The following is a 288,358-nucleotide window of genomic DNA, read 5'->3' as shown; positions in this document are numbered from 1 at the left end:
AAATCAGAGAGAAAATAAAAACAGATAATAGAAATAGATCCAGAGATGATTCAGGTATTAGAATTATCAGAGAGGGACTTTAAAACAACTATGGGCTGGGCATGGTGGCATACCCTGTAATCCCAGCATCTTGGGAGTGTGAGGCAGGGGATTGCAAGTTCCAGATCAACCTCAGAAACTTTGCAAGGCTCTGAACAACTTAGTGAGACTCAGTCTCAAAATAAAAAATAAAAAGGGCTGGGGATATAGCACAGTGGTAAAGCACTCTTGGGTTCAATCCCCAGTATAAAAACAAACAACAACAACCAACAAACCCCACACATATACACATGCACACAAATTATGGTTAATATATTCCAAGAGAGAAGGGAAAACATGGTCAAAATAGAATGCTGGGCAAAATAGAGAAAAAATTGGGACTATCACCTGAAATATAGGAACTATGAAAAAGAATCAAATGGACTATTTTATAATACAGTATTGAAATTAAGATCACCTAGGTGGGCTGAATAGCAAAATAGACCTGACCCAAAATAGGGATTGAAAGCTGAAAGGATGATCAATAATAATAATAATAATAATAATAATAATAATACCAAACTGAAGTACCATGGGAGAAAAATAGACAAACCAGAGAAAAATATAAGAAGTATAGTCAGATCTAATGTTCACATCATACAGAAGGAGAGTAGAGCAGAAAAGATATTTGAGAGACAATGGTCAAGAATTCTACAAATCTAAGGACAGACAACTTATATAAGAGACTCAGTGATTCTTCACAAAGATTAAATATAAGAAAATCATGTGTGTGGACATTATAGTCACACTCCTGAAAACCAAAGATGAAAAAAAAAATCTGAAAAGCAGCAAAAACAAAAAGGCACATTGCAACCAGTGGAATAAAAATCTGATGAGCAACAGTTCAACAAACTTTTTGGAACCCACAAGATGATAAAATGACAAGTTTAAAGAGTTAATGGGGCGGGGAAACCAAACCCAAAATGTTCCTTACCTACCTTGAATTTTATAACCAGCAAAAATATCCTTCAAAATTAAAAGTGGAATAAACGTGTTTGTCTCGATCTACACGACGCTACATTGCACTACAAGTAAAAGAAAGGAATTTCTCTGAGTGAAAGTAAAAATGATGGAAGCCTGGAATTGCTGACAGAAATAAAGAATCCTGAAAATATGTGGAAAACATAAATTAATATTGATTGTTTAAAATATTAATAATAATAATCCCATGTGGGGAATATAATATATTTAAAAGTAAAATACACTGAAGCAAGAGCCCAGAAGGTGAGAAGGTAAGTGAGGTCAAAAGGATAGGAGCGCTTGCACCAACCTCGATATGGGGAGGGAGGCATGGGAGGCAGGTGCAGGAGGAGGAGAGTGCATGTTGTGACACCTCAAAGAACAGATGTTGAAAGGCCAGCAAAGGAAAACACCCAATTTTAACAAAAAAATTCTATTAATCCCTTCCCCCACAAAATAAAAAACAGATGGACCAAGGAAAAAGAAAAAAAGTACATTAGTTGACTTAAACCCAGCAATATCAGAAAGTCATTAAATTTAAGGGTCTAAAAGTCCTAATTAAAGGTAAAGATTATCAAATTGGACTTTTTAAAAAATTATATTCTTTAAAACCTTTAAGAGTCTTATTAAGGAAGTAGGGGTCTAATCCGATATGATGAAGATTCGGGCCTACTTTTTCTTCTATTAGACAAAAGGTCTCTAGTCTAAGTCCTAGGTCCTTGATCCATTCTAAGTTGAGTTTTGTGCATGGTGAGAGATAGAGGTCTTAATTTCATTTTGCTACATACGGATTTCTAGTTTTCCCAGTACCATTTGTTGAAGAGGCTATCTTTTCTCCCAATGTATGTTTTTGGCACCTTTGTCTGGTATGAGATAACTGTATTTATGTATTTTTGTCTCTGGTCTTTTATTCTGTACCATTGGTCTACAAGTCTATTTTGGTGCCAATACCATGCGGTTTAAAAATCAATAAATGAGATGGATTCAAACTGAAAAGTTTCTTCTTAGCATAAGAAACAATCAGTAGGGTGAATAAAGAGACTACAGAACGGGAACAAATTTTTGCCACACACACATCAGATAGAGCACTAATCTCCGGGATTTATAAAGAACTCAACGCACTTAACACTAAAAAAACACAAAAAACCCAAACAATAAATGTGCTAAGGACTGAACAGACACTTCTCAGAAGAAGATATGCAATCAATCAATAAATATATGAAAAAATGTTCAACATCTCTAGCAATTAGAGAAAAGCAAATCAAAACTACTCTCTTAAGATTTCACCTTGGGGCTGGGATATAGCTCGTTTGGTAGAGTGCCTGCCTCTCATGCACAAGGCCCTGGTATCAATCCCCAGCACCACAAATAAATACATAAAGAGTTACACCTGCAACTTTAAAAAAAAAAAAGATTTCTTCTCACTCCAGTCAGAATGGCAGTTATTAAGAACAAAAGAAACAATAAATGGTGGTAACGATGCGGGGGGAAATTGGTGCAACCAACCTGGAAAGTAGTATGGATATTCCTTAGAAAACTTTGAATGGAACCACCATTTGACCCAGCTATCCCACTCTTCAGTGTATACCCAAAGGATTTCAAAACAGCCTACTACAGTGATGCAGCCATTTGAATGTGCTCCATTTGTGTACTATAAATTGAAATGCATTCTGCAGCAAAATTCACAACAGCTAAATTGTGGCAACCTAAATGCCCTTCAATATATGAATGAATAAAGAAACTGTGGTGTGTATATGTGTGTGTGTGTGTGTGTGTGTGTGTATATATATATATATGTATATAATGGAATATTACTCAGCATTAAAAGAGAATGAAATCATAGTATTTGCAGGTAAATTGATGGAATTGGAGAATATCATGCTAAGTGAATTAAGTCAATCCTAAAAAACCAAAGGTCAAATGTTTTCTCTGATAAGTGGATGCTGATACATAATGGGGATGGGGGTGGGGAGCATGGGAAGAATGGATAGGGCAAAAAGGAGAGAGGGAAAAGGAGGTGATAGGGGGTTATGAAAGGTGGTGGAATGAGCTGGACATCATTACCCTAGGTACAGGTATGAAGACACAAATGGTGTGACTCTACTTTGTGTACAACCAGAGAAATGAAAAATTGTGCTCCATTTGTGTACTATAAATTGAAATGCATTCTGCTCTCATATATAACAAACTAGAACAAATAAATTAATTAATTAGTTAAAAAAAAAAAACACCTTAATACCGGGGCTTGGGGATGTAGCTTTGTGTAGCTCAGTAGCAGAGCACACGCTTAGCATGTGTGAGGCCAGGTTCGGTCCCTAACATCAAAAAATCAAACAAATAAACAAACAAAAAAGAAAACTACAAACAAACAAATACTGAATATAGTCAGGTTTAAAATTAAAAGAGAAAATGCCATAAAAACAAATAAAATGAAAGCTGGCATAATTATATGAATATTGAACAAAATATACTTTAAGGCAAAAGTATTACTAGAAATGAAGTCAGAACATTTAATAATAATTAGGGTCATTTCAACAAGAGGAGTCAGCAATCCTAAATTTCTAAGAAATAAATCCATTAAAATATATTTTAAAAATTAACAAAACTGAAAGGATAGATAGACCTAGCCATAATCAGAACTACAGACTTTAAAAGAACAAACCAACAATAACAGCAGATCAGTAAGGACCACGATTGACCAACCTGATCAATCTGACGGATTTCTAAAGAATACTCCATCCAGGGACAGAAAAACATACATTTTTTTTTTTCCAAGTACATATGGGCATTTTCCAAAATAAGTCCTATGTTGAGAGAGAAAGCAAGTCCCAACAATATCAACTGTTGAAATCATACAGAATATGTTCTCTGATCACAGTAGAGCTAAAATGAAAGTCAGTGACAGAATGGTAGCTGGGAAATCCCCAAATGTTTGGCAATTAAGCATCAGATTTCTAAATAAACCATGGGTAAAAGAAGAAATCACAACAGAAACTTGAAAACATGTTTACCAAATAAATAATAATAAAAGAGTGACATCAGAAAAAGTACGAGACACTCTTAAGCAGTGTTTAGAGGAAGATGTAAAACTTTAAGAGCATCTCACAGGAGAGGCTGGAAAATCAGTGATTTAAGTGTCTAACCCAAAAGCTTGAGAAAGACAACAAATTAAACACAAAAGAAGCAGAAGGAGGGAAACAATAAACATAAGATAAGAAATAAATGGAATAGAAGAAAGATGTAAATTGAGAAAAACAAAGCCAAAGGTTGGATCTTTGAAGATTTATCAAATTGATAAACCCTGGCCAAACTAATTAAGAAAAATAGAGTATACATTACCCAATAAAAGGAGACTGTCTCTACATATGTTAAAAACATGGCAAACGTAAAAATAAAAGGAAAGTTTAAATATCATGTAAATAAATTAAAAATTTAGATGAAATGGATTCCTTAAAAAGACCAACTTAGCCCGGTGTGGTGGTGCATGCCGGCAATCTCAGCAGCTCAGGAGGCTGAGGTAGGAAATTCAAAGTTCAAGGTCAGTCTCAGCAATTTAGCAAGGCTCTAAGCAACTTAGCTATGTTGGGACCCTGTCTCAAAATAAAAAATTTAAAAAGAGCTGGGGATGTGGCTCAGTGGTTAAGTGCCCTGAGTTCAATCCCTGATTAAAAAGAAGGAAGGAAGGAAGGAAGGAAGAAAGGAAGGAAGAAAGGAGAGAGAGAGAGGAAAGAAAAGAAGAAATAGAAATATACGAATAATCCTATAGCTGTTTTAAAAATTAAATCCATCTTTTGGACTGGGGCTGTGGCTCAGAAGTAGAGCACTCGCCTAGCATGCGTGGGGCACTGGGGTTCAATCCACAGCACCACATAAAAATAAAATAAAGATATTGTGTCCACACAAAAAAATTAAATTCATCTTTAAACACTTTTTCTCAAAACAAACTAACAAAAAACCCTGATGACTTCAGTATTGAATTCTTCTAAATTTAACAAACCAATCTCATACTAACTCTTCAAGGCAACAAGAAATTCCCCATCTGCTATTTGAGGCCTGTATGATCTTGACACCAAAATCTGACAAGGACATTAAAAGGAACAAAAATCACAGGCCAATAAATCTCATGAACATAGATGCAAAAATCCTTAATAGAAAGTAGTCAGTCTAAACCAGAAAGATAGATAGACAGACAGAAAGAGAGATAAATAATACTTCAGACCAAGTGTGCTGTATTCCAGGAATGCAAGATTGGTTTAACATTCAAACTCTATCAATATGATTCATGACATTGAGAGATTCATGATTATTGTGATAGATGGAGAAAGAGGGTTTCAGAAAAATTCAACACCCATTCAAGAAAAATCTCTCAACAAACCAGGCACAGAAGGTAATTTTCTCAATTCAATAATAAGTATTTACAAAAATTCACAAAAACATCACACTGGTGAAACACTTTATCATTTTCTCCAAAGGCAGGGAACAAGGTAAAAAAAGTGCTCTCCTACTACATCACCTCCCAGTCAGCGCACTGAGGTAGAGGAAAGAAAATACCAAGATCATAAAGAAAAATATAAATCTGTTTTTCTTAGGTGACATGATTATATTCATAGAGTATTAAAAAATGTACACTCATAATAAATAAGTAAATTTAGCAAAATGGCTGGATGCAAAGTCATTACCTAAAAAATCAACTGCATGTTCCTGTATTAGCAATTAATAATTTAAAAACTTAAAACAACACTACTTACATTAGCACTGAAAAACATCAATTGCCGAGGAATAAATCTAAAGAAAGATGTGTAAAACCTCTACACTGAATATAAAACTTTCCTGGGAAAGATTAAAGATGATCTAAATACTTATAGTCTAATAACTGAACATATAAATTGGATATTTAACATTGTTAAGAGGTCAGTTTTTCCCCAATTTTTTAAATAGATTCAATGTAACCCCAGCATTAAATTTTATGAAAATTCACAGTCTAATTCTATAATTTATATAGAAATGTTAAGAATGTAGATTATCCACAACCCTAAAGAAGAAGAAAAGAACAGGAGGTCTTACACTACCATGTCTCCTAACCTATTATAAAGGTGCAGTAATAAAGACTGTGCTGTTAACACCAAAAATAGACAAATAAGGTCAATAGTTCAGAATAAATCTTGAGACACAGATCCAAATATGTATAACCTGCTAGTTTATCACAAAGGCAACTGTGGAATTCAGCAGGCAAAGGGTGACCTTCTCAACAAATAGTGCTCTATCAGTTGAAAATTAATAAGAAAAAAAAAAAGAATGTTGACATTGTCTTCACTCTATATACAAAAATTCCAGATGGACTGTGGATATAGCGTGAAAAGGTAAAAATACATAAAACTTCTAGATGACTCCTTTAAAAAAGAGTTTCACAACCGTGAGGCAGGAAAAATTTCTTAATAGCACACAAAAAGCACTAACTAAAGAAGAAAAACTTAGATAAATTGAATTTTATTAGAATTAAGAACTTCCATTCATTAAAAGTTACCATTGAGAGGATAAAAGGGCAAGCCACAAGCTAAGGAAAATACTTGAAATACTTTGACCTGAAAAATATCTCCTACTCAGGATATAAAAAAAATTCTCACAAATCATTAAAGAGAAAACAACACAATTAACAAGACACACACAGGCAAAAGACAAGGGCAGATAGTTTGCAAAAGACACCCAAATGGCCAGAAAGTATACAAGATTGTATTCCTTAGTTATTAAGGAAATGCAAATTAAGACCACAATGATGTGCACTATGTACTCATATGAATGGCTCATTTTGAAAGGAATGGCTATACCAAATGTTGGCAAGGAAGCGAGACAACCAAAAGTTTCAAATTGCTGCTAGGAGTCTAAATGTGTACAGCTACATTAAAAAACTGGCAGCATCTACTAAAGTTAAATATACATATAGCCTATGATCTAACAACTCTATTCCTGGGAAAATAGTAACAAAAATGAGTGCTCATGTCGACCAAAAGACATACGAGAATGATCAGAGCACCAATCCTTCTCAAACTCTTCCAAAAAATGGAAGAGGCAGGCACACTTCCAAACTCATTCTACAAAGCCAGCCTCACCATGATACCAAAGCCAGACAAAGACACTAAAAGAAAAGAAAATCACAGACCAGTATCTCTTGTGAATACTGATGCAAACATCTTAAGCAAAACACAGGCAAAACAGAATTCAACCACATATTAAAGGGATTATAGGCTGTGACCAAGGGGGATATGTTCCTTGAATGTAAGGAGGGTCCACAAAATAAAATCGATCTATGTATTACACCAAATGACAGAATGAAGGGGAAACGATCATACCAAGTGACACAGAGGAAAATTCTTGATGAAATTCAAAACCCTTTCAGGATAAACCCAGAAAGTTAGAAATAGAAGGAAACTACTTCAACATAATAAAGGACATATATGAAAAGTCCCCAGATAACTTCATACTCAGTGATGAAAGACTGAAGGCTTTTCACTCAAGATCAGGAGCAAGATAAGCTGTCTGATTTTACTGCTTTCAACATAGTACTAGCCAGAGAAATTAAGGAAGAAAAAGAAATAAAAGGATTCCAAATTGGTAGGAAAAAAAATACAATTATATTTGTTCATAGATGACATGCATTTTTCATGTAGAAAACTCCAAAGCTTCTTCACATTCTCTCTCACACAAGTGAGAACAAATAAATTCAGAAAGGGTGCAGATTACAAAAGCAACACATAAAAATCAGTTGCATTTCTACACACTACGAACACTCTAAAAAGGAAATTTAGAAAACAGTTTCATTGACGATTGCAAATAGAATAAAATGCTTAGGAATAAATTTAACCAAGGCTTGTACTCTGAAACTATAAAATGTTGATGAAATCAAAGACATTCTGTGTTCATGGGTTGGAAAACTTAATATTAAGATGTCAAGTCTACCCAAAGACATCCATAGATTCAATGAAAAAAGAGTCAATCAAAAAACCCAATAGCGTTTTTTTCCAGAAGTAGAAAAATCCATTTTAAAATTCATATGGAATCTTCAGGGACCTTGAATAGCTGAAATACTCTTGAAAAAGAACAACATTGGAAGCCTCACATTTCCTCACTTCAAAACATGCCGAAAAGCCACAGGGTAGTTCTGGCATAAAGACAGATACAATGACCAATGGAATAAAACAAAAGCCCAGAAATAAACCCTGAACATATATGGTCAAATGATTTTTGACAAGGGCGCCAAAACCACTAAGTAAAGAATAGTCTTTCAATAAATGGCACTGAGACACCTGGATACCCACATGCAGAAGACTAAACTCAGACCCTTACCTGACCTCACCAATACAACTCAACATGGGTCAAAGATGCAAGTGTGAGACCTTAAACTGCAAAACTTCTAGAAAAGAACCTAGGCAGGAGCTTTATGACATTGTTTTTTTGTTTTTGTGTTTTACCATACGAATTATTTTTATTTTTTTTAATCATACACGACAGCAGAATGTATTTTGACATATAATACATACATGGAATGTACATACATCAATCATATTGTCTATTCTATTCTGCTGCCCTTCCTATCCTCCCTACTCCTCCCCTCCTCTCCCATCCTTTCTCTCTATCCAATCTAATGTGACACACTTTTTTTTTTCTTTTTCTCTATGACATTATTTTTGACAGTGATTTCCTGAATATGACATCAAAAGTGCAGGTAACAAACCAACTAACCAAAAAAGTTTAGTGAATTTTTTTCTGAACATAAAGTACATAAATTGGATGTGAATAATTTGATGTGGTAGAACTACATCAAAAAAAAAAAAAGCTTCAGGCTAGAGTTGTAGCTCAGTGGTTGAGCACTTGTGTCACATGTGTGAGGCACCGATTGTCAGCACCACATTAAAAAATAAATAAATAAAGATATTGTCCATCTACAACTAAATATATATATTTAAAAAAATAAAAAGTTTCTATGCATTAAAGAATACAATCAACAAAGGGGAAAGGCCACCCTGGAATGAGAGAAAATGTTTATAAATCACATATCTGATAAGGAATTAACATCCAGAATATACAAAGAAATCCTACAACTCAACAACAACAATGACAAACCAGCCTGATAAAAATTGGGCAAAGGACATTTCTCTAAAGACGACTCATGGAAAGATACTCAATATACTAATCTTTAGAGAAATGTAAATCAAATCTGCAACAAAAAAACCACTTTGCACTCACTAGGACAGTTGTTAAAAACCACAAAGAAAAAAAAAAAAAAACTAAAACAAAATAACAAGTGCTGGCCTGAGACCAGGATTAGGAGAAATTGGAACTTCTGAGCACTGTTAGTGGGGATATAAAATGGTGTGGCCACTATGGAAAACAGATTGGCAGCTTCTCAAAAAATTCAACATAAAATTACCATATACTCTAATGATTCCAATTCTGGGTACATGCCAAAAAGAATTCAAAGTAGAGACTTGAACACTTATTTGTGCATCCATTTTCATATCATTATTCATAATGACCAAAAGGTAGAAAAACAAATGTCCACCAACAAATGAACAGGTAAAGAAATGAGGTATTATTCATGTGTTATAAATATTTCCAACCTTAAAAAGGAAAGACATCGTGACACATGCTACAACACAGATTAACCTTGAAGGCATAACTCTAAATAAAATAAGCCAGTCATAAAATGACAAATACTGTATGATTCCATTTATATGAGATACTTAGTCAAACTCACAGATGCAGAACATCGAATAGCAGTTGCCAGAGAGTGGAGGAAGGGAAGAATAGGGACTATTTAATCAGGATGGAGTTTTGAGAAGATGACAAATGTTCTGGAGATGGGTATGGCATTGATGGTTGTATAACCAGGTAATTTTTATGTGCATGCATCATACTGGGAACTGAACCCAGTGCTCCATGCACCCTAGGCAAGTGCTCTACCACTGAGCTTCCTCCCCAGCCCCAAGATGAATATACTCAATGTCACTGAGTGTACCCTTAAAAAGATTAAAATGCTAAATTTTGCTATACATCTTACCAAAATAAAATAAAAAAAATAAAAACAGAATGCCCAAAGATCTTTATTCTTAATAACCAAAACCTTGAGACAACTGAAGTTTCTGTTAACATTTAAATGCAAATGTAAATTGTGGCATAGTTATATGGTGGAATACTATGGGGCAATGGGAAGAACAATGGCAATGTATGGTCATATAGATGAATCTCACAGTGTGAAGTGAAAAGAGCCACACACAGAAGAACACAGAGTCCATGATTCCATGTATGTGAAGTTTCTGAAACAGGTAAAACCAGTGTCAAAAGTCAGCACATCAGTTACTGACAAGGAGGAGACATGGGAAGCCTCTTGGGGCTGGGAATATTATTGATTTTTCCCTGGATAGTGATTATATAGGTGGATATGCAAAAGAAAATTCATCAAGCCATTCACAAAAGATTCATGTTCAACTCATCTCCGTTTTATAAAAGAAAGCAAAATGGTGACGATGGAATGACAGGGCTGCAAGGAAGCTGTCAGGGAGCTGAGCTGACATCCCGGGGGATTGTGGGTGGGTGGTCCCAGCCTTGTGCACTGAGAAAAGTGGGGCCGAGACCAGGTGCTTCACCAACCAAGGCAGATAGACACTTCCCATCTTCTGGAAATGACATTTATAATAAGCTTCCACAACTTTTGTTTTTGGTGCAGAAGATGCAAATACAAATCCCAGCTGGTCTTCTGCTCTTAAATACAGGCCACCCAGAAGCCCCAGGCTGTCACAGCACAGGGAAAGGTGTAATGTGGGAATTTACATCTTGCACTTAACTCCAGGTCTCTAGTGCAGGTTCAGGAAAAAAAAGAATTTTTTTTTTTTTTTTTACTTTCCAATAGCAAGAACATTTGTGATTCTGTAACAACAAACCTACCACACAGCTACTTTAGACCCACATCAACGGTGGACAGAAGATAGCTTTTCCCATCTGAGGTCCACATTTGCCCAACAGGAGCATCACTCTAACAGGTCTTTGGGGACACAGGCCAGAAAATCCACTGCAGGAGATGAGTCTGTAAACACCAAGTTTTTGCTGTGGCCTTGATTTCCATGTCCACCTCACTGAATGCCACTCCCTTGTGTGGACTATCACAGGGAGGGCTGGGGTATTTCATAACCGTTGGAGAATTTCCTGTTGCAGGTGGCTCACCCCAGCCTAGCCACCTAGAGGCTCTGTCCTCCCGTCAGGACACTAGCCATGTCTGAGATTCATGGAGGAATGAGTTTCAAGCACTTACTTTCATCGTTAGAAACATTCCCCAGAGATGTGTGGCTGGAATAACGTTTGTTTTCACTTTCATTGAGACATCTTTCAATCCAGCTCTCTAAAAAAAAACAAACAAAAACAAAACAAAAAAAAAGAGAAATCACAGAATTGCTGTGTTTGGCAGAAGACAGGAACATCATAAATGCATTAGCTGTACACGATCATCAACCTTCACAGGCATCTGCCCAGACAGGAAGTCGACTTTGGTGCGGCCCCTGTGCACCACGGCTGAGATTGCGATGAGTAGTATGGAGACAATATGGCTGTTTGGAGCCCACTGGAGTATGTCTTGATCAAATTCTACTGATTCTGGAGTATGCATAGCCCAATATTACCAACTGAGGATCATCATTCTTGTAAAGATACATTCCTGAGAAGTAGTTTGTAAAACAAAATTTTGCCAACTGAATCATTGGTGGTGGTTTGCAAACTTGTATATTAGGAGAACTTTTTCTTCAAATGAAAATGAATGGAAAGCAAACAAAACCCTGGGGAATCTGGCTGAAGAGGAGGAGGGCAGGGAACCCAGCGGTGACCTTCTTTTGTCCAGTGACTCCAAAGGGGCTCTTCCAAGCACAAATTGGAGTCCATAATAGGAGGAAAAATCAAAAGCACTAGAGTGGCTATGCTGCACTTTTAAAACCCAAAGGACTATGGGTTTCTGTTCAATTTCAAAAGCTACTACGTATTTTTCATGTGAGGCTTGATGTTTATTCCATTTTCTAGACTGCCCACTATTCATTCATTCATTTGATCATTCATTCAACATCAGCTAAATATAGTCATTTGCTTGTTTTGAAAACACTGATGTGTTCTAATGAAATGATGTATTAGGGAACAATTTGAGCACAGCGCAAACTTTGTACTTCCTCAAGCTCAGTGTCTTCCATCAATAACATTAGGTAATGCAGAAAACTGCACCTAGCTGAACTGAGCCCCATGGGAATGTGCAAAACTCTCACATTGCAAACGTTTCCCGGCTACATCATTCACCACATGTTATAAGCCACACCTGTCTCCCTTCTACCACTTCACAGTGACTCACAAACTGCAACCCTCCAACATCTACTTCCAAAGGCAATCTTCAGGTCTTTTCCAAGGTGAAGTACCACAGTTACTGTACTGGTGAACTTCTTATTTAACATGTGCACAACTGTACTACAGTTTTTATTATACTTATCTTTTTAATGTGTCACTGACAAAGTTCTTGAGCATTGTACCCTTAAGTTTGTTTTTCTAGTAAAATGATTTTTATTGTGCAATTTTGCATACAGGTGGTTCTTAGGAATCCATATGTGGCATTATGGCAGGATTGAAGTATAGCTCTGACCATGTGCTTTTGGAAAGAGCAGTCTCCTATTCCTTTTTGGGAGCTAGCATTTATTGAACATCTATTTCATTTTTTTTAATTTCTAAATTTTATTTTATTTTTGGAACCAGGAATTAAACCCAAGGGTACTTAACCACTGAGCCATGCATGTCCCCATCCCTTTTTGTTTTTTATTTTAAGACAGAGTCTTGCTAAGTTGCTTAGGACCTCACTAAGATGCTGAAGCTGACCTTGAACTTGGGATCCTCTTGCCTCAGCCTCCCAAGCCACTGGGATTACAGGTATGCACCACCGCATCTGGATATCGAACACCCATTTTAACATGCCAGGTCCCTTCTACATGTTATTGCCTCACAACAATTTTGGAAGCAAAATCTCTATGTTTGCTAGAAAGCAACTGAGACCTAGAAGGACTAAGTAGTATGACTTTTCATAGTTCAAAGAACTATGGAAAAGACCCTTGGTTACTCAGGTTATAACCTGTGAAAAGAAACCAGGATGATGAGTTTGCTCTGTAGAGATGAAAGAGCAAATGCAAACAGCAGGGAGAAACGTTGGGTTTTTGTTGTTTTGTATTTCATGTTCCAACAAACTGTTCTTGTAAAAGTTCCTTCCAAAACCATAAATAAGTAGGGGGAAGATATCCAAGGGGAGGAAGAAGAGCCAGCTTGTTAAGAGGATATGGAAATCTGGTATTTCCAAGGAAATATTGAGGAGCAGGGAAGTTGAAAACATTAACACACTGCCCTTCCAGATGCCAAGTGAACAATGTAGAAACACGCAGCTTGTAATGTTTGCAAAGCTGGGATGTGCGAGGTGGGCGTTTGTCATCACATCGTATCCCAAAGCACTCTGATTACACATCTCCAGAATCCTTTCCAGGACTTTTCAGAACGTCTCCTCTCAGATCTTCTCACCCTTCCAGGCCTGGCCCATTTCCCTGGCAACAGCCATGGTGGATTTTGAATGGAAATTACTGAAGTTTGCAGCTCCTACCTCGGCTGAACCACCACTAAAGCAGTGTCTCTGGTTCTAGGTCAGTCTCTGGTCTTCCCAGAGAGGTGCACGTCCCCAGTTATTCTCAAGTGCACGTGGGCATACACACACTCTCACATAACACCCCCTGACCCCTTTATACAAGAAATAAAAATGAAGGGAAAGAAACACCCTCTCACCCACCTGCCTGTACCAGAATCAGGCCTATTTGCATCAGAGTACTTAGAAGGACCCGTCCTTGGGGTGAGAATCCCCAGTGATTGGTGGGACATGCCTGAAGAACTCATGGGAACATTCCGGAGGGGAGCTGGCTCTAAACACCAAATGGGCCAAGAGAGTGATCACTGACCCACAGGGGCTCAAATCAAGTAAACACTGCCCAGATGGATGAGCCTCTCCTGCCTCCTACCCAACCCCCCCAGCACTGGAGAGGAATAAGAGCAACCATACAAGGAGGGGCTGCAGGGCAAGTATCATGAGGAAAAGAGGGGACATCTCAACAAGCAACCCTTTTCACTACCCACTGCACCCGCCCAGGTCTCTCTGGCCCCTGGGCCTCTTTCTGCAGCTGTGCTGCCACCCACTCTGCTCTGAGGGCAACCGGAAATAAGTTTGGTCTCCCTGGCACACGGCAGACAGATGTGGAAAGACAACCCTCAGGCCTCCATTTTTCTGAGTGAAGTACCCACTTGTTTCAGCTCTTTCTTAAAAGAAACTACCCTCACTCCTTTGCCCTCTGATTCACTCTTTCTGGACCCTTTCTAGTTAGTCATGTCCATGTGAAAATACAGCCCAGGATAGGCTCTGGGGGTCCAGATGGTGTTGGAGCAATGCCGTGTAGTTCTGAGCCTGGTTCTCATGCTTTCAAGGGTTTTGCATTCCAGATTGTGCGGATGTGACCCTCTGATATATCCAAACAGGCCCCAGGCTTTGGATCCACAGGTATATTGACACTTATCTTCTTCCCTAGCGGGTCCTCAGCAGGGACCTCTGCAGCTCCTGTCCTGTAGTTAAGAAGCCCCCTGTGACTATAAGGCCTCTATTTAGATACACTGAAGTAAATTTTATGTGTTTTAAAACTGTATTTAACAATGGATTTAAATTACACAGAGGTCAAGAATTATTCAACCAGAATGACATATACATTGAATTTTTAATAAAGCCCTGTGTTCATCTACCTCATTTATTTGTAGATTATGTGATTTAATAATGATAAAGGCCACCATATGCTAACAGAGGCCCAGACAGTGTGCAAATACATCATACACACCATCAGATGGGTCCTCATTAGAACCCTATGAGGTCGGTGCTATTAATGGGCACCTTTTAGAAATTTAAAAACTTTAAGGCTCAGAGAGGTTATATTAGACTTGTCCAGACTTGTCCAGAATCACCAAGGTAGTAAGAGGCAGGACCAACACCCAATGCAGGTCCAAACCACAATGCTCACTCCAATGGGAAGTAAGCTCTCTTCTCCTCTGTGTCCCACATAGACCAGAACACAGTGGCCAGTGTCGCAGCCTACATCACAGTCTGCCCGTCTTAGCACTTCTGTTAAACTCTACTTCTGCATTAGACTTTGCGTTAACTGCGTTTACATACTTGCTGGTCAGTCTTTGTCAGAAATGGCAGGCTCTTCGGTTGAGAACTTAACCGTCTGAAGAATGGAGCCCATTTGATTCTGCTTTTGACTCTCCTTTAATACCTGATATAAAGGTTTCCTATAGCCTGGCCTCAATAAATGTCACATTAGTGATGCACACAATGTCTAAAAATGAAGATTATACCTTAAATTATACATAGCTGTATAATTTCCTATTTTTAACACATATGGTATGAAAAAATACAACACATCAAGATGTTTTAAAAAAGAAAAATTCAACAAACATTTATTTTGTGCCTTCTAGACAGGAGAAGATAAAACTTCTGTGGGCGATAAAAACTTAAACAAGACTGACTTCTACCCTCTCGTTACCAACTAGAGACCAAGGCAGATGCTACTGTGAGTTCATGGGGCAGGACCCCTTCATTTCTGTTCTCCATCTTGAAGCCAGCCTCTTGTCCTGTGCTTGGCCCCAAAGCCACTGCACAATAAATATGTATTGTTAAATATATTACTTTTTTCCAAAACCAGTATTAAGTTTCTATGGTTGTGCCAGGTGGTACATTTTCACATATGTGATCTGAGTTAAGACTCACAGAAGTATTATGTCTTAATATCTCTATTGATAGACAGGAAACTTCATCAAGAAGTGAAAGTTCTAAAGCAAGGTGGCCATGACCAAAGCTGTGGACTGACACTGTGTTCTGGGAACCACATGGGACAAAGAAGGAGCACTCAGTTCACACTCTGATCACTTCCGGTTCCAATTGCCTCAGTATAGAGACACAAAAACCATCTGACCTTTTAATAAGAACAAAGCTTGTTCTAAATACCCCAAAAGATTTACTGATGGCTGTGAGGTTGGGCTCCTGGGCTCCTCCTGACTCACCTGGCTCTTGAGAGGCAGAAGGATCCAGGTCATGCCTGTGATTTTCTCTTTACAAGCAGGTTACCCCACACTCCTTAGAACTTTACCTCTGCACTTTGGATCAAAGACTTGGAAACCCTAATTCGAAATGATTTTTGCTGTTTCGTAGAATGAGGTTGTGTGCAGCCATCTAGGCAATTGGATTTCTGGGACATTGTTCCCTCTGTAGCAGCAAAGAACAACTTGGAAGTGGTCACATCTAGGACCTGGCATGACCAACACAGCGCCAGGCTCAGCGGAGTTTCACCAACTAGCATTGATCTGGCAGGTGGAGCCCACTAAGATGAATATCAAAAGCCAGGTAATCCTTGAATCTTACAGAGCACATTCACAGGGGGTCTCTTATGTCATCTACCCATCTATTTGTTCATTTTGCAAATAATTAGCAACCGTGTTCCATGAAAGTTCTAACAGAAGAGATGGCTAAGTATTCAACAGGAAGCCAATATTTTACTGCAGTGGGCCAGGGTCTCAAGAACTAAAACTATCTTGTTTATTTGTTATCATTTACTTTCCCCACTGTAAAGAAGAAAAAGTTTATTTAGGAGCTCACGGTTTCAGAGGTCTCAGTCCACTTTGGCCAGCTCCACCATGGCGGAAGAGTATGGCACAGGAAGTGACTCATGTGGTGATCAGAAAGCAGAGAGAGACTCTGCTCGACGAATACAAGTATATACCCCATAGCTACGTACCCCAGTGAACCACTTCTTCCAGCCATACCCCACCTGCCCCCTCTAATCAGCACTCAGTTAATCACATCAGGAATCAATTCACTGATTATGTTAAGGCTGTAACCCTATCATTTCTCCTCCAAACCTTTTTGCATTGTCTCACACATGAGCTTTGGGGGACACCACGTCTAAATCATAATACCACCCTTAAAAAGCAAGTTCCAACAATGCAGTCTTGTTCAGTACCTTGTCCCCAAGAGTGTAGAAGTGTGTCAGGCACGTAGCTGGTATTGATGATTGTGATAAAGAAAATCAAAGTACGATAAAAGAACAAAGAATGACAGATAAAGGAACAGAGAATGAGACAGGGAGATCCCCCACCGGAAAGGTCTCTGAGAAGAAACAGGATTTGGGCAGAGACTGAGTCTGGTGAGGGAGTAAAGCCTTCAGTGATCCAAAGAGAGGGCTGCACGGGGGCCAAGGCCGGAGGCTGAATCCTGCCGGTCTGTGTGGATGGCCAGGTGAGTGACTAAGGGGATAAAGTCAGGACAAGATGAAGAGAAGACAGAGGCAGGCTTGGAAGTATGTGGAGGTTTGGATTCAGAACAACTGATTTGCAAACCCCAGCCTGCCACTTATTATTGTATAACACTGGGATGGTTCCTGACCCTACCAAATCTCTCCAGAGATGGACTGAAATAATACAGGTGAGACCTTAGAGGGTCTGGCTTTATGGGTCATAAAAAAATGAGGAAGGCGTGATCTCCATCTACCAGCAGTTTGCTGTTGGAGGGTGGGGACCGATGTGTGATGGTGATTTCTAGCATTCAGTGACGATGACATTGAGTGTCCCCCTTATGCTGTTGCTCAGGTCTACATGCCTCAGCTCTACTCCTCAGAGTGACTGAAAGGAGATTTTTTTTTTTTTTTTTTTAACTCTGAACTGCAGAGACTCAGAGAAGCTAGGTAGAGTCTCTCAGCTAGCTGGTGCCTGAGCCGGGTCAGCCTGGCATTCTCTCCCCAGGGCGCTCTGCCTCCGGAACCAGCCAGGAAGCGGGAGTGCCAGGTGTTATCTAAGGTGCCACAGGGCTCAGGGAGCTGAGCCTCCAGACCAGGCAGCATCTCAGCCGGTCCTTTAAGGATTCACCACCTGCCTGAACGAGGAGGGAAGCAGGGCATTTCGGGCAAGCCGGCTGTGTCACAGACAAAGGCTCAAAGCTGTGAAAGGCCTGGTGGGTTCTGGGAAAGGTGAAGAGTTCATCGACCCGTGACCCAAGGAGTGGTGGGAGACAGGTGGGGAAAGCCGTTGGGGGCAGCTTGCGGAGGCCTTGCCAGCAGGCCAGGGCCCCGAAGGCAGCTGGGAAGGCCAGGCTGCGAGCAGAGAGGGGGCGAACTCACTGAGCTTTGTTCCCGAGGAACTGCAGGAACAGGGAGGTCTTATGCAACACCTAAGGAAAACGCCACCTGACTTACAAAGTGTCACTGGGTTTTTAATAGAAGGTGTTATTCAGACTCCCTCTATCAACAGTCTTTCCGGGCACTGTGCTGGGGCCTATTTTAGGAAACTGCAGCTTTAGAAACGCTCCATGAGAGTTGACAGGCCACACTGGGAGCTACCAAGGAGGGCCTGGCCCCAGGTCCCTCCTGTCCCTGGCCATTACCAGTGGAACCACGCCTTCGTGGCCTGCTCCTGTCACCTCGAGCACCGGGGCGAGCTTTCCTCTTGATCATTCTCACCCAGCCTCTTTTCCTCTCTCTCCTGGGCCCCCGCTGGTGGCCACACACAGGAACCAGTGAAGAGTCTGGGCCCCAGGAGGCAGCAGCTGTGGCCTCTCCAGGGGGCCCCCTCTGGTGAGCAGGTTTCCATGGCAACGCCACCGGCCCTGCCCCAGGGGCCGCTGGGTTCCAGGAAGGGGGCCCTGCCCAGCCTCCAAAGGGGCAACCCCACCCTGCCCCTGCTTTCACTCCTTCCCTCGCTCACCTACTGTTAGCAAGCTCTCAGGATCCAGGGATGAACAAGGCCAATGAGGTCCCTGTTCGCAGGGAGCTTATGCTCTGTGGTGGAGACAAGCAAGCAAGCAAGATGGCTTCAGAAACCAGTAAGTGTTCTGAACAGAGTAAAGCTGTGCAGAGGGACAGAGAGAGGGGGGTGCTGTTTTAAGGAGTGGACACACGGAAGGCCTCTGTGGGGAGGTGATATTGGAGTTCAAAGGCCTGAGGCAGGAGTGGGCTTTGGAGGGTGTGAGGAGAAGCTGGGAGACCAGTGTGGCAGTGTGTGTGTGTGTGTGTGTGTGTGTGTGTGTGTATAAACAGGCCAGAATATCAGAAAGGGCCCAAAATGGGTAGGGCCTTGGCCATCATAAGAACTTCATATTTATTCCAAGTGTGTTAAGAAGCTATTGAAGGACTTTAAACAGGTGACCCAGATGGCACTGGCTCAGAAGGGGTAGCCTCCTAGGGGACTTACATTCACTGGACCCACTAACTACTCTTCAGCTACCTGTGGATATTTACAGAGTCCCACAGGCTGGACACTGCCGCACAGTCTGCCTGGCCAGACGCAACTCTGTCTTCATGAAGGGCTGGAGTTTAACACAGGACCCAACTACAAGCAATCACTCAAATAGAGACAGAATGACCCAGAGTGCCATGGGAGAGAGCAAAAGGAGGTCCGACCTAATCTGCGAGTCAGGAATCTTCTTGGAGGAAGTTCCATTAAATTGTCAGCTAATCTCCAGCAGTCATGAACCAGGTAAAAAGGGAGGAAGAGTGTTCCTGGCAGGAGGCACAGCATGTGCAAAGCTCCAAGGCAGGTGAAAGAAGGGTGCTTTCAAGAAACTGACAAGCAGCCGAAGGCAAGACCCACATTCATTCAGATTTCATTTTAAGACCTTTATGGAGACTGTCCTGTGGAGTGCTGAGATGCCAGGGGGCAGATGGACATACACGCCTGACCTCTGCACTCAGTGCTGGGTTGAGTCTGGACTTCCCTCACTAGTTGGTTGGGAACCTTTCATGTTTTTCAGTAGAGTATGGGAAAAGCAAAGCAACTCTGAGCAGCTCTATCTGGTGCTGCTAAATACAGACTTAGAGGAACCAGAGGCCATGGAGTCGGGGGGACCACGTTACTTATCCAAATCTGGACACTTTTGAACTTGAAAAGCAGCATTATTAATAATTTTACCAGGACCACATGTGTAAACCGGGGTTGTCCCAGGGACTGCAGGGTCTTCCTCTGTAGGCCACTACAATAGTCGAATTAAGTTTGAGAGGCCCCAGATTGGACAGATGCAATGAGAAACCAGGGAGGCCTGGATGAGGAGTAACGGCACCCTCGCCAGCCAATCCCTTGTCTCTTCCTCATCAGCTGGGGTCTCTAGCACAGCCTGCCACAGGTAAACCCAAAGTGACAGTAAGAATGTTCCCCTGGAAAGTGCCATCACCTTCACCAACACCAGCACCATAACCATGCCCTGCCTAAGATCACACAGCTGGTATGCTGCTGAGCCGGGACTTGGATCTGGCTGGAACCGAACCATTAACCTGTACCATCATGTCCACAGTCCTTCACAGCTCGGTGAATACCGAGCTGTGCCTAACGTTAAGACAGAACACACAGCGGGAGCTCAATAAGGAAAACTCAGTAAATAAAATTCTAAAGTGGGCCAAGAGACTAATTAAGGGGTCACTATTTGCGACGGACAAGGATTAAGAAGTAACTCTCTCCAAGGATGCACCAGTGACATTTCTTCACAGATCCTAAACTTACCAGAAATCTCTAGAGATGAAAGAAAAGTAAACCTAAGGTGTTCAGTGCCATCTCCTGTTGAAGAAAGATTCCATGTAAAAGCAGATGTCAGCTCTGAAAATGTGCCCGAGAACACCGGAGCTGGTGTACCTTCCTGCACATCCACATTCTACAAATTTTCATTTCCTCTGGACTTTGGGGGAGAGCAAAACTGCTACTATCTACATCAGCAAACATTTCTATTATTAAAATATTGTTAAAATGCATAAAAATCTGAATTATTGGGGCCAACCCTACTTGCACAGCACAACTCCTTCTTGACATCATGTCTTTTTCTAATTTCAGGGGAAATTTTTTGTTTTGTTCTGTTTTGAACTCTTCCAGGTTTCTTCTCACCTGCTCTGTTGGGGGAATGTGGATTCCCCCGAAACCACAGGAATCAGGCACTCCTGGCTTCAGGACCTGAACAGATTTCAACCTAGCCTGAACTTTTGAGATAAATCGCCACCATATCATTCTTTTAGGCAAAATGCTTTTTTCTCTCATGTGTTCATGTGTCACAGAAGTCACATTTTGAAATATTGAAAAGGCAAACGTATTTGTCCCACAGTGCCACCCCTCTAACCCAGAGAGGATTTCCCTTTATCTCTTGCCCCACAGTCTCACATGCACCCAGCCTCATATTCACCTTATGTGTCACTGTAACCCAGCAAACATGCCATTTCTCTTTCCTCTTGACATTCCACCGACTAGATCTCTCCAGCTAATACAGTCTTCATGTCCGTCACTGTGGGATAGCCGCCCAGTCTTCCACCAAGTTCATGTTCCTATTTTCAGTAAATGCTTTAATGAGCAACCCGGGCACAGTGTGTTTCTTTTTTCTTTTAAGTTCTTTCTCTTCTTTGAGTCATTTCCCAAGAATCAGCCAGGAGAAGGAAAGTAAGCAGGTGGGTCTAGTGAACAGACCCATGGTCTGAATTCTAGTCTAGTCACTTCCTAGTGGAATGACTTGAGGCAAAGGAACATCTCTAAACCTCAGCAGCCCTTAATGCATAGCAAGGATGTTGATAACCTCTCTATCTTGTCAACTGTGAGATTAAATGGAACAAATACAGAGCGAGCACTTTGCCTAGTTCCTCGAACAAAGCAAATTCTAGATACACGGAACCCTGTAATAATTCCCAGGTACACATTTATACCTGAGGAACGTATTTCTTCTTTCCTTCTAGTGGCAGCATAGTAGTTAAAAGCATGGACTGGGCAGCCAAACTTCTGGTTTCATGTCTGACTTCCTCCCTCTGTGACTTTGTGTAAACAACAGTTTCCTCACCTGTAAAATGCAGGTGGGATCAGCAACACCTCCTGGAGTTTGTGTGAGAAGGAAATGAACAGGGCATGTGAAGAACTTAGCTTCCTGATCTTTACCTCACAGCCACCCGAGGATCCCCCTTTAGTCCCTTCTTGTTATTTTTCCTGTTTGATTTTGGATCTCTCAGTGCAGTGAAAAGAACATGGCCTTGGAGGCCAGAAAAACACTAATTCTAATCTTCCCCTCCACCAGACTAAGTAAGCCCTGCCCCCCTAAGAAAATTACTTAACCTCACAGGCCCCAATTTCCTTCCTATTAAAAGCCATAATAACCCTGCCAGGTTATTATGAGGATTAGAAGGAATAATATAAGCTCCTTAAGAACAGATTGTACCTCACTCACCTGCTATTCCCCACACTTAGGACCGAGCTTGGCACAGAACAGCAGATCAATAAGGAGTGCAGGAAAGGACAGAACGGGAGGGAAAGAAATGAACTGATGGCATCGACCTCCTGCCAGGCACACAGTAGGAGCTCAAAAGAGGGCCAGTTCATCCATAGTTCGTTTTCCCAGTGCCTGTCCCCATGGGGCCTTGGGCCGGCCTTCCTAGAAGGCAGGCAAAGAGATGCAGCACTTTTGTGATATTAAAGATGGATTGACTTATAAGTTAAGAAAATATCCATCAGGCACCAATTACACGCCAGACACCCTCGCTGAGGCACTGGGCTCCGTACAGATGAGGAAGACCCGGAGAGAACTTGAAAAACAAGGGGAGAAGTTTCAAGTAAACACATCAAATGAGAAGGAGAGAATGCCTGCTTGGGTAAGTGGACGTGAGGCAAAAGTAGGACCGTTGAAACTCTGTTGAGGGGACACCACCAGTCCCTTCCTTACGACTGTGCGCTTTTAATTGATGTGCACGGCCAGATTTAAACAAGGCAGCATCAACTTTGGTGTTGTAACAAATCTCAGTTGGGAAACTCACTCATGGTGTGAACCAATACATGTGACCAAACTGCTCTGAGCCTCAGTTTCACCAGGTGTAAAGTGGGAATGAATGATTACGCCAAGTCACAGGTTTATGAGGTATCATCTTAAAGACATAACACAATTGAAGAATAAGTTAAATAAAATTTTGTTTTCTTCTGTGTGGTTCTCCTGTGTGTGTGGGTGGAGGGATCTTGGAAGCCACCAGGGGAGAAGCAAGTGGTACTGAAAGCACCTTCTATTTATTAAGCTTTTCAACATGCCAAGTCCTGTGCTGGTCCCTCTCAGGATCACTTCATTGAATCTTCACAATTCCCCATAAAGTGGGTGAATAGCCCCACTTAACTGAGAAGCAAACTGAGGCTCAGAGAGGTTATGTAATTTGCTGCACTTGAACATCCACTCCATGGCAAAGCCAATCTCACCAGGCGGCCAAATGACAGAGCTGGCACCATTAATGATTCTCTGTGATTTCACACTGTAACATGCTGTGCGAATGGAAGATGTTTTTATTTTAACAGCAACGTTTTGATGTGGAACCTATTCCAAGTGATATCTTGTCTAAATAAATAGGGATGAATCCCTAGATGACGTAAGATGTCAAATTTGCCAAGGCAGCTGGCAGGCAGGGAGACACCAGCCCAGCAGTGGTGCCGGTTTGAACTCGGAAGTTCTAAGAAAGATTTGAGATGAAAGGCACACATGGCACCAAGACGCGTCCCCAGGAAGTTGCACTGAGGTCCTTCAGTCAGTTCCCTGCTCCAAAGTGACATCGTAGTGCCTATGGCAGCCAGATGCCCACAGGCACCCATGATAGTATACTCCAAAGAACCTCAGCATGAGCTGAACACGGCGTCAGACACTCCCCTGAACACTGCGTACCAAGGACGTGAGTGAGAACGTACACACCTAAGGGCTTCCTTCTAGCTTCAGGTTTCAGGAGTGATGAGACACCTGGCTTTGGAATCACTGCAATCCCTGTTCAAATCCTGATTTGACACCAGGGGTTTGGACTGGACATGTTAGCTAGGCTCCCTGAATCTCAGTTTTCTCATCTGTAAAATGGGAATCCTAGTAGCATAGGTTCAACAGGACAATTAAATGAGTTTATGTGCATAAGTCTTGGTCAGTACAGTGCCTGGAGAAAAAAAAAAAAAAAGTTTTATTAACATGCTACCCAATTTCAAAAAGGGATTCACTAGGACAAAAGATAAACTAATAATTTTGAAAATAACTCAAGTCACTCTACCAAAACGACTATCAATTACCAAAATGACTTCAGTACAGTTTCCTTCTTGACTCTTATCCTCCCATTCCTCCTCTGTGCCTGCCTCCTCCCTCCCTCCTCCCTCCTTCCGTGCTTCCCTCCCTTGCCTCCTCCTCTCTTTCATTTCTTCTCCAAAAATATCTCTAACTCTAGATATTGATATTCAATTGTATAGCTTCAGTATTTTCTTTTCTTTTCTGGAAATCCCTCTCAAAAAAAAAAAAATATTGAACACAGGATCCATAGGGAATCCTCTTTTAGGTTCTTGGACCCCTGTGAAAGTTCCATGACGGCAGGCGCTGTGTGTGGTGCTCAGAGCTCAGGGCCCAGGCCATAGCCCTCCCTACCCCCTGCACCCTCTGGGCCAAAGCTGAGAATGCCCAGCAGCCTGGGCACCCAGAGGAACCCCCAACAAAGCAGAGAAATCACTCATTCTCCTAATCACATCAAAGTTTTCAAACTTTAAAACTGAGCCTTGATTACAAGAAAAACTTTTTTTTTTTTTTTCTAAAAAGCCTGGCAATTCTGAAAAGGTCTCCTCCCCAGACCACAGCGACCTCACAAGCTCTGCCCACCGAGCTGAAAGTAAAAAATAGCTCATGGAGAAGTCCCGCTCACAACAACTGCTCAATGCTTTAGAAATCCCTCTGATGCTTAAGACCTTTAATGTTATAACTGAAGGTTCCAAGCCCTCTGGAATCTTTCTTCCTTGTAAACTCTCAGCACTTTCTCAGTCAGACATCTTTATTTTCTATGTCATCAAAGACTCTTTACCAAGAAACTATTTTGTGTTTCAAAAGGGAGTCGTTTTATAAAAGAAATAAAACTCCTAAAAACAGAAAATTCGGCCCATCTAGCAGTCATATAAGGACAGCATGAATTCATTGATTTTCTTTTTGGTAGAGCAAAGAATTTTTTGCAGGCACCCTGACTCTTCCCTGACCCTAGATTGTCACCAACAGTGGAATCAAACACCACAAAGAAAACTTGGGGAAAAGGTTAAGTACTCCATCAGTCCTATCATAAATACGTTTGAGTTTACGCCATGGGCCCATTTCTGGAGCTTTATAAAATCCTAATAACTTCAATGGAAAGTTGGCTTACTTGTGAGCATTGAGATTCAGTACACAAAGAATAAATAAACTTGTATGAACATTCCACTTTTGGACAAATAAAAAAAAAGATAACGTAGAACTCAGAAGTCATTTGTGCTCATTTTAAAATCTGTGAATTCTATAACTGTAACATTGCAAGAAACATTTCCCTCTTTCAAAGTCTAAATATTATTTACAATGATTTTACAGAAGCTTTGAGATTCAAAACAAATGCACTAACATAGTGTTCTTCACAAAAATGCATTTGTGGTGGTATTATGAGCAGTCACTAATCACTCTTTAGATTATTCAAATGACCCTGTTCAATATCTAACTCAAGAGTAGGTCACTGGTGTCAACTGATCTCACATTTCTCCTACATGATGGATTCAGGGCATCAGTGTTTATGAAGTGGTAATTCTCCATTCCTATTAGATAAAAATTAGTTACATTCAGCAATCTCACTTAGGCTGCATCTACACAATGATGACCTTTAGCACAGCTTCAGGAAGCAGGCAGGATGTGAGCCGCTACTATCCTTCACTGGGTTGCAGCTTTTCCCAAAAAGCTTGTCCTTTAAGATTTAAACCAAACAACTACAACCACATAAACCCAACCTGTCCAGGTTCACAGAGGCAGATTATGCTTTTAGGCTTTCTTGAGGATTAACCAAACCCCAAAGTATAAACTATAGACATATTTTAAAATGTTCCTACTCTGAGGATCAGATTCCACACAACAGGAATCTCCTGGCACAGGTCAATCTGGCCCTAGTTGCCTAAATTTGGAGCAAGTTCAAATGGAAGCATAATGCCTGCATTTCATTATTCTTTCTCCTTTTCGTGATATCTCCCCGCCACACACACATTTTAAGAATTGAAAAACCAGAGAGTAGTAAAAATCAAATGAGAAGGACCGAAACAGAACAAATGGAGAGTTTGCCCTCACCTTAAAATACTGTATGTGTATACAAGAAGGGCAAAAGAACTAACTCTTTCTCTGCATCCTGATCCTGCTAAAATGAGTGTCAGATGACTCATTTGGAACTGAATTTGTCAGTTCCTGAAAACCAAGTTACAATGATTCAGTCTTTAAAACAGCAATGCCTGCAAGTGTGAGAGGGAGGAGGCAGGGAGGACGAGGGAGCGAGGAATGCTCTCCTGTCCCAGAACTGGGAGGGCATCAGGACCCTCAAGGGGCCCCCAGCTGGGATGTGCCACCAGTCTTCTCTGACACTCCACAGATCTCTCTCTGAGAATTCAAGCCAGCAGGTGCCGCCTCCACAATGACATGCCTTCCATTCCTTTCACAGACCAGAAAGCGCAAGGATGAAATCATAGCCAACAGGAACAGAGAAGATGCCTTCGTGGAAAAGGTAGAAAAATGAGGATGAAGTTAATCCTTTGGTCTAAACCCTTTCCAAAAGAATTTCTGTGGACATGAAAACAGAAGCTGGGGCTGAGGGGTATAGCTCAGTGGTAGAACTGGCAGTGTGTGAGGCCCTGGGCTCTGTCTTCAGCACTGCACACAACAAACAAAAGCAAAAATGGAGGCTATGCCTGCGCAGTACAGAAAATGTCTAGGTAGGCTGAAATGGTCTAACCTTTTTTGTTTTTTTTCTCCCAGGATTTTATCCTCTTTCCCTCTCTAGACACCTAAAATTGGGCAAAGAGAGCTTGGTGATTTTTTAATAATAATAATATTAAATAAGTGGGTACTACGTTAAACACTCAATATGCATAATCTTGTTGCATTTTCTGAACAACCCTGGGAGAGAGAGGGCATGTTCACCAAGAAGCAAACCGAAGCTTAGAGAAGTTGTGTAATTTGCTGTGGATCACCCAGCTAGAGCTGGGATTTTTTTTTAAATACCTTTATTCCATTCATTTATTTTTATGTGGTGCTAAGGATCGAACCCAGGGCCCTGTGCATGCTAGGCGAGCGCTCTACTGCTGCGCCACAATCCCAGCCCCTGAGCTGGGATTTAAACCCTGGTTTGTCTCACATCTGCAAAACTCATGTTCTCACAAAGTCACACTACATGCACCTGAAGTCATTTAACATGCATCTGTGAATCACTTTTAGGTGTAATTTGTTGTTAAATTACCTAAAGGCTACACATATTGTCTCATTACTTAATGGCTTCTGCTTTGTTGGATTATTCTTCCTGAGGTATGTGTCTGCATGCAAGTATCAGAGGAGCCTTGACATTCTCAGAGATGAAGCCAATCTCAACTTCACTAGAAATGAATCCCACAGAAGACAAAAGTACACTTCATATTTTTAGTAAAGATATGGAGGCTAGGAGCTGAGTTTGTGGCTCGGTGGAAGAGCGCTAGCCTAGCATGTGTGAGGCACTGGGTTTGATCCTCAGCCCCACATAAAATAAATAAATAAACAAAATAAAAGTATTGTGTCCTTCTACAACTTAAAAAGAAATTCTTAGGAAAAAAAGAAAGACATAGATGTTTGAGGGGAGGGAAGGGGCAGTACTGGAGATTGAAATGGAGCAAATTACGTCATATGCATCCACCAATATGTCAAAATGAGCCCATAATTATGTACATGTGAAATATTCTAATAAAAGCATAAATTTAAAACATTTTAAAAAGGGAAAAAATTATACACATGCTTTACTTATGTCCTTATTTTTGTCAACAATAATTTAAAAATTGGTCTCCATCCTTTCAAGGACTATCCTTTTGCTAAAATTATATACACTTAATTGTTCACACCTTCCACCAACACCCTCTCCCTCATAAAACAAAAAAAAGAAGAGCGAGGATAGCCTTGTGACAAAGAGAGAGGGTCTCAGAACCAGACAGGCTGGGCAGTGGTCATCTACTCAAATCCTGGTTCTGCTATTTCCCAGCCCCTCTCATCTGTCCTTTCCTCTTAAATAGAGCCTCATTGCATAAAATGGGTTGGATAATAAAGTACCATAACATACATCTAATAACATTAACTTTTGAAATGTAAGTGAAAAGTTAAAATTTCTTACTTGCATTCTGCCTCGGGAAAATTAGATACACAAAATAAAGTTGACCTCGTGTCCCATGTGATCAAGGAACCTAGTCCTCCTGCCCCTAATTCACTGGTAAATATACCAAAGTGCCCAGTGGATGCCTGAAATCACATGTAGTATACTATGTTTCTTCCTGTACCCATATACTTAATGAAAATGTTTGATTTACAAATTAGGCACAATAAGAAATTAATAGCAATGATTAATAATAAAACACAACAACCATAATATACTATGATAAAAGTTGTTTAAAAGTTATTAATTCGTCATTTCTGGAATTTTCCACTTACTATTTTCAGACCATGGTTGACCCCGGTGTGGGTAGCAAAACTGTGGATTAGAGGAAGCTACTGGGGGGGGGGGGGCTGGGGTTGTGACTCAAGTGGTAGAGCGCTTGCCTAGCACATATGAGGCACTGAGTTTGATCCTTACCACAACATAAAAATAAAGATATTGTGGCCACCTAAAACTAAAAAAAGTATTTAAAAAAAAAAAAAAAAAAGAGGAAGCTACTGTATGTCTTGTTAATCCAGCTTCTGGAGCTCAGAAACTCACCAGGCTTGCTAGCTTCTGGCTCTGACTCTGCTGGTTTTCCCGTTTAAACTGTGCATAACAACAGTTCCCTTTTACAGGGCTATTGTGAGCATTGCACTGGTGACATATTTAAATTAAATTGCTTAGCAAATTTAATATGGCAAATTTGGAATATATGTTCTCTGTTCCCATGTTCACATTCCATGCTGTCTACAGCTCTATCAGATGGTTATATCAGTTCCACAAGAAAATGTTAAGCTTCCAAACCAGAAGCTTCCTGTGGCAGCACTGCCCTGGGAAAGGTAGCAAACTTCCCATTGCCCTATTTTGTCTTCATTTCTCCAGGTAGGTTTATCCTTCTTGGTGATTATCACTGAAATGCTACATTTTTGTATTTGTTGATCTCACATTTATGCTCTAGAGGATCATAGATAGCATTTTGTTAAACCCAGTGTGGAGGCACATAGTTTTCTGGAAGCAAGCAAGCCAGTCAAGATTTTTCTATGTTCAAAGTCCATATTCAGCTGCTGTGATATACTGCATCTCCATCTGGTCACCTAAAAGGCTCTTCAGATGCAGAATCAGCATGTGACTCCTTCAGGAGTCCCAAGGAACTCACATGGAGCTCAAAGGAAATGCTCTGTGATTCTCCATTCCCATCCACACACTTCCCTCCTCACCAAGGGGGATTCAAATCCACCCAAGGTCAGAGTCCTAGCCAGAGTCCAGATGAAGAAGGCTGGGGGAGGCAAGAGGGCTTTCCCCAGTCTGGTCTCCTGTCTAGCTCTGCTATGTACAAATTGTGATCTCAGCCAAGTTCTAGCCCTCTTTTACCTTAAAAATGGATGACAGAGTTGTAGTTAAGCTTAAACGGCTCATGTGTGAACAAAGCCCAGTAAGGTACTTGCTAGGTACTCAGTGTAGAGAGAGCACTGCTAGGTATCCAATTTAGAGAGAGCACCCATGTCTGGACTCCAGGAGAAACTTATTTTTATGCCCCTGAGAGAGCTCATCACTTTCACCTTCTCTCATCAAATATATTCTGATGTCTTTGACAGCAGATACTGAGGCCTTGTTCATCCTCAGGGCCTGCCACTAAATAGGTACTTGTTGGCAGGATTGAATAAAATCCATGGGGTATTCTTTTTTCTTTTTTATATTTTCCTGATACCTCCAAATAATCTGTCTTTGAATTCATTCTCTCTTCCCCAAATCTTAATAAAATTGCAAGTATCTAAAATAGAGTGCAAGGGTGAAAACAACATTAGAGATTTCTCCCACCTTTCCCATCCAGCAGAGCGTGGGGACCCCTGTAAGGGCAACTGAAGAGTGTCTCAAGTGACCTGTAGAACATGTAGGGTGGGCTCTTCAGGGCCTGTGGGAGATGAGCTCTGACTGCCCCGCATTCCAGTTTGTGATGTCATCCTTTTATACCTTCTTAGCCTTTTTGGCAAAGATACCACGGCAAACACATACCAACCTGGATTAGAATCACAGTCTTCAGATTTTGGGGATGGAAGGAAAGAATCACTGTGCTCACAATAATGCCTCCCTTAAAGAGTGCTTGGGAGGACAAGGTCCATATTTCACACAGTATGTGCATCAGAAAACAGTATATGCAACAGGCACATCATTGAGCAGTATAATTTTAGATAGACCACAGTCATCTTTATGTTCAACTTTCTAATTCATAGGTCTTACCTATAGGGGAAAGGGTCCTTTGCCCAAAGTGTCACCAGAGAAGTGGCTAGGTGCAAGAAGGGATTCCCTTCTTTCTAAAAGCCTGAGTAACGAAGGGTAGAGAGTGGTTTTCTTTTGATGGAAGTATTTTGACACATTGGTCAGAGTGTATTTCTTTCTGACATACAAAGCCAGCCTGTGTCACGGGCTTCAACATCTAGAAGTATTTCAGTGTTTCCAAGATTGAAAATGAATACAGCCCCATAAAATCTAGTGTCCTTTTAGGATAAAGGAGGTTGGTCAGAGGGTTAAAGAATGTACCTCAGCTGGCATGGAGAAAGGAAATGAAGAACCTTTTTAAAACAGTAATTCGAGGTTCTTGACTCTTAAAAATCTCAAGCAGCTCCCCCAAATATTTTAGTAGATAATTAATTTGGGGAGAGAGTTCACTAACTGTGTAGCGGCTCCGCTCTTAGTTCAGACAGCCGCAACCAGCGCACAGTCTGCTTCCTGGATTCTAAGGTAAAGCTAAAACAAGAGAGGGATCTGTCGAGCTTGCTGGAGAATCCCAGCCTGTGAGCTGTCTAACCCTTCATTCCGCAGCGACATAACCTTGGAATGAATAGATTTATCCAAAGTGCATTGCAAGTGGCTGAGTCGCAATCATAACTTGTCACTCTTGTCCCTGTACAAAAGGGCCCTGTGTGGGGCTCGGGAGGGGGGTAATCAGACAGGATCTTCTCTCCACCGTCACCCCCACCCCTCCCCAGAATAGGTCTGGCCAAGCACTGTCTTCTCTTTCCTTCCTTAACCCAACTCATCATCCTTCAGGATCTGTGTGAGGAGGGGGATGAGAAAATTCCTGTAGGGCAACCCATGGGGTTGTGGGGAAGAAAAGCCAGAATCTTTCGGGTTGGCGAGCTGTGGCCCTTGGGGAGGCAGGCGTACTGCCCAGCTGGCGCCTAACCTCAAGTCAGGGAGGGAGGCTGGAAGAGAACCGAGAGAGGCGGGGTGGGAGCAAGGGTGCGCTAGCGGGCTGGGAAAAGGTGTAGCTGCTGCAGAGAAATGGAAGACCTCGGCGCCTCTGGGAAGCAGGACCGTCCAGCACTCACACAGCGCCAGAGAGGCCCCTTGCAAACTCTTCTCCCCTCCTCGCACTCGGTCCTTTGTTGTCGGCCTCTGCCTCTGGCTCCCGCTCATGCCCTCCGGCCCCCCGCCCCCCTGAAGTCACCCCAACTGCACTCATAATATTTTGCTTTGCGCCGGGTCTGTTTTCCACACCAACTTCCAGCAGTCTCCATGGCGACGCGCTGGGGAGGGGGGCGGGCGCGGCTATGGAAATCCCAGGCCGGAGCCGCCGAGCGGCCCCTGCTAACTTTTCCAGGTCTCTGGGTCCCGCAGGCAGAGTGGGAAAGCGCGCTGTCCCAGGCCGCCATGCAAAATCGCGTGCGGGGCTTTGGGGCTCGGCCGGCGTGTGGTGTCCGCGTCGATGGGGGCTGAAGTTGCAGGGTCCTGGGAGCCCCGGGACGACGCGACACTCACTTGACCCTGCTGTCAAACCCAGACGCCGGCGCTTAGCAGGTGGCAGAGGTGGGAGCACGCAGGCCCCCCTCGCCGGCCACACACACGCCCGCAGAGGGGGAGACAGCCTGGTCCAGACGTGGAAGCAAGGCATAAAGCTCTTTTCCCGAGTTCCCCGAACCAGCGGACGGGTTCCCTAGGCCCGAGAGGCTGCCACTTGTCCAGGGTTTCGCCTGCGGGGCATGGAGGAGGCCCGGCCCTGTTCCCCTGGGGCGCGCTCTGCCCCATGGGGACAGCGCCAAAACGACTAGACATCCCCACCTCGCGGCCCACGGAACCGCGCGAGGCCTTTTGCTGGCTGATCTCGGGGTCTGTAGAACAGCGTGCCCCCTCCCCCACCGATGGGACCCAGGATATTCAGAGCCGGCTTCAGGAGTATTTTGACTGCCCCAGCTCTGGGCTCTGGAGACGCGGGCGGAAAGTGAGTAGGAGCAGAAGATTCCAGTTCAAGCTCTGCAGTGCACCTCTCCAAGGCTGCATCCCGTTTAACAAGAAACACCTCGCGCAGGCGACTAACCCGGGCCTGGCCCACTTTGCACAAAGTTCTCTGTGGCCCAAAATTCTACCCACGTTCCCTCCTTCGTTCTCGAATTTCCCGGTAACTCGAGTAACTGAGCAACGCTCTCCTGGATAGGACAGCCGGGAACGGACTCGCACGCTCGCGTGGAGAGAGCAGGCTCCACCCGACTCAGCACCCATTTTTGCTCGGCGTGCGGCTGCAGCGCGGGATGCGCGAAGGTACCAACTGGAAACCGCGCACCGGACTGTGCGTTGTCCGCCGCTGCGCGCGCTTGCTGCCTTTGCAGCCGGCCGAGCTTCGCATTGCGGCCAGGGTAGTCTCCGAGAGGAGCTTTGCTTTGTCGGGCTGGGCAGCCAGCGAGCGGAGGGCCCAGGAGGCGCGCGCCGGCTCCCTGGCCTCCCCCGACGGGCCCATTGTCTTAGCTCCACACTTGTTGAGTATTTTGGAAAAACTCAAGGAATATATTACCAGCTCGGTGCGCGGAACAAAGGGGAGAGTTTTCGCAGGTCACACTGAAGTGGCCCCAAAGCAGGCCACTAGAGCCCCGGCCCCTGAAAAACTGTTCTCCCGGGCCCGAGGCACTTCGCGGGGATTTTCCTTTTTAAGAGTAAGGGACGGTGACTCCGCTCGCCGGCCTCTGATCCTGGACACTCGGACTGCGCTCCAGCACTTGCTTGTTCGATCCCTTTCGGAATGAAATAATAACTATTTTCGTGTTTCTGGTCGTGCGCGATCTTATATAAAAGAAGGAGAATCAAACTGCTACACGGAGCGCTGGTCTGTGCAAGCCAGTGAGAAAGGACCTTTACATAACAAGGGAAACCCAGAAGAAAAGCTAATTGGATTAAATTCTCTGGAAGGGAGGTGAGGGAAGGGTCCTGGACCGGACCACTCCAGCCGCACTGTGCTTATCCGTTTGCAGGGCCCAGTGAAATGTCACCTGGTGCGTCTTGAATAATTTCTCAACGTTGTCATTTCTCCAAACTTTTGATTTTGAGTTCAGAAGAGTGACCTAGGGATATTTCATATGTATGAAAAGCGGGTGGGTGGGAAAAGGATTTGGGTTTCAAAACCTTTTGGGGTGTTTGCAACTTAAGGTGGAGGGATCCATCCTCCCCACAACCACCAGATACACCTAGGACATAAAACAGAACATATCCACAGACACACAGCCATCAGCAGAAAGCACCAAGGTGTTCCAGTCCTGTAGAGAGATCAGATAAAAACCCCAGCTGGGACACAGTAGGTTTGGGGTGTGAGGATATCCCAAGACCTTGCATGGGCCCCCTGCAAATATTTAGCCACTGATTTGCAGAAATGGTTTTAATTTGGTCAAACATTTTCTTTTAATGTTGGGGTGCTCTGGAGGGGCAGTTTTCCAAGAACTTGAGATAAAAAATATGGAAGGGCTCTTTCCCTCTCTGGTGCCAGCTTGGCAGCCTGTGGCCCCAACTGCCAAGCCTTGGTGGCAGATGACGTCTTCTTGACTTCATTTGTCAGCACATTTAGGACAGAGGACATGGGGTCCCAGCCTTTCCCCCACTCCCTGGTGGCTCACACCCAGCCAGGGCAGAGTAATCAGGGAGGGACTTGGGATCAGAGATAGATAACTAGCCTGGAAACTAAAAGATGCTCTCCCACCATTAGTGGATTTGGTGTCCCAAGCAACAGGGCCACCAGGGCCTGCAGCAAAGGCCAGGAGAGACCTGAAATCTTCCTGCAGGGAATGGGGAAAGACCATCTGGAGCCATAACCAGATGACCCCAGCCCCACCACACATCCTTTTCCAACCCGCCTAGGGTATAGGCAGGCAAAGATTCCATTGGATTGTTGATTTGCTCAAGGAAGGGACCTGTGTGTTTGGGGACAGTTTAGGCCAGAGGGCACTTGTTGCTCATAGTTGCAATGCCCAGTAGTCGGTGTTCCCAGGCATCCTCCCAAGCTTCTAACCAAGTTGTTGCTTTCACTCAGGCTGCCCCTACTGCTCCAACTCCTTCACCCCAAGAAACCCCAAAGCTGCAGCCCAGCCAGCATAGGAGTGACCCGGTTGGAGACTGCCGGTGGGGAGGGGTGAACTTTAAGACACCTTCCACTTAGAAAGGAAGCAGGGAGAGTAAAACTCAGATCTAGAAGTTTGGCGGCTCCCCAAAGGTTCTAGGAGTCCAGGAATAGTCTGCTGGAGAAGGAACCGAGATGTTGGGCATTTTCGTTGGAGGAGATTCCTGGTCTTCCTTCCTCTGTTGTTAAGTGCACAGCGCCCCTAAAACGCGATGTCCACCAGCAGCAGCCCCCAAACTACAGAGCAATTTGCAGACCTCAACGCCAGGCCTCTCCTGTTGCTCTGCGCCCTGCTCTGCTTCCCGCGAGGTTACCCCTGGGAGAGGAGTGGGTCGGTGGGTGCCCCTTCCCTGGTGGAAGACTGCACAGCTCGCCTGGGACAGCTGGACTCCCATCTCCCAGTGCTTTGGTTTCCCCAGGACCACCGGGTTCGCAGCCGCCACTCCCTCCAGCTGCGCGTCTCCACCAGCCTCGGTCCCCACCTCCCAGGCACTGTGCGAGCCGTCACCCTCCCCCGCCTCTGGGGCGTTCCGCTCGGCTTCCCGGCCCTCGCCAAAGGAATCGGAGCGCTCCGCTATTCCGGGCCCCAAACCCTGGGGAGGAGCGGGGCCCAGGAGGAGACCATTGGCTCGCAAAGTTATAGCAAGTAGCATCTTGAGCTCCTAGCGAGTTAGCGCATCTTTACGTAACTTTGTGTCTGGGGCAAGCGAAAGCGCGCTCCTTTGAGCGCGCGCGCGCGCACACACACACACACACACACACACACACACACGTTATACACACACACACGCACACACACTTCCATATATCCACTTCCACATTTTTGCCAGATTCAAAAGTTCTGCACGCTCTCCGTATTTCCTGGGGTTCCACTGTCAAGATGACCCATCTGAACTTTTTGCAACTCTTTCTAAAGTTCCCCTTCTCCCTTCTCCTTCCCTCCCAATGTCTTCCCCCAACCCCCCACCAGAAGGACTAACCTGTGGAATCCATGTCGGGTTCCTCCAGTAACCCACAATGCATGCTCTTCCCATGGACAGCACAGGCGCCCCCCCAAAGTCCTGATGTTTGGGGATCCCCTGTGCTAGAGATGCCCAGGGAGTGAGGGAGGGGAGAAGAAGGAGGAGACAGACGCAAAGAGTGCGAGGGCAAAAGGATAAAGGAGGAAGGAAAGAGAAAGAAGAGGAAAGAAAAGCGAGAGAGGTGGAAAAAAAAAGAGAAAGAGGAGAGCTAGGAGAAGGGGGAGAGAGAGAAAGAGCGAGCAAGCGAAGGGACACTCAGTAATCCAGCCGGGCAAAGCCAAACCCGTCAAAATGTTTGCGGATGTTTCATGGGAAAAAGCATCATTTTATAGGAGCCCCGATGGGAGCAATGTCATTGATAGGCCAGCCGGCCTGATGAATGGCCGCTCGTCAGATGGGGCCGTGGCGAGGCGCACTGTGAAGCCCATTGTGGGCCTGTTTTGAATAAGAAAAGCCGCCTCCGAAAAGGGGGGCTCAGAGCGACGCAATCCCAGCCCTCCGACTTCCCCCTTCTATTATAGCATTAGCAACGTTTTTCTTATTTAAAGTTCCAGAGGCCTTCTCCAGCCTTCGCTAGGCACTCATTATAGGCGAAATCAAAATTGGCTTAGATGTGGCCCCCTCCCCCTTCCGACCCCTCCCCCGATCAGGCCCCCGCAAGGTGGGGCGGGGGACTCTAAGGAGCCTGGGGAGACTCCTGCGCGGCCACGAGTGGACCCCACTCCTTTCTCTGTCCTTTTGTGCCGCCTCCTCTTTTCTTCCTGGGTTGGATGGTGGGTGGGGGCCCTGTGGGTGCAGAGGGAACCTATTTTAACTCCTTTCCACGCAGTTCCGCGAACACGCGTGGAGGAGTAGAAGGCGCTGAGGGGAAAGGGTGGGTTGGGGGAGCAGTAGTAGCCTTAAGACCCTATCCCCAAACTGAGTGTGGAGAAGAACACTTGGCAGGGAGGGGTGAGGGGCTGGTTCTCCTCCAGAACTTTTTGTCTTTCTCTGGGTCTCCGTCCTTAACCCTCCTCCCTCCTTTTCTTGTCTCTCTCCCTCTCTCTGGGGTCTCCGGTCTCTCCTCCTCTGTCTCTGTCTCCCTCTTTTTCTCCTTCTTTGGCTGCTCCTCTCTCTGTCCAGCCCCTGCCCCCCACGTCTCTTTGTCTCTCCCTGGGACGCTGCCTCTGTCTCTATCCCCTTGGTCTCTCTGACTCCCACCCCACCCCCGCGCCTCTTCCCGTAACTCTGTCTGTCCGTCTGTCCGCATCTCGGCCCTTCCCTCCTCTGCTCTCATCCCCCACCCCCGTTCTTCCCCCTCGCTACCCCCCTCATCCCCACAGCCAACCTCGAAGTTTGTGAGAAGCCCGGCGTCCAAGTGGGGACGCGGTTTTCCCAGGGACCCCCTCCTTGGCGGAGTGTAAAGTGCAGAAGGAGGGGGGCAGAGGGCTGGGGGGCTGGAAGTGGAAGTGGGGGGGCAGACTGCATCTCCCGCGGGCCCCGATAAAGTGGCAGTTCGCGGGTCGGCCGCGCTGTGATTAGAATATGAATGGGGCTCGGCGGGCGGAAGAGAAAGGCGGATTACCCCGGGTGCTTTGACCATGGACAGAGGCAGCGCCGGCCAGGCCGCGGAGGGGGCGGGGCCGGTGGGCTGGGTCCCTACCGCTAGGCTGCGGCGGGAGTCTAACTCTGGACCCCAAACTGGGCACCGCTTCCCGCGATCCTAGGGAGAGTCCCCGGCACCCCCTCCCCCACGACACAAGCAGGCTAAGTGGAACAATGTGGGGAGGGGGGCGAGGGACCAGCACGTGCCGAGTTAAGGTCACGGTGCTGGAAGAAGGAGGCTGCACGAAATGCCGGCTGCGCAGAGTCGGGACTTGACTGCAGCGCGGGGTTCAAATCCCAGCTCTGTAAATTCCGTAATCTTCCGGGGCCTCAGCTTCCTCTTCTGTGGAATGGGGCAAAGATCCGCCCCCATCAAGGTCTGGACGCTGATTAAATGAGGTCATGGGTGTAAAAGGAGCTGAGCACTTGCTGTTCCCTCTTCTTGGAACTCTTTACTATCTACCCCTCCCAACCTCTCCGCGCGGCCCGCTTCTTCCCATCACCCTGATCTCAACTAAGTGTCGCCTTCTCGGAGAGGCTCTGCCTGGCCACTCTGTGTGAGGGCTCCTTCTTGCTCTGACGGCTGCCAAGTTCACTAGCCCGTTTGTTTCTGCAGGAACTTTGCTCACAATCTCATGCCCAGTGCCCAGAACAGACCCAGGCACATTCTTCCCGACTGCCACGGTGGGTGAAGAGAAAGGGTCAAGACTGAGGGTCATCGCATGCCCTTGAGGTGTGGCCAGGACTGCGGGATTTGAAAGTCAGAGACCTAAGAGGCTGGGGCCACCTCTGGCAGCCTCACCGTCTCTGTGGGTGAAGTGGCAGGGTGATTGGTAAAAGCCTCCTTTAGCAGGCGGGAGAGGAGCTTGGCCACGTGCGTGGCTGCAAGATGGAAAGCGGCCATCTCCCGGAGGCTTGGGTCCTCGGGATAGCCCTTGACAGATGCCATTGGGCAGTGGTGATCTCGCAGGGCGGAAAAGACTATTACTACAATATTGTTTTGTTATTTCAATTATTGAATGCAAAGTGGAGAGGGAGGGGTGGGAAGGACCCAGATTGCAGGGGAGAAGTGGGGGGAAAAGAAGTCTGAGGCCCAGAAGGTGCAGTTCCCGCTGCAGGGCAGGACCGAGTGCTAACCCTGCACTGCTCAGTCCCCCAGGTCCCGCTGGCCCTGCCCAGCGCTGCTCACCGGTATACTTAAGCTGGAAAGGCAAGAATTCTCCCACATGGCAGAGGGGCAGCACCTTGGGGGGGGGTGGTAAATAAATGAAAATGGGGGGCTGGGGATGTGGCTCAAGTGGTAGCGCGCTCGCCTGGCATGCGTGCGGCCCGGGTTCGATTCTCAGCACCATGTACAAACAAAGATGTTGTGTCCGCCGATAACTAAAAAAATAAATAAATATTAAAAATTTCTCTCTCTCTCTCTCTCCTCCTCCTCCTCCTCCTCTCTCACTCTCTAAAAAAAAAATAAAAAAAAATAAATGAAAATGGGAATACTTCATTCGATTTTTGAGCATACATTGGGGTGAGGGGAGGTAGACATTACATGTGATATGATTCGATCATATAGAAGGTCTTTGAAGTACTACAGTGATAGGGGCTGTGGGGAGGGCCTCTCTGAGGTGACAGTTTAAGATTAATGCTATCTAGGCACTGGTCGTAAGGGTGTGTTCCTTTATGAAGATGTGCTAAGCTGTGTTCTCTTATAGGTTTGTGTGTTTTTTTCTGAGTATACTTCATGCATCAATAAAATCTTTAATACTAATGGTATTATAATAATAGCTATTTACTATTTATGTATTGACCAAACTAGTATTCTCACTGGGATAGGCACATTTTCCATGTGTTATTTCATTTAATCCTCACCACACAACTAATAGCAAAATATTATTATTGTCATCCTCCTCACCTTCTGAGAGGGGGACAACTGGGTTCAGTGTGGCTCTTGTCTTGGACAGGCACTGTGGACACACTAGTGAACCACCCAGTTCTGGTCCTCTAGAAGCTTGCAATCTGAAGTGAATGTAGCACAGGGGGGACATTGGGAGAAGTGTGGGTACTGAGGGAACCACGGGAGGCATGTGACTGAACCTGGGAGGCTAGTATTCTCAGGCCTCCTTGGAGGAGCTGGATTAACCAGAAAGGGGGCTGAAGGGGTGGTACAAAAAAACAGAGGCAAGAGCAAACAGGAGAGCATTATAGTACATCTGGGGGCTGGAACCTGGCCTGGTTGCTCAGAGAAACTGAGGAAGGAGTGGCAGGTGATTCTATTCAGAGACACAACAGTCTCTGCTCAGAAATTTATCTCACCTGAGTTTTGAGCATACAAGACTAAATTTGCATTCAGGGGAGATCACTGTTGCCATATTGTGGTGGTAGGAGGTGGGTTGGCTGCTGGAAGGCGTAATCTTTGGAAGAGAGGAATCCTAATGGCTTGGAATAGGTATCCAGCTGTGAGAAAGGCTCAAGAGATACTAAGGAATTACTGAGATACTCAGTTCCCCAGCCTTGGTATTCACTGGCTGTGGCCAGTCAGTGGGCAGTGGGGGCAGGGATGTTTAGGTTTCTCACTTGGGCAGTGAGTAGCTACTGATATCATCATGAAGCCAGGCCAATGTGGAGTGGTAGGAGAAGGAAAGATATGAAAGCAAGGCAGAAGCGGCTCAATGTGGCCGTACAACTTCCCAGTAGTGATGACAGGCAGGCAGACCCACCACGGCAGGAAGTTGGCACAGCTTGTGGAGACCTGGGTGCCAGCTGTGGCCCCTGGAATGGATGGATGAGCAGCACAGAAGAGAAGGTGCAGGATGAATCCCTTTAGATCATCAGGAGTGGTCTGCCTCCACTGCATTAATCTCCGGGGTCTCTGTACTTCCCAATCCTAACTCGTGGTTGCAATTATTTACTGGTATGAGCAATGGATTGTGTTAGTCAGCTTTTCTTTGCTGTAACCAAAATCCCTGACAAGAACAACTGGAGGAGGAAAAGTTTATGTTGGGCTCACAGTTTTAAAGGTTCAGTCCATGGTCGGCCAACTCCATAGCTCTGGGCCTGAGGTGAGGCAGAACATCATGGCAGAAGGTGTGGTGAAAGAAATCTGCTCAGCTCATGACAGAAGGGAAAGAGAGAGAGAGAGAGAGAGAGAGAGAGAGAGAGAGAGAGAGAGAGAGAGAGATGGAGGAGGCCTCAGGGACAAAACATAAACCCCCAAGACACACCCAGTGACCTACTCCCTCCAGCTGCACCTCACCTGCCTACAGTTACCGCCTAGTTAGTCCACTCAAATTATTAATCCATTGGGTGGGTTAATCTACTGATTAGGTTACAGTTCTCATAATCTAATATTTTCACTTCTAAACATTCCTTCATTAATAGGAATTTTTGGGGGACACTTTGTATCCAAAATACAACATGAATGGCTCTGCTTATTCAGAATGCTCCCTTCCTCTTCCACACTGCTCTGCCTTCCCTTCCCACTGATTTGGGGTTTGGCCATTGGACTGTCTTGGCTGATGGAACGTGAATGGATGACATATGCCACATACTCCCAGAATCCTTCATTGTGCTCAGGTGGCTTGGCCCGACTGTACTCTAGGACTCCTGACTTACCTAGAACAAGCCCCAAATAGTCACTTGTCCCAGAATGATGCCTACTGGAGCCTCTTGGGTGGCCTGAGGAGCTCTCTACTTCCCCCAGAGAATTTGCAAGTCTGTGAGCAAGATATGAATGTTTGTTGCTATAAACTACTGAAAGTTATTAATGATAGTCTTAGCATCCTACAGGGGAAGAGAGGTGTATCAGTTGTGTTTTGATATGTTAATACTGTCTCCTCCTTTAAAGTAAGAATATTACTGATGTTTACTGAGCATTTACTATGAACCAGACACATTTCTAAGTGCTTAGGTGTATTATCACTTAGCCATCACAATAATTTTATGAGACAGATACGATTATTATCCCCACTTTATACATAAGAAACAGAGAAGTGAAGTAACTTCTGGCTTATAGCATATAGTTGGGGGATGGCATCTCCACCTCCACATGTCACATTCACATTCCAGACAGGAAAGAGGAGGAGATAGGAAGGGGTGGCCCTGATCAGCAGTCTCGGCTTATCATTCCAGAACTCTGTATTTCTTGGGAATCCTTATCTGTAAGATCATGTGAAGGAGGGGTGTTTTAGCTGGTCACATGGCCACTTCCAACAAAACTAGTGCAACATGAGGTATGAGAGGGGAAAGGCTGTGCTCTTAAGGGGGCTTTGGAAGGGGTGACATCCTCAGGAAACTGAGGTTTCAGTTGAGGAAGCTTCTCCTGCCCCATGGAAACTTCCCATGGAGATTATAACATTCCTAATTTTAAAAATATTGTGCATGCTTTCATTACACTCTCTAGTTACAGCCCTGGTTTTCCATCAAAGAGACACTTCTGAAAAGAGTTGGTTATAGTCACAAAACCTACCAGCTCACACCCACTCTTTCTCCCACCACTTCCCTCAGCCTTCCATCTCCACTATCTCCAATGGTCAGGATCCCCAGTCCATGTTGCCAAACCAAATCATCATTTTTCTCTCTCTATTGTATTCAAGATCTTACCCAACCCAGTTTTCCATTCGCTCCTTCTCTTGGCTTCTGGGACACTACCCTTTTCCAGTTTTCCTCCTTCATTACTAGTTTCTCAGTCTCCTTCCTGACTTCTGCTTTTCTGTCTGTTCTCAAGGCCTTTGGTGTCCTGGGTCATGGCCCTGGTCCTTCTTCTCCTCCTAGACTTCCTTCCTCTCAGAAATCTCATTGTGTCTCAATAGTCAGTGTTCCTGGCCCCTGTGGCGTATTTTCCAGGGAACATCTACTGTTGATTCTCTTCTGACTGGAGCAGAGTACATCTCCTTGTTCACTGACTTGGGTCTGGCTGTGTGAGTTGCTCTGACCTTTCGAGAGGCTGTGATGTAGGATGTGTGTGTGCAGCGTGTCTCACTTGGACTCCTTCCATCACCATGGGAACAATGTATCTGGTTGGAGATCGAAGAGATCTTTAAGGCAGAACTGAAAGTAGTGTAAATGAGCTGCAGCTGCCTCAGTCACCACACACCTGTGACCCAGGAAAAGAAATGCTTCTTATCCTCAGCCACTGTGTCTGGGGTGGTTTGTTAGGCCAATCATTGCAGCAGTGATAGGATTTGTGTTAGGGTTAGGGGTGTGGGTGGGCGCACAATGTTAGGATCTGGGAAAGCTGTAAAATGGTGGTGGCTTGGGGATGGAGAGGAAGGAAAAGAGTCAAGATGTGTGTTGAAAGGAAAGCAAACCGGACTTGCAGATGGATTGGAAGTAGGGAATGGAAATCAGAAAAGAATGAAGAACCCCTTGGGTTCTTAGCTTCAACAAAGGGCTAAGTCATGGTCCTATTTAATAAGATGGGGAAGTCTAGGAGTGAACAGATTTTGAGCTAAGCAGTACCTCTTCTTGGCCATGTGCAATTTGAGATGCCTATGGGCGTCTGTGCAGATGTCAAATGGGCATTTTGAAAAACAGGTTTGGATGTAGAGGAAAGGCTGGAAGTACAGTTGTAAATGGGAGGGGCTGATGGGCAGAGACCACTCTTTCTTAGATGTGTGCTGTGGAATCCGCTGGGGAACTTGTTGGCAAAACACATAAATGAGTCCTGAGCTCAGAGATTCTAATTCAGAAGGTCTGCAGCAGGTCCAGAAATATGTTCTTTAGAAAGCTTTATTATAAAATTATTTCAAGTAAATATAAAATAAAAGGGAATAGTGTATCAATCCCTAGCAGAACCACAGGTAGTTATAACTTATATGTAGTCAATATTATTTCATCTATAAATCCATCCTTTTACCCTCCTCTCCCTCCTACTCCCAAACAGTTCATTTCAAAACAAATTCCAGACATCACATACTTTTATCCATAAATACTCTAAGTATGCATCTCAAAATAAAAGGATTTTTAGAAAACACAACCATGATTTCATTATCATACTTAAAATACTGACAATAATTCCATAACCATCAAACATTGACTACCAAATTTGCCTAATTTTCTAATATTTTTAAGTCTCTTTGTTTGAATTAAGATCCGAATAGGATGCACACAAACCATTTGGTTGCTCTATGTCTTAAGTCTCTTTAAATCTGCAATATGTCAGCCGCTGTATCATCTAACATTCTTCTCTGTCCCTGCACTTTCTGTGAATTGGTAATTGGGTCTAGAGGCTTGGTCAGATTTAGGTTCAAGTTTTTGGAAAGAGTAGCACACAGGTGATGGTATGTACTTTCTAGAATATTGGGTTGGGAGTCCCATGTCTCTGTGTGTTGTCAAGAGGATGAGTGGGTTCAAGTTCACCAACCTGATCCACCCTTATAAAGTTCCCTGTCTGCTGTTCACCCAGTGGTTTTAGCCATCGTGATCATGGCTTATACTCATTGTCTTTTCTTATGTGTTGCAAAAAAAATGGTAACATTTAATTCCATCATTCCTTCTGCGTGTGTTAGCTGGAATTCTCCATTTAAAAAAAGATTTTTCCATCAACTATTTTGTAACTTTGAGATAGAATTCATTTGGAAAAGGAAGGATAAGTGTCTAACTTTCTTTCCCTCTTACCACTTTCCAAAACAATAATTTTTTCCCTAGATTCTCTCATTGAGTAGTTTATCGATTGTGGTATTATGACTTCATAGAATTTAATCAATCTGATGTACTTCAATCCACCAATTTAGTGGCTTTTGGCAAGACCCTCCTGGGTTTTGATGGCTTACCTGCTCTCTGCCATGACAAGACTATCCAAGTTCATCTTTTTCACTTCTTGCCTTACATATGGCTATTTCTATAAGGAGCTTGATTCCTTTTGGTGGGAAATAGTATATAGAGCAGTTGGTAAGCTTTTTTCTTTCTTTCTTTCTTTTTTGGGTGGCAGGAGTTGAACCCAGGGGCCCTCAACCACTGAACCACATCCCTAGCTATATTTTGTATTTGATTTAGAACAGGGCCTCATTGAATTGCTTAGTGCCTCGCTTTTGCTGAGGCTGGCTTTGAATTCATGATCCTCTTGTATCAGCCTCCCCAGGTGCTGGGATTACAGGCATGCACCATGTGTCTAGCTAGTTGTTAAGCTTTTTAATAGTGGCCTCCCTCTCTTTAGAATCCTCCTCCATCCTCCACACCACTGTAGCACTCATGATCTTGGAAATTCTGATCATGTCCTGTATTTGATGTAAAGCATCCATAGTGTATCATCATCCACAGGTTCAAGTCTAAGCTCCTTAGGTTTCACTTTTTACAGGAAATTCATATAAAGGTCAGTTGTTACTTCTTCTGGGAAACTCTCCCTCACCTTATCATGAAAAGTTAAAGATGTACTCCTTGTTCTTACTCCAGCATCTTGTTCATATCCCTATTATCTTACTTATGCTGCCATAATTATCACCGTTCATGCCTGTCTCTTGAGCTTAGCTGTGAGTACCTGATGGTAGGACATTGTTCTTTATAGTTGTGTATATGTGTGTAATAGCCTTAGAACGATACCAATGTTATTACTAACAGTATGATTATTACAAAGAGTTTACAGGTTTTTATTTTCTTGTTCCTTTTGTCAGTAGGGTTTATTTTGCTCAAATTGTATCATACAGTAATTATTTTAAAATCCCTTGGGGGAAAAACTGTGTAGACAAATGGTAAACTTTAGTTATTGATCATGTCTTTCTGGAGGCTTGATCCTTTCCTTATTACAAGGTGCCTTGTGTTATTCTTGATCATTTCCTTCATTCTGAAGTCTGCTTTGTCTGAAGTCCATAGTTATTTCAACTCCTTTTGATGAGCGTTGCACACCATCTCTCCCTCTCCTTTAGCCTATTAGAGCCTTCACATTTAAGGTAGATTTCTGGAGACAACATATATCAAGTTTAATTTTTAAAATATACTTGGACAACCTCAGACTTTTTAATTGGTATCTTTAGACATTCATATAGTGATTATTGATCAATCTGTATAAATGTCAGTTGTGTTTGTAATTGTTTCCTGTCTGTTGCCAGAGCCCTCTTTTTCTGCCTTGTTTTGTTTCTGCAGTACTGGGGATTGAACCCAGCGCCTTGCACATGATAGGCGAGCACTCAGCCACTGAGCTATATCTCCAGTCCTACCTCATTATTATTTTTTTCTGGTGCTAGGGATCAAACCCAGGCCCCTGAGCATGTAAGGCAAGCACCCTACTGCTGAGCCACATCCCCTACTCCTCTATCTTATGTGGTATTAATTATGCATTTTATCTCCTCTTTTAGTGCATTATACTATTTTTAATGCTAGCGGTTGCTATAGAGTTTTCAACACATATTTCTAGCTAACCTAAATCCACCTTCAGTCAACACTATTCTACTTCCCCTGCAGTGCAGGCTGAGTAGTCCTGATTCCTCTATCTGTCCCTTGTGACATTGCTGTCATTCTTTCATTTAACATTATGTTGTTACTATTATTTCTTTAAATAATAATAACCTTTCAGATTAATGAAGAATGAGAGAAATATGTTTTTATTTTCCTTTACTTATTCCTTCTTCAATGCCCCTATTTTATTATAGAGACTTGAGTTTCTGATACCAATTTCCTTCTCTTTGAAGAACTTCTTGAACATTTATTGCAGGGAAAGTCTGATGACAATGGATTCCCTCAGATTTCATTTGTTAAAAATCATCTACATTTCTACTTCACCTTTGAGAGACAATAGTGCTGGATCGAGAGTTCTAGGTTGCTGCGGTTTTTTTCTTCCTAATAACACCCTAAATATATCATTCCCTCTCTTTTATTTGCCTGCTTTATGATAAGTCCATTGTAATTTTTATCCTTGTTCCTCTCTAAGTAAGGTGTTTTCTTTCCCTTTGTTTTTTTTATGATTTTCTCTTTTGTCTTCAATTTCTGCATTTTTTAAATACTTGTTTTTAGTTGTAGATGGACACAATATCTTTATTTTTATTTGTTTATTTTATGTGGTACTGGGGACCAAATCCAGGGCCTCATGCATGCAAGGCAAGCGCTCTACTGCTGAACTACAACCCTAGCCCCAATTTCTACATTTTTAATAAAACAAGACTAAGTGGGGATTTTATTTCATTTTGTTTCTGTATTTATTCTATTTCGTATTCTCTGAGCTTTCTAAATCTGTGGTTTGGTATCTATCATTAATTTTGGAAAGTCTTGGACATTATCACTGCAAATATTTCTTTTTCTTCTCTTTCCAATTATATGTTACATATTTTGAAACTGTCCTATAGTTCTTAAATATATGTGTGTGTGTGTGTGTGTGTATATATATATATATATATATATATATATATATATATACACATATACACACATGTATTAAAAAAAATACATATATATATATATATATATATATATATATATATATATATATATATATATATATATTTGTCTTTGTGTTTCTGAGATGTTTATGTTGGTTTGTCTTCCAGTTCAATGATTCTTTCCTCAGCTGTGTTAAGTCCATTAATGAGCTCATCAAAAATTTCTATTACAGTGTTTGTTATTTGTAGTATTTCCTTTTAAAGAAAATTTTAGTTGTAGATGAACACAATACCTTTATTTTATTTATTTATGGGGTGCTGAGGATCGAACCCAGTGCCCCATGCACATGAGGCAAGCGCTCTACCACTGAGCCACAACCCCCAGCCCTTTTGATATTTCCTTAGAACTTACATCTCTCTGCTTAATTAACCATTTGTTCTTGGATGCCATTTACTTTTTCCACTACAGCCCTTAACACATTAATCATAATGATTTTAAATTCCCAGTCTGATCAACATCTGGGTCATACCTGAGTTCATCTAGTTCTGATACTTGCCTTTTCTCCTCAGACTGTTTTCTTCTTGCCTTTTGGCAAGTCTTGGAATTTTTTGTCAACAGATGTGTGCTGCACTGGATAAATAGGAACTAAGCCTTTATTGTGTGGATCTATGTTAATTGAGATAGGAGTTAGACTTTGATTGATGTTTTCTGTAACTGTAGGTCCCAGAGGCTTCAAATTCGTTTAGAGTCCTCATTTTTATCTTCCATCTTGAATTCAGGCTTTCCTAAAGTATCTCCCCTCTCATATAGTTTGTGCCTTATAGCTATTCCATTGTAATCCATTATTATTGTACTGGAACACTGTTGGTGTAGCGGGAAGGTGTTGGGGAAGGAGCCTTCTATAAGATTACAATTAAGTCTTTTAGTGTGCCTGGATCTCTGGTCTTTAATTTTCACAAGTGTTTGTTTTTCACAGTTTCTTTTCTTGCCCCCTTTACCCCAATTTGGGTGAGATAAGGAAACTAGAGGGGGCTGGGATGACAGTAATGACCCCCACTCTGTCCTAGGGCTCTGGGACAAGGCGCTGGTGAAATCTTTTCCCCTGGGGGTAGGCCTTTGTTATGGAAAAAGGTCTGAACATATTTCACAATTAGGAATCTTTTCCTTCCCCTGCTAGAACCACAAAAGGAACTTTCTCAGATCTTTACCTTGAGAACTTAACCTCACTGGGTTGGGAGAGATGAAATCCACAAAAGCATGCCCCCCCCTTAAAACTAAGGGCCCGGGGAGATCTTCACCCTTGTGTTGGCTCACTCAGCCTCCCACAATTCATGACAATGACCATTTAAGTGTTCTGATCAGCTCACAGATTCAGTGGCTCCTGCTCCAGGTAACCTGAGAGGTAAATCCAGGTAAATCCAGAGATTTTACTCAGACTTCATCCTCTTAGATCTACATATTTTGGAATGATACTCTATCCTGTAACTTCAGTTCTCTAATGGGTCCAAAAAAGCCATTGCTATCCAATTTGTACAGATTTGTTATAAGGATGAGAGTGACTACTCTGAGCTTCAGAGTGTGAAATTGGAAGTTGATCCATTTAGCCTTTTCATTTTGATTTAATATATATTTTTTAAAACCATGTAACCTATTTAGCATTTACATGTTTCCAAAGTTAAATCTGCAGACCAAATCTGTAAGACAGGGTATATTAAGTAAGATTTCACATTCTATCCCTGTTGCACCTACCCTGTATTCTCCTTCCCTATAGTAACTATTTATTTTTCTTCCTTCCTTCTGTGTGTGTGTGTGTGTGTGTGTGTGTGTGTGTGTTCGTTCCTGGGGACTTTACCACTGAGCTACATCCCCAGATCTTTATTTTTATTTTGAGACAGGGTCTTGCTAAGTTGCCCATGCTGGCCAGGAACTTGTGATCCACCTGCCACAAACTGCCTCAGCCTCATAAATTGCTGGGATTATAGGTGTACCCAGCCATGCCTGGCCCATTTCTAAGAAACAAAACAAAACCTGCCACCAACAAAAACAACCTATCACCATCACCACCAATGAAAACCTTTCTTATTTGTTCTTTGTGGCTGTGGTCTTTAAATAAACCTTCTACATGATTGTGAAGCTGAAGGTTTGGACCCACTTTGAGAGACCTAGGGATACATGTCACGAGGGAGTCAGTATATGTGCATTTGCAACAAGAAAAGGCAAGAGAAAGAGAGACAAATGGATTCCCAGTTAAGAGAATCACTAGAGAAGTAACCACCCCACCATTTCTACCACACTCTAGAAACTTAAAACGCCTAAAAAATCTGGTCCTAGGGGGATTCCAGGTCTGGTAATTCAGAGGCTCAAAGATGACACTATGCTCCAGCTTCTTTCCACACTTGTCTGCTGCTTGCTCTATCCTCTGCTAATTGGGCCTCATGAGCACAAGCTGGCTGTAGTTACTAAAGCATCTCAGTTTCCCTCACAATTCCCAAAGACTAAAAGGAAAAAAAAAAAAAAAACATGTCCCTTCCCTCTGGCCTTTCTTAAGAGTAGAAAAATGGGGAGGGGGAGCACAGTGGCACATGTCTGTTATCCTAGAAACTTGGGAGGCTGAGACAGAAGCAAATTTGAGGTCAGCCTCAGCAACATAGCAAGGCCCTAAGCAACTTAGCAAGACCATGTCTTAAAATTAAAAAGGGCTAGGGATGTAGCTCAGTGGTAAAGCACCTCCCAGGTTCAATTCCCAGCACTGGGGGAAAAAAAAGAGTAAGGAAACTTTCTCACATTCTTCTTGGAAGATTCTTTCCTGTGCCATTCATTGAACACCTGATTTTTACCTGCCTGCTCCAGGCAAAGGGCAAATTAATATTACGATAGGCTAAGATGAACCAAAATGGGCTGGGGAGGGCTCTCTCTATCTTCCTTTGAAACACAGACACCAGGTACATTAACCAAATCTGTTTGGTTACCAAGGAAGAGGGGGAGGAATGGGTAGGCAGGCAGCAAGGCAGCAGTGTGTGCCACACCATTTCAAGGAAGATCCGCCTTGCATAATATGATGCTGTGCAGTGGGAAGGGCCCTTCTGCTCAACTAACAAAACATACATCTTGTCCATGAATACCTTCACCCCAGGTCCTTGCCCCACCAGGGCACATGACCTCCAACTCTCCTGCATTTGATTCCCATCAACAGTTCACATGTGAGAAATAATATTCACTGCAGATGGCATGAATCTTTCTGCTTCAACTATTTCTCAAGATGAGATCTTCAAATCCGGGTTTTATGATTTGGTTTGACAGGTGCAAATAAGATACATGTCTCCAACTTTGCAAAGATATCTCTCTCTTCTTGTTCATGAGAATGGACTTAGTAGGCCGAAAGTCTTTATTCCTAGTAGCAGGTGGTTCTGCATCTAATAGACAGATCATACTCAGAGAGCTTGAATAAATAAAAGTGTACTTTTTAAATGCAAAAATGACTGGGAGAAAAGTTATGTATTAATGCTATTCCAAGAGAAATTTCAATGTGATTTTTAGGTCCTCTGAAATGTATGTAAACTGATGGAACTAAGGTAAGAAATGTTCTATTTATCTTTTTAAAATTTTATTTTTTTCTTTGTTAAACAAAAAAGTGATAATGTTTGCTACAAAACTCAAAGTATATGAGATTATATTGAAATTAATAATCTCTCTTCCCCTCTATAAATCTATGGAGATAACACATATCTACACTTAATGTGTGTGTGACTCCAATCTTTCTCTGAGCTCAAATATTAATAAATTACCAACTGATAGGAACGTTTCATAGTTTGTTTATGCCTTAAATTCTCTAATCTCTCCCTTACTCAAGGTCATTCAGGCTGCTTCCAGGTTTTTGTTTTTGTTTTGGCATCAGAGATAATGTTATAGTGACCGTCCTTGTCCATATGCCCTTAGGACTGGTGCTTTTATTTCTATGAAGTCAATTGCTATGAATGGGATTATTAAGCTATTAATTTGGGGGTGCAGTACCAGGGATTGAATTCAGGGGCATAGACCACTGAGCTACATCCCCAGCCCTATTTTGTATTTTATTTAGAGACAGGGTCTCACTGAGTTGCTTAGTGCCTTGCCATTGCTAAGGCTGGTTTTCAACTTGCAATCCTCCTACCTCAGCTCCTGAGCCACTGGGATTAAAGGTCTGCACCACCTCGCCCAGCCCCATTTAATATTTTACTGACCCTGGTGCATTGCTTTTCTCAAAAGTTTAGCAATTCATGCTTCCACCACCAATATGTGAAAGTGATAGTTTCTGTATGACCTTCCTTGTCCCATTATGACTTAAAAGATTTTTTTTAACCTAATGGTGAGTAAAATGGATGAATAATTGTTTTAATTTGTATTTTCTTGAGGATTAGTGAGGTCCAGCATGTTTTCTTGTGCCCAACTTTTGCACTTTGTCCTTTAAAACCTGCCTGTGTTAGCAACCTTGAAGTTGCTCGCAATGACACCTGCCCGTGGCATTCACACATCCATACACTTGGCTAACCCTGTCTCCTGGGTGTGGCTGGGCCAATTGTTCCTTCTAATGAACAGAAGAAGGTGGCAAAGGTGAGGGCGTGCCACTTCTGATTTTTTTTTTCCCTTTTCTATGGTTTCTTCTTTGAGGGTTTTATTTAAGAAGTCTTCCTGTTTCCAATATTACAAATACTGTTTATGTTTCTCTTTCAATCATTTTTATCATTCCATCCAAGCATTTAATCCACAGCTATCGTTCACTTTGGTGTTCAGATTTTCCCCCAATATAATTGACCACTTTTTCCCACCAAAACTATTGTCTTAGTCATTTTAGGTTGCCACAACAAATGCCCAAGACCCGGTGGATTAAACAACAGAAAGTAATTTTCTCACAATCATGGAGGCTAGATGTCCAAGGTCAAGTTTCCAGGTGTCTGGTTTCTGGGGAGGGCTTTCTTCCCGGGCGGCTGTCCTCTTGTTTGCCTTCACGTGGCCTTCCCTCAGTTGGTGCTGAGAGACAAGAGCCTTCCAGGCCTACCTGCCCTCTTCTTCCTCCCCATCCTGATCCTCCTCCTCCTCCCCCTTCCTCCTTGAATACTGATTTATGTTTGCGTGTTTTTCAGGGGGAAATTGTTGGTTTCTGGCATCATTAGTCCCGATGAGAGGAAACCCAGTTCTGAAACAAGTTATAGCAGCCTTTTCTCTTGTGTTCTGGTCATCATACTTTGTTTCAAAAAGGTAAAATTAAGCCCAGATTGTGTTGTAGTAAGTTATGAGAACTTACGATCATAAAGAAGAATTAAAATTGAATATAGAATTTCAAGCAAAAGCCATTTCAAACTCTGATTTTAGTTACTGTTTGTCCCACGGGTTTTGTCTGTTTCCTTTTTTGTATTGCTGAGTTTACCATGGTGAAATTTGCCAAAATATTTTTGTATCTTCCATTTCTGGTCACATCTCCCTGTTGTGTTTTGTTTTACTTTGTTTTTTTCCTCCCTCTTCTTGCTGGAGTACTTCCTCTAAGAAGACTTTCAAAGCGGATCTTTGTACTACAAACATTAATTATTTTGTTATCACATTGAAATGATAGTTTAGCTGGGTTTGAAATTTTAGGTCCCTAGTTCTACTTCAGTACTGGAACTGTTTACTATGTGGTCTCCTGGTAGATGTAGCTATTGAGAAATATGATTCCGATATTCATCTGATTCTTGTTCCTTTGTAGGCAATTTGCCTTTAGTCTAGAGTTATTTAGATTTTTATTTTTGACTTTGATGCACTTAAATGACATAAAAAATGTATCTAGGTATGTTTTTCCCTTACCTCTCTTATTTAAGAGTATATTTATTTGTACTTTCAGATCTTAATATTTGGATCTGAGAAATTCTATTACTATTTCATTAAATATTCCACTCTTGACATTTTCCCTCTTTTTCTAGGACTTCTGTTATTTGAATGTTGATGCTTCTACTTCTCTTTTCCATATCTCTTAACTTTTCTTTTTGACATTCCAACTATGTGACCCACCTGGTGCTTTCTGGAACGAATCTTCCACTTCTTTGATCTATTCTGCTATCCAACCTACTATTCAATAGTCAATCAAGTTTTTGTTTCAGTTTATTTTTTAATTACAGAAATTCCTCTTGGGCTTTTTAATACTATTTGCTTTACTGTATCACTTTATGTTTATTTAATATAATTACTTTTCTTTCTTGTTCTTTCAGCTAAATTTGCTTCACTTAGATCAGATTTCTCCTTTTAATGTTCTTTTCTTATACCAGTGGCCTCCCAAGAAGCCCAGTTGTGTTTTTTCTTAACAGTTCATATTCAGGGAAACGCCACTGTAATGCAGCCTGGTGCCTATTCTCATAGGGGTTCTCAACCATGAATTTGCCCCCAAAGGAGAAACGTTTGGTTGTGGCAACATGGGATAGGGTGGGGGATGGGTAGAATATTGCTATTGGCTTCTGGCATGTAGCAGCCAAGGATGTGCCTAAAAATCCTATTTACAGGACATTCCTCCAAACCCTTGCCAACAAAAGCCTGCCTGGCCAACATTTCAGTAGTGCCAAAGTTGAGAAATCCTTGATATTAGGTCCTCTGCCGGAGAGGAGGGTGCCAGCATATCCCTGGCCTCCGTCTTTCCTGATGAGTTTGGCTGTGGGGGGTACAGAGCGCCAGAGAGAGTGAGAGAGAGAGGACTCACCTCAGGATGGTGCAGTCTGGACTTGCATCCGGGACTTGATCTTTCACAAGGGTCGTGGTGAAGGAGAAGGAGGAGTCACTGCAAAGCAGGTGGGGTGAGGAGGAAGTGCAAGGGGCTGACCTGTCTGCTTGTTCCCATCCTTAACTGGTTCTTACCACCCATTGGGGCCAGAGTGCCCACTTGGATGCCACAGGGACAGCCCAGGAAGTACAGGGCTGGCTGCTGATTCTTCTGCCTCCCTGTGGCACTGGGTGGGAAAAGGTGCATCTAAAACCTCTTTGCCACCTCATCTCCCTGTCTCCATGCACGGGACTCGGCTCTGTCAGGCTCTGGGTTTTGATTCTCCCTCACATCCCAACCTCAGCACCTATGTGGCACCAGAGAATTTCCTGTGTTTACCTTAGTTTCACACAAATTCTTTCTGGCATTTTTGTGGCATTTATGGGGTGGGATTTGGTGGAAGGAATTAATGAGACCAAGCTAATCCATCATCTTGTCAGTTACCAGAATTCCCAAATATTTTTGAGTTTTGAAATTGTACATCTCTTTGATAAGACAAAAATCAATTTAAAACTAAAGAAATGTGCAAAAGTGTCCATTTGTGTGGTACCTGGGAGTGAGCCTCTTGGTTACCATGAGGTTCAGTGTAAGGAAGAGACCCAAAATATCAGAGCCTTACTTAAGATAAAAGTCTCTTTCATGCAAATGTGTAAAACAGAGGTGCTTCCGGTCATTTTTTCTTGAATGCTAGACTAAGAGGTTATCTTAGCATGGTTATTTCCATTAACTTACTGATCATGACTCTGTGAGCAGCCTGCAGGTCCTGCTTCACATGTGGCTGGCCAGCACACTGGGACAGTCCACAGGTCTAAGATGATCTCAAGCACGTGGCAGGTAAGTTGTCAAGGGCTGAGCTAGGTTCTCGGTGGGGGTCATGGCTGGGTCTTCAGTTTTCCTTCTTGAGCATCTTTCCTTATAGCTGCTGGAGCTTCCTCACAGGAGGCAAGTGTTCAAAATGGACTGTTCCAAGTCTGGGAGTCCAAGAGAAAGGAAGGGGGAGTTTTCAGTCTTCTCACACCTGAGCCTGCCAGTTCTCGAATGTTCCTTCTGTTGCATTTGATTGGTCACAGGAGTCATAGGGTCAGCCCAGGAAAGGGGTGGACATGTTCCACCTCTTGGTGGGAGAGTGGCATGCACATGTAGGGTGAGGAGGAGTTGCTGGGGGCCATCTTTGGAGGCTAGCAACATAGAAGTGTCTGGAAGTTGTCATAGGATAGCTCTGCTTGCCTTCTGTCAGCCAGAACTAAGTCTTAGGACCATACTTAGCTGCAAGGGACAGTGGGACATACAGTTTTTTAAACAGAACCTCCCTGTATCTACATAAAAACTGAGGGTTCAACCTTTATGGAAGAATGAGGAATCTTTAACAAAGGGTTGAAATGAGTCATGAAAACACAAATGGCCTGATGTGGTTGTCAGGAACCAGGACACAAAACCAAGGGGTGGTCTACCAAGAAGACCAGGAAAAACAACAGCCATGGAGCAGATGAAACATCTCACTGCAAGAATGTCATTTAGCACATCAGGTGACAAAATATGCCCTTAGAAATTATAAGTCACCAGTGTACCAATGACTGTCCAGTACTCACTGATTTCCCACTACCCACAAGGCATGGTACAGGGAGCAGCAACGACAGGCAGCTTAGCCCCTCCAAAAACCTTTGTTCAGAAGAGGTAAGTACTTTCATATTTGATAGTTTTCTAAATCCTTTTCTTAAACCCCACATTCCTAGTAGACATTTCTGGGTTTCCAAAACAGGTTAAGCCCCCACTGTGGACATCTGTGAGTTTTGCCTGCTTTAGCATAGATCTGTTCACACATGTTCTATTAAAAATAGCTCTAGGTCTGGGGCGGTAGCTCAGTGGTAGAGCACTTGCTGAGCACTTGTGGGGCCCTGGATTCATGCAAAAAACAAACAACAACAAGAACAAACAAACAAAAAAACCCTACAGTTCTATTTTTTTTCTTTGATATCACCCATTTCAGTCTATGGGATTGAATTATATGAAATAAACTATGTGGAATTGACTCCATCCACGTTTTCAGGAGATGGGGATGTGGCTCAAACCTAGCCTGGGATTTGGTAGAAGTCTTTCAAAGGAGAACTGAAACTGGATGGGCGAAATGCTCCATCTACCAGAGGCCACCTAGGGGGAAAGCCTGTCTGAATCCTGCATAGATGAACACAGAGGAGAATCCCAATGATGCTCTGTAAGAGGCTGGATCTAACCATACCTGAATTTTAGCTCTGAGATTTTGTAGATATGTCCACCAATAAATACACTATTTTTTTTAAACATAAGCACTCTTATTGATTTTCTGCCACTTGCAACCAAGACCCTAGTAAATAATTTTTTACAGTCTTTCAACATACCTTGTTCTCCTTTGAGACACTTGGTCAATATCTATTAATTACTGTTTCATTGTTGATCTCCCTTGGGGTCGCTCCTCCAACCAGGGATCAGCAGGTGGAATGGTGACTAAGCCTGCCCACATTGTTTGCATGAAGTGTCCCTGGGTGCCTCTCTCTTCTGGAATGCAGGACTGAACCCACCTTAAGCATGCATGTGTGTGGCTCCATGGCACTTCTGCTGAGGCTGGCTTTGAACTCATGATCTTCCTTCGCTCTGGAAATGGCAGGTGACTAAGAACACTGCCTCTCCTGCATACCATCAGGACAAACCCATCTCAGCCATGCTGTCACTTAGAAAGGTGCCTGGCCCATAATAAGTGTTCAGTAAATATTAGCAATACTGATTGCAACAATTAAAATCAATAATATGAGCATTATTTAAATTATTTTTCATTTTCTTTCATCTTCATTTAACAATCCAGGCTGGAGCACATGACACATTTATATGGTGCTGCCTTGGTCTTTACCTTTTTAAAATATTTTTCTTCATATGTTTGTTCCTCATTTAATTAGTTCCATCTTTATTGACTTTAGATTGTGTCTAATCTTTCTTTTCAGTATAAACATTGCCCTTGTATAATCACTTTGTGTACACATGCAAGTATGTGTAGGAAATATTGCTAGGATGGGCAAGGCCCTGGGTCCAATCCCCAGCACTGGGGGCGGGGCATTGAAAAGAAAGTGCAAATAGCAATTATAACCTTCTTGCTTTAATATTGCTATACCAACATTTTTTTTTTAAACTAGCATTTCCTTGGTGTATATTTTTCCTTTCTTTCTTTCTTTTTTTTTTCTTTTAGGGGAGTGTTCCTGGAGATTGAACTCAGGAGCACTTGGCCACTGAGCCACATCCCCATCCCCCTTGTATTTTATTTGAAGACAGGGTCTCACTGAATTACTTAGCACCTCACTTTTGCTGAGGCTGGCTTTGAACTCACGATCTTCCTGACTCAGCCTCCTGAGCTGCTGGGATTACAGGCATGCACCACTGCACCCGGCTTGGTATATATTTTTCTTACCATTGATTTTTAATCTTTATGTGATTTACTTTTAGGTATGTCTTATGTGATTTACTTTTAAGTGTGTAACTGGGTTAGTAGTCACTTCTTTATACTAGGTAAGTTAACCCATGTAGTGGTTTGAAAGGAGGTCCCTAATAAGATATGCCTACTTTCTAACACAACCTGTGAATGTGACCTTATCTGGACATACCTTAGATATAATCAAAAGACTCTTGAGATCATTTTGGCTATTCAGATGATCCCTAAATCCAATAACAAGTATCCCTATAAAAGACACAGAGGAGAGACATGGAGAGTCAAGGAGAAAGCTGTATGAAAGAGGTAGAGACTGGAGTTATGTAGTTACACGAAAAGGGATGCCTGAAACTGCCAGAAGCCAGAAGGAAGGAAGGACCTCCCCTAGAGCCTTCAAAGGGAGCACTGCCCTGTTGACACCTTGACTTTGGACTTCTGACCTCTAGAATATGACAGAATAAATTTCAGTTATTTTAAGTTACTACATTTGTGGTACTTTGTTATAGTAGTCCTAGGACACTAATACAACCTGTTTACATTTATTGTGATAAATAATACTCACACTCTTTTGTTTGTCTTGGTACTGGGGATTGAACTCAGGGGCACGTGACCACTGAGCTATAATAAAATCTTTTTATTTTGAGATTGGGTCTTGCCAAATTGCTGAGGTTAGCCTTTAACTTGTGATCCTCTCGCCTTAGCCTCCAGAGTGCATGATGGGATTATGGGTGTGCGCCATCACACTGGGCTCATACTTATTTTTAACATTTATGTTTGTGTTTCGTTTATCGCTGTTTTTGTTCACTATTTAATTTTTTTTTAATTTTGATTTGATTGATAGTTTTCCATACTGCTCCATTTCCTTCTTACTGATTGTATTTCTAGTCTTCTCATGGTTACCCTTAAAAATTTAGCTATATACATAATTAATCTTTTTATAAAAAAGAATTAAGTCACAAATAAAACAAAAACCTTAATGTGTTTCAACTGCCAAGTGAATACAATGCCCACTTAATAATGGTTTCTAGAATTTGTTTCACTTTTCTATATATAAAAAGTTAATGATTTTTATAGTGTATTATCAATTTATCCACACATTTATTAATCCCTGTCTGTATTCAGCATAGTTTCTTGATTTCCATAACTTTCTTCTTTCTAAAGAATGCACTGAGGGCTGGGGATGTGGCTCAAGCGGTAGCCCGCTCGCCTGGCATGCGTGTGGCCCGGGTTCAATCCTCAGCACCACATACAAACAAAGATGTTGTTTCTGCCAAAAAAAAAAACTAAAAAATAAATATTAAAAAAAGTTCTCTCTCTCTAAAAAAAAAAAATTCTAAAACAAACAAACAAAAAAAAGAATGCACTGATAGGTAATAAACTCTTTTAATCTCTGAATGTTGCTACATGTCTAAAATATGATGACTATTACTATTATGTATAAGTTGGCATCACTCTAACATAAAATTTAGCTGGGTATAAAAGTAGATTGATTTTACATAGAATATTAAAGAATTCATCTCATTTTTTATGGCTGCAAATTGTTATTGATGAGTAGTCTGCTTTCAATCTAATTACTATGCCTTTATAGATAATGTTATTCTTTCTTTTTTATTATTTTTTACTTTGACCATCTAAAGGCTTTCTCTTCCTTTGTTATTCTACTGTTTTACTATAGAGTACATAGGCATAGATTCACTTATATCTTTTCAATACTTGAAGAGGACTCTTGGTCTGAGGATATCTGCCTTACATTATTTTCTGGTACATACTCAACCTTATATATTCAAAAAGTGCTTTCCCAATATTCTGTTTCCTTCTTATGCCACTTTTAGATATGTGATGGAGGTTTTCAAATCTGTTCTTTGTATCTCTTAACAACTGTTCTGTATTTTTAAAACATCTTTCTGGGTTGCATTTTGGATCCATTCAGCACTATTTTCCAATGTACTGTTTGTTTCTTTCTTTTGCTAAGATCAGTCTGGAGTTTATCTCATCTATTGGATTTATTTCTGTAATTATTGGAATTTTACATATGCATATAAGTGTTTAAATTTTTTTCTATTTCTGTTTTATGTTCTCTAGTTCTCTACAGATGTTATTTTTCATTTATTTATTTAAGGGTACATTTTGTTTTTAGGTATTGTTTTACTTTCAGCTAGAATGAATCCATGTTTCAATTTTAAAATCTTATTTGTTTTTCTTAACTGTATTTTTTTTTTTTTTGCTGTGTTAGGGATCTTACCCAGGGCCTTACATTGCTAGGCACACCCTCTACCACTTGGTGTACCCCCAACCTAAATGTAAGACTTCTTAATGTGCCTTGAAATTTTGCCTTCAGGCTAGTTGTGAGAAGCACAGCTCTCTCTCTCTCTCACCTCCTTGCCCCACGCCCACCTTTTCTCTGTTCACTCTCCTCCCAGCCAGCACAGTGGTTCCACCAGCACCCTTTGTCCTGATCCAGGTCTTCTTTGGCAATATAGGGTTTCTGCCCCATGGTGATATTGAAGAAATGGCAAATATGCTGCCAAGCTGTCAGTGGGCAGTTTCATTTAGTTCCTGGTCATAAACTGTGCTGAGTTCTGTGCTCCCCCGACCACAGCTTCATGCAAGTCTCAGTCCAGGCAGCAGCTGGCACTGATTTTTTCTTTCCCCAGCCTCCTTTCACAGGTGGGGCAGCCCTGGGGCAGTCTCTGATTTCTGGCAACAATGTTGGCTGCAGAGAATCTTTCAGACCCAGTTACTGTGAAAAAGACAAACTCCTGGCTGCCATGGCCAGTTCCAAGTTGCTTACTTCTGTAGCTGAGATTCTCACTTTGCATTACAGTCCTGTTTTGTCAGTTAATGGAGATGTTTAATTTGTTTTTGAGCCTGGCTATTTTTGTTTAAATAAATAAATAAATAAATATATATAATGTTCATCGTTACTATATGTTTAGAAGAAAGGGTATCTCAATACATGACCTACAAAGGTAAATTTTCTAATATTCTAGAAAAAATATTTTAGAATCTTTCTAAAAATTTGGTTCAATTCCAGCTGGAACATCATGTGAGAATTTTTGATGGAAGATACATGGATGAATCTTTAAAATTTTATTATTTTCTAAACAACTGGTTTGTTCTGATTTCTCTTTCTTTTCTGAGGTGAATATGAGACATTCGTATTTTCCTGGAAAATCATCTTATTCTATTTTAAAACTGAAAAAATAAGATTCATATAATTGTTTTAGAGTATTTTCACTATTATTGTTTATTATTTTGTGTGTTTTCTCCCTTTTTTTTCACTACATACATTCTCGCTTTAATTCTAAAAATCCATTTGTTAGGCATTTCTGTATATCAATGACAAATCCTCTGAGAGAGAAATAAGGAAAACTGCCCCATTTACAATAGTCTAAAAAATAAATAAAATATTTGGGAATCAACGAAAGAGGTGAAAGATCTATACAATAAAAACTACAGAACCCTAAAGAAAGAAATCAAAGAAGACCTTAGAAGATGGAAAGATCTACCTTGCTCTTGGATAGAAAGAATTAATATTATCAAAATGACCATACTACCAAGAGCACTATACAGATTTAATGCAATTCCAATCAAAATCCCAATGGCATTCCTCATAGAAATAGAAAAGCAGTCATGAAATTCATTTGGAAAAATAAGAGACCCAGAATAGCTAAAGCAATCCTTAGCAGGAAGAGTAAAGCAGGTGGCATCACTATTCCAGACCTTAAACTATACTATAGAGCAATAGTAACAAAACAGCATGATATTGGCACCAAAACAGACTGGTAGACCAATGGTACAGAATAGAAGACACAGAGACGAACCCACAAAATTACAATTGTCTTAAACTAGACAAAAGTGCCAAAAACATGCATTGGAGAAAAGATAGCATCTTCAACAAATGGTGCTGGGAAAACTGGAAATCTATATGCAGCAAAATGAAATTAAACCCCTATCTCTCATCATGCACAAAAATCAACTCAAAATGGATCAAGGACTTAGAAACATAACCAGAGACCCTGTGTCTAATAGTAGCAAAAGGAAGTTGGGATTAGGTACTAATTCCTTAATAAGACTCCTATAGTGCAAGAATTAAAATCAAGAATTAATAAATGGGATGGACTCAAACTAAAAAGTTTCTTCTCAGCAAAAGAAATAATCTGTGAGGTGACTAGAGAGCCTAAATCTTGGGAGCAAATTTTTACCCCTCACACATCAGATAGAGCATTAATCTCTAGGGTATATAAAGAACTCAAAAAGGCTAAACACACACACACACACACACACACACACACAAACAAAACAAAACAAAACAAAACCCAAATAACCGAATCAATAAATGGGCCAAGGACATGAACAGACACTTCTCAGAAGATATACAATCAATCAACAAATATATGAAAAAATGTTCATCATCTCTAGCAATAAGAGAAATGCAAATCAAAACTACTCTAAGATACCATCTCACTCCAGTCAGAATGGCAGCTATTAAGAAGACATATAACAGTAAGTGCTGGCAAGGATGTGGGGGAAAAGACACACTCATACATTGCTGGTGGGACTGCAAATTGGTGCAGCAGATATGGAAAGCTGTATGGAGATTCCTTGGAAAACTTGGAATGGAACCATCATTTGACCCAGCTATCCCTCTCCTCGGTCTATACCCAAAGGACTTAAAAGCAGCATATTACAGGGAAACAGCCACATCAATGTTTATAGCAGCACAATTTACAATAGCTAAACTGTGGAACCAACCTAAATGCCCTTAAGTAGATTTTTTTTAAAAAAATGTGGCATATATACACAATGGAATATTACTCAGCGATAAAAGAGAATAAAATCATGGCATTTGCAGTTAAATGGATGGCACTGGAGAAGATAATGCTAAGTGAAATTAGCCAATCCCCAAAGAACAAATGCCAAATGTTTTCTCTGATATAAGGTGACTGACTCATAGCTGGGTAGGGAGAGGGAGCATGGGAGGAATAGGTAAACTCTAGATAGGGCAGAGGGATGGGAGGGGAAGGGATCAGGCAGGGGATTAGCAATGATGGTGGAATGTGATGGACATCATTTTCCAAAGTACATGTATGAAGACATGAATTGGTTTAAACATACTTTATATGCAAACAGAGATATGAAAAAATTGTTCTATATGTGTAATAAGAATTGTGATGCATTCTGCTGTCATGTATTTAAAAAGTAAAACCAATAAAAATAAAAAAATAAAAAATAAAGTACCCAGAAATAACCACACACACACAAAAAAAATCCCTTTATTAGACCTCTTTAACTCCTTAACTTTCTAATATATTAAATTGTTTTTAGTTTTTCCTTCTATTCTCAATATGTTTATTCCGTTTTTTCTAACTCCTTGAGTAAGATTATGAATTAATTTGTTTTCATCCTATATTATTTCTAAAAACTAATAATGTCTCGGACTATGTATAACTCAGTCATAGCTCATAAGTTTAAATATGAAATGGTTTCACTATTGTCACCTCCAAAATGTTCTGTAATTTTGATTTCCTCTTTGACTAAACAGTGGTGGTGATTTTTGTTTTCTCGGTTTTCTAGTTTCATCATTGATTTTCATTTCCTTGCACTGTGATTGGAGAAGGATATGTGATATGTGTGTATGTATGTATATATATATTCATGAGAATATAATAACTTTCACCTTGGTTGTGGGCAGCTCAATGCATTAGATTCTATTTAGGCTTTTTATCAACTTCCTTATTTTGTAAATATTTATCTGTACGTATAGAGAGATGAATTCTCTTACATCTGTTTTTATCTCCCCTTTTATTTGCTGGTTTTTGTTGTTTTGAATTTGGATGGTCTTCACCTCTAGTCTTTCCCCCAACCCTGCTGTGGACTCTCTGCTCATTTAGTTGGAATTTCCCATGGTTTATTTAGTAAGAGCTTGTGGACACTGTATGTTCAGTATGTTCTTGTTTTTTGCTTTTCTATTTGAAAGAGAAAAGAAGGCTGGGTCTGAATCTTACATTTCTGAAGAATTCATGGGTGTTGCTCAACTTTCTTCCTGTGTTGATGTTGCAGTGAAGTGTGGGTCAGTCTTCATTTTATTCCATCATAGATGATTTAATTCTTTTTACACAGAAGCCACAAGTATTATTTATTTCTCTTTGATACCCAGTAAAGCTTTTACTTTCAGTGCTAGCCTTTTTGTACCAAATATTCAAGGATATGACGGACCCATCTAGCTGTGGTATAAAGTTTTATTTTTTTCCAAAAACGTATCTTTTTTGAAAAAAACTTTTTAGTTGTACATGGGCACAATATCTTTATTTTGTTTATTTATTTTCATTTGGTGCCGAAGATCAAACTCAGTGCCTCACATGTGCGAGGCAAGCGCTTTGCCGCTCAGCCACAACCCCCAAATAAAGTATTCTTTTTAAAAAATACATTTTTATATTTTGATAGACCTTTAATTATTTATATGTGGTGCTGAGAATCGAACCCAGTGATTCACATGTGCCAGGCAAGTGTGCTACCGCTGAGCCCCAGCCCCGGCCCAAAGTATTCTTTAATGTAGTTTTGACAATTTTTTTTTGTCCAAATTGCTTGGCATTCTTCTTTAGGAATCTCAATTTTGTATGAGATAAATCTCCTTTATCTTCAAATCTGTCATTTTCCCCCTCTAGTCCTCTTTAAAAATCCACTGTTATGGAAAAAGTAGTACACAGAAAACTGTAAACATTTTACATGTATGGTTGGATGGGTATTGACAGACAAACACATCTGTATAACCACTGTCACAATCAATATGTAATATTTTCATTATCCTAAAACATCTCCTTTTACTCCTCAATTCTTATGCCACTCCTATCCCTACCCAGCCATTGATCTTCTTTCTATCACTATAGATTAAGACATCTTCCCCAGAGTTTCTCAAAGATGGAATCTTGTAGTATATACATCTCATGCCTGATTACTTTCACTCAGTATTACGTTCTTGGGCATTGACCCACTTTGTTCCATCCATCTGCAGACTTGTTCCTTTTAATTCAGAGGAGTATTACATTATGTAAATATGCCAGTTGTCTAGCCATTCACCTATTTGGATGATTATTGCTTTGGGCTGTTATGTGTAAAATTGCTATGAACATTCATGTACAACTCTTTATCTGTAGCAGCTCGGTGGGTCCTTTAGCTCATGCAGGATAGAAGTTAAACAAGGCTGACAAAGAATGAGTTAATAAGAATTATTAATGCATTTTTCACATGGCTAGGTGGCTGCCCCATAGGCAAAGTAGCAGCAGAGGTGGCTACTCACAGGCAGGGTAGCAAGGAAATCAAGGAGTGAACAGCACATACATGTTTTGAGGCTATAAATTAACATATTCATAATCTATGTTGGGATCTAAAATGTGTCTAAAATTGTGTTTGGCCTCCCTCCTGAGCATATCTTTATTAAAAATATTTTTTAGTTGTTGATGGACCTTTATTTTTTTTTATTTATATGTGGTGCTGAGAATCAAACCCAGTGCCTCACACATGCTAGGCAAGCACTCTTCCACTGAGCTACAACTCCAGTCCCTGAGCATATCTTTTAGCATCTTGTTTACATGCATTTAAATGAGGGTCTTGGTTACTTTGGCCAAGCGGATATGGTCATATCTGTTTGTGCCGGTTTTATGCTTTCTTGTTTGTCTTCAACAACAGATGTAGTTGGGAAGGTCCTTCTGCCACTTATCGCAGGCAGAGAGTATACAGTCATTTTTTCAATAGTCACCAACATAAACTTTAGTCACATACTCCTATGTCACATGTACAACTTTTATCCATCAGCAATGTATTAGAGTTTCAATGTGTCTACTTTATTTTCAATATCACTTGATATTTGTCCAATTAAACAATGTTAGTCACCCCAATGAGTATACTATGTATCTCATTGTAGTTTTTCTATAATTCTTTAAAAATTTAGCATTCAATATAGTTTCATTTGTTATTTTATTGCCATATATAATTAAATTTGAATTTAGATAATTTTAATAGCAGTTCTGAGAACTCTTTCTTTTCAATACTGGGGATTGAGCTCAGGTGCCCTTTACAACTGAGCTTTTACTCCAGTGCTTTTTATTTTTTTATTTTGAGACAGGGACTCACTAAGTTGCTGAGAGTCTTACTGAGTTGCTAAGACTGGTCTTGAACTTGTGATCCTTCTGCATCAGCCTCCTGAGTCTCTGGGATTACAGGCATGTGCCACATACCCAGCAGGAACTCTTACTTTCTATAATTTTTAAAGATAAATTTTTAATTTAAGAACAGTTTATCCAGGTGTGGTGGCACAAAGCTGTAATCCCAGCTACTCGGGAGGCTGAGGTAAGAGGATTGCAAGTTGGAGGTTAGTCTGGACAACTTAGAAAGATCCTGTAACAAAATGAAAATTTTAAAAAGTGTTGTGGATATAGCTCAGTGATAGAGCACTACCTAGCCCCCCCACAAACAAAACGAAACGAAACAAAACAAAACACCAGTTTAAATTTACAGAAAAACTGCAGAGATCAACTGCAAAGTTCACTTACACCTCACTCTCAAGTTTCCCTTAACATCTAACAATATTAAGGCATACTTAATAATTATGAACCAACATTGTTACATTATTATTGACTTAAACTCAGTATTTTATCTGGATTTCCATGGTCTTGTCCTGATGACTTCTCTTCTGTTCTAGAATCCTATCCAAGATATCATATTACATTTAGTTGTGGTGTCTCTTGTAAGGACCTCTGGGCTTTCTGTTGTCCTTCTCATTTCAACAGTGAGAACGTGGTTCCCATTATACATCATCATCTACTTAATTGTTCAATTCTATTACATGTGAATATTGATACAAGAATTATTAACTTCAAGGAACAACTTTATCAACTAGAGCACACTCTTGTATGCAATTTTTTGAGCCTATACAGATGCAATTTGTTTCCAAAGCAACTTAGGTCAACTGCTCTTCCTCCCACCTCTTTCAGTGTGGCTACTTCATAAGTTTGTAACAAGTTAGATTGTTTTGTCTCAGTCTACATTCCATTTTGGGATTCCCCAACTTCTTAAGTGTTTTTTTTTTTTAACTTTACATAAAGTTCACTCTTTGCACTATAAAGTTTTATGGGCTTTTGACAGAGTCATAATGTCATATATTCACTCTTATAGTACCATATGGAATAATTTCTGCATCTTAAAAAATCTCCTATACTTTACCTATTCAACTTCCTTCATAACCCACAAACTCCTTGCAAACACTGCATCTCTGTTTTCACTATGTCTTTTTTTTTTTTTTAACCAAAACAGTTTTTGCCTTTTCCAGATTCTTTCAAGTAGAAATACACAATCAAAATTTATCCATGTCTTTTAGTGGCTTGATAGCTCATTGCCTTTTATTGCTTTTAATACAATATAGTTTCACTATCCATGTATGTATTGAAAGACATTTTGGTTACTTCCAATTTTTTAACAATTATGAATAAAACTGCTGCAAACATTCTGATGCAGATTTTTGTGCTAATGTTTTCAAACAAGGTGGGCACATACATATCGCCCTGATTTCTGGATTGTATGATAAAAGTATGTTTAGCTTGGTAAGAAAACATCTCACTGTCTTGTAAAGTGACTGTACATTTCGCATTCTACTATCAATGAGTGAGAAATCCTATTGCTTTCCACCCTCACCAGCAATTTGTATTGTCAGATTTAATTTATCTTTTATTTAACCATTCATAGGTATGTAGTAGTATCTCATTGTTTCAATTTGAAAGTTCCTGATGACAAATGCTTTTAAGCATCTTTTTATATGCTTATTTGACATTTGTATACTCTTCTTTGCCGAGGTATGTATTCAGATCTTTGGCACATTTTATGTGGGGTTGTTTTCTTATGATGGAACTTGTGAGTTCTTTGAACATTTTGAACATAAGTCCTTTACAGATATGTGTTTTCCTTATAGTCTGGCTTATCTTTCTCTGAGCAGAGTTTTTAATTTAAACAGTCTAACTTGTTAATTTTTCTTTTATGGATCATGATTTCAGTGTTGTTTCTAACTCATTTCCAAATTTAAGGTCACTAAGGTGTTCTGTTTTCTTCTAAATACTTTTTAGTTTTGAACTTTATATTAGATCTATGATTCATTTTGAATTAATTTTTGTGAAAGGTATAAGGTCTATGTTTAGGTTCATTTTTTAAAAAATATGGATATCCAATTGTTTTAGTACCTTTTGAACAGAATATTATTTTCCCAGTGAAATGTCTTTTCTATCAAAGATAAGTTGACATTTGTATAAAGCTATTTCTGATTTCTCTATTCTGTTTGTATTAGGGTTTTCTAGAGACACAGAATCAACAGGAAGTATAATTATAAAAGGGGATACTAATTAGATTGGCTTACTACACCAGAAGCTGGATAGTCTACAATGGCTGTCTGCAGGCTGAAGAGCTGGAAGAACCAGTAGCTGCACAGTCCAAGAGGCTGAAGTCCCAGATCAAGACAGATCAACGGTACTACCCTAGTCCAAAACCAAAGGCTTCTGGAGAATCTGCTTTGGAAGAGTGAAGAAGTTAGAGTCTAATATCCTCAGACTATCCTTAGATTATCTCAGCATCCATTAAGGACCCATTCAAAATAGAATCTAGCTTGCATCTGCTGCTGCCTCCTTGTTCTTCCAACTTTTATTCCATCCAAGCCATCATCCTATTGGTCAGTGCTGCCAGTGCTAGGGAGGGGCTCCATTTCCCCATGCTAATCATCCCTAGACACACCCTCATCAACACACCCATAATCCTCTTAATCCTGGGCATCGCTTAATTCAATGAAGTTGACAATTCAAATTAACCATTACATGTTCCATTAATCAACGTGTCAATTCTTGCCCACATTGTTTTCATGCTGTCTTCATTATTATAGCTTTATAGTAAGTCTTAGAATTGGGTGCTGAGTCCTCCAACTTAGTTCTTTTTCAGAAAGAAAAAAAGTTTTAGTATAAACTTCAGAAACATTTTGGCAATATTCAGAAAACAACTTGCTGGGATTTTGATTTTGATTGTCTTGAATCTATATGTCAAGTTGGGAAACTTTATATCTTACCAATATTGAGTTTTTCAATTCATGAACATTGAATAGTGCTCCATTTATTTAGGTCTCTTATGATTTATTTTATCAGAGTATTGCAGTTTCCTCATATATATCCTGTATCTATTTTGTTAAGGTACTTTTTACAGCTTAGAATGTGCCTATCAGAATGACTGTTCCACGTGAGCTTGAGAAGAATGTGTCTCCTGCTGTTGTTGGATGGCATATTCTATAAATGTCAATTCGATAAAGACGGTTGAGAGAGCTGTTCAGCTCAACTATATCATTACTGACTTACTGTCTGCCAGATCAGTAAGTTACAGAAATAGAGATGTTGAATTTTCTACCTGAAACCCTGGATTTATCTATTTTTCTTTCATTTATATTAGTTTTTGGTACATGTATTCTCTTGTTAGGTACAGACACATGAAGATATTTTGTATTTTTTCCCTTGTTCTGAAGAGTGGTCTGAAATTCATAGTTATTATAGCTTTCTTTTGGTTAGTGTTAGAATAGCATCTTTTTCTCTATCTCTTTACTATTTTTTTTCCTAGTAGCTATGCCTATAACAATAAGCAACCTCTTATCCTTGCTTCTGTCCTACTTTCACTGTTTTCCACAAAATCAGAGGAAGGCTCCCTCAATATGCATTTGTTTCCTTTTTTTGTTTGTTTGTTTTGTTTTGTTTTGTTTTTGTTCTGGGGACTGTACTCTTGACCTCTGAGCCACATCCCCAGCCCTTTTTTGTACTTTATTTAGAGACAGGGTCTCACTGAGTTGCTTGGTGCCTTGCTTTTTGTTGAGGCTGGCTTTGAACTCATGATCCTCTTGCCTTAGCCTCCCAAGCCACTGGGATTACAGGTGTGCACCACCGTGCTCAGTGAATTTGTTCTTTTTGTTCTTATAGTATATTTGCACCTGTTATCTCGTCTGTGCTGACTGCAGTTTCCTGGATAGTACGAGTTTGAACTTGTTGAATTGCAGGGAATACTGGATGTATTTTAAGGAAGAAATATGGAGTTTATTTTAAGGATATCAGGGAATCTAATAAATATAAGACCATAAAGCTAGACAATGACAGTTCCAAGACTAGATCCTTTACTTTTAACCTTTTTGGGTATTTATATTAAACTAGGCTTCTTGTATCCAGCTGATATTGGGTCTTTTGTTTTTTTTTTTTAAATCCATTCTGACTCTCCCTGTCTTTTAATTGGTATGTTTAAACATTTCACATTAAAAATGGGTATCAGTATAGCTGGATTAATATCTACCATGTTTGTAACTTTGTTCTTTGCACCCGTTATTAGTCTGTTCCCCTTATTTTTCTGTCTCCTATATTTTAATTGAGCATTTTATATTATTCTATTTAATCTCTTAGATATCAACTACACTTCTTTAAGATTGTTTCACTAGTTGTTCTAGAGTTTCTGAAACACATTTTTTAACTAATCTAAGTTTACTTTCACTATAACTTAGTGGGTAGTGGAGACATCTTACAACAGCAGTCCCAATCTCTCTCTCATCACTTATGTCATTGCTGCCATTATTTCACTGTCCATATCATCACTCAACAAATTATTATTACTTTAACCAAATTTTAGATCAGTTAAGAAAAATAAAAGATTTTATTTTACCTTCATTTTTTTTTTTCTGATCTAATTCTCTTCCTTCCTTTATATAGTGCAAATTCCTGACCTGTGTCATTTCCTCCCTCCTGAAGGAGGTATTTAACCCTGCAGGTTGGCTGGCAATGAATTCCCTTAGATTTTGTTTGTCTGAGGAAGCCTTATTTTTTCTCCACTCCTAAAGAGCACTTTTGTTGGATACAGAAGTCGAGATTGGTAGCTTCTTTCTTTCAACACCTGAAATATTCCATTCCATTTTCTTCTTGTTGGCGTCATTTCTGAGAAGGCTACTATAAATTTTATCCTTGTTTCCTTAAGGGTTCTCTTCCCCTTCTGGAGTCTTGCAAGATTCTTTCTCTGTCTTTGGTTTTCTGCAGTTTGAGTATTATAGGCCTGGGTGGAGGTTTTGATATTTATACTTGGTATTCTTCAAGCTTCCTGGATCTGAGGTTTGGTGTTTGTATTCAGCTTTAAAAAGTTTTGGCCATTATCACTTCAAATATTTGTTTTTCTCTGCTCTTTCTTCCTTTGATTTCCAATTAGATTACATATTTTGAAAATGTGAAAATTGTTCCAGAATTCTTAGAAGTTCTCCCTTTCTTTTTCTTTCTTTTCTCTTCATTTCTGTTTGGGAAGTTTCTATTGATATAGATCAATAAGATGGCTTCAAGCTCACTGATTCTTTCCTCAGCTGTATTAATTTAACTATGAAACTGTGGAAGGCATTTTTCATTTATATTAATTTGTTTTTGATCTCAAGCATTTGATTATTTCTTAGAAATTTCACCTCTATCCTCTTATATTACTCATTTGTTCTCATGCTTTTGTCTACTTTTCCATTAGAATTTTTAAAAAAATATTTTATTAGTTGTTGATGGACCTTTATTTATTTATATGTGGGCTGAGAATTGAACCCAGTGTGTCATATTCTAGGCAAGCGCTCTACCACTGAGCCCCAGCCCCAGCACCCACCATTAGAATTCTTAACATATTAATCATATTTATTTTGAATTTCCTGTCTGATGCTCTGTGTCATACCTGAGTCTGATTCTGATGCTTGCTTTATCTTTTCAGACTGTGTTTTTTTCTTGTTCCTAAAGAATCTGGTAGTTGTTTTTTTTTTTGTTGTTGTTGTTGTTGTTTACAGCTGGACATGTTGTACTGGGTAATAGGAACTGGACCTTTAGTGTGAGGATTTTATTAATCTGGTTAGGCCTGGGGCTGTGTCTAAGGAGGTGTCAGAAAAGTCAAATTCCTCCAGTGTTCTGTCTTTTCCTACTCTCTCGACTTTGGGCTTCCCTAGGTACCCTTATCAGAGAGTGTGGCTTGCAGCTCTGTCAGCCACAATCCAGTTACCCTGGGCCCTGTGAGTGGTGATATGGGTGGGGAAGGAAAGCATTCTACAACCTCATGTTTAAACCTCAGTGTACTAGTGGGCTGTGTCCCTAGCCTGTGGGTTTCTCTCTTGGCATAGTTTTTCCCCTCTAAGTGAGAGAGGAGTTCAAAAGGTGTCCAGGAGGTAGCAATGCCCTTCCCCGGCATGGAATGACCTCTGGTGTAGTCTTTTTCTCTGAGTGGGTCTTTGTTATGGAGAACATGGTGGTGTATCTCAATGATAATTCCTCTCCTGCCTCTGCCAGAGCCAGGAGGACTTTCTGGCATATTACTATAAAAACCTGGTGGGATTACTGGAGGTAGAGCCCATAAAAGCGTGAGGGGCCCCCTAAAAGAGAAGGCACCAGAAGTCTCACTCGCAGGCTGTTTCAAACTCACCCTCCAGAAGATCATAATTACCATTTGATTTTCCCACTGGTTTAGCTCTGGTGGTTTCTGCTCTAGGCCAAGAAAATCAGACGCCTCTCTAGATGTGCCTGACTCCAGATTTCAGGGTGACTTTTGACCTACAGATTCCATTCTTTGATGGGTCCAAGAAAGGCCACTGACTTTCAGTTTACTTGTTTGTTTACTTATGTATTTATTGGTTTTTTTTTTTTTTTTTTTTTTTTAGAGAGAGTGAGAGAGGAGAGAGAGAGAGAGAGAGAGGGAGAATTTTTTAATATTTATTTTTTAGTTTTCGGCGGACACAACATCTTTGTTTGTACGTGGTGCTGAGAATCGAACCCGGGACGCACGCATGCCAGGCGAACGCGCTACCACTTGAGCCACATCCCCAGCCCCCTTATGTATTTATTGTAATAAAAGGAACAGCAGATTCCATGCTCTTTACTTGTGAGAGCAGAATGTGGAAGTTCTCCGATCCTTTTTTAGCACTTTGATCATTCCTATTTCATGGGAAGGCACCTAGATGAGCCCCCACAACACAACCATTATATTGAAGGGACAGGAATTTGTTGAGTTCATTTAAAAAAAACAACGATTTCATCTACTGTCTCTTTAGTTCTGCTCGTGGGCTGCTTCTTTCCCTAGATCTGGATGAAATTTCAAGCAAGATCAGTAGTTTTCTAGGCAATATTACATTAAAAAGATTTTTTTTTGGTTGAGATGTAGCTTATATACTATAATACCACTCTTTTAAAGCATATATTCAGGGGCTTTTAGCATATTCACAAGGTTGTACAACCATCACCACTAATTCTAGAACATTTTTAGCAATACAAAAAGAAAATCCATTCCCATTAGCAGGAACTCCCCTGTCCTCTTTCCCCCAGATCTAACAACACTAAGCTACTTTCTGAATGGATTTGCCTGTTCTGAACATTTCACATAAATGGAATATATTTCACTTGACTCTTGGTGTCTTTATTTACTTTTCACTTAGCATTGTGTTCTCAGTTTTTTATCAGTGCTTCATCCCTTTCTATGGACAAATATTCCACTGTATAGACACATGTTGTTTACCCATCAGAGAGTGTGTCTTGCAGCTCTGACAGCCACAATCCAGTTACCCTGGGCCCTGTGAGTGGTGATCTGGGTGGGGAAGGAAAGCATTCTACAACTTCATGGTTAAACCTCAGTGAACTAGTGGGCTGTGTCCCTAGCCTGTGGGACACAGCTCACTATCTGGGTTGTTCCTACTCTTTGGTTGTTCTTATGTTGGTATAGCAAATGAGAAACTATGTTGGTGTTGAGAACTGGGAACTAGGAGTTTTAATTCAGAGAATGGGGAAATTTTGATTGATTGCTTTCAAGATTGATGCTGTTAAGAAAACCTTTTGGCCTAAATTGGAGTGAAAATATTGGTAGGAACTCATGATTTAGTCTTTCCACCTGTGGGTATCACCTATCTATAATCTACATATTATCTATCTATCTATCTATCTATCTATCTATCTATCTATCTATCCACCCATCCATCCTAGTCTGTGCTGCTACAACAGAATACCTGAAACTGAGTTATTTATAAAGAACAGAAATTTATTTCTCAGTTTTGGAACTTGAAATGTCCAGGGTCTGGGCACTAGCATGTTGTCGTGTTGCACCCTCGAACAGCAAAAAGTAGAATGGCAAGCTCATGAAAAGCTCCGTTCATGAGGGAGCAGACCTCACAGCTTCTTTACCCTATAAAGGACCCAAATCTTAATTATCACATTGGCAACATCCAAAATCTGGAGGGAACACATTCAAATCATAACACTTGTTCTTTCTCTTTCTTTCATCCTACCTAGCTGCCTACCTATCTATATATCTATCCTCTACTATGTTTCTTAGCTTTAAGTATCAAAAAAGGGTTACAAGCAATCACCTATGCAGCAGTAATGAGCATCCCTAACATATGGATTTTGATCTTGAAATATCATTTCTCATAAAAAGGAAATTTGTTTGGCTTCTTGATGAAATAGTTGTGTCAGAACTCTGACAAAAGGTAAGTAGAGAAAAAAATCAAACATGCACCTGGCCTTTACTTAATGAAAGATATCTCTGCATAACCAAAAATTGATGAAGGGAGGCTTCTTTAAATAAGTGTATCCTGGATAACAAAAGAAATATAAGTGATAGAACCAGAATATCATCATTTTCCAGCCTCTACTGAATTGGGAATACAGTGCATTGTATGTCAATGGTTGCTGACATCACAAAAAGAGAGACAAACCCCAAACCATGGATCTGTTAGAATACAACATACAGGAAATGCTTCAGGACATTGGTCTGTGTGAATACTCTTTAGATATGATTCCCAAAGCTCAGGCAACAAAAGAAAAAATTAAAAAATGGGATTACACCAAACTAAAAATCTTCTGCACAGCAAAGGAAACAATCAACAGGGTAAAGAGATAACCTACAAATGCAGGAAATATCTGCAAGCTATTTATTTGATGAAAGTCTAATTTCCAAAATTTATAAGGAACTCAACAGTGAAAGAACAATAATCCTATTGAAAAATGGGCTAACGGCCTGAACAGATATTTCTCGAAAGAGGATATTCAAATGGCTAATGAATACATGAAAATGCTCCACATCACTAATCATCAGGGAAAAGAAAATAAAAAATCACAATAAGATATCCTTTTGTTCCAGTTAGAATTATTATTATGAAAAAGACAAAAATATCAAAAGCTGGCATGGCTGTGGAGAAAGGGTAACTCTCATGCACTGCTGGTGGGAATGTAAAATAGCCATATCAAAAAGAGTATGGAGGTTCTTCAAAAAACTAGAATAGTATTATTACTATTTCAGCAATCCCACACTGGGCATGTATCCAAAGAAATTCAAATCAGTATGTTGGAAAGACATTTGCTCTTGAATGTTTTCTGAAGTTCTACTCAGAGCAGCCAAGAAATGGGATCAATGCAGGTACCTATGGATAAATAAATATAAATGTGGTATACATACATGATGGAATATTATTCAGTCATAAAAATGAATTTCTTGTCATTTGCAGCAACATGGGTGGAAAGGAGAATATTATGTTAAGTGAAATAAGTCAGGCATAGAAAGACAAGTACTGCCTGTTTTCACTTATGGGCGGAAGCTAAAAAGATGGTATCATAAAAATAGAGAGCAGAATAGTGGTTACCAGAGCCTGAAAAGGGTGTGGAGGAAGGAAGGATAGAGAGATGATAGTTAAAGGGTACAGGCAGGCAGCTGGAATAACTATAGCACCATAGGATAACCATGGTTGACAATGATTAATTCTATATTCAAAATAGCTATACAGAGAATTCTGAATTAGGAAGTATAGTGCATTGCACGTCAATGGCTGCTGACATCACAAAAAGAGAGACAAACCCCAAACCATGGAACTGTTAGAAGACAACATAGAGGAAATGCTTCAGGACATTGGTCTGTGTGAATACTCTTTAGATATGATTCCCAAAGCTCAGGCAACAAAAGAAAAAATTTAAAAATGGGATTACACCAAACTAAAAATCTTCTGCACAGCAAAGGAAATGATCTGCATGCTATCAACATGCTATCAACACACAAAAAAAATGATGTCTAAGTTGATAGATGTGCCAATTACTCTAATCTGATGATTACACATTATATACATGTATTAAAATGTCACACTGCTCCACATAAAATGTACAATTACTGTGTCAATTAAAATAAAAATATAAATTTAAAAGAGGACAAGATGTATGTGTCTCCTGATAGAATAGCACAACCATCTGTCTTACCCACAAAAGCAAACTTAAATCTAATTGAATCTTTAGATCTAACTACTGACTTATGGAAAATACAGAGCACAGAAAAGTGTGTCAGACCATATTAAAGAAATGCAATCAGCAGAGTATGGATTAAAGAGAACTGTATGACAAATGATCTAATTTCCTCAACAAATAAATTGCAAATAAAATAAGGAGCTGGGAACCCTGGAGATAAGAGAGACCAGGATGGATCACAGGATTTAAAAAACATCTTCACTGATGTGAATTATTTGGATTGCAATGCAAACATCTGGAAAATATATTTATGAGACAACTGGAAAATCTGAACACACACTGGATCTTTGATGATAGTGAGAGACTATTGTTAATTGTTACAGTCTGAGCAGCCTTCAGTGAAGATCTGAAATCCAAATCTTTTTGAGTGCTGATATGACACTCAAAAAGGCTTGGGGTTTGTAACATTTCAGATTTCAGACTTTCAGATTAGGGATGTTCAACTAATAAAATCTATGTAAATATTCCAAAATATGAAAAACTCCAAAATCTGAAGTACTTTTAGTGTGAAGCATTTTGGATAAGGGAAACTCAACCTGTACTAAATGTGACAATGACTCTGTGGTTATGGTTTTTTTAAAAAGGCCCTTTTTTAGTGCTACATACTAAAATATTTATGGGTGAGCTGGGCATGGTGGCGCACACCTGCAATTCTAGTGGCTTGGGAGGCTGAGGCAGGAGAATCATGAGCTCAAAGCCAGCCTCAGCAACGGCAAGGCACTAAGCAACTCAGTGAGACCCTGTCTCTAAATAAAATACAAAATTGGGCTGGGATGTGGCTCAGTGGTTGAGCACCCCTGAGTTCAATCCCAGAAAAAAATATATATCTCTTTATGGGTGAAATGATATGTCTGTAACTAGGAATCAATTTCAAAATGATCTAGGAGGGGAAAGTGGGTGGTGTAAGAGGTACAAGTTTAGCAATGAGTTGATAATTGTTGAAACCAGGTGATGGGTGCATGGGTGTCCTTTTACTGCTCTCTAGTCTTGTAAATATTTTAAATTTTCCATAATCAAAGTTCAAAAAGAGATCATGTATGTGTGTGTGTGAGTATCAAAGTCAGAGTGCGCACAAATTTGTTTAATCATGTACAGAAAGAACTCTGGGACACCAATTTGTTTCATTTCTATATTTGTGAAATATTTTACATTATAAAGTTATGCATGCATGATGGTAAGGATTATTGCAAAAGTAGATAAACGAAGTAAAGGAACATAAAGTGAACAAAAAAGAAATAAAGGAATGTTCTCTTCCTAAGTTCCTCCCTATTCTCCTTCCCTTATTCCATTCTTAACTGTTTCTCTCCATCCAGGGGCTTTTCTGTACCTGACTAAGTTCCTCCTCCCTCAAAGGCAGGAGTGTCCACTCTTTGGTGGACGCTGATCCTCTGCCACACACACACATCCCTGCAACCTCCTCCAGAAGATGGGAAACTCATCCCATTTCTGTTCCCCCTATTCCTGGATACTCAGCCTATACTTTCTATTGATGTGTTCTTTAAAACCAAGGCACTGTTCACATATTTCCATTTAAAAACATAAAAACCAAACCTCCCTTGGCCCAGCAGCTCCTCCTGTGCTTCCTTCCCTTCGGCTACTCTAAGTCTGTGCTGAGCTGCTGCTCCCTTCCTGCCCTCCTGCTCAGCCCAGGGCTGCCAGATTCAGACTCAGATGCCTGGGACGGAGCAGACAGAGGTGCCAACTCCAAGGCCTTCCCCTCAGACCCTCCACAGTACCAGCCCTGCTGAGACCATCTTCTTGGATGCCTCCTTCTCTGACCTCTTCCCCCGCGACTGGTTGCTCTGCTTTCCTCTGCCCACCTTGAACGTGTGGGCATTTGTCAAAGTCCTACCCCTGGAGAGTCCTTCTTTCTTCTAGAGTAGGACGGTGCGTGCAGGACCTCACACGCTTGCTGAGCTCCTCCATTCCACCTCACACTCCTACCTCTAATTCAAATGCAAGCTCTTCCAAGGACAGTGGCCCTATCTACCTACCTCAGTAATCATGGTGCCTGGCATAAAGACCCCCGATTAATACTGAATAAATGAACAAAGAGAGTGAACATTAGTGCTTCTCGTGAGCTACTGGGTATGGACCTGTCCCCTCCAACTCCTGAATGGACAGCAATTCCTTAAGAACTCAGAGGTCACTCAAATTCAGTACAGTTGTCTCTTAGGATCCATGGAGGATCCCTCCCAGGACCTCCCGGGGACACCATTACAGACACGGCTCAAGGGCCTTATATATAATGGCATAATATTTTCATATAACCTTCATATATCTTTCTGTTCACTTTAAATCATCTCTAGATTACTAATACCCTATTATAATATAAATGCCATTTAATAGTTGCTATACAATATTGTTTAGGAAAATAACAAAAAGTGTGTACATGTTCAGTATGGATAAAATTATTTTTTTCAAATATTTTAGTCCTCGGTTACTTGTATCTGGATGTGGGACATAGACTACAGAGGATTCGCTGTGTATGTGAATTTGTGTGTGTGTGTATATATATATATGAATGTATGTCTATTTTCCTACCCATCTACCATCCAACCACTATTTTATTTTTTAATTGAGAAAGTAAGTTTTTCCTCCCTACAAGTGCAACTTAGCTTTCAGTATTGTGAGGTAGGAATTCAACTGTCTTTCTTTAGAGTAAAGCTGTTAATGATTAGGATTTGTGCGTGCTGGGATTATGGGTCATTGGAGTTTCTTTATTTGTGCTTATGTGTAATCAGTCCACAGTGACACAAGCTTTGTGTAGAGTTCTCTAGTTAAAGGATCCACAGCAGGGGATAGCCCAATCTCACAAAGCTGAGAAGAGAGCCAGGTGTGGTGGCATACATCTGTAATGCCAGCCATTTGGAAGGCTGAGGCAGGAGGATGTCAAGTTGGAGGCCAGCCTCAGCAATTTAGCAAGACCTGTTTGAAAATAAAAAATAAAAAAGGCTGGGGATGTAGCTCAGGGGTTAAGTGCCCCTGTGAGGTCCAACAGGTGTCTTACAGACCTCCACAGCATCTGACTCAATCTCCCTTCTACTTTGAAACTCTTCTTCCTTTGCTGTTCCTGGATTCTGCTATTTTCTGCTTTCTTTTGCTGCTCCTTCTTGAACAGCTGGGCATTAGGGTTCAATCCCTAATACCAAAACCAAATAAATAAAAAACAAAAACCAAAAAAAAAAAAAAAAAAAGCTGAGATGATTACACACACCTCTCAGGGTTGCAGTGTGAGTAAACAAGATGCCCATCCGGGGCTGGGGATGTGGCTCAAGCGGTAGCACGCTCGCCTGGCGTGCGTGCGGCCCGGGGTTCGATCGTTAGCACCACATACAAACAAAGATGTTGTATCCGCTGATAATTAAAAAATAAATATTAAAATTCTCTCTGTCTCTCTCTCTCTCTCCACTCTCTTAAAAAAAAAAAAAAAAAAAAAAAAAGATACCCATCCCAGGCCCTCCATAAGTCAAACAAGGGATTCATAACTGTTATAAAACATTCCCTCATAGTGAACATATGAGAGGCTCTTAGCTCAAAGTTGATTTTACATTTCTTGAAAATATGGAGAAATTTAAAAATTAAGACCCTCTCCCTAGGCTAGGAGGGAGCAAAATGGGGTTGCATGCACCCCACTAGCAGGGTCTGGTAGGGGCTGACTTACAAGGGACTAAGTGTCTCTAAGTAGCTGCTCAGTGGGCTGAAGTTTCCCCTCCAGCAGGGTTGGTCAACTTGGCCAAATGCAAAGCTGAAAGTTGTGGAGAGGAATCATGCCTCACACCCCTCCCCCAGGGTCTGCTTACCTTCCCTCTCTGCTGCCCTCACCCTTCCTGCCTGTTCTCAGGCACCTGAGACCACAGGCCAGGTAATCTCTGTGTTGCTACTAATCAGGTGTTAAGTAATGTGTCCTCTTGGTCACTTGCCCTTGAGAGTCTAATGTGGGGTCTCAGGGAGGCTGATGGGGAGAGAATTCTGGGAAGGTAATTCTGCTAAAATTATCCCCCAGAAGGTCTCCAAGGGCCAGCTGTGTTTTCTAGGTGACTCATCCCGCTGTTCAGACCACCGTGTAGGAGGGCGACTGGGAGCTCCCTTCTACTCACCCTGCGGCCCCTGAGGCCCCAGTCCCTTCCTGCTCTTGAGTCTTCTCTTGCGGCCGTGGAGGCTCCACCAGGTGCCTTGCTTTTCCTGCACTCTGCTATTTTCTGCTTTCTTTCACTGCTCCTACTTGGATGGCTTGGAAGGTTGTTCTCTCCATGCACCCCCATATCTGGCCTTCTTCCCTCTGGTGTGTGTGTGTGTGTGTGTGTGGTTCCTATGTCCTCAATCACCAGTAACTTCTAAGACTGCTTTGTAGCCCCTGCCTTTCCTCTCCGTGTGGGTTGCTGACGTGGGCACTGGCAGGCACCAGAACCCCCGGCCCCTAGTGGCTCTGCCAGTGGCTCCTCATCTGAATGGTTCACCAGACGCTTGGCTGACCAAGTTGTAACTTCAGAGGTCCCCCTTGATCCCCCACATCTTCCTATCAAGTCTATTTCCCCACTGTCTCTACCCTTTCTTCTTCTCCCCTCCGTCCCCTCTGGGAAACGTGCCCTGACTGCTCAGGAACTCCCACTCTATGATGGCACCTGCTGCTGTCCCTCCTGTTGCAGGATCAAAGAATCTGGTCTCACTGTTAGTGTCTGTAGTCATCTCTGAAAACATTTAAAGTGAAAACCCACAAAGTCAAAACGTCCTTGAAAACAATTTAAAACTGCGGCTTACATTGGAACAGCTGGCCATTTGGCTGAGCACCCAATGGAATAGTTCCCTAAATTCCAGGTCTGTAAGGTATAAATTAAAAAAAAAAAAAAAAAAAAAAAAAAAAACTCCCTACAATTGCTTTAACTCTACAGCAGAGATGCTTGTGCGGCATGAGGCACAGGGAGCCCAGAGGGCAGACTTGACCGAGAGGGACAAAGTGAAAGTGGGTTGTTTCAACACTACCCTTTCTTTTCTTTTCTAATGCTGAGCATATGGTTGCATTTGCCAAAATTTTATAAGTGAATGGCTGTCTCCTTTCTCTTGTAGCTTGTTTCCTCTCCCAGTGCTGAGCATCCTGAGGGAGGGACATCATCTAACTTACTATAGCAGACCTAGGACCTAGTAGAGCGCCCCCCTATCTGGAAGAAACAACATGGGCTGAGCTGATCAATGGTGTGGTTTCTCTTGGGCCTCTCCAGAGATGGAGAACTCCTTAGATAATGGAACAAGGCTCTCCACCAGCTGAACAAATGTACTAGAATCACTGGTTCCAGGTCTCTACTGGCTTAGCACAGTTCTAACTGGAATGAATCACATGAAGCCAGAATTTCCCAAAGAAGAGCAGGGCTGGAAGGCTGAGGGCTCAGATCAGCTGATCAGCAGATAATACTGTTTCTTTGAAGTCCCTTTTGTGGCTGAACCCACCTCATCCATGGGCTCTGGCTGGGTTCCAACTGCTGCTCTGGTCGCTCCTTTCCTTCCTAATCCAGGTTTAAAGAGATGAGCGCCATTAAGAGAGGCTGGGCAGTTATCCTTTAAGTGAGCAAAGTGACTCTTCACAGAAGGACTGATTTTAAACACCCAGTGCAAGACCCCCTTTAAGGTACAGAATGATCTGGCACATCAGTTAAGTGTTACACAAAACAGACGTGAGTATTCAAAAATCAAAGGCGTTTTTCATTCATGTGAAAAAAGGATCAGTAAGCTGCATGAAAACTGGGGTGTGTAAAAGTCCCCGGGGCCTCTGTCCACAGCAGGAAAAGCTCAGAGCAGATTGGACACAGGGGGAGGCAAGCTCAGCCGCCATAACTCAGAGATAGACGGCGGTGATCTTCCCGCGCCGCCTCTGTTTCATGTGCGGGTCTTGCCTCTGATCTCTCGGCAGTTGCCTAATTGCCAATGACCGTTTCTGTGGACACGAGGGTCTGCTAAATGTGTAAGGCCTGCGTTTTTCCAGGGGAGACTTTTTCCTTTGCACATAAGCCAGATTCCTCCATACACAAATTCTTTCTTACACAGGTCATCAGATTCTTGCGCAGGGAACACTGATGCTGAATTCAATGCATACATTACATATCATATGTGGATGACACATCTGAATATCTGGTAACATGCAGTGGTAGAGGGGATGCTGGGCGGGAAGACTGACAGGCCTTATGAGGCCCATCTTGAATTTGTCTCCCACAGGAAGACTGCACTCCTAATCCAGCATTACAGTAATACTTCAAGCTGTTTGTTTCTGAGTGTGGAAAAGGCTTTCCTTTCAGTCAGCCACACTCTTTGACCCGTGTCCACTGTAACCAAAGGCACACATTTGGGAGTTTTGGGGGAAAAAAAATTAAACTGACCACTCCAAGGATAAAACCCAGCTGTATGATAGGTCACCCCATTTAGGTTAAAAAAAAATAGAGCTGAATCAAAATTAAGAGAAGAAATGCTATTGCCAGCTGGAGGGCTGTCAAATGGGTTTCCTGAGGAAGCCACTTCCAATCTATCATAGTGATATCTGGTATTTACTGAGCACTTATACAGCTCACACAATTAACTCAGCCCTATGAGTAAGTACTACTATTACTATTGTCTCAGTTTTACAAAGGTGGAAACTGAGGTAAAATAATTGGCACAAGACCATTTAAGCTAGGAGGGAGTGGAGCCAGGACAGGAAAACAGGCAGTCTGCTGGCTGAGTCCCTGCTCTTGACCACAGCATGCTCCTGCCTCCCAGCTGATTGGGCTACGGCTGTCCTGGCCTGATGTTCAAGATCTGAGAGCAAACTCTGGCTTAGAATGGAGGACTGTGATGAAGGTTCAGGAGCCATCAAGGGGACTCAAGATACAGAATGGAAGACCATGTATGTGTATTCTCCCTCTGTGACTTTATTTTAAAAGAAAAGATCCTACTACATCTGTACTGTCAGAACTATGCCCACCTCATAATCTCTACAGAGTCACTCCTCAATTGGTGTAACATCTCAAAGGTGATTAAAATAACTTTCTCTGTTGGAAAAGCAGATAGTAAGTTGAAACAGGTTCCTGTTTCATTTTCTGGACTGACATTGATGTTTTAGGTCTTGACAGACTGAAGACGACATGGGACATGCAAGACCCAGAGACATGCAGGAGGGCACAGCTGCTGACACTGAGAATTCTGATCTGAGGACCCAGTCCTAGTCTATCATCTTACAGTGCAAGCAGTAAGTCAGCAGCTGAGGAGAGGGCTCTCTCAGGATTAGGGCATCATTCACTCCCCCAAGGCCACTCCAGGGGAAGGCAGGGCTTTGGGTGTTGGGACAGACTGGCAGTTGAACAGTCCCTGTCATGTGGCAGGTAGGCAGAGGCAAAGCTGAGGGCTGATGTGGTGAATGATGAAAATTCCCCCTACATCTTTGATAAAAACAGAAGGTAGATGAGATCTAGAACAGATTCAGGTTGAGGAAAATGTGCATAAAAATGGAGATAACTAATCTTACTTTTGTCTGCAACATTCTCATCAAATATATAAAATTTCTTTGTACCTGGGAATGAAAACATTATGACCAACAAGGATTGATCTGTTTTATCTGACATCATTACAAGAGGTCCACCGAAGGACAAGCAAGGGCTCCGAGTTCCTGTGAACATTTGTCAGTATGGTTGCTCCATTATCCAGAAGTGGATCAGCCATCAGTTTCTCGTGGACAAATCTGCATAACACACTTTTGAAACTGTTTGCAACTGCTTTGTAAGATAAACCATGTTCATACACATCGCCTTGTTCACTGGGAGTGGGGATTTTGTCCCCAAGGGAATATCTGGCAATGTCTGGAGACATTTTTGATTGTCACAATGAAGGCAGGGCTACTGGCAGCTAGTGGGTTGAGACCAGGGGTGTTGCTCACATCCTTTGATGCACAGGACAGACAGCCCCACAGCAAAGAATCATCCAGTGCCAACTGTCAATGGAACCTTGAGAAACTGTTCTAGTTTGACATTTATACAGAGAGGACAGCCAGTCTTCACCGTTTAACACAGGGCAGGGACTGTTCTGAATGTGGCATCTAAATTAACTCATTTACTGGTCTTAGTAAGCCTATGGGTAGGTCCTAGTCTTACACCTCAACAGTTTCCTTAGTACAGGACTCAACCTCTCTGTTCTTCCATTCACAGAGCATAAGATGGCCCTGTGGCCAGGCTCTCTCCTTGATGCTAATACCACTGCCATTCATTCTTGGGGCAGGGTTTAAGGTCACCATGCTGAGGCTCCCCTACCCTTGCAGCGACAGCCACCTGGAAGGGTTGAGAGGCCCCAGAGGGGTGCTTCCCATTAGGAGAAGTGGTGCTGTGGCAGCCTTTAGAGGTTGTGGGCAGTGGACTGAAGGGATCAGGGGAAAGAGGACAGAAACTAGACTTCTGAGCATTCATTCAGAAAGGCCACCTTTGACGTGGGATGGCTTTGTGGGATGGTGAGCAGGTCTGGCAGAGAGTGGAAAGGAGGCTGCAGAAGAAGAAGGTGGAAACCTCAAGTCCAGAGAGTCAGAAACCAGAGAGCACAAGGGAGGAGCCCACGCCGGGCTGCCACAGAGGAATGAACCTATGTGGATCTGGCTCCATGCCAATACCCTACGCACAGGCCTCCACCAGCAGAGGAGGGACTGGGCAGACTGACAAAGGCATTTCAGGCCCTTGCTTGAGGGTGAAATGAGGCATGCGAGGGTGGGAGAGTCCAATACAGCTTAAGGGGTAGTTGTGCCCAGCAAAAAAGGGAAAAAGAGCAAGGAGCCAGTTTCCAGGGGGTCACTTTGGTACCCTAAGGCCCCAGAGGCTGGCTATAAGTGAGGGTGGGACTCAAAGCTCTTCTAGCTCACAACCCTGCATCTCAAAGTTTAGGCTGCACTGGAGTCCCCTGAAGGGCTTTTTAAAACAAGATTGCTGGGGTCCACCTGCAGTTTCTTGGTAGGTTTGGGGAGGAGACCCAAAACATTACAGGTGATGCTGCTGCTTCTGGCCCAGGGACCACACTTTGAGAACCACTGGTCTACAAGCATCCCAGCTGTCAGCCTGTTCCACCTTTCCAGAGATCTGTCACCATCACTTAACCATAAAGGTCATTTTTATCCCAGTCTCTTCAAATGAAGTGTTCACAGGAGTCACTATTTGAAGGATGGCAAGTCCACCAACCTGCCACATAAGTTCCATTAAAAGTGTGAGTGCAAACTCCATCCCAACATCCAGTACAAAGGATTTGGGGCCCATCATGTGCTTTAATTTATTCACACCTTTCTGTGCTTCCATGAATGTGGACAGTTGGGAGTAAAGTAGACTTAAACTTTATTATGCATGGAACCAAGGTTATTACCTGGACTGGAAAAATACTTTAACTCTCGACCTGGTGTGAGACGTGAGACTTGTGAGAGCAAATGTGATTTCCAGGTCATACCGAAATTTTCTGCCAAGATAGCCTGAATACAAATTTCATTTATTAATTACTTCGGGGGCCCATGTCTAAAATCAAACCGGTAGCTCCGCTTAGGTAACAAACTTTTAGGAACTCCCCCGCCCCATTAGAAACCTCCTCAAAGGTGACTTCAATATCCCACCAACCTTGGCCCTGTGGGCTGGGGCAGTAAAAACTCAACTTTCAGTCAACAAATGAAATGCACTGTTCCTACGACACATATGGAGTAAATATGGACAGTAAAGAGGTGCTATTTTTACAGTCACTTTTCTGACCATCCGTTTTACAAAGGAATTATTTACAGGTCTCTCAGAAACTGGCTTCTCTCTTACTCAGAGGGCGAGAATGGATGGGCCCAGCCACCAGCCCTGATGTGTTCCCTCTCATATGACTCATTACTGCAAATAAAGGTGTTACCTCAAACACTCTGAAGCAGCTGAAAACTATCCCATTATGTAGCACCCAATCAAGGACTTTGTATTTTAAAACCCTTTCCTCAACTCTCCCCACATGGAAGCGTTTTGAGAACTGATTCTGTGGGCCCACAGCAGGCCTCCTTTGATGTCAGTGGTAAATGGTTGTTCCAGGGAAGTGTGCTCTCTAATCCCACCACCCTCTTCCTCCCCACACTGCTAAGCAGGGAGGTTTTCCCAGAGAGCATCTGCAAAGCCCTGTGGCTTCTGCCTTTGCTCTAGTTTCCAAACTCCCTCCTCCAAAGGAACTTGGGTTTGCCTGCTTGAACTCTGGCCTGATGAAGAGGGCTCACGAGCAGTCCTGTTAGTAAGCTGTAGGAGATGATTATTGCTACCAATGAAAACAACCATGGGCATCCTCTAATGCCCGCTGTGCTGGGCACTGAGCTGAGCCCTTGAACTTAAAAAAGGCCTGCTATTCTGAAGATGAAAAACCAAGGGAACAAACCCACCATGTTATATTTGGGTCAACACATTTGTGAAATGAAAAGACTAAAGCACAGGTTTAGAATGAGTATTCTTAACCATTTAGTTGCCTAAATTGAGAAAAGTGAAAAATCCCGAGTGTACTCAACTTAATGAATTTTCATAAGATGAGGAACACATGTGATCAATACTCTGATTAAAAAAACAAAACAAAAAGATATTATCAGTACTCTAGAAGTCCCTCTTGTACCCTCTCAGTCATCAGCCCATTCTGCACAGAAAGCTATTTATTCATGGCTTCTTATATGTTAATTTTGTCCATTTTTTGAACTTAAAAGGAATCAATATAGTATGTATTCTCTTGACTTTTTTCTCAATACTGTATTTGCTAGATTATCTACAATATTGTATGTAGCACATTCATTTTCATCACTGTATAGTATTCCATTGTATTGATATACCACAATTTATTCTATTGTTAATGGAAAGGGGTTCTTTCCAAAAGCAGAGTAACACAAATAATGCTGCTAGAAACATTCTTTTGTGCACACTGACTGATGATAACACATATTTCTGCTGGGCTCATACCTACAAATGGAACTAATGAATATGTTCATTTTTAAAAGGTATTGTCCATTTGCAGAGGGGAGTGAAGGCGAGGTGGAGCTGAAGGACTGTACAATGAGACAGACAGATATAACCATACATGTATATATCTACTCTATATACATGTATGGTTACCCTACTGGTGTGAGTCTGCACCAGGTACAGCCAGAGAAATGAGAAGTTATGCTCCATGTGTGTACAATGTGACAAAATGCATTCTACTACCATGTAAAACTAATTAGAACAAATAAAACACATTTTTAAAAAGGTCCTGTCAACAGTTTAGTCTGTGTTTTTATGAATTGGGAAATGTCTTTAAAGGCCCTGTTTCTCCAAATACAGTCACACTGGGGATTAGGGCTTCAATATGAATTTTGAGGAAACATAGATAAATGGAGTTAAAAGAGTGAGACCCTAAGTCAATAGGACTGGTAGGAGAATCCTCTGGGCACAGTGGCACACACCTGTAATCTCAGTGACTCAGGAGCCTGAGGCAGGAGGATTACATGTTCTAGGTTAGCCTTGGCAATTTATCAAGACTCTGTCTCAAAATAAAAAATAACAAGAGCTGGGCATGTAGCTCTACCTCTCTTCCAAGTGGCCTGGGTTCAATCCAGTACTGGGGTGGGTGGGGGCAGGGAGGGCCCTCCGTGTGCTCTTGAGTGTGCACCAGGAAAAGGCTCTGTGAAGATACAGTGGAGAGGTGGCTGGCAGCGGCCAGGAAGAGCCTCACGAGACACCCAGCCTGCTGATGTCAGCATCTTGGTCTTTGAGCTTGAACAATAGTAAGCAGACACATTCTGTTGTTTAAGCTTCTCCATTTGTGATATTCTGCTATGACAGCCCATGCTGACAAATTAAGGGGAAAAATGGTGAAGCTGAGCTCCCCTCAGTGAGCTTTCTTTCTGTCTGGGATCCTGGCCTTATGGTCTTGGGTGTCCTGGCCACTTATAGCCCACAGTTTCGTCTTTCCAGTGCCATGATCCTGCCAAAGCTCATGTCAGGGTCACAGACTCTTGGTGATGGCAATATAACTGGTAGTTTTGAAAACAAGGACCTTACAAAAACCTTAAAAAAAAAAAAAAACTGTAGTAGAATGAACTCACAGGTTTTGACTTCTTTTTCTCTCTACTAAAGTACTTCTTAGAGACAAATAGCTATTCAAATATAGTATCTGCTGGTTTTTGAAATATCAACCCGACAGTTTTTCTCCTAAGGATATTTCCATTTGGATCCCTTCCACTCTTTAGGTCCTGGAAACTTAAGAGAACTTAGAATTTCCAAGGTTAGATAGATGATTCTCCCCCAAATTGTCAGAATGGCCTGAAATGATTTTCCAAAAGAAATGTTCATCTGAAAGAAATATGGCCACTAGTATTTGAATTAAAAACAAAGAGTCACCTTTGTTGACTCAAAAATACCTCCATGGACAAAACCAAAACAAAGCTCCCTAAGTAAGGAAGCCTCTGCCCCTCCTTCTTAGTGGTGAGGTACTGGAGAGTGAGTTGGTAAGGTTTTTTGTATAAAGGGGGTAATGACCCTTGTGAGGAGTTTCTACATCTCCTGGAGCACTGACCACAGGCAGTGGTGTGTTCATGCTCTGTGACTGTCCGCCATGTCTTGACCTCCTGTGCGTGCTCCTTCAGGCAGAGGTCATGTCCTGCTCCAGTGCACATCACTGGATGATTAAATGACAGAAGCCTTTGTACCGTATCCAGGACACTGCTCTTTCCAAATGACTCTCTAGTATTCATGGATCTTATGTGCCACACGTGGCAGGACCAGTGCGTCTTCAGTGGAGTTGGGAAGTGCTGTTGCCTCGGTATGGAAGACTCCTTAAATAGCCCACAAAGTATAGCATGACTGCACATACAATCAATTATTAGTCATTTTTTGCATCATCAATTTTGAGAACGATAAAGCCAATCTAAGAGAAGGAGCAGCCGGTGCAGTAAGGATGTGGGCTATGAACTCCTTCTCTTACCCAGTCCCTGAAGCCAAGGCTGAGGAAGGCCTGCTCACTTGCACGGCAACCTCCATTTTGCTTGGGCTATGGAGCCTTCCTGACTTCTACACTTTGATCACAAAGAAAACAAGGTGAGGCTGAGTTCAAACCTTCAGAAGGTCCCAATGCTCATTAGCTTGAGATGGCTACAGGTTTTGAGAAGGTCCTGTGGTAGGTTTGACTTGGTTAAATATAGTTCCTCAACCTCATTTTGACACTGGAGCTTGATCCTTGTTGGTATATAACACTTATTAACATTGTGTGGGCCATTTTCAATATGACACATTGGGAATGTCACCCCAGTCCATTACTCAAAGCTTCTCAGACTCCTATTTTATAAATAATTCTTGGCATAAAAAATATTTATCCAGCTTCAGGGCAGAGCAGTTACGAGCAAATAGACCAGGGCGAGGAAGGCTAACTGCAGAGGAGACTGGACAACTAACATCCTGACAGAAATGGCGGGGCGGGAAATAACAAGACATTCCTGGAGTTCTGTTCAGACATTTAATAAACATTATTTTACGGTATGACTGAGGTTCAAAATAGTACAACTGGGTCAATAAGAAAAGTCATATTCCTGCTTACAAGAATATATTTATTGTATTTCCCCAAGATTTTTTTGTAATTTTTTTTCACAAAGTTTGGGCGTGTGATGGCAAGATTTAATTGTTGGGAAAATTTATCCCCTCACAGAACCAGGTAAGAAATCCAGCACTTTACGGATTCATCTCAGCTTCCCACAGCCCTCCTGCCTCCACACCTTACTCACAATCACACACCTCAACTTGAGTCCAGGAATGAACTCAGGCGATTCTTCTCGTCCTCAAAGGTTCCTGAGAACCTTAAGTTTTGTTAACCAGAAGATATCGTGGGGAATTTAAACCCAAACTTTCTTTTTAAGGAGTAAGATTTCGCTACTGAGTAGATTTCAAGCTACAGATCATAAATAAAAGCTTGTTTATCCTTTAAGTCATGTCCACTGTGGATCCAACGGCACTGCGGTCCATGTCATCAGCATTTCTCCTGTGGCTCGGGGCTCACTGATTAAGGCTGTCTAGTCAGTCTCCTAGAACAACAAAGCTTCTCCATCAGTTTTGTTTGTTTTTGAGAGAAAATAATCTTAGAAGTCATTCTCAGAAGCAGAAACAGTTCTCAGTCCCTTCTGCTTTCCACGGCATCAAACTTACCAACCACTGCTTTCACTCACCCACCTTCTCCATCTCATTCATTGTACTTGGACAGTTTTAACCTGGGGATAATGTTCATAGACTGCAACTCCTGGAAGAGCAGCTTGCAGGCATACGGAATGCGGAGGGAAGACACATGGCATGATGACTTGCAGTAATGGCACCTGAAACCCAAGTCAGCATGTGTCAGAAGGACAACCACTCAGAAATAAAGGCCTGCACATGGGAAGTGAGAATACGCTCTACCAAATTCTACTGTTGTATTAGTCAATTTTCTGTTCCTCAGTGTTCAGTCACATCATCAAATGTGCACATATGTGCCCAGAAAATAAAAGGAAACATCCAAGGAAGAAAACTAAAAAATAAAATAAACACCACTCCTTCCAGTTTTAAAAGCATACAACTTGAATCAGTTATTACCACATTTCTGGATCTCTCTTTGAAATGTGAAACATCTGTCCACATACTGTTTTGAAAGCACCCCAGAAATGTAAACTACTTGAAATTCATTCAGAATTAGATTTTCTTCATTGGTGAGTTTTTAACTGATCCATTCAATCATCATGAATGTGATAACAATCTACTTCTACACTAGTATGTTAGTCTAAGTAAGGTGCTCAATAATTATAATTTCGTTCCTGTCATTGGGATACTCTAAGTCTGGTGGAAAGACCAGACTTTTGAAAAGACATCCAGTCAAATGCTAATTTTTCCAGTGACCTTCAGGTTTGGTCACTTCTATTAGTAATGGAAGCCACTGTATTATATAGTGTGCTATTCCCTGTGCAAAGCTAAGAAGTGTGCATGTGCACACATGTGTGTATTCCACTCACTCCTACAACAGCCCATGTTCCTAACCAGAATGCTGGTCGGTCTTCCAAGTAGGATTTTCTTTTCTCTTCCTTTAGGAAGGAGTTAAATTTAGGTCTTAATGACTACAACTAAAGAAGGCTCCCTGGAGAGAAAGTGAACTATTCTTTCAGGTTTCAGACCAAACAGGACCTCACAAGAATGTTCATGACTACAGTATTTACAAAGCAGGACACTACACGAATGCCCACTAGCAATAGTTCTGTGATAATAGCATATTTATACAGAACACTGGGCAGCTATTAAATGTGCAGTGTAGACTCATTAATTAAAGGAAAGGTGTCCAGGACACATTGTGGTGTGAAAAAAAGAAGTCTGCTAAATAGCACAGTCCCAAGCAGGGGCTCAGGTTGTTTCTGAGCCTCAAAAATCATATATAAAATTTTAAACCTTTTTAAAAGGGGTTTAAAATAGCATTTTCTGCTATTATTAGAATCCTGAAAGGGTTTATGATTTTAAAAAAATTAAGTAAAAATTAAAGAACAAAAGGCAATCAGAGATGTTCCAAAGAATAGTCACTAAAATGTTAAGTAGTCATCTGTGAGTGGTGGGAATTAATGTGATTGGCATTTTTTATAACATGAATATTTTACAATAAGTAAAGGTAAATTTTGTAAGCACCAAGATAAAATTTTTATTATTTTGGAGAAGAAAAACAAGTATTGAGGCTGAGAATTTGAACATGGTGGTGAGTAACTATGTATAGACAGAATTTGGAGAGAGTGGGAGAAGGATGAACCATCGTGGACACTGACATCAAGATGTGGGGACGGTTGGGTGCCTGCACACTGTGGTACCTGATCTACTGACAGTGATAATATTAACTTTTCTTAAAAGATCACCTAAGAAATTAAGGTGGGGTGCGGAGGATTCAGATGGCAGGCTAGAGGAAGACTGTATTCCTAGGTGCTATATGGCTGGGGATTAATGCAGCAGGTACTGCTTCTCTGTGAGGTGGGTGTAAGAGGAATTTCACTAAAACTTAATATTATTGGACAGTTAGAGTGTCCTGGAGACTCAGAAAATTGGATACATTAAACAAAGAAACAGACTACATTGAAGCCAAGTTGGTTGGGGCAGCAGCTGATTTAGCACAGAGAGTACAATGGACAGATTTAATATGGAAAAACCTGAGATCAGAAAAGCAGGCTGCCCTTAGCTGATCCAGAGGCTACACTGTGCACTGGTGCTTGAAAAGTACCCTTTGTTTTCCAACTGGACTCAGAGAGCTGAGGTGGGAGCTACCTTGAGGTGGTCTCGCTGCAGCTGTCACTTTAGGAATCAGAAGATCTGAGCTAACACAGCTATATTGCCCGGCCAGTGCCTTCTGTATAGCCTAGGGTATACCTAGCAGAATGAGAATTCAAATCAGAAAAGCAAAAGGAAATCCAACTAGGAGTCTGGTGGCTCACACGACAAGCTGAAGTGGGCTGGAATCTGAACCATGCAGGTGCGAATGTACTTGGACTAAGCCTGGGAAACCTGGAAAGGCTGTATTCATGGACAGCCAATCCTTCAGTAGAATCCTCTGGAGGCTCCTGAGATCTAGACTCCCAACAGAGATTGGCAGCTGCCTGGCCAAGGGGTGTGTGGATTTAATCTCTCCAGAGCAGACGTGTGCCAGCAAAGCCCCTGAGGCCTGATTAGACCTAAGACCCAGGCACTGAAACTCCACTCATAAAATTCTGCAGTGGCCCCACCCTGGAAGTGCATTAATCTGTGCAAACAAAACTCCAACTGACATTACTTCCCACCCCATCCTGCCTCCTACCGGAAAGAAGAGAAACTGAGAACTGTTTGAACCAGCTTCAGCCTTAGACCACTACAACTGGCAGCTTGGAAAGCAACACAAAAAAGAAGAGGTAACAACCCCAGCCCTTGCTCTCACTCTTAGTACATAGCCCAAGAAGAAATGGAAAGACAGTTGGGCACAGATAATGTCCAACTATTTCCACTGACTATTCTGTCCATCTCAGCGGAGATGATTCCATAATTTTTCATTAAGGATCTTTTCGTTGTTGTTGTTTTATTTTTGCTGTGCTGACTGGGTCTTGGACATATATACATATACATGTTTCTCTTTTTCTCATTTTCAGCATTTTTAAGATGTAGTTATTTTTCTTTGCCTTGTCCTCCGAGGGTCAGGTTTTTAGATTGGTATTGTTTTTCACTGATTTGATCTGTTTCTCTCTCTCTTTTTTTCTGCTAATGGCTAAATTCTATTATTCTCTCACTCTACCTTTACTTTATTATTTCTATTTTCTCCTCCTTCCTTATAATAAATTATCTAATATAAATAATGTAACCATGTTACATCTCTTCTGCATCTATCTGACCATTTTCTGAAATTATGAACTCTTTTCTACTTTCCTATTATATCTTCCTTTCTCTTAATTAACTGCATTCTTACCATCTTGTAGCACTAATTGGTTTATTAACAGCAGTTATTCTGTCCCACCATTAATGCTGTTGCAATTATTACTGCTGTGGATATATAGTAGACACCTGCTGTTTGCTTTAAGACAGATAATAGTTCACGGTTACTTATTTTTGCTGTTGGCAATTGCTGATGCTACCCTTTCTGGTTTTGTGGCAATTAACATTACAGATGTCATAGCAGGAACCAAGTATTTGGTTTAATGCTGTATATTATTTTCATTGGTTGTTGCTATTGTTTGTTTCACCCTATGTGAGGTACTGGGAACCTATAGGGACACTACAAGATCACAGGGTAGAAACTCTGAATTAAACACAACCACAAGACAGTGTACCATGTTCCACACACAAATTAATGACACCCAGTCTTCAACTATACTTTAATACAAAACACTGAAGACACAAAAACCCAAACTAACAACCAGGTCTCAAGTAGGGGTGGGCCCTCATGTCCCAGTTATGGACATCCACTGCTGTAGCACATACAGAGAGAAAGAACCCAAAGGCTGTGGACAACACACCTACAAGGTGGTCTCAATTCAGATCACTCTAGGACACTTTGGCAAGTGAAGACTATGCCCTAAAAAAAAAACAAAAAACATACATAAGAGTGGAAGAGAAATCTCCCCAACAGCTGCATAAAATCCAACACAGGAATATAAGAAATATGAAAAGGCAAGCTGACATGATATCTCCTAAAGCAAATGACCCACAAAACACAGTAGTGGATGAAATTCCAATAAAGAATTCAAAAGAATCATTATAAATGATCAATGAATTCCAAGAGAACACAGAAAAACAACTGAGTGAATTAAGAAAATCAGTAAAGAATATGGATGAGAAATTCAATAAGAAGATAGAAATACTGAAGAAAACGGAAATCTTAGAAATGAAAGACAAAATAAATCAAAATGTTCAGCTGAAAATCTCTCTAATAGAGTAAACCATGCTGAAGGCAGAATCTCAGAGGTGGTAGACAAAGTGGCTCTCTTTGAACATTCAGACAGTATTAAAGAAATAAAATAAGTAACCATGATCAGAATATACAAGGACTCTGAGACAACATGAAGAGACCAAATTTAAGAATCACTTGAATTAAGGAGGGCTGTAGCTATGAAGTAATGGAATGGATAACCTCTTCAGGAAAATAATAACAGAACATTTTACAATCCTTCAGAATGAGATGGACATCCAGATAAAGGAGGCATTTAGAATCCCAAATAGACAAGATCAAAAAGAACCTCTCCATGACACATTATAATTAAAATGCCTAAACATACAGAACAAGGATAGAATTTTAAAAGCTGCAAGAGAAAAACATCAAGTCACATTCAGAGGCAAGCCAATCAGAATCACTTCTGATTTCTCAGCACGGACTATAGGCCAGGATGGTTTGGAATGATGTGTTCCAAGTCCTGAGAGACCATAACTGTCATAATTATTAAATTGGCACTATAGAACTTACTTAAAGAAATATTGCACACAGAAGAAATTATAGAAACAAACCTCAGAGCTCACAGAAGAAGAAATCTCATTTGAAGGTTAACTAAGTAATTGAAAACAGGATCAAATTAAACACACAAAAAATCAAACCGGCAGGAATTAATCAACATCTCTATAATAACATTGAATGTAAATGGTCTCAACTTTCCAATTAAAAGAGAAAAGCTGGCAGAATGGATTAAAAACAAGACCTAACATGTGATTTGCGAGAGATGTACCATATAGGCAAAAAGCCACAGGCTGAGAAGGATGAAAACTGATATACCATGTGAATGGAGACTGAAAACAATCAGGCGTAACTATGACACATCTGACAAAGCAAATTTCACACCAAAACTAATCAGAAGATAAAAAGAAGTACACTTCATATTGGTAAAGGGAACAAAATCCAACAAGAAGATAAAATAATAATAAATATTTATGCCCCAAATGTAGGTGCAACTAATTACATAAGAGACCCTACTCAAATTGAAGGACCAGACAGATCCCAGTAGAGTAATACTGGGTGATTTCAACACACTTCTCTCACTATTAGACAGGTCATCCAGAAATAAACTCAGTAAACATTCTTTGGACCTGAAAAGTATTATAAATCAAACAGACTTAACAGACATCTACAGAATATTTCATCCAACAACATCTAAATACAGTTTTTCTTAGTGGCTCATGGAACCTTGTCCAAAATAGATCATATTTTAGGCCACAAAGCAATGCTTAGCAAATACAAAAAAACTGATATCATTCCTTGCATCTGATCAGAGCATAATGGAAAGAAATTAAAAATCAACACAACCAAACCCTACAGAAATTATATAAATACACAGAGATTGAACAATACTCTTCTGAATGATGAATGAGTGATAAAAGAAATAGAAGGAGAAGTTAAAAAATTCTTAGACACAAATGAGAACAGTGATTTAATATATCAGAATCTCTGGGACGCTATGAAGACAACTTTAGGAGGAAAGTTTATAGCTATGAGTACCAACATAAGAAAATCAGAAAGAACCCAATGATGCATCTCAAGGCCTTTATAGAACAAAAAATTTCAAAACTAACAGAAGGAAGAAATGTTGTAAGATGTAAGAAATATTGTAAGATGAGAGCCAAAATTAATGAACTTGAGAAAAAAAAATACAAAAGATCAATGAAACAAAGAGTTTCTTCTTTGAAAAGACAAACAAGATTGATAAGCCATTAACCAAACTAACCAAAAGGGAGAAAAACCAAATTAATAAAATTAGGGATGAAAAAGGAGAAATCACCACAGACACCTCAGAAATCTCATCAGGGACTGTTTTGAAAACTTATACTCCAGTAAATTGGAAAATACAGAAGAAATGGATACATTTCTAGACAAGCACAATCTGCCAAAACTGAATCAAGAGGACAAAGAAAATCTAAATAGACCAATAATTTGTAATGAGATATAGGAGTAATACAAAGCCTTCCAAAAAAGAAAAGCCCAGGACCAGATGGATTCTCAGTTGAATTCTACCTTTAAAGAACTAATGCCAATACTCCTTAAATTATTCCATGAAATAGAAAGGGATGAAATATGTCCGAATTCATTCTACGAAACCAATATCACACTCATACCAAAACCAGAAAAGGAACATCAAGGAAAGAAAACTACAGACCACATAAACTTAGATGCAAAAATATTTAATAAAATTATAGCAAATCATATTCAACAACTTATTAAGAAGATTATACACCACAATCAAGTTGTATTTATTCCAGAGATGCAAGGATGGTTTAATAGATGCAGATCAATAAATGTAATTCATCACATTAACAGAAGTAAGAACAAAAATCTCAATAGATGCAGAGAAGGCCTTTGCCAAAATTCAACACATATTCATGATAAAAACATGGAAAAAACTAGGAACAGAAGGAACCTATCTCAACATCATAAAGGCTATCTATGAAAAACCTGAGGTCAACCTCAGGGTAAGTGGGAAAAAACTGCAAGCATTTCCTTTAAAATCTGGAACAAGGATGTCCACTCTCACCACTCCTATTTAATATAGTACCAGAAACTCCAGCTTCTTTTGCAATGAGGCAAAAGAAGAAAATAAAAGGGATAAAAATAAGAAAAGAAGAAGTCAAATTATAACAATTTGCAGATAACATGATCCTGTATCTAGAAGATCCATAAAATTCCACTAAAGACTTCTAGAGCTAATAAACAAATTTGGCAAAGTGTACAAAATCAACATACAAAGATCAATAGCTTTCCTATATACCAACAATGAATCTCCTGAGAAAGAAATCAGGGAAACAATTCCATTCCCAAATAGCCTAAAAAAACAAAATTAAACAAAACAAGATGTATACAATAAAAACTATAGAACATTTAAGAAAGAAATTGAAGAAGACCTCAGAAGATGAAAAGACCTCCATGTTCATGGATAGGCAGAATTAATATTGTAAAAATAGCCATATTACCAAAAGCAATATACAGATTCAATGCAATACACTTCAAAACACCAGTGTCATTATTCAAAGATCTGGGAACTAGGAAAAATAGTCCTATAATTCATTTGGAAGAATAAAAGATCCAGAATAGCCAAAGTAATTCTAAGTCAAAAAAGCAATGCTGGAGGCATCACAATATCTGACTTCAATACTACAGAGCTATAGTAACAAAAACTGCATGGTAAAAACAGACACAGTCCAATGGTACAGAATAGAAGACACAGAGACAAACCCACATATCTATAGTCAACTGATCCTTGACAAAGGTGACAAAAACATACACTGGAGAAAAGTCAGCCTTTTTAACAAATGGTGCTGGGAAAACTAGTCATCCATATGTAGATCCTGCACAAAAAGCAACTTGAAATGGATCAAAGATTTCAGAGTTAGGCCAGTAACTTTGCAATTCCTAAAAGAAAACATAGGGTCAACACTCAAGCTTTTAGGCAGAGGCAATGACTTTCTCAATAGGATCCCTAAAGCTCAGGAAATAATGCCAAGAGTTAATAAATGCAACAGTATCAAATTAAAAAGCTTCTGCATAACAAAGAAAACAATTAGGCATGGGAAAGAAAACCCACAGAATAGGAGAAAATCTTCGCTAGTTACTCTTCTGACAGTGGATTAATATCTAGAATATAATAAAAGCTCAAAAAACTTTACACCAAAAAAAATCAATAACTCAATTAATAAATGGGCAATGAATGAAACAGTCACTTCTCAAAAGTAGATATACAAATGGTCAACAAATACATGATAAAATGTTCAAAATCATTAGCAATTAGGGAAATGCAAATCAAATTACAGTGAGATTACATCTCACACCAGTCAGAATGGAAGTCATCAAGAATACAAATAACAAATTCTGGAGAGAATATGAAGAAAAAGGAACACTTTTACACTGTTTCTGGGACTGCAAATTAGTACAATCACTTTGGAAATCAGTATAGAGGCTTCTCAAAAGACTAGGCATGGAACCACCACGTGACCCAGTTATACTACTTCTCAGTATTTACCCTGAAGAATTAAAGTCATCTTACTACAGTGGTACATGCATACTCAATTTCAGAGCAGTACAATTCATAACAGCTAAACTATGGAACCAGCTTAGATGTCCATTAATGGATGAATGGATAAAGAAAATATGATACACACACACACACACACACACACACACACACAAAATGGAGTTATATTCATCCATAAATAAAATGAAATCATGGCATTTGCAGGAAAATGGATGGAACTAAAGACCACACCATCATGTTAAGCAAAATAAGTCAAACTCTGAAGATTAAGGGTCATAAGTTTCCTGTCATATGTGGAAGCTAGAGAGGAAAAAGGAAAACAAATGTGGGGGTGGGTCTCCAAAAATATCAAAGGGAGATCAGTAGGGGAGAGGGACTGGGTGAAAGGTGGGGAGGGAGTGCTGGGGAGGGATATCAAATTATATTGTAATACTGTATACTTGTACAGATATGCAACAATAAATCCCATCAAGATGTACAACTATAATGTACCAATAAAAAATGTGGGCAAAAAAATTACCTCTTTAATGCATCAGAATTTGGAAGCTCCAGTGGCACAATCAGTTAGCGTGTGGGGTATTTATACAGAACTTAAGTATTATATCTTCAATGTGCCTGGGTGCATCTAATTTATTCAGGAATCATATTCATAATTTAATTTAACTGGGAAAGTGGATTGGACTGGGGTAACTGCTTGCTGATTTTCCTATCTGGTATATTACACTATAACCCCTATCTAAGTTTTTAAAAATAACTATATGTGCTGAATGTACATACACAATAGCCCATTACTAGCCCATGTACTCGGGATAGCACATTACTCTTCTCTATCTTTAAAAATTTCTCCATCGTTTCAAATGTCCCAATGCTGTGTGTATATACATATACGCACGTGTGTGTATGTGTGTGTGTGTGTGTGTATGTGTAATTGCCTTTTCCTGATGGTAGACCAGAACAACATTAAAATAAACTGATTTTTTAGGACAAAGACAGCAAAAGAAGGTGGCTGTGGCTTCACTGAGAAATGACTGTCCAGTGAAATATCCTCTACGAGCTAATTATCTTAATAGGGACCCTCTTTTGTGACTTCTGCCCTTTGCATCTTCTGAGGACAACAGTCTTGCTGTAAACCTCCCCATAGCAATGCCTTACTAATGTGCAAATCATCCACAAAGGCCTGTCCTAAGGTTCTGAATTGCTCTAATTACCCAGACTCCATTGTGCTACTCATTAAAAGGGCGACTTTCTCCAACCAACGCTGCACTCCCTCCTACACAACTCGGCAAACACGGTCAGGTAATGATGGGAAAAATGACAGCATCATTATGCTGCTCCGCCAGAAAGCAGCGCACAAGGAGGCAGCTAGACTACCAAATACATCAGAAGTCTTTCTGTGGCAACAAGGGCATAGGCTGCTCAAAATCAAACACACGGTACAGCAAGGTCTGCTTAATTGTAGCAAAGACTCTTGAACTGCATAACCTCATCTAGTCCTCTGTCAAAGACTTCACAGACCATACACACTAACATATAAACTTCAAACTCAGGCACTGCCGTGCCATGTATGTGATCTAAATGTGAAACAGATAGGAAAGAATAGTGCAGAAACCACTGCTGAGCACAGGTTTTCCCATTTGCCTTGGTTTAACTGAGTGCCCAGGGAGGAGAGGGGAAGCTTTCAAAGTATGTAAGTGAACCTGGTTTACTGCTTTTTCCCCATTCAGTGGAGATGGAGAATGCAAAAAGGAAAAGAAAAATGAAACTATTCTTGAAGTTTCATGACTACTGTTTTTAATGAAATGACTCTTCTGTCCTTTCAAAGTAAATTACTTAAAAAATCCTTGTGCCAAATTTGAACATAGTGGAACTCGGTTCCCGGCATCTTCCTATTATGCTATTTCTTTTCTTTCTCTTTTTTAGTTACACAGCCCAGACTATGAAAAGCAAGCTCAATATGCATTTCAAAAGACGAATAGACATCTCAGGACTGAAACAAACCCCCATCTCATTGATATAAGAAAGAGCCAGGCTTATTCTGGGAAGAATGTCACCCCATCTCTGCAACCTTATGAAAAGAATGAACTGCAAGTGGCCACCTCTTCTTCTGTTAGTTCCTAAAATGCAATTTCTTCATGGACAGGACTCATAGACTCCTCTACACCAGTCATAAAATAATTTGCTAAAAGGTTTTACATTTAACTAGCAAGGTACACTCTGTGTCCTCAGAAGCCCCCTTGTTCTGATTCTTCATCAGCTTTATTCAATCAAGACATTGGCAGCTGAGGATGGTAAGAGGTTGGGAAGGAGGCTCTGGGAAGGACTCAGCGGGGAAAAGATGACCTGTGTACTCCTAAAGCCCGGCAATAAATGCTCATTGTTGTGGGGGTGGTCCCTTCCTAGGAAGAGCAGCTTTGGAGAGGGCAGCTGAGGGCTGCTGAGGGTGTGGTGGCTACCTCCCATCCCTGCCTGCACGCTGCTAGATCTTGTCTCAGCAGAAGAGGGAGGGGAGACTGGGCACCACAGGTTCCCTTGCCTATGGGACGAGTGGGGTCATGAATAACCTTAAATAAAGCTTCATGTTTTTTGGTGGCAGAGCAGAACCACTTACCATAGAAAGGTGCTGCTACTGCACAAACAAACTGGGGAGTGTCATTCTCTAAGCTGGCTTTTGTGTACCAAAAATAATTTCTTTATAAACTGCATTACTCATTGGCAATCTGACAAATGCAGGGTTATCATTTATCAATTATGTTTTTATGAAGCACCCACCAAATCCCAGGCTGAAGAAGTGAAGATCAACAAGACCACATGATCAGAATGAATGGAAGATAAGCTCTTTTTAAGCAGCCCTCATCTACCTTGCTCACTCTGTACCGCTGGAGCCCAGAGCACTGTCTGTCAAATAGCAGATACTCCACAAGTTTGCTGAATGACTGATTGAGACAGACATGCCTTCTGCCTTCATGAAGCGAACAGTTCAAATGTGAAGCAGCTTGCCATGCTGGAGTACACTACAGGTAAGGATCAGGCCACCAGGTCTTGGTCCTAGCTCTGTCACCATCTGCTCTAAGACCTGAGGCAACATATTTGGTTCACTGTGTCTAACGATAAAAACAAGGACTTTTGACACAATTTTCCTACAAAGTTTCTTTAACAGATTATAAATTCTAACATCTAAAAATGTATCTTCTTGGAGTTTTTCAGGAGAATAGTGCTGTAAAATATACTTGAGATAATATTAAAAAGAAAATGAAGTCTCTATTCCTTGGGAATGGTATAGAAAACAGATCATTATGCAGACAGATGACACACACAGAATGCCCAATCACAGGAAGGCAAGGATAGGGAGGACACCCTAGATTACAGGCCAAGACTGGAGAACACGTGGGTATGATCCAGGGACAATTCTTGAGCTATGATTTTAGAGAAAAGGGGTATGACATAAGAGACTATATCCACTTACCAGCCGGAATACCCCAGAAGTCCACACTGCCCACAGACATCAACCTCAAAGGCATCACTTGAAATCATTAGTCTCTCTAGCAGAAGCATACTGGCTCCATAGCCAATTAAACAGTCACGTTCCATTTCTCCAAGACGCAAGCCACCATCACGAGATCGCCCTTCAGTGGGCTGCCTTTGAAACAAGTTATTGGACAAATATATTATTACCATATTAAACAAACAAGGAGGCAGCACCCCACAGAGACTAAGAACATGATGCTTTGGAGCAGGGCTCACCTGGATCTGGTATTGTATTGTACAGGAAACTTGAGCATGCTGCTCAGCCTTATCTTTTTAAAAAAGCACTTAAGAGTAATGTTATGGCTTAGATCTGGACTGTGCCCTGAAAAACTCACATGATGATGCAGCAGTGTTTAAAGGTGAAAAGACTGGATTACTAGGGCTATAACCTCATCAGTGGGTTTACCATTTGACGGATTCATAATTGGAATGGACTACTGGATGGTAACTGTGGGCAGGTGGGGTGTGGCTGGAAGAAGTAGGTCACTGAGAGCATGTTCCTGGGGATCACATCTTGTTCCTGAGTCCTTGGGTGTGTGCACCCTTTCTCCCTCTCCTTTCTGGCTGCCATAAGCTGAGCAGCTTTCCTCCACCATGCCCTCTCTATGATGTTCTGTCTCACCTCAGGCCCAGAGCAATGGAGTTGGCTGCCCATGGAGTGAACCTCATAACCATAAGCCAAAATAAATCTTTCCTCCTCTAAGTTGTTCTTGTCAGGTATTTGGCCACAGTGACGAAAGCTGACTAACACAAATACCTATCCAAAGAGCCTCAAATAAGAAAAGAAGTAACTTGGTGGTGGTTGTTATTAAATAAAAATAATATAATTATATATAATATTTATTATATGACACAATACTCCACTAATGTACAATCACATGAAACACCAGTGCTAGCATTACTACCACCATCATTATCACTGTTATTAGAACAGTGCAATGTTCAAATCAGGGAACAATGCCTTTGAGTGTCTTCCAGAGATATCTTGGTACTCTGTTATTTAAAATCAAGAAAAATTACGCAGAATAGACTCTGGAAGAAGAATGGTTTCCAACAGTTACTACCATAGCTTGAGGGCTTGTTAGTCTCTTGAATGAACTGTGTGGTTTATATATATGCTGAGTTAAAGAATAAAAGGTTAAGAATCCAAGATCCAGAGATGTAGATAAAATTAGAGATTTTAAACAATTTAGGCAACTCTGCCTTGGAAATAATCACACAAATCACTTGGGGGAGGGTGGAGAAGTGAGCTCTGTGGCTAGCTTATTTTACGACACTTCTGAGGGGTATTCTGTGAGGGAACCACGAACTCAGGGTCATGCCTGCTTTATTACACAGCATTTTTTTGTTCTTTGTTGTTGCCACAGGTCTCCTAAAGTATTATGAAGGTGAATACAATACCTGCCAACACACGCTGAAATTTTAAAATTGTCTTTGTTCTTATGGTTGAAAGTGACAATGGGAAATCTGGTATGTTGAAGATCATTTGCTGAAAAAAGTCTACACATGAAAATCTTACAAATAGGTCCAAATGAAAACACTATGTTAACACTATGTCAGAACTGACATGCCTACTACACATTTTTATTTGCTAGGAGAACCACCCCTAGGAGGTGCTCCTTCCACTTGTAGTTTAACCTCTGAGATAACTGACCACAGACCCTGCCCTCTGGAGTCTTCATGTGTAATCCAAAGCAGTAACTTCTTTCATACAACAGAGCAAAACAGAGAAATAACTACTTTAACAGTTATGTTACTTTAACAGTTATGTTAGTTTTTAAATGTAACTAATATGGAAGTCTATGAGGGATTGGAATTTAAGGGAGAAACACACTGAATCTACAGAGTCCCATCACCATGGTGATTACTACCCTTGACAATGTCAACCTCTCTTCTATTTTCTGCAATTTTAAGCACATGTATGCCTATTATTTCAACAGACATGTGCATTTATTCAGTTTGATGCTCAAGGGATTAAATCACCTATGTTTCTTTCTTGGTTGGGAAAAAAACAAAACCAAAAACACTTAATAGCACCATTTTTCCTCTTTCTACACATACATCCAAATAATGCTCAGTGCCAGTAGGAAGGGGACCTTCTACAGATTGGTGCTATATACATGCTGTATTTACCAGTACTCTGTGACATAGGTATATTCACCTTCACTTTGTATATGAGAAAAATAAAAGCTGAGACACTGTCCAAGCTGATGTGGAGATGAGATCACATCACATCTACCATCTGGTTCCTCCCCCCCAACACTACTAATATTCTGAGCTGGGAGCTCTTTGTTGTGGGGTGTCTCATGCACTGTAGGACATTTAACAGCATCCCTGGTCTCTACACACTAGATACCAGTACCTCCCTCCCTATTCCCAAGTTGTGACAACCAAAAACATCTCTAGACACCATCAAATATTCCCAGGGGTTGGAGGTGGGGGGCAAAATAGCTCAGCTGAGAATCACTGCTCTAGACAAAGTTTCTCCAGGTGGAAAAAATGGTCCTAAGAAGATGCGATACTTAGCTTACCAAAGTTATTCCTTGAATTTGCAGGGAACTGGTTCTAGGACCCCTGTGGATAACAAAATCCACAGACAAGCAAATCCTTTCTATAAAATGGCATGTCTGCATACAACCTATACACACCTTTCACATACAGTCATGCAGGGCTCAACAGTGGGGTACAGGGTACAAGTCTGGGAAATGCAATGTCAGGGGATCCCGTTGTTGTACAAACATCATAGAGTACACTTATCCAAACCTATGATATAGTCTACTTATTACACATCTAGGCTTGCGGGGTGTGTATGCATGTGTATACATAGTATAGCTCCCTCCTCCTCCTCCTCCTCCTCAGGGAAGTGAAGAACAAACACAGGACTAAATATGGCACAAGAGAAATGATGCAGTCCACAGACCCAGTAAACACAAGAAGTCCACAGCTGCTGCTAGTAGCATACATGGCATACATGTATACATGTTTTATGGTACATCTATTTTATGAGAAGAAGGAGTACACTCTAAAGTAATGCTAAGAGCATAGAGCATATGTAAAGCAGTTACATAGTTGTCTCTTATCACTATCAGGAATTGTGTATTCTATGTAAGTGTTCAGGGCAATGCTTTTACAAGACCAGCAGCACAGGCTTGTTTACATCAGCATTACCACAAACATGTCAGTATGTGCTGAGCTACAATGTTACCATGGCTACAATGTCACTGGGCAATAGAAATTCTCCATGTCCTTTATAATCTTAAGGGACCACCACTGTACACATGGTCCATCATTGACCGAAATGTCATCACACAGCACATTTTACAGTCTCTGTATGTTACTTATAATACTAGTAGAATGCAAGATATGTAAACAGGTGCTATACTATATTGATTAGAGAATAAGGACAAGAAAAAGTCTGTACATGTTCAGCACAGACACATTTTTTTCCCTCAAAAAAAATTTTTTTTCTTTTCTTTTTTTTTTTTTTTTTGCAGTCCAGGGATTGAACCCAGGGCTTCACACATGCTAGATGTCATGGTCTAGATCTGGAGTACCCCCTGAAAATCATATTTTAAAAGCATGATCCCCAATGCAGCAAGATTCAGAGGTAGGGATTTTAAGCAATAATGAGAGCTGGAACCTCATCAGTGAATTAATCCATTTGAAGATTAATAACCTGAATGGACTACTGGATGGTAAATATAGACAGATGGGGTGTAGCTGGAGGAAGCAGGTCACAGTGATATGACCTTGGGAACTATATTTTGTCCCTGGCTTATGTTGCAAGTCTCTATATCCCTGCTACCTGGCTGCCAAGAGTTGAGCAGCTTTTCTCTGACACACCCTCTGCCATGATGTTCTGCCTCATGTAGGCCCACAGCAGAGGAACTAGCTGACCATGAACTTGATTCTCTGCAACTATGCACCCAAAGTAAACTTTTCTTCCTGAGTAGTTCCTGTCAGGTATTTCTGGCTCAGTGATGAGAAGCTGCCTACCGCAGCTATGCCCCCAACCCCTTCCTCGAAATTTTTGATCTGTGGTTGGTTGAATCTGTGAATTTACACCTGTGGATACAGAAAGTCAACTGTGGTCACAATTCTCTTTCCCAATAAATTTACCCAATCACCCAAACACTGACATTTTGCTTGATACTGAGGGTGCCTTGGGGCAAGCATGGACCTCAAACTAATTCAAATAAGCATGCAAATGTAAGTACTTAAGCTCTAACAACATAAATTTTTTTTAAAAGTACATTGTGATTTGGGCTACCAACTAATGTATGTATGTGTTTTCTGTGTTCATATGGGTGCACACAGGTATAGTGATATGTGTGGGTATATATGTTCTTATCTTCTAATATATAAACATTTCTGAAAAGGACCACACTTAAAGTGGTACACAGTAAATGGCTGTATTAGGAGACTGTGGCAAGACTCCAGTGGCTTTGCTCTTGAGCCTGTGAAATGATTTCTAATCAGCTGCTTTTTCATGTTGGTAGTATGTATGATTTTTATTAAGCCCATACCCTACATTTTGATATTTCAAGAAAACAGAAATTTCTATGAGTCTACTTTTTGCCTTATCGAGAAAATGCAAGACTGTTTTGACTTGCATAATAAGCTCTTTTTGTAAGTGCTTCTCTCTTACCTGGTAAGGACAGCTCGTGGTCCCCGGGCCCGGGCATGCATTTTATCCAGCACCATGTGTTTCAGTTTCTGATAGTACACAGGACCGAAATAGATGTAAGCTTCCAAAGGCTCTCTGAAAGAAAAGTCAGAGTTTGGGGTTAAGAAACTAGGTTTGGACTGGGCATGGTGGTGTGTACCTGTAATCCATGCAGCCCAAGTGGCTAAGGTGGTTAAGGCAGAAGGGTCACAAATTCAAAGAGAGTATTTAGCAAGACCCTGTCTCAAAAAATAAAATATAAAAAGAGCTAGGGATGTGGCTCAGTGGTTAACTGCCCCTGGGTTCAATCCCTCATACCAAAAAGCAGCTAAAGAGGTTGTGAAGCTATGTGCAGATTTTCTCCTCTCACTGCCCTTTCTTGCTTGGACTACCACAATCAATCTCATGATTCTCCCTATTTTCACTTTTATACCCTGACAATCTATTCTTCACATAATAAACAGGGGTGAGTCCCTCTAAAATGTAAATCACAAAAAGATATTTTGCTCTAAACTTCCCATATCATTTCTCATCACACTAAGAATCAATATTGCCAAGATTCTATATAATAGCCAGAAGAACAAACATAATCCAGCACCTGCCTGCCTCAAATTCATTTTCTATTCTCTCATGGCTCATTCTCCAACAATGCTGACCTCTTTATTCCTCAAATGCAAAATGCTGTCCATGTCTCAGGGCCTTTGCATGTATTGTTTTCTTTGCCTGAGCATTCTCCCATCAGGTATTCACATGACTCTGTCAACAGCACACCACCTCAGAGAGCCTCTCCCTGATCACCTTTCCCAAAGGAGAGTTTTACTTCCCCTGTAGCACTGCCACCCACCCTGCTGTCTCTACATGTAGTGCACTTTCACCTTTTGCTACTATAGTATTTTTAATAACTTCTTTGGTTATTGCCTGTCTTCCCTACAAGAAGTAAACTGCAAGGATGGGCTCTCTGTCTCCTTTGCCAGGATGGCTCCAGCACCTCTGATAATCTAGTACAGGTGCTCAATAAATGTCATATAACTTATGTAATGAATCTTTAGAAAAACATGCAATAAGAGTTGAAAAAGGAGAGTGAACATACACATACTTTGACAAAAAAAACCCCAAAACTTTTGTTTTTAATCTAGAATAAGAAAAACTAAGGCATTGATGCCTTTGAAGCATTTTCGACATCCTTCCTCAAAGGAAAGAAAGCACCTATTACCTGCCACACAATCCACACAACTATCTAAGGAGTATTGTCACACCTGTTCTGAAGATGAAGCAATAAAGCCAGGGTGCAGAGACTCTCCAGATGTCTGAGAGGAGAAGACGCAGCTAGTGAGTGGTGTAGTATGGATTCACATTCAGAGCTCGCCTGCCTCACCAGCCTACCTCAAAATACACACAAATACATTTGAGCCACAGTGGGATCTTAACTGAGAAGAGCAAAGCAAGCCCCAGACTCAGTAGTGAGGCAACTGCACATACTCAGTGATGCCCAAGTGGAGTACTACCAATACCTTGGCGCCAATAGCAAAGGCTTGAGAAGCCATCAAGTCACTCTGCTGGCTTAAGCCCCACCAGACTCTGGGGGTCACACAATGCAGTGGAAGGTGCAATGGTGAGGGAATCCAGAGACCCTGTTCCTGTCCCAGGTCTGTTGCACAGAAACAGGAGGACTTCTCTGTTTTCTTGGTTATAAAACAAGGTCAGCCAAAGGTTACTTCTAGTTCTAATGACTGATTCTAATCCTCAGTAACGTGGCTGCTCAGGGTAGAATTTATGGAGCTCCATCTACTGCATTATCGACAGAATAAACAAATGATTTTTCCACCTCACTATGTTCAACAATAAACACAGGATATATATTTTGAACTAAAAGGCTGAACAGTACTTCTCAAACTTTGCCATGGAGGGCTGGGGTGCAGCTTAGTAGTAGAGTGCCTGTCTAACATGCACAAAGCATTGGATTCCATCCCCAGCACCACACAAGAAAAGCAAAAACAAACAAAAATACTCTGCCATGGAGATAAATAGCAAAGAAATGAAAACTCTGGCTTGGGGTGTCTGGGAGGCAGTGTGGCTGGGGACATAGACTGAAGCTGCCCGAGCACACAAGATATGACCACCCAGATCTGTCAGTATAGTTACTGATATACAATCAAGAAGCTCCATCAAGCGTACTACAGGGATACTGCCACATCGATGTTCATAGCAGCACAATTCACAATAGCTAGACTGTGGAACCAACCCAGATGCCCCTCAATAGATGAATGGATAAAAAAAATGTGGCATTTATACACAATGGAGTACTACGCAGCACTAAGAAATGACAAAATCATGGAATTTGCAGGGAAATGGATGGCACTAGAGCAGATTATGCTAAGTGAAGCTAGCCAATCCCTAAAAAACAAATGCCAAATGTCTTCTTTGATATAATGAGAGCAACCAAGAACAGAGCAGGGAGGAAGAGCAGGAGGAAAAGATTAACATTAAGCAGAGTCATGAAGTGGGAGGGAAAGGGAGAGAAAAGGGAAATTGCTTGGAAATGGAAGGAGACTCTCATTGTTATACAAAATTACATATAAGAGTTTGTGAGGGGAATGGGAAAAAAATAAGGAGAGAAATGAATTACAATAGATGGGGTAGAGAGAGAAGATGGGAGGGGAGGGGAGGGGGGATAGTAGAGGATAGGAAAGGTAGCAGAATACAACAGTTACTATTATGGTATTATGTAAAAATGTGGATGTGTAACCGATGTGATTCTGCAATCTTTGTAATGTTTTGAATAACCAATAAAAAAAGAAAAAAAAAAAAAAAGAAGCTCCATCAAATTGGTCCTGAGGTTTTGTATACTTTCTGGTCAACACCTGCATTATTTCTAGGTGGAGCCTAAGATGATTGGTTTATCAAAGACAACTGTGTTTTGATATGGACCTTTAGCTATTTTACTGAACCATTTTTGAAATGGACTATTGGTCTTTTCCTGAAATGTGATTTTCTCTAACGTTTGAGGAGGAGGCACCTAAAGAAATTCCTACTGTTACTGGACAGACCATTTTAAAAAGCACTCCATATTTTTAACAGCTAAGGATGTGGGCATGTTAATGACATCTGGAGAGTCTCTGCACCCTGCAATTAGGCTCTGTCCTCCTGTGCTTCCAGCCGAGCTTCACATGCCCCAAGGAGCTCACAACCTTGGAACAACAGTATAAGCACTGTGTCCCTGGATTTGAGCTGGCACAAGATTCCTAACTGTATCTTAATTTAAGCAACTGATTTGATCCTTTAAAACCCACTATTGAGTCAAAACAATTGTAAGCACCTGTTTCTCACCAGTTGACAGGGAGAGCCCTTGCTGGGTGAGCTGGCCTTTGCCCTCTCCAACCTACTTAGCCCCCTCACATGGAAGTGATTAATTAGTTATTAGTTATTAATTAATTAGTGATTAAGTTCTCAGAACTTACTAATTTCTTTCTCTAGAAAGATGCTGAACATATTTTTTCCTCTGTATCAAACTTTCCAAGTGGCCTATCCTCCTCATCTCAGCTTAAATATCTGTCTTATCTCAAATATTCGCCTGCTCACAGGCATCTTCTAATCTCTCCTTTGTCTTCATTTTGGAGAGACCTATTTTTGGGTGGATCTACTTCTTTTAACAAGCACCTCTAAGATAAATGGATAAAAAAATGTGGCATATATACACAATGGAATTTTACTCAGCAATAAAAGAGAATATAATCATGGCATTTGCAGGTAAATGAATGGCATTGGAGAAGATAATGCTAAGTGAAGTTAGTCAATCCCCCAAAACCAAATGCCGAATGTTTTCTCTGATATAAGGAGGCTGATTCATAGTGGGGTAGGGAGGGGGAACATGGGAGGAACAGAACAGACGAACTCTAGATCGATTGGATAGAGGGGTAGGAGGGAAACGGAGGGGGCAGGGGGTTAGCAATGAGGGTGGAATGTGATGGACATCATTATCCAAAGTACATGTATGAAGACATCAATTGGTGTCAACATACTTTATATACAACCAGAGATATGAAAAATTGTGCTCTATATGTGTAATAAGAATTGTATTGCATTCTGCTGTCATTTATTTTTTTATTTTATTTTTTTTAATATTTATTGATTTATAGTTTTCGGCGGACACAACATCTTTATTTGTATGTGGTGCTGAGGATCGAACCCAGGCCGCACACATGCCAGGCGAGCGCGCTACCGCTTGAGCCACATCCCCAGCCCCTGTCATTTATTTTTTTTAAAAAATCAATTAAAAAAAAAAACAAGCACCTCTAGAGCACCTGCTGTGTGTCAGACCCTGTGCTAGCATGGGAACTAGAATACTAAAGAGACCAAGAGCTCAGTCTTGCTCTCAAGGTGGGTGCCTTTCAAATGGGGAGTCAGATAACAGCACCAAGGAGCACAGTACATCATAGTACATAGTACACATCATAATGATGAGTGCTACAGAGGGCAATGAAGGACGATATGATAGCAAGGGGCGGCAGTCATATCTGGCCCCTCTGAGAAGTTGCCGTTTGTGTATTTTTAAATGTCTAATAACAGGGGCTGGGGATGTGGCTCAAGTGGTAGCGCGCTCGCCTGGAATGTGTGCGGCCCAGGTTTGATCCTCAGCACCACATACAGACAAAGATATTGTGTCTGCCAAATACTAAAAAATAAATATTAAAAATTCTCTCTCTCTCCCTCTTTCTCACTCTCTCTTTGAAAATAAATAAATAAATAAATAAATGTCTAATAACAAATTTAAATGGTCAGCTCTCAAGCAAAGGGACCATGTCTATTTTGTTTACTTTTATACATTTAATGCCAATGGATAAAGAAATGTGGCATATATACACAATGGAATTTTGTTTACTTTTATACATTTGATGCCAAACGCATATTAAATGTTTAACATAACTTTAAACCTCAGGTCACATATCAAAATACCAATTGTCTGATAGTCAAATAAATGTAGAGTAAGTCCAACAGTTAAGGGAAACTCTCTGCATTATATACAATTGAGGTGTTTCATATTTTGTTAAATTAAATCTTTTCTACTTTAAAAATTATAACCATTCCAATAACCCTCTTCAATTTATCAGTTTTCTAAATTTTCATTTTCTTTAAGCAGCAAAGAGGTGTTTATTGCGAGCTAGCTCAGTCCTCCTCCACGCGCACACAGCAACTGGTGTCACTGAGAGGCCTAAATTTTCATTTTCTTATATCAGAGTTCTTGAAATAGTAAAGTTTTATTCTTTAAACCTTAATGCTCAATCCTTAAATCATACTTCTTTCTTTGAGATGGGGTCTTGCTCTGTTGCCTAGGCTGGACTAAAATTCTGGAGATTGAGTGATCCTCCCACCCCAGTCTCCTGAGTAGCTGGGACTGTAGGCATGCACCATCATGCCCAGTTTTGAAGTACACTCTTTAAGGTATACTGACAGAATACTTAAGGGCTCTTAACCTTCTATTCTAATACAACCATTCCTTTTTTTTGAAGATGGCTCAACAGCATACTCACCCTGTGATGCCAGATGTGACATAGTCCTTCCCTAAGTAGTTATAACCATGGCGAACGAGGTCCTCACATACATCCTTCACTTTACTCCCTCCGAATGCAGTACCGTAGTGGAACCTGCCATCTAACACACCCGCCTTGCCGGCCAGCAGCTCAATTAACTTTCCCACCTGTGGGATGTGAACAAATTAAGTAAGTACCTCCCTGTGGTACAGGAATTCTCTTTGCTTATTTATCTCTGGCTTATTCTCCCAACAGGATATGGGACTACCACAATTAATAACAATGATAAATTAACAGCAGCAGTATTCATTGATCTCTTGCTGTGTGACACATTCTACTGAAACAGCTTGACATGTATGGTGTAATTCTCTACATCTCAAACACCTTACAAGTTAGGTAACATTATTCCCTCAGTTTCCAGATGAGGAAACTGAAGTAAAGGAACAAAGTGACTTGTCCAATGCCATCGGCCAGTAAGAGGGGGAGCCAGGAGAACAGCCAAGTCGCCTTGAAAGGGAGACTCACATAGGTTTTGTGTAAGGGGCTCTCTGCAGAAGGCTAATAAGTACCTCACTCAGAAGATTCCAGTTGTGCAAGTGAGCTCCTTTTTCTTTGTAGAAGAGAGTGGCCCAGAACTGCCAGAGACTAGGAGCTTGTTTATCCAGCAGGGGGTCAAAGGAATCTTTTTAAAACTCAGTTTCAGGGTCTCATCACCTCCACTTACTACAACTAAACTAACTGCCTGCTTTCTTCCTAAAAGCTGTGCCTCTCAAAAGCCTAAAGGTAACTGACCGTCATTCTCGATGGGAAGCCATGTGGGTTCATTATGATGTCCGGACAGATGCCAGAATCACAAAATGGCATATCCTCCTGGGGGACGATCAAACCACAAACACCTGGGGGAGAGAAGATTTCATGCAACATAAAGCAAACTGGCAGAAAGAAGAATACAGTACTTAATTGGGATCTTCCTGCTGCTATCTCTATTTCTACTGCTTTAAAATTTGCCCTATCGTCTCTATCAAGAATAACAAAAGCAATTTCCAGCAATCCTGTTAGACAGTCAAAAATGACTCTCCTTGCAGAAAAGAACTGCAGCCTGTGGACTGTCCTGCTGGCGTGATACACAATGATGCTGTCAGGCTGCTTGCCCACCCTCCTGTGCCATGAAGACCAAAGAGCAGCAATTCCCTGGGACCTGAGCCGAAGTCCCTGAAGCTTTAAGTCGGCAACAATCTTGCTCCTTGCCAGTTAGGCTGTGATCTGTGAGGTTCTGCACCCAAATTACAGGAATCCAACACAGAACTGATTGAACAAGAGGGTCATGTAAAATACAGTTTTAAAAAACTGTGGCTGATATTCACAGAACTGGCTGGTTGGCTGATTCTTGCGAGGGCTTCCCTGGCTGAGCCTATATTGCCTGAAGGAATTTTAATTCCTATAGTTTACAGCATGTTAAAAAAGCAATCTTTGAACTTGTAAAGATAAACAAGAAAATTAAATGCCAAATCATTCTTGGAGAAAAATGTTAGAATCAGAAATGGAACTCTAAGAATGAAAACAGAACAAAACAAAAAAACCTAACAATTCTCTGCAAATGACTGATGTTCTCTTAAATTAATTGTAGTTTATTACTCCCTTAATATTGTTCTAAAGTTATAGGGGATTTTGTTGCTAAGTTGTTTTTAATTCTTGGAATTTCTTTTTCGTGAGAGGAGGAGAAAAAATAGAATTTAGATTTTTCCCCACAATCACATAATTTAGAATTGGAAAACTAGTCTACAATGGCACTGAATTAAGAAAAAAAGTTCTTATAATGTAGTAAGATAGAATTCTTTTTTTCCCCTGTCTGCAGAGTTATCAACCATCTGCACCTATTGAAAAACTGTTCTTATTTTTTCATTCCTCACTTCAGCTTCTATATAACTATTCAAACTACTTTATTATTATTTTTGCAGTACTGGGGATCAAACCCAGGGTCTTGTGCAGGCATGCTGGGCAAGTACTGTACCACTGAGCCCTTCAAACTACTTTAAAATAAAATTTTTGTGATTTGTTATAGTTGTGAAGAGCTAAAGTCTTCGGGAAAAAGATGGCCATTCATGCCATCTACTTATTTCTTATTAGTTATTAATACTCCAATTTCTAGAGGCTGTCAACAAGATGTAATTAGGTCTGAGGAGCTGAATTCTAGAGCACAGAGTTATTTTAATTGGCATTTTGGTTGAAATGGTTTTGTTTATTATAAAGAACGTATGCTTTCCTACAAGAACAGAAGCAGTCATTCAGTTCACTTTATTTCAAATTCTACTACAATGTGTTAGAACTTAAATCAAGCAGAGTGTGTGACCCTCTTTTCTTTCCTCTAAAAATCCATCTTACCCACACTGAAATTATCTGACAAAACCCTAGGGCTACTGGGAAATCTGCTTTGAAAGAGATCAAATTGTAAATCTAGGTACACCGACAACAACATTGTATAGGAGTGAACAAAATGTTAAAAACGGCAACTCCTAAAGGGACTGATCCTGGGACGCCTGGCTAAGAATGACATTTTGGCTGGTGAGGGGATGGAGGGTTCAACTATATCCTTGAAAACAAAACTAAAGCAAAACGAGCTACCCTTGGCAGAGCTTCAAGGGGTGCAGGGTCTGTTCAGGATGTAGACCAGGCCTCTCACCCTCCCACAGGAGAAGGTGAGGAGCGAGGGACAGAAGTTACAAAAATGACCATGGAAGCATGACAACATACTCAGATGGTGGGGGGTGGGGGGAAGAGAGATGACTTGCACTTGTATTTTCAGTTTTAGTTGTCACATTTAACCAAGGAAATTTAACTTCGTTATGTTACTAAAGCAAAAATAATACTCACAATATTTAATAACTTTCCTTGAAACTTGATTAATATTTAGTACACAGTCTCCTTTTGAGAAGTTTTTTTCTTATCTGCCCTCTTCTGACATTTTGATAAAAACAAAACAAAACAAAAAAAAACAACATAAGTAGCTTTCCGATTTTTCCATTCCCTTGTAGGAACTGCTTTGGCTGTATCTGAACCAAGGGCACCTGTAAGCCAAAAATTAAATCTTCGCTAACTTAAAATTACTTTAGGCTCTGAAAACCCTTTTATATGCCAAGATGGTTCCCATAGCAGACAGCCTGTGTTGTTTGTTTTGTGTGAAAGTGAATGATAAAAGATCCATGAAATCGACACAGAAAGCCCGAACAGCAGAAAGAACTGAGGGCTCTCCATCACTGCGGCTTCTACCCTCTGCTGACTTGGGGGACAATGGGAGCTACACATCCAACTGCAGATCTAACACAGCTGTGCATTTCATTAGATGAAGAGCATTAGTGACACAAGTAAATAATTAACTTATTCTGGTCCGCTGACTGTGCTTATGAGACCAGTCATAGCTGACAGATTTTAATACGAGTTAACACAAAGAGGCCATAATGAGCTTAGAAGTTAAAACAAAATATTTAGACAGAATTTAACGATCTCGAATCTCAAATTAGACAGATGATTTTTAAAAGTTTGCATTTTGCTGAATTCATTAGGGGCAAAAAGAGACTTCTCAACCATAGAATCAGACTTTTTTTTTTAAGGATATTTCTCTGAGTCAGAAGTACTTGAGTCCTTAAAGTGAGGAAGTTTCTTACTTTCCAATGGAAAATTAAAATTCTGTTTTCTCCAGGGACACAGGCATAAAATCCATTCCAGTATTAAGAATGCTTAAAAGTTATGGTCACTTTCCTTCAGTACTGGCCTAAAAGTGTAAATGATATGCGGTACGCTTCAGTGTGTTAACACTCCCCTGGATTCCTGAAAAGAGGATGGACTACAAATAAACCATATCTAATGGAAGCTGTTGTGAGACAATTACCAATTCATACTTTAAATGCTTACACAGCATTTCAGATTTTAAAATAAAATTTCATCCCCTGGTTCATGCTGTGTCTCAACCCCATTGTTTATAGCACAACCTCCTGGCAGTAAAAGGCAAATACACCAGTCAACATGCCGAGGACATTTAGTGCACTCACTGGGACCTACTGGAAATCAGACCACAGACAGATCTTCAGGACGTCTAACAAATGCAAAAACCAAATAAAAAAGAAAACCAAATCTCACAATGTTAAAGAAAAAGGGTACTACAGATACCCAGTCATCAGAACATTATTCCATCATCACTGACCTTAATTTCAAGTTGTAAAAAGGAAGAAAGTAGGAATTCTGAAGAGGCTATAAGTGGGTGTCAACCCAGTCAAGACCCAGAGTCACAGTACTGTGCCATGCCCCAGACACTGCAGGATCCTACACCAGTTTTCTATTTCCATCTCTGTGGCTTGACTTTAGTGGCCTTAAGAATAATTTGATTTTCTTAAAAAAGTATTTCCAATTATAAATAGTAACTAAATTATTCAAGTCATTTTTGGCTCTTCTAACATTAATTTTAGTTATTGAATCTGTGTAATGGACTACCTTAATTTGAATAGATGAGAAACTAAGAATAAAAATGTTAGAAAAAATTAAAGCACTCCAGAACCTTATCAATAGAGGAAAGTGAACAACAACTAGAGAAGACAATGGTAATGACATCCTTAATTTAAGAGCTGTTTCTGGGGCTGGGGTTGTAGCTCAGTGGTAGGGCGCTTGCCTCACATACGTGAGGCCCTGGGTTCAATCCTCAGCACCACACAAAAATAAATAAATAAAAATAAACACAGTGTGTCCATCTACAACTAAAAAATAAAAATTAAAAAAGGAGCTGTTTCTGATGTGACTTCAATGTGTAATTGCTGACGGACAGGTTAGCCATTACTAAGCAGATGCAGTGCCACAAGTACTATGAGGAGGTGGGAACTGGAAGAGGTTTAGGACTTCAAAATCAGATAGGCAGAGGTAGCCTATGCTGACTATTCAAGTGGAATATTTCAAACTAGCACATTTATATAATTCTCCTTGCTGCATTCAAATGTGCTAAGTGATACAGAGCACATCTGGCAGAAAGGTCTACTGAAACCACCAAGAAACACCTAAATCACCAGCTTTTACTTCTGGTAGATAAACTTACATGTCATATAAGTCGATGTACTCTGCACAGGTGAACATGCTCTGTGCTGAACAAAAGGTGAAAAGATGCTCTGACTTTTCTGTAGAGTCACAGTGCAAGAAGAGGGCTAGTATTTGGTAAGGAGTGTATGCTCTTCTGCCTCCTAATAACCCAGTGTTGATGAAGTCTATAAATGTGGGGAAATGCCATCTGTGGTGATGATTACTCCTTGACTCTCAGACCAAGGGAGAGTGGAATAGCAAGGAATCAAGTGACTTTAATCTGACTCTGCTGTTTAACAGATATTCTGAGTTGGAGGCCTTAGGAGTTTGGTCTTTCTAATGGGAATAATTATCAACTACCTCTTAAGGCAATTGTGTTAGAAGCACAGATGAGCTAATGTCTGAGAGGTACTTTACTGGTCCTTTGAGAAAGGCTCCATTTAAATACAGGAATTATTATTATATAAGAAACGAAATTACTCTCAGCAGGAAGCATGCTAGCAAAGGCAAGGAGAACAACCTAATGAATAGATGGTGCAGGATCACTTGCACTAACTTTGGCTAAAGAAGCAAAAAGAAGCGCTAGTCTCCCCGAGTTCAGGCTCTTTATCTTTATCAGAACATTGCTTCCTAACAACATCAGAGCTTCACAGGGGCTGGGGCTTTCTACTGGAAAATAGCTTACTACAATAAATACGGCCCTAAATAGGGCCAAAGAAGTGGACAGGCGGCTTTCAAGATTGTTCCTATTAAATAAGAAACGTTTTGCTTTGAATAAACTCATCTCTGTGGGCCTTAAAACATTCAGAAATGGAAATATCTAGATCAAAATGTGAAGGCTAACACAGGTGGTTACTCCTTTCTTCCCCTTCCCTCTTTCTAGTTACTGCATTAACCTTCTATTTTTCACACGACCACCTTAAATAATCCCCAGGGAAAGGGGTAGACAAAAACTGTAGCTTGTTCTGCTGTTGAATCACTTCCAGATCTATCATATCACTTGCCATATCCCAGTTGACATAATTTTAATTCAGCTCTTCCTTACATGTTAACAGATAAATAATGCATAAGAAAACTTGATTAGCTTTCTTATTAAAACATCACTCTAAATGAGAGGAGGCGCTAGAAGACAATACAGTTTTTACACGGCTTTCCCATGAGCAGTTGAATGGTTTGATGTGATAAATTTGCATAGTCTGAGACACACAAAAGGCTGATTAATTGAAACCCTTACAATGCTTCTGGATGCAGCTATTGTAAAACAATAGCCATAGGAACTTTACAAAATACACATGGCTGAATGTGTCAAGAGCTTAATAAAATGTGTTGAGGCTACACTATTTGGAAACAGAATTGGAGATTTTTATTCTGGGCCATAAAACACTAAATACCCTAATTTCAAAGCTTTAGTTGGATATTTACTGAAAGGTCAGAGGGTTACAGGCTAGCTATCAAAGATCAAAATTTGTTCTTTAAAAGCAAATTAATAAAATCTTCTTACAATAAGGCACCTATGTGTGCAAAATAATCCCAACTTCCTAACACAAGTGAGAGCTCCTGAAATTTCTTTTTGAATTCAAACTCTGAAGGATCATTGGGCATCATGTACCTTATCTTGGGGCTCACACTGTTAGCCCTGTCGGGCCCGTGTCCCCCCCCCCCCCCCCCCCCCGCCCTTAGAAACTTCCATTCAAGCAGGATCAAGCGGAGGAGGGAGCCAAAGATATCCAGACTGTTTGAAGCCTCAGACTTGCAGAGAGGATTTTAGACAGTCTCAAGTATTACATGAGTACAAGGTACTGTTACTATTACTACTTTAAATCAGGATATTTTCACTCTCTCTGTTTTATAGAAAAATTTAAAAAAAAAAAAAAAAAAGCTCTGACAAAACTAATTTTTAACCAGACCTTGTTTAATAAATAAACTTTCTTCTTAGCTTTTCTGGCACACATGAATGTGCATTTTCTAACTTCCTGCAGCCTCTCTATAGCCAGTGTTTAAGGATTCTTTGATGTGTTGGAAAGAGGGTGGGTTTTCTTTTCTTCTAAGAAACATTCAATCAAAATCTTAATAAATTAATTTGCAAGTTGCTGAATAACTTATTAATGCAAAATGGAGGCAAGTGACCTTTATAATGGGACTTCTTTTGAAAAAGAAGATGAATCTTTCAAATCATTTAATCCACATATGCGTCATCCTTACCAGCCAAAGATGGATGGACACACTGAACGATTAAGTGAAAAACTACCTTTCTAAGACTAGACTTCTGTTCCACACAAAGGCTGGCTTCAGTCCGTTTAAACTAGCTGCCTGGTCCTCAGGGCCTGGAGGAGACACTGAGGAGTGTATGCCATTATCTCAGATGAGCAGTTATTAAGAAGATTCTGTTTGCCAGGACAAACACTCTTCCTCAAATACAGTGTTTCCTCTTTAGGAATGCTGCTTGGTGTTGCTGCCTGATTCTGTGAGCTACAGGACCTCTGCTCGAGGTGTTAATCCTTTCGCACATGAGAGACTGAGAAATGTTCTTTCAGGAAAGTGATATATTGCTTTTTTTCTCTCTCCCTCCACATCAAAGGAGTCTACTTTTTCCTTACTCATTGTGAATGGCAGCAGAAGAAAGAGGAAATCTGGGAATATAATAATTTGGCATGCCTGAACACTGAAATAAAACATAATGTGGGGACTCCTTAGGCTAGTATAATTTTTGCTAAATGATTAAAAAACAAAAAGACCAAAACAAAACAAAACAAAAAATGGAGCAAGAAATCTAACTAATGCACTAGCCATCAGAGAAAAGAATGCTCAAGACAAGACACTTACCTGGTAAGTTCCCTCCGTGTAATTTTATAACTATACTAAAGAGGTTAATATAAGTTATTTTTATTTTAATAGAAAGTCTAGCTTCAAACATTCCAATCAGCATTCTATGTGAATGTCTCTTATCTATAAAGGTGATCACACACACACACACACACACACACAAAAAAAAAAAAACCAAAGAGAAAACACAGAAAACCCATGTTCTGTCCTCTTCCTCTGGGAGCACCATCATGCATCAGCCACACAAGTCATCACTGCAAGGACCTAGACTTCAAGAATGCTTGGAGAGGGGACCAGAACTTCAGGCTTCCATGCCTCTCCCTAGCTGGAACTAAACTATACTTCCCTTCCTTTATAAAGAGCCACATAACACATTCACAACTGCGGTACATAGAAGGTTACTAATGAATAATTTGACCATGGCCTTATTTTGCATATCTGCTAAAGGATGAATGCTCTAGATTCCTGATAGAGGACTTGGCTCTTTTGGGGGAGCCAACTCAATGCGGATTTACTGATGATGAGACACATGACTGACTTTGTAATACCAAAAGGAGGGTTATACTTCGTCAAGATTCTTTGAATGTCTCATTAGAGGACTGTATTGGAATTCTCTCAACTGAAAAGTGCACAGCTGGGCTGGGGTTGTAGCTCCGTGGTAGAGCCCTTGCCTAGCACATGTGAGGCCCTGGATTCAATTCTCAGCACCACATATAAATAAATAAAATAAAGGTCTATTGACAACTAAAAGAAAAAATTTTTAAAAAGTGCATAGCAGAGCAGATCTGGCCTACTTTTGGGCCCTAGTGTAGTCTTTACGTTGTTATGCCACCTTCCTTATAAACACTTTCTCCTTCCTCAACCTTTGACTCTGCTTGATCCTCCTCTGTTTTCGAGGGTATGGAAGGTGATGCTGCTTATGGGGTCAGCACCCTCTGTAACAGCTACTGATAAATTACTTCCACTTCTGCAGTGGCCTTCTCTGACCAATTACATTAGTCTTGCTTATCTCAGGCCACTGCTGTCGATATCCAACTACTCAGCGCTAATTCTTGTTCCAGTTTACCTACTCACTCTACACTCTTCAATCTCCATGAGCTCTTTTGAAGCATATAGCATTTAACTACTGCAGGGTGGCTTCCTCTTCCCATTTGTTTCATTTAGGTGCTAATTATCCTACCAGTTTTGAAGTGATCAGGCTTGAGCAGGATAGAAGCTCATGTCTGTGAAACTAAAATTTCAAGTCTCCTCTAGTGTGGAAAGGATATTTTTGAGGCAGTAGATGCAGGAAATATAATCTATACATTGAGCATGTACTAAAAGAATTTCTAACAACATTTTTGTCATATAAAACTTTTAAGAAAAAACTATCAGGCAATCTGCAGAGCCCTGTTACTTCCTGTTACCAGGAACAAGAAATTCAGTGCTCTACATGGAGGAGGAAAGTATATTCATAGACACATCAAATCAAAATAAACTTTACATATACTCATAAAGATGTGTGTCAACTTGCAGGTGATGCTACAAAATGGAAAAAACAAACAAACAAACAGCATTTCCAAACAATTCTACATTTCAGTGGTGAAAACTAAGTTCACTAACCACTGATTTTAGTCAGGTATGTGTCTGGATGGAAACAGAAGTTATAGTGTGACGTGTACACTTTGAAAGCAAACAACACTGAAATTTTATTAGCTCATTTCATGACAATTACAAACAGAAAAACTGGTGATATAAACTCATTCTGCACTTCATCCATGTTTTACTCGCCAACAGTCAGTCAACTCCTTTAGACCTGATCCAGTTGCCCTGTGGGCCCCATACCAATGACTGGGTTATTGTGTGGCTCCTTATAGACACCTGCCAGCAGCGCTCACTGCACACAAGGATTCCACGTGAACCAACTATAATCGTTGTCTGAGACACCTCCTCCAAGTTCCTTGCCTCTTCTGGCTTTAATTATGACATCTGGCCAAAACAATCGGGAGAATGGGCAAAACCGAGGGTTTGAAAACTTACTACCTTTTATATCTGCTCAAATTCTTGATAGATTGTGAATTTTAACCAGAGCTAAGCCTGACCATAGGACCAATTAAAGGTGCAGGGACAGTGTTTCATAATGAGTTGTTTAGAAGAAAAGGAATGTCCAAAAATATAGCTTTCAGGAGTATGTATTCCAGGCATCTCTGGAACAAGGTGTGTTGGGTATTATTTATTTTGATTTGGTGGTAGATACAAAGCTATTTATTCACAAAGAATGAGAATTTTGAAAAGATGCCCATCTCTAGGAGGAGACACAGAAAACAGTATCAAGAAATGTCAGGATGGGGCTGGGGTTGTAGCTCAGCGGTAGAGCACTTACCTAGCATGTGCGAGGCCCTGGGTTCGATCCTCAGCACCAAAAATAAATAAATAAAATAAAGGTATTGTGTCTAACTACAACTAAAAGATAAATATTAAAAAAAAAAGAAGAAGAAGAAAGAAAGAAAGAAATGTCAGGATGCTGTCTCAGAAGCAAGCTATGTTTCTTTTGAGGGAAAATTTCCAGAAACTTGGCAACCCCAGAGGCCAAGTGGTAATGGGGTAACAAATGAGAAAAGAGCCAGCTTTATCCAGTTTTTTTTTTTAATATATATATATATATATATATATATATATATATATATATATATATATATTTTTTTTTTTTTTTTTTTTTTTTAGGTGTAGATGGACACAACACAATGCCTTTATTTTTTTGTGGTGCTAAGGATCGAACCCAGGTCCCGCCCGTGTGAGGCAAGCCCTCTACCGCTGAGCCACAATCCCAGCCCTCTTTATCCAGTTTTAATGGAGTGGGAAATACACTCAATCAAAAGCCTGATTCAAATCCTGGCTCTGCTGGTGCTGGGCTGAATCCGGTAAGTGACACTCCTCTCCAGGCCTCCATTTCCTCCTTCTGTAACAGGAATCATGAGTCTAACTTGAACTTTATAGGTGAAAGAATGGGATTCAGATGGAAATGCCTGTAAATTATCTGTATACTAAAAGTAAAATGTCATAAATCTGGGAATATACAACATGCAAATAATGCCCATATTTCTTTTCTAGCCCTAATTTCTCCCTGGAGCTTTGGACTCTATATCCAATTGCCTATTAGCACCTTCATTTGGAGTCTAACAGGTACCTCAAATCTTAGCCTTGGGTTCTCTGCCTCTACTCTTGCCTAATCGTGAAACACTCTTCCTTTTCTCAGTCTTCCGAACTAGGTGAGCAGCATTACTGGCTTCTTCAGCCCATAAGCCTAGTCCTCAATCCTGTCTTGACCTCTCCCGACACCCAGGCCATCAGCATGTCCTGTTGGCTCTATCTTGAGTATATCCACAACCAGTCACTTCTCTCTACTTCCCCACTACTGCTGGCCTAGTCCAAAGCCATCACAATGGTCTCCCTGCTTCCTTGCTTACTCCCACCTCCAATCCACTTTCCAAATGAAATCCAGGCTGAGCTCTTCAAGTCTCAAGTTAGTTCTAGTTACTCCTTTGCTTACACTAACCATCCAACAGTTCTAGTGGTCACCAGCATATTTAGAATAAAGCACAAACTCCTTTCTTTTGGTTCCGAGGCCCTGTGGGGTGTGCCTTATCCCATTTCTTCTACCATGTCTCATATGGTATTCTTCCTCAGGTCTATTTTTGTTCCTTTAACAAGCCAAACTCATTCATGCCTCAGAGCCCTTCTTAAAAGTTTTCTCTCTCTCTAGAACTTAGTTCTCCCAGACTTTGCTTAGCTGACTCGTTTTTATTCTCCAGATCTCAATTCAAATATCATTTCCTTAAAGAGGTGACTCCTGAGCATCAAACTGAAGTCCACACTTCATCCACAAACCAGTCACTCTTACAGCACTTTACATAAGCATTTATCACTATTTCAAATTATTGTGTTTATGGTTTAGTTTTGTTGGTACTGGGGGTTGAACCCAGAGGCATCCAACCACTGAGCCACATCCCCAGCCCTTTTTTATATTTTATTTAGAGACAGGGTCTCACTGAATTGCTTAGGGCCTGGCTAAATTGCTGAGGCTGGCTTTGAACTTGAAATCCTCCTGCTTCAGCCTCCCGAGCTGCTGGGATTATAGGCATGTGCCATGGCACCTGGCTGTGCTTATGTTTTTGTTTACTTCTTTCCTGTCTGGTTCCTATCCAAGAGATCATGAACTACAGAGAACAGACAATGTGTGTCAGTCTTGCTTACCCTTGTGTTTCCAGTAGCTGGGTCAGTGCTGGTACAGAGGAAAAGCACAATCAGGGTGAATTAATTAATAACGCTGTTAATCTCATCTCAAGTTCAATGAGACACAAGTTGCTTTGAAACTGGTTGTCATCTGCCAAATTTAAAACCAAAGCTACTGAGGCCTCTTTCTCTCCTTGCTCTTTAGATACGAGTCAGCCAACAGGCCCCATTGATTTGGTTCTCTCTGTTGTCACCCACGTTTCTTTCCTATCTTTGTCAAATCCCTCCAAGTCCAAATCCCAACCAGTCAACAGCAGCTTGCCTTTGTTATCTGATGCCTGCCCACCAGGCCCTGTATTCACTGCATGCCATATACCATTATACCAACCAGCAACAACCTCTCAGCACAGTCTCCATTTCAAAGACAGGGAGACCAAGGCATAAGGGTCAACACAACTCACCTGGTTAGATTGCAAGAACTTGCTTTTCTTGCTATACTTTTTCTCAACCTGAAGTCTTTCTTTAAATGCAGAACAGAGGGTGACCACTGAAGAAAAGGGGAACACATTTCTTCAATGCAGCCCATAGGACAGGGCAAGGCTAACATGAGTAAATCACAGAAAGATGATCTGAACTCAAGATAACTCAAGATAACCACTGGAACTCAAGATAACCACTGGAATTGTGTCACTGCACAACAGGATGCCCTAAAAAGCAGCGAGGGCCTACCCTGGCAAGCCCTGTGAAAGCAGAAAACCATCTGCCAAGGATAAAAGAACTCTTACACTGGGGAGATAGATCTAGACTAGACTTCTAAAAGGCCTTTCCAACTCTCAGAAGCTATTCTCATCCACAATAAACTCTGAACTTCTCAATCATCAGTGGTTTTTACCATATCATTTAGTACTGAACTATGTAATCCTTCATATCTATCTTTGCTTCCGGTATAGTAAACTCTCTAGGGGCATTAGTGAAGGGTTGAATTTTCTTTATATCCCTTAAGAGAGCCCAGCACAGTTCTAAGCCCATGATAGTGACTTACATATGAGTAAACAAATTTGCCTAGAGCTATGAAGGTAGACTCTCATGTGTGCTCAGTGTGGGCATATTTTGCTATTTTGGTTGAAAAAGTTTTAGTCGACTTGTTTGATCAATTAGGGTTAAAGAGTGCCACAGTTTGCATATGTTCCCCTGAGAAGCACTTGCTAGAAACTTAATTCCCAATGCAATAGATTTGGGAGGTGGGACCTAATGGGAGGTGGTTAGGTCATGAATGGATTAACATTGATTATAAAAGCACTTGAGGCTGCAATTCAATCTCTTGGTCTCTTGCCAGCATATTCTCTTGCTCCTCCACCTTCTACCAGAGGATGATGTAACAATAAAGCCTTCACAAGGTGTGAGGCCCTCCATTTTGTACTTCCTAGCTTTCAGAACTTTAGGAAATAAATCTCTATTCTTTATAAATCACCCAGCTAGATATTCTATTATAGCAGCACAAATTGGAAGAAGACAGAAAGTTCTGAGTCTTAGGGGCTGAATTTCTGGTGCCAATTTGGAAAAGGTGAAAGGTCCCCCATTCCTGATATTTATTGGGAAGAGCAAGTATCACTGTCAGAGCAATGATTTTGGATGTCGACACAATTTCCATTAAGACCAATGAACATTTAAGGTATTTTACTTAATACATTATTCCAAAAATGTAGAGCAGATACCATACTGTAGGTAAAATGTTGTGCTAGATGCTTTGGGAGTTAATAGAGAATATTTCTTATCTTTGATGAACCTAAAATATACTTCAGCCAACAAAGTATTTTGAATATTTAATGATAACATATACAATTATTTTTAACAAGTCCACTGATATTTTTTGATGTTTATAAAGATTAAAAAAAAAACTTAAAAAAACAGACTTTTGCCACTATCATGCCTCTAGTTTCAATGACCAAGGAAAGGATGAAAGTGACAGATCTTAGCTACAACAACATTCCAGACAAAAGATACATTATTCTCAGAGAATTAAGAATTGACAAAAATGTGATCAATACCCTTGGGATGATTGTTAGCATTTATTTGGTAATTCTTAGGATGTGAGTTTTAGGCATTTTAAAGTTAATTATCAATCTTGGAAATGATTAAGAAGGCTGGAGGTGTCACTCAGTGAAAGAGTACTTGCAGAGCCAGGCAAGGGACCGGGTTCATTCCCCAGCACATCAATCAATCAATCAATCAAAGAGCCCAAACTACAGAAAGCCAAAAGTTTGGCAGCTCTAAAAATCCTCCTCACTTTTTCTTCAAATAATTTTAACATCATTTCTGTAAACTACAGAAAAAGAAAAAATGAGCACACTCAGCATTCTTGAGTGTGTTGAATATTCCCAAATAATAGAACACAAGTGTTTATCTCTCTAACCTCACTAACAGAGTTAGAATTAAGGTCTAAAATAACCTCTATGAGAAAGAATGGGCAAAGTGGTATCAGTGGACATGAGATAATCCTACAACTTTGAAAGTGGATGAATGAAGGGAAGAAGCGGAGGAAACAGAAGGAGAAAACTAAACCCAAGTATCTGCAGAGGAGGTATGAAGAAGAGTGCTGACTCAGCCCTCATCCCAACCCTTGAGAAGGCTCACAGACAAACAAAGCACTGTGAGAACAAGGTGAGCTGTCAGGTAAAACAGGAGGTCTGACTCAAAGCCACCAATCCATCAGTACGGTCAGGCTCTCCACTTTGAATGCGTGCATGCACCTGAGTTATAACAATAGCTTTCTGACTGCTGTGCTGGCCCCCTACAATCTCTTGTCAATACAATAGCCAGAAGTCAGATCCCCTCTTTCATCTCCTCCAATTCTTCTAGGGGCTTCCCTCTCACTCAAGATTAAAAGCTGAAGTTCCCACAGTGACTTACAAGGCTTCATCTCCAACTCAGGACAGCTCACTTGCTCTGCTGTAGCCACGCTGGCCTCTCTGCTAGTCCTCTAACACTCAGGTGAACTCTAGAGTGGGGCCTTCCTTTGAGCTTGATAGCTCTTCAGCTAGGGAGGCTCTGCAACCTGACTCCTCTCAGTGCTTCACTCCAAGCCCATTGTTTCACAACAGGACTACTTCCCAGTCACTTTAGCTAAACTTTCAACCATTAACCACCACACAATCTTCCTGCCACATGCTTCTGACCCCCTCCCCTATTTTTCATTTACTTTCATCTCAGGACCTATCATTATCTCAGTACTTTCCATGAAAAGTAGCAAACAAGCGCAGAGTGCTTATTGGATGGTTCTAGGGCTTATAAGAGAAGAAGGCTGCTCCTGGCCCTGGTTACCCTAGGCTCTGCTCAGCAGTCCTGAGGACTCTAGGGTCCAACCTGCCAGCTCACCCTTGGCCAGTTCTTAACAAGGTGCCAGGAGCTCTGGCTCAGAGAACAACTCCCACAATTTGGAGCAGGAAGAAAGGAGGCTCCATATGGGTAATCTTTTGGGAGGGGGGAGTACACAAATCCTAACAGACTACTAACGATGTAGAAATCATATCAAAAGGCTGTTGACTGGGGCTGGGGTTGTGACTCAGCAGTATAGTGCTCACCTCGCATGTGTGGGGACCTGGGCTCGATCCTCAGCACCACATAAAAATAAATAAATAAAATAAAGGAATTGTGAGCAACTACAACTAAAAAATAAATATTAAAAAAAGGCTGTTGATGGTCTAGAAAAACAGTAATGGGAATAAAGAAAATTAAGCAAATAAAAAAGCAGAAATTTATAAGCTTCAGAAAGAAATGCTATAAAGAAAATGCACTCAATCACTTAGTTTGAGAATGAACACTATTTATGTAGCCCATAATAATGCAATCTAAATAACTGTGATAAACCTAGCAGAGAGTGAAAGCTGAGAGGCCAGATCACTACAAGTTAGAAACCTTCAAGTTTGAAAAAAAATGCCACAGCACAAAGACTTTCTGACATTTTACCTAGAGGTCTGTGTTTACACTCATCTGGTAATTTTCATTTCATATCACTGCTCTATCTATGCACAAACATGGGCACTCATATATTATGTAGATAAAGGCCAAGGAAAATTAACAATCTGTTGCTCATCACTTCCCCTACCTTCAATTCACCCAGCAAAGTGTTGGGTCCTCCTAATCCGGCATGATAGAAATCGACAGGTGAATGAATGATATGTGTCTGTTTAATGTACGTCTTAAACATATCTGTGTGTTGAAGACATATTAGACACATATAGTAAGCAGATACATATTCATCCATTTGTTTAGAGATACGAAAGTAAATGAAAAGAAAATTGATTCTGAAAGACTGAATTAGAGGGAGAGGTTGGAACTGATTTGTTAGTACTTTGCAAAGAACCCCTTTTGGGGTACAATTTGAACTTTTAAAGTCATGTGCATTTATTATCTGATAAAATTATATTTAAAATAAATTTATTATATTCAGTTAAGAGTCCTATGTCAGGGCTGGGGTTGTGGCTCAGTGGTAGATCGCTTGCCTAGCATATGCGAGGTGCTGGGTTTGATCCTCAGAATCACATAAAAATAAACAAATAAAATAAAGGTATTGTGCCCAACTATAACTAAAAAAAAAAAATTTTTAAAGAAAAAAAAGAGTCTTATGTCATTCCTTCCATTACCCTGTTAAAGCTTACACTACCTATTTTTCTATTTGTTTTTTCCCCCAACCTTTCAATAACTCTGATGAAGCTGTAAGAGAGGGAACTATCAAGAGGATTTGGGTTAATCAGGAGGTTTTTACCCTTGGATTAAAAGCCATCTGGAAATGGAAAAGTAACAAGACAAACACCTCACTACAAGTGAAAGGTCACCGCCCCTGGGGGGACTTCCCTTGGTTTCATACAGAGATGTGTAAGTCGGAGCCCCCCTAAGAGTGAACAAACCTCTCAAATCTGCTTTTAGATCACTACAAATTAGAAACCTTCATGTTTGAAAAACATGTCATAGCACAAAGACTTTCTGACGTTTTACCTAGAGGTCTGTGTTTATACTCATCTGGTAATTTTCATTTCATAGCACTGCTCTATCTATGCACATACATGGGCACTCACATATTATGTAGATAAAGGCCAAGGAAAATGAAAAATCTGTTGCTCATCACCTCCCCTATCTTCAATTCACTCATTTTATTCAGATATTTAGTTATTATCAATTATCTATTAAGTGGCTGCTATGAGAAAGGCTCTATCAGAATTGATCTTCCAAAAAAAAAAAAAATCACATAGAAGGACACTGTCTATGCCTTCAAGAAATTCAGTGGAATCAGGACCAGCAGATACTTACTGATGTGCCTGCCAGTCTTTAGTTTTTCACACAATACTCTAATGTAACAAAAACACTGAGAGTTTGGGGTACCTGAAGCTTGTAAACTGATTCAGGAGGGTATTCTCTCATGGTATGCATTCTCCTAAAACTTCTGGTGTCAACATTTTGTAAGAAAAAATCAGACTCAACTCTTGCAGACAGTGGGTTTATAATCAAGTTCTGGTTACCCCAGAATGGCTTAGGAGAACATTTCGGAAATTGTTAAGACCAAGAGAAAAGAGAAATAGTTATAGTATAGAGAATTCATTCTCATTGGCCAGTAGATGAAAATGCAAGAACCTCAAAATAATTAAAAAAAAATACTCCAAGGGTGTTCAGAGTATCTCAGCAAATTATGTGAACTAGAGATGTCAAATTCATATTAACAGATGGAACAAATTCTTTCTTAAAAATATTGATAAGCTAAAATAATCTTACTTCTGTCAACTGAACTAAAATCATTTTGGATGAAAGAGTATCTTAGTCTGAAATAGTTTCACTGGCAGAATGACAACTAAGGGCTGGATTTATTTAACCAAACTGGAATATTTTATATACTTGGTTGGCAAATAAAGTTAAAATCAGCAAGACCATAATGTGCAATTACTTTCAAATCGATCCATTAAAAACAGGAAGGTATTATACTAACTTATAAGCAACGATGAACCAAGATTTGGAAGTACGGGACATCACCTCAAGTAACAGTCAGTGTTCATCATGAGGCAGGCACAACACTGGCTGCTGAACAGTCAGGGCAGACTGGTAGTTGGTTAAGAGGCTAGACTGTGGATCCAAGCAGCCTGGGTTCAAAATCAAAAATTCAAAATCTGCCACAAATTATATGACACCAGGTAACCTATTAATCTCTTTGGGTTTCTGTTTTTTGTTAGTTTTTAATCTGTAAAAAAAAGATGTTACCGAGTTTGTAGGACTGCGCAAGACTCAAATGAGTCAGTGTTCACGTAAAGGAGCACTGCCAGGCATGCAGTGTGTGGTACGAAAGTGTTAACTGTTGTTATTGTTCTTAAAGTTAAGTGTCAGGTACAGCTAAAACCCCAGGACCAACTTTCCACTCTTAAACTCTATGTATACTGACTAATTCTATCATACATTTTTAAATGCCATTAAAATCTGAGAAATAAAACAGCAATAATTATGTAATAATTTTTCAAAGTTTAAAAAATATTTCTAATACATGTGGATAATAAACTTTTCAATACATGTCAGTTTTGTAACAAATTAAGAAATGACAAAATTCACCTTTTTGTCCATGACGACTGCTGAATTTGTCTCCGATCTCTGGTCGCCTTGTCTGTCTCAGTAACATTTTAATCAGAAAAGCGTCTTCAGCATTGGAAGATATCATCACCTTCTCAATGTATGAATCTGTTGCCCCTTTGTAACTAATGTTAAGAGAAAGGCATTCAAGCAATTTTTTCAAATTGCCCTTTGTAAATTTATCACCCGTATGACATATTTTATTTAATCGTACCACAAAATATTTGACATTCTCAGCGTGGGTTCTGAAAAGTGACTTTCAATTTTAACATTAAATTCAAATTTCACAACTTCCCTTTACAATCCTATATGCTTATAATGAGGCAGGCACAGCGTAACTTATCCTCAACAGTGACATATTGTTAATCCCTTATTACAGAAGGGGAAAACTGATGCTCAGGGAGGCTAAGTAACTTGTCCAAGGGCACACGCATCACAGAGTAGAATTGGGCCTGAGCTGGAGCTTGTCAGACCCAACTCCAAGTTCTTAACCATTTTTTTTTAACAGTTCTTTTATCTACTCAGCTTTTCCAACATTAATCCCCTCTACACACATATACTTGTTTCTTATACAACAGATAATATCAAGAGACTCTCAGTGTTAGACCCTTGCAAGTTCCAGACACAGATACTGAGTAAACCCAGTTCCTGCACAAAAGGAGCTCCCTGCCAATAAAGGAAGAAAAGACTGTGGCAGACACCAGGAGGGGCTGTTTGTTGAGCACTGCCACAGAAGAGGTGACCTGCAGGTGAGAACTACCAGGCAGAGGGAGCATCCTGAGCAAACGTGGGAGGCCTGGAGAAGGATGGTATGTATTAGACAGTAAGAGGTGAGTTCCTAGGAATGTGGGGCGTAGAATTCAGCATGAAGGCACACTGAGGGTATGGAGGGTGCTGAGGACCATGGGCAATCATGGATGTCCTACATTTTCCACAGGCAACAGCGCCATTTAGAGCCATACTCTATTTACTCAAGATAGTAACACAGCTAGGCAAGTAATTTAGAAAATCACTCAGGCAGTTAATGCAGAGCACAAGAGGGGTGGAGAGGTGCAAGCTGGGAGGCAGGTGAATAGTTAATGATAACCGACAGTCCAGGCAGGAGCAGAGGTCCTATAAATGGCAATAGCTGGGAGGAGGAGGAGTGTGACAGAACCTCCAAGCTCCTGATGTGCACATCTGACAGGTAGAGGAAGGAGTAAGGTTTGTGCTGTGGTGGCAGGTTAGGTTGTGGTGCCCATCACCACCAAGACAGGGACTCCAGGTGGAGCAGTCTGTCTGGGGTTGGGGTAGAGATGGGGAAAAAGATGTTTTGGGTCCAGGCTTGGTGTCCCTGACATGTCTAAGCACTAGTATAGGGCCAACACTGGGCAGATTCCATCTGAGAGTTATCAGTAAAAGTGTGCATGGAGGGCTGAATTTCTGCAAGTAGGAAACACATCTGGACAAGGCACAAGACTGTACTGGGCAGAAAGAGGTTTCCAACAAGGCAGGCAGGAAGGTCAGGTGAGGTTAGTATCACAAAATCAAGAGGAGAGGTGTGTCACTGATGTCCAAAGCTACAGAAAGGTCATATGCCATTCATGCATTCATTTGTTACTGTGCCACACACTGAGGATCCCAGATAAACAAGAGAAAAAGCCTCAGACCACAAGACTGGACCGAGGAGTCCACAGAACCTGGTGAACTGAGGAGCTCTGGGCTTTGCTCACTTTTTTTGTTATCTGTCATCTTTCCCAAGGTGTGAGATCTACAGGGATTTTGCTCACTGCACTATCCCATGCACCTAGAATACATTCTGGCATATTATTAGTGCTCACAATACTTCTGGAATAAACTGAGTGAACAGGAGATCTTTGGTGACAGGATATCTTTGGTGACCCCTTCTGCAGCTGTTTCAGTGGGATGAAGAGGCAGCAGGCTGGTCTGGAGACAGCGATGGAGATGACTTTTCAAAGAAGCTCAGTTGTGGAGGAAAAAAACAACAGAATGGTAGCTAGAAAGGAACCCAAACTCCAGAAAAAGCTATTATTTTCCTGTAATGATAAGAAGTACTTGACCACACTTTCTAGCCTGTGAGGAGAGAATCAATAGAAAACAGGCTTAAAAAGTATGAGAGGAAAAAGCCAAAACGACAGAATAAGAGTAGAAGAAATTAAGGGCCTGGGCGGAAGAGAGATGGGCTTTGAATAGAAAGAGATTCCTCCTTCAGGACAGAAGAGAGCCACTGAGCATAATCACCTGGGCAGCTTGAACAGCTTTTGCTTTGTGGGGCTGAGCTAGTGTTCACACCCTGCCCCCCAAAAGAACTGCCCATTCTGTCCCTTGTGTGGCCACCCCACAGACAAGTCCATAGCACCTGCCCCACTCTGCTACACTAAGCACAGTGTGCATAGGGGAGTCCGACAGTTTAAATCCTGCCTCTGCCACTTGTAGATGTATGACGTTGGGAAGTCACCAAACTGTATCTCCTTGCCTCCATTTTCATATCTAATGAGCTTTTAAGATAACATGGCTCAAGGGGTGGTGGTAGGATTAACTGAACTAATACATGTAAAATGACCAGAAAAGCTACTGGTACGGGAAATTCTCAAGGAAATGACGAAGTTCACAGTAGTAACTACATTTCTTCGGTGTGGAGGTCTCTTCCATGACTCTCTATAGACAGGCAAGGCCGTGGCTTATGTCAGTCCTATATCCTCGGCACATGCGCATGGTCCCTAGCACACAGCAGGCCTTGGCACGTATATGTACAGTGGGTTTGGAAACCCACTATGCCCAGTTCAGGAACCCTGTTCTCCCATGTCACCTACTTCCCACCTGCTGAACATGGCCTGGTCCACCTGGCCTGGGTGAGACTGCTCATCCTCTCTCCTAGCTTGGATTCTCTATCAGTGTAATGCCCCTCACGGGCTCTTCTCAGAAAGTTTCATATTTTCGTATATTTTAGAGCTGAGAGGGAATCTAGAGATGAACAATTCTAGTTCTTTCACTATATAGATGAGAAAACTAAAGTTGATGAAGTTTTAACCCTTTATCAACACAACCAATCTTTGAACCAGACTATACTCAAGTACACTGGTGATGCCATGCTGTGGCCAGTATAGTCTATTTGTTTTTAAAACACAAAGTGGATGGTAACACCCTCTAAGAATGATTCCCAATTCTTCCACTTCCTGGAAGCAACAAGCTGCTGATCCACCAAAACCTGGGTACTTTGACATATTGTGCCCTTTATCTTGATGCTCCTTCCACAGGGAACCCTTGTCTGTTTGGTTCAGAAACTCACACCAGGTAATAAGGCCTCTATAATTCCACAGCCCAATTTTATCTTCCATGCCCACCTGCTTTCAAGATAACCTACCAATACCTAGTTCATATTTCCCCATCCCTTCTCTTTTGCCAGCCTTTCTGTCTTACCAAGGCAAAACCAATACCTACGTTATGGGCACGTCTTTGTACTGTGGTTGCTGTGGCACATTACTTCCTTCCAAAGGAATCTGAGTCACTGTGGGCATGGACTTGTTTACAAGCACTTGTTTGTTTTCTACTTTCTCACCTAAGAAAGGGAAAATAATGTTAGACATATCATTATCATCTGTGTAGAGTGCAAAGATTGCTAGAACCTTATAAAATTATGTGGTTATACTTTTGGCCCAAGAAACCCATATAAGGAAGAAAGAAATGGATCCACACAGTGGGGGAACTAGAATTCAAGAAGGTTCTTGTGTGATTTTGTAAGCCATTAAACACACACACACACACACACACACACACACACACACACAGATTAAGATCATAGTGTGAATAAAATTTAAAAATTAATTGATTTAAGGACTATACTAATAAGACAAACTGTCACCTCAGTCAAAAACAACTGTAGTAGAAACAGGTACTTTTAAGAGATATATACAATTGTTTTTTCCATCAGTAGCAAGTCACCAACTTGGGTAGGAAGGAAATCAAGTTTCTTTGGTTTTGCTATTATTCCCATTTCACTTTCTGCTTCTTCATGGTGAGTTCAAAGACCGTTTACAGTCCTGTCCCACCACTTACTTTCCAAGCCACAATGACCAGCATTAAGAGTGTGAGAAATTCTGCATGAATTAAAGGCAGGGAAAATGACAGGGAGCCATGCACTTGGCCTAATACAGCACTGACCACCCAGGGACCAAGCACGACAAGCTGTGCAGGTGGTTCCCTGTGTGCTGAGAGAGCGCTCAGTTGGTCTCTCCTCTACTCTGTGTCCTTCTCATCTTTTCTCCACAATGCAGTCAGAATGATCATTTCAGAACACCCAATCCTGCCATTGCTTTGGGGATCACAATGAAAGTAGCCACAAGGCTGCCAGGTCTTGCCTAGGCTGGCCCCATCCTCCCCACCACCCCGACTCATGTTGCCACACTGCCATGCACCCATGCACTCTTTTTCTCTTAGTCACATTGCTTTTCTTCCAGATTCCTCAGCTTCAAGCTCTAGGACATTTGCACAAGCTTTTCCTACTGCCTAGAGCCTTCTTCAGTAGTTAACTTTTATGCATCTTTCCAATTTCTGCTCACCTTCTTGTGGAAGGGATGCTGATCTTCCTAATCAAGTAAAATCCTCTTGCTATAAAATACCATGTGATTCTTTAAGTTGGTTATAATTTGACATGTTTCTGTGTGATCCTTTACCTATGATGGTCTCCCACACTAGCCTATAAGACCCACCAGAGGGAGGCACTGTATGTTGCATCAACAAATTGATCAGAAGCTTATAATTATAATGGAGTTATACTTTTAGGGAAAATAGATTCTAAAGTCAGTCTGTAGGAAAAGTGCCTAAGTAAAGAAATACCAGTGCAGGTGCAGGAACAAGACCCTTTCCTAAACATTTCTTAAAGTAGCTTTTCTATAATTCAAAATTAAAATAGAAAATTACAATTAGGATAGATTATTGCTATGTAAAAACATGATGCATAAAAAAATCAAATGGACAGAAATTCATCCAAAATGACCACACTGACTGAGTCTGGATAGTAGTAGTAATATAGGATGTTATTTTTTTCTCTGCCCTGTTTATCAAATATTCAGAAATATTGTGAATAACTTGTAATTTTAAAAAGCATACATTAAAATTATGTTTTTAAAAGACTTTTACCTGGAGAACAAATACCATCTGCATCTAAAATCTCATGTCGCCAGATAGGTTTCCTTGTAGCAGCATCCAACATGGGCCCCATCACTTTATCAAAAGTTTGATTGGTGTATCGTTTCAATGTACACTTGGCATTTTTATATACCAGGCACCGTCCAAAGCCTAAAATGAAACCAAAATGAATCAAAACCACCAGTAACACGAAACTTTGAGAAAAACGGATTTGTGCCATTCACTGATCCACTCTGCCTTACCCTCCCCCCCAAACCTAAAACTACTATACCAGTGGATAATTTGGGACTGGCACAATCCAAATAGCAATTGATAACCAGAAGAAATGTCTTGGGACTCCTCCTAGTCACTGTCACACAAACATGGAATCTACAACCACTTCCAGTGTGGAATCCACCTGGCCACATTGGAGGAAGGTGGAGAGATCTAATCGACACTGTGATTCTTGCCAAGCCTGGAGCCTCAGAATATTACAGCCGAAAAAGTTCTGAGAAACCACATGGTTTAATTCCTTTCTTTTACAGGCATTATGAGTGAGGTCTAGAGAAATTAAGGAGCCATAGTTACCCAGAAAATTGGTAGCAGAGCTGGGAATAGATCAAGTCCACTAACTTCTAAGCCAGGATTCTTAGTACCCATTCTTTTGGTGCATAATTTCTGTAAGTCCCCGGCACGTTTTCCTTTTACTAACTTACAGATAGTCCCAAACAAGTAAACAAATAAACCAACAAACAAAATAATATTTTTTCCCCAGAGAAGAGAGAAAATAAAAAGATAAAATCAAATAATTTTAATAGGATAGTTTATCTCTTCCATGAAAATCAATTTAATTGAATTACATTTTTAGATTTTATTTGTCTAGTAGATGAGGAAAAAGCCTTAAGACTAACATATAAAAAAATAAGCAAAACAGACAGAAGAAAATCATTTGGGGGTTAAAAAAAAAACACAATCACTGAGAGTCCCCCTGTACCCCCCAAAAAACTAGTTGCAGAGTTACCCCCCAAAAAGCTGTCATTCTTTCAACACTAAATATCATTTCCAAGATTCTGTGGCTGAGCTTCATTCTTTTTTCCCCTGTGGCCAACAAGTTATTTTAAACTGAATTCCCTCTCTAATCTCCTCAGGATACAATGAGCCATGTCAGGGTTCATTTGGATAGAAAAATGTCTCAGGATTAAATGGCAGCTATTACTAATGAAATAAATGCATGGTTGTGAAAACCTTCACTTTTGATTCTCCACCAGAAGTGGAACTCTTTCAAGAAATCTGAGAATGTGAATTCAAAAAATCCATCAGGTGAAAGCAGATTTCTAAATAAAATATCACTCACTGCTCTTATTTAATGTTTAAGATCTAAAGGTGCCATGGAATGAAATACATTTATACAACCAAAGATGTAGACATCTGTATGTCTTTGGGCAAATTCTGGTCCTCATGGCTCCTAGTCAACTGTGACTGACATAAAAGCAGTGCAGAATCAACTGGCTTACAAATACTGTGTGATCTTGAAATGTCATACAAGAGCCATTAGCTGCAACACACTGGACTGCAGTGTGAATCCAAGTTGCATGGAACCGAGAGACGTTTTCTTCTAAGTGTCAACAGACATTTTATTTACAGGTGGTAGCTTTAAAAGCTAGGGGACAGTAAACTCAGATCATTAAATTGTGTTGTGGAGTTTTTGACAGACATCACAAAGTCTTCAGATTTCCACATAAACGTAACCAGTTAATCAGAAAGGAAAACATCTAGTTTTAAAGCATGGCTGTTGTCATTTGGAGGAAAAAAAGAGGCATAAATTAAGTGCAGCCAACATTAATGCCAATGACACATGTCTCGAAGTACTATTAGGGCTGCCTAGCAACTACAAAGAGGGAAGGGGAAGGCATAGTGGGTATGCCAGGGAGGAAAAAGAGAAACAGATCATGAATAGAGAAGTCAGGCTGCAGATCAGGTGATGGCTAACACACCATGAAGCAGTGACCTGCAAAAGTGAACTGTCAAAACAGAGAAAGAAGAGCACAGAAACAACAAGCTAGGGCTTGTGTATGTGTATTTTAAACTGTTGTCATTTGGTTAAAAAAAAAAAAAATGAGGTATAAATAAAAAATAGCCTTTTTCATCTGAATACTGTTACTGCTTCTCAAACAGGTACCTTACTTCATATATTGTAATTCCTGCTGGGGGAAAAAAATTCTTCTTTTTTTTTTTCTCTTTAAGAAACTGTCTCAAGTCACCAAGAAAATAAAATAATAAACAAAAGATTCTGTAGCAATACATTCAACATATCATCTCAACATAACAGTCATTAAAAACAATCAACCAAAAAGCCACTACTAGAATGTGAATACCTCTGTGTACATGCTGTCACTTGAAACCGACATTTGACACCAAGTGATTTTTGTATGAATCACCCCCTATATCTCACTCTGCAAAAAGTACTTTTGGTATTAGAGCCTTGAAAATATGCTCACCTCGGTCCAAGGAGGCCTTGTTTAAAACAAGAGCGTCTTCGATATCGTAACCACTGTAACTCATCACAGCAACCGTCGCATTCTGTCCTGCAGGCAATTTCTCAAATTCTATCAGCTCAATGGTTTTTGTTTTAACCATGGGCTTTTGTGGATATGCTAGCAGATACATGAGAGTATCAATTCTATTTCTCTGGTTGTATCCAATGGTACCTGCATTGATCATGGAGAAAACAAAATGCAATATTCTATTATGTAACATGATTAGGTAGCAATGAATATAGATAAACACATTAACTTTGCTAATTGAAAAGAAGAAAATCTTCAGGTCAAATATTTTAAAAGCAATTTACTCATGGTAGCTAATCCCTCTTAAAAGCAGTCTTTCTCACTAATATTTAAAATCCCACAAAGAAAAAAAATCACACTTGAGGTACACTATTTAAACAACTTCAACATTTTAGATTTACATAATTGATCTTGTTTGAGGAATTTTAGACTTCACTGGCCAATTTCACGCTCTCGGCTCTTGTGGAAGGGTGATGGGAGAAGGACATCGTTTTTTCACCAGAAGGAGCTTGCACAGGTCAACAAACAGATATAGTTCAGAAAAAAGAAATCAACAAATACAAAAGTCCTAATGAAAAAGATCCCAGGAAAGGACAGAAGGAATGAATGAAGAAAGAGGAAATCAACTAAAGACAGGGAAGAGTGTATTTATTAATCTATGTAACTATTCACTTATTAAGCAGTTAATGCATATCTACTCTGTGCCAAGCACTGGAGATAAATGGGGAAAGGCAAGGTCTCTGATCTTGAGGGATCTGGGGTCTAGGATGGCTCTTTACTCTTAGCAATCAGACTTTCTACCTGATTGGTCCTGAGAAGGGTGTTGCTGGGTCACTGTTAACTGAAAATAAAATCAGAATGTTAGCCCTTTCTCTTTTTACCCTGAGAAATACACCAGGATTCATGGTCTTCATGAAGAGAAGTCTTTCAGTGCCTTGGGCTTATGTTGACCCTACATAGAGACCTTAAAATTGGGGACCAGGCCTGTCCCACTATTAAAGTTGTGTGTGGGCTACTGAGCCTCTTTAATCTCTCTTTCATAGCTCTCTATTCCCCAATAAGTGGCTGAGAAGTAAAGAATAGATGCTAACATTAGGAGAAAGACAGCAGTTTTGTCTCTCTCTTGTACATGCCTCCAAAGTAACACCCCCTGCCCCATGCCCTGTGGTACCTATGTGCCATTTCATGAAGCTATGCTACTTAGGCAAGCAGATACAGAAGCTTAATATTTATTTCCTTTAACTTCTCCATATTCATGTCTTTAAATCAATGATCATCTCAATTCAGGGCTGCAAATAAACCATTCAAACAGCAAATATGATATATGGTACTCCTTGACAATCACTACTGAGAGAAATAAAATCTGTAGAGTGTATCAAAGAAATTCTCCTAGTACAGTGCCAAGCTCACTGAAGATGTTCAATAAATGTCAAGTGAATTAAGTAGAAGAATCATACTACATTTTTTATGACAGGATGTATCTGTGTTTAAATCTCGAGAAAATTTATCAAAGTTCAGCTGAAAACAACAGTCCAACTGGACCTTGTGAACTTGCACTGCAAACTGCCAATTAATGTATGTTATTTTAGTGCCAACTAATAACCTGGGCAGGACACCTGGCAACAGATCATGTACTGTTCTAGAAATAAGAATGCCACCAGGATCATGGTAAAGTTCACTGACAATAAATGTGTCCTTTTCCATGAAATCATTTTAAAATTTATGTTGAGATTTCAGCTTCAATTGTGTACTTTACTCAGCTTGAGATGAGGGTTCAGGCAATGTCCCACCAGGCTGCCAAACTGTCTCCTGAAACCTAAGACAAGCATTATCATGCAGCAGGGAAGCTTTGCCTCTACACAATGGCGAAAGAGGCTGGATCCTGCTATAAATTATGCTACCAGGACCAGAACATAATCTTCTTCGGGCATTCCAGCTGATCATTGAATAGGGGAGTAGCAAAAATCATTAAGCACATATTCGGGGTTTATGATCTCATAAAAATCTTTCTTCGAAGACTTTTGAAAGAACTTGTCTTGTGGGAGCATCCATGTACATACATTTTTAGTAACAGTATGGGCAAGTTAAAATGTAACTTATAAACTGTGATTTCTATATCATAAAACTTTAAAATGCCAACAGATCCCCATAATTTATATAAAAATTATGAATGGATGACTATTTTGCTAATAAGCAAATTTTTTGAAAAATTTCCCTAAGAAATTAAATCATAAGGCCTGCCTGTCTGAAGCACCTGTACAAACTAGGACGCCCCTATTACTATCTTCAGTTTCCTTAAAAACAGTATTGCAGGGACTTGGATATGTGGCTATGTGGTAGAGTATTAGCCTGGCATGTACAAGGCCCTAGGTTTGATAACCAGTGGTGCAGAAAAATAAAGAGAATAAGAGGAAAAAAAAAAAAGGCACATGAGAGGGCAGGTTATATACATATAATTAGCACAAGGAGAATATCTATAAGCTGCATTTTACTTATATTGCCCCATTTTGCTGGAACTACAGTCTCAAATAATTTCCTATTCTTACTTTTCAAGACATACTATTTCTTACAAAGCCTCATTTTCTTGATAATAACTTTCTTAAGTTACAAACTGGCATAGCAGGGTATATAAATGTATAGCTGGGCACAGTGGTGTGTGCCTGCAATCCCAGCAACTTAGGAGGCTGAGGCAGAAGGATCACAAGTTCAAGGCCAGCCTCAACAACTTAATAAGGCTCCAAGCAACACAGCAAGCCCCTGTCTCAAGTAAAAATAAAAAGGTCTGGAGATTAGCTTAGTAGTAGAGTATTCCTAGGTTTAATCCCCAGTATCTGTTCCCCATAAAAAGTAAGTTAAAATAGGGAAAAAGTACTTTTTTTCCCCCTAAAGTGGGATGAAAAAGATTAGTAAGAATGTAAACAAATTAGAATACAAATATTGAAAAATTTTTTTATGCATTTAACTATTTCGTTTTCCTCTGTCCAAAATCTTCATCATTATCAAATACAATACACTTTATCCATCCCTAGAGATGGATATATTTTATCATTAGAGATTAGTTTGCATTTTCTACAGTTTTATATAAATGGAATCATATATATGCTCTTATAAGTGCTCGTTCCACTTGGCACAATTCTGATTCATGCATTTTTCATTCCTTTTGATTGGTGAGCACTATTCTGCTGTATGAATAAACACTACAAGACACATTCATGTACAAGACTGTGTATTTTAATTTCTTTGGATAAATATCTAGGAGTGGTACTTTCTGGGTTGTTTGGTAACGGAATGATTAACTTTTAAGAAACTATCCAAGAATTTTCCAGATTTGTTACATTTCTTTCCATCCACCAGCAGAGTATGAGCCCTCTGGCTTCTGTGCACCCTCACATCAGCACTTAGCATGCTGGTCTTTTTTAACTTTGATAATTCTAACATTTGTACAGTAGTATCTCATAGTTTTAATTTGTATTTACCTGACAACTAATAATGCTAAACATAGGCACACATGATTATAGGCAATTCCTATTGCTTTGAAAAGTGTCTGGTTGTGGTTTTGCTTTACCTATCTTTTTACTAAGTTGTCTTCTTACTGAAGAGTTTATATATATTATATATGCATGCTAGATACAAATACGTTCTCCTAAACTGTGGCTTGCATATTTGTATTCCTGTCTTTCAGAGAGCAAAGGTTTAATTTTGAGAAGGTCCAAGGAATTAATTTGATTTGTATTTTTTTATGTCCTAAGAAAACTTACTCAAGTCAAAACTTACTAAAGATTTTCAACTGTTTCAGTCTTTAAAGTTTTATGGTTTTAACTCCTACATTTAAGGCTATGATTCATTTTGTGTTAATTTTTATATAGTATGAGACTGAAATTGACATTCATTCTTTTTCTCACATTGATAGTCAGAGATTTTATTTTGTTCAAAACATTTTTCTTTGCTTAATGAAATACTTTGGAAATACATTCGTTGAACATCAATTGCCCTTAAAAGTGTGGATCTATTCTTGGACTCTAATATATAATTCTGTTCCATTCACCTATATATCTGCCCGTCTGTCAATACCATAGTATCTTTATTATAATAGCTTTACAGTTAGTCAAAATCAGGTTGTTTAATTCTTCCAATGTGTTCTGTTTCAAAATTATCTAGAAAATCTGTTGCTGGTTTCTTAACATTTTTTTATATGCTCCAAGAATTCACTGATTTTGGAACATTTATTCAGTTCTTACCATACCACCTAATAAGCTGGCATTATGCTAGGCACAAGTATACAATAATAAACAAGGACCATTCCTGCCTTCAAGGAGCTTAGAATTTGCAGTCCAGCAGAAAGGCAGCCTAACTGTGACCCATGGAGGTTAGGAAGAAGTGAGGAAAAAAGTTAGTTTTAGCTGAGAAGAATTTCAGTAAGTTAATCGAAGACATAATATAACCTCTTATTAGTTGTTCAACCATACTGGGATTCGGCATCCTTGCCAAAAAAAAAAAAAAAAAAAGCATATATTATTTCTCACAGGATTATGTTTGTGTTTAAAAGAACAAATACATACAAGAATTTTGGAGGGCTGGGGTGTAGCTCTGTAGTAGAGCACATACTTAGCATGGGCAAGGCCCTAAGTTTAGTCTCCAGCACCACCCAAATTGGAATAGTAAGTGGTAATGTTCATTATGAACAGTAACAATATCTGGTTGTACAGTAATAATAAAAACATATAGTCCCTCACCTTGCAATATCACCATCTCTACCTCCAAATCTAACCTACATACTAAACTTTAATTTTACCTTCAAACATATTCACTGACAACATTTCTAGTCTTAGGAATACTACATAAGCTCGTATAGAAAACAGCTACAATAATTTAAAAAAATACTTTAATAGCAGAACTCTAAAAAAAAGAACTGTCACGAATACTTTGGCCAAGACTATTTTTTTTTCATTTTGTGCACCCAAAAAAATAATAAATATAGCTAAAAAAACAAAGAATATCCCAAGAGTAGGGAAAAGGTATAGAAGGAAACAAAATTTGTGAGGATCTTTGTGTGTCATGTGTTTTGAATATTTCAAAAATTTCCAGCATCTTTCTAGTACATCCCATTCCTACCCTTAAGTGAGGAACATAAGGGAAGAAACTATTTGCTTAGAAACAGAATCTATTGAAAACAAAAAGAGTCTGCATTAGTTCCTGAGTTTTTAAAAAAAAAAAAAACAAGTCCCAACAACTGGGAGTTGAAGCAGGAAGGGTTGGTGAGAAGCTGTGGAGGGGCTAGGGAGGGCGGTGATGCATATTCATTAACTAAGCTGATAGTGACTGAGTGATCCTTTTCAACAGGCCAGTGTTCCACTAGAGGACTGCCAACTAATAAAATGGGCAGGATATGAAAGTGTGACTCATGTGAACTTAGCACTGAGTGCCACCAAGACTCTACATAATGCAGCACCAACACTGAGCTTTTGCTCCTAGAGCTGAGTGACCTGGAGACCTTGCCATTTGCAGATGTCTACCTGACTTCTTGCTCTGAGTCATGTCACAACACAGAGCCATATCCATGAACGAGGGGAGCTTCTCAGCAGCACAGACAGATGCTGCGTGAAAACTTGAACTTATTAATAACTTGAAGTACCAAAGACCTAAGAAACCCCCTCTGCTGGTGTTTCATGTTGGAATAGATCTCTCCCATGTATGAGGTAAGGCTTTTAGTTTCTCTGTTTTGTGCTAGTGTTGGTCTCCTTTGCAGTGATGGAAAATGACTTCTTTCCTCACACTGTTGATGGGACGGGAAGGTTGGTATTAAAGGGATAGGAGTTGGTACACAGCAAATTTTTCAGGTTGGCTAGAATATTTAGTGAATCAACTCTGGACTAGTCTTTCACTTTCCATATAGAGTAACAGATAAACAGCAACTAAAATATTACTTAAGAAAATTTACATAGAATCTCTGTGAGATTTAAACAGTCTTCATTGATGGCTCCTATTTAAAATGGGAGAACATGATTTTTAGTTATCAGCTGCCAAGACTGCATGGAATTAAAATGATCCAGAAGTCCACTCAAAAGCGTAGGTCTGCTTTTTAAACCCGGAACTCGGCTGTGGATTTTCTCCCTCTACTGACCTTTTCCTTTTGTGATTTTTCATATAGACCTTGCTCAATACTTCTGCAGCTATTTCAGTGTCCAAAGAGATATGTGGCCATGTTATGTGCTAACTTTAAATGTACTTTTATCTCAATGCTTTTCTTTCCAGTCAGGTGTTTTGTAATAACAAATAGTAACAAAGACTTTTTTTTTTTTTTTTTTAATTACTTAAGATATTCAGTGGCTTTTGTCTTCCTAGCGTCAGCAGTAACGTCAGAGGATTGTATCCAAGGAGCTAAATGTGCAGGACCCAGGGTCAGAGCAGCTGAATACACCAACCTCAGAAAACACAGACAATGAATTGCAAATGACACTCAAAACAAAACGAGGAAAAAAACCTTCACACAGAAAACTACAAAAGAACTCTACAGACACTGAATTGGCTTTCTGTACACACTGATCCTGCTTAACTGTGTGTGGTAACTAACCCAACGCTTCAGATACTCAGGGGCACAAAATAAAGGTTGTTTTTATGTTTTGTTTTATTTGTGGAGAGTGGTGTTATAAAAATAAAAATATTATTTCTTTCCTTTATGCTTATTCTTTATTTTTAAAAAAGCTTCACTAAGTGGAGATAGATGCAGCTCTTTGGTTTTAATCTTCAAACACATAAAGAGTGGCATTAGCGATGAAGTGATTAGTCTTCCCTTAATTCTACTGAAGGTTCTACACAAAAGGTATATTGTTTCAGCCGGGATTCACATCATGAAACAAAATGGTTTGGTAAACCCAATAGAAGTGATAGCCCTTTCATGACACCCAGGGTTCAGCACTGTATATTTCAACTTGTTAGTGAGTCAGAGGCACAAGCAGGACCTCAGCCTCCACTGCCACTGAGGATGAATGGGAAGGCAAAACTGATGAGCTGCTGTTTAGATTTTCCCACTGGGAATTATTCCCAACTGTCCAAGCCTTATATCATTCAGGTAAATGGTAGCAGAGCAACATGCTTTTATTTCTTCCCAGCTAGCCAAAGGGCAATATAAAAAACTGAAAAGTAATATGTCTACTCTCTATTCATAATAAAGAAATAGGATTCCTTAATCATCAAATTATGGTCAGCTCAGATGGTTGTCGGTTAGCAAGAAGCTGATTGCACTCTGACTGACCCCCAAAGGCAATGTAAAAACCTTCCCCTCTACACTTTCACAACTTCTTCATGAAGTTCCTTACATCCCTTAAAATTAGAGAACAGCAAATCATATTTATGTCATAGGCATATATCTATATAAAATTTACTATGTTTTAAATGATTTTAAAAAATCATTTCAAAAGTTTATAAGCAAATTTTTTTTTTTTTTTTTTTTTTGGTGTGGCGGGGCAGGCATTGGAATTCTCTCTGTATCATCTTCAAGACAAAACATAAACTCAATATACGGTACTTCCCAAATACACTTCTTCCATTCAATATCAGATAGCCACACTAAAGTACCAAGACTTCCCACTGAAATGCTTACATTTCCACTACCCTTGAAAAACACTCTTTCAAGGCCAAGCTCAGCTCTATCTTCCTCCTCTAATTTCTTTAGGCTCTGGCCGCTGATTTATTAAACATTCACTGAACTACACTGAATTACTGTTTTGTTGGTTTGGTCTCTCCTACTAGGCTGGGATCTCCTTAGGCACAGGACTCTGTCTCATCTGTTTTCAGGTTACACCCTTATATGGTATAGTCTTGCTCAACAAATGTGATGAATGGTTGGATGATGAATGGATAGACTGATAGATAAATTAGTAGATGGAGAGATGAAAAAAAGGAAAATATAAAGGAAGGAAAATGAACTCAGATTAGGTGTAGTAGTTTTAGGAGATGCAGAGGCAACTACAAGGATATAATGAGTTTAATGATTATCACCCAGACAAATCCTAGTTACATTCTAGCACATAATGTGCATCTTTATTTTCTCTCTGCCTCCTCCCTTCACCTTGAGTTTTTTTTGCTTTCTCCCATTTCTCTGAGTTAACAATTTAGATTTTGTAGAACTTTGTTCTTCATATTTACTTGCTTTTAATTCTGTGATATTTATTATATGTCACTCTGTTAAGGAAACAAGTTCAGAGCGATTTTCTGAAATTCTGTTTTAAATTTTAATCAGGACAGGGCTCCTGCAAGCACTGCAAGTTCCACAGGCAACTTTCAGGCATCACCAATGCCTGATAGAACCAAATACATGCTACTAGTGAAGAATAAAAATGTAAGTCTTTCCTGCAAGTATTTAAAATCAAGCTTGAGAAAGATATCTTACCCATGGCTTGTTTCCCCATGGCACACTGATAGGTGTTTCTTGGGGACTGGTTATGATGAGGATATGGGATCAGGCCAGCACAAACACCAAGAAGAGTGAAGGGTTCAATCTCCAAGTGGGTGGTATCTCTACCAATCAAAAATTAGACATCTGAGTCAAGCACTAAAATCAATGTCTCTTAAAGAGTATAAAAATATCTTTATCTAGTTCTCCCAGGAATTTATAAGATTGTACATTTTGATGCTAGCAAAACTGAAAAATAAAAACATACTTAAATAAAATACAATAAAACTTAAGAACTTAAAAATTTCTATTATTATAAAAACTGAATTAGTGATAGACATACAAGAAAAGGGAGACAGCATAGAATTGCATACATAAAAAATAAAGCATTATTATAACATACTATTAATATATAATATATAGAGAAACCAGTATGTTTAATACAGAAATACAGTATTAGTAATATGCATATGGATGGGTAGGCTGTCACATTATCAATGAGAAGGCTGTCACGTTAGAGAGGCACATACCCCCTTTAAGGACACTGTATGAGGACTAAAAGCATAATCACTCACTAACTATGGCTACTTTTTTTGAGGGGGAGGATAGTTAATGGGGATTGAACTCAGGGGCACTTGATCACTGAGCCACAACCCCAGCACTATTTTGTACTTGACTTAGAGACAGGGTCTCACTGAGTTGCTCAGTACCTCACTTTTGCTGAGTCTGGCTTTGAAATCGTGATCCTTCTGCCTTACCCTCTCAAGCCTCTGGGATTACAGGTGTATGTCACTGTGTCCAGCTAACTATGGCTACTTTGCACTTGAAATGTTAGGCCATTGTGACTGAGGAAATAAATTTTTTATTTTACTTATTTAAAAATTTGAAACAAATTTACATTTAAAAACTCAACTGATTATTTTTTTAAAAAATATTTATTTAGTTGTAGATAAACATACAGTATATTTATTTTTATGTGGTGCTGAGGATCGAACCCAGTGCCTCACACATTTGAGGCAAGCACTTTACCACTGAACTACAGCCCCAGCCCCTCAACTGATTATTTAAAACCTTCTAATTATGTTCACAGTAGCTTACATTTATGAATCTACTTTTGCAACTAAAATGTTATGAAATCAGATTACATTGAGTATTTCTGATGAAATTTAACATCCAAGATGAGATATGCACACTATAAATGCACATCAGATTTTGAACACTTGTAGTAGAAAAAAGAAAGTAAAATATTTTAGGATTCTTACACTGATTACATGTTGATGTGATAGTATTTTGAATATACTGAGTTAAGTTAAAATATTTATTATTAATTTCACCTGTTTCTTCTAACTTTTTAAATGTGGCTACTAGAAAATTTGAAGTTGTATCAGTGGCTTGCATTATATTTTTATTGGACAGTATTGCTATAGGTTTTAAGCAAAAGAGAAGAGTTCATCTCATAGGTGCCAGAATCTTAGTTACTTTCATAACACATTTCTGCAGAAAACCCAGTTTTTGATTAAATGACAAAGCACCTCAGATATTTCAATAGGAAGGAGGAGCCAAATTATTCTTAGGCCTTTGCTGACAGTAACAAGTATCACACTCAGAATCCATGGTCTTCTAACCTCAAGTGATTGGAAGGTGGAACCCTAACATTTCGGTGGTTGATAGTCCCATGGAGAGAAGTGATTTCAAGAAACTAGGTCCTAATCTGTCATAGAAATTTAGTTGTGATGTATCTGGCCCAAGATTTTCTACTTATTCATTTATCCATTCATTTTTCTTTTAATACTCATATATTAAAATATGTTCCTAGTGTGGTGAGAGTGGGTACTTTCTGAGTAGCTCTTGGTTGAAGAAATTGTTTTCCTTAGGACCTGGCAAAGCTCCATTCTGTCATTACCTTGGGCCTCCTGTCAGCAGGATAGGAAAGGGTTGTAGGTTTTGTTTTGTGTTTTCAAGAACATGGGCTTAAAGTTACATTTTATAGGACAGAATAAAACAGAGTTTATTTTAAATATTTATTCCATTAATAGCCAGGCTGACATTCCCCATGGAAATAAAACTACTTTTCAGATGTAAAGACTGAGTTGAGTTTAAAAGAGAAAACCAAAGGAAAACATCAAAGAATTTTTCTTTTATCAGGACAGCAACATATTCAAGATCACGTAGTTTCTAATAATTTTATGTGGTGCTAAACACTCTGAGTTCTAATTTTACAAAAAAGGAAAATTATTTACTTTAAAATCATAACCACCATAAGTTTCTGTTCTGAACAGGAGTTAGGAGATTTCTCTTCCAACGTGCATAAATTCACTTTAAATTAAAAGTAAATAACTTATTGCTTATAATTGGGGAAAAATTAGAAAAAAACCTAAATATTCTATTAACAGGGAACAAACTAAATAAACTACATATGTGAAGGAAGATACTCTAATAATAAACAGAAAAATAATAATTTATACATATATTCAAATACATATACATGCATTAATATGGAAAATGTCCAAAAGACACTATTAAGTTTAAAAGTTAAGCCACTGAAAACATGTTACCAGTGTCTTGAATATATGCATTGTGGGGGATCAGCTTATGTATTTTTATACTCATTTAGAAAAATATCTAGAAAACAAAGATCAAACTATTAGCACTATCTACTTGAGCAGAGTGGAGTCTGTTGGAATAAGGAAGGAAGGGAATTTATTGTTTTTACTTTATGCATTTCTACACTTCAAAAAACTTTATAAGTTCAATAATACAGCAATTTTTATATTTTTTAAATAAGATGAATTTTATGTGCGAAATAGTTCAATGATTGGGTAATCCTAATAGTCATAAGCATTTATAGCAATGAAAAAAGAGATTAAAAAAACTCAGCCTCAAACAAAAGACAAAAATAAAACTCAGCCTCATGAAGCTTACAGTGGAGGGGAAAAGACCACATACATATAAACTAGCAAGACACAACTTTTGCTCTATAGTAGTAAGACTAGAAAATAAACAGTATAAAAATTAAGCAGGGAACAGGGTATTTAGAGATAGAGGAGTTTCAATTTTAAAACAAGTTAGTCAGAAGACTCACAAAAAGGTGACACCTGGGTGAACCTGGAGATGAAACAGTGAATCCATGTAGGTGTGCGGGGGAGGGAAAGGGAGAGAAATTCTAGGCAGCAAAGGTGCTGAGGCACAGCATGCCAGGAGCATCTTCAGGAGAAGCCAGTGTGGGTGAAACTGACTGAGGGGAGGAAGAGGAGGCTGCTGCAGGATGAAAACAGCGTGGGCAGATGTGCAAGAACCTAAGGACTCTACGAAGAATTTCAGGGGATGTGAGAAGAGATGTGACATGAGCACACTATTCTATGAGGAACAGGCTGAATAGGGACACAGGGAACAATAGTCAGGAGACTTCTGCAAGAGTCCAGGCAAGCAATGACATGGACTAGGGTGGCAGACTGTGGTGGTAAGAGCCTGGATTGTGGGCGAATTTTGAAGGCTTACATTACAAGCCAAGGAAATGTTGTGGATATGGGCAGGGAGAGTAGCTGAACTGAAACCCACATTTTTAGCTTGAGTAACATGAAGGAGAAAACACTATGAGCATATTACCATCTCAAGTTCATCTCATGCTTAGAGATATCTTTATAGGGAATTCCTGCTCTGACAATAAGAATTCAGATGTCCACTGATAAAATTCTTTCTAGAAGAAAGAAATCCATTTTCGTGTAGCCTGATTAATTACTTCAATTTTTACAGTAATTAAATGTTAAAATCAGAAAAATGATTTCTTTCAGAAAAACACACACTAAATGCCACACGGCCTGGAAAGATAAGTAAGTCTAAAGATAAGTAAGTCTAAAGCAACTTCGTGGTACCTTTGATTGGGACAGTCACAGGTATGCTTCACGACACAACAGTGCACCTCTAACAGTTTTCTACTATAGGTGTACACGACAGAATGGGAGGACAATGGAAAGAAGGCAGTGTCTATGGTCAGAAAAGGTTTTAATTAAAGTTGCTACAGATTCTACTTACTTATTAATTGTATGTTCATAGAGTGCAATGTTACAATCATTTTCTTCATTCACATCTAAATATTCTACCAGACTCTCATGTAAGAAATCTTCAAAATTCCTGGGAAAATAATGATAAAAAGGGACATTACAAAAGAGCATTTTATTGAAACATTTTATATAACAACAGAAGATACTGGCTTTCACTTGGCCCAAGGCACCTTTCTCTCCCAGAATTAATATACTGAGATACTTGAAACAGGTTATTCTTGGATCACAGTGTGATCACCAATCACTGAGATAAAAACATTAAGTGTATCTGATTTTTGCTAATATGGTTTTCACTTGTAAAATATTTGACTTCAGAAACTCCACATAATGAAAGACCCACAGTATATACATCAATGTAAGTTCTTTTCTCACTAAAAACTTTTAGTGTAGAAATTACACCAAGACTTTCAATTTAACCTGGTAAGTATTTTACCATGTCCAAGCAACTTCATATGGAGAAAAAGACTTTTTTTTTTTAAACAGACTGGTATATTTGATGGGGAGGAATTAAGAGATCAAAAATGAAAATGTACTTTACTTAAAAGAACAACAAATCAAATAACATTATTTTTACTTCTGACCATTTACCTGTACCCCTGAGCCAGCTCTTCCATATGCTTATTTGTGACTGCTGGCTTCTGTTTCTTAACAATTATGTAAGGTCTAGGAAGGAAAAAAATAACAACTTAATAGTAATTTCACAGAAGAGTTATACCAGCAAGTAATATCTGTTTTAATGAAATAAGGGAAAATGTAGAAATGATCAAAGTTATTCATAGATTGCTTGAGAACACTAATTTTGGCATATATGACCACACAGGGGCCTCTACCTGCATGCACACAGGTGTTCTCTTAAACACAAATACACACCACCCACATACACACACAGTTTTAAATGAAAAGGCAACACAAAAACGATACTCAACAAAGTCTAGAAAGGAAATGAAAACTTTATGTCACATTGCATATTTTTTAAAACTCTAAATGTATCAGAGGGTCTTGGAACTCGCCACCCACAAGTAAGGGGAAACTGCTGTAAACCCATAAAGCTAGCTGGCAACAAAACACTATCACCAAGGGTAATGATGGCATTTGTTGTGAGGATATAATGATGAATACCCAGATGTTCTGGAACGGTCTGATTTAGGATAAGCATCACTGAGATAGACTAATAGGTTACTTTAATTATTCTTGACAAAAACAAGTGGCTCTACTTTTGCAAAGAATGAGGCTTCCTTACTCCATGATCTGCACTGGCATACTGGGTGGAAGGTAGAAAGAGCACTTGGGTAGATTAACCTGTAACTGTCAGTAGTGACTTGCCGAAGAGGGCTTCGCCACTGCGAGGAAACACTGACACAAAGGATGGCATGCAGCATGGAAACGTCAAGGGCCGTTGCTATTTGGACAGCAGCTCTCACATAGAGAAGCAAGAAACCAGTCGACACTTGTGCACTGTACCCTGAAGCCCAAATAACTATGTGAGGACTAATGAGCACTTTAAACTGTTAAGAAGAGGATCTGCATAATCACAAAAGGGGAACATGAGCTGTTGAAAAGTGAACTGGGTGAGCTTTTCATGAAAATCAACAGTACCTTGAAATTCTGGCTTATTCACTGGAGGGAAGCAGAGTGACCTGATATCACATGGGAGGGCTGCAGCATATCTCAGGTTAAGACTCAGAAGTGAAGGCAGACACAGGAATTGAAGAGAGAGATCACTAACTCAATAAAGCCCGCTATTTTTCCTGCCATATGTATTGTCTGCCTTTGTAAAATTACTGCTAAAAAAAAAAAAAAAAAACTAAAAAAAACTTGTTTTGTTTTAGAATATTCTTAATTATGCTGAATGTAACGAAAGAGAAAAATCATTTAAAAAGCCAACCTGGAACATGTCATTGTTTTTCCTGCCACTAATGAGGCCATGTTGTTAAGCACATTATATGTGATTAGCACCCTACAAGAACTTACCACACCTTGCCAGTTATTCTCAGGATAATCCTAGGAAGGCTTTACTATTTCCATTTTACAGCCAAGGAAACCAAGGCTCAGACTTGTATATTATACTCAGAGTCACACAAATCAATAACTGGCAAGATAAGATTGAACACATATCATTCTCAGGTATATTTAAGAGAAACTTATTCTTGCTAATTTAAGCAACATGGAATTTACTGGAAAAACTAAGAATTTACTGGACGGACAAGAATCAAAGAAAAAGGAGAAATGCTCAGGCATAGAAAGAACAGGAATCACAGCAGCTACAAGGATCCAGAAAGAAAGGAGTAATAGGCAGACTCTTGCATGGGGCACTGGCAGCATGTCAACTACTTGCCTCCCTTGATTTATTCTACTTGAATTCAACTGATGAATCTGATGAGGGAGTATGACTGGCTTCACATGGATCTCATACCTGACCTTTTGCTAGGCAAGGAAAGCCTTCCCACTGTATGCAGTAGGGAGGGGCAGTCCCCAAAGGAGAATATAGTATAACTAGAAGGAGAAAAGGATGAGGGACAGACAGACAATGGCAGTCCGCTCTTCCAGTTCTGCTTTCCAACTATTGCTAGCTCACTGCCTTATACCTAACATCATCAGGAGTTGAAAAATTAAAACTAGAAAATAAGTAAAGGCTTCTTAAACGCCATAATGACCTCAACTGATGCCCCTGCATGTCCCCCAAAGACCAGGTACTATATCATATTCATCACTGTACTTCCAGCTGCTGGACAGTACCTGTGCATAACAAATCCTTAATAAATATTTGCTGAATGAACAATATTAACCTACTTTCCATTAGTTCTAATGTAATTTTTTAAATTCTTGCTTTTCCTCAGCCTTTCTTCATTTCCCCTATACCCAACTAACACAATCCTATTAATCTTTTAAAGCAGTTTGTAGCAGTGGAATACAGAGGGTAAAATCATGACTGTTAGAGTCAAGGGACTTCTAAGGAATTCCCATTAAAAACTTGACTCCACCATTCTCTAGCTCTGGGTAAGTTACTCAGGAATACTTCATAGACTATCCCAATTTCCTCATTTGCTAAATGAAAATAATAATTCAACCTTATAGGGTTGAATGTAGTTAGAGCCTTATATATAAGTATATCCATTAAAATAATAAGTAGTGACTAACATTTATTAATAGTACAGTTGATTATCATTAATAATAATTATTTCTATTCTCCCAGCAGACTGAACTCTCTGAGGGCAACAATAGTCTCCCATTAATCTTTGAAACGTTTATTAACTGAATTAAATGTATCTTAACATTGAAGAAGGAAAAAGAAGCTTCAAAAATAAGTCAATTTATTTCAAAAGTTAATATAAAGAGACTCTTCTAGCAATATATACCTGCACAGTCTTCCTCCATCAGAGGAAATATAAACACACCGATCTGTAAGATTTGTTGAGATGGAAACAAATTCATTGATATATCCTGCTCTTCGCATCAGTCGAAATGTATTCACTAGCTTTTTATGATCTCGAATGACACCCAGAATGTTACCTAAGCAAAAGAAGTAAAAGAAGTAAGAAGAGGTAAGACAGGAACAAAATATAAACCTAATCTCATATAAAATATTTACCCAACACAGGAATACTGAATAGTCATTTGAAAATAGTTATTAACATGTGGCCATCCATAGGCTGAGGGAAGCAGCACAGGGAACAGTCAAGGCCAACCTGGGGCCCTGGAATCCAGGGCCAGTCCTATCACACACTGGCTGAGGAGCAGTGCAAGTGAATTTCACTGTTCTCATCTGCCAGCACAGTGTTGTGAGTGTACATGTGGGTCCACACCACCAGCGTGTACCCACTGGCTCTATCACTTCCAAGGGGAGATTAAGAAGATGAATGAGTTGAAAGTGCTGAGGATTCTGCCCCACACCTAGTGACTGCTCATCTGCTCAGCATCTATGAAATGAAGACACTGGGCTTTTCTCCCATTTTCAAGAGGATTCAGAGGCACCAGGACAGAGTACAGGCCAAGAGTTCATGCACTGTTAGCTTCTTGGATTTACTGGAGAAGGTAGATTGTTAACAGCCCTGTTGAGGTCCTGACTCTCCCTTGGCAGGCCCTACCTGCAAGGGTTAGTGGCTCCCTAATTGGGGAGAAGAGAAGGACATGACCTAAGTGGTCAGGGGTGAGCACATCAGGCAGGCACACAAACCACCAAGTCAAAAGGAGAAAGGACGGGCGCCCTACTGCCCAGCCTCTGGTGGGCTCTGAAGGAGGCAGGAAGAGGTATGTGAAAGTGGGTCAGAAGAAAGGGAACTTCTTGACACAGGCTGCTAACATATCCAGGATCAAATGGCTGAATACATTCAACTCACTGTAAGGGCTGACCTGGTTATTTTACAGGGTGACTCAGATATTTAAGGTACCATGCTGAACCTTATTCCACTGTAAATATGTTAGCAGCTGCAAGAGGGAGAAAGCAGTCAGTCTTTGCAGTGTTACCCTTCACTCACATAGCTGTGTCCTCTCAGAACTTTGGATAATGCAGCCAGTAGAATCACTGTCTTCCTTCCACCCTTAAATCAAGGTCCTTCTAGGCCCAGTGATTTAAATATAAGGATATTAATTGACTCCTTCCCTACTCCAACAGGTTATTAAGGATGAACATGTCTCTATAATATACCCACCATTGAGAAAGACGAGAAACACATTTGGGTAAGAGAGCTCTTCTCCACATAATAAATTCACATCTTCTACTCCCAAGTTACTGGCTAATTTAACAATGGGTCCATCTTCCATATCAGTTGTGATGTGTGTCATAAGGGCCAAATTTTTAACCAAACCGCAGGCCTAAAACATAAGACAATCATTTCTAAGAACGAATATTAGTACAGTGTGTGTCTGAAAATAGCTCACTACTCTGCTGGTGGCAATATAAAGCAGTATAACCTCGTAATGGACATTTTGGTAATTTTCAAAAAGAACTTAAAATGTACATGTCCTTTTGCCCAGAGAAATTTATACTCAGGTAACAAGAAAGGATGTAAAACAGATGTAGCCACATAAATGCTCAGCACAGTATATTTGCAATTACAGATAATGATACCATAAATGTACAAAAAAAGGAAAGAAACATTATAGAAACTATTTTTCCCAGAGAGTAGAATATCAAAGTCATTACAATGATATAATATAGGAAAAGAGTAAAGAAAAACAATAATAAATCTAGCTACACAAAAACAGAAAACTTCTGGCAGGAAAAGAGAGACTTTCTACAGAATAACTGGCCAGAACTCTATAAAGTTTTTTGGTCATGAGAGGCAAAGAAAGACTAAAGGACTGCTCCAGACTGAAAGGGACTCAGGAGGCATGGTGACTAAGGCAACAAATGACCTGGATCAGAAACAGACATTGTTGGGACAACTGGGGGAAATCTGAACAAGGTCTACAGTCTATCGCATTGTCACTAATGTTGATTTCATGAGGTCAATAACTGTGATAAGATTACATAAAATGCTCACATTGGGGAATCTAGGTGTAAGACTATGGAAAGTCTTTGTACTATTTTTGCATGTCAAATTATTTCATGATAAAAAAATAACAAGAACTTTTTGACTTTTATACAACCCCAAAAATCTACAACAAAATTATCAATAAGAAAAAACATAGCAAAAGCAGAAAACACTCAGGACACGGGTGACACCTAAAGACTGTAACTTCAATTCTTGGAAACCATTTTCTATATGCACAAAATAGCCACTTAGCCACTTAATAAAGTTAGCTGAAGGAATCTCTGAGAAACACAGTGCTCCAAAGCTCAAGATGTTTAACTCATGCAAATTTGAAAACTGTACCAATTTATGTGAATTACCATACTGGGAGAAGAGTTTTTAAAAATCACAAGTGCATAGAATCCTATTTTCTACCCCTCTCAAATCATAACATTTGTTATATTTTGGAACTGACATTTTTTTACTGGTCATAAATTAACTTATTTATTCATTCAGTATATATTTATGGGGCCTCCATTCTAAATGAGACTCCATGTTAGAAGCCTGAGGTACAATGGTAAACCTTCCTTCTTTGGAGGTTTGATTTAAAAGAAATGGAAGCAAGAGAAACTAACAATGGTAATGCAAAGGAGAAAGGGGTCATGTCACAGGGAGGAATGGGAGTAAGCCCCTTTGTTTGGCATTTAGGTAACGGCACTAAGTGAGTCAGAATTATCAGGTTTTGGACTGCACGTGCTTAGTTAGCTACACCTGAGTACACAATGTCCTCTAAGCACATCTGAAGGAAATAAAAAGCTATTCAAAAAGAAATCCATTTGAGCATCAAAAGATGAGGTAGAGAGGGAAGATTGGAGGGGAGGGGAGTGGGGATAGTAGGGGATAGGAAAGGTAGCAGAATACAACAGTAACTAATATGCCATTATGTAAAAATGTGAATGTGTAACCGATGTGATTCTGCAATTTGTATTTGGGGTAAAAATGGGAGTTCATAACCCACTTGAGTTAAATGTATGAAAGATGATATGTCATGAGCTTTGTAATGTTTTGAACAACCAATTAAAAAAAAAAAGTGATGGGTCTCTCAATTGTCCTTCAGGTTCTAATCCACTCTTCATATGACTGGTTCTTGGGATAAACTATAATAGGCAAAATCAATGTGGACCATGGATTTCTTTATCAAATACTTCTGCAGACACTGATTTTGAAATGATATTGATATAGTCTTAACAAATTACATCATTATTTCTTGCCAGATAAGTGGTTAATCTAAGAAAAAGACATGGGCTGGAGAATGAGAGCAGAAGAAGAATCCCCAGCCCCAGACTAGAACAAGTATGCCCTCTGACACTGTACACAGGTGCCTTACCTCTCCTTCAGGAGTGTCTGAAGGACAGAGCATTCCCCACTGAGATGGCTGGAGGGAGCGAGGACCACTCACTTTTCTGGTTTTTTCAAACTGGGAAGAGATTCTTGTCATCATGCCCAGTGCAGATATGTATGACAAGCGTGACAAGACTTGGGTCACACCTTGACGGTCCATTTTAAATCTCTTTAGAGACCAATTTCCCTGTAGAAAAATGACAGACATGAGACTACCAGTAACCCTTTCATATGCTGCCTGAATCTGAGGAGTCACTCTGAGAAGTTCAGAAGAGGAACTGCTTGCTCATAAAATTAAAGCCAGGATATTTATTTCTAAATCAAAATGTCACAATTAAAATTAAAACTTATGCAGCTACTTGCTGAGGCTTTCCAGGAATATGATGAACACAAACTATGTATAGCAACCATCTCAGAATGCTTCACTCTTTCAACCCTATCATGTCAGTGTAGTTGTCATCTGAAAAACTCACACGTGGAACATGTCAGTTTAACCCAAGGGTCCACTGGAGGCAATAAGTCAGCTGATCAAAGGTAAAATGAGTTTGAAGCTCAAAGAGATAATTTCATGTTGAAATACACTATTATTTGGATGTCTTCCAAAGTTAGTCTTAATTAGAGGAAAATACAGCAACAGAAAAATGACTCATAGCAGTTATTAGAAATAATGAATACACTGTAGCTTTCTTCATCAGGTCTGAGGAATCAAAAAATTATATATGTTCATATTTTTTTAAAAGAGAGAGAGAGATCGAGAGGAAGATGGCTGCGAAAGGAGTGCAGCACTCCCGTGTACTGCGTCACTGAGCAGGAAAAAGACAAGGTAGAATGGATAAAAGCTAGCTTGTTAGGAATTTCCAGCAAAATTGGGGTGCTCCGAAACCTAGAGGAAGGATTTCCATTGCATAAGGACCTGCTACTGGAGCTCAAACGCGAGAGATTTGTCCGCACGGAGGGTCACGCTGCGTATGCAGCAAATCGCACCGCGGCCAGAGTCTGCGGCGCTCGCTGGGAAACGACGGTAAGATAACAATGCAAAGATACAGCGCTACGGATTCTGCAGGCTCCCGCCAGCTGTGCAAATACTGTACTCAGAGCTGAATTCTGGGCTTGAGACGGGGAAGGAAGCCATCCAATTCGGTTCTCCACATTGGTCAGACCACAGAGGAAGCCAGCGACCACCATCTTGGAGAGCTGACGTCATCATCTGTTTTCTTTTTTTTTTTTTTGACTGTTCACAGCTCTTTCAGCTATAGATCAGCGGGGAAAACTTAAGGGCCCCTCCCAGCTCTCCTGTGAGCGCAATTGCCAGACCGAGGGCGGCACGGGAGCCGGTGGGAGCCGCGGCGGCGCTGGCACAGGAGCCGGCAGGAACCGCGCGGCGCGGGACTCCCAGCTACCGCTCCCACCAGTGCTGACAACTGAGGTCTCTTGCATCAGATACGGGGGCGTGGCTACCAGAAGGTAAGCAAATTTGCTGGGGGTTCTCAGCCCCAAGCTCTACAAACTTAGGGCCTGAGGGAGGCAAACAAGGAGAGTGTGCCCAGGCACTAATGAAACAGCTGCTCCACGCGTGTGCAAGGTAGGCGGAACTGTGACCACCGACAAAACAGGCCCAGTGGACTGCCAGACACATGGCTCAGATTGGGGAAGGGGCAGAGCCGCCGGGCGCCTGCAAGTTACGCAGACCTGCGAATCACCAGCAGATCAGGCCCAGCAACCGCGGAGCGGCAGAGCCACCCCCGGGCCTGCAAGGTAGGGGCACTTGCCACCCACCGGCAGGTCAGGCCCAACAATCTGCGGAGGGGTACAGCTGCCCCACGAGCCTGCTAGGTAGGCAGAACCCTGACCACCGACAGAGCAGGCCCAGAGGCCAGCCAGACACATCGCCCCGCCCCGGTTGGGGGAGGGGCAGAGCTGCCGGGCGCCTGCAAGTTAGGCAGACCTGCGACTCACCAGCAGATCAGGCCCAGCAACCACGGAGCAGCAGAGCCACCCCTGGGCCTGCAAGCTAGGTCCATTTGCCACCCACCGGCAGGTCAGGCCCAACAAACTGCGGAGGGGCACAGCTACCCCACGAGCCTGCTAGGTAGGCAGAACCCTGACCACCGACAGAACAGGCCCAGAGGCCGGCCAGACACATCGCCCCGCCCCGGTTGGGGGAGGGGCAGAGCCACCAGGCGCCTGCAAGGTAGGCAAACCTGCGTCTCACCAGCATATCAGGACCAGCAACCCGCGGAGCGGCAGAGCCACCCCCGGGCCTGCAAGGTAGGCGCACTTGCCACCCACCGGCAGGTCAGGCCCAACAAACTGTGGAGGGGCACAGCTGCCCCACGAGCCTGCTAGGTAGGCAGAACCCTGACCACCGACAGAACAGGCCCAGAGGCCGGCCAGACACATCGCCCCGCCCCGGTTGGGGGAGGGGCAGAGCCGCCGGGCGCCTGCAAGTTAGGCAGACCTGCGAATCACCAGCAGATCAGACCCAGCAACCGCGGAGCGGCAGAGCCACCCCTGGGCCTGCAAGATAGGCGCACTTGCCACCCACCGGCAGGTCAGGCCCAACAAACTGCGGAGGGGCACAGCTGCACCACGAGCCTGCTAGATAGGCAGAACCCTGACTACCGACAGAACAGGCCCAGAGGCCGGCCAGACACATCGCCCCGCCCCAGTTGGGGGAGGGGCAGAGTCGCCGGGCGCCTGCAAGTTACACAGACCTGCGACTCACCAACAGATCAGGCCCAGCAACCGCGGAGCGGCAGAGCCACCCCCGGGCCTGCAAGGTAGGCGCACTTGCCACACACCAGCAGGTCAGGCCCAACAAACTGCGGAGGGGCACAGCTGCCCCACGAGCCTGCTAGGTAGGCAGTACCCTGACCACCAACAGAACAGGCTCAGAGGACAGCCAGACACATCGCCCCGCCCCGGTTGGGGGAGGGGCAGAGCCGCCAGGCACCTGCAAGGTAGGCAAACCTGCGTCTCACCAGCATATCAGGCCCAGCAACCCGCGGAGCGGCAGAGCCACCCCCGGGCCTGCAAGGTAGGCGCACTTGCCACCCACCGGCAGGTTAGGCCCAGCAACTCTCGGAGGGACACAGCTGCTCCACGCACGTGAAAGGTAGGCGGAACCGTGACCACTGACAAAACAGGCCCAGTGGCCCGCCAGATACATCGCCCCGGTTGGGGGAGGGGCAGAGCCACCACCAGTGCCTTTTAGGTAGACAGACCTGCAACCGACAGACAGAACAGGCCTAGTGGCCAGCGGAGGGGCAAAGCCGCTGCTCACGCCTGCAAGGTAGGCGGACCTGTGACCACCGAAAGAACAGGCCCATCGAAAGTACAGGCACAGCGGCCTCCCGGCGTGGTAGGCACATTGCCTCAATTGGAGGAGGGGCAGAACCACCGCCAAAGCCTGCGAGGGAGACTTTGCAGCTATACAAGAGCAATATAAATATATAGGGGGAAAAATCAATAACACAACAGTTTCACCAAGCAGAAAGAAACGCGATCAATATGAAAAGACAAGGAAAGAAAGGACCACAAGCAATGCAGGTCAACTCAACTTTAGAAGAGGTAATATCTGCAGCAGATGGAATGTCGGATAAAGAATTCAGGTTATACATGCTTCAGATGATCTGGAGTCTCAAGGAAGACATTAGACAGCAAAATCAGACAATGAAAGACCACTTCGACCACTTTGACAATAAATTACATAAACAAATCCAAGAAGCAAAAGATCAATTATACAGGGAGATAGAGGTTATAAAAAACAAACAAACAGAAATCCTGGAAATGCAGGAAACAATAAACCAACTTAAAAACTCAATTGAGAATACTACCAGCAGAGTAGAACACTTAGAAGATAGAACATCAGACAATGAAGACAAAGTATTTCAACTGGAGAAGAACATAGACAGCTCAGCAAAGCTGTTAAGAAACCATGAGCAGAACATTCAAGAAATATGGGATAACATAAAGAGACCAAACTTAAGAGTCATTGGGATACAGGAAGGTACTGAGGTCCAAACCAAAGGAATGAGCAATCTATTCAACGAAATAATACGAGAAAACTTCCCAGACTTGAAGAACGAGACAGAATCCCAAATCCTAGAAGCCTACAGGACGCCGAATGTGCAAAATCATAAGAGATCCACACCTAGACACATTATAATGAAGATGCCCAACATACAGAATAAGGAGAGAATTTTAAAAGCTACAAGAGAAAGGAAGCAGATTACATTTAGGGGTAAACCAATCAGGATAACAGCTGATCTTTCAACACAGACTCTCAAAGCTAGAAGATCCTGGAATAACATATTTCAAACACTGAAAGAAAATGGGTTCCAACCAAGAATCGTGTATCCCGCGAAATTAAGCTTCAGGATGGAAGATGAAATTAAAACCTTCCATGATAAACAAAAGTTAAAAGAATTTGCAGCTAGAAAACCATCTCTTCAAAACATCCTCGGCAAAATATTACAGGAAGAGGAAATGGAAAATATCAATGAAAACCAACAGCGGGAGGTAGTACAGTAAAGGGGGGGGGGAAATCAAAGAGGAAAACAAACCATGTTTAGTAACATAAATAAACAAATATGGCTGGAAGAACAACCCATATCTCAATAATAACCCTAAATGTTAATGGCTTAAACTCACCAACTAAGAGACACAGGCTAGTAGAATGGATCACAAAACAAGACCCAACAATATGCTGCCTTCAGGAGACGCATTTGATAGGAAAAGACATACATAGACTGAAGGTGAAAGGTTGGGAAAAATCATATCACTCATACGGACTTCGGAAACAAGCAGGAGTGTCCATACTCATATCAAATAAAATAGATTTCAAGCCAAAGTTAATCAAAAGGGATGAAGAGGGACACTACATACTTCTCAAGGGAACCATACACCAACAAGACATAACAATCATAAATATATATGCCCCAAACAATGGTGCAGCTATGTTCATCAAACAAACTCTTCTCAAGTTCAAGAGTCTAATAGACCACCATACAATAATCATGGGAGACTTCAACACACCTCTCTCACCACTGGACAGATCTTCCAAACAAAAGTTGAATAAGGAAACTATAGAGCTCAATAACACAATTAATAACCTAGACTTAATTGACATATATAGAATATACCACCCAACATCAAGCAGTTACACTTTTTTCTCAGCAGCACATGGATCCTTCTCAAAAATAGATCATATATTATGTCACAGGGCAACTCTTAGACAATATAAAGGAGTAGAGATAATACCATGCATCTTATCTGACCATAATGGAATGAAATTGAAAATTAACGATAAAAGAAGTAAGGAAAAATCATGCATCACTTGGAGAATGAACAATAGGTTACTGAATGATCAATGGGTTATAGAAGATATCAAGGAGGAAATTAAAAAATACTTAGAGATAAATGAAAACACAGACACAACATATCGGAATCTATGGGACACATTGAAAGCAGTTCTAAGAGGAAAATTTATTGCTTGGAGTTCATTCCTTAGAAAAAGAAAAAACCAACAAATAAATGATCTAATACTTCAACTCAAAATCCTAGAAAAAGAAGAGCAAAACAACAGCAAAAGAAGTAGAAGACAAGAAATAATTAAAATCAGAGCTGAAATTAATGAAATCGAAACGAAAGAAACAATTGAAAAAATTGACAAAACTAAAAGTTGGTTCTTTGAAAAAATAAATAAAATCGACAGACCCTTAGCCACGCTAACGAAGTGAAGAAGAGAGAGAACTCAAATTACCAGCATACGGGATGAAAAAGGCAATATCACAACAGACACTTCAGAAATACAGAAGATTATCAGAAACTATTTTGAATCCTTATACTCCAATAAAATAGAAGATAGTGAAGGCATCGATAAATTTCTTAAGTCATATGATTTGCCCAGATTGAGTCAGGAGGATATTGACAACCTAAACAGACCAATATCAATTGAGGAAATAGAAGATACCATCAAAAGACTACCAACTAAGAAAAGCCCAGGACCGGATGGGTATACAGCAGAGTTTTACAAAACCTTTAAAGAGGAACTAATACCAATACTTTTCAAGCTATTTCAGGAAATAGAAAAAGAGGGAGAACTTCCAAATTCATTCTATGAGGCCAACATCACCCTGATTCCTAAACCAGACAAAGACACTTCAAAGAAAGAAAACTACAGACCAATATCTCTAATGAACCTAGATGCAAAAATCCTCAATAAACTTCTGGCGAACCGGATACAAAAACATATCAAAAAAATTGTGCACCATGATCAGGTAGGATTTATCCCTGGGATGCAAGGCTGGTTCAATATACGGAAATCAATAAATGTTATTCACCACATCAACAGGCTTAAAAATAAGAACCATATGATCATCTCCATAGATGCGGAAAAAGCATTCGACAAAGTACAGCATCCCTTTATGTTCAAAACTCTAGAAAAAATAGGGATAACAGGAACATACCTCAATATTGTAAAAGCAATCTATGCCAAGCCTCAGGCTAGCATCATTCTGAATGGAGAAAAACTGAAGGCATTCCCTCTAAAATCTGGAACAAGACAGGGATGCCCTCTCTCACCACTTCTGTTCAACATAGTTCTCGAATCACTGGCCAGAGCAATGAGACAGACGAAAGAAATTAAAGGCATAAAAATAGGAAAAGAAGAACTCAAATTATCACTATTTGCAGATGACATGATTCTATACCTAGCAGACCCAAAAGGGTCTACAAAGAAACTATTAGAGCTAATAAATGAATTCAGCAAAGTGGCAGGCTATAAAATCAACACGCATAAATCAAAGGCATTCCTGTATATCAGCGACAAATCCTCTGAAATGGAAATGAGGACAACCACCCCATTCACAATATCCTCAAAAAAAATAAAATACTTGGGAATCAACCTAACAAAAGAGGTGAAAGACTTATACAATGAAAACTACAGAACCCTAAAGAGAGAAATAGAAGAAGATCTTAGAAGATGGAAAAATATACCCTGTTCATGGATAGGTAGAAGTAACATCATCAAAATGGCGATATTACCAAAAGTTCTCTATAGGTTTAATGCAATGCCAATCAAAATCCCAACGGCATTTCTTGTAGAAATAGAGAAAGCAATCATGAAATTCATATGGAAAAATAAAAGACCCAGAATAGCAAAAACAATGCTAAGCAGGAAGTGTGAATCAGGCGGTATAGCTATACCAGACTTCAAACTATACTACAGAGCAATAGTAACAAAAACAGCATGGTACTGGTACCAAAACAGGCGGGTGGACCAATGGTACAGAATAGAGGACACAGAAACCAATCCACAAAACTACAACTATCTTATATTCGATAAAGGGGCTAAAAGCATGCAATGGAAGAAGGATAGCATCTTCAACAAATGGTGTTGGGAAAACTGGAAATCCATTTGCAACAAGATGAAACTGAATCCCTTTCTCTCGCCATGCACAAAAGTTAACTCAAAGTGGATCAAGGAACTTGATATCAAATCAGAGACATGGCGTCTGATAGAAGAAAAAGTTGGCTATGATCTACATACTGTGGGGTCGGGCTCCAAATTCCTCAATAGGACACCCATAGCACAACAGTTAATAACTAGAATCAACAAATGGGACTTACTCAAACTAAAAAGTTTTTTCTCAGCAAAAGAAACAATAAGAGAGGTAAATAGGGAGCCTACGTCCTGGGAACAAATCTTTACTCCTCACACTTCAGACAGAGCCCTAATATCCAGAATATACAAAGAACTAAAAAAATTAGACAATGAGATAACGAATAACCCAATCAACAAATGGGCCAAGGACCTGAGCAGAAATTTCTCAGAGGAGGACATACAATCAATCAACAAGTATATGAAAAAATGCTCACCATCTCTAGCAGTCAGAGAAATGCAAATCAAAACTACCCTAAGATACCATCTCACTCCAGTAAGATTGGCAGCCATTAGGAAGTCAAACAGCAACAAGTGCTGGCGAGGATGTGGGGAAAAGGGTACTCTTGTACATTGCTGGTGGGACTGCAAATTGGTGCGGCCAATTTGGAAAGCAGTATGGAGATTTCTTGGAAAGCTCGGAATGGAACCACCATTTGATCCAGCTATTCCCCTACTCGGTCTATTCCCTAAAGACCTAAAAAGAGCACACTATAGGGACACTGCTACATCCATGTTCATAGCAGCACAATTCACAATAGCAAGACTGTGGAACCAACCTAGATGCCCTTCAATAGACGAATGGATAAAAAAAAATGTGGCATTTATACACAATGGAGTATTACTCTGCATTAAGAAATGACAAAATCATAGAATTTGGAGGGAAATGGATGGCATTAGAGCAGATTATGCTAAGTGAAGCTAGCCAATCCCTTAAAAACAAATGCCAAATGTCTTCTTTGATATAAGGAGAGTAGCTAAGAACAGAGTAGGGACAAAGAGCATGAGAAGAAGATTAACATTAAACAGGGATGAGAGGTGGGAGGGAAAGGGAGAGAGAAGGGAAATTGCATGTAAATGGAAGGAGACCCTCAGGGGTATACAAAATTACATACAAGAGGAAGTGAGGGGAAAGGAGGAAAAATATAAGGGGGAGAAATGAATTACAGTAGAGGGGGTAGAGAGAGAAGAGGGGAGGGGAGGGGGGAGGGGGATAGTAGAGGATAGGAAAGGCAGCAGAATACAACAGACACCAGAATGGCAATATGTAAATCAATGGTTGTGCAACTGATGTGATTCTGCAATCTGTATATGGGGTAAAAATGGGAGCACATATCCCACTTGAATCAAAGTGTGAAATATGATATATCAAGAACTATGTAATGTTTTGAACAACCTAAAATAAAAATTAATTTAAAAAAAAAATAAAAGAGAGAGAGAGAGAGAGAGAGAGAGGGAGGAAGGAGAGAATTTTTTTAATATTTATTTTTTAGTTTTCGGTGGACACAACATCTTTGTTTGTATGTGGTGCTGGGGATTGAACCCAGGCCGCACGCATGCCAGGCGAGCTCGCTACTGCTTAAGCCACATCCCCAGCCCAAAAAATTATATATGTTCATATTAAACGCTGTATATTCTCTGTGGCTATCATGCCAATAGTGGAATAGATTCATATAAATGACTCTTAAAAATTAAATTTGCTTAAATCCTATGTAATAAATATGTCGTAGTATATTAAATATATTATTTTATAGTTGGATTACAGCTGTACACATTAAATTATATCCCCCAAATATAATTCAATAAACAAAAAACAATATGCATCAAAAAAGCAAAGCAGAAAACAAAATATCCAAGAAAATGGTTGGCTCAATTATCTTTCTGATTCCATAGAGAAAAACTATATCTGCAGTGATTCTTCTTTCTCCTTGAAAAACCTGATGACATGAAATTCATTTGGAAAACCAAAGAGGCCAAGAATAGACAAAGGAATCCTTAGTGAGAAAAGCAACACAGGAGACATGACAATACCAGACCTTAAATAATACTACGAACTACAGTAAGAAAAACAGCATGGTACTGGCACCCAAACAGGCCAGACAGAATACAAGACAAGAGACAAAACCACAGAAATACAGTTACCTCATATTAGACAAAAGTACCAATAATAAACATTGGAGGAAAGACAAATGCTTCCAAAAATGCTGCTGAGAAAACTGGAAATCCATATGTGATAGAATGAAAGTTAACCCCTACCTCCCACCCTGCACAAAACTCAGATCAAAGTGGACCTAGGTATTAGACCAGAAACCCTACACATATTAGAATAAAAGGTAGGCCCAATACTCCAACATAAAGGCATAGGAACTGACTTCTTTAACATACAGGCACAAGAACTGACTTCCTTAACAAGACCCCTAAAGTGCAAGAAGTAAAATCAATAATGGGATGGCATCAAACTAAAAAGCTTTTTTCACAGCAAAGAAAATAATCAAGAGCACGAAGAGAGCGCCTACAGAATGGGAGGAAATCTTGCTACCTGCCCCTCTAACAGATCACTAATTTCCAGGATATATAAAGAACTCAAAAACCTTAATACCAAAATAAAACTAAATAACCCAATCTATAATGGGCAAAAAAACTAAACGGTCACTTCACAGAAAAAATATGAGTGATCAACAAATATATGAAAAAATGCTCCACATCTCTAGCAAATTAAAACTATACTGAGATTTCATTTCACTCCAGTCAAAATGGCAATTATGAAGAATACAAGTAACAAGCTGAGTGCTGTAGTCCAAGCCTGAAATTCCAGTGGCTTGGGAGGCTGAGATAGGAGGATAGCAAGTTCAGAGACAGTCTTAGTAACAGCAAGGTGCTAAGCAACTCAGTGAGTTCCTGTCTCTAAATAAAATACAAAATAGGGCTAAAGATGTGGCTCAGTGGCCAAGTGCCCCTGAGTTCAATTCCTGGTATATATGTGTGTGTGTGTGTGTGTGTGTGTGTGTGTGTGTGTGTGTGTATGTATATGTGTGTGCGTATATATATACACACACATACACACACATATATATAAAGAATACTTGTAATAAATGTGGGTGAAGATGTGGGGAAATGGGTACAGTCATACATTGTTGGTGGGACTGTAAATTGGTGTGACCACTCTAGAAAACAGTATGGAGATTGCTCAGAAAACTTGGAATGGAGCCACCATTTGACTCAGCTATCCCACGCCTTGGTATATATCCAAGGGAATTAAAATCAGCATACTATAGTGACACAGATGCATCAATGTTTATAGCAGCACAATTCACAATAGCTAAACTATGGAGCCAACCCTTCAACAGATGAATGGATAAAGAAAATGTGGCATATATACACATCAGTATTATAGCAAGTAAGAATGATTTTATGTCTATTATGCTAAGTAAAGAAAATAAATCCCAAAAAACCAAAGGTTGAATATTTTCACTGATATGTGGAAGCTGACTCACAATAAGGGAGGGAGGGGGAAACACAGAAGTTCTGTAGATTAGATAATGAGGAAAGAAGGGAAGGAAGTGGGAATAGGAAAAGAGCAGAGTGAACCTAACATAATTTTCCTATATTCATATATGAATATACCACAGTGAATCCCACCATCATGTACATCCACAAGAATGGGGTCCTAATTAGTTAAAGATACATTCCAGGCTTGTATAATTATATCAAAATGGATTCTACTGTCAGGTATAACTAAAAAGAACCAATTTTAAAAAAAGAACCTGATGATAACTACAAATATTTTCTTGAGAAAAATGTACAAAATACTATGAACACAAAATCTGACACTCAAATTTCAGGAGCAGACTTCTGGATCCCAGCTTAGACACCTTCATAGTAGATAAATTGCATGGCTACAAAAAGATATTAAGTGATCTGTTCATATTGAAATATATGACTTCACTGAAGCTCTTTCACAAATTGAAGTTTTCTCTTCATTACAACAAAGGTCCATCACTTCAAAACCTTGAGTTTTTGATAATGTGGAAAAGAATTAATTCTAAGAAGAAATTCTATTATAAAACAAGGAAACAGAACAAATACACGAATTTCACAAATTAACTTATTTATATTGCTCACTTACGTAACTCCATTTATCCTTGAAATGAGAAAGAATCTAATAAACTAACTTATGCCCAGACAGAATAAATAAGGTAAAAAATAAAGAATAAATAATATAATATAAGAATAAATAAGGTAAAAAAATATTTGGTAGAAAGCTAAAAATAAGGCAATAGCTGATAGCAATCAGGAAGTAGGTGGGGAGTGAAGCTAAGATGTTCAGCATGAGAATTTGTCCCAGTATTCTGCAGGTTTTTTACAAAAGGGAGAAATAGTCAAAGAGTCTAAAAATATTAAGAATTCTACTAAAGCAACATTACAGAACATTATAGGTTCATCTTTCCTGGTCGCCTTCATATTGGGGTACACCTGCCACAAAGCCTACTACTAATTTTCTTAATAAGCAGCCCTGTCAGGGAGGTAAAGCAAAGCCACTCAGCAAAAGAATATTCCAAACAGCTGTTGTGACCTAAAAATGGGTCAGGAAGCAAGGAAAAGCAGTTCTCACAAAAGCATGCTTAAAGAGCCTAAATGGCACAGAGGCAGGGTGCACCTCCACTTTAGGTGCAGCTATCACTATAGGTGCTGCTCATACAGACCATTGGAAATTTCCAAAGTCAATTACTGAAGCAGGTCTGCACTCATTCTCTCATTGTTACAGGAATCATTGTGTTGGGCTACACTACCCTTTTGTTGGGACAAGATCCCATCCATAAAACTAATTGTATGTCTGGCATCAAAAATGTGAACCAGACTTCATCAGATAGACCTATAGTTGCTATGCTTCAAAAATGGGAGCAAAAACCTATCTGATAACCTTTGGTGAATAGCTGGAGACCCTGAATACACAGCAGCTGCTGAGGACTGAATTCATTGCTCAGGAAAGGAACAGCTGATAGGTCTCTGAAGAATATAAGCTAAATGAAACACTAGGTTAAGTGTGAAATGAAACATTTTTGTATTGTTTTGGACAAAACTTGCCAAATAATAAACCTTCCTGAAATACGTCAATTTTATTATACAAAAAAGAAAGTTAAAAGAAAAGGTTATTAAAAGAAAGGTTATTAATAGTTTAAAGAGAAGAATTTTCCCCTCCATGTGTTATCTATTTTCTTTTTGTCTTATATAGAAGGAAGTATAATCTGGCAGGAAAGTTACCAGTAGTGATGATACATTCTAAGACCCTGGTAGATGTCTGAAACTGCAGAAAGCATAGAACCCTATACATCCTATTTGTTTTCTATACATAAGTAACCTATGATGAAGTTTGTTTTGTAAGTTAGGCCAGTAAGAGGTAAACAATAATAACTAACAATAAAATTTGAAAATTAAAATATACAGTAATAAAAGTTATTTAAAACTTATAAATTTTTTATTTCTGGAATTTTCCATTTAATATTTTCAGATATCAGTTGAAGATGAGTAAATGAAACAAAGCATGGAAAGCAAAACCCACAGCTGAGGGAGGTTACTACAGTATTAAAGTTTCATGTTATTACAGTATTAAACTATTAGACAATTTACACTTTAGACTATGTTTTCCAAACCAGAAAATATTTTATTTGTACATTCCTTTAAATTCATATACAAACACAAACACACACACACACACAACCTGGATTCTTGAAGTCCTTTAAATCTCCATTTCACTGAATAAATTCACAAACTCCAAAATCCTAAAAGACTTACAGTGGAAATGGCATTCACCATGCCATTGGTGATCTGGTCTTGGCGCATGTGTTTCACAACGTCAAACTGGGCTGCTCTTTGTTTAGGAATCACCTGGTCTGCAATCTTCTTCATTTCAGAATTAAATTTTTTGAACAAATCTTCAAAAAGAAGAGATAAAAGCTAAAAGAAAAAAGAAAAAGAAAGAAAAGTATATGACGATTTTTCAAAAAGCAAAACAGTGTTGAAGACTGAACCCAGGACCGCCCACATGCCAGCCAGCACCTCTGCCACTGAGCTCTACACACCAACCACCCTTCAGGGCTGTTTCAATAAACTCTGAGGCTTTGTTTTTAAAATAAAAAAGACAAAGAAACTCTTGAAAATATGTATTTTAAAATTCAGTTTGATAGATACATACATGATTTTCTATGTGCCTCCAAATAATTTTTTTTATTCACGTGATTTAAATGGTCTAATTTAAATTAGGTAAACAACTGTTGAAGATTGTTTTAATATGTGAACAAAAAAGGTTAATAGATCTGTTTGTTTACTTTCACCTTTCCTTTTCATTATATTTAATAATTCTCTTCAAGATAATGTAAATTGTTAAGAAAATTGTTTTCTTTTAGTGTCTTCTGGAGTTACATAATTTTTTCTTTAGCCATTATTGCCAGAATTCCTATCTTCATCCCAGTGCCGGTGAAGACAAAGATAAAACCAATCTACAGCTTCTGCAATAGCCATCACTGAACTGCTTGCAGAACTTGCCTGGACTATGAACTCACTTGTATGCATTGTGAACTATCTGTTGGTGTAACGACTTGTGGTAATGTTGGGGTATTTATGCTGATGGTGTCATCGGTGGTACAATTTTTCCAAATGGAGCCGTCAATTGGCTTGGTGTAGCTTCCTCCCTTCTGCTTGTCATGATCGTTCAGCTAAAATTTGGGGGCCAACAGAGGTGAGGCAAAGAACCTCACCCCCCCACCCCGCCCCCACCGCCGTACAAAGACCTCTACACAGGTGTGGCTGTATACTGGACCGGTAGTCAGTGACGGGTAAGATCCAATTACAATGGTACCAATCTAAGATAACGGGTAAGGACCATATGTGCTATTGGACAACCTAAGGCAGGCACGTTCCCTAAGCCACATGCTTGTTATTTAAACAGAGAGGGGGAGATGTTGAGAGCCATAGCCGAAGGGGCCCCAGCAAACTTTCAGACTGCCAGCTGATGATTGGCTCACAATGGCCCCAGCAACATCTAGCTGATTGGCTCCTCTGCGGTGATGCTCATTGGAGATGCTCATTGAGCTGTTTCCCCGCCCTTTCAGACTACCAGCTGATGATTGGCTCACAGCGGCCCCAGTAACATCTCTGATTGGCTCCTCTGCGGGATGCTCATTGGAGATGCTCATTGAGCTGTTTCCCCGGCCCTTTCAGACTGCCAGCTGATGATTGGCTCACAGTGGCCCCAGCAACATCTAGCTGATTGGCTCCTCTGCAGTGATGCTCATTGGGCTGTTTCCCTGCCCTTTCAGGCCACGGAGCTGCTCATTGGGGGACTTTTTTGGCTCTGCCCACACGACCCAGCCAATCGGCCTCAAGAGCAGGAGGATTGTGGGAGGTGGAGAGGCTGGTGGTTGGGGGAGTGGCTTGTGGGAAGCCGGTGGTGGCAGTTGGGCTCTGAGGGTTTTTCCTGAGGAGCGGTTTTGTTTGGCATGTGTGGTTCTAAAAATAAAGATAGTTTCTTTTGACAAGTGGCTCCTGAATTGTGCCCAGCCAGACTGCGGCAATGCCTGACACTACAATGGAGAGCAAAGATGGTGAGATCATCCTGCACTCAGAAACACCTTTAAACTAGTCACTTCCAGTTGTTTAGACTTCACTGACTAGAGACCTAATTTTTAATTTTATAAATAAAAACATTCAAACCAATGTGTGTGGGGGGGTTACCAATAAAAAGTTAATGAAACTAAAGATGTAGAGCCACTTGAACTTTCCTGTAACACTGGTAAAAATGCAAACCAGTTAGAAAACAACCTGCCATTATTTACCCATCATTTATACCCAGTAGCTTCTCTCCTAGGTGTAGCCCCTACTACAGTAGTTCTCAAACTTTAGAAGGGTCATAACCATGCCGAGGTTACATGCCGAGGACTGTTAAAACACAAAGTGCTAGCCCCACCCTTAACAGTTTGTGACTCAGTAAGTCTAGGGTAGAGACTAATAATCTGCATTTCTAATAAGTACCCAGGAGAAGTCAGAGCAGCTGGAAGAAGGGGCACTTTAAGAATTAGTATTCTTAGTGACAAACCTACATAAATAAGGTGCCAGAAACATACACTGGAGAAAAGATAGCATCTTCAACAAATGCTGCTGGGAAAATTGGAAATCCATATGTTGCAGAATGAAATGAAAACCCTATCTCTTACCCAACAGAAAACTCAACTGAACATGGATCAAGGACCTACTCTGCACCTACTATAAGAAAAAGTAGGCCCAACATTCAAACATGTTAGCTTAGGACCTAATTACTCAACAAGACACCTAGAGCACATGAGCTAAAATCAGTAATCAATAGATGGGATGGTATCAAACTAAAAAGCTTCTTCATTGCAAAGGAAACAATCAAGAATGTGAACAGAGAGGCTGGGGCTCAGTGGCAGAGCACTTGCCCAGCATGTGTGAGGCACTGATTCGATCCTCAGCACCACATTAAAAAATAAACCAATAAAATAAAGGCATGCTGTCCATCTACAATTATAGAAAAAAAATGTGAAAAGAGAGCCTACTGAATAGGAGAAAATCTTTGCCACCTGCAAAGATAGAGCATGCATCTTCAGGATATATAAAGAACTCAAAAAACTTAACACCAAAAAACCAAATAATAAATGGGCTAGGAACTGAACAGACACTTTACAGAAGAAGAAATATAATCAATCAACAAACACATGAAAAAATGTTCATCATCTCTAGCAATTAGAGAAATGCAAATCAAAACTACTCAGTCAGAATGGCAATTATCAAGAATATAAGCAATAATAAGTGTTGGCAAGGATGGGGGGGGAAGGTATATTCATACATTGCTGGTAGGACTGAAAATTGATGCAACAACTATGGAAAGCAGTATGGAAATACCTCAAAAAACTTGGAATGAATCCATCATTTCACCCAGCTAACCCACTCCTTGGTTTATACCCAAAGGACTTAAAATCGGCATACTATGGTGACATAGCCACATCAATGTTCATAGCAGCTCAATACACAATAGCTAAACTATGGAAACAACTTAGATGCCCTTCTACAGATGAATGGATAAAGAAAATGTGGTACATATTCTTTATATAATAATGTACATAATGACGGAATATTACTTAGCATTAAAGAAAAATGAAAATTATGGCATTTGCAGGTAAATAGATGGAACTAGAGAATATTACACACTAAGTGAAATAAGTCAATTCCAAAAAAACAAAAGCTGAATTTTTTATCTGATAAGCAGATGCTGATTCATAGTGGAGTGGGGGAATAGGGAAGAATGAAGGAACTCTGGGTTTGTATACAGGGGAGTTAGGGGAGGGGTGGGGTTGTGGAGATGGGAAGGATGGTAGAAAGAGACACACATTATTACCCTATATACATATATGATTACACTACTGGAGTGACTCTGAACCATATACAGCCAGAGGAATGAGAAGTTGTGCTCTACTTGTGTACTATATATCAAAATGCATTCTACTGTAAAATTAACTAATTTTAAAAAAAGAATACAAGTAACAATAAATGTTGGTGAGTATGGGGAAAAGGGTACCCTCATACACTGATGGTGGGACTGTGTATCAGTGTAATCACTCTGGAAAATAGTATGGAGATTCCATAGAAAACCTGGAATGGAACCACCACTTGACCCAGTTATTCCACTCCTTGGTATATATCCAAAGGAGTTAAAATTAGCATTCTACAGTGACAGACACATCAATGTTTATAGCAGCTCAATTCACAATAGATAAACTATGAAGTCAAACTAGGTGCCCTTCAACAGATGAATGTATAAAGAAAATGTGGTATATATACACAACTGAGTATTTACTCAGCCAGAAAGAAGAATGAAATTATGGCATTTTAATTTATCCATATTAAATAGATAAACTAGAGACCATCATACTAAGTGAAACAAGCCAGTCTCAAAAAAGGCCAAATGTTCTCTCTGATATGCAATGCCCACCCCCGAAGAACAGAAGTTCACTGGATTAGTCAAAGTGGAGGGAAGAACAGGGAAGGGGATGGGAATAGGAAAGACAGTAGAATGGATATAACTTTCTCACATTCATATATAAATACATGACCAGTGAAACTCCATATCATGTACAATTACAAGAATGGAATCCTAATAAATTATACTCCTTGTCAAATATACCCAAAGAACTTAAAATCAGCACACTATGTCAAAATACACTCCAATGTCATATATATCTATCTAAAAAGAACAAATTTTTAAAAACTCACAAATACCTTTCACAGGTTAAAAATAATAAATAAATATCAGTGTCCTACAGAAATTTGTGTCTAATTGCATCAGGACATATACAATTTATTTGTAGCTGCACTATTTGTAACTGCTAAGAACTGGAAACCATAAAAATAATACTTAGACAAATTCTGTGGCAAATTCACATATTGGAACATTAATAAGCAATGAAAATGAACAAAAAATAACTAACCATGAAATCACGGCTGGATCTTAAAAACATGACACTGAGTGAAAGAAATCAGATATAAAAAGAATGTACATGGTATGATTTCTTCTGTATAACATTAAAAAAACAGCACAACTAAACTATACTGGGAAAGGGTAAGGAAACCTTTCAGCCTTGCAAAGTCCTGGAAGGCAAGGGGAACCTGCACTCAGAAGAAGGCAGAAGAAGTCCTTGGGGGTGGAAGAGGAAATCTCCCTTGTTCTCTCCAGGCTTTGCACCTAGTAATAAAAGTCTACCATAGAGCAGGTCAGCACAACCTCCTGGCACCAATTCCAGAAGAAGTACTATACGAGAGGGAAGCAGTGGAGAGCAAAATACCATCTTTCACTGGGTTAAGGGATCCTGCACTGATACATAGCAGGGGCTGGGTCCCACTGGGAAGGGGCAGGAAATGGAAAGCTGTCCATTACAAAATTGGGATACAGGAGAGAGTACCCATTCATACCACTCCTGTTCAACCCTGCAACAGGGCAGGAAAAGAAATACCAATATAAATATTGGGAAAAAAAGCAACAAAACTGTCTCTACATCAGATAACACAAAAATCAATGTTTATCAAACCTGCAAGCTAAGCTACAAGGCTGATAAATGAAAAGCAACTAGGTTTAAAACATTACTGAGAGAAATTAGAGAAAATCTCAGCAGGAGATACATAGCACATTCATGGATTAGGAGGCTAATATTATTTGGATGTCAATTCTCTCTAAATTTATATACAGATTCAAATGCAATCTTAATCAAAAGCTTGCAAGTATTTTTTTTAAGTACTTGTAAAAATGGATAAGCTAATTTTTAAATTTAAGAAACAGGTTAAAATTCCTAACTTTATAATGATACTCAGAAAAAGATGGGAAAAAAATCCTTGACTACTTATCTCTGGAGGAAATTGGAGACATAAACCATTATTCTGCAAACTGTTTTTTAAAAAACACTGTCCTTCCCACATAGATTATGTGCCAGGGTAACCAAAGATGTGATAATAAAACTATTCCTTATTTTAAAATTCCAGTTAATAAATGCATTAAAGTGAAAATATTAGAATATCCCCATTTTGTATGACCTAATGAAATAATAAATTGAGGAAATGATCATCATAAGCTATAAAATAAAACCATCAGGAAAAAAGTTAATGGGGAACATTACAATGGAAGAATCAGGACCCAAAACCTAAACCCAAAGATCAATTCCAATGGCACAAAAAAAGTACATACAACCATACAACCACATAATACTACCATCCATAAAGTGTTTAGAGAAGGGGTGCCAAACCACAGTAGCATTTAATCTCTAGATTTAATTGCTGGTTAATAAGAAATTCAGGAAAGAGAGGAGAAAAAACGATATGTATATGTGTTAAAAGACATCACGAGATTTATGTTGTGTCCAGGTGTTAAGAGTAATTTTTATTTTTATCTTATCATTGATTTTTAATTTCGTTCCATTATGATCTAACGCAGGATATTATCTCTATTCTTTTGTATTTGCTAAGGATTATTTTGTGTCCTAAAATATGACCTATTTTTGAAAAATGTTCCATGTGCAACTGAGAAAAAAAGTATATTCTGACACTGATGCATGAAATATTCTATTTTTGTGTTAAATCTAAATTATTAATTGTATTTTTTAGTTCTATAGCTTCTTTATTTCAGTTTTTGTTTAGAAGATCTATCCAGTGATGAGAAGAAAGGAACCCTTCCAAACTTATTCTATGAAGCCAATATCACCCTCATATAAAACCAGACAAAGATACATCAAGGAAAGAAGACTTCAGACTAATATCCTTGATGAACACAGATACAAAAATTCTCAATAAAATACCAGCAAATTGCTTACAAACACACTTTTAAAAGATAGTGCACCATGACCAAGTGGGGTTCATCGCTGGAATGCAAGTTTGGTTCAACACAAGGGAATCAACAAATACAATTCACCATATCAGTAGACTTAAAAGCAAGAATCACATGATTATCTCAACAGATACAGAAAAACTATTTAATAAAATACAGCATCCATTCATGTTTAAAACACTAGAAAAAAAATAGGCATACAATGATCAACATTTTAAAAGCTATATATGACAAACCCAAGGCCAACATCATTCTAAATGGAAAAAGACTGAAAGCATTCCCTCTAAAAAACATGAATAAGACAGGGATACCACTCATGAAATTCTTCTGGAAAAACAAGAGGCCAACCACTTCTATTTAACATAGTTCTCAAATCTCTAGCCAGAGCAATTAAGGTATACAAATGGGGGGGAGGGGCTAAAACTAGCTGTTTGCTGATAACATGATCCTATATTTAGAAGACCCAAAGAACTCCACCAGAAAACTTCTAGAACTCACAAATGAATTCAGCAAAGTAGCAGGATATAAAATTAACACTTACAAATCAATTGCATTCCTATACACCAATGACCAACTAGCTGAAAGAGAAATTAGGAAGACCATACCATTAGAAAAACCACCCCTGGGAATCAATCTAACAAAAGTAGTGGAAGACCTCTACAATGCAAATTACAGAAAGAAACTGAAGAAGACTTTAGAAGACAGAAAGACCTCCCATGTTCTTGGATAGCTGGAATTAACATTGTCAAAATAGCCATACTAACAAATCCAATACAGATTCAATGCAATTCCCATCAAAATTTTAATGACATTTTTCATGGAAATAGAAAAAGCACTCATGAAATTCTTCTGGAAAAACAAAAGGCCAAGAATAACCAAAGCAATCCTTAATGAGAAAAGCAAAGCAGGAGACATCACAATATCAGACCTTAAATGATACTAAAAAGCTATAGTAATAAAAACTGCATGATATTGACACCAAAACAGGCAAGACCACCAATGGAACAGAAGACAGAGAGACAAATCCATAAAAATACAGTTAACGCATATAACACAAGGTGCCAATAACATACAGTGGAGTAATGATGGCCTCTTCAACAAATGCTGATGGGAAAACTGGAAGTCCATTGCCGCAGTCTGGCTGGGCACAAGATCACGAGCCACTCAAACAGGAACAAACTTTATTTTTGAAATAGCCGCCAATACCACGTACGCGCCCAGGAAGATTCCTGATTCACACACGCGGAGTTCCCCTTCTCCTCCCAGAACCCCAGAGCAAGTTCCTCCCCCGGAACTCCCTCCTACTCCACTTTCCCAACCAATGGGAACTCTCCAGGAGTCCCACAGTAGGCCGAGGTAAACAGCAGGAGTCCGGTATCCATATGAATATAATTTTTAACATAATCATATCATCTCAATGGCTAGCTGGCATCACCTTTCAATCAAAAATGCCATGCATCATATTAATTGGCTGTGGCTCTTAGCAGTCCATATATAGTAGAATGAAATTTAATTTCTACCTCCCACCCTGCACAAAACTCATATCAAAGTGAATCAAGGACCTAGGTATTAGACCAGAAACCCTACACATACTAGACGAAAAGGTAAGCCCAACACTCCAACATACAGGCACAGGAACTGACTTCTTTAATAAGACTCCTAAAGTGCAAGAAGTAAAATCAATAATCAATAAATGGGATGGCATCAAACTAAAGTTTCTTCACAGCAAAGAAATCAATCAAGAACATGAAAAGAGAGCCTACAGAATGGGAGAGAATCTTTGCTATCTGCCTGTCAAACAGCATTAATTTCCAGGATATATAAAGAACTCAAAAAACTTAACAACAAAATAAAACTAAATAACCCAATTAATAAATGGGCAAAGGAACTCAACAGGCACTTCACAAAAGAAGAAATATGAACGGTCAACAAATATATGAAAAAATGTTCAACATCTCTAGCAATTAGAGAAATAAAAATTAAAACTACACTGAAATTTCATCTCACTCCCGTCAGAATGGCAATTATTAAGAATACAAGTAACAATAAATGTTGAAGATGTGGGGAAGGGGTACACTCATATATTATTGGTGGAATGTAAACTGGTGTAACCACTCTGGAAAGCAATGTGGAGATTGCTTAGAAAACTTGGAATGGAGCCACTATTTGACCCAGCTATCCCACTCCTTGGTATATACCCAAGGGAGTTAAAATCAGCATACTACAGGGACACAGCCACATCAATGTTTATAGCAGCCCAATTCACAATAGCTAAACTATGGAGCCAACCTAGGTGCCCTTCAACAGATGAATGGATAAAGAAAATGTTGTATATATACACAATTGAGTATTACTCAGCCACTAATAAGAATGACTATATGACATTTGCCTGCAATGGATGGATCTGCTAACTGAAGTAAGACAGTCCCAAAAAATCAAAGGTTGAATGTTTTCTCTGATAAGTGGAAGCTAACTCACAATGAGGATGTGGTGAGTGAGGGGGAGAATAGAAGTACAGTAGTTTAGACAATGGAGAATGGAGGGAAGTAGGGGGGGATAAGCAAAGGAAAGACAGTGGAAATAATCTGACAAAGTTTTCCAATATAACTATATGAAAATAACACAGTGAATCCCACCAGCATGTACATCCATAAGAGTGGGATTCTAACTAGAATAAGATATATTCCATGCTTTTATAATTATATCAATATGAATTCTGCTGTCATATATAACTAAAAAGGACCAATTTAAAAAAAAAAAAAAAGACACCATAGAGAATGATGGTTAATGATGGTTAATTTTAGGACTTAACCTGACTGCATTATGGGATTCCCACACATCTGATAAAGTAACTTCTAAGTATGTCTATGACAGTGTTTCTGGAAGACCAGCATCTGAATCAGAGAACTGAGTAAGGAGACCTGCCGTCCCTCAGTGTGGGTATGCACTATCCAATCTGTTGAGGATCTGGGTAGAAGAAGATATTTCCCTCACTCTTTCTGGAGCAGCCCCCCATCTGCTCCTGCCCTTGGTTATCAGAGCTCCACATTCTTCTATCTTTCAACTCTAGAACTTGCACCAGTGGATCCCCAGGTTCTCAGGTCTTTAGCCTCAGACTGAAGCTACATCACCAGCTCCCTTACTGGCTTCTGTGGATCTCCAGCTTGCAGACAGCACATTATGAGACTTCCCTGCTTTCATAATCAAGTGAGTCACTTTCATAATAAATTTTTCTCTCTCTCTCCCTCCCTTCCTCCCTCCCTCCCTCTCTTCCTCCCTCCCTCCTGTTTCTGTTTCTCTGATGAACCCTAATACAAGGATGTTATCATCAAAACCCAGAAAGTAGACAATTCTTAGTACAAAGGATCTACTTTCTTCATATACACAGATACACTCTCTAGATTTTAAAAAAACAAAACAAAATAAAAAATCCTTAAGAGACATATCAACAAATTCTATAGAAACAACATATATGGAGAAATCTAAATACATCACGAATCTTTGATGATAGAAGGTAACTGTTCTTTAAAAATTTTAGGTGCGAGTGGGGCATGATGGTGCATGACAGTTAAGTTCAGCTACTCTGGAGGCTGAGGCAGTAAGATTGCCAAGTTTGAGGCTAGCCTGGGCATCTTAGCAAGATGCTATCTCAAAATAAAATAAAAAGGACTGTGGATGTAGCTCTGTGGTATAGTGCTAGCCTGTATACGATCCTCAGTTCAAACCCTACTGCCACCAAAAGAAAAAAAAATTAAGTATGAAAACAGTGTTACGGTTTTTTTTTTAATTACCTTTTAGAGATACATTTCAAAGTCTTCTTAGAATGTGATTTGATATCTGAAATAATCATGTGATCTGGGAAATGGAGGCAGCATAAGAGGGAACTGAGGAGAATACAGATAAAACAAGTTTTCAGATGGATGTATGGGAGCTAATTTTACTATTCTATTTATGTACATGTTTAATTTTTAAATATTTTTAGTGAAAAAAACCTATCAAAAACCCCCAAAAGGATTTAGAAATAAATCTAACAAAAGAGGTACAAGGCCTTCATGAAGAAAATTAGAAATCTTTCTTGAAAGACATCAAAGAAAACCTAAATAAATGAAAAGAGCAAAATATTTATTATATGATTAAAATTTTAAGATTACAAATTTTCTCCAAATTTGATCTGCATAATTCTAATTTTAATGAAAATTAACAGACTAATTCTAAACTTTATATGGAAAAGCTAACACACACATAGCCAACATACTCACCTTTGAAAATCAAATGAAAACAGATTCCTTATTCAATTTCAGAAGAAATGAAGAACAAATACCAAAGGCCTTTTTAAAATATAAAGAACACAAACTATTGAAAGAAAGAGCTAATAAAGCTGACCACAAACTTGTAGATACTAAAGTACCAGAGTTAAAAAACAACAACAACAAAAAAAAAAACCTTAACCTGGGATAGGACATCCACAACACATACAATTGATTAAAAATTAGAATTCAAAATATACAAAAAAAATCTCCTTGAAACCAATAAGAAAAATGCAAATAACCTAAAAGGCATTTCAAGGAAAAGAACAACAGGACTGGTTAATACCAGATGGAAAAGGCTCCACCTTATCAGTGATATGAGGTAGGAAATATACAGTAAGACCAAAAGGAGATCATTTTACATCCACTCTACAGACAAAAAAATTTAACATTTGATACCAAGTCTTGGATAGAGATCATCAGGAACTGATATACAAATAGTGGGAAGCTAGTTTGACATTTTCCAGTTAGATTGAAGGTTTAACTCAGCTCCATGAACAGGCAATCCTCTTTGTAGAAACTCAAATATATGGAAGCCAGGCCAATATTAATTATTTTTAATATTTTCTTAAAATATATATTTTTATTTATGTATGGACTCAATGACTTTATTTGTTTTTATGTGGTGCTAGGATCTAATCCAGTGCCTCACACTTGTGAGGCCAGTGCTCTACCATTGAGCCACAACTCCAGCCCCAATAATGTTAATATTTTCAAAAAAGGGAAATGATGAAGTTCTTGGTCGATAGAATGGATAAAGTGATATTTACCTTATTCTATCTGCACACAATGGAATATAATACAAAAATGAAAAGTGAATCTTAAATCAAGAAAATAATAAACAAGTATTTTGAATAGTGGGAAGAAGAGAAAAAGACTAGAGTAACAAGTAAATAGAATGGTATTGATGATAATTCTTAAGTTGGGCTGGATAGTGACTTTGAGAGTGTTCATTTCATTTGTACCCTTCATAACTTACATATGTAATATATTTTAATGTTTAAAAAATCACACAATAAAAATTAAATGCTATTAAACAACAGTGATATATTTTAAATAGTATGGTCATGAAAGCCAAATCAATGAGATGAAACAGGAATTTACAAAAACAGTGTAAGATGGTCTGTTTCCAGAATTGTGTAATAGTTTCTAATAGATGGATTCCCCTACAGATAATAAAGTCTGGACAAAACATTTAAAACTCCTTGAAGGCACTAGAAGGCAAAAATTAAAGCATGAGTATCACTGAATGATACTGAATGAAGAACCAGAGCTAGTGGATTTGAGGAGGTGGAAAGTAAAGGGAAATCTCAGAAATGAGAGAACCACACAAAGAAACCCCTGAATTCTGTATATAAACTTTACCCAAATCTAGCTGACTCCTAAACTCCATACACATGGAAAGATGTGCCTCATGTACTCCAAAGATCCAAATACACGGTGGGGGAGTTGTGACTACTTTGATCCACAGGATAAGATGAGTGGTGGTGTGTAACTTTGAGGACTAGGCACTAAGGTCATGCAGTTTCTGTCTTGCTCACTCTCAGGAGTACTGAGCCACCCTGATACAACACTGGGAAAGGCCAGGTCCTCGCTGAACCTCACCTTCAGCTCTCCCTGGAGTCCCATAGCAGAATACTACCCATGACCTCCCTCAACAACACCCGAAACAGAAGTATCAAATAGCCAAGTCCTGCCTGAGCACTTGACCTGCAAAATCATGGAGTCTAAGAAAACTGGTTGTTTTAAGCCACTGTTTTGGGATAGCCTGTGACACAGCAACAGATAACCAGAACAACAGCTACATTAAATTCACAAAGAGGAAAAACTAAGAAAGTGGCTTACCAGAAATAAAAAATGGGCATACTTGTTTAATAATAAACATAATAGATATTACAAATACTAAATCCCCCTGAAAATTAACTGTACTAGCTAGCTCGTATTCTTTCCTTTGTAAGCATTATTTTTTTTCTTTACAGAACAAGAAAAAAAGCTCAATATATTTGTGATCTGATCTAAATTAACTAATAAAACATGACAGTACTATGGGGATATTACATTTATACTAATTATTAACATAAAGAAGAATTCTGATATTCATTGAAATTTAAACTAAAGATTTGCCAAATTCCATACTGACTACATTTGTGAACGTTTACAATGAACAAGATATTTTTTTTGATTCTCAATGAAGAATATATTCAAAGTAAATGAGTCTTCCCCTCTAGTTAGTACTGAAAAAGAATTTCCTAAATGGGATTAAATTTTATGCTTTTACTCCTTAAACTAGACATATCTTTCCATTTTTCTATTAAAACCAACTTTGCAGATAGGGGAGCTAGGATCTGGGACTTGAATTTACTGTTGGAGTGTTCTAAAAAGAAAACTTCCTCCTCTGAGAGCTTAATCCTTTCTTACAGTCAGACCCAGCAGTTTCACTCATGGAAAGAAAGAATATAGGAATGGAAGCAGGTGCAGAGGGGTGAGAGGGGATGAAGAAGCCCATTCCAGACACTTCCTGTGGAAACTGGCAAAAAGAACTTGAATAAGCATCCTGAACAGAATCAAATGCCCTTAACCTACACCACAAAAGCTCAGTTCTCTTTTAATTAGTTCCCTACACTTAGACACTTTTGTCTCAAATTATGACAAAGTTTTTTTTTTTGGATCCCAGCTGAATTTGTTGCAGCCACCTAATTCAAACGCAAGGAAATGTACCAAACAACTGAAAACTAAGAGCACAGTCAACAGAAAAACTGCCTCATTAATAAATTTCTCCACTCTTACATTTTCAATTTAGGAGACATAATGTTGTCCAGTTACCAGAGCAGTGAGAAATTACAAGGCCAAGACACACAAAAAAAACCACATTATTTAGGTCAAGAAGAAAATGATTAAAAGGGATGGAATGCTGGTGATAATATTGAATACCTTTCATTGCTAGTTTGAGGCCTTTCTGTCTGCTTAAGACCAGGAGCATTATTGAGCAAATCAAATTTAAGGAAAATATGCTGACAGCTCATCAATTGATTTTCAATGAAAATGCTAAAAAAATTAATAAAGAAGTTAAGCTGCTGAAATACAGTTTCACCAATTAGCTTAATGTCAGAGAATTCTAATTAGGCGTCTTGAGATTGCTATTTAGTGTTTAAGCCTTCAGAGTGCCAAATTCTCCTTTTCACACAAACTGGTTGCAAAATTAAAGACATTAGGCAGCCTTAATTACATTATCAGAACAGCTGGGATTAGGCAATCTCTGAAGTCAAGACGGCATTCTTTTGTCACAGGGTGGAAATCCCTGGCTTTCCAGGGTGCCGGATTTTGGTGCCATTCCATATCTCACCCATACAAAGCAAGCTGCATTAGAAACAAAAAAATTTGCAGACAAAGAATAGAGTAATGTGCAGCAAATAATGAACACATTACCGAAAAAGAAAAGGTAGGTGAAAAGATTAAGCCTGAAATCGGTAGGTTTTGCTAACACCTCTACTGGCGGCTGGCCTGCCAACCCTCTGGTGGCAGTAAGACTGAGGAAAAGCTCTGTGAACCGGCTGGGCCAGTGGAAACAACTCTGTTATCTAAAGCTGAAGCACATTTATACTCCCTCATCCCATGGGGTGTGAAATTAGCAGCTCTTGTTTTTACACATTTTTGCCAACACAATGCCTTTTATGCCTTTACATTGTTTATTAAGCTATGTTTTCTTGCACAAGGGAACCCTCTTCTTAATTCTAATTTCTTAAGCAACAGGATAGTCTCCTTTCCCCCTCACCCTACTCCATTCCTTATTCCTCTAGACAATCAACTTCTTTTTCATAGACTCATTTAAAGCATGACTTTTTTTTCCAATTAAAAAAGTTAAAAATTGGCATTGGTAGTAGGAAACCACCATCATAAACCCCAGCACTATGGTTAATAAGAATGTGATCAAAAGCAGACCTGTCAATCATCTGCTCTTACCAAACAGTTTCCCTAGAGTCCAGTAGACACTAATTTATCCCCAAACCAAAACTTGCTATAACTTCTTTTTGAGGGATTGAAACCACAGGCACTTTACCATTAAGCTACATCACTCCAGACCTCTTTATTTTTCATTTTGGGACAGGACCTTGCTAAACTGCTGAAGCTGGCCTTGAGTAGCTAGGATGACAGGTATGTGCCACTGCATCCGGCTACAAAACTTGCTATAACTTCTGAATTCTAATTCTTAATTTTAATTGTGGTAGTGTCTGCTGTTACCCCAGCTGCCACCACCTCTCATCTGGAATACTGCCACCACCTTCTAGCGTATCCATTCTTGTCTTGTTTGTCTCTAAATCAGATCTTTTAAGCTAAAATTCAATCATATCAGTCCCCTGATTAAACCCCACCGCCCGCCATTTTCTACTCCAAGTAAAACTAAATCCACATCCCCTTCCATGGCCTACAGGGCTCTAGATAATCCAGTCTCTGTCTATGTCTCCAATATTATCTCACACCTCACCTCACTCTCCCCAACCACGTTGACCCTTTTAAGTTTCTTTGGTCCCTAAACTCATTTCTGCCTTGGGAGATGTGCACCTGTTTGTCTCTCTTGATGGAATTTAATTCCCCAGGTTGCATGAGGTTGGCTTTTCATCATTCAAGTTTCTGCTTGAATATTTGAAGGCTTGCTAAAAATATTTCATTTTTTCCAGAAGACCTTCCCTGATTATACTGACAAAAGCAATGCTTTTCCTCACCATCAACACTCAAACACTTTATCAAGATACGATCCAAAATAACAAACATAACAAGAAATAGAAAAACATGATCCATACTCAAGAGGAAAGCAAATCAAAAGACTGAAACCAAAATGACAGAATTAGCAGACTAGGATTTTAAAGCAGACATTAAAAAATTCAAGGATATAAATAAAGGTATGGTTGTCATGTATGAATAAAGAAGACATTTCACTAGAGAAACAAGCTCTGAAAAATATATTCAAATGAAATTTCTAGAATTGAAAAATAGACCAAAAAATTAGCTGGATATATATAACAATATATGACATAAAAGAGAGCAAGTAAACTTGACAATAGATCAAGAGAAATCACCCAATTTGAACAGAAAAAAAATTAATTAATAGAACATCTATATCAAAAGTTCTAATAATTAGAGCCAGAAGGAAAGGAAAACAGAATAGAACCAAAAAAAAAAAAAAAAAGATATTTGAATAAAGCCCACAAATTTGATTAAAAAAATATTTACTACACAGGATAACAACAGAGGCAGTCACACCAAGGTACTTAAAAAAACCAAGGAAAAAGAAAACATGTCCATAACAGGTGGGTCTCTACTCTAGATCTTTAATTTAATGGTAATTTGTGATTCAAATGCTGAGATATAAAGTTTCAAAGATTATCAGATACTTGCTACCCAGTAAAAGGGATATATATATATACACTATCAAAATGAGATGGCATTTATGAGTTAGGGCTTAAAATGCGATTATAGACATTCTCACTAACCTACTTTTCTATCATGTTTCCATAAAGAGATAAAGCGGGGTTCACTTGTTTATTCTCTGTGTTCCACTAAAATATAAGGACTAAGAGTAAAGGAATCTTTTTCTGTCTTACTCTTATAACCAGTACACAGGAATATGCCTAGATCATAATAGTTGTTTAATACATATTTGTTAATTGAATACATGATATTAAAGTCATATTTCACTTCAAACATTACAGGGAATCAACATATTTAAAGAATTAATGTTGATTTTTCATAAGGAAATTCTTAAGCTGAAAATAAAGCAATCCTGTATGAAAAGTTTATATTTCAAACATGTGCAACCTATATTCCATTCAAATGTTTGTTTCTCCTACTTAAAATGAATACCAAACTAATTTTAAAAAAAATTATATGTATATATTTTTAGTTGTAGCTGGACACAACACCTTTATTTTATTTATTTATTTTTATGTGGTGCCAAGGATCAAAATCAGTGCTTTGCAAGTATTAGGCGAGCGCTCTACCACTGAGCCACAACCCCAGCACCCCCCGCAAACTAATTTTTATTAAAGGAAATAAGATTTCTGAGATAAAATAATTAATTCACCTGTCCTGCCAATTCCAACCGCTTATTACCATAATAGTCTCTGTCGTCAACTTTGTTATCTCCTTGGGCCAGAATAACTCTTCGGACCATCACTGCAGTATAGATGCATTTGGCTCGAAAATTGAATTCCTTAACCTGTAATTCAGAAATTATAGAAAAATTTAGAGACAATGTAAGCTAAAGCTAAATTTAAGATGCCTAAAGAATCATTATATCATTCAAATAAGAAAGCACTGAGTTGTTATGATTCTCTTGATTCAAAGAAATTCCACTAGTCTAGAAAGTTCGCAAGATGTAGATGGTAACTTTTTTTCTTTGTACTTAGTACCTGGACAACATTTCTTCAAAGATGGCCACTATCAACTCTTTCCCTTCTTGCCTATCTCATGCCACTCCTTCATTTGAGGTGGAGCTTATCATCCCCTTTGGATTGGCAGTGATTAGTCTGATGAACAAAATATAGCAGAAATTATGCCAAATCAGTTTTGGCCCCAGCTCTTAAATAAAGTTGCAATCTTCACCTCCTTTCCTTTTTCATAGAGTCCTGAGATATCACAAAAGACATCCAAACAGTATGGTGGGAGGAAAGGCCACATGTAAGTGTTTGAGGAGCTCTGATGAAAATGAGGGGGCCATCTCAGATGTCCAGTGGAGCCTCTGGCTCACTCCAGTCTTAACGGCTATCTATCTGCAACCTCATGAGAGGCCTAAAATGAGAAGTCCCTCTCCAATTTTAGGTGAAGCCCTGTAAACCACAGGAACCATTTCTCCAGGACTCTTCGGAGGCATACAGTGAGTGGGAACACTTATCTATCTAGTGGCTGTCATCACTTTTTGGTAGAATACCAGTAATTGTGGGATGTTAATATATGGATTATCTCCAGTGCTATAAAAACTTTATAAACCCCCGGAGCCTGAGTAGTGTGTAGAAGAAGAGGCAAGAACGACCCCAGACCAACCAAAGCCGCATGCCGCTGCATCCCCGCGTCCAGCGCTTGCGTCCCGCCACCGTCGCCACCGTTGCCCAAGAGAAAGGCTGAAGGGGATGCTAAAGGAGATAAAGCCAAGGTGAAAGACGAACCACAGAGAAGATCTGCAAGGTTGTCTGCCAAACTTGCTCCTCCAAAGCTAGAGCCCAAACCTAAAAAGGCCCCTGCAAAGAAGGGAGAGAAGGTACCCAAAGGGAAAAAGGGAAAAGCTGACGCTGGCAAGGATGGGAATAACCCTGGAAAAAATTGGAGATGCCAAAACAGATCAGGCACAGAAAGCTGAAGATGCCAAGTGAAGTGTGTGCATTTTTGGTAACTGTGTACTTCTGGTGACTGTACAGTTTGAAATACTATTTTTTATCAAGTTTTATAAAAATGCAGAATTTTGTTTTACTTTTTTTTTTTTTTTAAAGCTATGTTGTTAGCACACAGAACACTTCATTGTTGTTTTGGGGGGTGGGGGGAAAGAGCATATGTCACTAGTAGAATGTCTCCAAAGCTGGATTGCTGTGGGGGAAAACACCTTTCCCTTCTAGTTGTGAGAGACTTCCTCTTTGTTCCCAAGAGGAAGGGATTCCCTGATGTTGGCACACATAGCCACCTTGGCACAAATGCCTTGTGGTATGGAAAAACTCAAACTCATCTATATGTCCTCCTGTCCCTCTCTGCCATCGGCATAGACTTAACTCCCCTAAACTCAGACCTGTTGGGACCCGATTCCCAACGATTGGTTTTACTAGTGTGTGGGGCAATCTGGACTTTCCAGTGACGTATTGAGAATAGTGACCCTCAGAAGAGCAGCAGTCCCTTTTCTAGATTGTGGATCTTCATATTAATAATTTTTGCCATTTTCCTTTCATTTCCTGAAAGTCAGGGTCAGCTTGTGAAAAGTTATTAAACAACATACTAAATGTGAAATGTCAACCCTCACTCTAAACTTTCCCTATTCAGAGCATCAAATGAAGACTTCATTGGGTTTTATAGTGGCTTTCTGATTTTGGTAGTACATCCAAGAAGGGAGTTTGAAAGTTGTTGTATACTGTTAACCATTGTCTGCCCATGTCCTGCCTGAAATAACATGATTGTTTATGAAAAGTATCTTTAATAAAGCTGGATACAGTTTGAAAAAAATATATGGATTATCCAAAAGTGGGAGAGAAAGAAGTAACAAAAAACTTGAAATGCTAAAACAGAATTACTGTCAACAGAAGTCTTGGAGTTCTAACACTACCCTTGAAGGAAAGAGGAGTTTTGGAGCCAAACTATCCTATACATAAGAATCACCTGGCAGGGTTGTGGCGGGACATGTTAAAATACACAAACTCCTATCCTGGAGTTTCTGATTCAGATTCAGTAAGTACTGGGTAGAGTTACAGTACTTCTAGCAAGTTCCCAGATAATGGTGATGCTACTGGCAAAGGGAATGCTCTTTGAGAACTTCAACCCTCAAAGAATTTAGAGATCAGGGTATCAAGACGAAGTTCCTCTGTAGGCTACCCTCAAGAACATGGGCCAGAACTGCTAGATGTCCTTCCCATCGTTCTCACTCTTAGTGGATACATCTAAACCAGTGCTTTTCCATAATTTAGTTGTTCAGGTTCCAGCATTGAGAGTATTGTTTTATCTCTGTAAGAATTATTTATTTAATATTTTTAATCATCTTTAAACAACTCATTTCAAAGTAAGCTTCATCCTTTGTAATAACATATAAAGTCAAAAACCACAAAAAAAGGGATCTGCTCTTTTTCTTGGTACCAGGAATTGAACCCATGGGCACTTAACCACTGAGCCACATTCCCAGTCCTTTTTGTATTTTATTTAGAGAGAGGGTCTCACTGAGTTGCTTATAGCCTTGCTGGGTTGCTGAGGCTGGCCTTGAACTCATGATCCTCCTGCCTCTGCCTCCTGAGCTGCTGGGATTACAGGGGTGCACCACTGTGCCCAAGGGGATGTGCTACTTGCATTCAAATATATACATAATTAAATCAAAATGTCCTGTATCACATAAAGTCATCTTTTATATCACACTTAGGTAAATACTGTCCTAAACCATCCTGGAAAATGAAGGTCATTTTCCTGGTTCATCTAAAGTGACTATTCTTCAACACATTATGTATAAATAAACTTTCAAAATGGCAATTCAGTTTCAAACCATCTTTCCAATCATCCCAAAGAGCTTAAAATTCAGTTCAGACCAAAGCTTTAACATTAAGAATTTTCTAATTCTTTGGATTAGATCAAGGACACTCTGCAGTCAAAGGGCTGAATCAGGGACCTGTGTTGTATGCTCACAAGGTGTTTTGTGAATGTGCTCCTGTGGCTACTCTCCACTTTCACAGATCTCTTGATCTTCCAGCATTAAAATCAGGCTCTAAAGATAGTCTGCAACCCCTATATCAGATCATTCACGAAGGTACATATAGTAACTGATTTATAAAAAAGCAGCACATGTATTAAATGGGGAAGAGAGTGATTCTTGTCAAAAGGCCACATGTCAATATGGCTAATATGTTTAATAAGTTAATAAAAAAATAACTACTATGCACTAGTTCAAGGATCAGAGGTAGCTTCCAGTCCTCTGACCACTAATATGTGGGATGATAAGGCAAATCATCCAGCTTAATCGGCCAGGAGTCGTCTCTTGTCCAAGCAGATACCCTGGTCTCTTGCTTTGGCTGTGAGTGAAGAAGGTTGGACAACATAAATTTTAATATTCAAGGTTTAGGAGATTTATTTGTCAAAAAAAGCATTTAAAAACTATCTATTTTGGGGCTGGGGTTGTGGCTCAGTGGTGGACCATTTGCCTGGTACATGCGAGGCCCTGGGTTTACTTCCCAGCACCATATATAAATAAGCAAATAAAATAAAGGTCCATCAACAACTAAAAACAAACAAACAAAAACTATTTTATCCCACTCCTTAGAACATACCCAATCATCTATTATAGTGATGATTGTACAATTGTGTGAATATATTTCACAGTTAAAACAGTAAACTTCTGTATATTTTGTAATCTTAAATAAAAAATACATGGGAAAGAACTAAAAGCTTGCCTTCCTTTAAAAACAGGTAGGTCAGCAGAGCTGTCCTTTGAAGCCATAAAGTCAGTCAGTAGTAGCACTATGATCATATGAATATAAAGTAACAGTAAGACTGAAAGAAGAACTACCAGATGACACACATCATGATGGCAACTGTGTACCTGACATTCTGAACACAACTTCTGGTAATGGGTGGGGTAGGACAGTCCTTTTTAGAGTCGCTCTTCAGAATAGACTTTTGAATAGCAACAACTCCTAGTTACAATTCTTTAGCAGAAATTCACAGATTCCATAATTATCATTATTCACTGCAAAAGTGTTACTCACTGGAACATGGGTCAGGATGGTAGAAGCCAGGAGCTCTCTTGCTTCTTCTATTTTGGTTTTCTTTGGTCCACCTCCCCACATCCTTTGCCTTCTTACTTTATTCCCTATGTATTTTAGGGCCTATAAAAAACATATTATAGTGTTTGAACGACATCACTAGAGATCATTTATTAAGCACAAATACATTATAAGCAAAAAAATAAGTACCCTAGTTGTAGAGAAAGCTGCAAGAGTAACCAAAAATCAACATTTATCATGAATTGTGACTAAACAGCTCAATACACAATTTACATCAGCTTCTTTTTTATTTTTTACATTGTTTTCTTCTATAAAACACACACATGGGGCTGGGGTTGTGGCTCAGTGGTAGAGTGCTGCCTCACATGCATGAGGCACTGGGTTCAATCCTCAGCACCTCATAAAAATAAAAAATAAATAAACAAAATAAACATGTTTTAAAAAACAATCAAACACATGATCATTGCAGGAAATTCAGAAAACACCCAAGAGGAAAAAGAAGTGTGTGCACGCATGCATGCATGCACAAAGCAGTCATGAATTCTCTATTCAAAGAGAAGCACAAGTAACATTGTGGAATGGTACTTTTTTCCCCTCCAAAAAAATTAAAATCATACCACAAAAGATCCTCTATGCTCAAAGTTTAAGAAAACATTGCTCAGAGATAACAAAACCTAAATAACTTGAGGGTTAAGACATTTTCATGGACTGGATAATTCAATGATGATAAAATGGCTTACTGTTAAAATTCCTTCCAAAGTAACCAATAAATTCATAATTTCTAAATACTCCTGAGAGGGTTTTAGAAAAGCAAAAATAGGTTGACTCTGCAGTTTTAGATTCTATATACATGGAAATGCAAAGAACCTGGAGTAGTTAAAACAGTACTGGAATAATAAGTTGGAGTATTTCTATTACCTGATTTTAACTATAAGTAATCAGAACAGTGTGATGCTGGCAAAAGGAAGAGAATAGTAAGTCCAGAAATAATCCATGATATAAGCACAAATGATTTTGACAAAAGTGCCAAAGCAATTCAATAAGGAAGGAAAAGTGTTCCCAACAAATGGTGGAGAAATCATGAACTACCCATAAGGTTAAAAAAATAAACCCTGACCTTCACCCTAAATGGAAAAATTAGTTTAAAACAGATTTTTAACTTCACATAAAAACTAAATCTATAAGCCCTCTAAAAGAAAACAGAATATATTCCTGATCTTGTGACAGGCAAATAATTTTTTAAACATAGTACAGAAGAAGTAACTATAAATGACAACTAAAAACCTTCCTAATAATTTGACATTTTTCAAAATTAAATAACACAGTGAGAAAAATAAGTAAAAAATAAAAAACTGCAATACCTAAATCTGGTAAGGGATTTATATCCAGATTTTTTTAAAAGGACTCTAAAATTCATGAACAAAAAGACAAATAGATAAGGAAAATGAACAAATGGTTTGAACACTTCACAAAGAAGAAACACCAGTGATCAACACACAAAAAAGTGTTCATCATCAGTCCTCATCAGGGAGATGAAAATTAAAACCACAATGAACCTGGGAGGCTGAGGCAGGAGGATGGCAAGTTTGAGGTCAACCTCAGCAAATTAGGGAGACCATGTCTCAAAATAAAAAATAAAAAGGGCTGAGGATGTAGCTCAGTGGTAAAACACCCCTGGGTTTAATATCTAGCATGGGGGTGGGGGGGTGAGTCACACAATGAGATACCCCAACACATCACTAAGATGGCTAAAATCAACAACTGACAACACCAAATACTGGCAAGAAGCAGCAACTGAAACTCTCCTACATGCTGGTGGGAACACAAAGTGGCAGAATCATTCTGGAAGGTTTGGCAGTTCCAGCTTAATAAAAGTTATATATACATCTGCCCTGTGCTCCAGGAATTCCACCCCTAAGTATTTATCCCAAAGAAATGAAAATATGTCCACATAGGATTTGTTCACAGCAACCTTATTCATAATAACCAAAGATGGAAAACAAACAAATGAACATCAGTACAAGAAACACAATAAACCATGGTACAGTCACACAGTGAGATGCCACTCAGCAATAGGAAGAACAAACTACATAGATAAATGACATAAAAAGGAATAAAAAAGAACTTGGATGAATATCAGACAATATGCTCAGCAAAAGAAGCTAGACACAATAGAAAATATGTTGCTTAATTTCATATGTAAAGTTCTAGAAAAGGCAAAACTAATTTATGGTGAAAATATCAGAATAGTGGAAAACAAATCAGAGGGTAAAGGTGAAACTGATCAGGAAAAGCATTTAAGATTTGTACATATCAGTGTCTACAAACTACTTTAAAAGAATAAATAACTACAATAAATCAAGTCTGGGAGAGCACCGTGGAACATGAATGTCAAATGCTGACAGTGGGTGACAGACACATGAGGGCTCTTAACCTTCCTCTACATACTTCACATATGTTACAGTTTTTCCATAATAAAAAGTGTTTAAAGAAGAGGATCACGTGGTTCTTTTTGTTTTGTAACAACAATGTACTTTTTAAAAACCTGGCTTTCAGTTCCTCAGAAGAAAGGTTTAACATCCTGGTTCTTCATCCTGGAATCCTGCCCCATTACTGCTGAAAATTCCCTCTTCATCTGTCAAAGTCTAGCTATCACTTCCTTTCTGAAACCTTTGGAATCCCATTCCTGTTTCTCTGCTATTTTAATTCCTTGTACATAAAAAAACAGAATACTTTCATTCATGTTCACATCACACTATATTTTAATTATCTACTTACATGTATGCTTCTAGACTCTGAGGATGGAACTTTGCCATTTTTCTCTTTGACTCTCAATGTCTAGTACAGCGCCTGAAATTGAATGGGGCTCCCTCCCCTAATACAACATTGGGACATCAAATCTACAATCTTCCCTATTAAAAGGACATTAGAGCATAAGACAAACTAAGACCCTGAAAACACTTGCTGCAACAACCTCCCAGTAAGTAGTAACTAAGTAACTGAATAAAGCAAGTCAGCAGTTGGTGGGAATCACGAGTATACAGGCAGTTTGTTTTTTCTCTAAACTGAGGTATCTTCATTAAATTTTTGCTTTCTAATTCCTTTGGGAAAAAGGCTAATAATTCTTCTCTTATTGATGAACAAAAGAACACAGAGGAACAGGGTATCCTTCTGATAGAGCAGAAAGTCACCTTTTCCCTGTAATACTTAGTAATGCTGGAGGGTTTCATGTGAGGGCTACAGTAAGAGCCCTACCTTTTCACAAATAGGCCAAAATGACATTCATCTGCAAAAAGGCAAAATTAATTTCTTATCTTTATGCCAGAGCCCTTGGCAATGATGATATAAAACATGTATAACCAATGTAGAGTGGCAGGTTCACAAACAAAAGAAATGGTGGGAAGACTTAAAAGGGAAGCATAAAAACAAACAACAACAACAAAAACAAAAAAAAAGAACACTTGCAGGTTTCAAACAATCCATTAAAGTGTCAAGTCCTCAAAAGTTCAACTACATAAAGAAACACACTTGCTACCTCTTCATGTAGAGCAGCACAAAACATCCATGACTCTATAACTGGCAATGTATGTTCACTGATCAACCATCTCAGATAACCTGTGCCTCTCTACCTTTTTATTAGCTGCAAATAATAAATCTAAGCCACAATCCAGCATGCAAAGTATAATCACTTTCAAAGTTATACTTTCTGTTTGGGGAAACAGAACATTTGCCTTTCTCAATTTAACTAATTATGTAGATCCTCCTTTTCACGGACTTGATCTAATTCAGTTAGTTGAGATTTTCTGTCAGTATCTACTTAACAAAAATAAATGTATGTGTTTTCAATCCACTATTTAGCCACTGCTCAAACAGCCTTACAATGCTTAGGGCTATTTGATAAACATGACGATGTTTGCAATAAAATGCATAATAGGTCTCATTAAAGTCACTGGGGTACCATTAAGGTAAATCACTTTCAGGGCACTAAAAAAAAAAAAAAAAAAAAGTACATTTTATAAAGACATGAATTGGCATAAACATACTTTATATACAAAGATATGAAAAATTGTGCTCTATATGTGTAATAAGAATTATAATGGATTCTGCTGTTGTGTATTTAAACAAATAAAATCAATTAAATAAAAAAATTTAAAAAAAAAGAACAGTGAATCTCATAAAACTGAACCAATTATTACCGTCCACAGGATAAATTTTGTATTTTCAACTTCTTGGATATTTCTTGATAGTTTTCCTTCATGTTCTTAGAACACTTAGAAAATATTCTTTCAGTGTGTAACAAAGATCCATATCTACAAATACTTCACCTTCAACACAGGCTAAATATAGACTCTCCTAATCCAAACAGCTTTTCCTGATGTTATTTGCCCAATTATTTGAGTCAATTATTAATTAAATCCAGAAAAAGAGGAAGGCAGGGATGACATAATCCCTGCTGATTTATGCTCTGGAATGATATACAATTACATATGATAATTAACATTCCTAAATGTTTAGCTTAGTTTATAAAAATATCAAGACCAATTTGATTTCAGAACACATACAATAGGTACAAGTGAGAATGCTGTGACTATAGGCATCCTGGGTGACAAGAAAAAAAGCAGTGCAGAACTTAGGTCTTATTTTAAGTAACCCACAGAATAGGTAACGTATGTATGGACAAATAAGAACTGTGTACTATGGTCCTATAATAGGGAACTCTTACCTCCCAAGGATGGCTATGAAAAATGTTACCAATGATTTACACTCAGCAAAGCACTTTACCAAAGTGGACTACGAATCCTAAATATGGCAGTTACAGCTCTCCCACATGGGAAGGAGGTACAATTATTTTTATTCTGTTTAGCATACATAAAGTTCCCTATCTTCAAGTCTTGTCCTAAGATTTCCTTGACCAGGAATGTCTAAGCAGGTCACTGAAGACTCTTAAGTGGTGAAAGGTACTATTTCTGGTCATTTCTTTCTATCGAAAGTAGTATGAAATTGAGGAGATGGGATAAGGACCACATACAACTAAATGCCTAAAGCAACTGGAAGTAGAGAATGAAAGAGATATTAAGGGCAGAGGATATAGCTTAATGGTAGAGCAACCCCTTAGCCTATGTGAGGCCTTGGGTTACCACCCCAGAAACACACACACACACACATACAGAGAGAGAGAGAGAGAGAGAGAGAGAGAGAGAGAGAGAGAGAGAGAGAGAATGCATTAAAAAATCCACTATACTAGAATTGCTATAGTTTTTTTAAAAAATTATCACTCAAGTAAATAAGGGAAAAAATAATATGGGTCATTTTATCAGAACAAAAGTCTCTTGGGGATATATCTCCCTTCTGAATTAGATACCACAGGCTGACAATCTGTCTAGACAGAATGAAGAAGTCTTTCTTCAATCTCTAAAAAAATGCGTCAAAGAAACTTCTCTACCACTCCTCCCATCTCCCCAATACCCTTCCCAAATCTATCATCAGGCCATTGCATCTAATGTCTTATCGATGAGCCACATTAAAGTTCTAGTTACAATTTGCAGCAAAGGACATCATGAAAGGACACACCTGCATCTGTGTGAAAATCTGAGCTTTCTGGCACTCCTCCAAACTGGGCCCAAATGCAGCCATCACGTGCTCCTCTGTTCCAATCATCTGCACAATTTCCTGGTCACTTTCAACACCCATGGCCTAGGAAGGAAAGAAAAGATGGAAAGAGTGTTGGCTTTGTGTTAACTCACTGACATTTGCTTATGCTAATTTGGCATTGTTTGTGGGTATTACTTCTAAGCAAAAGCTAGCTCTTCTCTCAGAAACAGTGCCATCTGGCATTGGCAGCCATTGCCCAAGCTGCAAGAAGAACCTGAAACAGAAATTTTGATTAGGAAGGGAAAACAAACATTCTCAAGCATCTTTTGCATGTGTACCACCTTCTAAAATTTTCAAATATATTAAGAGTTTCTTAATGAAAAAAGGAGGGCAAGAGGTATAGTGGAGAGGACTGGTCACAATTACAAAGGCAAACTAAAAAGAAAAATAGCCATAGGACAGTGAACCTCAAAATGTTCACCGCTGAAAATATGCAGAACCACAATTAGTTTTGTCACAAAATAAATTTTTCTGAGACTCATCAATCACTCTTATCAGGCAAAAATAATTTTCCTAACAAATGCAGATGTTTTACCTCAGAATTCTAGAGATATCAAACCATAGTTCATACAGGTCTTAAAAGAGATGTTTAAAAACTAAGAATACCCTTAACAGGTCGAAGAAATCCACTAAAGCGTTTCAAGGTGGCACAGCTATACAGGTTTCTGTAGATCCCATATGGTCCTAGAGCCTACTTCTTCACACAGTCACCTGGAACTCTGCCATGGTGAGAAACAGCATAATCCACAAAATCTCTCTTGGCAGAGTAATAATCTGCCTCTTAGAAGTTAGGGAAAAAGTTATATTTCCATTATAATTCTTCCTTTAGCTTTGCAGACAAGACAGAACCAAAAAAGACAGAACTGAAGATAATTGTTCAGTCAAGCTTTGACCATCTAATTCTCAGTTCTCCTCCACACAAAGGAGAGAAAGGAAAACCGAATCCCAAGTCCCAATACAGAACAGCAAGGGCACTACCCTCAGTACAAATTAAAGAGCATCCATCCAACATCCCCAAGATCAGAAGTGACCATCCTGACAGAACACCAGCTGCAGAAAGACACCTCAACTACCACAGTCACACACCTTCTCCCACCCTAGAGTTTTCATTTTATCTTCAGATGTAAAGTTCCCGAAAATTCTGAAGATCTGGGGGAATGCTAAATTGATATGAGGAACCAGCATATACAACTTTAGAGGTTTGGGGTATAAATGGCAGGTCACTTCCTCCTTGCTCTAGCTGCCACATCAAGAAGACAATAGAGCAGTCTGTGGGAAGAGTTAGTAGGGAGGGACCACAACTTCCGACTGACAGTAAGACTGAGGCTTTCTCCCAACTGGCCTATCGATGAGCCCCAAAGGAAGCAGCCCAGCTCAGCTGTGGCTGGGATGACCAGAACTACTCAGTCAAGCAATCCTCAAATTCCTGACCAACAGAAATTATAATAATTACAAAAGCACAGACAACTAATACAACAACTTTTGGAATTAAATATGCTATTTGAATTCTTAAAAATTTTTAAATTTTTAATTTAATTTGTTAAATTTTGTTTGTTTTATAAACAAAGAAATTTTCAGGACACAAATAGCTTTTCTGTGCTTTTTAATTTTGTGTGTGCGTTTTAACCTGTGATTTGATATGAAGTATTTATTCAAAATGAAACTAGAGATAAACCTCACTATTTGAAAATAACACAAATTTATTAAAATAATAGTTAGTCTTTCTTTTTAAAGGATAGCAATTCTAAAAAAAGATCAATTCTATTTTTTTAAACAAACAAAAACTAGATTATTTTTAGCTCAAGCACAATGAGTTGAATCTACTTTGATGGTGACAGAATCATCTATACTTTGTCCTCAGTCTGCAAGTAGACAGTCACAAATATTAGGAAAGAATTTTTCTCTATGAAGAGCTGCAGAGAGTGTAGGTTCATTTTTACTTGTCTCTCAAAATAATGTTTTAAGGGTTTCAATGAAATTCAAATATAAGAAAAACAATACTAAGGTAACTATCTGTGGTGAAATCCATTCATGTTTCTCTAAAATCTTTGCTGTAAAACTTAACCAATGCACTTCACTTTTGAGAGGAAAGCCCCCAAATGAACAGATACCTATATAGGATAGATACTAAACAGAACATGCAAAATCACACAGCAAGAAAAGTTCTGAGGCAGAAATAGAATCTTGAATTGAAATAGAAAGACCTTTCTAGATTACCCCCACTTTCTTTAGGTTTATTAACATCTAAATCATGTGAACTAAAAGCCACCTACATTATTTACTTATTTATTCATTCATTCTAATTAGGTATATATGACAGCAGAATGCATTTTGATTCATTGTACATAAATGTAGCACAACTTTTCATTTCTCTGGTTGTACATGATTGGCATCATACCATCATTTACATTATTTTAGCATTTTTTATTTCAGTAATATCTAAATTTAAAAAGTATAAATTTGGGGGCTGGGGATGTGGCTCAAGCGGTAGCGCGCTTGCCTGGCATGCGCGGGGCACTAGGTTCGATCCTCAGCACCACATAAAAATAAAATAAGTATGTTGTGTTCACTGAAAACTAAAAAATAAATATTAAAAAATTCTCTCTCTCTCTCTCTTAAAAAAAAAAGTATAAATTTGATTGCCTATTTTGGTGTTCAATAATAATGGGGAAAGAAAAAAAAAAAAACCTTCTTCATTTGATAGTTGGATTGCCACTTCAAATTGTCCTGATGTTAAATCAAAGTAACTGCATAAAATTCTCAAGTGGTATAACATGAACTTCTGAGGCCTTCCAAATATGTCTAAGCCATGAAACAAAGGTATACAGTACTCATGTAAGTGACAGCATATGTGTGGAAAGCGTGATTACTGCCAAAGCTTTCCCACAAAGTACAAAAGTCTTCCTGTATCAACCCACTGAAATTCAGGTGCAATAACCATTTAAGTTATCATCAAAAGTGCTCCAGTGGGGCTGGAATTGTGGCTCAGTGGTAAAACGCTCACTTAGCACGTGCGAGGCCCTGGGTTCAATCCTCAGCACCACATAAAAATAAATAAATAAAATAATGGTATTATGTCCAAATACAATTGAAAAATAAACATTTAAAAAAATTTAAAAAGCGCCTCAGCTCCAAAGATAGAACTGACCTTATGACTATTTAGCCTTCAGTAGTTAGCTACAAATAAATGATACATTGCTATGGAAACGAACAAAATGGCCAACAATTTTGCCTTACAGACGTAATTTAGACATCTGAAAACTACCTTTATCTGGAACTCTTTGTACTCCAGATAACCTGAAATCATTTCCACTAAACTTATAAGTCAAAAATAAATGTTACGAAATACTTTATGAAAAATTAGCAGAGAGAATGCATTTCATCAGAAGGTCACGCATCTAGCAACCAGCAATGATGCTAAACAAAATCAGGGGGATTTTAAAAATGGCATGAAGTCCTCTCCTTGGATATCCACAGATACACAAAGAAGAAAAATAAAACTAATGAGCAGAAGAGAATGACATGTGCACCAATGGTGATTCCTTGAAATTATTATTTGAAAACAGGAAAGGAGAGAATTCGTTAAAATATCTAATATTCAGAAATCTCAGATTTTTCTTTAAAGTAACTAAAGTCCACCAATTATTACTCAGAGTAGTCCTAGCAGATAATAAATCTGTGATGGCCCTCTTTAATTATACAACTGTTTCTGTTCAAAGATAAAATGTTTCCATGCAAGTTGGTTTCCAAGAAACAATGCTCAGCATCTCTGAAATTGGATCCTCTTCTCCAGAAAAACTTTCCTACAGATGCCCCCATAGTCAACTACCCAATGCTTGGGAGTACAAAATAGAAAGCAGGGAAGATTCATGGGCAGGAAAACCTTTGCAGTAATTTAAGTCCATAAATAAGACTGATCTAGGTCTTAAAAGCTTTATCCGTCATATTCAGACTCAGCATGGAATCTGGAAACCCTGCTGTTTCTGTCACTTTTAGCCAATTGTTGGTTACAAACAACAACCATCAAGTCCTAATGACTGTCAAGGTCTGTGTTACGGCCACACAACACAAAAAGAGAAATGATGTCCCTTTTCTGGCATCCCAGGTTTTTTTCTCAGCTTCTGACAGTAAGTGGGTAGGAAGAAGCAAGGAAAGGGAAAGGGTATCCTCTTTCCAAGTACTCTGTTTTCAAAAAATACATGATCTCTTCTGAGCTTCACAACCACCCCAGAGGTGAAGTCTCCAGGACTCAAAGAGACTGGGAAATCTGCCTAAATAGCTAGAAAGTGGAGAAGCTGTCTAATACTCTATGCTGCTTCCCAGCTGGAAAAGTCTAAACAGTGGTTATCAACAAATTCCCATCCATTTATTGAAACATCCCTAGAGTGAAAAAGACCAAAAAAGTGACTACTTATGATCAAATTTAGTTCATTTATATGAACTAACATTTTAAAAATTTTAAGATTTATGCACTACTTAGATGGTTAACAGATGATTCTCTAGGAAAAAAATTAGCGATGTGTACTAAGCATTAAAAAAAAAAAGATACACTTCCATTTCCAGAACTAAAGTCTCACAAAATATCAGCAATGTGCATAAACATGTATAATCTTGAGAGTCATCCCAGGGTGAAAACACTTGAGGAAAAAAAATGATACCTAAATGTCCCACAATAGGAAATTGGTAAAATAAATTATACCATATTTGCAACTTATACACACATATATTAAAAATGATAGCACATATTCATATTTATAGACATGGGAAACTATTCACAATTCATTTATTTAAAAACACTGTGTGTATATTACAAAAATCACAGGGGGAGAGTCTGGAAAAAATTTTAAAATGTAGCCATGCTTTTTAGTGGCTGTCTAAATCTTTACAATAAAAGAAATGTTTTGCAATCAGAAAGGGAAAAAGTTGGAATCTCAACTACTACTTACATAATTATGCTAACTCAATAGCCCCATTCTAAAATGGACTTAAGTCAGCTATAAACATTTACAATATTTATATGTATTACATTTATATGTATTTACAATAAAATATTATATTTAACAGAAGAAATTGACTTATTAAACTTTTGTCACAGAGCCAAAAAAATACTTAATATTTTTTTCTGATTTCTACACATACATACTGCTCCTTACACACTTTACATATCAGTAATATAAGATTAAATGCATTTTTTTTAATTTAAAATTTCTGGTATAAGAAAACAGTCTACCAAAGATGGATATCTTTGAGCATTTAAAACTTTCAAAAATGCCCTCAGGATGTGTGGGACCATACTGCCCTCTGCTGGAGATATGATTCCACACTGTTAGATAAAATTTTTTTATTCATCACTATGTACTTTAAGACACTGTGTCTGGAACTATGGGATCCCTACAAGGAAAACAAAAATGCCTTCTGTGCTTAAAAATTAAAATTTCAAAGAGAGAAAATAAGAAAAAAAATATTTTTTTAAGAATTCTCTCTGGACCCTACTACAATTGTCCTGTTATTATGATTATTATCATCATTATCCTGAACAGAAAATAAATGGTTCCACCTCATTTACAGAACTCAAAAGCACATTAAACTGTATTAAATATAGAGAAAATTTCCTAGAACTTCCTTCACATAATTGAATGTATTTTGTGTGTGTGTGTGTGTGTGTGCTAGGAATTAAACCAGTGGTACTTTACCACTGAGCTATATCCCCAGCTCTTTAAATTTTTTATTTTGAGACAGGGTCTTACTAAGTTGTTAGAGCCTTGCTAAGTTGCTGAGACTGGCCTTGAGCTTGTTATCCTCCTGTCTCAGCCTCCTGGGTCTCTGAGATTACAGGCATGTGCCACCATGCCCACCACATAATTGCATTGACATGTTTACTGAGTTAAAGAACCCAACTTGTGGGCTGGGGATGTGGCTCAAGAGGTAGCACGCTTGTCTGGCATGCGTGTGGCCCGGGTTCGATCCTCAGTACCACTAACAAAGTTGTTGTGTCCGCCGAGAACTAAAAATAAAAATATTAAAATTAAAAAAAAAAAAAAGAACCCAACTTGTCAATATCCCTTCAATACTATGAACCACCAGGGGGCACACTCTCTAGCCCCCAATCACCAACCTGACCTGAAGAAGTCTGACTTTTTCCCGGACTCTATGCTCTGGCATCCAATGGCACCTTTGACAGTAAAGACTCAATCCCTTCTTTCTTACTCCTCTGGAGATTATACCCATTGATTTTCCTTTCCAATTTAGATAGTTCCAATCTCAGAGGATTTCTTCCTGTTGCTTCTCAATGTGACCCCAAATATATTTCCACTATCATAACTGCTAAACAGAAGTAATAATTCTAAAGTAAAACTGAATAATGACAAATGAATATTATCAATCTCTAAATTTATATGAAGTATCCAGTATCTTCTAAAATAATCTAAGCTGTTTCAATTCAGCCAGCCATCAAGGTTTCATTTTATACCCAGATAGCAGTCCATTACCTTTCTCCATGGATGTTCTATTGATAAAGTTGCTGAATTACACTTAATTAGCATACTGGACTGTTACTCCTGGAGAAAATACAGGGTTAGGTTCCTGGAAGACTGCAGGAACAACATGTTTCTTAACTGATCAATACAGAATATCAACTGATGTATACTTGTGTTTAAAAACACCTTACTTAATGCACTGTTGACACATTAACAATGAACTCAGTTAAAAGTACCATATCTCATGCCTGACTATGGTTAACATACATATTTTCTCCATTAGTGTTTAGGAACATTAGCAATGCCTTCAGCATTATATTTGGGAGTCATCTTATATAGCAAAACCACAAGCAAAAATACAAAAACATGGCATGGAAAAGGAGCTGAAACAAGAAAGCAAAGTGTTTCCTTCTTTACCTCAACAGGAACATGTGCACTGGGTGACTCAAATAGCTTGCTATTCTGTATATGTACACATCCATGAATAACCAAAGAAGCACCACCAGTACTGATTGTGAGGCTATAAATTTTAGAAAATATGTGAATTCACAAATATGGAACTCATGAAAACTATATCACTATTCTTTTGTTTTTCTTAATGATTAATACTACAATTTAACTGTTTATAGAACATGTATAGTTTTGATATCTCTGGACCATTATGCAAATATCTGAGAAAATTATTCCATTTAAACATTATTTCTACAGTAAGTATCTTTTGGGTTCTAAGCCAAAAATTTACAAATAAGCTAGAAAAAAATTAGTTGTTGATTAAAAAATTGTTGTTTATACAAAAATTTACAAGAATCTAGAAGTCTCTGGGGCGGGGAAGAAAAAAGAAAAAAGAAAAGAAACTTGGCCCATAGTTGTTTTTTTTTTTTGAAACAGGATCTTCTTATGTTGCCCAGGCTGGCCTTGAGATTGTGATCCTTCTGCCTCAGGTGCCCAAGCAGCCAGGACTACTATAAATGGATGAATCATATGACTGTCAATATATCCTATGCCACCAACCCCTCTACTCCTAGAATTCCTTACTTGGTATGTGCAACTGTGTTTATTTTTATACTTAATTTTTATCATTCAATTTAAGATGAATCATATGACTGTCAATTTATCTATGGCACCAACCCCTCTACTCCTAGAATTCCTTACTTGGTATGTGCCACTGTGTCCAGTTTTATACTCTTTGACCTAGAAAATTCCATTGCTGGAATTTAGATATCTGTGCTCATGCATGACATATTACAGCAGCTGTGTGATAACAAGAGATGTATATGTCCACTGAATGAGGATTGGTCAAATAAATTGTTACCCACATAAATGGAGCAGTTTGTCAAAAATAACAGTAGGTCCACATGGACAAATGTAAGACTATTTCCAAGATGTAAGACAGAAAAAAAGAAAAAGAGCTAATTGTAAAATACTGTATGTAAGTTTCAAACAAAATTATCTCTTAAAGATACACACAAAAATTAGAAACTGTGGGGACTCTGGGTAGCAGGACTGTGTGGCTAAGTACAGGGTGGGTAGAGGCTTTTACTCATTACTACATAACCGTTCTATACTTTGGATATATTTTTTAAATGTGTGATTTTTAAAAAAAATTTAAACACCCTTAAAAGGTATTTAAACATGCTAAAACATTTCAAATAAAATATTTAAATAATTTTTAAAAATATATATGAACCTCAGTTTTATTAACTTTCAATTTAAGATGAATCATATGACTGTCAATTTATCTATGCCACCAACCCCTCTACTCCTAGAATTCCTTACTTTCCAAACTTCTAATTAGCTATGAAAATAGAGAAAAAATTCTTTCTAGTGTCAAAAGAGAGCAGCAGTCTTACCTTAAATATGATGACAATGGGTATATCTTCAGACAAGGTGTTATGCCTCAGGTAAAACCGCCCCTGCTTCACAGCCATGTTCGTCCTACTTTTCTTCTCATGGGTGGAGCTATGCATAAATACAAGTTGGTTAAGCTGCATCCTCACTCAGTAACATTCAACTGCAGTAATAATGAGCATCCATCAACCAGGTTTAATTTGAAAACACTAAAATTCTTTTTTTTTTTCTTTCTTTTTTTCAGTACAAGGGATTTGGGGGAAAAAAAACACCTATTTTTCTTTAGCTTTGAGATTATGGTAGAAGCTTTGTGGATAAATGAGTGACAGTCACCTCCTGACCTACTTCACTTTAGCTTCACCTGAATTACTCTATCCAGTGAAGGGCATACATTCATGACTACTTTCATGTACTGAAAAGAAATAACTAAAAATGGGCCCAAAGCCACATTGAAAAAAGTAGAAATAAGAGGAAATAAATGGACGTTAAATTAATACTCTAAGACTCACCTTCAGTCTTGGTATACACCGAAGCCACAAAAACACTAAGTAATCTCCTTCTAGTACTACCTCTGTTAGTTTCAAAATTCTTAATGAATTTAAAAGCATTTGGAAGCTCTATTCAACCACAATAGTAACACATACTCATTACCTACAACATACTATGCACCACGACTCACTAATCTTTTACATAATAACTTATTTAGAAGTGCTGTCCTAGAAAACGAATCTAAATAACTGCCCTCTTCAGTATCAGAAATGCACTTGTGGGATTCAAATCCAGACTGGCTCCAAAACTGTGTATAGTGGAAAGATGTAGGTTGCAGAATTATTATATCTGGGTTCAAATGCTGGCTACTTCTTACAACCAAGGTGATCTCAGGGCTTATTACTCATCTATAAAATGGAGGTGGTACCACATAATCATGAAGAGTTGCAGTGACAAATAAAACTAAAGTACTTAAGATACTGCCTAGCTGCTAGTAAGTGCTCAATAAACTATCATTACTGTTAGCTGCCTTTCTATCAGAGAGAAAAGTGAAGACATGAATAAAACACAGAAAAGAGGTTACACAAATGATATAAGAGATGCTTTTGTACAAAACAAATACATTAAGAATGAGGCTAGTCTAGAAAATTAAGTTTATGATGTAATTCATTATATAATGAATATAAGAATGTAGGAATATACATGTAAATGGTCAGAATGAAAATAAGCATGAAAAACTGGAGTACTTTTGTTATGTTTTATTTTATACAAGTTCATTTTATGCTATAGATTAACAGAAAATCCAACTTAAATAGTCACCTTTCAAATGCTGTCTCACATACTCATCATTGAAATTTTAAAATCAATATCCTATCTGGGTGTGGTGACACACACCTGAAATCCCAGTGACTGAGAAGGCTGAGGCAGCAGGATGACAATTTCAAGCCCAGCCTCAGCATCTTAGCAAGGCATTAAGTAACTTAGAAACACCCTGTCTCAAAAAGTAAGTAAATAAAATTAAAAGTGCTTGGGATGTGGCTCAGTGGTTGAGTGCACCTGGGTTCAATTCCCAGTATCCAAAACAATCAATCAATACCCTATAATTATAGACTTACACAGTAAATTGAATGCAGATAATTTCAAAATCATAATATCTGCTATTGAGAGAAACATTGACAGTCTCCATAGAGGAGGAGAGCCACCTGGTATTTAGGAATATCAACATACCTGAACAGCACTATCTCTGCTTCCCATACCTGGTAACAGAAGCTCCCACAGCCCCTTTCCTATCTGCCTCCACGATGATTCTGTTCTTAGACAGCTGTTCTTGGATAAGAATGACTTTTTCAACTCCTTTAACAATGAAGTAGCCACCTGTCCAGAGGAAACAAGGAAAGTTTTACCATCTTTTCTTCAGCTAGTGTGACTGAACAGTGTGGGATCTCCTGACTAGAGATCACATCTCCAATGCTCTGTGGCACTGGTGATCACTTAACCTGAAGGTGCTGCCAATACTGTTTTATGTTGGATGAATTACAGTGTCAGCACATGATTTCATACAAATGAGTCGCAAGATAATACCCTTCTTAAGGACATAAGCTATATCCTATTGGTGTCCATATTACCATCCCCTGACACATAGAGCATGTAAATGAAAAAAGAAAGACACTAAATTAAACTTCAGATTCCTTAAGCACAAAAGTAACAAACAGTCTTCAACATAAACTGAAATTTATTCCAAGTTTTCTAACAAATCAGTGACTATAGTAGACTAAGATTAGGTTTCCTAGATAACCTATTTAGAAAAACTCATAACATTACACTTTATTTTTTTGCACACAATTCAGAGTAGATCCAGACTTTATTTCTCCTGCAGAATATAAGTAAAACAAGGCAGCACATTTGACTTATGAAACATTTTGTTACAGTCTAGTAAAATCATGTTCTGTTAACTTTCTTCCAAAAACTTCTAGGATTCCACATCAATGTAACTATATAGGAATTAAAGTGACTATAAATTAAAATAAGTCAGTGCGAAATGTGAGCTAAGGTATTAAGACAATTTTCTGTTATGTGTTACATTTGAAACTTCACCAAAGAAGCTGCCTAAAATAAGTACATATATAATTTTTAAAATTTAAACAACAACTAAAAAGACTTCCAATTTTTCCCTCCTTTGCTGTACTTAAAACAGCCTAAAGTGAGCCACTTTAAACCAGGCTAGACAAGTAACTTGGGTCAATTACTCTTGAATTTTAAGCATCCCCAAAGAAAACATTGAGCATGCATAAAAAGCAAAGACTAATGAACCATGGCGTAAGTCAGAACTTAGGGAGTTAAAATTTCAAATAAAACACAAAACAAGAAACAGTATATTTTTAGAAATATAGATTAAGAGAATAAAGCTGGAGCCAAATTTTCAGATGTTTTGTGAACACAATTTTATACAATATTGTTCATTATAAGGCAGAAAGGCTGATATTGTTTTAAAGAAAATGTTAAACAACAGCAACATCAGAACAAAGAAAAAAAAATGAAAGGGGATAAATCCAAGCTATTGCACATACCTGGGTCTAAAGGACATTCATTTAGTTTGGCAAATTCTGCTGGTGTTTTCCCTGTAAGAACACAATTTGAACTTCGCAACATTATGGGCATCCTGTTCAAAATTAAAAAAAAAAAAAATAACATGTTCAAACAGTCACTGGCAAAAGTTGCAAAGAAGACAATACATGCGGTGCACACATCACTAAGAGTTCTGCATTTCTGTGTACTCTGTTAGAAAGGCAAAGGAACAATATTATATGAAAGAGACACAGGAAACAAAGAATTTTCTCAGGGCACTACTTTTCTAGCATAGAAAACAAAATCTCAAACATTTAGCTTAAATTGTGCATAATGATTTTAGTGAAAGTCAGAAATGACAGCAACTCCTCACTCATGATAAATGTATCATGAATGCAGTTACTCGGAATAACACAGAGAAACCAAGTGTAAGGACAAGAGAAGATCAAAACTAATCAGGAAATTTAAAAAAAAAAAAAACCATCTTGGCACTATTAAGTTTTGTCATTCACCTAAAACTCTAAGAACAAGATGACTAATAATAGATTTGACAAAGAGAAATACAAAATTACAGAACTAGAAAGAGAAATTATCAAGAATGTATTTCAAAATGATTAAGAGATGGAAGATAGGAAGGAGAGTTTACAGTCATGGGAGAACAAAGAAGGTCTAATGTGCATCTTTAGACTTCTAAATGGAGAGAGTCTGATTCAAGAGAAAACACAGAAGTCATAAATCCTCAGAAAAACATCTACACAAAATAAATAAAAAGAAAGTCACACCTAAACATATCATAGTCAAGTTAGAAAATACCAGATAAATGGGAAAAAAAAGTTTACAGATATAAATGAATATTAACATTGTAAGAATAATAATTTCTAATTTATGGGTTAAAAAAACAAAACAAGATAGAAATAAAGGTTGGCATAACAAAAGCATATAAAGTCAAGACTGATTTGATCCAAGTAAAAACTTTCTAAGGTTTTTGCTCTTTCCAGGAAAATAGAAGCACTGCTTATTTTCAAACTTTACTAAGTACACATTTCAAAATTTCTAAGGCAAACATAAACAACAATACTGTACATCAATTTCCAGTTAGTTGGGGGAAAGTAAGAAAAAAATCTTTTATTAGCCCAAACGAAAAAAGGGGAAAAAAATAGAAACATAATGAGAAGCTGAACACATTTAAAGTACAGAATGAGCTGATATAAATATATCCAAATATATATGAATCTATATGCATGTGTGTGTATATATATGTAAATAAAATAAATGTAAACTCTTAAGACAAATTGTTTAAAAAAAACCTAGACATATGCATTTTACTTCAAGCAAACCAAAAAATCTTAGAACATATTAAAGATTAAAAATAAATTTTTAGAAAATGATTTGACGGAAAATAATTTCAAAAAGCAGATATGGCTTTAGTAAGAGTGGATAAAATTAAAGGCAAAAATATTGAAAGACATACATAAGATAAATGCACGATATAAGATTTCATTCCTCAGAATACCTATCGATTCTAAAATTCTATGTGCCTATTATTATAGCTTCAAAAGCAAAATTAAACAAAAACATAGGGAGAAATAGAGACATTTCTCCGTTTCTGGTGGGAAATTTTAACATAATTATCCTAGTAATGATAAGACAAACAAAAATAATAAAAATACATAGCATCTAAACAACACAATTAAAAAGCCTCATCTAGGGCTGGGGATGTGGCTCAAGCGGCAGCGCACTTGCCTGGCATGCGTGCGGCACCACATACAAACAAAGATGTTGTGTCTGCCAAAAACTAAAAACTAAATATTAAAAAAAAAAATTTCTCTCTCTTAAAAAAAAAAAAGAAAAAAAGCCTGATCTAAAGGAAAACTACAGACAACAGCACAAAACAACTAGAGAACAACCCTGTTTCCAAACACACAACACATTTGTAGAAAAAGGCTTTCAAAAAGTTCCAAAAATTTGCCATAAAGCACCAATTTGGAAATTTAAAACATCTTCTAAATAACTCATTGATTAAAAAAAAATCATTAATGGGGGCTGGCTGTAGCTCAGTTGTAGAGCACTTGCTTAGTATGTGTGAGGCACTGAGTTCAATCCTTAGCATTGAATAAAAAAATAAACAAATAAATAAAGGCATGTTGTCCATCTACAACTACAATAAAAATTTTAACAACAACAAAAAAGAAATCATAATGGTAAGGAAAGGAAAATAATATTCTCATTTTACATTTTTACACCTGAGAACCCTGCACCAATTAAAGTTACAGAACATGAAATGAAGATTTAAGAATATTAAAGTTACCACAGTAACCAAAAGAAGAATTAAAAGAAAGAAGCAAAGTATGGAGGAGGAAGGGAGAAACATGGTGACAAAGGTAAGCTCAGCCACATCTTCTATATTAGGAGTGAATAAATATTATCTCAAGTTGATGTAGAAAATAAAGGGGAAAGCTCCGCATTTAGAAGTGGTTGTAGCAACCACCAGAAGAAATAACTGCAAAAGCTATAAGTTAGGAGTGGGACTAGGGTGAGGAATAAGAAGGAGGGAGGCTACCACTTTGTATCTAATGTTCTTATGTACTGTTTGATCTGTTACCAAGTAGGAATAGCATTCAAATTAAATCTTTTTATCTCAAAAAATAATTTAAAAAGAGACCAGGTAAGTAAGGTAGTACCTACTACTCTACTTAACAGAGGTCAGTTTTCTAAATGCAGGGTTACTAATAAAATCAACTATTATGGAACCTGGCATATATAGTATTCAATAAATACACAACCCCTCCTCAACACAGGATCTAAACTTTCAATCTTACAATTTCTGTTTTGCTCCAGTCTCTCCTCCCTTTCCTTCACAGTATTCAATTAGGTTCATAATAAGTAAAGAGTAAAGTATGGTATATAAGAGAAATGCTATCATCTTCCCACTGATCAACAGTCTTGCTAAAACACAGATTAAAAACATTTTAATATCCACACTTATTTTCATAACTGAAGAATAAAGTCAGAAATAATATAGACATATTGCACTGATTTTGGCAACAGACCTAACAGTACATAAGAACATCTGATGCAATACATTCCCCTTGGAGGGAAGCATGAGGGCAGTTTGTTAAGGACTTTGCAACTGTGCTGCTATGATTACTGATGCCTGCCTTCCCTGAAAGCTATGAGTGAATGTATGTAGACAACAGGGGCTGATATTTTGTGCATTCTATTCACCTGGGAACCCAGCATGACAAATGGCACTTCGGGGCGGGGGGGGGGGGGGTACATGACACTCAAATAGAAATTATGTGCACTAATTTTAAAGTCTAATATCATTATTAAACTCACAACACTGTGGATTTTGTTCTTTCTACAAGAGACTCAATATAGTTTCCTAATTAGAAAAAGTAGAAAAATGCTAGCTGATGCTCTCTCGTTATTATTCCCAAACTTGTTCTGGCAAATAAGTGACTTCTCCTTTAAATACTACCACATGGTAGAAAGTTAAATTTCCAAAAAAATCATACTTAAAATATACATAGGATCCACCAAGATGATCAGCCCAGGAAGAGTTCAGTGAAATGCTATCTTAGCTAATGTTCCCTGACAGTTGGGGTCAAAGGAGGAAAGGGAAGCATTTTCCCCAACTTTACAGAAAAAGTGTCACGATTAATAACAACCACAATTCTAAGCTAGGCATTTCTGTACATGCCTTACAAGTGATGGCTCATCAGATCCAAAAAACAACCCCATGAAATAAGTATCATTTCCTACATATTTCAGACGAGGAGATGAAGGAAAAAAAACAAAAACAAAAAAAACAAACAAAAACTTTAGAACTTATTCAAGGTCACATCATAAGTCTGGAATTGAGGCAGTGTGGCTACAGTATGGGCTTCATTTCTTACCTGCCAATGGGTAAGGCATTGCGGATGATCCTCTGGCTGCCTCGGGTGTATTCAATATCCACTGTAATGGGGGCAGAATATGTCATGTCCCTCAAGCGGCACTGAAAAATAGAATCAGAGAATTATTACTCCTCCTTTCTGGAAAAGAACAGGTTCTGACCTCTTCAGAATTCAAAATCTAGTGGCAGTGTGCCCCACACTGAAATTTGATCTTCTTTCACTGAGCTGTTCAATGTGCTGCCTTAGGGAATTGAGAGTTATCAACATGCCTTCCCCACCAGGTAGATAAAATCATGTATGTTTTTCTGTTTTGTTTTGTGGTGCTAGAGATTAAACCCAAGTTCTCACATATACTACACAAGAGCTATTGCTCTAAGCCATAGTCCCTGTCCTGACATTACGCGTTGATCCAGACATTGCAACAGCATCCCTTGTTCTGTCAGCTCAGAGATGAAACAATAAATCTGATATTGATTTTCTTCTCACTCATCTGGAGCCATCACCAGTCTTCCCCTGAATCTTTAAAACAATGATGTTCCTTACAAAGTAAATCCATGGAAAGTAATCACTGTGCCTGGGTGTACTGTTCAAAACAGTTTACAACCAAGATAACAGTGCCTATAGTATGTAAACTCACAAACACAAATCAAAACCATATTTAAATATTTTCCAAATACACTAAACTCCTTACCAAGTGATATATTATGCACAAATCACTCACTGAATCATTCTAACAATTCTGGAACCATCTGTGGGATTTTAGATACTGCTACCCTATGCAGTTTGACATGGCAGTGACAAGTTAAATGATGCCTTGCCTGAGCCATTATCAGACATAAGGAAACGACATCCAAATTTTCTGATGACTTTTCTATTAGGTTGATGGTTGTAGTTTCAAAAAAGAGAATTTTTCTGAATATCAACCATATAACTCATGGTGCTAAATCCTCTCTCTGGCTTCTACTGAACAAAAAAATAGTTATATTTAAACATCTAGTCTTTAGAACAGTGTCTGACATTTTGAAATATTAAAAATTATTTATATACTTATATTAACTAGGTCAAGCCTCCTATTTCAGGACAGACAGTATGGCATGGTGCCAAGAGTGTGGGCTCTACAGCCTAGTTTCAAATCCTGGCTCCACCACTTCTGTTTCTACATCTCAGTCTCCTCAAATAAAAAATGGGGATGAGAATGATCATTTTAATTTCCTGAGTGTAAAAAAAAAATTTTAGCATGATGCCTTTCATATATAAATATTATTTTTATTAATAAAAGTAATGTAATGTACATAATAGGCAAGCATTCAATGAGTTTTAACAAATCCACCCCTTCAACAGATGAAATTCCACAGATGTGATTAAAAAAAAAAACACAAAACTAACTAGGTCCCCGCTCCATGGGCCCTGAGGTCTGCATCCCCTTGTCTGCTCTGACCATAGGAGTGGGGCTATTCTGATGGAGCCTGCAGCAGCTGCATAGGGCCCCAACCTGCTCACACTCTCCCCCAGCTCTGCAAGAGCTAAAATCCATCCAAGAAATCTTTGCCTTTCATCTCTAATTACAATAATATCTATATATTTTCTTCAACATAAGAAAAACCAATTATAGTAACAAATGAAGCCTTAGCCTTCTTAAACTTTAAATTGTCTTCTCCCTTCTCTGAACTCAGTAACAGAGTTTGGAAAATAATTTTTTTAGATTGCCAATTGGCTGCCTTGTTCTTTAAAAATTGGAAAGATCTACCAAAGTGGAAATGGGAGGAGGGAGAAGTCAAACTGGGACACATACTCTCCTTACCCTACAGTCCTGGCCACACCCCTTTTTCACCTCACCACCAATCTACCTTACCTCACAGACCTGGCTCTTCCAAGCATTCAAATTGCAACCCTGGTATCTGCTTCATGTGTTTCATTATTTTAATCTCTCCACAGAGTATGTATCTCATTTCTTTTTTCAATATTTAGACACAGAAGAAATGTTCAACAAATACTTGGTGTATAAATAAGAACAAAATTTACCAATACAGAATGTCTGGTTACTTGATCATACTACCTAGACAATAACCATCATACTGAACACCTTATTTGTTCTTCAATAAAGATCCCTATACTATATTTCCTGATTGCTATTTTAGTTTTCACTTGACTACAACATGAACCTACAAAATTCATATTCTTTCCTAAATCATTTCCAAATTATAGACCCTAAATGGAGGAATCTGAAATCAAGAAAATATTAAAAGCCAATAAAAGGGCCTGCCTTTCTATAAGCCTTTGTCTATAGCCCTATTAAAGCCACTATGTTTCATCTTTCTTCTCATCCTTCTCTCCTATGAGACTACAAGCTCCTAGTTCTTGGTCTATTCACAATGCCTGGCTGACCCTCAAAGGTGTGTCAGGTGAGAGACCCCTGCAATGAAGAGCACAGTATGTGAGGTACAGTGGCTGAGCAATGGTATGAAAATTACCAAAAAGCTCTGAAACTAGAGACAAATACGGCAGTTATACAACAGTGCATGCTAATCAGGACAGAATGACAAAATAAATAGTACAGAATTATTTCCTAACACAGTATAGTACAGGCCGAATGTCACTTACCCAAAATTACATGGGATCCAAAAAATTAGAAATTTCAGATTTTTTTCATATTCTGAAATATCTGCATAAACTTTATCAGGTGAGCACTGGAATGCTCAGTTTTGAATTCTGGGTTTCCAGATTAAGAACTTTCAACCTATACACAAGTGTCTATTTAATTTGGTTATCTCTGTCTCAGAAGTGTTGGTTTTTTGTTTTTTGGGTTTTTTAAGCATGCTTTAAAGTAATCTTTTAAGACGGCAGATTCTTTGAGTCAAAGCAAACAAGTCCAATTAAAATAATGTTTATAATTACCTCATGGGGAGATACTGGTCTAGTTACATTGAAGCTTTCTTCAACATCAGGAAGCCCAACATAGATATTAAGATATCTGAAAAGCAGATTATTCCATTATATATTTTATTTCTTCAAAAAACACATTTTTTAAAAAAAGAAGCTATTTTTCTCCCAAATATAAGAATTCTGCTTTGACAAATCATTACTCTGCAAAGGGTAACAAATTAAAAATTATAATTGAACATTTTTTTGAAGTGATAGTACATGTAGTTTTAAAATGAAAGAAAATACTATCAAAGTATCTTTTAAAAAACTGTGAATCTCTTTATACAAATACTGAAAATATAGCTCCATAAGAATGATACACAATGAAAAAAGCAAAGTACAAAAAGGGTATCTATGATATGCTATCATTCAAATAAGGAGGACATAAGAGGGGAAAATATATGCTCACTGATGCAAAAAGAAACATGGGAAGGATAGAGCAAGGAGACCTACAGGGAGTGTCTGGGAAATGGAAGGGAAGTACCAATTTTTTGAGGACACATTTTGTAGAGGCTAACTTGTCATCATAACAATGGTTCATTCACACAACCTCCCCCCAAAAAGCATAAGTGAAATCAACCTGGATGTAGGGGAACCCAAAATAGAATACAAATCTAATTGTATCATCAAAGAGCATAACTATACTGAAAGGTGGGAAAGAAAAGAATCTAAAGAACAGCATTTTGATTGGCCACTTTAAACCTCAAGACAAAAAAGACAACCTGCAAAATGGAGCCTATCTCACAGAGGTATGAGTTAATAATCGTAAGTTACTTTATGCATAGTCTATGATTTTTAAAAAATCAAAAAATTGTACATAATGAGATATTTCTTACTGAGACAGAAGTTACAAATAAGGAAAGAGAGAAAGTTAGTCTGTAGTGTTGGATTGGGCAAGAAGTCACCTTGAAGGATGTGCTATGGCCAAAGCTGAGTCAGAGTGAGCAATAGCATGAGAGTACTGGATTAGACCAAGGGAATAAAACAAATATCCGAATCCAAATTTATATCAGTTATTACACAGGAAGATAAATGAGGAAAGGGAAAGCAGATGGAATGATGGAAACAGAGATTCACCATTACACTACAATAATAACTGCTATGGTTAGTCTTACAAACCATCAATATATACTAAAATTAGTGAAAGTATAATGAGAAATAAGATATCTGCATTGTTTAAAAGGATCTTCCCATAAGATACTAATTACAAAAAGAAAAGCAGTAACTTTATAGTAGACAAACTGAGAAGATACCACTTAACCAAGTGAACAAAGTTAAAATCAGTAATAAAATATATTGACATCTGCATCCAGATATGAATTGGTGAAAATGGCACAAACATTGCTTCTGTGAACATTGCAAAAAAAAAAAAAAAAAAAAATATATATATATATATATATATATATATATATATATATATGCATAACTGATCTAATCATGAGCAAGTATCAAACAAAACCAAGTTAAAGGACTTTCTGCAAACACTGACCAGACTGTTCAAAAGCGTCAAGATCAAAAAACACCAAGACTATTGCAGACTGAAGAGACAAGACAATTAAATGTAACAAGAGGCTCCAGATTGATTCCTGCCTGGAAATAGGACATTGGTGAGAAAAAAATCAAATAAGGCACACACAGACTATTTGGTAGCACTGAATGGATGTTAACTTTCTGGTTTTAATAACTGCACCATGGGGACTGGGTCTGTAGCTCAATGGTAGAGCCCTTGCCTAGCACGTGTTAGGCACTGGGTCAGATCTTACCACCCCATAAAAATAAATAAAATACAGGCATTCTGTCCATCTACAACTACCAAAAAAAAATTTTTTTTAATTAATTGCACTATGGTTATGTAAGATGTATTAATGGAAGCCGGGTAAAGAATACATGGGAACTCCATACTATTTTTGAAAGTTTTCTATTATAACATTATTAAAAATTTATTAAAAAACTTATTTTAAATTATTAAAAATTCATTATAAATTATTAAAATTTATTTAAAATTATTATTTATCATTATAAAATTATTACTAAAATAAAAGTTTGTATAAAATAGTTAAAATGTAAACAGTTTTAGTAACTTCTCAATCATAACTCTACTTCTTTAATTAGTTTGTCAACTAAAAATTAAACTTCAGGGGCTGGGGTTGTGGCTCAGCAGTTGAGTGCTTATCTCGCACATGTGAGGTACTGGGTTCGATCATTGGCACCACATAAAAATAAACAAATAAAGCTAATACATTAAACAAAATTAAACTTGAGCAGTTTATAATTACTTTATTAAAGGGACTGAAAAATAATTTTATGGAGCTGGGGTTGTGGCTCAGGGCTAGAGTGCTAGCCTACCATGTGCGAAAGCCCCAGGGTTCAATCTTCAGCGTCACATAAAAATAAATAAATAAAACAAAGGTTTTGTGTCCAACTAAAACTAAAAGAATAAATATTTTTTTAAAAAATAAAAATTTTATAAAAGTTTTGACAACATGGGCTGGGGATATAGCTCAGTTGGTAAAGTGCTTGCCTTGCATGCACAAGACCCTGGGTTTAATACCCAGCACCACACACACACACACGAAAAAGAGTTTTGACAGCAACTACATTCACTTTAAAAAATGTTCAACAAATCAAAATAGTACACTCATAGTTGGTTCCTTACTTTAAGTACCACATGGGGTCAGCATCGCTCGTAACTTTTTCATTAGCTTTCATTATCTTCTTTATCTGCAGTGGAAATCGCAACATTAGGAACTGGGCTCTGGCTTCCAACTAAATTTTAGTTTATGTCTGTGTCTAAGATCTGGTGCTTACCTCTACATTAATGAAATAATTAAATGAGTCTATGTGCTGTTTCACAAGGCCTTTCACCTAAACAGACAGAAAATACAAAGTAGGTCATTAACAAAATAACAGATTATGTAATTCACTCTAACCAAATATGATGATCAAATTTTTCTCAAAACCAAAGCAAAGAAAATATCCATGAATTTGATGAAGCAAAACTTTTCATTAATGTGTCATTACTTTTCTCTACCATCTTAGTACACTCTCAAATTTTCCTCAAGAAGCAATCTGAGGGCTGGGGTTATAGCTCAGTGGTAGAGTTCTCCAAGCATGTATGAGGCACTGGGTTCGATCCTCAACACCACATCAAAATAAAATATTGTGTCCTGCTAAAACTAAAAAATAAATATTAAAAAAAGAAGCAAACTGACCTTTGGAATTCAAGATATGAGTATTTAAATATACCTACCGACTTCCCTGAAGCTAATAAATCCAAGGAGGGGCAGAGAACATAGCAATTGAGCATCATTTCTTCAAGCCTCAACATCTATTTTCTTTGTTGTACTAGCCTCCTGTATTAGGTCCCAGTAGACCAGATCAAACCAAAATGGAGTCACTCGTGCTAAGGGCCATGAAATCAAACTAACATTGAAAGGGGCCAGTTTCCCCCAAATAGGCGATTGACAGCAATTAGTCACAAGGAGATTAGTTTAACTGAACCAGAATGACAGGGAAATCCCCTCTGTTTTAATTCTATAAGGAAGTAACTTTGAAAAGGCCAATCCAATTTTTGCTACCTCTTTCTGCCTTCTCCAGACCTTTTCTGCCTATAAAGCCCACCTCCTCTGCTCAGCTCAGCTGGAATATGTGGATTTTATAGCATGGGGTACTGTTCCATTCTAACATCCCAACTTAAAGTCCATTAGATCTTTTAATTTGTTGAAATTCTGACTTTTGATCAGGGATCATGAAAAATAGATCCCGTTTTCATAAATCCCTGATCATTCATACCATCTTACATAAGGATCACAATATTAAGAAATATGAAAATAATTGCATTTAAAATCAAAAGGTGGGGTGAAACCTAGGGAACCTAAGATCAGACACAAGTCAGCAGTCCATTTTGTCTCAGAAGTCAGTCAGCATCAACTATATAATGACAGTTTATGTACTGCTGTGAACAAGACAAAATAAACAAATAAGACTCTAAAATCTCAGCGTTTAAAAGGGCTACACATATTCATTTTTTACATTAATCTTCAAACATATCATTCAACAATTCTAGAATATTCTTAATAGACACGACTAGAGTACCTGTTTTAATTGTAATTCCTTTATTAGGGTGCTCATTAGTTTATAAAGCAACCATTCCATTTTGAAATAGTCCTGATTTCAGAGAAAAAAACTCAACTTTATAATGATATGAGGTCTTTCTTCTTTATTTCTACCCCTTGGACTTAACTGTCTCTTAAAGAGATGATTATGCCCCTCAATTTCCATGTCCTCTCTAGGAAGGATCATCTGTTCGTTCCTCACCTCTCTCTCAGGGTCTCACTTCTAAGTAGACCAGACCCTTCAATTACCTCTCACATGCATGCCTTTCAGAAGCTCCAGCTGCAGTGGCCTGCTGTGCCCATACTCCAGATTGCTAACACTCCTCCTAGCATGGGCACCTGAATGCTGCTCCCTGGCAGCATGCTCAACAATCTGACTGGCATACTCGCTCATGCTGAATATTACAGTTCTGTTATGGAAACCAGCTCACATTTCTGGCTCATGGTGAGCTGAAAGTCAACCAAAACCCAAAAGGTGACTGGTATCCTCACCAAAAAGAAAAATGCTCTCAAGTCAAGCACACTCCATTTGGTACTTGTGCAAAATGTATAAGTACAGGTATTTACACCTGCCCCTCTTTACCACTGTCACTCCAGGCAAACAAGACTTCTGAGTGCTGATGCTGTCAGCCAAAAACAGCACCTTCTGGAAAACTTACAAGTTTTGTATTCTTTGTATTAATATTTAGTTACATATTAAAATCTTTAAATTTCTGTTTATGAACAAATACATTCCTAGGTGGCCTGAGTAGAGAAACCTAGTTTTACTTTTTCTGTTTTCTAATTTGTTTCTTTTTAATTAACACAATTCTACATGCTTACAGGTTACAGTGTGATATCTCAACATGTGCACACAATGTGTACAACATGTGCACACAAGGTAATGATAAGGAGAGGGAAAGCTAGTCCTTCAGTTGACTGAGTAACTTTCCCTCTCCTTATCATTACCTTGTGTGTGAGGCCTTGGGCCTTCCTCTAGTTCTTAAAATACAGCAGACTTGTGAACTACAGTCATTCAACTATACTGGAGAACACCAGAACTCATTTCTCCTCTCTGTGTTTTGGTACCCATTATCCAACCTCCATCTCCATTGCCCACCACTCTTCTAGCCTCTAGGAATTACTATTCTACTCTTTTCTACCTTGAAATAACTCTTTAGTTTATAAGAAAGAACATATAGTATTTGAGAGAGAACATATAGCATTTGTTTTTCTTTGTATGGCTTATTTAACTTAAAATAATGTCCTTGAGTTCCATGCTTTTTGCCATAAACAACAGAATTTCATTCTTTTTGCAGCTGAATAATGTTGCACTGTGTACATATACCACATTTTCCTAATCCATTCATCCAGTGATAGACACCTAGGTTGATCCACATCTTGGCTACTGTAAATAGTGCTGCAACAAACACAGGCATGCAGGTTATCTCTTTGATATGCTAATTTCATTTCCTTTGGATAGACACCCACAATGGGATAACTGATCACATGGTAGATCTATTTTTATTTTTATGAGGCGCCTCCTTACTGGAGAACCCCAAATTAAATGAAGAAATACAATAACCACAATCTTACATCTCTAGTGAGTTCTCCACCTTTTCTTGGACTATATGCCATCAGTTCTTTTTCTCTTTTGAATCATAAATACCACTCCTCTTCTTTGCTTATATACAGTTCCTTAAAAACAAACTAAAACAAAAAACAACCTTCCCTTGACCTCACTACCATTTTATTTCATGCCTGGTCACTCCTCTATTAAAAACTCTTCATTAGCTTCTTATGACTTTTAAAAGCCAAATTCTTACCATGGCTTTTAAGTTTGATCAGATATCAGGCCCTGACAACTTCTCCAGCCTCTCCCTTTGGCCTGTGATACTGACTTCACTGAACAAAACTGCTTATTTTTAAGTCTCCACTCTTTCACTTAGAATAATGCTTCCAAGATTCCTTCAGGATGTAGTATGTATCAGTACTTGATCTTTCTTAATTGCCATGTAATACCCCATTGTATGACTACAGCACATTTAAGAAATCTTATCATTGGTTGATGTTCCTTTGTAGTTTTTCTCCTTTTTGGCTCTTATAAATAATGCTGGCATTTATGTAAAAGTTTTTAGGTGAACTTTTGTTTGTATTTTTCTTGGCTAGATACTCAGGAGCAGAATTCTAGATTATAAGGTAAATTGGTTTAACCATTCAAGGAACTGCTGGGCTGTTTACCAAAAATGCTGCAGCTGCAACATCGTGCATTCTCCCTATAGCACATAAAGATTCTAATTTCCCCATATTGTCTTGACTTTTGATTATAGCCACCCTTGTGGGTAACAATGGTCTCTCACTAAGATACCTACTACTAAACATAAGCCCTCTCAAACTGAAGCCCTACACCATATTATATTAAACTCAACAGCTCCTCTGACTATCTACCCATTCATTCCAGCCAAACAGACTAGTCTCTGTTTCTCACAGAGGCTGTGGAGGCTCCTCTTCAGCACTCTGAGTAAGCCATACTTTCTGCATCGTTTTCAGCTTAGTTCAATTCTTTATGCTTAAAATCCAGTTTATGTCTGAGTGGCCATCTCTGACCACCTGTGACATCCCTCTTACCAACAGTATTTTATTTCTAATTATGCATGTGCCATGCTTCTAAATATACTGTTTCTTCTCTGTAAAATTAGATTACCACCCCTAATTTTTCTCTGTAAAATTAGATTACCACCCACACTCACCCCCGCCCAACCAGCACCATAAATAAGGGGAGTGATTTTATCTTAAAATTCCTCCTATTAGCCAGATGGGTGGAGTAGTACATGCCTATAATCCCAGAGTCTTGGGAGAGGCAAGAGTACCGCAAGTTTGAGTCCAGCCTGGAAAATGTAGCAAGACCTTGTCTCTAAAAACAAAAAGGATTAGGGATGTAGCTCAGTGGTAAAGCACCCCTGGGTTCAATTCCCAGGACTACCACTAAAAAAAAAAAAGTTATAATTCCCTGTATTGGCAAAATCTAGCAAAGCACACAATTATACAAAGTAAAAACATGATAGTTGGCAATAAAAATTCAATCTTAAAAGGTGCTTTTTAACTTTTATCATGTGAAATATAACCAATTATTAAATGTTAAACAATTACCTTTAAAAATGCTGGAAGCAGCCTCCATTTTTCCTGTGAACCAAACAAAAAGAATATCAGAACTCTATGCCAGCACCATAATACTTTCATATGAAGTTATAAAAACTTTATCACAGTGAGCAAAACAAAGCAAAAAGAAAGATTTTAAAATTATAACCCCTTTTATGGAAATAGTGTGTGTGTATACACATACATGCATTCAAATGTATGTATATACACATAAATATATATCATAGATGTCCTAAACATACTACCATTTAATCTCTTCCCGATGACTCAAGATTCCAAGTATTTTTCACACTTTATTCTCATGATACTTCCTTAGTAAATGAGATTGGCTCGTTTGAGAAAGGAATAGTAAGTTTTAGAATCTGGTGGGGGAGTGGGTCTCAGGCCTCAAAGGGAGTCTTCTTTCTCCCTCCCATTCTCTCTGCACTGGTGCCAGGTTAGAGCACACCTCAGGGATGCGAAAGGGTAGCACACATGGCATTTGCTTCTCTAGTAAATGATTCTAACCACCACGCTTCTTGAGTTTGGGGGCACTGGACTATTGCTTACCATGATAGTCTCTTTTCACATATGGCATCTTATTTGTTAATGGAAATGCTGACATATGGTTACAGTTGAGTCTAAGGTCACACTACACAATTCCTGAGGAAGGATCATGTAGAACCTCAGAGCAAAACCTGGCTTTCACTCTGGTGACCTGAGACGCATTGGAAGGCTCTGAGCAGAAGAGTGATGATCTGGTTCACCTTAATTGATCACTCCTGCTACCAGTTTAAGAATAAGCAAGATTTAAAGCAAGAAGATCACTTGGTGTCTGATTGCCACAATCCAACCTGGTAACAACAGGTAGTGAGAAATTTTAGTCTGGAGACAAGCTTTCAGTTACAGCCAACAGAACTCAATAAAATGGAGTCAAAATCAATACCTCGTTTTCTGGCCTGAGCAGATGGAGGGACAGGGCCACCAGACTAGAGCTACTGATGGAGACAAGGATACAGGGAACCTTGCAAGAGCAGCAGGCTTAGTTGTGGAGAGGCAATGGGAGTTTGGTTGGGGGAAAATTTGGTTTGAGATATTCATCAAACATTCCAGTGAAACATGGAGTAGGCAACACATGGTCTGAATTTGGGAGCAGAGTAGTCTGGAGGTGTAAGTTAAGGATAGATTAGCAAACAGGTAGTAATTAAAACCGTAAGAGTGGAAATGGAGAGGAGCTCCACAAAATGAGAGCAAGAACACTCCAACATCTACAGATTAGAAGAGTAAGTGGACCCAACCACGGAGACTGAGGAGTGGCCAGCAGGGGAAGCAGACAAACCAAAGATAGTAGAAACATTTCTAAGAAAGAAGTCAGCCAGGCTGAGCCAGGCCGAGCGTATTGTTACACGTCTGTAATCATACTGAGGACCACAAGTTCAAAGTCAGCCCCTGCAACTTAGTGAAGCCCTACACAACCTGGCAAGACCGTATTTCAAAATAAAAAATAAAAAGGTTTGGGGATGTGGTTCAGTGGTTAAATGCCCCTGGGTTCAATTCCTGGTACCAAAGAAAAAAAGGAGTCAGCCAAACCAATCTATAATGAAAGAACTCAAAAGTTGATGGGATGGGGGGAAGAACAGAAAAGGATCATAGGTTAATGGAACTGTTCTATAGCATGTATTGGACAATAGTTATTTGAGTAATTATCAAAACTAATGTAATTGAAGACTTAATTTATAATAAATTATATGTGAATATTAAAAAGAACAAGGAGGAGACTCACAACTAACAAAAGATGAATCGTGTCCTCCCAAAATTCTTATGTTGAATTCTAACCCCCAGTACCTCAGAATGTGAGTTTTATTTAGAAATTCGGTTGTTACAGATGTAATAGTTCAGATGAGGTCATTAGGGTGAGACCTAATTCAACTTGGCTGATCTCCACAAAGGAGACATGCCTAAGGACAGTATCATGTGAAGATGAAGGCAGAGATCAGGACAAACCTTCTATAAGCCAGGGATCCAAAGATTGCCAGCAAACTACTGGAGGCTAGATGAGAGGCATGGAACAGATTGTCCACCCAGACTACAAAAGGAATCAACTCTGCTATGACTTCAGGTCTCCAGAACTGTGAGAAATTAAATTTCAGTTGCTCAAGCTATGCTTTTGTGGGACTCTGTTATAGCAATCCTACAAATTAATCCAGTCCCTCCTGTTCCTATTCCCACATCTCAAATTCCTCCTCCACCCCACCCCCCACCCAATCTCATACCCACTTCCTCACATCCCAAAGCCAAATCATTGGTCAGAGGCTGATGATCTGCCACAACTATAGTCTTCTAATCTCCTCCAGAAGATAGGAAACCTCATCCCATTTCTGTTCCCCCGACTCCTGGATACTCAGCCTATATTTTTTATTGATGTGTTCTTTAAAACCATGGCACTGTTACATATTTCCATTTAAAAACAAAACCTCCCTTGGCCCAGCAGCCTCTCCCTTACTTTCTTCCCTTCAGCTACCGCTTCCTGAACAGTCTATGCTGAGCTACTCTCCCTCTCTTCCCACTCCTGTATCCCAGGGCTGCCAGATTCTGACTCAGCTGCCTGCAAGGAGACTGACAGAGGTACCAACTCCAAGGGCACTCACTCCCTTCAGACCCTCCACAGGCATACTGACCACAGCCTTCTGCGACACCTCCTTCTCTGACCTCTTTCCTCCCTACTGGGCCTCTTCCTATGCTTTCCTCTGCCTACCCTGCATGTGTGGTGTTTGTCAAGGTGTTTGGTCAGAGTCCGACCCCTGGAGAATCCTTCCTCCTTCTCAAGTAGGGCTGGGCGTGCAAGATCTCACACATTTGCTGAGCTTCCCCACCCCACTTTACACTCCTTCCCCCAGCTCCAAATGTAAATTCTTCCAAGGGCAGTGGCCCTATCTACCTATCTTGTTAAGCATTGTGCCTGGCATGGAAAAGACCCTCAATAAATACTGAATGAATAAATGAACGATATGAGTGAATATCAGTGCTTTGGTGATGGGTATTGACCTGTGCACTCTACTGACTGGATACAGACATCTTACGGATTCAGAGGCCACTCAAATTCAGTATGCCCCAAATTAAATTAAATGCAAAGATAATATTCAGCAGTATAAAATCAATAAAGTGGAGCTGGGGCTGTAGCTCAGTGGCAGAGTGCTTGCTTAGCACACATGAGGCACTGGGTTCAATCCTTAGCACCACATAAAATAAACAAACAAAATAAAGCATGTTGTCCATCTGCAACTAAAAATAAATAAATAAAAATATTTTTTTTAAAAAAATCAGTAAAGTGTCACTTAAAAATGCCATTCTAGCCAAATACTTCTAATTAGTCAAAGGCAATAAAAAGTTATTCATATATTCATTCACTCAATAAGAATATTAATAACTAAGGGCACAACAGAGACTTAAGATAAGGAAAAGTCTGATAGGAAGAAAAACAAGAAACCACTAGTGTTAAGAAACAATAGGAGGTTCTTCTCCTGAGAAGACCCATTCTCTCCCTCAAGAGTGTCCCCTTTCCCCTTCTTATCCCTTCAATAAACTTATATCTGTTACTCTGAAAAAAAGAAAGGAAGGAACAAAGGATGGATGGATGGGATACCCATGGCAGCAAACAGCAAGGAAATCTAATGTCTTCTGGGACAGTCACAGGAATGAGATTTCTGATTTGTATATATTTAGAAAACAGAACTCTTAAGATGTAATATGGATTGGATGCAGGAAACAGATTTATTATTCCTAAATCAGAAAACTGGAATTGTGGTACTGGTAGTTTGCAAGTTCAGTCAAGAAATACAAATTTACCAGGCTTCTTTCTTCAGTCTAGTTAGCAGTGAACTATGAAGACTCTGGAGTCAGGCTGACCAAGACCAAATTCTACATCAGCCAGTTACCAGCCTGTTAACACTGGACTATTTATCTAACTACTGTAGAACACTAGTAAAACAAGTAAAAACAGCACTTAAAAGGATTAAATAATATAATACATATTATGGCTAAACAGAGACTGACACATTGTAGGGGATCAGTAATTGCTAGCTCTTGATATTAAACCTTCAAAGTTAAAATCGAGTATTGCCTAATGACAGATAACAGTGTGCTGCAGGCACTCAGATTCAATCTGATGGAATGATCATTAATCAACTTTATTAAGCTTCGAATAATTATAAAGAGGTTCTTAGAATTCAGTGCTTGCTGAGCTCCCACCCCACCTCACACTCATACCCCCAGCTCCAAATGCAACAGAATCACTGATCATGTTGCTTTCCTGTTTAAACCCTTTAAATGCTCTATAGCTCCCAGGGAGAGAGTCCAAGTTCCTTCAGATGTCTAACAATATATTTCATAATTAGAACCCTTACATATCCTTCATTTCTTATTCCCCTCTTTTTATTCACTCTAGAACCACCAGATTTATTTCAGTTCCTCAGAAATATCTGATGGTCTTGCTGTGGGGTTTCAAGCACCCTGTTCCCGCTACCTGGAATCTCTTCCTGGACTATCTACTTTCCCATTCCAAGCCAATGAAGATTTTGAAGGTCAAAAAGGCTATGATAAAGTTGCTGAAAGCTCCATCCTTGTCCCTGATGCCAACCCAATAACAAGGACGCAGTTTTGTGAAAAAGAAAAAAGGTTTATTGCTTTGCTGCAAAGGAAAAACACAGAGGACTCCGATCCCAAAGGCTGTGATTCTGTCCATCTGCAAGAATATGGAACTTTTATTGAAGTGATTCAGAGAAAATGAGATCAGGGAGGAGAGATCAGGAAGAAGTAGTTTAAGGAAAAGAAAATCAGGGAGAAGTTTAGGGAAAAGAAGATTGGGAAAAAGAAAAGAAACCACGTAATTTTCAAAGCCACAAGGAATATAGTCAAAACATCAAGGTGAACCTGTTACAATAAGAGCCATTTCAGAAAATAAAAATGGCAACAGGTGCACCTCATTGGGCAGCTCGCTGTATGAAAGTTATTCTTAACTTCTGAAATTCTGATTGTTATAGGGCTTTTCCCTAGAAAACAAGAAACATTTTGGGTAAATATTCAGGGCGTTTGCAAAGTGCCTTGCAGCCCAAACTTTAACTCTAGGTTAAAAGGAATGATGACTACCCTGGGATTGACACGACTTGTTTTTACCACTACAGCAGCTGAGGGGCTTCATGAAAATGGCCTAAACGCCCCTAGACCTCAGTGCACTTCTCTGTAAACCCGTGAAGATGTAACTGGTCCCCCAGGGTGAGTGCGAGGGCCAATCCTTGCCCATGCACACATATACTGTAAGAGCTCCATTCAGAGCACCAAACGCGCTGCTTCAGTCCCTTCACCGGCACGCGGACGCCGGATCGGGAAAAAGGCTCGCACGCGCGGACCTCTGAACATGCGCAGAACCTCTGAGCATGCGCAGAAGCCGCTATATTCCGCCCCTCCGAGACCACGGCTCTCCGGGAAACGCCTCCTCAGATGTCTCCCGGCCCCTTCCGCTCGGCACACTCTGTCACTTACCTCTACAGTCGGGATCGGCGCTGCCAGCTGCTCCGCGGTCAGGTTTCCAAATTCCTCCGCTAGCACGTCCATGTCGGTCACGACAAAGGAAGAAACAGACAAAACCTTCACGCACGCCTGCACCGCCCCAAACAAACTGCAGCACGCCTTAACAGCGGTACTCGGTGGCCTAAACTGTCCCCGCCACGTGTGTTCAACCGAAGCACGTCAGAAAGGTTCCGCCTGTTCTCGACTGAACTTGGAGAGGAAACCGGAAGTGGCCAAGGCCGAGCCTGGAAACTGCGCCCTCTGGTGTAGGTCGGAAGTCTTACCTTAATAATCCTCAACCCGAGTTTACAGGATATGGCCAATTCTCCAATAATGGAGACCAACAAAAATGTGAACTGATAATTTGCGCAACCTGAATCACTGAGGCAGAGAATTTACTTCACTAAGCCCAAAACTGCATTATGGAAGGATGAGAAACTTCCCAAAGGCTAGTAATAGAGTCGGTTAAATTAGTGATGATGCCTTTGGGCATTAAGGTATAACAGGACAGTAGTAAATTCCCAAGGTACTAGACGTGTGATCTGGGAGTAAATTACTAGCACATGGAGGGAGTAGTATAAAAAGATGACATTTAAATCAGTAGCGGGAATCCACGAAATGACATTGGAACAGCAGAGCCATTTGGGAGAAAAATACATCTGAGTGTACTTTTAATATGTCCTATATGAATTAAATATCTCAGTGTTAAAAAAAAACAGGTCTAGAAGAAGCTAAGCTTATGTATTCCTAACGTTGAGTTGGCAAAGAACTTCAAGGATGGCAACAAATCATACGGGATTTGATGAAAAGGATTCTTAAACATGATTTTATGATTCCATGAAAAATTAAAAATTTTCCAAAATATTGTATTAAAAAATCACCACGAATAGAGTATTAAAAAAAAAGTTTGTCTCCCTAAAATAAACTAATATAAATCAATAGGAAAAATTCCCATTAGAAAAAAACAAAAGATACCAATAATTGCTTAATGGATAGTTGCAATCTGGGAAGGGGTAAAAGTTCTAGATGGTGTTGATGTTGCACAACAATGTGAATGTGCTTAATCTGCTGAACTATACACCATTTTTTTTTTTTTTTTGAGGGAGAGAGAGAGAATTTTTTAAATATTTCTTTTTTAGTTCTCGGCAGACACAACATCTTTGTTTGTATGTGGTGCTGAGGATCGAACCCGGGCCGCACGCATGCCAGGCGAGCACGCTACCGCTTGACCCACATCCCCAGCCCCTATACACCATTTTTAATGGTGAAAATAGGAAGTTTCATGAATGTCTGACCACGATGTTATGAAAATTTGTGAATATATAAGCCTTGCACTAAGTTAATATTATTTCTGAATTAGCTACTTAAATTTCAATACTTGTGAAAGTACTGTGTTGATGGACATCTGAAAATAAGTGAAGAAAAATAAATGAAGAATCAGCCTTGCCCTCAAAGTTCTTCAATTTTCTTAGAGACAAGATACATTTGTATATGATTCTTGTGAATTACCAGAAAGCACCCCATTTAGAGTCTAGCAGGGAAGGGACTATGAATGTGATTTATATAAGATAGTATCTCAAGGGTGGCTCAGTTGCATTGGCTCCCTGCTCCAAAGTCCTTTTTGCTTTCCACCATCAGAGTGGGTCTCCAACTTCTGCAGTATCAGAATTGCCTGGAGAGCTTGTTAAGACAATTTCAGCTTTATAATTTGTAGCTTGCCACTGCTATCACTCAATACCACAATCCTCTGTTTATGTGTCTGGTTCTCCAGAGAGCTTCACCAGGAACCTTCTTGTCTCTATATTCCTGGATTCTACCCAATTGTTTGTTCCTGAATAAATTTGTATTGAATAAATTACTTGAAAGCAAAAATTCAATGGGTGATAACAGATTTGATATTCATTTTTTTTTGTCTTGATTTTTAAAGTTTTCTCTTGAAAAGTAGGAGATTGGTAGTAGTCCTAAAGTCCTCCTTGGTGACAGTTGGCTGACAGTGACTGGAATGTTGCCATTACACCATAGCTATCATAATCACTTGCAATCCATCCTGCGTTACACCTGCACCCCAGGTCAAATTCATGCCTTCTTTCTGATTCCCTAAGAGGCTGGATTTTTTTTTTTTTAAGAGAGAGTGAGAGAGAGAGAGAGTTTGGGAGGGAGAAAGAGAGAGAGAGAGAGAATTTTTTTAATATTTATTTTTTAGTTCTCGGCGGACACAACATCTTTGTTTGTATGTGGTGCTGAGGATCGAACCCGGGCCGCATGCATGCTAGTTGAGCGCGCCACCGCTTGAGCCACATCCCCAGCCCCAAGAGGCTGGATTTTTAAAACAAAAAACTAAGAACAGTCTTGTGATTTGTTTTCTGCTGTCACTGATGTTTTGAATAGAGGACCAAGAGATCCTAGAGGGAAAAATTGTTAACATCTTGGCACACAATGCCATCACTTACATATAAAATGTTGTGGTAGCCATATGAGAAATAAACCAATGCATAGGGCAGGGTAGGAGAATGGGGGGAGGCACTGGTGATGGAAGAGCAAGGAAAAGGAGAAGGCAAAAGTGTCCCAGCTGGCTCTGGAATATAAGGGAAAGCTTCCACTTACCAAGTGTTACTCCTTGCCAGGCATTGGAATCTACCCTTTATAAACATGTTCTCTAGTCAAATGGTCAATCCCTGGGGCATAAATATGGTTATCTCCACTTGACAAGTGAAAGACTAAGTGGTTAAGCAATATTTGCCCAACTACATTTGGAATTTAAGTCCATAATTATCTGATCACTGTATTTAATACTACAATGAAAGCATGGGGAGACGAATCAATGGCATTTCAACAGTCAGAGCAACAGCATGAGGGCTTTAAAGTACATTCTACCACATCCCGGCAACTGAGAATGGTTCTCATGTAGGGCATGTCAAGGGACATGTCTGTAGATGCTGCTAGAAAGATCCAGGAGAGCCAGGCTGTGATTGGCTTTAATCCATGTTAAAGAAATCGGACCTTGTATGAGAAGCCTCAACATGAAGATAATAGAGAAAAAATATATACCTTCTCTTCTTAAAACCTTGGTTCAGACTAGATTGTGTTCAGTCTTGATTTCTACACCTGGATAAATTTAAATATATAGAACTGGAGAAGACCAGAATCAGCATCAGAGAAAGGATTCAACACTGAAAAGGCAAGGATAGAAAGGGTCCCTGCATTCTGTCATTTTACAAACAGCAAGGTAAGAGAGAATGTGGACCAAAGTTTCTAAATACTGTAAGCAGAGAATATTTTGCATTTTGAGCAAGACTTGTAAGTTCAAAAATCTTCCTGCCATGCCCACAGTCCTCTGAAAAGTTTTGCTTTACATGATGTGTCCTTATCATCCTGTGAAAACCAGTAGGGCCATGTATCCCCCCCAAACAACCCCATAAGCTATATCTGAGAGGACCAAGGACATTTATCATGAGAACCTTACCCAACGTAGGGACATGTTCATAGTAACTAGTGGCAAACAAACTCAATCATATTCTCTGTTGGGACATTTTCAATTAAGATACACAGAAAGGAAGGACAGAAACAGAAGTTGAGAAGTAAATGCCAAGTCAGCATTTGGTAGCATCTTAACACTGAGAAATGCTTCTTATTGGATGCTCGGAGGAGCCAATATAACTGGTAGATAAGAACACTCATTCAAGAGTTAGACTCCTTCCTTAGGTTCACTTAGCAGATCTGTGACCTTGGCCAAGTTCCTTAGCCTCTGAGTCTCATTTTGCACATATGAAAATGTCAGTCTGCCTGAAAGCAAGTTGGTAGTTATATAATTTATATAAAGTATTTAGGAAGTCCATGACATATGGTAAGTACTCAGTAGCTATTATTATTACATTCTAAAAGATATATTATATTCAGCTTTTCCAGCACACCTGAAAGTGCAACTGCTGAGACAGGATTATCTGGTTTCTTTTATTCTTCATAAAGCTTTATAAAAACTCTGTTTCTTTCCCTTGAAATCTGAAAGAGATGAATGTAGTAAGCTTAGAATTTACAAGAAAGAGTCATTCCAAAAATAGTGAATGAGAGGAAACAAGCTATAATACAAAGAAATTTTTGAAATTTTAGATGGAATCATGAAGGATAAAGTCATAATTGGTTACTAGTGAAATTAAAACACATTGTGTTTTGTCACTGTCCTTTGAAGTTGGCATCAAGGACAACAACCACAGCCCTCCACCTACCCTTGAGTTTCTCTGCCAATGACAATATTGGGCTTAATGAACCGTGGCTCTGATGAGATATGATAATTTTTGTTCTTATGTAGCTAAGTACTTAATCATTGCATCTCAAAGTACTAAAACCCTTTGAAGCTTGAAAGAGATTTAGGACTCATAAATTATAGTTACTATAATGTATTCTGAATACATTATACTTTTTAGAGTTTGCAGACAATTTCAAATACATCTCATTTGATCCTCAGAATACTTCTGTGAGGTAAACAGGTTGTCTGGTAGACAGGTAGGATAGAAAACTCAGATTCAGGGAGATTAAAAGACTGACTTGGGTTTGCATACCTATTAAATTGTAGAAGTAACTCAAACTCAGATCTCATGACCCTCAGTCCCATGCTACTTTTTACTGAGCAATGAGTGGACAACTTTGGAACTTAACACCCCTAGAAGGCTGAACTTTAATTTTGAGAAAGATACAAGTGAGAAGTTTAAAAAAAAAAAGCTTGCACAAAAGGTGTTCCTCCGCATGCCCATAGCATCCTTGGCTAATCAACCATAGAATCCCATTAATTATCCTGAACCTGGCTTCAAAGTCCCTCCACAAAGTGTTCTAGGGAGTTACCACCAAAGGTCAGAGCAGGCACCAGTTTTCAACTTATTTCCCTAAAAAGAAAGTTCACTGGGGCTCATTCAAGGAAGCTAGAAAGAACTGAGGCAGAGACTAACTAATGCTTACCAATATGCAAGCCAATATCTTTCTCCTAGGCACATGTGCAGCCTCCCTTGCAGTCAAATAAGGCCACATGATTGAATACTGCCAGTGGGACATGAGTGGAAATGGAAAATCCTTTTCTTTCTCCATCTGTTCAGTGAATGGAGAGAATTCTGAAGATCTGAAGACAGTAGAGTCTCAAAATGGATGAAAGTTGGGTCTCTGGATGGCTGAATGGAGTAGGTGTACCTCCATTTCACCCTCCGTTTTTTTTTTTTTAATTGGATTTTATGGAGATATTTTGAAAGAGGAGAGTTGGTGGTGGGGGGGAGGATTCTGGGACAGGGGCCATTTTCACTACTTGCAGAAGGCTGTTACTGATTCCAGAAGACTCAAGGAGACACCAGGACTCCCTCACTGAGTGGAAAGGTTTTCATTTATTTATTTCAGAGAATATCTGAGTCCATACTTTATAGCATGCTGAGGGCTTTTCTGGTTCCTTTGAACTATGATTGCTTATTTGGAGGCCACAGAGACTTCAGAGCAGTTCATCCACACATTCTAATAAAGGTTCACTTCTACATCCTTCCTTAGGAATTATTCCTTTTTTAAAAAATCACTTTCAGAAATACTGCTGTTTTGTGTGGCCTGCTCATACAAATTTCTTAAGAACTTTATGACTGGTGGTTTTGGTGGGTTTCTTTTTCTGCTCCTCAGCAGGAAAATCCCAAATAGGTTGACTTTAGTGGGATCCCAGGAGTATGAGAGTCAACTATCTATTAGAGCCTGGGTGCTTGATCTAGACTCACTCAAATAAATGTCATCATCTGGAACTTTAAGTTTTATGTAAATGAGGCAAAACAACAAGCACATTTCAGAAATCAATCTCAGAAGCCACAGCAGAAACCAGTGTAGCTAGATTCCTGCAATTAGGATTACTTTGGTTCCTACCCATTTCCTAGCCTGATTCCTCTGATTAAATAGATTCTATGAGGTATTCCACACACCCCAAAAAACTCCTCCACTGCTTCAGTTACCCAGAGTCTATTTCTATTGTTCACATATGTGTTCCTGTATGAGTGCATATGTGTATGACAACTTATGCTAGTCCCTGGGCTCCCCATTTCTCCAAATGCTGCACCCACTTTGCACTTGGTCTGTTGTGCTTTTTCCTTTCTTGACTTCTTGGCAAATTTCTATGTAGCCTTCATGTTTTAGCACAAGAATTATCTTCTCCACAAAACATAGTTTGATGATCATTAGCACTAATAATGTTTATTCTATAAATGTTATTGTATTTTTACCAGATTATAAACTTCTTCAGGACAGCATTTATGCATCTCTGTATGAAAGCTGGGATACTTCTTGGCACATAGCAGAGGCTCAACAGGAATCTGTTAGCCGAATGGCACTGGCTGGCTGACTGAATGAATGAACATGACTTGATATTTGCAAGGCTCTGGCAGTGAGCATGAGAATCTCGACAGAACAACTATAATTAATATCCCACCCCCAGGCTACCCAAAAGTAGTTAGAAAAGAGAGACACTGGCTATTTTGAAATAATTTTTAATGTTTTCAAATTTAGTGAGTACACACAGTATACGTTTTAGCAAGAATGAAAGTGTGTGTATTGGTGTTTAATAAAATTTACACTACAAAACAAGATGATGTCAGAAAAATCTCAAAAGTAGAAGTAAACATTTAAGTAAAACTAAGTAAACAATATGCTAAAGGATATGATTTTAAAATACTAGTAAAGGTAGTTGCCTAAATCCAGACTTGAGACACTGAGATTTACTTTGCCATGTTAAAAAAAAAGAAAAAAATCAGAATGCCCTTCATTTTATATACATTTTAAAAATGTTTGCACATTGTTTTCCTGCAGACAACTGCAGTATAATCAAGTATATAAATGAGTTATCAGCTGGATTCCAATCTGACAATAAAAATCTACACCACTGTTAAGCATACAGTTCACCTCAGAAAGCAACAACAACAAAACATCACACTATGTATGCATTACATTTCTATTGGTAGACCCACCCAGCCACCCATGCCCCAAAATAAGCCTAGTTGAAAACTACTTCAGCTTCAGAGAAAATGAAAACCGAAGTCTCCAGCACCTTATGGTTTCTAAGCACAGGGAAACATGGTAGAGGGGAGTGAGGGAGAACAAAATGGGCAAGTCCATGATGTGCTCTTCAGTAAAGTCCACTTGTGCACAGCTGATTAACACACAGAATGTCTGACTTGTGTGTGGGGTATTGTGGGGAAAAATAATATTCAGAATTTCATAAAATTTTGGCAGATTCTTCAAAATTCAAAGATTGGAGATAATTTATTCACACAATCATTTCATAGAACTTCATAAAATAATGAAGATAACACCATAATGGTGGAAAATGTGGCAAGTAAAAGGAGGTTGGGAGAGAGGAATATTCATTTTACTTCCTCTTCTCACCAAATTACTAATTTTATGGGTCCCTGGAAAACAAACAAACAAATAATCCAAAATGTATTTTAGCAATTAAAGCACTTTATAGACTGAGAGTACTTACTTAAACACACTAAAGGGAGTATGTAATTCCAGCATAAGCCAACTTTTCTAAAATCCCAGCGACAACCAGAGCCCATCTGTATAAGTGCTCTGTATAAGCCCATCTGTATAAGTGTAATCAGTGCTCCAAAATGGCAAATAATAATGCTACTTAAAAGAGCATCATGGTTATAAGAAGGTAAGGATTTATTCAGAACAAAAGGCATTTGCCAGTTAAGTTATAATGGTGAAGAAATTCAAAGTTCACCTGTTTCTTTTTCAGAACTTCATGGAGAATGGGATCTCATTTTATTATTACTAATTTTCCTTCTTCTTATAAGAAAACCAATTCAAATCATCCCTGATTTACATAAAAATATTAAAATCTTATATAAACCTGTCTATGGCTTGAGAAATTTAAGGAAACTCACTAAGAGATTTGTGCTAAAACTGTTTCTCTCAGAGAGCAGGTTAATTTTTAAGAAGACATCAACCTCTAAAATAAATTTTTTTAAGGAAAGGATTTGTTTCTATTTTCACTAAATAAGAATGATTTTTATCTAAACGTTTATACATAGCATTAAAATGTATTTAATAAATTTAACTTCTAAATAAATACTGACAATTGGTATCACAAAATATGGTTTGGTACATTTGGTGAATGTGAGGACTTACTATTAAGTTTCTGTTATACATTAATAAAAATGAAATTATACACTTCATATACAATTATGCGTTACTTCACTTCATTTATTCAGAACATCAGTTGCCTTGAATATTCTCACAACTTTCAAACCCTTTAAAAAGTTGTACCAAAATTAAAAATCATTAGATTTGATAGTGACAAATGAGAAAAACAACTCCTTATCAGCTGAATGAATAAGTCATATAAAAACGCTTAGGAAAACAAGTATTATATAGGTAATATAATTAATTACAAATTGCTTTTTGTTCATTACAAATGTCTGTTTTAAACTTGAAGGTGATGCAAAAGTAAGGTTTATGTGATATGTGTGTCTTCTGTAACGCTGACATTACCAGATTACATATGCTTGGGCTAACACTGCACCACAGATAGTACTAAGAATGTGCCATATCTATAATGCCATTGATGGTTATGGACTGGGTACCAAAGTGCTGGATTTCCCATCTAGTCTCCAATGTCAGTTGTCTTCAGTTGGTTGGAGATGAAGCATTTACCTTCCCCACAGCTTCCTCAATAAAGAGCAGCTTCCGAAGTATATTTGCATAAAATGGTCCATACACTTGTTTGTTGAGATTCACGATGTTTGCATATTGACAGCCTAATGCTTCTAGCTCCTGCTGAATGATAGTAAGGCCTCCTGGCACAGGAGGCATGCATTTTTGAGAGCTTGGAAGACAAAGTAGGCTTTTCATGTATAGTTGGATTCGTTTATCTGAAGGGGAAAAAAAAAAGATATCTTCATCTGTCCCATTATTTAAGAACATAATTTGGGGGAAAGGGGAATGGAGGACTGAACCCAGGGCCTGGAAAATGCTAGGCAAGTACTCTATTACTAAACTACATACCCAGCCCTTTATTTATTTTGAGACAGCATATCATTAAGTTGCCCAGGCTGGCCTCCAACTTGAGATCCTCCAGCCTCAGCCTCCCAAATAGCTGGGATAACAGGCATGTGCTAAATACATAATTTTTAAAAAACAAGTAACTGCAGTAAGTTGATTGCAATAATTCTCCCAATTCTTTACCCATCTTTGCAGCCAGATGGTATTAAAATTCCTCCCATCAAGGGATAGAATATGTTTCCCCATCCCTTGAACCTAGACTGGCCTATGACTTGCTTTGCCTAGGCCTCAAGAGGGACGATTTATGCCCACTCTCTCCACCTATCATTGCCATGTGACAAGGCTGAGCTTATAGAGGATGAGATCAAATAGAGAGAAAACTAGTTGTTCCATCTGAGACTATTCTAGATCAGCCTGGAGCCATCAACTCCTGAACACCTGAGAGAGTCCAGCAATGACCAGCAGGACTACCAACCTGAGACACAGCTGACCACAGATGCATGAATGCTCCAACAAGACCAGAAGAACTACCCAACTGCCCCACAGACTTCTGGATAGTAATAATGCTTTTATTTTATTTTTTAAGCTATGGAGTTTGGGGATAACTTGTTATTCAGCAATAGTTGACTAAATTAAAAAAACAAAACAAAACATTGAGCACTTGTGGGGTATCTTTTACAAAAAAAAATCCTTAATGGATTTGCAATTACATAAACTGAAGCTTAGCTTGTTAACCGGTTCTGCCAGCATGGCCCTCTCTATGGTTTTTGGTTTTGTTCTTCGTTTGTTTGGTTTGGTTTATTTTTTTAAAATAGAAGTAACTTAAAAACAGGGAATTTCACAATGATATCCAAATTTTTGTTTCTTCATGAAAAATATAGAGCTCTATACATTTAAGGGTCCAATTTACCACATGGCAAGGGTGACTGCACACCTAGGTTTTCCCAGGACAGTCCAAGTTTACACCTGTTGTTGCAGTATAATTAAAAACAGCACTCTCAAAAGTTGTCCTTGTTTGGACAATAAAGCATACAGTCATCTTGCACAAGGTGACTGAAGCACTGAAGAAGAGCCACCCCAATGATCAGTGCAGTTTGCCACCTTCCGACAAATGTAATGCTCCAGTTGTTTCCAGTCTGAAACAACTGCATGAAAGCATGCAAATGCATACATTCATCAGGCTGCGCCATACTGGACAACTAGTACAAAGCAAACTAGGCCTGCTACAGCTCATGTGACTGCAAGGACTCTCTCTGTTTACTAAAAATACACTGCATCGAATATGGACAACTGTGACATTAATGAAGCTCTTTATCTTCAATACTTCTCCCCTAAATCACATGTTCCAGTCATATCCAACCTACACCTCAAACTTTCCAACATTCAAGTATTAGAATTGTTCTCTTAACAAAATGCCCTTTTATCTCATCTCATCTCCAGAGTCAGGACATCCCTCCATGTTGGGCCAAAGTTACCTCCTTGCGGTGGCTTTCCCTAGTGTTTACTATCACTATCATGCCATAACACTGCCAGGTAAGCATGTCTCCTGCCTTAGACCCGGCGCCCATGAGGGTGAGTGCTATGTCTCTTTTATCTTTATATTCCTGGTCTGACATGTAGCAGATATATCAAAAATGCTCAATGAACTTCAGTGGGAATGGAATGAAAAAGGTTGACGAAGATAAATACCAAACTGAAAACAAAAGAGCCAGGGATGAATGGGACTGGCAAAGGCAGGCGCAAATAACTTAAGTCTTAATCTGTGACGTTTCAAGAAAAATAGATTATTCATGTATCACTTGGACAATTGAAAATTACTTTTTAAAAAGTGCAGAAGGCGGGGCTGGGGATGTGGCTCAAGCAGTATCGCGCTCGCCTGGCATGCGTGCGGCCCGGGTTTGATCCTCAGCACCACATACAAACAAAGATGTTGTGTCCACCGAAAACTAAAAAATAAATATTAAAATTCTCTCTCTCTCTCTCTCTCTCTCTCTCTCTCACTGTCTCTCTTTAAAAAAAAAGTGCAGAAGGCTACAGGCACGCAAATAATCTTCACAGCAGGTAATCCATAAATAATTTTATAATCCATAAATAATTTTACCTGGCTTTTGTTCACATTTGAAAATAAATTGGTTTGAAAGAAAATTCCCTTTCTAATGATCATTTCAAAAGGTTAAGAATACAGTGGGAAGTACAATCCCTTTGGAAAATGAATAGCACATCAACTAAGCACACAGGAGATAGATTATGGGCACTCTGAACAGGGAGGAAACCCGTGGCTAATGAAGTTGAACCTTCCTTATATGCCAAGGATCTCTCTAAGTGCTTAATTTACTCTAGCCCAAATGCATTCAGGAAACCCAGAATTAACTGTGTACTAAGTTTCCCTTTAGATTGGTTGCTTGACTCTCACAGGTTTCTTCACAGATATTGTCTAAACATTTTCTTGCATGAAGGTTTAAAAAATGAAGTCCTTTCAAAATTGCTATTACACCAAAAGTGATTCTGTTTCCTCGGTTTTAAGGAGAAGATTAAAGTGACAGGAGCATTTGTCCAGTTAGGAGCAGTCAGAGTGCCTGCCAAAGGCGTGTCCTTGGCTTCCAAGCCAAAGGAGAGATACTCCAGTGAGTCACTCAAGTTGCTAGGCCAACAATATTCTGAGTGAGGTTAAAAAATGCTTTCAATTTGCAAAAGGAAAGGAAAGTTGACTGGGGAGCGCTCAGTAGACCAAAGTTGCTTTCCTGGATTTTAAAAGGCATCTTGTGCCACCTTTCCCTCTCCCTTCTGATACTGCCAGGACTTTTCTCATCAATGCAAAAACACAGGGCCCATAGTGACACTCTAGCCACTCAGCCAACTGCAGTAGGGCTCTAGCTCTGACTGAGGTGCCAGTCAGAGCAGTTAGGAATATGAGCTCTGGAGTCAGACAGGCTAAGTTAGAATCACAACTCTGCCCTAGCTAACTATGTGACCCTAGGGGAGAGTTACTTAACCTCTCTAGGTCTCCCAAACGTTCACCCATTCTACAAGTACTTAATCAAATGTCATCTACGGACTCAGCATTGTACAGGGATACAACCAGGAAGAAACATCTACTCTGTCCTCATTTGCTGCTAGTGGGGATCTAGCAGTATGTGGCAGAGACTAGACAGTGTTTAAGTTCCCATTCTACTCCTCTCCTCCTAGGAACACAATCTCCAGGATTTACACTATTCAGCTGGAGACTACATACTGTGAGGACAGATGCAAATCAGCAGAGGCAGGTACACAGGTGAGAACTGTCACAGGTGTCTGTGTCATTATTATAAACTGTCCCCTCTCAGCAGCAGCTTCTCCTGACACCCCAAATGTTGTAGTGCTCCTCTTTACTGGGAGCAGGGTTGAATGAAGCCTTGGGCCACCCAAGTAGTTTTGTACAGACTGATCCCCAGCATTCCATATCCCCAGAGTGAGGATGAGAAAAACCAATTGAGAACCTCAAAAATAAAATAAAATAAAATATGTCTGTCTTCGTAGGGTACTCAGTATTGTTGTAACTAGAAAACTTGCAGGTTAATACTAGAATGTCAGTATATTTTAATTCTACACTCTTCCTCCTCCTAGTTTTCTTCTTCAACTTCTGCAGCAGGCACCTACTTTTTACCTCACACCAGCCTCTTCCCTTCTCAAGGTCATAGTGCCCTGATTTTATTTAGGAAACTATTTCTTCCCTTTTCTTATCAGATATTACAGGTAAAGCAGAGTGTTCCTAGATTCAGAAACTGAGCACATGACTCAAGCTTAAGTTTCTCTCCCACAACCTAGAGTTAGGCCAAATGGAGTCAACAAAATTCAGTGCTGGGGTCATTGTTTGAGCTAACAGAGAAGCAGACTCCTTGTTTTTGCTTGACTTAACCATGGACAGAGTAGGCTGAAGAGGAAGCCATCTTGCTGTCATGAGAAGAGCTATAGGTAGAAGGCGGCAGAGTGGGGAGGTGAAGCTGGGAAACTAGTGAACTCTGATTAAACTGAACTGCTGGTCTTTTCAGTTATGTGAGAAAACAAATGTTCTCTTTGCTTCAAGTAGTTTCAAAGTTTAGATTCTTTGTCACAAGTAGCAGAAAAAGGCCTAACAATCTGCACTTCCTCAACTCACCAACATGGCTTGACACTAAGACATTGTCCTGGCCAACAAGTACAAAAAAGAGGTCACCTGACACACTTCCCAGATTCCCAGTCTTTTTGCATTTTGTCCCTCCTGACCAAGAAGCATGCCTCAGTTCCCTTAGGGTGGCTCACAAGAGAATCAACATCTACTTTTTATGAACATATTACCATCTGGTTTGAATTGTGTAATGGTATATTATTTTAATGTTACTAGCAGCATTGTATCACTTTCTTCATAACATCTATTGGCTGGATAAAGACAGTAGGCCCTGAAACACCCCCACTCACCCCACTATACAAGATGCAGTGAATCCCGATCTTTGAAAATATTAATATTTATTTATATTTTTAAAATTTATCCTCCAAAGCCAATATAAATTGAATATTCTTTATCTAAAATATTTGGAGTCAGCTGTGTTTCAGATATTACATTTTTTTTTTTTGGATTTGGGAATATCTGTATGGATTTTACTGGTTGAACATTCTTGATTTGAAAATACAAAATCTGAAATGCTCCAGAACTGAAACTTTTGTTAATGTGCTTAAGACTAAAATATGACTGACCTTTAAAATTAGTCAAAAACAACAAGTTAAAGCAAATTGGAACAGAAGCAGAAACCAATTTTTTAAAAAATGAGCAACTCACCAATCAAGGACCAGATAGAATTGTCCTCCTCTTGAATGCTTGAAAATTGACCTATGAGATTAGCTTGAACCTCAGCGTTTAAAGTGGGTAAACCTCTCTCTGTCAGGGTCTTGTTAACCTCAACACAAGTCTGAACACCGATGGAATTCAGGGCTTCCTTCAAGTTAAATGTCCTACAAAAATAAAATGATACCCCTTTAGGGAAAGTTTTTGTTCTTCAGGTTTTGTTTTTTTTTTTTTTAAATATACCAACTTATTTCAGATGTCTACCAATTTTTTCTGATACCAACAATAATTACTTCTAGAATAAACTTAGAAAGTAGTAACTCCTTCCAACCACTAACTCTCCCAATATACCAGAATTTAAAATGCATAAAACCACTCAGTTGTGTATAGTGTCTTAATGTATGGACCAAAATACGTAGTCCCTGAAATAAGTCTGCAACTCTATTTACATATAGGTTATCAGAAAGGGTCAGAAAATACAAATTTACTTCTTGAAATAAACATGTTGTTCTAAGTGGATACATTCATACATTTCTTTTAAATGTGCTTGGAAAATGAGGCAGAATCAATTCATTTTTTTATGCCTGAGCAGAAAATCTATAACACCAATCAAAAACAATGAAGATATTCACAGGTAAATTACCTAAAACTCTTGACTGATCAAGACCCCATTATTACTTTCAAATAATTTATAAGTAATTTCAAGTATACAGAGGGCCCTGAAAATTGTAAAAAGCAATTAAGAAGTAGGTTATTTCATAGGTAAGGAGAAAAGGTAGTAAGGGCAGGCATGTATTAGATTCATACTCTTAAGGAATGCTAATTGCAAATTATACTTCACCATACAAAAAAGAACTTTAAGATGACTATGTGAAAAATGGGAATTAAAGGATAAGACAAAGGGGCTGGCGTTGTGGCTCAGTGGTAGAGCGCTCGCCTAGCATGGGCCAGGCACTGGGTTCGATCCTCAGCACTGCATAAAAATAAATAAATAAGATAAAGGTACTGTGTCCAACTATAACTAAAAAAATTTTTTTTTAAAAAAAGGATAAGACAAAGACCAATGATAGGAAGCAGCACAATGGAGTGAATTAGAACATAAGTCATGGTGTCATGCAGACCTTGGTACAAATCCTGGTTCTACCAGTGAACTTGCTATATGCCTATATTAGCTTTTTATAGATTGCTTAGCAAGTGCTCAATGAGAAGAGAAAAAATGATATCATTATTGGCATCATTAACAGCAATAAAAAATAAATCCTTTATGTTCTGCCTTGACTTGAATCTGTTATACTTCCACATTGGACTTGCCTTTGAGGTTCTTACAACCCTGGGGCAGACTATGGCAAAAATTTTACTCCTGACTTTTTATCTACTACAAAGTACTGCACTAGCTTTCAATCAGTGAATTCTCGTTCTAAATGAAAAAATTAAATTGTAGCATAATCCAAGTATTCCTATTCACAATGAAGGAAAAACTCCTGCTCATTTTAGAGAGGCATCATCAAACCAAATATAAATGACATATGAGTCTATTAGCTATTGGGACCATCTGCTTTTTCATATTACAGATGTTATTACCCCATCCATAATGAGGATATTGAGAAATGACTGCATTCATTTCTTAATAAAGGAAAATATTAAATGAAACAGCCAGATAAAGCTATAAACAGGATGGTTTAACAACTAAACAATTATTAATAGCCTACCCACATCAAGCACAATATATGCTAGACACCTATACTAAGTGCTTTATAAATCATCTTATTAAAAGTTTTAGTTATGATACAACACCAGGATATACCTAGACATAATAAAAAAAGCATGGACCCCAACCCACTGTGATTCAGTCTTCAGCACTTCCCATCTTCCCCATTCCCACCCTCTCCCTACATTCTGCTGATCCCTCTTCAATCCATTTACAGCTTATTTATTATTTTTTAAAATTAGTGTCCTGTGGATACACCAGATGCCAGGACCCACGTGCCACAACCATGCACAGACATACAAAAGTTGGGTCAGGGGTTGGGGCTGGGTTCAGTGGTGGAGCCCTTGCCCCGAACTGGGTTTGATCCTTAGCACCACATAAAAAAAAAGTTTGGTCAGACTCATTCCACTGCTCTTCCCTTTTCTGGACCCTTCTTCTTCCTCCTCAAACCCCTTAATCTACTCTATTGATCTTCTATTTTGCTCAAATTCCCTCTCCCCTTTTTTCCTTCCTCTTTTTTTTTTTTAATCTTCCTCCTCCCCTTATTTCAGATTAGCTTCCACATATCAGAGAAAACAATGAATCACCTTAAATTCTCACAATTCCAAGGTAGGTACAATTATTGTTCTCCTTTTACATAGAAAGAAAGGCTCAGAGTGGATTCAGGAATTTATTCACACATACTGAACAGGACCCTAACAGAGATGGGATTTAAACACTGGTCTGCCTGACCTGAAAGCCTGTCCTCCTGGTAACCAGGTTCTATATTCTCCACTTTAATAAGCAAGTAGAACTGGATGTTCAGTAAACTTAAAAATAAAAATTTCTGAAAAGCAATGGGTTACTCAGAGTGAGAAAATGTTTACACCAGGTGTGAAACCAGAGGATGTGTTTTTTTTTTCTTTTTCCTTTTCCAATTATAGAATATGAAATAAATGAACATGGCAGGTTCATGCCAGAATCAGCAGAAAGGACAGGGCTTTGAGACAATCAGACTAGGGCTCAGGCCCTTTTCTATTTGTGTAGCACAAGGCAAATTCTATTCTTTCTCCAATTTTCAGCTCAAAATGGGAAGTTTGGATGCTATAACCATTCAGGTTCCTATTGTAGAATTTTATCAAGTAATTTATGTGTTCTTTGAGTATCGAGTGGAAGGCTTGGTACATAAAGAGGACATGTCCCTGAAAACACCTGGAAGGCAAATCAGCAGGAGGAGCTGACCCACATAAGACCCACAAAAACATCTGGTCATTGACGAAAGTAGGAATTTTCTGACTTGAATAGGATTTCAATGCAATGATCTACATGCAAAATCTAAATGGGATTCTTTCATTCAATGGAAGTATTCTATTGGAAATAAATTTACCAAAAACAAAACATTCTCTAGACTTCAGTCACACCTTTGAAGGACAGAACTGTCCCCACTTCTAAAGACTTCATAGCAGGTTGGATTGGTGAACTCAGTAAAAATTTCACTGCAGAAAAACAATGGAATAAGAACAATTGAACCTGCTGAGACCTCTTTGATAGGACTCTTCTGAACACGGGGCTCAGAGGATTTCTGTTTTTTGTTTTTGCCACAGTACTCTCAAAATACTACCATGTTAAGTAGCAGCACTACACTCGTCCTGGAAAACACCTCTCCTGCCTATGAAAGAACATTTAAAACTTAAGAGATATTAAAAGAAATTGTAGAAAGAGAAGGTATAAGATAAGCTTCTCTAAAGCACAGTCCTGAATATCATATCCAGATGTTCAGGGTTATTCTTGGTTCTCTGAAACACATGCACAAGAGCCTTAATATAAGAGCAAACAGATACAAACACTTGGAACTTACTGTTTGTTCATGCCTTCAAGTAGAACAGCTGAAATCCTTTTTAACCTGTTTGTAAGCTCAGGGAAGCCTTCTGTAACAGCCCCCACCATATTCTTGGTAATTAGGGACAGGCAGGCAATAATTTTCAATTGATTCAGCTTTTCTGTCAGTTCCTGAAGTCGTGCTCCATCTGTCACAAGTGTCTGTATATTTATTTGAAATGTAAAAATGAAAAGGCAACACAATACCATTAAAACATAAAATAAGCAATGTCATATCCAAACTCCCATTTTTATCTGATTTCAGTAAAGTCATTAAACCACATACAACAAAGACCAGTCAATTCAAAGTTAGAACTTAAGAATTAAAATACTGGAAAACTTTAGGGAAGAAAAAAATTTACTTACCTCCGGTAAGTCTTTTTTCTGATAATCCCACTTTAACAGTTTCAAGTAACTATTATTTAGCACCACTGTAGGACTCAAGCTTGGTTTGGAGCTATTTTCAGCCCCAGGAGTTAAAGCAGACTCAGATAGAGAAAGTAATTCTTCATTTACAGATTCTTTTATCCATTCTGTAGTTTGATCAAGAGCACCTAAGAATAAAAAGGCCAGAATTTGTCCCATAGCTGACTGTCCCTTCATTGGTATATTCCACATGACAGATGCCATGTTAGGTAATAAGCATGAATAGAAAGACACAATCACCTCCCTAGTCCAGATGGGGAGACAGTCCTATAAGCTAACAATTAATTATAACAGGATGTGACAAATGCTAGAGGCACAGAAGGAGAGGAAGAAGCAGAGATTGTCCAGGAGAGAGTCTAAGGAGGAGTTCCATAAGTGACACACGAAGATAAAAAAAAGGAGGAGGAAAGGGCTGGCATTCTAGGCAAGAATACTCACTCAAAGAGCTGGAAAAGACAGCAGGTGGCACATTCTGCATGCTACCAGCAAATCTGTATTTCTGGTCCATAATGAACTAAAAGAAAGAGTGGCAGCAGATGGCACTGGATGGATAGTCAGAAATGAGCTCACAAATGACCTTGAGTTTTATGCTGTTAAGGTATTTAAACTAATAGCATTAATTATGAAATATTTTGGGGTCCTGGGTATCTCTGAGTATTTGATAAGAGCTATACTTTTCTTTAAAATGATATTGAGAAATGACTACATTCATTTCTTAATAAAGGAAAATATTAAATGAAACAGCCAGATTCAATAAATTGATACATGAGAAACACTTAGAACCATTTTGGTATACAGGAAATGTATAGTAAGTTTTAGCAATTATTATATTAGCTCACTTAACTCTCCATACATCTTTAGAGAGGGGATTGCCATCTCCACTTGAATTGGTTTTGATGTCTGAAGCTCAGGAGGTCCTAGCCAGGTTCCTTCCCTGTCATGTAACAGCCACCTCACTACTGAAATTACCTGAGATGGAAGTGATCTCCAGGGCAAGAAAGAATGGGTAGGCTGATCAGTGAATTTTTCAAGACAGGCTTTTTTGGGGAACCTGTCTTTATTATTATTTTAAGGACTAGTTAGTACAGCTAGATTGAGGGAAGGGAATCTCAGCAGATACTCTAAAGAAAAGCTAATGCTTTTTAAGAGAAGAGGCTATCAAGAAAACACACAGAAACTAAAAATCTAGTTCACTCAGGATAATCCTTAGAATTTAGCAAGGGCCATTATAGAAGGGAAGGTGAGAGAAGAAAAGTGGTAAGAAGAGATCAATGACCTTGAGTCTCATGATTAACGTACTAATGTGACTTGAAAGAATGTGTACCAATGTCTGATTAGGTTGCCCTTTTACTTTAAACAAATTTATTTACCAAGTTCAATTCCTGTGTATTAAAAATATGTATCACTGGAGATGAGATTTTGAATTCATTTAATTTTAAACATATGCCACTTAAATATTACTATAGTATAGATTATCATCAGATGCTTAAGAGTTATCATTTTCTAAATATTAGTAGTTTCTGTTGACAAATAACTACACCCCACACAACTTGCTCCAAAAGGTGCCTCTGCAAGTGCTTCTGTAGGTGAAGACAGCCCTCTTCAGAGAATGGAAAGAAAGCAAGAAAAGGAAGGCACCTACCATCCACCTTGACTTACTGAAGTACACCACTTCCAAATACAAAACAACCCTCTTGGGCTCAATTGCCAGCAGACTTCCTTATTTACTGAAGCCCCTGGCTCATGAAGATATTTCTTTGATCCATACATTCCAACTTTTCACCTACAACAGGGTGCTTCAATCTTGGAACTACTAACATTTTGGGCTGGATAATTCTTTGCTGTGGAGCACTGTCCATTCCTAGCCCCTACCTACTAGATGCCAGTAGTACTCCATGCCCCCCCACCTCCCTCACCTCCTGACCCCTGGCTAGGTTGGAACAACCAAAAGTATTTCTAGACATGGTTCCATGTCCTATGGGGATGGAGCAAAGAGGGGCTAAATCACTCCTGTTTGAAAACCACTGACTTAAGATGACAAGTTGATATTTATTTGTTTTTGTTTATAAGTACATCTTCCAAACAAACCAAACAAAATAAATCAAATAAAATCATACTGAAGGCTATTCCAGATGGCTTAAAGTTTGGAAGCAATATTTCTCTACTGGGCTGTCTGCTTTAGGGAAAAATCCACTTTATTTTATTTTAGATCCAGTTCTAAGGTTCCCCACTAAAAACAAATTGCTTTTTATACCCCAGTTCTTATAAAAATTATACATTTAGTAGAATTTATAAGGTGGTAACTGCTAAGAAGTGCTGACTGAACACAGGTGCAGATTGGGGGCGGGGCGGGGGGAGAATAGATTGAAATTCTTTCACAGACCCAGCAATTGAACCAGGATAATTTATGAGTAGCTGCTTGCAGCACTGAAACCAAACCACCCCCAGAATTTCACAATTCTGTTCTCCACTGGCAAATGTTGTTCTTGGTTTGCTAGTTCTGTTTATAAAGAAGTAAAAGACTTGTAGTCTTTTATTTAAAAGGCATCCAGCAGAGAAAGCAAAAGTGGAAATCATAGTGGATATAATTACAATGTGGCAGTAATAAGCATTTAGGCTGCAAGTTTAATCATTTATAGCTGACACATTTAAAAGCCCATTTAGTTATCTTGAACAAAAGCAACAGTGTGGCTTAGTGGTTCTCAATTTTGGCTGACTTTGGAATCATCCTGGGAGCTTTAAGAAGAAAAATAATGATCCCAGGCATAGCTCCTGGAGATTCTGATTTAATCAGTTTGAGGTGGGGCTCTGGCATCTGCATTTTAATACACCAGGTGATTCTAATAGAAGTCAGACTTGCATAGGATTGGTAAAGCAGAAAGAGCATATGTTTACAGCAGAGTATCAGCTTTTCTCCCTGGAATCTGCTAAGATTTCATGCCCACAAGCTAGTACACTGACTGATCCATGTGGCTCCAAAAGCAAAGTCAACCCTCAAGGCATTTATAACCTTTTTTAAGGGGACAGGAGTAAGAGCAAATTCATTCACTCAACCATTCAATGATAACTACTGAGCATCTACTATGTGCTGGGTATTATACCAAGTATTGGGGATTGATAGATTAATAAACATAGCCCATGTACTCAAGAATTTTCTGGTGGAGTAGAAATAACTCTACAGGTGCACTGACTTAAGTGCCCCAATTTTCAGTTAGAAACATGTAGCCCTCTTATCTATGGCATCTGCTCTTTTTTGTCTAGTAACACCTCACCTTCATTCTTTTGGTACTGATTTTCTTTGAGAAGCCATTTTCCCTCATTCCATGTTTTCCTTTGTGAATATTGATTAAGAGGCCTTGCCAGGATTGGCCTATCTTAGTCATAAAGTCATAAGTCCATCAAACTCTTCCAGGATTCTGAATGTGACTACAGTGTCAGGGATGGCCTATGTTTGAAGTACATGTTAACATTCTGACAATGAAGTCTCACTTTCCTTTGACTTTACTAGTCTACATTCCTGATGTTTTTTTTTTTTTTTTGGTTTCTGACATTTTAATTTCTCCTTTGATTCTGTGAACTCCCTTCATTTTTCCATTCATTTCCTTTTTGCTATGTCACCCAGTAAATACAATACAAAACAAAAAATCCCAAGAAAGTAGCAGAAGTAACAGCTTGGTTTAATTTGGACTTAAGAGACCTGGCTTCCAGTTCTAGCTCCAATACTTTCTAGGGGTATGACTGATTTTAAGCATCAGTGTGCTCTTCTTTAAAATGTTCCTAAGTGACTTATGTGTCAGGCAAAGACAATCATAATGGATTTTGATATATTTCTGGAAAATATTTCTGGAAAAGATATTTCTGTTCCATAAGATTTTCTCTTTTCTTTTTCTTTATTTCGTGTGTGTGTGTGTGTGTGTGTGTGTGTGTGTGTACACGTGCACCTGTGCGTGCTGGGGATCAAAGCCAGGGCCACACTCACTAGGCAAGTACTCTACTAATAAGCTATAGCTCATGAAATAAAATTTATGAAAACATCTTATCAAATATGCTATCTTTCCTAGGGCAAAATAAAATATTTTCCTGGAGTCTGTTCAGAAATCCAGTGTACTTATCAGTATTAATTTTCCAATAAATTTATAAATATATAAGAATAATGTATGCACAAACATACAACATTACTTCTGTCCTACGTGAATCTGTGAGGCTCTTATTTTGATATTAGGGCACAGGGCTGGCTTTTGGCAGAGTGACTTGGGGATATAATTTACAGCTGACAGATACTTTTGCTTCCTGCACTCTTGAATTCTCCAGCTGGACAAAAATGATACATATGCATAGATGGATTTACTCTATTTGTAAATTTGTGGAAATAGCCAAGTCTATGTGAAAGGTGCAAATGAATTATGGGTCACTAACCCTAGGTTTTAAGGAGAGTTGTAATTAATTTGAGATAAACAAAATGATAATTCAACCCCATATTAAGAAATCTGCCCAAGACTCCAAGCTATTTTGATTCAAGACATAGGCAAATTTGCACACATGTGTACATACACAGACATAAAAATGAAGCTCATCACTAAATCTCAGGAAATTACTAATAAGAAGATAGAGTTTAGGTTTCAGATTCAGGTTTTATGTAGGGTTCTATTTCTCCTAATACCTTTCCCATAGGAGCTAAAATAACACAGTTCTTGAAGTCACATAATTTTTGTTATAAAATGATATTTAGAATCTAGTCCCATCTGCCAGCTGAAACCAGAGATCCCTCTGTAATATTCCCACAGACAGTATCTTGTTTGAAGAGAGGCGGGATCCTAGAGGGTCGACATGCACATGCTTTAAGGAAAGAACATGTCTGGATTATCCAGACTCTATCACCTACTAGCAATCACCTGGTACAAGTATCTTAACCTCAATTTCCTCATTTGTAAATGAGGGTGATGATAGTACCAACACTTCATAGGACGGTTGTGTGGCTTGAATGAGCTGATGAAGTGTTTGGCACATGTAAGGACTTGGCATGCCCAAAGAGCTCAACAAGGGGTTAATTAGTACTGACTGCTACTAGCAATAGCAGGGGCCCATTTTAAAGTTAAAACAGCTCCAACTCTCAGGAAGGTCAAAAACAGTTGTCTGCTGCTGTCATTATACCTAATTAAAATACATTAATTAATTAAAAAAATACAGCAATCTGCTATATGCCTTCTATAGATCCTAGTCTGCTCCACAGGGCTTAAACAAAGTGTCTGATGGCATCCAAGGGGAGGATGGTGTCATGGTCCACTGGGTCAAGCAGAACATGCCTAACTTTGCCACTGTTCCCAACATGGCCCTCCATATGTGCACTTCCCTGGGTGCATCTCTTCTGCTTTATTTCCATATAATTCTTTGTTGACCATCGAGTCAGAAAAGTTTACCCCCATGAGGATATGGGGTGGGGAAGGACGGATCACTTTATTCAGCCTTCAACTGGTACACACTAAATACCAGAGGCCAGAGACAAAGGTTTTTCAATGAGCAGTTAATCAACATCTTGGCAGTGCAACATCTGGCACCTCAACTTTCTCACCAGGGGATAACAGTACCTACCTTACAAGGTAAATGGTAATGGTGAGAATCTAATGAGACCATACTTTCTCTACTTCCATTTTTCCCTGACCCCTCTTTTTAATTCTCATTTTAATGCCCATGAGTCCTCTGAAACTGCTCCCATCAAGGTTATCAACAATTTTCTTCATTAGTCATACCCAATGGCCAAACCTTAGCCTGCCTCATCTGGACTACTTAGCAGCACCTGTCACATCCAATCATTATGGACTATTTAGTAGCCCCCTGCCCCTTCCCACTTCTCCAAACACCACTTTGTTCACTTGTCTTTAGGATATGTCACCTCCTCCTGATTTGCATACTACCTCTGTGGCTATTCCTTTGTAGTCTCCTCATCTCACCCTCTGAATACTAGAGTGCCAGGTCAGTCCCCTCCATGACCACACACCCTCCACAGTCTCACCCCATATAATAATAGTGGTAAGTGCATAGAATGTGGAGCCAGATATCTGGAGGATTCCAGTTCCATACCTTACATGCAATTTTAATCTTTTCATGTCTCAATTTCACATCCACAAAACAGTGGATAACTTTGTATGCTGTTTTAATACAGGCAAAGTGCTTAGAATATGACAAGCACTTACGTTGACTACTGTTCATTTCCATACCTTTATACATCATAAGTATACTGATTACTACCAAATGAATATCCATGATTCCCAGCACCCTCCTGAACTCTATTCTCTTACATCTAAATGCCTACCCGATAGCTCCACACTAATGTCAAACAAGATTTCAAAGTTCATATATAAAAAAAGTGAACTCTTGATTCCACATGAGATCCCAACTTTCTCTCATCCAATATCCCCCACCTCACTAAAATGCATCACTATTTACCCAGCAGCTCAGGCCAATGAGTCATTCTCTATTTTTCTATCTTCCCTTGTTCAACCTTCAGCAAATATTACTATTTCTGCCTTCAAATATACCTGGAATCTGACCCCTTCACACTACTTCCACCACTACAACCTGGAATAAGACACCATCTTTCCTGTCAAATACTTGAGCTGGTATCTTTGTTCTTATACAATTTATTCCCTACCCAGGAACCAGAGTATTCTTCAAAAACAAAAATCAGATGTTGGTCCCCTGCTCAAAAACTTCTCACTGAACTTGGAATAAAATCTAAACTTCTCTCATTACTAACACAGCTCTCTGTTGCCTGCATCTCCCACAACACTCCCCTTACCTACTCCAGCCATAATATCTGCTTTGGCATCATTTTATTTACAGTTCTCTATGGCTAGAATGTTTTTCTATGTTTCCTCATCTCTTTGTGAACTCTTCTCAAATGTTATTTTCTAAAAAGGCAAAACTTCTCCATTCCATCAAAAAACACCACCCACCCTCATTCCTGCCCTGTTACTATCTGTCTCCTAATAACACATCTGAAAATATATGCTTACTTGTCGTGCCTATTAGCATGTCAGCTCCTTGGGGACTGTGACTGTTTTGTTCACTGTGGTAACCCCATGGCACAGAAATAATGTCCAGAACACATCAGGTGTTCAGTAAACACTTCTTGAATGAAAAAATAAACAGTGCTTAGCATAGTTTCTAGGACAGAGCAAACAACTGTAAGTTTGTGATGTCAATTTCAGAAGATATCAAAATGACTGAAAGCAAGGCCAAAATAGTGACATTATGCAAAGTGTCAAAAATTAAAGTATCTCTGGGTTCGACCCCCAGTTCCAAAAAAGACAAAAACCAAACAAACAAAAAAGAATCCCACCAAAAAAAAAATAAGATTAAAAAAATTTAAAGTATCTTATTTTCACCCAAATTTAATATAAATCCATGTTTTATCATACTTACTTGGAGTTTCTTCTAAAATTTCTTGAAACTTGGTTCTTTCGTATTCTACCAACTGGCGTTGAAGGTGTGGTCTGATACTTTTAATTGTAAAATTGACCATGTCCATTTTCATGAGGTCCAGGACATGGAATATTTGTCTAAAAATATTAAATTAAAACAGTTAAAGAGGTAAATAAGAAGTTAAACTGAAATTTATCAGCTATTATCTATAGTATTATAGTCTGCAAAAGATATGGTTCTGAAGTTCCAATCACTGTTTGTCAAGGTTACTTTTCATAGAATTCATACATGTATATTCCAAATGCTTCTTCCACAGGTCTCAAGAGTATTTACTATAGCAGATATAATACCTCCAGCTGATCCATTAAAGCAGTCATAAACAGAGAGAAAGACAATAAGAAGCATCAACAATTAGCCTTAACAATAATATTAAAAAAATTCAAGAAGGAATTTTCATTTGAAAGTCCTTGAAATTTTAAGGAGCCTGAACATAGTGTGCATCGTTTATATTTCTAAGGAAATAAGAAAAAAAAATAAATCAACCAATAAAGTAAAAAAGGGACAGGGCAGTGAGGCACCATGGGAAATTATTTCTTAAAAATGTTAGGCAGCCCTGTGCTGAAATCCACCCTTGCAACTGAGCAGATTTATGATCATGAAAAAGTCACTCAATGTCACTTGGTCCAAGTTTCCTTAAGGCTGAAAGAGGAGGACATCAACCTTGGAGGGGTATTATTAACAGTCAATGAGATAATGAGGGTAAAGTGCAGGGGGCAGTGGCACATAGTAGGTGCTCAATAAATTACCAAGATGAACACCATATATTTGGCATTTAATACACAGTAAGATATCTGGAAGCAAGGATCCCACAATCTGCCAGAAAGGAACATAACTAAGAATAAAATATATAAAACCTAATTTATAGATAAGGAAAGTGTTGCTTTAAGAGACTATCAACTTGACCAAAGTCACAAAGTGAGTTATCTGCCACATACAAACCTATTTCCTTTTCCTACCTTTCTAAAACAATTACATAAAACTCAATTCCCAATGTGGGAACATAATAAATACATACATTTTAAAAAGGAAGAAAAGTTCCCATTAGTGGTAAACAGTATTATAGACTCTTCTTTTCTCTTGAATCAAGTTATTGTCTACACAGCTAGCTGAAATTCTAGCAATTTAATGTGCACCTCACTTCCTCAGGAAAACTACAGCAAAGATGGCTAGCTGACCACTAAGGGTCCATGTTATCTCTCTACAGAGAGGTACCTCTTTTTCTGGCTGCAAAAAGTGTTTCCAGAGAGCAGTTGCCTTTCCCAGGTCCCTTTCAATCTAGGTGGGACCACACAACTAGCCATAGCCAAAGAATGTGTCACTTCAGGGCTAAGGTGTTTTTACATTGGGTCTGCTTTCCCCATGGTCTCTTTCTATTCCCCAGGTGAATTGAGAGGATCCTGAAAACCTTGGTGGAAAAACCACAGAAGGAGCCTGGGTCCCCAAATGGCATGTGGAAGGCTGCCCAACTAAGAGCTCCTGAATTGACTGTGACATGAGTGAGAACAAACTTTTATTGGCTGAGTCTCTGAGAATTCATGGTTTAGGTAGCAGCTAGTGACCCTTAGAAATAAAGATGACTTCCTAGATCCTTTATTAGATTCAAGTCCCTCTGCTGGAGGCTCCATAAGACCCTCTAGTTCTCTTCCATACCATTTACCACAACTGTAATTCACTGTTCAATCCCTGTCTCCCTTTTAAACCATAAACTCCCTGGTATCAGGAATCATATCTATCTTTTTATCACAGCATCCCCAAGGCCCACTATATGCCAACCAATAACCCTGTCAGATCATTGTGTCTGAAAACTACACACACAGTCAACAACTGGCCTACTCCCTGTTAATGTGGTTTTCTTATAGGATCAAGAATTCCTTTGGGAGATTGGGATGTAGTTCAGTGATAGTGTGCTTACCTATTACATGTGAGAGCCTAGGTTTGATTCCCAGCACTGACAAAAAAAGAATTCCTTAGGAAGACCAGTTATTATTCTGTGTCCTCTAATACCCACATTCCCTTCTGAAGAAACTCAAAGATACTATAAGAAAATTCAAGTGCTAACCTCAGCATCTCCACAATGTTACCAGTGGCCTTTAACTCTCTGATATCATCATCTCGCACGGGAGCACACAGCTTTCCCATTGTACTGATGACATAGTTGGCCAGGCCTGGGATGTCAACAGCACTGTGCTCAGCCTGTTGTCTAATGAGGTCTGTATCCAAAACTTCACAGATTTGGTTGCGAAGCCGGTTCCCACCAGGAGTAAGAAAAGAGAGAAGAATCTACACAGGGAAAGCAAGAAAAATTAATAGGGTCATTACATGAATAAACGTTGTCACTTTTCACTTTTGTGTCTAGATGGCCAAGCTCCTTGTCCTTATTATAATGTCCCTGATGCCATAGATAGTGCCTTTGCCTGGGAAACATACTAGCATCTCTACTCTAAGAAGAAATTTCTACCTTCTGAATCAAAGGCCCTCACTGTAGGAAATGACTGATTCTATCAGAATGAAAACAACCGGCAAAGAAGCTGTATTGCTAAGAGCCCTTCAAAAAAGACTATGGAAGGGCTGGGGTTGTGGCTCAGTGGTACAGTGCTTGCTAGCATGTGCAAGGCCCAGGGTTTTATTCTCAACACCACATAAAAATAAAGAAATAAAATAGAGGTATTATGTCCAACTACAACTAAAAAATAAATATTTTTTTAAAAAAAGACTACAGAAAAGAAGCGCAAATAAGTTGTAGATTATGGCTCCAGAAGAACCCTTGAGAAAGAGTAGATGAAAACACCTGTGTGGCTCATTAAGTATCTTTTTCATATAAAATATTATCTATTAGAAAAACAAACTATTTACTGAATCTCCACTACACAGTGGACACTGTGCTTACATACACAGCACATGTTGGGAGCACAGGCTCTAAGCCACAGTGCCCAATTCAATCCCTCTGATCCCTCAAAGCTTTGGGACTCTGGGTGAATTATAAAACTTGGTTTCTTTACATAAAATTATAGGAGTAACTATCTCAAAGAGTTACAGTAAAAATAAATGAAAAATTTAGTGCATGATATGAAGCAAGGGCCTTATAAAAGTTAGCTCATTTATTCTTGTAACTACCCTGTTAGCACTCAGGAAACTGAGACTTAGAGCCCATACTAAATTAACCTACCTAACTCCAGAGGCTGTTCTCTAGCCAACACTCTGTGCTCCGCAATGCCCTGGTTTCTCTACTGCCCAGTTTTCCCAGCCTCCATCCCACTTCAGAAAGTGCAAGGGAAAACTCTTACTAGTGATGGAGCTCAGTTTTTCAAAAAGTGTGGCCAATACCAAAGGATATGAAATGGTCTTTGCAGGGGGATGGGGTGGGTAATTGCTATAGACAAAATGTGTGTGTCCTCCTCCCCTCAAACTCATATGTTGAAATTCCCAATGAATGATATTAGAGTGGAGCTGTGGGAGGTGATAAGGACATAAAGATGAAGTCATCACAAATGCAAAGACCCTATAGAGCTCCTTTCCTTTCTACCATGTGAGGACACAGCAAGAATGTATCCTCTATGAAACAGAAAGCAGGCCCTCACAAGACACCAAATCTGCTGGAAACTAATCATAAGATTTCTCAGCCTGCAAAACTGTAATAAGTTCCTATTGATTAACAGCCAATTTCTCTATAATGTACTATTACAGAAGCCCAAATAGACCAAGATAGTAATTCACACAAGCATCAACTTGCCTCTCGGATTTCTTCAAACAGTTTGATGGCATGTTCATATTCAGGAGGGTCAGCATTTAGTTCTGATTCCAAGACATCCCAGAAGGCCTGGTGAACAATATGCTTCACTTGACCAGCCAAGCTATAGCAATGAAATGGACTGTTTAAAATAAGAATTATTTTCTGTAATCTTAAAGACTCACTGTAGCAATTTTTATTTTTTTTAAAGATAGATAGGGAGATAGGGAGAGAGAGAGAGAGAGAGAGAGAGAGAGAGAATTTTTTTTAATATTTATTTTTTAGTTTTCGGCGGACACAACATCTTTGTTTGTATGTGGTGCTGAGGATCAAACCCGGGCCGCACACATGCCAGGCGAGTGCACTACCGCTTGAGCCACATCCTCAGCCCCTGTAGCAATTTTTAAAAATGTAAAAAAAAAAAAAAGAGAACAAAATAAGCCATAATCCCATTATTAATCTATTAACTTATTTCTCCTGTTCAATACATTGTTTTAGTAGTTAAGAATACCAAGTATGCACAATATTAGATTTTTTTAATTTAGTATTCTGTCCTGTTTCTGCTGGATTTTAAAAATCTTCATTACCATGGCTTATAACAACTTCATAAAATTCTGTCTTAAGGACATAAGATGATTTAGCTAATTACTCTTCTACATAGATCTTTAGATGTGTTCTAAATTTTATCAATGAAATGACAAAGTTGTTCTTTCCTCAACAGCTGAAGTTTCATGGCAAGTAACAGAATAGGTTGACCCAAGGGGCATTTTAATGCCTGCCAACTTCCGATTCAATATCCCAGACCAAAACACTGAAAAAGGAAAAGCTTACAATAGAATAGGTGGCCACCTTGCTTTACCCCTATATCAATGTCCTAATAGGTGCACATTAAAATACACATTCCTACACCATGTTGCAACAGCTTTTAGAAAACCACATATTTTCCTGCACTATAATTATTGATGTGTCTTTTGCCACAGAGCAACATATTTCTCCCAAGTAGAGGACACAACTACTTCATCTAGGTACTACCACTGTACCTAAATGCCTGGCATTTAGGGAGCATTCAAGGAATGCATCGTGGATAAATTAATAATTTGACAGTTAAGCATATCTCCTAATTTGCCTTCTTTCGTCTTTTTTTTAATCCTCAGTGGTTCTGGGTTGAACCCAAGGCCTTGGATGTGTTAGACAAGTGCTCTACCACTGAGTTAGATCCCCAGCCCATTTAGAACATTTTAAAATTTTGAGAACAATTTCACTAAGTTTCCCAGGCTGAACTTGAACTTGCAATTCTCTTGCCTTAGCACCCCAAGTAGCTAGGATTACAGGCATATACCAATGTACCTGGCAAAATTTGCCTTCTTAAAGTACAAATAGCTAAGTATATAAAAGGTTATGAGAAATGGAAATCAGCCAAGGAGCATGAATTAAAATTGTTTACATAACTGGAAATGTTATAGTCTACTTAGCAACTTTATTAAAACTTATTCTAGTTGTTCGAGTGAGTTTATTCAATAAAAATGCCACTGCCATTATCTGAGACTCTGCTGTGCAACTACAGAACAATGAAAAAGGCAAATATTGCTGTACAGACTTTTGCTCTTGACTTTACAAGCCACACACACACACACACACACACACACACACACACACACATATATATATATATAGCGTGATATATATATATAGCATGAAGGAACAACAAGCAATGAGCTAAAACAATTTTATGGTTCTGTATGGACATCAGAGTTTAAACTGAAGTTTTCCTATATGCTTCAAGACACTTTTTAGCTCTTTAATTTTCAAGAGATTTGGGGAAATGGCAAGAAGGGATATGATCAATCCAAGCATTCCTACTGGGTATCAGAAACCTGACTAATTTTAGCTCACTTCCCCCCTCCCCAAAGAACTAAATGATAAAATGAGAGTGAGCCATATGTTAAAAAGGAAAAAACAAATGGCTACTGTGAGGATCATCTGAAAATCAACAAATAACTTGCTACTTCATTATTAAACAAAATAATGCGTCCTAACTCTATACTTTGTTTCCATGCTCACTTTTCCTAGCCATGGCAGAAAATGAAGGAAAGAGAGGTTAATATTTTCCCACAGTATCAAAGTACTTAAGTACGAGGCACTTTTATGCCAATGATCACACATTTAAAGTGAGTAGCATAATCCCCATCTTATCTCTGGGGAGAGGCTCAGATATAGTCTCAGCAGAGCCAGGATTCAAACCCAGGATCTGCTTGATCCTAAAGCACCTTCACACTGGCCTTTACTTGTAACATTTTTTTTGGGGGGGGCACTGGGGATTGAACTCAGGGTCACTCAACCCCACTGAGCCACATCCCCAACCCTACTTTGTATTATTTTATTTAGAGACAGGGTCTCACTGAGTTGCTCAATACCTTGCTTTTGCTGGGGGTGGCTTTGAACTTGCGATCCTCCTGTCTCAGTCTCCCAAGCCACTGGGATTACAGGTGTGCACCACTGTGCCTGGCTTTACTTGCTACTTTTGAATTTAAAGTACAGATAATCCCAAACTGTCTTTAGTGATACTTCATAAAAATGATTAACTTTAAATTTTTATTTTTAATAGTCAATAATTGTGCACTGAACATCTAATATGTGCTTGGTCCTGTTCTAGGCACTTGAGACACCACAGTAGAAAGAAAGTCTATGCCTCAAAAAGCTTATGCTAGCAGTACACAAAAACACATTAAAATGAGTGGTAAAGCACAAACTTAGCACATGCAAAGTCCTGGGTTCAATGCCCAGGGCACACACAGACACATGCACGCTCTCTCTCTCTCTCTCTCTCTCTCTCTCTCTCTCACACACACACACACACACACACACACACACACACACACACTAAGACTAAGATAATTTCAGAGCCATGAGCAGAACACAGTGAGTCAATGTGTGGGACAGTGACAGGGTACTTATTTCACTGAGAAGATAAAAAAAAATCTTCTAAGGTCACAATGATCTTTGATTTCAGTCTTCAACAGGGAGAAAAAGAAGCTGTATGAAGATCGAGGGCAAAAACACAAAGGAAAAGGGAGAAAGTCATTGAGATAGGATCAAGCTTAGTGTACATTCACATCAGGAAGGAAGCAGGAAGGAACATATTACTAGATAAGGTCTGGGAAGTAGGGCTTTCCAAGCCATCATAGTTTAGATTTTTATTCTTCATGTAATACAAAACCATTGAAAGGCTTTAAGCTAAGAAATGACTTGATCTGATTTATCCTTCAGAAGGATCATAATAACTACTTTGTGGATATGGAGGAGGACTGGGGCAAGCTAAAAATGAGATGAGGCAAACAGTTGGGACTTAGAGAGTCAGGTCAGAGGGGGCCTAGCTTAGGGGAGAGAGCTGGTATATCGTGCAATTACCAAAGAAAACCAAACAGATACACTTTAGCCAGTAATCTTTAAAAATATCAATTATTAAAATCTCTAGGAGAACTATGAGCAATATATACTCCAAAGAAAAAAAATTATTATACTTACTGGTTTTCCTGCTTTAAAATGAACAAAAAGTTATAAATGGAATCAAATACTATCTATAAGTTATCTTAATTAGAAGAGAGAGAATGCCTCAGGATTAATAATTGCCCCTGTGAGGTTGAAAAACAAACAATGCCATTATCCATGAGTTAACTTTACCTTAAAATAAATGATCTGTAGTAAAGGGCTCAAGCCTTTTTTCCTCTTTGTCCCAGAGGAACTGGAGCCACTGATGCCAGAGGCTAGGTAAGATATAAGAGTGCAGCTCTAACTAGAGGTCCCTGGAAATGGGATTAACCAAGGAATACCCGCTGGTGGCTGTAATTCCTACCTACAGGTGCAGTGGGTTGCCTATCCTTAAACTCTGGCAGTTCAGTTGCATTTATTTATTCTTTACAATTTGGGTATCAGTTTTTAAATTTTTTATTTGTTCTTTTTAGTTATACATGACAGAAGAATGTATTTTGACAAATTATACATATACGAAGTATAATTTCCTATTCTTGTGGCTGTACATGATATAGAGTTAGATGGTTGTGTATTCATATAAGAACATAGTAAAATTAGGTTCAATTCATTCTACTGTCTTTCCCATTCCCATACCCCTTCCCTTCCCTTCATTCTGAATATCAGGGTTTTTAAAAAAATTTTTTTAGTTGTAGATGGACACAATATTTTTATTTATTTTATTTTATGTGATGCTGAGGATTGAACTCAGGGCCTCACACGTGGGAGGCAAGTGCTCTACCACTCAGCTACAACCCCAGCCCAGTTTTTAATAAACAAAACAGCAAATATTTCTTGAGTGTGTACTATAGGTCACACAGTATCTGAGGCAATCCAGATAAAGCAACAAACAACACAGGCATAGTTCTGCAATTGATGGTGCTTTCAATCAAGTGGGGAAGATGAACACTGAACATAAAATTTATAAGGTTTTTGTTTTTGTTTTTGCAGTGCTGGGGACCAGGGCCTTATGCATGCCAGGAATGTGCTCTACCTCTAAACTGCATCCCCAGACCAAAATTATAAGATTTCTTCACAAAGAGGAAGTGGTGGAGGCTATAGAAAGAGAATTAACTGTAGTTTAGGGGGTTCAGGAAAATAAGAAAAGCTTTCCTCAGTAAGTGACATATAACTGAGAAATTATACAATCCTACAGAAATTTTTTTAAAATATAAGACCTTGTTAGGGAACTAAACAAGTTTATCTCCTGTGGATATTACACAAGAACTTCCAGGAATCAGTATGAAATACACACACACACACACACACACACACACACACAATTTCAGCATTGTTTATGCACAACAAAGGTCTATGGATACCTGTTCTCAGGGACAGCATCTTGTTTCAATTCAAAGTTCTCGTTTACAGCAATCTCATGAGCAAGAGTCATGTTGGATAAGTTCCTTGCTGCAGTCATCACTTCATCAAATGTCACAACTCTGGGAGGGCTTGTTGCTGAAAGAGAAACAAAAGTCAGTCAATGCTATAGAAGAGAAATTGTCACCCAATAAAGCCATCTGATGTAGACAAGGTTTAATTTATTCCTACATATACTTCATGGTTTTATAAGCAGAAATAATATAAACAAAATAGGTGGATTCATCACTTTAATAAAGACTTGAAAAATAGTTTCAGGTGCTATATTTAATAATAAATTTTTATTTGATTATAAATTTTCAAATGTTGTAAGACAAGCTTATTAAAATATGCCTATTATAACTTATTTTTAAAAATTAAATCATCTTATTTTTGGTACTTGCCTTTATTTACATATATTATACAGAGACTGATGATTTTTTAATTTGGTAATTAAGAATTCTCATTTAAGTAAACTCAATATGAAATACTTGTTTATAAAAATATAATTTCTAAATGTATAGACAGTATAACATAAGGTTTAAATTCAATCCTAAGATTTTCCTGCTTGTAGTTATCATTTGACTTCACTGAGATATAGGTATCCTCCTATGAAGGCTGGCCTAGGATTAAACAATATAAGTGAAGAAGAATATAATAAGAGCTCAATAAATCATTAAAGAAAATAAATATATCAGAGAAGCTGGATAATTTTCCTCTCAGTAGGAAAGTTATAATAATCTGAGTTATTTCTAATGATTTTACTATGAAAGTATTATAATAAATCATATTTATAAAATTAGTTGGAAATCTTAGCTTCTGTTAAAAATCATGATCTTGAACAATAGGAATGATGTAATATTTTGTTACTTAATTTTTAACAAAGGTGGGGAGAACAGAAGAGAGGAAGAGGATGGGGAAAGGAGGAGGATAAAGAAAGGTGAAAGAGAATAACATCAAAATCCTTCTTCAGGACTATCTATGTACCCTGTTATCGGATGCATGAACCTTATATATAAAATGTCAAGAATAAGAAAAAACAGAGTGTTGGGGTTGTGGCTTAGTGGTAGAGCACTTGCCTAGCATGTGTGAGGCACTGGGTTTGATTCTTAGCACCACACATAAATAAGTGAACAAAATAAAGGTCTATCAACAACTAAAAAAAATTAATTATAATTAAAAAGAAAAAGAAAAAGCATAGAAACTTGAGGTGGCTGCTGTTAATTCTTTTGTCAACTCTACCACAAGATTCTCTTTAAAAATGGCTGTATCCTTTGGCCCAGTAATCCAATGATATCCAAAATAATTTCCAGAAAGGCTTCATGCACCAAATAAAACACTATTTATAACAGCAAAAACCAAATGGAAACTAACCTTTTCTTGTATGTAGTGCTAGGGATCAAACCCAGGCCTTTATGAATGCAAGGCAAACACTCTACCACTGAGCCACATCCCCAGTCCACAAAATGGAACTAAATGTTCAATAATAAATCAATGGGTAAGTAAATTTATGGTCTATTCTCTTGAAGTAAGCAGTCATAAAGAAAGTTTAGAAAATATATTATCACAAGTAAATGTTTCAGTTTACAACTAAGTAACAAGATTCCATATATGTATATACATCTGTGTAAAGGATAAAGATGGCAAAATGCTGCCAGCTGTAGTCTTTGGGTGATACTGTAGGCAACAGTTTCTTTTTTCTATACTAACATATTTTCCAAGTTTTTAAAATAAAAAACATAAAAATTTTAAATACAAATGAACAAGTCTTTTTAATCTATTAAACATCAGTTGCCTTTTTTCTATATTTACCTTGTCTGTTTAAGCTGTTGTAGGCTAATGAAAAATCGTAAAAAAAAAAAAAAAAAAAGCAAACACACCTGCTTAACACATCTCCAGTGTCCACATACAAAAAAGGAAAAAGCTGTCTTCCTTTGCTACTCTTTCAATTCTTTCACATAACCCTGGTGTAGTAACTCTCCTTAAGGGCCCCTTTCTGAGTGACTTGCACAACAGGGTTTGCAATTAGCAGGAAATCTCTTAGAATATCTCACTTCCTGCCTGATGCTTCCACAAGGGCATGTTTCCTTAAATGTGAATCAGAAAACAATCTGGTTTGGGATTGATTTTAATTTGTCCAAGAAGTAATCACAAGAAGGAGTAGCTTTCTATCATTTGGGAGAAAAGAGTGGGGTGAGAAGCCTGATTTATAGTCAAACCAAAGCAGACTAGAGACACTGATCAAAATAAAAATCAGCAGTTGTGAGCTTTAGTGGCTATTTCTGAGAACATACACAAAATAGCCGCAGTCCCCCTGCAGTGCTATGCTGGTACACCAAGAAATGAGGGTTAAGTCTGGGCTTTGCCCTCCACCATTGTTGAGTTTTCAAATCCAACATACTCTACAAACACCCCACCACCCTCAGTCCCGCTCCCCTGTGGGCTCACAAACAGGAGAGCTGGATTTGCTGGAGGAATCACTTGTGAAGCTCTGTCTGGAGCACTCATAGTCACTGAGTGAAGCCATGCTCTCGGAAAACCGTGAAGAATCTGAATCACTTGGATGGTCCTCGCCCACACATTGCTTCTCATCATTGAATGGCATTTTGTGTTACTTGAGTATGGATAAAGAGAGAACACCTGTACAGACAAACAGACCCTGCATCAACATTCTGGGGCACTTCCATTGGTACCAGTATGGACAACTATACCCACAAGTTTAACAGTGTTGAAAAGCTTCCAGAATATTACTGTGTCCCTCCCCTAACACCCCAGCCAGGCAGTCACAAGGCTATCAAGAATGCCTTCCAGAAAAGGGATTCCACACTCATCAATGTGAGCTGACTCAGGACATAACTAGTATGATTGCGGAGCAGCTGTAAGCAATGACATATTCTTTAAAACAATATGCTAAAGCCGGGAGCAGTGGCACATGCCTGTAATTCCACTGGCTCAGGAGGCTGAGACAGAACGATCAGGAGTTTAAAGCCAGCCTCAGCAAAAGCAAGGTGCTAAGCAACTCAGTGAGACCCTATCTCTAAATAAAACACAAATTAGGGCTAGGGATGTGGCTCAGTGGTTGAGTGCCCCTGAGTTCAATTCTCGGTATTGCCCCCCCACCACCAAATAAATAAAAATATATATGCTAAGACATGGGAAGGTAAGAGAAAGCAGGGCTCTGGGAGGGGTCTTATTGCTCTTTCTGCCTTGGGGAGGTCACTTTACCCCCTACCTCAACAGTGAAACTGGACTGGAAGACTGACCTCATAGTGTACTTGAGGACTGAATAGGACAAATCTCATTACAGTGCCTGGCACAGCAATCAAATGTTACTCATTATTGCTTTAAATAAAATAGTTTTGAAAGTAGACTCTTCATGCTCTCTATGAGCTTCTTGGGAGAAGGAAAGACTGATGAAAATCTCTGGCTGGTCTTTAGCCTTTCCTCTTCCACTTTCACATGAATTGCCACAACACGAAGAATAAGACCTAACATTTGGTTTGTATGAAGTAGCTATCACCACCCAATGAGTGAGCAGGCACACAGGATGGTGATTCACAGAACAGGGGAACAGACTTGAGAGACAAGGGGACTTACTGTACCACAGAACCAATCCCTTGAATCTAAATTAAGAGTTGTTTCTGGGATATCAGACTGCCTACCAGGGAAGGGAGTCAGGCCTGGGCACAATCCAGAAAGATCATGGGCACAAAGAATGACCAGGAGCAAGGCCTGTGAGGAAGGCCTTGATATGTGTGGTGTCAGCTGACACAAAAAGAAAATTTGGGCCCAAGGAGAAAGGCACCTCAAATCCTGAATGGGCAATGATAGGAAGAATTCACTGCATCTCTTTAAATCTGAACCATTCCATGCAATAGAGGATACAGAACTTTTTAAACTGCCAGAATGTGAAGCCATAACTATGCAGAATAAAATCAGTGGAAATGCCTGCAGGTTCTGCGATGATTCCAGTTACTGAGTGCTCACAGTGCACCCAGCAGCAGACACCAGGAAGAGTCAACAGTAAACAAAATAGATAGGGCCCTACTCTCATGGTTCTCAAGTCCAGTTATGCAAAACTGTGCATGTCAAATGCTAGAGGAGAAAAGGAAAATAAGGCATTGTTGAGAAAACACGAGAAAGAAAGGGGAGGACTGGAACTCAAGAGGGGGAAGGCGCTAGACTTTGTTGAAAGAAACAGCCAATTTGTATTCCTTGGGTGGTGACAGAAACAAGAAAGAGCCTGAGAGGATACACCAGGTGTGAAAAGCCCAAGGGCGTCTGCATACTGCCTCACCTAACAACTTTCAGTCCTAACACAGAAATGCATCCTTGCCCAGGCCACCACTTTTCTTTCTGGGGGGGAGGACATTGGGAATTGAACCCAGGAATGCTTTGCTACTGAGCTATATCTCCCCAACCCCCTTTTAAAATATTTTTTATTTCAAGACAGGGTCTTGTTAATTTGCTGAGGCTAGCCTCAAACTCGTGATCCTCCTGCCTCAGGCTTCTGAGTCTGATTATAGGCATGCATGTTCAGCTCCAGGCCACCAATTTTGCAAGGAGAAAACCCCTACCTGCCTCTGCAGACTAAAGGACATGGTGTGGACTTCAGCTGCCAGGAAGCACTCTACCCTATCTTAGAAGCCTAAGCTAATCACCATGAACACAGGCTATAAAATAGCCCTGGACCCTTACACCTTTAGTGGTGAAATAACCTACTCTACCCTGGGACAACCAGCCTCTACCTGAGTTTTAACTCCAACCTGCTGATGGATGGGGAGAGGAGACAGAAGAAAAAGGGTTGCTATAACCCTTTTACTGCCATTAAACCCTAAATCCTAAATGGAAACCCCTCTAGTTTGCTACATCCCTCGTTGCCAACATTTTACTTCCCATTGACGGTAATCTTGAAAATATACCTTCTTGGGGAAGCCTCCCTCTACCCTCCCACCAGAGCTCTTGGTACTCCCTTGAGTACATGTGCAGCACATATCCACAAAAGCACTTGTATGGTTATTTTCTTCCCATGGCTACTTCCGAATCTGCTTAATAAGGCAGACACTGAGTCTTGTTCACCACCAGTGCCAAGTATATGACAAGTATTCATTCAGTGTCAACTGAATCACAATCATTGAATTCCATTTGGTACAGCTTCAACCAGAACATTTGCAAGCTGATACCACTACACATTTACATGCCTGGTAGTGCCAAAGTCCAAGCCCCAGTGCAGGGAATGTACTACTTAAGCCTAGTTTAATTAGATTTAAAACTCAAATTCCCAGGTCTCTGTCACACTCTCATTTAAATATCTTAAAGTTTGTTTCTACCTTTTTTTTTTTTTTCCTTCAGTCATCTCCCCGCAATGTAACAACTTGGCTCAGGTCTTGATTTTCACCACTACAGCTGCCTCAAATGAGTATCTCTGGCTGTTTTTCCAAGTACAAGTGAATAAAAGCTTTCATCCATGGGAATGTATTAACTAGGTTAACAGTTATTACAATCCATTATATTCTACCCCAGCTGGACAGAACATTTGGTAGGTTTCTTAATTGTATTTAACAAGGCAACCAATTGCAAAGAGTTAAAAAATAAAAAAGCTCTAGGTTAGGATTTAGAAATCCAGGGTTTGGGGCGTATGTCGGTCATTAATTTGCTATGTGACTTCACACATACCACATCTTCTCTCCTCACTTCATTTTTCTAAGAGGATTGGGTCAGTTATTGAGTTTCTTTCAGCTCAAAATTGTTAAAATGCTCCAAACCAGAGTTCTATGAGGCATCACTAGAAACTCTAATAAATTAAATGTGCTCAGAGCAGGCATGTTTAATTACATGCCACTGCATGCCACTACACTTTCTGCCAGCAAGTTACTAGAGGTAAAATTCCTAGCACAGGGGATGCAACAGAAAATTTTAAAGCTTTGCAATGTTTAGAAATACTTGGTAGAAGCCTTCCCATTATAACTGGGACTTAGTGTATCTAAGCCCAAAAGCCTGTCTTTGAAGATGCTTATTATTGGGCTGGGGATGTGGCTCAAGCGGTAGCGCGCTCGCCTGGCATGCGTGCGGCCCGGGTTCGATCCTCAGCACCACATACAGACAAAGATGTTGTGTCCGCCAAATACTAAAAAATAAATATTAAAATTCTCTCTCCCTCTCTCTCCTCTCTCTCACTCTTTCTTTAAAAAAAAATGCTTATTATTAGTCTACTAGAAAATTATCCATTTCCTCTTATGGGAATATTGATAATGCCTGATTCTTAGGGCTGGGGTGAGAATCCACAGTCAATCTAGAAAGAGTACTCAGCACAGTGTCTGACACAGAATAAACAGGATACAGAGGTTTGCTTATGATTACATGCTTGTTTGTTAATATTATCACCTCAGGCATTAAAAACTGAAGGGGAAAACAGTTTTACTCCAGGACAACAAAAGCATGTTCCCTTACAGATACACAAGGCTGGCAGTCACCCTAGGAGAGAACTCTTACACGTGTTTGAAATACAAAACACAAAAGCAAATGGCCCATCACAGTGTGCATGGTCCTCTGCTAGTCCTTTTCACCTACTCTTACCCTTCTTGGTCTTGAGTTTCCATTTAAGTCATCTAGGGACAAAGCTACTTGACTCAAAAGCCAATGAGGGTAATTAGATTGCTTTTTAAAGTATTTTGGGTCCCCTCTTAGGCTGGTAATGATAAAACTAGGCTTTTTTAAAAAGAAACATAATAGTTCTCATACTCACAAACTTAGATCTACCTAACTTTCACCAATGCAATTTACAGGTAAATCAAACAACTTTTCAGGAATACTACATCCTACCTGGAGGCTCACTCACTGGTCAAAGGTAAAGACAAAAGGTTGCTCCAAGCAAAGCCTCCAACACTACAGTGGATCACTAGTTAAAGCAAATGAAGTACCACATTTCATATCTGTATTGTACTCTCTGTTCTTTAATAATAATAAATATAGTCTTTTGACATTTTGAGGCCAATGACTCAAAAGCAGTCAGGCACTTAAATATTGTATAATAAGTGAACAGATGAATGAATGGCAGTGTAACTACTGACATCTTAGAGATGAGGGACCTTAAGGGTCAAGTCATGCTTCCTCCCACAGACTCCGATCCTCAGCCTATGTCCTACTTTACTTTTTTATTTCCTCTCTGCAGCAAACTATAACTATAAGTGGTCCTGTACTGGTGTGAGATTGTAAAGATATGTCAGTGATAATATGCATTTCACTGATATAGGAAGAACAGTAGCTAACTCACTGAACTGGGTTCTTAATCCCAGCTCTTGATATTTACTAACTAGAGACAGGGAACTTACCATTTGTGTAATAATAATAATAATAATATCTACCCTGTAGAATTGTTGTAAATATTAACTGAAATAATCTATGTCAAATACCTAAGTTCCTAGTAAGGGCCTGAAGATGTCAACTATTATTTTAGTCTTATTAAAATAAGTTAAAGGTCAATGTCATAAAAACAAAAGCTGAGGATATGTTCCAGATGAAGATACTTGGTAACTGCTGTGATTTGAGGATGACTCCAAAAAAGCATATTTTGGAAATTAATCCCAATGCAATACTGTTAGGAGGAGGGATCCACCACGGGTGCTTAGGTCATGAGGGGTCCATGCTCATGAATGGATTAAAGCCAATTACAGAGAGCATGAGGCCATGAGTTCAATCTCCGTGCTTTCTCTTGCCCATGTGATGCCTTCGGTCATGTTATGATACAGTCACTAGAGTGACTGAAAATCCTGTATCAGGGAACCAATTCTTATGTACAGCAAAATCCCTAGTTAGAGCCTAAATATGATCCAAAAGGTTAACTGCTTACAGCTAGCATGAGTCATAAACATTTTGCAGTGAATTATTCAGATTACCCAGCAGAAGGCCCTCATCAGACTCTGGCCCCCTAATCTTGGGATACTGAGCCTCAAGACTGTGGACTAAATAAATTTCTGTTTGTCATAAATTACCTAGTCTATGGTATTCTGTTATAGCAGCACAAAATGAACTAAGGCATAGATTCTGCACTGTACAAAATAAATGTGATCAAGAACATAGTTAGAATACTTGAATCTGTTATTTGCATTCCACCATTAAATATATTAAAGTTGATAAATGGACTATGGTTGTTTTAAAAAGGACCTTGATATGTGCAATTTTCTCTCAAATGATACAAAAGAGAAAAAAACAACAAAACATATGGAGAAAAATGTATTAGGTGAATCTGACTTGCAGTGGACAACAAGATGTTTGAACTATTCTTGGAATTTTTTTCTGTAAGTCTGATAGTATTTCTAGACAGCCAAACTTGTCCTAAAGCCTATCTTCAACAGTGCTTGGAAAATAAAACAATAAATAAGCCAGAGTCCTTCAGAAGGGGCAAATAAATTCACTCCCAGGTGATTTCCCTTTACTTACAAGATTATCTTGGCTGTGGTTTACAATTTCTTTGTGATCTGGCCTCTGCCTACTTCATCCTGCTCCATTCCCCCCTAACCTAGACACAGTGACCTTCATTGGGTCCTGCAGACATGTACAGCTTCCTACTTTGGAGCTCTTGCACCTGTTATTTTCTCCCCATGGGATGTTACTCTTCCTGATCTCCACATGGTTGGCTCCTTGTTGTCATTCATTTTAGAAATTTATTATCACAATTTCAAGGTGAACTTCCCTGGAGACCCTACCACTTACCTCATCTACATTAGCCTTCTAGAGTAGAGCTTGGCACACCACTTGGGATATAGTCTGGGCTCAACAAATGTTGTTGTATGAACAAAGTAAGCCACAGTCCTATTCATAAGACAACTTGGATTTTTGTTCTCTTCTACCTCAATCACATCACTCATATTACTATTATGTAGTCTTACTATTAAACTATTATAGTTATCTGCATATCTTTCTCCCTGCTAAATTTTAAGCTGCTTGTGGTAAGAAGCTATGCCTCCCTTCTCCAATTCCCAGTGCCTTCTTCAACACATTTACAAGGCATCAATAATTCAAGCTAGCAAAGACTTAGTTTCAGGAGTTTAAAGAAAATTTTTACATGGTGTCTTTCCACTCTCCTAAAAGCACTGAAACCAAATAATAACAATTAGGGCTAACAGTCATAGAGTGCTTATTATAATCTCAATATATGCACTCAGTATTTTATAAGTGTTTTAAATATTTTACCTCCTTGGGTCCTCATTATAGCCTTATAAGCTAAGATACTATTCCCATTTTATAATAAGAACCTGAGGCTCAGAGAGATTGCATTACTTCCCCAAGGGTGCACAGCAATGCAGAGGCACAAGTTAAATCTAGACATTGAAACCCTAAAGCCCATGCACTCTATTACTCCAGGATGGCTGGAGAAAATTCAGTGTGCTGCTCATTCTTTCCATTCCCACTCTGCCAAATTGATCTATCTACTACCATGTGGACACTTGCACATGTGATAGCAAGCTGACCTTACTCTGGGATGACTGCTCAAGTACTATACAGTGAAGGGCATTACTGAGAGAGTTCACTGTCCAAAATAACTCTCAACCACCCCACTAGAGTGACTGAAAATCCTGTATCAGGGAACCAATTCTTATGTACAGCAAAATCCCTAGTTAGAGCCTAAATATGATCCAAAAGGTTAACTGCTTACAGCTAGCATGAGTCATAAACATTTTACAGTGAATTATTCAGATTACCCAGCAGAGTTCTAAGGAATGGAACCCATCCAGTTAAGGTTAGGTTATGGAAAAGAGAAATTTCAAGGAACATCTAAGGGGTATACTCCTTCAAGACCAGATCAAGGTCAGATGGAAGGTACATATGTTCACGTATATGTAGTAAAGGGCAGGAGGGGGTCAGAAGAGTAAGACTAGGCTCTTATAACAAAATTGGAGATGCTGGAAAATGTCCATCTTCTGCAAAATGCTGCTTTAGAACCGGTCCCAAATAGCAGCATTAAAGTTATTCAGGCATAGCAAAGCAAAACCACAGAGCACAGAGATAGGTGTCTGCACTATTCAGCTAGACAATACTGGTCTTCATCAAATTAGAACCAACAAAGAGCTAGATAAAAGCCAACAAGCCAGTCACTGTCTAAAAAGCAGATGTTCATGCTACACATGGCATTACAGCATCAGGGAGAAGAATTTCTAGGCACTTTTCATAATTGAAAGCACTCTCCCCACACCCCTGCTGGCCCCTTTTAATACCTGTACTCCCCCCTAAAGGGTCCTCAACCCTCACAAAATGGCATTGATGCTGCTTCTACACATGACTGGGTATCTTCAACCCTGGGCCATTTTAAGCCAGACAACCTCCACTGGCTGAGAGGGTTGATTATGAAATCTCTTCTAGGGTCAAGAGGAAAGGGCTGACAGGCAGGCAGGCAAGCGGGCAAGGAGCCTCCTAAAGTGGGAACCACTGAGATAACCTCATTATCTGTTGGCAGGTAGGAAGGGCAAGATCTCTGGACTGGAGACCAGAGATGTTGGGGGCTCACTAGGGCCAAGGACACTTTGTCTTGTTTCTTCCTGGTCAAGGTAGGACAATCATCTAGGAGAAAATTCCCCAAACTTGAGTCCTTTGACCAGGCATCACAACTGTACCCCCTGTCTCCATCTTCTACTTCCAATAATTTGGCAAACAATTATCTTGATTAGATATTTGCACTTAAATACGTTTATTTTAAAAGGAAAACTTTGTACCATCAAGAAATCGCTTCGTTTAATGGAGCAGTTTTCCCTCTTACTAACAAAAACACGTAACCATGTTTATCCACGTGCCACCAAATCACCTCTGCTACCCTCGGCGGTGCCAGCTCAAGGAGCAGCTTTGGGAAGCACAAAGCTATCCCTGCGAGGTCCAGAGTTGGAGCCCAAGCCGGCCAATGTTTCCACGCCTCCTCCCGGCGAGGGACAAGTCCAGAGGACTCACCCGGAGGCCACCCCTCCCTCCAGGAGTACCACGTTTCCTGTCAAAACAAACCCGAGGAGGAGGGGACGGCGGAGGCAGAGCCGAGTGCCCGGGAAACCCCGGCAACAAACCCCAAACACTCGCCGCGGGCCCCGCCCGGCCGGGGAAGGGGCCTCCGCAGCCCCGGTGGAAAGCCGCCCGCGGAGCAGGCGCTGGCCCCGGCCCGGCGGGCTGTGAGCGGCGCCGAAATGCCCGGACCCCGCCGCCTCCGGGTCCGGCAGCCCGCGGCCACTCGCGTGCGCGTCCCGTTCCCACGCGGGACGGCAGTTCTAGGTCAAACGGGGACAGGGACGGGGTCGGGGTGAGGGGTCAAGCCTGTTGGTTCCTGGGGCCCGCGGTCTCAGGACGGCGTTCCGAGGTGGAGCGGGGAGGCCTGGGCTGCCCTGGGTTGAGCTGTCCCCTCTCGGGCCCTAGCTCTTTACCTCACAGACCGAGACCCCTCCCCGGGGAAGGATACGCACCGAGTCCGGCGCGGAGACAGGAGGAAGGCGACCAAGTGACCCCGAACCAGGGGTCTCAGGGAGTCCCCCAACCAAGCGCCGCACTACCTCGGAACTCCTCTCCTCAACAACTCCAGCCCCCCGGCACCCTCCCCCCGCCCCCACACGCGGTATTTAAAGGGCCCCGAGAGACTCCGGGGAAGAGGCCACCACAAAACCCGCAAGAGGGGGGATGACGGAGCGGCGGAGCCGGGAAAGGCAAGTCATTTCAGGCTCCTAAAGCCGAATTCCCACATAATTAACCTAAGACTCAAAGAATATGCCCGATGTTCGTATGGGAAAGGGTGACGACAGCTCAGGATGGAGGCCGTTTCGTATGCGAGAAGAATGCTCCCCCGCGCAACGAGTGATACGGTCCGAACTACGCGGGGCGGGGAGAGGAGTGTTTACGGAACTGGGGCAGCCTTACAGTGGGAAGGGCCGGGCGTTGGGGGCGGGGCCCAGCGGGGGCGGGGGCGTGGCGTCGGACGTTGAGGGCGGGGCCTAGGGGGCGGGGCCAGGGAGGTGCTCGAGTCCTCTGCCCAAGGCTGGATGCTTCGCAGGCTCAGTAAACCGTGCTGTCAGATCCTTGCCCCTCCTGAAACTTTCAGAACCGTCACACCTCTTATCTAGACCTGGCACACTCAGCTAGATGCCCATCACCGCACTGTATACACACACAAACACGCACACACAAACACACCCAGAGACCAGCAAACCGAAAAGTCACAAGTGGATTTTCCCAAGCACTTCAGAGACTCACCAAGTCATCCACATTTGTGTCTGCATCTCCATTTAAAAACACGGGTTCAGATTTGCACCTAGACGCTACGATTAGCCCCTGGGAACCACACCTACCCAGGTTCTCGGAAGACTTCGTGTGCGTGCAAAAGATAAAGCTTCATACTTCCTCTAGGGTTCTTTGGCAGCGCCTATCTCTGGGAGAAGTTTCAACTTGGGTTAATGTAAATAACCAGCTATAGGAGAGGTTCTGTGCGGTCAGGCTGCAGTTCATCTCTTGCGAGCTCGCTTCAGGGCATACAAGAAACAAATTCCCCCCACCATACACATGAAAACCACTATGTCTTCTGCCAGAGGTAAATGACTATTACTTGGGAGGCAGTTTCACGCAGGAATGTTAGTAGATTATGTATAGGCCTAGGTATTTCTGCCTAGTGCTGAAATCATATCTGGATTGTGAAGGCAAATTGGCCAGCACTGTTGTAGAAAGAAAGAAAAAAAAAATCAAAAGCAGACTGGCAACATTTTAAAGCAGAATAGAAATCCTGGTTTTCAGTGGTTATGACATGGACTCTTAGGTTCAAACCCTGCCTCTGATATTTACTACCCATTGAGAGTAACAATAGCTGTTCCATTGGGTTATTATGAGGGTTATTATGAGGAGGAATTGAGATGAAGTATGTAACATGCTTAGCGATGTACACAGTAAGCACTCAATCAGTGTTAGTTTTTGAAACTATTTGGCAAACCACTCTGAACAAACTTAGCTGGTAATCTGTAGAGATTTATATGTGTTTTCTTTTGTCACTCCTTCTAAAATATACAACCCTGATACAGATCAAGAGATTAAAAAGAAAATGTCGTTACCACCCAGGTTCTTCCTACAAACACACCCTTATTTATATCATTTGTTGGAATATGCAGATGACAGAAGTCTCCAATTTAAATTCTTGCCAAATAACAACCACCACACAACTGCCATCACCACCATAAAAGCTCCACAATAGAAAGATTAGCCAAAAATATCCCCAGACTGCTGGTAACTCTGTGACAATGACACATTGCAGCATTGCTTCCTTTGTAGCTTTGTAGGAATGTGTAATGTATTATTTTGTGCTGTAACATAACCTGGAACAGGTGGACATGAGTCAAGGTAGTTGTCCAGTCTACCTAGGTGACCATCTGCCTGACCCTAGCTATGACACTTATTTTAAAGCTCAAATATGTAACTCTCAAAGCCACAAGGAAGCAATTTTTGTCAAAGCAGATGAGTCACATTTCAGCATGTGTAAGAATCTTAAGTTGGAAGAGGTGGTATAACATCACAGACCCGAGTTGGGACACAGAGAGATCCTGGAAACACAATCTTCTGTCGCTTTAATGTTAAATAACTTGCTATCTTAAAACCCTTTGGTGAATTACCTGACCAACTGCTTTCAGCTGGGCTTGTTGTAAAATCACTTTGAAATAATATAGCCCTATAAAATATAAGGCAGTTCCCTTTAAAAATGAGCCTTATATCAATCACATCCTTGCTCACAGAACTCAGAGAGTTGTAAAATAACATCCTCCCTGCTCAGATGATGTTCCTGATCTTCTGGGGGGAAAATATTCTGAAAAGTTGGCCTCTTTATTAAGCAAAATAATTAGTATTTTATTTGAAGAAGACATATTATTGCACCTAATTTTCATAACTTACCTTTTTGAATTATTTAGAAAACTCATGGTAATATAGTTGGTTTTCCCCCTATAAATTCCACAAGAGATCAAATTTGGTCTAAGAGCAAAAGACTAAGGGCAGATTAATATTCTTTTGCTTGATAAAGACATATGAATAATCATTTTCTTTTTACATATCTGAAGTCTGACTTTTAAATTACAAGGAATTCTTTAACAAATCCGAAAATGCAAAAATGTATGTTGTCATATGAATTTGCAACTTCTCAAACATTTGGCTTTTCTGATGGACTTGCATCATGTGCAGATTTAATATCATGCATACAAACTCAGTTACACATACTCAATTAGCATGGGGACTGGGAAGCACAAGATTTAAACACTGCCAGTGGTCTTACCTACTGTTTCCTCCTATGGAAATCCTGAGGCCTCTCATTGTATTCCCAGGCTGTTACTTGGGGCTGGCTTCTTGGTCTGTAACCTGTGCATTTGTCCAAGACTTTACTCTTGAAAGAACACTGTGCTTCGTTTCATGCTCCACTACTGTTATTTAAAATTCTTAATCCTTTTTAAGGATTGGACCCCTACAAATGATGTAACTAACTGGTCCTAACCTCACCATACAGAATATGAACCCAGTGTTTTTAAAGTCACTTTGTCCCACTAAGCTGCCCCCAAATGTAAGTCTACTATTTCATCTAGTATTCAGTTGGAGAAACATATCTGTGTCGATGCTGAAGGAAAACAAACAAACAAAAACATGTTGTATGGCCCATTTAAGCAGTTTTAAAGAGTAGTTTTGACTGTACATGATTTTGACCTTATGTTCTCCACTTATAGCCTAACAGCTCACATAAGATGTGACTCCACTGTAAAAACGAAAGATTAAATGGAATCTCATCTCTTTCTCTCTCCTCAGTCATCTTAAGGTGCTAGGAAAGGGTTAAAAAAAAGAGAGATGCAATTGAAAGCAGAAAGAAGAAAAAGAATGCAGTTTGTACACATATAACATAGGTCACTGAATGTTTAAAGATCAGCTGCATACCTTCTGCTCAAATTTGCTGTGAAAGAAAAACTGTTCTAAAAAAAAAAGGCTATTAAAAATAAATAACCACATCTTCTTGGCAAATCCCATTGTTCTCTTTCTTTTGGTCTTGAAGATAAGGCAGATTTAAGTCATTGGTCAGTTTGACTATTACTTGACATTTGATCAATTTCCCAAAGCACCACAACCAGTTTTTCCCATGATTCCACTGAACTGAATTAGTATAAGATTGGAAGTTTATTTCTCATTCCAGTTGCTTGTACCCTCAACATTTAGACATTGCCCAGACCCTGACCCTGTCATATAGGAAAAAAGACAAGTGCCTTTCCCATCCCTCCAGGCTCCTTCCACTTACCTGGCCACCACTGTTCTCCTCTGGAAAGTAAAAACAAGAATGACAACCAGCAGCAAGGACAGCTCAGTAGGAAGCCGGGTAGGAAGTGGGAGGAGCCCAGAGCACTCAAGGGAGGTCAGAGAGGTGATGGTGAGGGCTCCTCCCCTGACCAGGAAAAATCCCTCTCCTGTGTCCACCTCTTGGCCAGCGGGTAAACTTTTTCTAAGCAACATTTGTGGGTGACCATTTTAGGCTCTCACTTTTAAAATCAAGTGGAATGCCCAATGGAATGGAAAACAGTTTCTAAAATAAGATGCAAAACGCAGAAGACATAAAGGCAAGATTAGTAAATATGACTCTTCAGATACAGAATGCAACATAAAAACATGAGTTACAAAACAGTGATTACAGGGTAAGGCCATGTATGCTGGAAAGAGCCCACAGTAGAGACAGCATGCGTGCATCCCATATGAAATGTGTAAAAAGGGACAAAAGACCCTCCAAACTGATTAGGAGGCAAGATGGGAAATGTTCCCAATTCATTCTCTATACCTTCAAATAGTTCTTTTACAGCGAGAATGTACTCATTCATAGTAGTGTAATTTCACACGGCCATACCATGATGCCACTCTTATCATTGTGTGTTCTCCTAAGTATACTTCGGTGGAGATAAGCTATCAACACTTCACAATATTTTCCTATTTCCTTTGTTTTTTTTTTTTTTTTTAATATTTTGTTTATTTAGTTCTAGTTGGACACAATACTTTTATTTTATTTTTATGTGGTGCTGAGGATCGAACCCAGGGCCTTGCACATGCTAGGCGAGCCCTCAACCGCTGAGCCACACCCCCAGCCCTTCCTATTTCCTTTGTATACATACTTAAGGCAATCATGATAACCAATGGAGCTTTTCACATAAATTATATAAAGGAATCTGTTTGAAAAAGATCCCTCTCTATGGTATGTCAAAATTATTTATGCTGGTTAGGGGAATATTGATTCTTAATTTTTAGGTTGTTCTCTTTAAGGCCTATTCCTAGATAGCCAAAGTACATGGACTTTACTTTCATTTTAAACATGTTTATGTCCCAACCTCTGACCTCCAAGGCCTTCCTTTCTTTCATGACTAGATAAGCATCCTTTCCCAAAGTGGTATGGAACTTGGATTATTATATTACCTTTTTTTTTTTGCACTGGAGATTAAACCCAGGATGTTTAACCACTGAGCAACACCTCCAGTCCTTTTAAAAAATATTTTGTTTAGGGCTGGCTGGGTTGTGGCCCAGTGGTAGAGCACTCCTCTAGTACGTGTGAGACCCTGGGTTCGATCCTCAGCACCACATAAAAATAAATAAATAAAATAAAGATATTGTGCCCAACTACAGCTAAAAAATACATATTTTTTAAAAATATTTTGTTTGGACACAGGGTCTCACTCAGTTTCTTAAGATCTTGCTAAGTTGCTGAGACTGGCCTTGAACTCACAATCTTCCTGCTTCAGCCTCCTGAGCCACTGCCAGGCATGTAACACCATGTCTGGCTTATTTTACTTTTCGAAGATGAAAAATTGAGCACTCTGGGCATTCCAATGCCTGCACTGTGCTTGTACCTGAGTTCCTGAACATTCTAGTGGAAGATGTTATACTAGGATACTGAGGGTTTATGACTGAACAAAGAGAAACTCAGTGGTGACTCATTGAGTTGGCAGGTCAAGAATAGAAACCAGAAGAACTCACCACATGGCTTCTCTCCACAAATACACATGCATGCACGCACGCATACAAACACAGACACGTGCAGGCAGTGTCATATGCAAAGTATTACCTATTGTTATAATTATCTAATTTCCATAACAACATGACAACAAGCATACCAGCACTGTACCAACTAAGTGCCCAAAGTATTTATAAACACATTCCATTACTCTAGCAGGATGACTGGACCAGGTGCTGGGATGGCAGTGCCTTCCAGAAAGCAAGGCTGCCAACTCTCCTAAAATATGAGGCTGTTTAATATATATATATATATATATATATATATATATATATATATATATACACACACACACACACACACACACACACATGCACACACATGCAGAAAGAAAAAAAAAAGAAGTAAATTCTGCTTCATGAAAATCCATACTAAAAGGCCCAATTAGGTATTTCTGTTCAATCCTGAAGACAGATTCCAGGCCATGACATTGCATATATTTCTGGTAAATCTACAGGTACCTAATTAGCATACTCCTGAATTGAGGTTTTAAAATTTGCAAATGCAGGTTCATCAAATTTTTAAAGAATAAATCAACTAGAAGAAAGTACAGTATGGTGGAAAGAGGGTGGACTTTGGATTCAGACAGACCAGAGAGTTCATAGCCAAGTTCTACACTCATCCTGCATATGTATATGCCCTAATCTTCAAGGTGGAAAGTGGACATAATGATGGTGTGAGGGTCATTTGTCATTTTGGTCATTGCATTAGTCTGTTTTCTGTTGCCAGTAGCATAATACCCAGACTGGATGAGTTATGAAGGAGGTTTATTTTGGCTCATGGTTCTGCAGGTGCAAGGTCAAGCGGCTGCATCTGGTGATAGCTGCCTTGCCGGTTGACTACCAAGTCGGTGGAGGACATCACATGTCAAGAAACAGGAAGTGCATGGTCTCCCTCTTCTTATAAAGCCACCAGGAGTCACTCATAGGGCTCCACCCTAAGGACTTATCCCTGCCACCTTCCAAGGGCCCCACCTCTAAACACCATAGTCTGATTACATTTCTACCCTCTTGATACCTCCCAATGGGGATTAAATTTCCATACAAAAAACCTTAGAGGATACACTTAAATTATATCCAAACCATAGCCGTGGTCTAGCTTCCTGAATGGTTGTCCCATTATTACGCAGAAACCAAAGTGGGGTAATTCGGTGATCCCCATAATACTTTACTACTAAAGATGGAAAGATTCTTTCTTCCCAGAACTTCATGGCTACAGCATGGCAAAAGACCTAAGCACATTCTGTTGGTTGCTGGCCACCACAAGAAGCTAATCTTGATTCACAGAGCCTGCAATGGTGTCCAAAACTGATGGCACCACCATAGCAACTCACCCCTGTGACATGGTTTTAGCTGTGCCTAGCTTCCTCTATTTCTTTTCCAAGCCTGGTTTTCAGCCTAAAATAGGTTAGGCTCATTCATTAGCTAACTCTACAAGCTACTGAGACTCTCTGGTTTCAATTCCAAGAGCTACCAAGATCCTTCCGTTTTTTTCAGAGTAGGTCACTACTATTTGCCACTGAGAGTCTTGATTAGAACAAATATCCCATGGTTTGTCAGAGAATTAATGAAGATAATTTATATGAGGAGTTGAGCAGAGAGCCACTTACCTTATATGGATCAATAAATTATAGCTACTATTATTAAACTCTTGTTATTTTATGGATTTCCTATTTACAGGGGCAACAGGTCCGGAGCAACTCAGAGGTTCATGACACATATTCATCAAAAAATTTTCAAGGAACAAATTCACATCCAACAAATTTGTGGTACAGGAGCCATTTACTTAGCTAATGAGTGAGCCTAAGACAACCCCTGGTATTTTAAGACCCATGTGAATATTGCTACCTTCTGTTCATTAGACCAGTAAGTCAGGATCCATTCAGGAAAACAAGAGTCCATTCCAGATGGTTTAAGAGAGTGAATTTCAGGCTGGGGCTGTGGCTCAGTGGTAGAGTGCTCACCTCTCACGTGTGAGACCCTGGGTTCGATCCTCAGCACCACATAAAAATAAAAAGTGGAATAAAGGTATTAAAAATAATTAAAAAAAGAAGATCAAATTTTTAAAAAAGAGTGAATTTCATAGGGAGAACAAATGACATGCAGGTTAGAAGAGCTAAAAGTCCTACCATGGGATGGTGAAAGAATCCAGATAATAGAATCACTGGCAGGTGCTGCCATCCCTAGAGCTAAAATATAGAGACAAAAACAGAGGCCACAGAAAAAGGGACTGAGTGATGAGCAGGAGGTAGAACATAGAGACCAGCTGCCATTAGAGATGTTTTCCCAAAGTATGTGTCAAGGGGGATAGATGGGAACGAGGGCTTCCTCCTTCTTCCCACCCTACTCCCTCCCTCCAGGGCTACCTATTAGCTAAACTAGCTTGTAGCCAGTTGTAAGGGAGCCTGGGAGACGTAGCATTCAGGAAAGGGAAGACAAAGGATCTTCTAGCAAGCTGGACATAATTAGCACAATTAATTTTATTAAGGGCAAAAATCTTAGACTGTGCAGGCTTCTAAACAAAATACAAAGACTGGGCTGCTTATTTTATTTCCCACTATTCTGGTGGCTGAGAAGTCCAAGGTCAAGGCACCAATAGATTCAGTGTCTGGTGAAGGGCCTCTTCCTGGTTCATAGATGGCACCTTTATGCTGTGTCTTTGCATGGTGTAAGGGGCAATGGAGCTCCTTTGGACCTCTTTTGTAAAGGTACCAATCCCATTCATGAGAATTCTATGCTCATAATCTAATCACTGTTAATCCCATCTCACTGGGGATTAGGTTTCAACATGTAAATTTGGGGGGCACATAAACATCCAGACAACAGTAATAAGAAAGAATCATTTGCATTTTTAAAAGTTATATTTGATGCCATTTTATCAGAGAATTACACTGATAGTTCTAATTGGGGTATTCAAGAAATATTCTAAGAAAATGTCATGGGTTTGCAATAATTCCTCATTCAACAATTATTCATTCAATTAACAACTACTGATTAAGTAACTAGTATGTTTTAAGCTCTTTGCCAGGTGCTGGGGACAAAATAAGTTGACTGAGAAGACAGACACAATTCCTTTTCATAAAACTACAATTTAGCAGAGGAACTGTTCTTACAATGCCTAGCTCAATGCTTGGCACTTATGAAGCACTCAGCAAATGCTTGCTGTATAAATAACTCTAAGAGAGCCAGGCATGGTGGCGCAAGCCTGTAATCCCAGCAGCTCAGGAGGCTGAGGCAGGAAGATCGTGATTTCAAAGCCAGCCTCAACAAAAGTGAGGCGCTAAGCAACTCAGTGAGACCCTGTCTCTAAATAAAATACAAAATAGGGCTGGGGATGTGGCTCAGTAGCCGAGTTCTCCTCAGTTCAATTCCTAGTGCCAAAAACAAAACAAAAACAAACTCTAAGTGAATAAAGAATGTGTTGTTTATCACTCCACCCATCCGCACCATTATTACTGAGTGAAAGAAAAGGTGAAAATAAAAACTATAAATGACATTTTAATTACCAAAGAAGAATGAAAAAAGTTAAAAAAAAAAAAAGAAAGAAAAAAGATTGGCTGGGGGTGTAACTCAATCTTAGAACATGTACTTAGTATGCACAGGTCCTAGGTTCAATCTTCAATCCAAAGAGGGGGAAAAAAAAGTATTAGAATTGGAATGTGGCTCTTTGCTTTTACATAATCAATTTAAAGGCATTCTTATTATTTATTATGTGCTGGATATCAGGAGGTACAGGGAAAATAACAAATGGAAAGAAAAGCATGATAATTGCTCTCATGAAACTCCCAGTCCAGTGAGAAGATAGGTAAAATAAATGGGCTATTTAACTATCAGTAACAAATGCTCTTCACGGCTAAGAGCATGGATATGAAGTCAGGCATGGTCCTAGCGCCAACTTTGTCACTTATAAGCCATATGACCTTGGGAAGGATATTTCAGCTTAGCTTCAGTTTCATCCATAAAATAGGCTAATACTAATAATACCTGTTTTAGTATTAAGATGATGCATGTGGGATGGAGTTGTGGCTCAGTGGTAGAGTGTTCACCTAGCACGGGTGAGGCACTGGGTCTGATCCTCAGCAACACATAAAAATAAAATAAAGGTTATTGTGTCCACCCACAACTAAAAAATAAATATTTTTAAAAAATGATGATGTATGTGCCTAGTCATGTTAGTACTCAATAAATGTTATTATTATTAACAAATAATAAATTATGTTAAGAACAATTGTTCAAAAACTCACATAATTATCCCAAAACTTGGAAATAGGCAAAAGGATTTCTGGATGCCCTTTTGCGATAGAGCTTTCTAGAGCAATGTAGTGGCAGGTCTGAACAAGAACTAACGTATCCTCTAGGACTGTGAATGTTTGTGGGACTCAACATTTACTATTTATTTGTTCAGATATTTTACAACTTATTTGTTCAGATATTTTACAACTTTGATTTCCTGACAAGTGATAATGATGCAAATAATACTTGTCTGTTGCCAGTACAAGTTATTTATGTTTTGCAGAAAAGGTAATCCCAAATGTTACTGTTTTTTTTTTTAATCTGTGTGACATTAGCCAACTTTGTATCTCACACAGTAATCTTATTCTAAGATTTTAAAAAATTCATTCTTGATGAGATATATAAACCCCCTACTTCTCAGCATTGCTTAAACTGGTTTGACCACTTTATGGTTATCTCTTTCTTTGTGTGCAAAAACAGTTTTTCTTACCCATGGTTGTTCTGTTTTATATCATGTATGTTTTGAATTTTTTGAAAATTATACCTTGATAGATAGAAGTCAATTCTAGGCACCATGTAGGAGGAGCAGGTGATGCAGACCTGAGAACCAGGCAGGATTTCCCAGAGAGAGTAGCATCAGAGCAGAGATGTGCATAAGATGTTCTCGGGTGACCTCAATAGATTTAAACTCAGGCTCATAGATGTAGTATTTGGGTCAAATTCATCTCTGGAAAATAAAGCTGATGTTAGCAACTGACTTGGAAGAAATTCAGCCCTGCTTAGCCAAAAATCTGGATTGCTTTAAACTACCTCACTGATGGTTTTACAGTTTTTTAAAATGGCAGTAAATGGCTTACTTCAGTACCACAGGAACATGCAAACTGGGATATTCATCATTCCTAGCAAGGAGGCAAGAAGCTCACTTCAGAGTCTAGATTTAGATAGTCCAGGGAAATTTCCTCAGAGACCGTTGTCAGAAAATAACCCTTTTTGCCTACCTTTAAGTCAATCTGTGTTCTTTTATAGATTATCTGTATCATAGTAGGTTCTCAGTGCTGTATACGGTTGGCCTTCCATATCCACAAGTTTTGCACCAAAAATATTCAAAAGAAAAAAACGTGTGCAGATTTTTTTCTTTTCATTATTCTCTAAAATAGTACTATCCATAGTTACATAGCATTTATAATGTATTAGGTATCACAAGCAACCTAGAGATGATTTAGAGTACAGATGAGAAATATGTAAATCATACGCAAATTATATGCATATTGATTGATAAGAAGATGTTTTAGGCAGACTTTCAAATATTGCTTGACATGCAGAAATCACTAACCACCTGGCAGGGAAATCATTAATAGGAGGAAACTTAACTCTGAACAACTTGCATGACAACTTCCTTTTTCATTTACCAGGAAATACACAAAGAAGTCAGAGAGCTAATGGTGAAAATTAAAAATGAAATGTATTCCTTTATCTCTGTTTAAATTGCAGAGAGATCACTCTATCCTTTAAAGAAGACCAAAAGCTATATGGGAGCTGACCGCAGAGTGCCCAGGCAAGCTAAGAGAGATTAAGGATCCGTTAGGATTGCCCAGAACCTTGCAAAAAGACTGATTGAGAGTTTCAAATGATTCTAATTATTTACAAAGACACAAAGTAATCTAAGCATTTCCTTTAGGGAATAGGAGCCGGGTTAAGAGAAATTAGCATTAATTTAATGAAAATAGGAAAGAGGGAAGATTTAGTCAAATAAGCCTAGATTTGCTTTGCATCTCTACCACCTAATAGCTGTGTCAGTTTGAGTAACCTTTCGAAGTCTGAGTTATGCCCTCTACAAGATGGGAGTAATAATGCCTAAGTAATTGGAAATTCTGTGAAAATAACATGAAATGTATGTACATATGAATATGAGCCAGAGATTGGCCACTCATCATGCCCGTTTCCCTTTCCTCTTTGGCACCCAGCTTTCTTGATGGTGACATTTTGATGTGCTACTGGGTTCTGGACAAGGGAATGGCAAGGAGGTGCAGGTGCCTCTTTCTATCTGGGTCCTTAGACACCACTCATCCCAGTCATGGATTGAGTGCAAAGAACACAGGGGCCCTAGAAGAGAGAAGTCATAAATGGAGGGAACTGTGTTTTTGGATGCTTTCTGATCAGGAATACCCATTTGGTCTTTATGAGAGTGAAAATTAAACTGTGACTTAAGTTTGGGGCAGTTTGCCTGTATCATTGTCAAATATATATATACACATACTGTAAGACTGGAAGACTCCACACCACACGACACAGATCACCAAAGAGGTTTCCGCTTTATTACAAAAGGCTGTGTATTTATGTAGGTCTAAGGAAAGGTAGCAGGGCTGAGGTAGATAACAGGTCGCCCGTTTATTGGCAAGCTCTTCCATATGTCCGTTCCGGAGCCCAAGAAGTTAATTCTAATTGGGGCTAAGGCTTCCCACCAGCAGGGTTTGAACATTGGCGCCCGTGGGAACGTTTCGCGCCAGTGAAAGAAACAAAGAGGAGAAAGAGGACTGTTAGACGTCATGTTGGGGTTTTTCTCTGGGGTGCTGCTGCCATTATATGTTTTCCCAACACATACATGGGTATATACTTGCATATACACATACTTATCATGTATAGTATATAGCATATATAAAATAAACATATTAAAACAAAACTAGTTTTTTTTTTTTAAGCAATTACTATGCACCAGGCACTGTTCTAGGCACTAGGGATATAACAGTCAAGGACTTTGGCCCCAGGGAATTTACACTTTTGGTAGGAAGACAGATCATTCACAAATAAACATATATCCTTAATTTTTTAAAAATATTTTAAAGTTGTTGATGTATCTTTATTTTATTTATTTGTATGTGGTGCTGAGAATCGAACCCAGTGCCTCACACATGCCAGGTAAGCGTACTACCACTGAGCCACAACCCCAGCCCCAAATATATCCTTAATTTTAAGTAGTAATTAAGTGTTGTGGGAAGAAATAATGCCAAACAGAAGGCCTGATGTGACGTGATGAGGGGAGGTGTGTGAGAAGGCGGTCAGGGAAAGACCTTCTGCTGTGCTTTGTAAAGCTGAGGATGAGACTCTGCAAGATGCATTTGCCCCGTGCTGGGGACTCCCTGTTTGGGCTCTGCTAAGTGAAGGGGAGGTGGGAGTGTGCTAGGGGAAGGCTCGGAGGCTGCAGAGGAAGGGACCTCTTCCACTGGACCTCTTCCTTTCCTCTGCCATTCCCACATCCAGCCTCCTGGGGACAGTGAAGAAGAGGAGCAATGGGAAGTGGCAATCTGAGAATGGGCTGCTTGATTTGTATGCTTCCCAGAGGGTACAGTTACTGTCCATGACACAGTCATGAGCAGAGCTATCTGAGAAGACTTTCTGGTCCACAGTCTGAGCTTCCAACAGGCTCAGTCCACATGTGGCCATTGAGAGCCTGAGATGTGGCTATGGCAGCACCCACACACAACATCCAATTTTATTTCACTTTAGTTCCAGTTTAAATGACCATAGTGTGATCAGAGACCCTGACACATAAACAGATGATTTCAATAAAGTATAATCTGAAATTCACTGATGGCCGGGTGGGTAGTGGCTATAGCTTAGGGATAGAGTGCTTGCCTAGCATGTGTTCAATCCTCAGCACCATGTAAAAATAAATAAAAGTATTGTGTCCATTGACAACTAAAATAAATAAATAAACACATGAACCCAGGATGCCAAGAGAACTTAGAAGAGCTACAGTTAGACTAATTGAAGAAATATATGGAGATTTCCTGGAAAACCTCCAGGAAGTTGCCAAATCCAGAGATGAATTCTCAGTTGGTGATTTACATGATCCCTGCACTGTTTGAACACCGTCTTCGTTGTCCAGCATGCCCTTCGCCTTTTGCTTGTTTCCATACACCACAGTCTGTTGGTTCATTCCCTACTTCTCAGACCTTCCTCTCAACCATCCCCTGATCATCCCTTTAGATGACAATCAGCCCTTCAGGGTTTCTGAAAAGTAAGATTCTTTTGCCTCTCTTGACCCGTTTGCCTCTCTTGTTCTTGACCTGTCAACATCTTCTCCCCAGATACTCCACCCTGCCCCCTGTGACTGCCATATCTGTTCACCGGCTGGACCTCTCCAAATCTAATCCTTTCTCCCTTTGCATGGTGAGGAAGCCAAGAGTCACAAAACTTACTTTTGATCACCTCTTGTGCAAGTCTATCTCCATAGTGGGACTTCTCTCTTCAGATCTCCTTCATAGTTGTGACCTATTTTCTTGGGGCTGCAGGTGATTGATACCACTGCTTCCTTTACACATCCTGTTACATCACCTGCAGAACCTGTGTGCTACGGACTGCATCACTCTTCTTTATGGCTGGCTGTCCAGTACCTGATGTGGCATCGGGTGCAATGTTTGATTCTTCATAAATATTTTGTAAATGAATGAATGAAGGAGCTGGCCCAAAGCTGAGCCTTGGAGAATGAGTTAGCTAGGGGGGAGAAAAGAGTCAGAATGTTCTAGATAAAGGTAAAGCAAAGGCATAGAGGTAAGAAATAGCTTATGTACCTGGGGGGAAAGCCAGACTTAAAGAGAAACATCAATGGCTACATTTCACATTATTCAGTTCATTTCTCTTTGAATAAGACTTGCCAATCCACCACCACCACCACCACCACCACCACCACCACCATCATCATCATCATCATTTGGCCATCCTATGGTAAATGAGAGAAAAAAGAGGAGACTAGTCTGATATTCAGGTCCTAAAGCAATGGTTTTGTGCATAGTGGCAAATCTCCACTATTTCCACCTACCACGTTACTGTTCCCATGTTTTCTAGGGTTTCCCAAGGACAGGAAAGAGATTCACAGAGATCAGCGGCCCTGCTTCCGTACCACTTCCCCGGATCATGGGCCTCACATG

General features: G+C 39.4%; 2 protein-coding genes and 1 pseudogene across 10 annotated transcripts; 1 reads left to right on the top strand and 2 right to left on the bottom strand.

Annotated features, from left to right (window-relative positions):
• Nucleotides 1-54,302: 54,302 nt before the first annotated feature.
• On the bottom strand, nt 54,303-228,474 carry Polr3b (RNA polymerase III subunit B). Of its 5 annotated transcripts, none has more exons than XM_076855063.2 (29): nt 228,249-228,474; nt 222,723-222,755; nt 218,287-218,343; nt 218,135-218,199; nt 215,452-215,527; nt 212,557-212,657; nt 208,660-208,751; nt 207,349-207,466; nt 205,606-205,714; nt 197,199-197,321; nt 191,610-191,729; nt 187,253-187,387; nt 170,278-170,439; nt 157,027-157,227; nt 154,836-154,998; nt 153,543-153,696; nt 150,775-150,849; nt 150,158-150,256; nt 146,123-146,250; nt 137,668-137,877; nt 135,182-135,340; nt 133,484-133,601; nt 130,025-130,167; nt 112,136-112,239; nt 111,344-111,510; nt 105,798-105,911; nt 101,088-101,261; nt 89,307-89,470; nt 88,610-89,185 (listed from the first exon to the last, which is right to left on the bottom strand). In XM_076855063.2, exons 1-28 carry the CDS (start codon nt 228,318-228,320, stop codon nt 89,341-89,343), a joined length of 3,402 nt encoding a protein of 1,133 aa, XP_076711178.1. In that variant the 5' UTR covers nt 228,321-228,474; the 3' UTR covers nt 88,610-89,185; nt 89,307-89,340. The 5 variants fall into 5 exon arrangements, with proteins under 5 accessions (XP_076965439.1, XP_076711178.1, XP_076711179.1 ...); XM_076855064.2 differs by having other exon boundaries at nt 89,331-89,470; XM_077109324.1 differs by lacking the exons at nt 88,610-89,185; nt 89,307-89,470 and adding an exon at nt 54,303-54,341.
• LOC143397372 (non-histone chromosomal protein HMG-17 pseudogene) lies at nt 187,827-188,537 on the top strand (annotated as a pseudogene).
• Nucleotides 228,475-234,800: 6,326 nt separating the features above from the next.
• Nucleotides 234,801-273,739, bottom strand: Tcp11l2 (t-complex 11 like 2). Of its 5 annotated transcripts, none has more exons than XM_076855057.2 (10): nt 273,611-273,739; nt 264,621-264,812; nt 262,136-262,271; nt 257,289-257,427; nt 255,618-255,838; nt 253,499-253,635; nt 246,017-246,204; nt 245,631-245,812; nt 242,080-242,252; nt 234,801-237,157 (listed from the first exon to the last, which is right to left on the bottom strand). In XM_076855057.2, exons 2-10 carry the CDS (start codon nt 264,775-264,777, stop codon nt 236,913-236,915), a joined length of 1,578 nt encoding a protein of 525 aa, XP_076711172.2. In that variant the 5' UTR covers nt 264,778-264,812; nt 273,611-273,739; the 3' UTR covers nt 234,801-236,912. The 5 variants fall into 5 exon arrangements, with proteins under 5 accessions (XP_076711172.2, XP_076711173.2, XP_076711176.2 ...); XM_076855058.2 differs by having other exon boundaries at nt 257,289-257,409; XM_076855061.2 differs by having other exon boundaries at nt 257,289-257,409; nt 264,625-264,812; nt 273,611-273,738.
• Between the last annotated feature and the right edge of the window lie 14,619 nt (nt 273,740-288,358).

This window comes from Callospermophilus lateralis, chromosome 4 (assembly GCF_048772815.1).
Source record: "Callospermophilus lateralis isolate mCalLat2 chromosome 4, mCalLat2.hap1, whole genome shotgun sequence".
Lineage (NCBI taxonomy): Eukaryota > Metazoa > Chordata > Mammalia > Rodentia > Sciuridae > Callospermophilus > Callospermophilus lateralis.
Note: the sequence above shows the minus strand (reverse complement) of the source record. Positions and strands in the feature narration are given on the sequence as shown.

Coding starts and splice junctions, on each gene's coding strand:
- Tcp11l2 (XM_076855057.2), bottom strand. CDS start 264,777: ATGCCATTCAATGATGAGAAGCAATGTGTGGGCGAGGACCATCCAAGT. Junction 242,253..245,630: donor CTTGAAGGCATGAACAAACA/GTAAGTTCCAAG, acceptor TTATTTTTGTAG/GACATTTAACTTGAAGGAAG. Junction 237,158..242,079: donor TTCTATCTGGTCCTTGATTG/GTGAGTTGCTCA, acceptor TTTCCCCTTCAG/ATAAACGAATCCAACTATAC.
- Polr3b (XM_076855062.2), bottom strand. CDS start 228,320: ATGGACGTGCTAGCGGAGGAATTTGGAAACCTGACCGCGGAGCAGCTG. Junction 150,257..150,774: donor GAGCTGGCTCAGGGGTACAG/GTAAATGGTCAG, acceptor TTATTTTCCCAG/GAATTTTGAAGATTTCTTAC. Junction 89,471..101,087: donor CTTCTGGGGTATTCCGGCTG/GTAAGTGGATAT, acceptor CTTGGGTTTCAG/GTGCCATTACTGCAAGTCAT.